At 43.3% G+C, this 286,744-nt stretch overlaps 17 protein-coding genes, 2 long non-coding RNA genes and 1 pseudogene across 32 annotated transcripts in view; 14 read left to right on the forward strand and 6 right to left on the reverse strand.

Moving 5' to 3' along the window:
- Window positions 1-708: 708 nt before the first annotated feature.
- LOC115578437 (homeobox protein Meis1-like) lies at window positions 709-58,799 on the reverse strand. The gene is made up of 13 exons (XM_030411400.1): window positions 58,147-58,799; window positions 54,836-55,092; window positions 53,683-53,824; window positions 52,791-52,841; window positions 52,629-52,679; window positions 52,316-52,462; window positions 50,385-50,496; window positions 44,323-44,468; window positions 30,501-30,577; window positions 6,695-6,753; window positions 3,684-3,773; window positions 2,955-3,068; window positions 709-850 (listed from the first exon to the last, which is right to left on the reverse strand). Exons 1-12 carry the CDS (start codon window positions 58,156-58,158, stop codon window positions 3,010-3,012), a joined length of 1,203 nt encoding a protein of 400 aa, XP_030267260.1. The 5' UTR covers window positions 58,159-58,799; the 3' UTR covers window positions 709-850; window positions 2,955-3,009.
- Window positions 10,290-17,027, forward strand: LOC115580088 (E3 ubiquitin/ISG15 ligase TRIM25-like). Its single transcript, XM_030413970.1, has 2 exons — window positions 10,290-11,395; window positions 13,682-17,027. The coding sequence occupies exons 1-2, from the start codon at window positions 10,484-10,486 to the stop codon at window positions 15,440-15,442; spliced, it is 2,673 nt and encodes an 890-aa protein (XP_030269830.1). The 5' UTR covers window positions 10,290-10,483; the 3' UTR covers window positions 15,443-17,027.
- LOC115578386 (tripartite motif-containing protein 16-like) lies at window positions 21,877-24,213 on the forward strand. The gene has a single exon (XM_030411338.1). The coding sequence runs from the start codon at window positions 21,877-21,879 to the stop codon at window positions 23,284-23,286; it is 1,410 nt and encodes a 469-aa protein (XP_030267198.1). The 3' UTR covers window positions 23,287-24,213.
- Window positions 24,971-27,765, forward strand: LOC115577651 (E3 ubiquitin/ISG15 ligase TRIM25-like). 2 transcript variants are annotated; one of them, XM_030410632.1, is made up of 2 exons: window positions 24,971-26,170; window positions 26,204-27,765. In XM_030410632.1, exons 1-2 carry the CDS (start codon window positions 25,082-25,084, stop codon window positions 26,774-26,776), a joined length of 1,662 nt encoding a protein of 553 aa, XP_030266492.1. In that variant the 5' UTR covers window positions 24,971-25,081; the 3' UTR covers window positions 26,777-27,765. The 2 variants fall into 2 exon arrangements, with proteins under 2 accessions (XP_030266492.1, XP_030266446.1); XM_030410586.1 differs by having other exon boundaries at window positions 24,971-27,765.
- A 2,780-nt stretch (window positions 58,800-61,579) lies between the features above and the next one.
- On the forward strand, window positions 61,580-85,641 carry LOC115596591 (sprouty-related, EVH1 domain-containing protein 2-like). 2 transcript variants are annotated; one of them, XM_030441842.1, is made up of 6 exons: window positions 61,580-62,210; window positions 74,974-75,148; window positions 75,316-75,484; window positions 76,332-76,396; window positions 79,972-80,127; window positions 81,128-85,641. In XM_030441842.1, the coding sequence occupies exons 1-6, from the start codon at window positions 62,158-62,160 to the stop codon at window positions 81,803-81,805; spliced, it is 1,296 nt and encodes a 431-aa protein (XP_030297702.1). In that variant the 5' UTR covers window positions 61,580-62,157; the 3' UTR covers window positions 81,806-85,641. The 2 variants fall into 2 exon arrangements, with proteins under 2 accessions (XP_030297702.1, XP_030297787.1); XM_030441927.1 differs by lacking the exon at window positions 61,580-62,210 and adding an exon at window positions 73,212-74,032.
- On the reverse strand, window positions 69,261-71,444 carry LOC115596516 (E3 ubiquitin/ISG15 ligase TRIM25-like; annotated as a pseudogene).
- On the reverse strand, window positions 72,579-76,728 carry LOC115596745 (uncharacterized). The gene is made up of 3 exons (XR_003986960.1): window positions 76,544-76,728; window positions 76,259-76,424; window positions 72,579-73,153 (listed from the first exon to the last, which is right to left on the reverse strand). It is a non-coding gene; the product is annotated as an uncharacterized LOC115596745 (long non-coding RNA).
- A 2,254-nt stretch (window positions 85,642-87,895) lies between the features above and the next one.
- On the reverse strand, window positions 87,896-98,158 carry LOC115596694 (actin-related protein 2-B). The gene is made up of 9 exons (XM_030442051.1): window positions 98,011-98,158; window positions 96,099-96,209; window positions 95,571-95,786; window positions 95,398-95,470; window positions 95,135-95,271; window positions 93,827-93,976; window positions 93,565-93,710; window positions 93,177-93,309; window positions 87,896-91,948 (listed from the first exon to the last, which is right to left on the reverse strand). Exons 1-9 carry the CDS (start codon window positions 98,056-98,058, stop codon window positions 91,778-91,780), a joined length of 1,185 nt encoding a protein of 394 aa, XP_030297911.1. The 5' UTR covers window positions 98,059-98,158; the 3' UTR covers window positions 87,896-91,777.
- A 4,791-nt stretch (window positions 98,159-102,949) lies between these two features.
- On the forward strand, window positions 102,950-112,762 carry LOC115592983 (NLR family CARD domain-containing protein 3-like). The gene is made up of 6 exons (XM_030436304.1): window positions 102,950-103,203; window positions 104,623-106,477; window positions 107,621-107,797; window positions 108,578-108,751; window positions 110,906-111,079; window positions 112,247-112,762. The coding sequence occupies exons 1-6, from the start codon at window positions 102,990-102,992 to the stop codon at window positions 112,254-112,256; spliced, it is 2,604 nt and encodes an 867-aa protein (XP_030292164.1). The 5' UTR covers window positions 102,950-102,989; the 3' UTR covers window positions 112,257-112,762.
- A 6,069-nt stretch (window positions 112,763-118,831) lies between these two features.
- Window positions 118,832-135,782, forward strand: LOC115592948 (NACHT, LRR and PYD domains-containing protein 12-like). Its single transcript, XM_030436228.1, has 9 exons — window positions 118,832-118,945; window positions 119,667-119,926; window positions 120,733-122,548; window positions 123,576-123,752; window positions 125,317-125,490; window positions 126,802-126,975; window positions 129,949-130,122; window positions 131,214-131,387; window positions 135,009-135,782. The coding sequence occupies exons 2-9, from the start codon at window positions 119,719-119,721 to the stop codon at window positions 135,025-135,027; spliced, it is 2,916 nt and encodes a 971-aa protein (XP_030292088.1). The 5' UTR covers window positions 118,832-118,945; window positions 119,667-119,718; the 3' UTR covers window positions 135,028-135,782.
- A 3,776-nt stretch (window positions 135,783-139,558) lies between these two features.
- On the forward strand, window positions 139,559-156,344 carry LOC115592994 (protein NLRC3-like; the record flags this gene model as incomplete). The annotated part of the gene is made up of 9 exons (XM_030436314.1): window positions 139,559-139,686; window positions 144,379-144,488; window positions 145,144-145,283; window positions 146,703-146,787; window positions 147,393-147,515; window positions 147,644-147,697; window positions 148,834-150,592; window positions 150,703-150,876; window positions 156,251-156,344. Coding segments are annotated over exons 3-9 (2,346 nt in total), but the record flags the coding sequence as incomplete, so codon positions are not given.
- An 8,625-nt stretch (window positions 156,345-164,969) lies between these two features.
- LOC115593127 (ribonuclease inhibitor-like) lies at window positions 164,970-172,445 on the forward strand (the record flags this gene model as incomplete). The annotated part of the gene is made up of 5 exons (XM_030436507.1): window positions 164,970-165,097; window positions 166,675-166,848; window positions 170,326-170,499; window positions 170,959-171,132; window positions 172,299-172,445. Coding segments are annotated over 5 exons (684 nt in total), but the record flags the coding sequence as incomplete, so codon positions are not given.
- Window positions 172,446-178,647: 6,202 nt separating this feature from the next.
- On the forward strand, window positions 178,648-198,746 carry LOC115592953 (protein NLRC3-like). Of its 7 annotated transcripts, none has more exons than XM_030436245.1 (7): window positions 178,648-178,785; window positions 181,162-181,285; window positions 183,367-183,516; window positions 183,855-184,883; window positions 185,055-185,646; window positions 188,036-189,848; window positions 197,567-198,746. In XM_030436245.1, the coding sequence occupies exons 5-7, from the start codon at window positions 185,439-185,441 to the stop codon at window positions 198,138-198,140; spliced, it is 2,595 nt and encodes an 864-aa protein (XP_030292105.1). In that variant the 5' UTR covers window positions 178,648-178,785; window positions 181,162-181,285; window positions 183,367-183,516; window positions 183,855-184,883; window positions 185,055-185,438; the 3' UTR covers window positions 198,141-198,746. The 7 variants fall into 7 exon arrangements, with proteins under 7 accessions (XP_030292105.1, XP_030292114.1, XP_030292135.1 ...); XM_030436254.1 differs by lacking the exon at window positions 178,648-178,785 and adding an exon at window positions 179,145-179,295; XM_030436275.1 differs by lacking the exon at window positions 178,648-178,785 and adding an exon at window positions 179,145-179,295 and having other exon boundaries at window positions 181,166-181,285.
- A 4,999-nt stretch (window positions 198,747-203,745) lies between these two features.
- LOC115593140 (uncharacterized) lies at window positions 203,746-206,331 on the forward strand. Of its 3 annotated transcripts, none has more exons than XR_003986260.1 (3): window positions 203,746-203,773; window positions 205,381-205,554; window positions 205,636-206,331. It is a non-coding gene; the product is annotated as an uncharacterized LOC115593140 (long non-coding RNA). The 3 variants fall into 3 exon arrangements; XR_003986259.1 differs by lacking the exon at window positions 203,746-203,773 and adding an exon at window positions 204,875-204,914; XR_003986261.1 differs by lacking the exon at window positions 203,746-203,773 and adding an exon at window positions 204,875-204,914 and having other exon boundaries at window positions 205,655-206,331.
- Window positions 206,332-227,037: 20,706 nt separating this feature from the next.
- Window positions 227,038-229,212, forward strand: LOC115593005 (E3 ubiquitin-protein ligase TRIM21-like). The gene has a single exon (XM_030436323.1). The coding sequence runs from the start codon at window positions 227,038-227,040 to the stop codon at window positions 228,700-228,702; it is 1,665 nt and encodes a 554-aa protein (XP_030292183.1). The 3' UTR covers window positions 228,703-229,212.
- Window positions 229,213-233,789: 4,577 nt separating this feature from the next.
- Window positions 233,790-236,178, forward strand: LOC115593014 (zinc finger protein RFP-like). The gene has a single exon (XM_030436330.1). The coding sequence runs from the start codon at window positions 233,790-233,792 to the stop codon at window positions 235,428-235,430; it is 1,641 nt and encodes a 546-aa protein (XP_030292190.1). The 3' UTR covers window positions 235,431-236,178.
- Window positions 236,179-237,469: 1,291 nt separating this feature from the next.
- LOC115593097 (ras-related protein ORAB-1) lies at window positions 237,470-246,091 on the forward strand. The gene is made up of 6 exons (XM_030436461.1): window positions 237,470-237,662; window positions 240,433-240,505; window positions 240,645-240,740; window positions 240,833-240,928; window positions 241,666-241,797; window positions 244,224-246,091. Exons 1-6 carry the CDS (start codon window positions 237,649-237,651, stop codon window positions 244,419-244,421), a joined length of 609 nt encoding a protein of 202 aa, XP_030292321.1. The 5' UTR covers window positions 237,470-237,648; the 3' UTR covers window positions 244,422-246,091.
- An 8,546-nt stretch (window positions 246,092-254,637) lies between these two features.
- Window positions 254,638-267,971, forward strand: LOC115593061 (SERTA domain-containing protein 2-like). Its single transcript, XM_030436395.1, is given in 4 exon segments — window positions 254,638-254,946; window positions 263,295-263,733; window positions 263,735-263,960; window positions 263,963-267,971. Coding segments are annotated over 3 exon segments (984 nt in total). The 5' UTR covers window positions 254,638-254,946; window positions 263,295-263,298; the 3' UTR covers window positions 264,286-267,971.
- Window positions 267,972-268,854: 883 nt separating this feature from the next.
- On the reverse strand, window positions 268,855-280,362 carry aftpha (aftiphilin a). Its single transcript, XM_030436521.1, has 12 exons — window positions 280,286-280,362; window positions 279,231-279,477; window positions 276,443-278,035; window positions 276,302-276,388; window positions 274,325-274,488; window positions 273,968-274,097; window positions 273,652-273,708; window positions 272,912-273,034; window positions 272,747-272,810; window positions 272,156-272,239; window positions 270,518-270,641; window positions 268,855-270,421 (listed from the first exon to the last, which is right to left on the reverse strand). The coding sequence occupies exons 3-12, from the start codon at window positions 277,997-277,999 to the stop codon at window positions 270,280-270,282; spliced, it is 2,532 nt and encodes an 843-aa protein (XP_030292381.1). The 5' UTR covers window positions 278,000-278,035; window positions 279,231-279,477; window positions 280,286-280,362; the 3' UTR covers window positions 268,855-270,279.
- A 1,483-nt stretch (window positions 280,363-281,845) lies between these two features.
- LOC115593075 (galectin-related protein-like) overlaps window positions 281,846-286,744 on the reverse strand; it is a 5,701-nt gene continuing 802 nt past the window's right edge. For 3 of the 4 annotated variants that reach the window (XM_030436430.1, XM_030436437.1, XM_030436447.1), the window contains 5 exons: window positions 285,520-285,564; window positions 284,162-284,245; window positions 283,927-284,015; window positions 283,644-283,827; window positions 281,846-283,013 (listed from right to left, as the gene is read on the reverse strand). In XM_030436430.1, the coding sequence (XP_030292290.1) occupies window positions 282,870-283,013; window positions 283,644-283,827; window positions 283,927-284,015; window positions 284,162-284,245; window positions 285,520-285,564 (546 nt within the window). In that variant the 3' untranslated portion in view covers window positions 281,846-282,869. Of the gene's footprint in view, window positions 283,014-283,643; window positions 283,828-283,926; window positions 284,016-284,161; window positions 284,246-285,519; window positions 286,478-286,744 lie in introns of those variants that run through there. The other variant, XM_030436420.1, reaches the window with a different exon arrangement.

Genomic DNA, 286,744 nt, shown 5'->3' on the forward strand with positions numbered 1-286,744 from the left:
GAGTCAGAACCACCAGGTGTCAATAATAAAGTCACAAAGCTGGAAACGAACTTGCTTCACTTTTTCCTTTTTATTTGAGAACTCAGAGGGTTTGTGGGCTCGAGGGGAAAGACACGAGTCTATGAAAAAGACAAACACACACAGTGTGAAAGTGAAACAGAAAGTCTTTTAAAACAGGAAGTCGTGCAGACGGCGGCCTGTGACGACTCGTCTCTCGTCCTCTGAGAGTCCACGCTAACCGCGCTCGGTCACGTGACCTCTGCACGACGTTTCTCAGAGCTTCAGTCTCTCGGAAAAGAAAAAGAAAAGGTTTGCGGACGCGTTCTGTTTCAAAAGAACGCCTCGGGAAGATACAGACATCCGCTGCATGTGTTCGTGGGAGGAGAGCAGGGAGGACGCTCTGCTGGTGTCAAAGTGTCCACTTGAGGCTTCCGTAGTTGTAGTGCAGAGAGGATCAGAAGGAGAAATCTGCTGGACGACATTCTAGTCGGCTGACATCACAGGAAACGATCAAATCCACAGACGCCACGTCGATGTTTGATCCAGAAGAACCCTCAGTGAGGACGCACAGCTGCTCCTGAGTCCTTCCAGAACCTCCATCTGTCCCCGCGCTCGCTCTCTGTTTGTGCTTCAGCTGCTGGAGTTTAAGTCACGAGGCGTCTCCGGCGGCCGTGGAGACGCGGCGGGGGTCAGGTGTTTCCTGATCGGGGGCCAGGTGGATGCCCGGAGGGGAGGGGCCGAGGGGGAGGAGGGGTGAGGAGGAGGAGGAGGAGGAGGAGGAGGAGGAGGAGGAGGCGTGAGGTCCTGCTTCACGCCCGCCAAGAAGGACTGCAGACCTGCTGAGAGAGTCCTGCAGAGGAGACAGAAGGCAGCGAGTCAACAGGAAGTCAAGACGGGACACAAACACATCTCAGCTCCACGTCTTATTTTGGTCTGTAGTCACAAAGACAATAAAACTCTTCTTCTTCCTTCTATCGGCTCTGATAAACTCTGAAGTTTACTGCTCACTGTTATTCTGTTCTCACGCTGAATGTAATTCAGCTCCAGACAGATTCACTGACGACAGAAACAACAGCTCTACACACACACTGTGCAGGACGTACGTAGACTACAAGACAAAACTGTCTGCAAAGTATTTTTCTGTATAAATAAACTACGACAGCTTCCTCAGGTTTGGACTCTCCGGCTCTCCGTCCTCTCAGAGAGCTTCACAGAGGAGCATTGGTTAGCTGCTGAGCTACATTATCTGGAGAGCGAACCACACAGAGGGAGCTCGTGCTAACCAAACCTCTCCAGGCTAGCTGGCTCGCTGCCTGAAACCAGTCTGTGTCTTTTCTCCTCAGTGGCTCTACTCAAGGTTTCTTTCTTTATAATCCAGTTAAAAGGTTTTTCATCAGTCCTCTCTTGAATCGAGGTTGTGTGATTGTGATTTTGGACTATGCTAATAAATCTGATTTGATTCAGACTCTTCGCTTCAGGCACGGCTGCTTGCACGTGTCATCATGTGTAACTAACAGAGGACACATTACACTTCAGCTTCTGATGATGAACCAGGGACGTTAGATTACATCTGGTCTCAGTGTTGTGCTGCTGTGTTGTGCGGTACATACAGCGAGCGCACTAGAGCCGGCTAACTTCCTGTTTAGCGTCCAGCTAACTCAGTTGGGGTTTAAACAATTTCATCGTGCCGCTCTTCCAGACTTTCCTGATGTTATCAGACCGAGAGCTCAAAGTTTGACAGTCAAACGAGTCATTTCTTTGGTGTTGAGACGATCAAAATTGTATCCGCTGTTTTATAGACGCTTCTTGGCCTCTATGAAATCTGGATTCAGAGAATCGCACGCTACGTGGAGGCATGTGACTCCACTGATGAGCTAACACGCTAACGCGCTAACTGGAATGACTGTCTGTCTCTTCAGTCTTTTAACCACGTCTCTGTTTGTCCTCCAACAAAGAAGGACAGGTACAGTGAACAGTGACGCAGCCAATAGGCGACTATAGCGTCCTCCATTTTCCAGGAACACGCTCGCACTAGTCGCAGCTCACCATGGTTGTTCGCTAACCAACTTAAAAAGCCAACTAGCGTCGCTAACAGGACAATGAGTTTTATCACAGTGACACACAGCTAATAAGCTACGATAGCTTCCTCCAGTTTGGACGCTGCAGCTCTCCGTCCTCTAGTCGGTTCTGAAACTCTCCAGAAGAAGGAAAATGGAATAAAAGGAGGCCAAATGGTCGCGGCGTGGTGTGTGTGTGTGTGTGTGTGTGTGTGTGTGTGTGCATGCATGGCTGCCTCAGATCCCGGCTGACAGGTGTATTGTTTCCCTGGAGCCGTGAGTTCAGAGATGGCCGAGGGAAGAAAGACGAGCGTTTCTTCAGAGGACTCTTTAATTGTCTTGGGTCGGGGTGATGTTGCCGTCTGACTGACCAATCCCTCCTCACCCCCGTCTCTACACTTCCTCTCTACACATTAACATCCTCTTAATCTCTCCTCCCCACGCTGCGTTCACTGACCCCGCCGCCTCCTCCTCCTCCTCCTCCTCCTCCAGCCTAATAATGAAAACTGCTTACGAGGTAATTGGACTCCGTGTAATCAAATAAAGAGATGAGAGCGTTCTGCGTCTCTCGCTAATGATCAGTTCGTTAGACCGAATGTGGAGAGGATCTCAGAGGATTAATTGACCTTTAAATCAGATGGAAATGGGTTTAATTAGCGAGGAGGAGCTGAGAGGAGTCGGTGGAGGGATGAGATGAGAGAGGTTTAGACGTCTTATCCTGAGCCTGCTGTTGTAGTTCTTTGGGTCACCTGGTCTTTGTTGAGTCGCGGTACTCTACGAGTTAAATGAGTTTTTATAAGAAACAAAATAAAAATCACGATGAGTTGTTGCTCCAGGATGAAACAGACAGTTTGTGTGAACTGTCCCTTTAAAAACAGGCTGACTCGTGTTACTCACGGTGGTGTCCTGGGTCGTGGGCGAGGCCTCTGGCTGCAGGGAGGTGGAGGTGGTGCTACATGTAGTGCCACTGTCCCTCCACACCCATCCCCATCCCAACACCACCCATCGGACCTGCAGGACAAACACACACACACACACACACTGAAACAGCTGATAAGGTTTCTGACACCACGTCAGCATGCAGAGGAGGGAAGTAACAGAGTACAAGTACTTCATTACTGCAGTGTTTCAGGTATCTGTACTCGAGTATCTGTGTGACTTCTCCTCTCTACATCTGAACTTTCTCCTCCTCGGCAGACGCAGCGAGACGAGACAAAGACGTAAAAGCCGTAAGAAGGCGTAAACAGACAGAGAGGGAGACTGGAATGTGGAGAAAAGGCGTGTTAGTGTCTCGTATCTGCAGAGAGTTTCTGATTTTCTCTCTTTGTTGCTGCTCGGGACGCTTTACCAACCCAACATGTGTCTATTTGACGTCCTGGGAATGAGACTCAACAATCAACTGTCTTTGTGGTGCGTTCAGGAACAGCTGGGACAAATCCTACTGATTCTACCTTTAACTTTAATAGTCTTTGAATTCTGTTAATATGACGTGAGCTTCAGTTAGCTTTGAGCACAAATGTCCTTCAGAGGGAGACTTTTTACTCTGATACTCTGAGTACATGTCAGAGCCTGTAATCTATTACTTTACTGCAGTGTGTGTGTGTGTGTGTGTGTGTGTGTGTTTACCAGGTGGTCTGATTCCCATGTGCGTCTGTCCGTCCATAACAAAGCCTCCCATTGGCTGACCATCTGGGCCGTACGGTCCTGCCTGGCTCACTGCGGACACGGGGGGAGATTTACGCTTTTTAATTATCTGGCCGCCTGCTGTCCCACAGTGATGACATCACTCTCACATTCACACTGCGAGGAGGAGGAGGAGGTTCGACAGCTGCCGTCTATCACACGACCATTTCCTCCATGAAGAGATCAGCCTCTCGTTAGCGACGGTGAAATATCTACACAACTTCTGATCCGATTCACGTTAGCTTCACTGTGAATATTTCTGCTCCTCAGAGGATCAATAACACGAGTTATTGATCCTCTCACTCTTCTTCTAGTTCCTTTTAGTACCTTTAGTACCATTCACAGGCTGCTGGAACTAAACGTAGCTAAATCATCCGTATGTCTGTTTCTTCCTCTCCAGCACTGTCACAGCTCTCATATATAACTTTTGTTCACCGACGTAGCTCTGAGTTCTGAACCGGTTCCGTTTAAGGTTCTTGTAACCCTTGGTGACATTTACAGAACCAGGAAGTAGAAGGAATTTGAGCTTCCAAATATGAGATCAGCCACACGTCATGATCCTGTCGCCAGAACGACCACGCTCTGAAAACAAACGCTGGCAGCAGATTGAAGCTACGAGTGACAGCTATGTGATTTTATTTACTTCCCCAGAGAACGAAGGAGATCTGTGGCTACAGGTGAGTTAATGATGTCACTGAGTAAATGACACGTGAGCCGACTGTGTCTGTAGATCAGAGTGAATAAGAAAAGGACTTTAGTAAAGTTGTAAATACAGTTTTACTGTGAAAAAATAAGGCCCGACCTTAAAACGACTGTTTTTAGAATGGAGTTTGGTTTACCAGTCTGTCCACCTGACGCAGCTCCACGAGCAGAGGCTGTTGTAATGTTAATAATATTAAACTCATATTAAACCCTGCAAACAGCTAAGTAACGTTAGAGTTGGATTATTTTGGATCCTAATGCCTAAAAAAAAACACAGGGTTTTCTAATTCTATGCTGTTATTTCAGCAGTTCTTAGAATTTTTATTTACCACCAATCAAATGATGCAGCCACCAAAATGATTGGATCTACACAGGTTTGTTTAAACACGATTACACCTGCTAAAAACTGCCTACTGACCCCCGTCACACCTCCTGAAGGCGAGGCTGCCCGTCTGTGATTTTCATCTGAAGCGTTACGTCACGACTTCACCGTCATCAGGACACAACAGTGAACACAGACGAGCAGTGGGCAGCATGGAGACCGCTGATGATGTGACGTAGATCACTGGTTTACACATTTTACTTCCTTACTTATCTAAGCGCCACCACAGGGTGTTGATAACGCACCATCACCTCATCATGGTCTCACGCCCACTTGGTTTGCCCTTCTCTTTTTGTACTTTTGAGTACTGAGAGTTGGACTGACACGTTTTTTGATTGTTGGTCATGTGAGACTTAAAACAATAAATCAAGAGATTTAAAAAAGCATATCTACGTTTGTCCTGCAGCTTCACACATATCTTTTATATTTATTTACTATATTTCTGCAAAACGTCCAACAAGCAGCAGTTATGTTGCGTTCAAGTACACTCAGGTTTTTTCTCCACTTGTTTACGATGTCGTTTATTCTCCTTGTTTTCATCTGGAGTCTGATCTTCAGGAGGGAGGAGACGAGGAGACGAGGAGGAGGGAGCTCATGAATCAATGATGAGGCGACTTTAAATGAAACGCGTTCGTCCTCGTGGGGAAATTATCTCCATAAAGTTTCAGAGATGCGTCTCTCGACATTCCCATGATTGAAGACTTTAACAGTTTCTCATCGCTGGTCGCTGGGCGGTGTATCCATGCCTTTGTGTGGAAGTCAGCCCGGAGGTTAATGCTAACAAAGCTCACAGGTCAAAAGGCTAGCGGTACTTTGGCCCCGCTTTAGCCGAGCTCCCATTTGTTTTAATCCCAGGTTAAAATGTTCAATGGAGTGGTCAGTCAATGCGATTAGCGTCTTTGTCTGGAGCTAATCCTGCCGGGGTTTAGAGGCCATTCAATCTGGGAGTTTAAGCCTCTGTGTTCACTTTAACACACCGAGGAGCTGAGAGAGCAGAAGACCCGGTGAGCAGGAGGAAGTTCTGCCTGCGAAGTGTTTACAGCCTGCAGCGATGATCAGGTTCAGAAGGATCCTGGTTCAGTGTATAAATACATCTTATCCTGGATTCAGAACTGTGTCACGGGTGTGACAACAGGACAGAAAGTGGAATACTGTGATGCTGTGGCAGAGAGGTGTGACTAAACACCGGCACAGAAATATTCATAGTACTAACTTCCTCCTGACGGGCTGATCAGCTCCATCTTCCTGTTCCTATAACCAGACATATCGAGTCCTCCCTCAGATATCAGGATGGATAAACACGCTGTTGTGTGTTAAGAGCTCGCCATCTTTTCAAGTCTGTAAAAGAAACCATCATCACGTGATGCGTTTTCTTTTCTTTTTCCATGCAGATATTTTTCCTGTATTTCACTATTTTCATAATCGTCTGTTGATTCTGTTTTTCTGTTTGGCTTCCAATCACCTCTCCTGACACGTCTGTTATTCTCTGAATCATCTGATTGTTTCTCATCTTACATGTGTGCAAATAAAAATGATTTACGTTGAGGACGTTTGTTTGGGCAAACAATCAATGAATTTATGGAGAAAATAATCCAGAACTTAAAGATGAACTAGTGTCTTTAACAAGATGTTTCACACGGAGCTCCACCTCAACTACAACAGTGAAGTCCTGGTTTTACACTGATGAGTCACACAATCACCTCATGACATCACATTCAACAATCACCTTTCTAATATCAGAATCTCAGAGTAGGCTACTCTTCCTGGAACACACCGTGATACAATCATGCATTAAATCTAACTACTTCTAACAATGTGCATCACATCTGCACCGGAGCATCCCCGTAAATATGAAGCCTTTAAATCTCACCTGCTCTGTTGGACTGGTCGATCATGGGCTGAACGATCCGCCGCCTCGCGTTGATGAACCTGAGGACAGGTAGAGGAGAGACACAGTGACAGGTTATAGACCAGCAGTGTTTGTTGTAACGCTGCAGAGAAACCTCGACATCCTCTCTGCTAACAGACGCAGAGCTCTGATTCACTGTGAGTCATTAAACACATCACTGCACACAATCCCACAAGTTTTTCTGATATGATATTTTCTTTCTAATTTTCTGAGCATGACTGGAATAAAAACAACTTGTCAAACACATGAAAACTGCTTCACGTAACTTTTGACTTTTAGAAACCAAACAGCGGCTAAATCTGACGTCCGGCCAATAGAAACCTTAGAAACATAAAGTAGAAACTGTTTTAGCTGCTTAACTGTTCCTACAACTGGTCCAGTTTATCAGCTAATGACGTTTGGTTCAGATTAGCTCATTAATTCTGCTTCACTGAGCTAAATGTTCAGTTATTGGCTGACTGTTTGGGGGTCAGTGAGTCAGTTCAGCAGCGTCAGGTTCAGCAGCTAAAGCTACTAAGTCCAGGTTAACTGATTGAGGAGTTTAGCAGCTAATACAATTTGGTTCAGGCAAGCTAAACATCAGGTTTAGCGGCTAATACATTAACACAAAGTCAGGTTAGCAGTGGAAACAATATGGCTGAGTTAAGCAGCTAAAGAAGGTTAAAAGGTTATTGTTAGCTAAAAATCAGTTTTAGCAACTTTTCATTACTCATTAGTTTTTGAGGTTTGTTTCAGCTTTTGCAGCTTAAATAATTTGTCAGGTCAAATGAAAATAAGCTTCTTGTCACTTCACTGAACTTCTCTCCACCAACTGAAAGCTACTGTAAACGACAGGATAACAATGAATGCTGCCACATTTCAGCACTTCTTTTTTGATGCCTTGAGATTTCTCGTCCACAGGTAACACAGGCTCACTGGTGACTCTCTGGGTTAACACAGTGAGGAAAGTGAAACCAGAGGCTGAAGTCGGGCTTGAGTGTGGCTGCAGCAGCCGTGCGTTCACACATGTCCCCTGCTAAGTACACTCTTGAAAGCCATCATCCTGGTATGCGTGACCTCTGACCTGACACCTTCTGTGACCCCCCTCCTCCCTTAACTCCTCATGTTCCCCCTGCCGCCTCCCCTCCACCGAGGAGCGTTCTGGTCTTCCTCAGCTTAAAGCCTTCTCAACCGCCCGTCGACCCCTCCTGACCCGCCCTGGAGTGAAAGCTCTGTGGTTTCCCACTTGATTTATGTCCCCTACAACCTCCTCCCCACCCTCACCCCACCTCCTCACCCCCGGGTGGGACCGTTGCATTTCAACTTCTTCGGAAAAGAGGGAGGAGAAGGGGTGAAAGAAAAAGAAAAAGTGGGGGGCGAGCCTGTTTCCTTTGCAGGAAAACAAAAGCCATAGCAGTCTATTCATGGAGTAAAAAAAGCAGCAGGAGGAGGAGGAGGTGGAGGAGGAGGTGGAGGAGTAAAGTAGAATCTGTTTCAGCTCCAACAGGACGCTGAAATGTGTCACAGACTGAGCTGGAGAGCTGCAGGAACTACTTCAAGTGAAATATGTGGCGCTGTCTGGTCCGATACCGAAGGAGCGTCCTCACTGAACATCTGAAAACACTTTATCTTCTCTGGACTCAGAGTCACGTCAGCGCTGCACGATTCTCCAAATTACTTTCTTTTTGAAGACATTTCTACTTTAAGAACAAAACTTTAAAAAACAAGGAAAATATAGTGTCCAAGCTAACAAAGGAGCACTTTGTTAGCTCCACCTCTGTGGTTACTGTAATGAGTCACAGCATCATTAAGAAATGATGATGATGGTTTGTCTGACTGATTTTATTTGTTTATTATTGGATACTATTGCAAACAGTGGCAGCAAACACACGCTGCACGCTCCAGCTGTGTCATCGCTTTAGTGAAGTGGATATTGACATGTTGTTTATGTATATTACACAGAGAAACAAACAAACAAACAATAAATAAAGAGTTCATGTATTTCATCAGAGAGGAGAAGAATAAGGAGAATCAAACTCTATCAACAAGAGTTGTCGTCTTTTGAAGACACATTTCATTTGTTTGTTTCAACAAACTTGCCTAGTTTTTGGATCTAGCTCCCTTGGTTTGTTTTTTGTATGCAGCATTTGTTTTAATGAAGTTCACCTTTTGCTCTCCCTGATCCTGCCTCCTGTCTAAATCTGCATTTGGGTCCATCCTTTAGTTTTCCCCTGTTACCCCCTCGTGACAGAATGACCGGACCTAACATGAACCCAGCAGATGCTATTTCACCGAGGATTTTGGACGAAGGGTCTGTTTTTAAGCAGGGCAAGCTGGAGCTGGAAGTATGGCTCCAGTCTCTTCTGGAACCTGAGAAGGACTTGGTTAACTGGCCCGTACTGAGAGAGGATCTGGGCTTAATAAAACTCTTCTCAGAGGCTAACAGACCGAGGGAGCAGGTGGACAAAATGCATGGCGTAGGATACCAGGTTGTTGGAAACGACCTGTCCTTTAGCCTCTCGCCTGACCTGGAGGTTGGTAATAACCAGGCAGATAGCCTCCTCAAAGCTCCTCCTGACCACTTCCAGTGAACCTCCGTCGGCTCTCAGGCCGACAGCCTCCAGCACCTCTCCACTGGCTGTCTGGTTGCCGGCTCCCAGTGATCTTCCATCGGCTACCAGGCCGCTGCCTCCCGGTGAACCTCCGCTGGTGGCCTCGCCAAGGTCAAACTGGGTCACCCAATACATGATACACCCATACATACTTATTGTTCCTCCATATTAATGTCTGCGGGCAATAATGTCACAAAGACTATATTTTATTGGAACAAAGGTATTGTCTTTAAAACTAACTGGACAATAGGAAATGCATTCAGTTAGTTCTTTTACAAATTCTGTAGCCTGGGCAACATTGGGACCTGCCACCTCATATCCAGCAACTCTGGACAAAGATTCAGTGTTTCCTAACGCTGGTACTCAAAAGCAACTAAAGAGGAATCTATCACAAAGATATCATTTATCAGTCCGAAATGTTGAACAATCTTAGAAGTCATTCTGGTTGTGATTTCTGTAAGATGTATATTCTAAAAATAAGGTTATAAGGTTTAGTTTTAAGATGAAGTAAGCCTTGTTTCATGATAAACCTGCTGGGATTAAGACAGAGCTTAGACATTCTTCACTAATACTAGTACTTTTCTCTAAATCTAATATTTTTCTTAACTAATCTTCAGTTTAATTTGCTAAAAGTAGTTTTATGCTTATACTATACACTTAATTTAGGGTTGTAAAAGTGAAATTTTAAGTAATCTCATTTTAAAACCGGCATGTTTGGCTTATTTTAAGCCTTCCAAATACCTCTGTAGACATTCTTATTTCTAGATTTAACAATTTTGATTTAAGAAATCTTGTGAAGTGAAATTATCTTGCTGCATGGACAGATAATTTCACTTGTTTTGAGTACGTTTTCCCTCAGATTTGCTGTTTTTATCTTGTTTTTAGACCCCCCTTTTTTGCAGTGTAGACATTCCTCTTCCTGGAATGCTCGATAAGCCCTCCCTCTTACTCCTCCTCCCCCTCTTCCACTCACACAGCAGCTCCCCTTTGTCAGTGTATTTCCTGGTTCCTCCCCTTCACAACTGCAGTCTGAAGGACAGTGTAACTGAGCTGACCGGTTTCAGTCGCTGCGCAAACACACCCTGTTCAGATCAGAGCTCAGACTAGTTTCAGTTATCTTAAAGTGAAGCTCAGACGGTCACTGACACTGAAAGGTGAAATGGCACAAAAAGCAGTTCAGCTGGACCGAGAGACTTTCTCTTGTTCCGTCTGTTTGGATCTACTGAAGGATCCGGTGACTACTCCCTGTGGACACAGCTACTGCAAGAAGTGTATTAACGGCCACTGGGACACACAAGATGAGAGGCGGATCTACAGCTGCCCTCAGTGCAGGAAGAGCTTCACACCGAGGCCTGAGCTGGTAAAAAACACCATGTTAGCAGCTTTAGTGGAGCAGCTGGAGAAGACTGGACTCCAAGCTGATCTCTGCTATGCTGGACCTGAATATGTGGCCTGTGATGTCTGCACTGGGAGGAAACTGAGAGCAGTTAAGTCCTGTTTAGTCTGTCTGATCTCTTTCTGTGAGAAACACCTCCAGCCTCACTTCGAAATTCCTGCCTATGGAAAACACAAGCTGGTGGAGCCGTCAGAGAAGCTCCAGGAGAACATCTGCTCTCGTCATGATGAGGTGATGAAGATGTTCTGTCGTACTGATCAGCAGTGTTTCTGTTATCTCTGCTCTGTGGACGAACATAAAGGCCACAACACAGTGTCAGCTGCAGCAGAGAGGACTGAGAGGCAGAGAGAGCTGGAGGGGAGTCGACACAACATCCAGCAGAGAATCCAGGACAGAGAGAAAGATGTGAAGCTGCTTCAACAGGAGGTGGAGGCCATCAATGGCTCTGCTGATGAAGCAGTGGAGCACAGTGAGAAGATCTTCACCCAGCTGATCCGTCTCATGGAGGAAAGACGCTCTGATATGAAGCAGCAGGTCAGATCCCAGCAGGAAACTGAAGTGAGTCGAGTCAAAGAGCTTCAGGAGAAGCTGGAGCAGGAGATCACTGAGCTGAAGAGGAAAGACGCTGAGCTGAAGAAGCTCTCACACACAGAGGATCACAACCAGTTTCTACACAACTACCCCTCACTGTCAGCACTCAGTGAGTCTACACACTCATCCAGCATCAAGATCCGTCCTCTCAAGTACTTTGAGGATGTGACAGCAGCTGTGTCAGAGGTCAGAGAAAAACTACAGGACGTCCTGAGAGAGACAGGGACCAACATCTCACTGACAGTGACTCAAGTGGATGTTTTACCGTCAAAACCAGCGAAGAACACCAGAGCTGGCTTCTTAAGATATTCATGTGAAATTACACTGGATCCAAACACAGCATACAGGCATCTGTTATTATCTGAGGGGAACAGAAAAGCAACATACATGAATCAACAACAGTCTTATTCTGATCATCCAGACAGATTCACTTTGTATTATCAGGTCCTGAGTAGAGAGAGTCTGACTGGACGTTGTTACTGGGAGATGGAGTTGAGAGGAAGAGGAAGAGGAGGAGGGAGAGTTCGTGTTGCAGTCGCATACAAGAATATCAGGAGAGCCGGGAAGTCACATAATTGTGGATTTGGATTCAATGACAAATCTTGGGCATTAGGATGTGACAACATCACTTATGAGTTTTCGCACAACAACATCCAAACTCCCGTCTCAGGTCCTCTGTCCTCCAGAGTTGGAGTGTACCTGGATCACAGTGCAGGTATTCTGTCCTTCTACAGGGTCTGTGACACCATGACTCTCCTCCACAGAGTCCGGACCACATTCACTCAGCCTCTCTATGCTGGAGTTTTTCTTTCAGGTAATGAATCCACTGCTGAATTCATTCCAGTCAAATAGACAGAAGTCATATCAGAGGAAACACTACAGCTGAACACTTCATGTTCTCAGGCTCTGGTCCATGTTTAGACTTTGGTTAATTTTGCTTCTGTAACATGTTTCATTTCAGACGACTGGACAGAAAATTAAATGAATCTTAAATGCATGTCGACAACATGAAACAAGAACTTTGAGCCTGATTTCATCCAATGTTCAGAGTTCTGTTCTGGACGGTTCTGATGAGATTACGCCTCATTTGAATATCTAAATGTACATAACGATATGCTTAATGATGTAAATATGTCAGTAATCATCTGGGGAAGTTTGATGTGATATCTGTTGGTTCACGTCACCTGTTGTGTCTCCACGGGACAGTGTGTGTTACATTGTGTGTTTTTGTCTTCATGTTTGTTCCTGATTGTTGTGCTGTTTCTTCACCTGTGAATCAAACATTCTGGGCGGTACTTTGATGTCTTGTCAGCTGTCCTTCTGTAAATGTTGGAGTTTGTCCGGCAGAACACATGTGGTTGTTTTTGTTCACGTGGACGTTGTAATGAGGAACTGTGAGGTTTTATAAAGTGTAATAATCACGATCATAATCAATAAGCAGAGCATTGATTATCGTGTTGTACATGTGTGAGATTCGAACAAACTGATTGTGTGGATGAAGTGAATCTGTTGATGAAATCATTGAGTCATTGAACAGACTTTACTGATGGACGTGTGAACAAAGTGAAGCTTTAAATCATGAATAAACAAGTTCCTTCCTCAGTGTTTCTTGCTTCCCTGTGGTATGTGTTTTTGGATTTTGATTTCTCATCCCTGAGTTTGTTTATTTAATATGCCTTTCTACTAGTTTTTGGATCTAGCTCCCTTGGTTTGTTTTTTGTATGTAGCATTTTGTTTTAATAAAGCTCGCCTTTTGTTCTCCCTAATCCTGCCTCCTGTCTAAATCTGCATTTGGGTCCATCCTTTAGTTTTCCCCTGTTAACCCCCTCGTGACAATTGCTTTATTAAGTGTTCAATGAGGTGGTGCCCTGTGAGCTCAGATGGATTCTGATTGGCTGTCAGTGTTTAATTTGTTCCACAACGACCTCTAAAAGGTGATCCTGAACTTATCATTCACCACTGCCGTTTGTCATTATTGTTGTGGTTTGGACTCCAGCCATCCGGTAGTTAGAATGTTAATTAAAATGATTTATTTTTACTGTTTCACTTGTAATATTTTAGTGCGCTTACACCAAGTCTTAACCTTCAAACAGCTCGATCATGTTGTGACGACCGTCCAACATGTTCTCACATGTCCTCAGTTACACAACGTCTTTCTGTACTCACACTATGAAGCAAGCACTACTTCATGCACACACACAAAAACACACAAACACACACAGAGACATTCCTCTTCCTGGAATGCTCGATAAGCCCTCCCTCTTACTCCCCTCCCCCTCTTCCACTCACTCAGCAGCTCCCCTTTGTCAGTGTATTTCCTGGTTCCTCCCCTTCACAACTGCAGTCTGAAGGACAGTGTAACTGAGCTGACCGGCTTCATTCGCTGCGCAAACACACCCTGTTCAGATCAGAGCTCAGACTAGTTTCAGTTATCTTAAAGTGAAGCTCAGACGGTCGTTGACACTGAGAGGTGAAATGGCGCAAAAAGCAATTCAGCTGGACCGAGAGACTTTCTCTTGTTCCGTCTGTTTGGATCTACTGAAGGATCCGGTGACTATTCCCTGTGGACACAGCTACTGCAAGAAGTGTATTAACAGCCACTGGGACACAGAGGATGAGAAGAGGATCTACAGCTGCCCTCAGTGCAGGAAGAGCTTCACACCGAGGCCTGAGCTGCTGAAAAACACCATGTTAGCAGCTTTAGTGGAGGAGCTGGAGAAGACTGGACTCCAAGCTGATCTCTGCTATGCTGGACCTGAATATGTGGCCTGTGATGTCTGCACTGGGAGGAAACTGAGAGCTGTCAAGTCCTGTTTAGTCTGTCTGATCTCTTTCTGTGAGAAACACCTCCAGCCTCCCTTCGAAATTCCTGCCTATGGAAAACACAAGCTGGTGGAGCCGTCAGAGAAGCTCCAGGAGAACATCTGCTCTCGTCATGATGAGGTGATGAAGATGTTCTGCCGTACTGATCAGCAGTGTTTCTGTTATCTCTGCTCTGTGGACGAACATAAAGGCCACGACACAGTGTCAGCTGCAGCAGAGAGGACTGAGAGGCAGAGAGAGCTGGAGGAGAGTCGACACAACATCCAGCAGAGAATCCAGGACAGAGAGAAAGATGTGAAGCTGCTTCAACAGGAGGTGGAGGCCATCAATGGCTCTGCTGATAAAGCAGTGGAGCACAGTGAGAAGATCTTCACCCAACTGATCCGTCTCATGGAGAATAGACGCTCTGATATGAAGCAGCATGTCAGATCCCAGCAGCAAACTGAAGTGAGTCGAGTCAAAGAGCTTCAGGAGAAGCTGGAGCAGGAGATCACTGAGCTGAAGAGGAAAGACGCTGAGCTGAAGAAGCTCTCACACACAGAGGATCACAACCAGTTTCTACACAACTACCCCTCACTGTCAGCACTCAGTGAGTCTACACACTCATCCAGCATCAAGATCCGTCCTCTCAAGTACTTTGAGGATGTGACAGCAGCTGTGTCAGAGGTCAGAGACAAACTACAGGACGTCCTGAGAGAGACAGGGACAAACATCTCACTGACAGTGACTGAAGTGGATGTTTTACCGTCAAAACCAGCGAAGAAAACCAGCGCTGACTTCTTAAGATATTCACGTGAAATCACACTGGATCCAAACACAGCATACAGACTGCTGTTATTATCTGAGGGGAACAGAAAAGTAACATTAATGAGACAACATCAGTATTCTGATCATCCAGACAGATTCACTTGGCAGCAGGTCCTGAGTAGAGAGAGTCTGACTGGACGTTGTTACTGGGAGGTGGAGTGGACCGGAAGAGTTCATGTTGCAGTCGCATACAAGAATATCAGCAGAGCAGGGAGCTCATCTGTATGCATGTTTGGATACAATGACAAATCTTGGGCATTATATTGTGACAATACCAGTTATAAATTTTGGTACAACAAAGTCCAAACTCCCGTCTCAGGTCCCCGGTCCTCCAGAGTTGGAGTGTACCTGGATCACAGTGCAGGTATTCTGTCCTTCTACAGCGTCTCTGACACCATGACTCTCCTCCACAGAGTCCAGACCAAATTCACTCAGCCTCTCTATGCTGGAGTTTATGTTTTTGGGTATGACACCACTGCTGAGTTCATTCCAGTCAAATAGACAGAAGTCATGTCAGAGGAAACACTACAACTGTTACAACACTACAACTACTTCCTGTTCTCATGCTCTGGTCCATTTTTTGATTTTGGTGCATTTTGCTTCTGTAAGAATTGTATTCAATCCTACTGGAATGAAGAGGGTGAGAAGAAAACCCGCAGCTGCCATCAGTGCAGGCAGAGCTTCACATCGCCGGCTCCTGGGACTCCTCCGTCAGCTCCCAGGCCGACACTTCCTGGTGAACCTCCGTCGACTCTCAGGTCGACAACCTCCAGTGAACCTCCGCCAGCTCCCAGGCCGGCAGCTGCCAGCATCTCTCCACCGGCTTCCTGGCCGCCGGCTCCCGGGAATCCTCTGTTGGCTTCCAGGCTGACTACTGCCAGCAACTTTTCGTAGGCTCCCAGGCCGACACCTTCCGGTGAACCTCCGTCGACTCCCAGGTCGACAACCTCCAGCATCTCTCCACCGGCTTCCTGGCCGCCGGCTCCCGGGAATCTTCTGTTGGCTTCCAGGCTGACCAGTGCCAGCAACTTTTCGTAGGCTCCCAGGCCGACACCTTCCGGTGAACCTCCGTCGACTCCCAGGTTGACAACCTCAAGCATCTCTCCACCGGCTTCCTGGCCGCCGGCTCCCAGGAATCTTCTGTTGGCTTCCAGGCTGACTACTGCCAGCAACTTTTCGTCGGCTCTCAGGCCGACACCTCCTGGTGAACCTCCGTCAACCCCCAGGTCGAAAACCTCCAGCATCTCTCTGCCAGCTCCCAGGCCGCCAGCTCTCAGGAATCCTCCACTGACTCCCGGGATGACTGCTTCCAGGGAACCTCTGTCGGCTCCCGGGCTGACCGCCTCCAGCTTCTCTCTGCCGGATTGTTTTTTTGTATGCAGCATTTGTTTTAATAGCTCGCCTTTTGTTCTCCCTGATCCTGCCTCCTGTCCAAACCTGCATTTGGATCCATCCTTTAGTTTTCCCCTGTTAGCCCCCTCGTGACAATTGTTTTATTAAGTGTTTAATGAGGTGGTGCCCTGTGAGCTCAGATGGATTCTCATTGGCTGTCAGTGTTTCATTTGCTGATTGTTGTGGTCTTTCTTCACCTGTCAATCAAATATTCTGGGCGGTACTTTGACGCCTTGTCAGCTGTCCTTCTGTAAATGTTGGAGTTTGTCCGGCAGAACACATGTGGTTGTTTTTGTTTACGTGGACGTTGTAATGAGGAACTGTGAGGTTTTATAAAGTGTAATAATCCCGATCATAATCAATAAGCAGAGCATTGATTATCGTGTTGTACATGTGTGAGATTCGAACAAACTGATTGTGTGGATGAAGTGAATCTGTTGATGAAATCATTGAGTCATTGAACTAACTTTACTGATGGACGTGTGAACAAAGTGAAGCTTTAAATCATGAATAAACAAGTTCCTTCCTCAGTGTTTCTTGCTTCCCTGTGGTATGTGTTTTTGGATTTTGATTTCTCAACCCTGAGTTTGTTTATTTAATATGCCTTTCTACTAGTTTTTGGAACTAGCTCCCTTGGTTTGTTTTTTGTATGTAGCATTTTGTTTTAATAAAGCTCGCCTTTTGTTCTCCCTAATCCTGCCTCCTGTCTAAATCTGCATTTGGGTCCATCCTTTAGTTTTCCCCTGTTACCCCCCTCATGACAATTGCTTTATTAGGTGTTCAATGAGGTGGTGCCCTGTGAGCTCAGATGGATTCAGATTGGCTGTCAGTGTTTAATTTGTTCCACAATGACCTCTAAAAGGTGATCCTGAACTTATCATTCACCACTGCCTTTTGTCATTATTGTTGTGGTTTGGACTCCAGCCATCTGGTAGCTAGAACGTCAATTAAAATGATTTATTTTTACTGTTTCACTTGTAATATTTTAGTGCGCTTACACCAAGTCTTAACCTTCAAACAGCTCGATCATGTTGTGACGACCGTCCAACATGTTCTCATGTGTCCTCAGCTACACAACGTCTTTCTGTACTCACACTATGAAGAAAGCACTACTTCATGCACACACACAAAAACACACAAACACACACACACAGACACTCCTCTTCCTGGAATGACTCACAGCTCAATAAGCCCTCCCTCTTACTCCCCCTCCCCCTCTTCCACTCACTCAGCAGCTCCCCTTTGTCAGTGTATTTCCTGGTTCCTCCCCTTCACAACTGCAGTCTGAAGGACAGTGTAACTGAGCTGACCGGTTTCATTCGCTGCGCAAACACACCCTGTTCAGATCAGAGCTCAGACTAGTTTCAGTTATCTTAAAGTGAAGCTCAGACGGTCACTGACACTGAAAGGTGAAATGGCGCAAAAAGCAATTCAGCTCGACCGAGAGACTTTCTCTTGTTCCGTCTGTTTGGATCAACTGAAGGATCCGGTGACTATTCCCTGTGGACACAGCTACTGCAAGAACTGTATTAACGGCCACTGGGACACACAAGATGAGATGCGGATCTACAGCTGCCCTCAGTGCAGGAAGAGCTTCACACCGAGGCCTGAGCTGGTAAAAAACACCATGTTAGCAGCTTTAGTGGAGGAGCTGGAGAGGACTGGACTCAAAGCTGATCTCTGCTATGCTGGACCTGAAGATGTGGCCTGTGATGTCTGCAATGGGAGGAAACTGAGAGCAGTTAAGTCCTGTTTGTCCTGTCTGGTTTCTTACTGTGAGAAACACCTGCAGCCTCACTTTGAATCTCCTGCCTTTGAAAAACACAAGCTGGTGGAGCCGTCAGAGAAGCTCCAGGAGAACATCTGCTCTCATCACGATGAGGTGATGAAGATGTTCTGTCGTACTGATCAGCAGTGTTTCTGTTATCTCTGCTCTGTGGAGGAACATAAAGGCCACGACACAGTGTCAGCTGCAGCAGAGAGGACTGAGAGGCAGAGAGAGCTGGAGGGGAGTCGACACAACATCCAGCAGAGAATCCAGGACAGAGAGGAAGATGTGAAGCTGCTTCAACAGGAGGTGGAGGCCATCAATGGCTCTGCTGATAAAGCAGTGGAGCACAGTGAGAAGATCTTCACCCAGCTGATCCGTCTCATGGAGGAAAGACGCTCTGATGTGAAGCAGCAGGTCAGATCCCAGCAGGAAACTGAAGTGAGTCGAGTCAAAGAGCTTCAGGAGAAGCTGGAGCAGGAGATCACTGAGCTGAAGAGGAAAGACGCTGAGCTGAAGAAGCTCTCACACACAGAGGATCACAACCAGTTTCTACACAACTACCCCTCACTGTCAGCACTCAGTGAGTCTACATACTCATCCAGCATCAAGATCCGTCCTCTCAAGTACTTTGAGGATGTGACAGCAGCTGTGTCAGAGGTCAGAGACAAACTACAGGACGTCCTGAGAGAGACAGGGACAAACATCTCACTGACAGAGACTCAAGTGGATATTTTACCATCACAACCAGAGAAGAAAACCAGAGCTGAATTCTTAAGATATTCACGTAAAATCAAACTGGATCCAAACACAGCATACAGGCATCTGTTATTATCTGAGAGGAACAGAAAAGCAACATACATGAATCAACAACAGTCTTATTCTGATCATCCAGACAGATTCACTTTGTATTATCAGGTCCTGAGTAGAGAGAGTCTGACTGGACGTTGTTACTGGGAGATGGAGTTGAGAGGAAGAGGAGGAGGGAGAGTTCGTGTTGCAGTCGCATACAAGAATATCAGGAGAGCCGGGAAGTCACATAATTGTGGATTTGGATTCAATGACAAATCTTGGGCATTAGGATGTGACAACATCACTTATGAGTTTTCGCACAACAACATCCAAACTCCCGTCTCAGGTCCTCTGTCCTCCAGAGTTGGAGTGTACCTGGATCACAGTGCAGGTATTCTGTCCTTCTACAGCGTCTCTGACACCATGACTCTCCTCCACAGAGTCCGGACCACATTCACTCAGCCTCTCTATGCTGGACTTTTTCTTTCAGGTAATGAATCCACTGCTGAATTCATTCCACTCTAATAGACAGAAGTCATATCAGAGGAAACACTACAGCTGAACACTTCATGTTCTCAGGCTCTGGTCCATGTTTAGACTTTGGTTAATTTTGCTTCTGTAACATGTTTCATTTCAGACGACTGGACAGAAAATTAAATGAATCTTAAATGCATGTCGACAACATGAAACAAGAACTTTGAGCCTGATTTCATCCAATGTTCAGAGTTCTGTTCTGGACGGTTCTGATGAGATTACGCCTCATTTGAATATTTAAATGTACATAACGATATGCTTAATGATGTAAATATGTCAGTAATCATCTGGGGAAGTTTGATGTGATATCTGTTGGTTCACGTCACCTGTTGTGTCTCCATGGGACAGTGTGTGTTACATTGTGTGTTTTTGTCTTCGTGTTTGTTCCTGATTGTTGTGCTGTTTCTTCTCCTGTGAATCAAACATTCTGGGCGGTACTTTGATGTCTTGTCAGCTGTCTTTCTGTAAATGTTGGAGTTTGTGCGGCAGAACATATGTGGTTGTTTTTGTTCACGTGGACGTTTGAATGAGTACACAGAAGACAGAAGAACAATAGAAACATCACAAACTGTCATGGTTCATTGCAGCCTGGGACGACTCCACAGCTGATTAAAACCGTCCAGAACATTGCTGGTACCATCTACAGGACATCAGTGACATCAGTGAAGTGAGACGTCTGCAAAGGGCCCAAAGATACTAAAAGATAACACCCACCAGTCTGTTCACCCTGCTGCCCTTTGACAACAGATGCAGGAGTGAAGCTGCTGTACCACCAGACTACACAGCACCTTCACTCCTCAGGCTGAACTCATCTTCAACCATCCACCATGACAAAGTTTCTCTTCTGTAGCTTAAACGTCCTACAGCCCTGATCCAGTGTGTGTGTGTGTGTGTGTGTGTGTGTGTGTGTGTGTGTGTGTGTGTGTACACCACATATTTCAGTGCTGTCAGGCTCATAAAGAGAAGGTCAAACGTTTATAACAGGGCAAGTGTGATGATGTAATTTTAAACTAATATAATGATGTTGAAATATTACTCTCTGTGTAGAGTAATATAGTACTTATTGGGTCACTTTTGAGTTACTTTCAAAATGAATTATCTTAGATATTACTCATTACTTTCATTTTAAAGTAATGTATTATGTTATTATATTACTGTCTAAATATAGTAATACATTACTTATCACACACATTTTTTGTTACTTTGAAAATGGAGTATGTTATATATTACTAGTTTACTAGCTTCTTTTTGAAGAAGTAATAATAAAGTGTAAAAATTACAATCATAATCAATAAAGAGAGCGTTGATTATCGTCTTGTACCTGTGTGAGATCCAACAAAGTGATTGTGTGGATGAAGTGAATCTGTTGATGAAATCCCTGAGTCATTGAACAAAATTTATTGATGGACGTGTGAACAAAGTGAAGCTTTAAATCATGAATAAATAAACGTGTACGAAGTCTTTTCTCCTCGTTTTCATTCAGGGTCTCACACAGAGCTGACGGACAAAACATCAAACTAATATGAGAGTATGACGGAGGCAGTTTTCCTCCTGAAGCACCACAAAGCTTGCAATTCATGTTGAGAGCAGCAGAGTCGCTCAGTCTCTGTCCTTTAAAGGCCCCCACACAACGACCAGACGTCCAACTGCCTTATCTGACCACTCTCTGTCCTCTAGTCTGACTTGTTTGTCAAAAAAGTTGCATTGAACACACCGCTTCGACGTGCTGTAGCATGTACGTTCTGCGCCTGCACAAGATGCAATAAGCCTCCTTAACAGCGGGTGGTGCTAGTCTCGTGCTAGTAATCCATAACAAGAAAACAGGAAATGACGGAACGAAGTGAGGATCGGAGTGCATAGAAAAACAAAGCGCACACAGTATTGATTCAGTATTCATCACAGAGAAATGAGCAGAATTTTCTGTCACTTGTTGCTTCTTACAGCCAACATTTAGTTTGTGCTCTCAGACAAAGATGACACGGACAAAAAGCAACCTGTCTCCTTGACGCTGCCCTGATCCATCACACTGTTTTCTCCTGTAAGCCGGCTGCAGCATGAAGTAGACATATATATGTATACACACACACACACACACACACACACACACACACACACACACACACACACACACAATCATGTGCAGCAGGTTTTATTGGAGGCTTGGTTGTAAATGTGAAAACAAAGTTCAGAGACTCTGAGCTGCTCCTCTTCCTGGAATGACTCACAGCTCGATCAGCCCTCTCTCCTCCTCCTCCTCCTCCTCCTTCTCTTCCTCCTCCTCCTCTCACACAGCAGCTCCACTCTGTCAGTGTATTTCCTGGTTCCTCCCCTTCAGATCAGCTGACGGACCTGATTCGCTGCACAAACACACCCTGTTCAGATCAGAGCTCAGACTAGTTTCAGTTATCAGGAAGTGAAACTCAGACGGTCTTTGACACTGAGAGGTGAAATGGCGCAAAAAGCATTTCAGCTTGACCGAGAGACTTTCTCTTGTTCCGTCTGTTTGGATCTACTGAAGGATCCGGTGACTATTCCCTGTGGACACAGCTACTGCAAGAACTGTATTCAATCCTACTGGGATGAAGAGGATGAGAAGAAAACCCACAGCTGCCCTCAGTGCAGGCAGAGCTTCACACCGAGGCCTGAGCTGGTGAAAAGCACCATGTTAGCAGCTTTAGTGGAGGAGCTGAAGAAGACTGGACTCCAAGCTGCTCCTGCTGATCTCTGCTATGCTGGACCTGAAGATGTGGCCTGTGATGTCTGCACTGGGAGGAAACTGAGAGCAGTTAAGTCCTGTTTAGTCTGTTTTGCTTCTTACTGTGAGAAACACCTCCAGCCTCATTATGAATCAGCTACATTTAAAAAACACAAGCTGGTGGAGCCGTCAGAGAAGCTCCAGGAGAACATCTGCTCACGTCACGATGAGGTGATGAAGATGTTCTGCCGTACTGATCAGCAGTGTATCTGTTATCTCTGCTCTGTGGACGAACATAAAGGCCACGACACAGTGTCAGCTGCAGCAGAGAGGACTGAGAGGCAGAGAGAGCTGGAGGGGAGTCGACACAACATCCAGCAGAGAATCCAGGACAGAGAGGAAGATGTGAAGCTGCTTCAACAGGAGGTGGAGGCCATCAATGGCTCTGCTGATAAAGCAGTGGAGCACAGTGAGAAGATCTTCACCCAGCTGATCCGTCTCATGGAGGAAAGACGCTCTGATGTGAAGCAGCAGGTCAGATCCCAGCAGGAAACTGAAGTGAGTCGAGTCAAAGAGCTTCAGGAGAAGCTGGAGCAGGAGATCACTGAGCTGAAGAGGAAAGACGCTGAGCTGAAGAAGCTCTCACACACAGAGGATCACAACCAGTTTCTACACAACTACCCCTCACTGTCAGCACTCAGTGAGTCTACACACTCATCCAGCATCAAGATCCGTCCTCTCAAGTACTTTGAGGATGTGACAGCAGCTGTGTCAGAGGTCAGAGACAAACTACAGGACGTCCTGAGAGAGACATGGACCAACATCTCACTGACAGTGACTCAAGTGGATGTTTTACTGCCACAACCAGAGCCCGAGACCAGAGCTGACTTCTTGAGATATTCACGTGAAATCACACTGGATCCAAACACAGCAAACACACTGCTGGTATTATCTGAGGGGAAGAGAAAAGTAACATACATGAGACAACCACAGTCTTATTCTGATCATCCAGACAGATTCACTTACTGGCGTCAGGTCCTGAGTAGAGAGAGTCTGACTGGACGTTGTTACTGGGAGTTGGAGTGGAGAGGAGAAGGAGGAGGACGAGTTTATGTCGCAGTCGCATACAAGAATATCAGCAGAGCAGACAGCACAATTGAATGAGTATTTGGAAGAAATAACCAATCTTGGGCATTAAGATGTGACAATACCAGTTATCAGTATTGGTACAACAACATACAAACTCCCGTCTCAGGTCCTCTGTCCTCCAGAGTTGGAGTGTACCTGGATCACAGTGCAGGTATTCTGTCCTTCTACAGCGTCTCTGACACCATGACTCTCCTCCACAGAGTCCAGACCACATTCACTCAGCCTCTCTATGCTGGAGTTTGGCTTTTAGATTTTGACTCCACTGCTGAATTCATTCCAGTCAAATAGACAGAAGTCATGTCAGAGGAAACACTACAGCTGAACACTTCATGTTCTCAGGCTCTGGTCCATGTTTAGACTTTGGTTCATTTTGCTTCTGTAACATGTTTCATTTCAGACGACTGGACAGAAAATTTAATGAATCATAAATGCATGTCGACAACACGAAACAAGAACTTTGAGCCTGATTTCATCCAATGTTCAGAGTTCTGTTCTGGACGGTTCTGATGAGATTACGCCTCATTTGAATATCTAAATGTACATAACGATATGTTTGATGATGTAAATATGTCAGTAATCATCTGGAGAAGTTTGATGTGATATCTGTTGGTTCACGTCACCTGTTGTGTCTCCGTGGGACAGTGTGTGTTACATTGTGTGTTTTTGTCTTTGTGTGTTTATTGCTGATTGTTGGGGCATTTCTTCACCTGTCAATCAAACATTCTGGGCGGTACTTTGACGCCTTGTCAGCTGTCCTTCTGTAAATGTTGGAGTTTGTCCGGCAGAACACATGTGGTTGTTTTTGTTCACGTGGATGTTGTAATGAGGAACTGTGAGGTTTTATAAAGTGTAATAATCATGATCATAATCAATAAGCAGAGTGTTGATTATTGTCTTGTACATATGTGTGAGATCCAACAAACTGATTGTGTGGTAAGTGAATCTGTTGATGAAATCATTGAACAGACTTTACTGATGGATGTGTGAACAAAGTGAAGCTTTAAATCATGAATAAACAAACGTGTAAAGTCTTTTCTTGTCGTCTTCATTCAGGGTCTCACACAGAGCTGACGGACAAAACATGAAACTAATATGAGAGTATGACGGAGGCAGTTTCCCTCCTGAAGCACCACAAAGCTCACAGTTCATGTTGAGAGCAGCAGAGTCGCTCAGTCTCTGTCCTTTAGACTTGATGGTTAAAACAGCTTCATCACAGAGAAATGAGCAGAGTTTTCTGTCACTTGTTGCTTTTTACAGCCAACATTTAGTTTGTGCTCTCAATCAAAGATGACACGGATAAAAAGCAACCTGTCTCCTCGATGCTGCCCTGATGCATCACACTGTTTTCTCCTGTAATCTGGCTGCAGCTTGAATTAGACATATATATGTAAACACACACACACACACACACACACACACACACACACACACACACACGATCATGTGCAGCAGGTTTTATTGGAGGCTTGGTTGTAAATGTGGAAACAAAGTTCAGAGTCTCAGAGCTGCTCCTCTTCCTGGAATGACTCACAGCTCGATCAGCCCTCCCTCCTCCTCCTCCTCTTCCTCCTCCTCCTCCTCCTCCTCCTCTTCCTCCTCCTCTCTCCTCCTCCTCCTCCTTCTCCTCCTCCTCCTCCTCCTCCTCTCACACAGCAGCTCCACTCTGTCAGTGTATTTCCTGGTTCCTCCCCTTCAGATCAGCTGACAGACCTGATTCGCTGCACAAACACACCCTGTTCAGATCAGAGCTCAGACTAGTTTCAGTTATCAGGAAGTGAAACTCAGACGGTCGTTGACACTGAGAGGTGAAATGGCACAAAAAGCAGTTCAGCTTGACCGAGAGACTTTCTCTTGTTCCGTCTGTTTGGATCTACTGAAGGACCCGGTAACTATTCCCTGTGGACACAGCTACTGCAAGAACTGTATTCAATCCTACTGGGATGAAGAGGATGAGAAGAAAACCCACAGCTGCCCTCAGTGCAGGCAGAGCTTCACACCGAGGCCTGTCCTGGTGAAAAGCACCATGTTAGCAGCTTTAGTGGAGGAGCTGAAGAAGACTGGACTCCAAGCTGCTCCTGCTGATCTCTGCTATGCTGGACCTGAAGATGTGGCCTGTGATGTCTGCACTGGGAGGAAACTGAGAGCAGCTAAGTCCTGTTTAGTCTGTTTGGTTTCATACTGTGAGAAACATCTTCAGCGTCATTATACTGTGGCTCAATTCAAGAAACACAAGCTGGTGGAGCCGTCAGAGAAGCTCCAGGAGAACATCTGCTCTCGTCATGATGAGGTGATGAAGATGTTCTGCCGTACTGATCAGCAGTGTATCTGTTATCTCTGCTCTGTGGACGAACATAAAGGCCACGACACAGTGTCAGCTGCAGCAGAGAGGACTGAGAGGCAGAGAGAGCTGGAGGGGAGTCAACACAACATCCAGCAGAGAATCCAGGACAGAGAGGAAGATGTGAAGCTGCTTCAACAGGAGGTGGAGGCCATCAATGGCTCTGCTGATAAAGCAGTGGAGCACAGTGAGAAGATCTTCACCCAGCTGATCCGTCTCATGGAGAATAGACGCTCTGATGTGAAGCAGCATGTCAGATCCCAGCAGCAAACTGAAGTGAGTCGAGTCAAAGAGCTTCAGGAGAAGCTGGAGCAGGAGATCACTGAGCTGAAGAGGAAAGACGCTGAGCTGAAGAAGCTCTCACACACAGAGGATCACAACCAGTTTCTACACAACTACCCCTCACTGTCAGCACTCAGTGAGTCTACACACTCATCCAGCATCAAGATCCGTCCTCTCAACTACTTTGAGGATGTGACAGCAGCTGTGTCAGAGCTCAGAGACAAACTACAGGATGTCCTGAGAGAGACATGGACCAACATCTCACTGACAGTGACTCAAGTGGATGTTTTACTGTCAAACCCACAACCAGAGCCCAAGACCAGAGCTGACTTCTTAAGATATTCACGTGAAATCACACTGGATCCAAACACAGCACACCCATGTCTGTTATTATCTGAGGGGAACAGAAAAGTAACATTAATGAGTCAATATCAGTCTTATTCTGATCATCCAGACAGATTCACTTGGTGGTCTCAGGTCCTGAGTAGAGAGAGTCTGACTGGACGTTGTTACTGGGAGGTGGAGTTGAGAGGAAGAGGAAGAGGAGGAGGGAGAGTTCGTGTTGCAGTCGCATACAAGAATATCAGCAGAGCAGGGATTTCATCTGAATGTGGATTTGGATACAATGACAAATCTTGGATGTTAAGATGTGACAATAACAGTTACCAGTTTTATTACAACAACATCCAAACTCCCGTCTCAGGTCCTCGGTCCTCCAGAGTTGGAGTGTACCTGGATCACAGTGCAGGTATTCTGTCCTTCTACAGCGTCTCTGACACCATGACTCTCCTCCACAGAGTCCAGACCACATTCACTCAGCCTCTCTATGCTGGAGTTCATGTTTTAGATTCTGGCACCACTGCTGAGTTCATTCCAGTCAAATAGACAGAAGTCATGTCAGAGGAAACACTACAGCTGAACACTTCATGTTCTCAGGCTCTTGTCCAGTTTTAGATTTTGGTCCATTTTGCTTCTATAACATGTTTTATTTCAGACGACTGGACAGAAAATGTCTTAAATACAGATGTAGGTGTTTAACTTAGTTCAGATTTATCTTCAGACATTCATTTACATTTATTCATTTCATTCAATTCATTTAATTAGATCCCTTGTTTGCATATTTAAACATGAAATATCAGAACCATTGTAAAACAAACAATGATTGTGTTGATGTTAGTAATGAACTGGAGGACTTTCATAGTGATATCTGTTACCTCCTGCTTTATAATGTATATATGTTAAAGTCAGGCAGTTTTCTCTTTCATTCACTGATTCCATGATTCTATTTTCCAGGTCGGTACTCAGTAAAACTTACAAAGACTGCTTCCTCCCAAAGTGTGCAGTGGTGTATTGTAGCTGTAATGAGTCGGTTGTCAAATTTTAGTTTTTGGAAACAATCTGTATTTGAAGATGCATCATAAGTTGAACAGTTCTCTCTGTGTGTGTATTGTGATTCATGTTTTGACTCTAAAGTCATTTAAATATTGATTTAAAACCAAAGAGGGTTTATGATTTACATTATTACACTGATATAATGGTGGATTACTTGAGTTAAAACAAATATATATATCTCTGTAAGTTAAAAGCATGGTCTATAGTTTGGACATGATTGCATTTAAAAGAAAGAGTGATGATTAGTTTCATAAAGACATGATTATTTCTGTGAATGTGTGTGTGAGATGTTGCCCACTGACGTGTGGAAAGTAGAAACAACTGTATTGATGTGTTTACATTTAAACTACCAAATGGACATTGAAACTGAAACATGATTGCACTGGGGAATGTTTATTGTTTTATACCATGATTTTGGAAATGTATAATAAAGAGAGCGAGACTCGGGGAAGAAGATGGCGGTTCACTCTTTCATTCACTGATTATAAGATTCTGTTTCCCAGGGTTTCATCCAGGAGAGTCGAGAGCAGAGAACCTCAACACAAATAATTTGTTACTCCAGTTACACACTTTGAAACTCGTAACACTGACATGCAAACTGATTTCCTGGGAACACAGACGACACCGCTCTACAGCCTCAGACTCACAGCTCTAATCATGTTTATAACTTTGACTTTTTACCACTCAAAAGTTAAGAAATGAAATCGTTGTCGTGAAAATAATAAACATCAGCTTCAGTCATCTGTACAGTCAGACGCTTCAGAGAGGGTCTAAACAAAGCAGCTACACAACCACACACACACACACACACACACACACACACACACACACACACACACACACAGCTTGTAAAACAGTCGGTAGCCCCGCCCACCCCGGGTGTCATTCTCAGGTCACCCTCCTCCTCCATGACGGGTGTGTTTAAATAAACCAGTCCAGCTGTTTGCCATGAAAATGCCATTTACACCAACTGCTGCACCACACACACACACACACACACACACACACACACACGCCAACAAACACAAGTGTGACAACTGTTGAAGTAAAACAACGATGAAATTAACGACCCAGTGTGATCAGAGTAAATGTGAGGAGGAGGACGGGAGGCAAGAAGAGGAAGGAGGAAGTGAAGGATAACACAGGAAAGAAGGAGAGATGAAGGTGGAGAGGAGGAGAAAATGAGAGGAGGAAGAGGAGATAACCAATGAGGGAAGAGATGAGGTGAAAGAAAGAGGAAGAAGGGAACAACTAGGAGTAGAGAGGAGGGAACAAGGATAAAATACTAGGAAAGATGAGAAAGGAAGCAAGGTAAGGAGATGACGAAACAAAAAAAAGAGACCAAAGGAAAGAAAGGAAGGAAACAAGGAGAAAATAGAAAGAAACAAGAGGAAGGAATAAAAAGGAAGCAAGGGAAGGTAACAAGCAGAGGAAGGGATGAAACAAGGAGAAGAGAAAAGGAAACAAGGAAGAAAATCAAAAAGGAAGTAAGGGAAGGAAACAAGAAGATGGGAGGCAGGAAGAGGAGATAACCAATGAGGGGAGACAAGAAAGGAAGCAATGAGTGGGAACGAGGAGAGGAGATGAAGAAACAAAAAGAAGAGAAAAAGGGAAGGAAAGGAAGGAAACAAGGAGAAAATAGAAGGAAACAAGGAGAAAAATGGAAGGAAGCAAGAGGAAAAAATAAAAAAGTGAGCAAGGGAAGGTAACAAGAAGACGGGAGGCCGGAGAAGAGAGCGGTTAAAAGGAAAGGAGGAGGAGAGGGGAGACAAGGAGAGGAGAGAAGGAAATAAGGAGAGGACAGTCGAGGAGAAGAAATAAAGTAAGCGAGGGAAGGGAACAAAAAGAGGAAATGAGGATGCAAGGAGAAGAAATAAAAGGAAGCAAATCGAGGGGAAGAAGGAGAGGAGGAAACAAGGAGATTACATGAAAATAAAGGAAACAAGGAGATGAAACAGAAAGAAGCAAAGGAGAGGAGGCAAGGAAAGGAAATAAAATTGGACAAAAGGAAGGAAGCAAGGAAAGGACATATGAAGAAACAAGGGGAGGGAATAAAAGGAAGCAAAGAAAGGGAACAAGGAGGCGATAGGAAGAGCATCAGAAGAAATCACTAACACACACACACACACACACACACACTCGTCTCTGCTCGCTCGTTTACTCAGATTCTGCAGAATCGGCAAAAACAACGCCTGCTGCTCCAGAGGTGTTACCACGGCAACGGCCAAATATTCTGAGGGAGCAGCACCGACCGGCGGCGTCTCCTCTGAGATATTCACATTAAAGACAGGAAGTGGAATTCTTGTGGAGGAGTGGAGACCCGGAGACGTGGTGGTGTTGAATCGCGTCACGGCGGGCTGAGCCGGTCCGACGAGCTCACGGAGGGTTTTTAGGAAGCAGCTGTTTAAAAAATGATGAAATGTGACTCTTTGTTTAGTCTCTGATTTCAGTTCTGACTCGCTGCTGATGCAAATGATATAAAATCGGCTCCACGACATTAAAAACGCACTGCCGGTTTATTCTGCTTATTCAAAGTTAATGTAAATCTGCGTCAGGCGTCAGCTGAGCGATCGGCGCCGCTCACGTCCCCGTCCATGTAAATCACCGGTTCTGTGTGACAGAACTTCATGGGAGTTTTATCGAGTCATGCAAATGTTTCCTGACACGTTCAGTGACCTCAGATATCACCGCAAACACATCAAAACTCCATTAATCAGGTTGTTGTTGTTGTACAATCTGAACGTGTGTGTGACCGCCGCCACATGACCGCCGGAGCAGATCTATAAAATGCTCGTGTAGAAGAAAAAAGCTGATAAAGTAGAAATACGTGCAGTACAAGTATCCAGTGATGGAATGTAACTAAGTATAAATCTGACGTACAACAAACTGAAGTATTTAAGTATTTTCACTTCCTGCTCCTCAGATTGGCACACAGGTCACCTTCCATCACTGGTGCTAACGACGTGTTAGCGGTTCAATTCCCAGCAGTGAAACTCGCTGACGGTTCCTTTTCTGTATCGGTAAACAGGAAGTACCCGACAGGTCTCTACCTCCGCCCTCCCAGCTCCAATTAAGCCTCCAATTAACGACCTCCTCCCCTCTCTGCTGTAGCCGGGGGATGTTTGGAGTGGAGTCAACCCCACAGGACTCATTCATTAGCTTCAGGTCGCCTCGGGTTCACAAACGCAGCGAGCGCGTGGCGTCGCCGCCGACTCACCAGTTGTTGACCTGCAGGATGGTGAGGCCGGTGTCCTGAGCCAGCTGCTTCTTCTGCTCCTCCGACGGGTACGGGTGCTGCACGGGGACAAAACACAAAACACAGAGAGGTTAACACGCTGGAGAACACGGAGAGGCTGTTTCCTGTTGTTGATGTTGTTGTTGTTGTTGTTGTTGAGGTCGACAGTGTGAGTCTCAAAGCTGCTAATTAGCGTTAAAGGAGGGAGGCGGGGCCAGACTCATTAAGGGAGCATGAAATGGAGCATAATTAATGAGAAGAAATGGTGAGCCAATTAGAGAGGGAAGTCAAGTGAAGAGAGAGGCTCTGTTAATGAGACTGTGTGTGTGTGTGTGTGTGTGTGTGTGTGTGTGTGTGTTGGGGTCGTTAGAGGATGTCAACAGGCCCGAGGCTGCACAGCTCCATCCCTCAAGTGTGTGTGTGTTCATCTTTTAATGTTTTATGATCGTACATGTTTGTATGTATTGATCTGTATGAGTGTGTGTGTGTGTGTGTGTGTGTGTGTGTGTGTGTGTGTGTGTGTGCTTGTATTTCAGTCTTTCTGAACACTGAGATCAGAGTCATAATGTTGTCAGGTTTCATTTGAACTACAGCTGTACGATGAGTTGATGAAGCTCTCAGCAGATGACACTCAGCACCGTGAGGATGAAAACATCCGGCTGCAGGAGCAGACAGCGTGCTGACTGCAGGACGACCTGAACAACAAACACCAGACACAGACGGAGAATCTCTGCCTGAGCTCACTGAGCGGCTCTGGTAACAGCTCTAAATAAACCGTACAGGAGTGGACAGGAGAGAGAAGTTCACGCGGAGCTCTGCCAAGATACGCAGCGCTGCGAACAATAAATAAGGTTTGACTGCAGCAGCTGACAGTCAGCCAGAGTTTCCTCATCTGCTGACTGAAACCAGCTGCTGCAGATCCTCCGCGGCCGGCACGTCGCTGCCCGTCCCTGACCCAGATACAGCCGCACTGTCGAGGAGTTTACTTTCACGCTGCTGACGCTCAGACTCATTACAGTCTGCAGAGCGTCCAGAGAAACGCTGGACTCACGCGTTAGAAATCCTTAAAAATAACTTCAGAACAGGAAGTGTAAGTGAAGCACGGCCTGGTTCTGCATTTCCACCCACATTTCAGATGGAAATATTTGGCTTCATGCAGGAACAGCTCAGCACGACCCAGTGATTAAACACAACCAGTTACATTCTCCACAGAAGAGAAACACAAAGAGATGACACCAGCTGACAGAACACATTTACACAAGTCAAACAGCAACATGTCTCTTCACAGAAGTCATGACCTGCTCACTCAGGATGATCCACCTGTTTCTGTGTGAGCATTTTAATGTAGAGACAATTTTCTTTCTCCATCACTGCAGAAAATCAAGCAAGCGTCTTCCTCAGAACAGTAGATGTAAACATTAAAAGGAGCAGTTCACCCAAAACAATCTCAATATAACGTTTCAACTGAAGCAGCTGGAGACGTGATTCAAAACAGAGAAACAACCAAAAACAATAAATAAATACTATAAAACTCCATTAAATCTTTGCCGAATTATCTGTTAGCACTTCCTGTTAGCAGTGAACCTGTGGGTGTTCAGACGACTGTCACTGGGTCACTGTGAGACTGAAGAGAACTTAAAAACAAGATTTTTCTAAGGCAGGTTCTGAACATGAGGAGCGTCTTTTTAGAGAATTTCTAAGCTGATGTGCGGAGTCATCATCTCCTCCACGCTGATAAAAATTAAAGTTAATGTTACAGAATTACAACCCACAAATAAACTGTGACGTATTATTTCTGATTAAAGAAACAGTTCACCCCAAAATCACTGATCTTCTGACCTAGCTTAGCTTAGCCTCCTTACATGACTTGATGCACGCTTCTGTCCTGCGCAGTGAAACTGAAAGAAAATAGTCATCGAGTATCTGAGACGCGTGGTTTTGATTTTTGGGTGAACCGATAAACTAATAATAACAGCAGTGTACTGAGTGTGATATTTGGTGGAGAATCATTAGCAAGTAGCAGAAAACTGGACATATTCATGTAAAGTACAGTTGGGTTCATGTGAGTTACTCTCTAACACTTCACTTCAGTTTATCTTCAGTCGGAGTGTGAAAGAGGAAGAAGTGAGCACAAAGACGTGAAGACGAGCACGAACACCACGTCTGTTGAGGAGGGAACGTCTTTCTTGTCGTCTTTCCTCCGGCCGGCTCATCGCTCTGCCAAAGCTGCTGTTCCCCTCTGATCTGATAGCAGGTAATTGGCCTAAACTGCATCTAATTTGCCACAAAGAGCGATAATCACGAGGTGGTTTCATCACAGTGTCGGCCTCAGAGTCGCAGCGTTCCTCCAGGGAGGAGCTTTAACGTCCGGCCGACGACTTCATGGAGAACGTGACGAGACAAACTGTCCAGACTGTTTATCTGAAGAGGTGGAACAGGTTTTATAAGCATCACATAAAGATTGTTTTTAACAGAGACACGTCACTTCAGGAATATTCTCCTGTTCCTCCTGATTGTCGCGTTGCAGAAAATCTCCCACACTAACAGCAAAGAGTCTGAAGAGTCAGAAGAGTCAGAAGAGTCAGAAGAGTCTGAAGAGTCTGAAGAGTCAGAAGAGTCTGAGGAGTCAGAAGAGTCAGAAGAGTCTGAAGAGTCTGAAGAGTCAGAAGAGTCAGAAGAGTCAGAAGAGTCTGAAGAGTCTGAAGAGTCAGAAGAGTCAGAAGAGTCAGAAGAGTCAGAAGAGTCTGAAGAGTCTGAAGAGTCAGAAGAGTCAGAAGAGTCTGAAGAGTCAGAAGAGTCAGAAGAGTCTGTCGTCGGCCAAATGAAGCGAGAGTAAAAACACATGCTGAGCGGTTCAGGGCCGCTCCAAAAGTCTAATTTCAGAGTTTCCACTCTGGGCTGTAATCTGGAGCCACCTGCTCATTATAAAATTATAATCCTGTTAGCAGGGAGCGGCAGCTCAGACCGCCTCGCAGCTCGCAGCCTGGACCAGCACCAAACTGGTCTGGGATCAGTTTTACCCCCGCTGAGCAGAAACACATCGAGACGACGAAGGCAACGACGTTCAGCGGAGAGAGAGAGAGAGAGAGGACTAAAGCTTCTGTGACGTCTTCACAGAGTTTTTATATGTAGCATGAGACGACTTCAGACCCTCAGTCTCTGCTGCTGCAGCCTGAAGGAGGCGGGCTCTTTACCTGGAGGAGATTTATCAGCTCCACACTCATGATCCGACTCAGAGACACACGAGCAACAACACACAGCAACCAGAGAACAGCACTGATGTCATCTCTCTGTTAGGTTACTCATTAACAAACGTAACCCAGAGGTCCCGACAGCGTTCTGTTGTGTTGTGTTGTGTTGTGTTGTGTTGTGTTGTGTTGTGTTGTGTTGTGGGTCGTCTTGTCCGTCAGCTCCTCACTGACTGTTAATAACATCTGCAGCTCTGCTTTCATCTCAGCGGCAACATTAATGGATGTATTAAAGGAGGCTGAGTGGCACACACACACACACACACACGCACACACACACACACACACACACTTCCATGCTGTGATGTGGGGGAGGTGTTGTTGTTTAGCGCCCCAGTAAAACTGTAAAGAGGCTGTAATTACTACTCATTTAGTGTGTGTGTGTGTGTGTGTGTGTGTGTGTGTGTGTGATAGCGCTATACCACACGAAAGTTCAGTCTGATTGATCAGATTTAAAAAGAACAGAGAAAATCAGACAACATTTAATTGTTATTATTTTTTTAAAGTAAAATTATAACATAAAAATCTAAAGTAAAGACTTGATATTAAATCTAAAGTAAAGACTTGATATTAATGTGGATGTGAACAGCTGACTGGTGACTGTCTCAGAGTCTTTACACAGTCTGAACGTTTCTCTCCATCTGCCGTCTGATCGCCTCCTCGCTTCATTATCTGACGGACGCTCATTTACGCTGTCAGGGAAGAAAGACCTCGCCATGATGTATGTGACCACATGCTGGACAGTGTGTGTGTGTGTGTGTGTGTGTGTGTGTGTGTGTGTGTTGGGGGGGTAGGGAGGTCAATAAAGGCGACCCCCACAGAGCGCCGGGCCCTGGGGTCCCCGGGGGGCCTGTCACAGAGGTAATGGATGATGTTTTCTCTGCAGGCTGAGGGAGCCGCAGAACAGCCGTCCTTTATTTTTAACCAAACCCAGAGAGGGTCGGGTTCTGCGGAGAGTTACCGTCTGATTAGACAAACTGCAGCCCGGGTAGCTTTTTGTTCCTGGAGAACTTCAGAGTTATTGAAACAGCGGCTGTGTTCTCAGAAGCTTTAAGTCGTTACGAGTTTGTTTCCGGGTTCAGATTCTTTTCCACCTCGACATGAAAAACTCACAGGGACAAAATGTATTCAAAGCACTTTGGTACCGTTTGTATTTTACTTTAGCCTGAGAGTCAAAGACACAACATCATTCTGTCTTCGAATTTTGAGATCTATGTTCAGATGTTGGTCTGAAATCCCCAAATTATTTGAAAAGACGTCATTCACACCTTTTATAAAGCTGAAATCTTCACTGTAGCTGCTACGCTAAAAGTGTTAGCGTCTAGCCCGACGCGATCGATGTTCCTGCAGATATCATCTGGTCTCAGATCAGTTAGTGATGTGTTCACTCCTGCAGACTGTGATCACAGACGAGCTGATGGACACATCTGATTTCTGTTTTTAGCAGAACAATGCAGCTCTGTTTTACTGTGACGCTCCAGAACTTTTCTGTCTCTCCCCACATGTTCAGAACCTGCCTTAAAACATCACGTTTTTAAGTTTCCTTCAGTCTCACAGTGATCCAGTGACAGTTGTCTGAACATCCACAGGTTCACTGCTAACAGGAAGTGCTAACAGATAATTCGGCAAAGATTTAACAGAGTTTAAGACTATTTATTTATTGTTTTTGGTTGTTTCTCTGTTTTAAAATGAGTATCCAGCTGCTTTAGTTGTTTAGCAGAATGCTGCAGCTCTGTTTTACTGTGACGCTCCAGAACTGTTCTGTGGAAATCCTCAACAAAGTCTCTCCTCACATGTTCAGAACCTGCCTTAGAAACATCACGTTTTTAAGTTTCCTTCAGTCTCACAGTGATCCAGTGACAGTTGTCTGAACATCCACAGGTTCACTGCTGACAGGAAGTGCTAACAGATAATTTGGCAAAGATTCAATGGAGTTTTAGAGTTTTTATCTATTTTTGGATGTAAAACAAGTCTCCAGCCATCTCAGTTGTTTAGGAGATAAGTGAACTTTTCTTTAAAGTATTTAAAATGTGTCGTTCTGTTTCATTCATCTTGCCGTCGCTGATTAACTTTCATTATTTCCAAGTCTGTCGAGCTACCAGGAGAAATAAAAACCTAAAACAGAGAAATTAAAATTCACATTTTGAGTTTTTTCTTTAAGTTTGTGTGTAAAAACCCACTCAGCAGCGTGTTTAATGATCTCTGTTCGTTAATTCTGTGGCGCCATGACTCAGCTGACGGACAGAGACTCAGACTGCAGTGATGGAGGATTTCACGTTTGATGTCTGATGGCGTTATTAGAGCGAGACTTCCTGTACGGCGGCGGCTCTGGTGAGGCGGTGGACGTGCATCTCTGGGTGGCTGAACACATGTTGGTGCCTGTGGGCCGCCGTGGCCTCGCCATCACCCACATCTGCAGCTCTGTGGCTGTAAACAGCCGCTGATGGATGGATGGAGGTGTCCCGGTGCCCTCTGACCTCTGATGGATGGAGGGCAGGGGGTGGCGAGGTCAGCGCCGGGGCTTCCTGCTAACTCATCTGTCCCGCCCGGCTCAGGAGGCCCATCGCTCAGCCGGCCGACAGGCGAGCGGGGCGAAGTCCTCCTCTGTAATTGTGGAGCTCGCTTTGAAGTTTAGGAGCCGTTCCTCTCGTCTCTTCAAACCGACGGTGGAGGTTTTCCCTTTTTTGTTTTTTCACATTCTGCTCCGCCGCCGTCGTGCTGAGAAGCACTCGGACGTGCAAAGTCTTTCCAGCTGTTTCGACGGAGTCACACGTGTAATTTGTAAGCCAAAGCAGCTCTTTAACGAGTTGGGCGACTGTAAACAAATGGTAGCGAACACAAAGCCGCCTCCACCTGTTTGTGCTCCGGTTTGTAAAAAACAAGTTGGTTAAGGAGGCAAATAAGATCCGAGGGCGGAGAGAGGGAGGGCGACTCCACACCGCCAGCTCACAGGGACCGTGGTGCTGACGACGCCCTGCGGCCCGCTGCTGCACTTCTTATACGAAATTAAAAAATTAAACACATGAAAAAGCAGTGTGTGTGTGTGTGTGTGTGTGTGTGTGTGTGTGTGTGTGTGTGTGTGTGTGTGTGTGTGTGTGTGCGTGTGCGTGTGTGGTGTAAACAGCACGTCGGCTTGTGGCTCGGCTTTTATGAGCTGTGGCTCAAAGGAGGCTGCTGGATATTGTGTACGACGTCAGGGGAGGCAGCCACACACACACACACACACACACGCACACACGCACACACGCACACACATGCACACACACACACACACACACACACACACACACACACACACACACACACACACACACACACACGCACACACACAGAGATTATAAACGCAGCAGGATTATGGGTAAAAGTTTGGTGAATCAGACATTTTTCCACATGTTGCTTCGACAGCTTTTCCGTGACCACTCTGCGTCGCCACGGCAACGAGGGTCCGACAGGATTAACAGCTGCAGCTGAAGTTCAGAACGCAGCGACGATAACGAGTCCAACACGTTATTACACTTTTACACATTTTCATAAAGGATGAAACTCATATTTTCACATAATTTTTTTGTCCTTTTCTCATGTTTTGTAGTTTGTTTTTTTTATGTAGAAGAACTTTCTGATTTCCTGGTTGGCAGTGTGTTTTTTCCATGGGTCGTTCAAGGCATTGTTTACCCAGAATGCATCTGTGTAAGTGAAGCACTGACTAAGATGAGCAGCTGCAGGTTTGCTGCTGGTTCATTATTCTCTCTGCTTCGTGTTTATTCTCCTGCATTTAACGTTCTGCCGCCCTTCACACAACCTTCACCTCCAGCAGCTAGCGCCTTGTTCTCTCCCTCCCTCCCTCCCTCGCTCCCTCCCTCTCTCAGGTATAAGTGTTTCCTCCCCCTCCCATCGTTCTTCTCACCTCCCATCTGCTGCAGGACTCGCTGTCCTCCAGGTTCAGCTCGGAGTCCTGGCAGCGGCCCGACCCCCGTCGAGCTGGGACCGATTTAGCCTCTCCATGTTTGGAGGCAGGCAGGGGGAGATGGGAGGGACGGAAGGTGGTGGAGAGGTGTGTGTGTGTGTGTGTGTGTGTGTGTGTGTGTGTGTGTGTGTGTGTGTGCGTGTGTGTGTGTGTGGTGGTTCTGTTGGACTCGGCCAAACTCGTGAGTCAGTCACGACTGGGACTTTCAGCGCTGAGCCGCTCTCCTCCCACTTTTACTGGACGCTTCATTTCAGCTTCACACTCATAAAAATAAATAAATAAATAAATCATATTTCCCTGAGCAGAACAATATTAATATAAAGCGTGGAGGGAATAACCTTTGTTCTGATCCTTCTGGACACGCCCTGTCTGAACCCGAGCAGACAAACTCTCACAGCGACAGCGTCATCGTGATGAACAACGCCTGGTTTGAACCCGAGTGGAAAATAACCTGCACGTGTCTCGTTCTTCACCAAACAGCTGCTGCTGTCTTCTGAGCTAACAATGCTAACATCAGCTCTTAGAAATCAGTGCAACGAGCTGATGTTACACTTTATAAACTTTAATTCTGCGTCATTTATTTCAATGTTGCTTATTGAAGTTAAATAAACATCACAGATGATTTAGCTCTCAGGCTGGACCCCTTCAGAATAAAATACATTTAATCTGGGCACATCTGAATGTTATATATCCAACTATGAAGCGATGAATCTCAGCCGTCTCCAGGATCATCTGGCCGACCGTCCTCTCACTCTGCAGCTTTGTTTCTGAGCACCAGAGGAAGTGAGGAGTCAGTGTGGGCCAATCTGGACTCATGATAGAGAGCCGGAGTCACACCCGGCCCGACGGACCCTGATATCAGAAGATCTTTGTCTGGCAGGTCAACACAGGTTAGAGATTATTCAGACAGAACCTGTCCACAGTGGTATGCTAGCTAACGTTAGCCTCGAGGGCCAGAATGTTTACTGTTATTTACTCTCGTCAGATTATCTTTCTCTATTTCAATCGTTGTCAATATTGATGATGTGATATTTTCCATTCTAGATGGAGCGACTGTAACAAACATGATTTCCCACGAGTGGATCAATAAAGTATTTGTGATTGTGATTAAACACGTTTGATGTTTGAGCGGCTGCACCGTGTTTTATTTCTCTTTACTAGGTAACGAACAACAAGGCGTTTTATAACTTTGTCAAAGTCAAAACTATTATAAAAGGATTAAGTCGGTAAAAGAAGAAAAATCTCCCTCTAATCTCACAAGTTCACAGTGAAACTTGTGGATTTCACATCAGGAGAGACGTCACTAACACAACACAAAGACTCTGAACTGTTGAGTAATGACAACTGCCACAAACCAGATGGATGTTTGTCGTCGTGCTTTTGGACGTCTCAGCATTGACGTTATGAATACGACTGAGCAAACTTCTCCCTCCGTCTATTCAATCATTTCTTTCTTTCAATAAGTTCTTTGTACCGCTGTCGTCTTTGTGGAGCTTAGCAACACTTGTCGGTGCTTGCTCCTTCCAGTTATGTCTCATGACAAACCCTGCAGGTGTTAATGCACGTTTAACCGACGACGATGTTGTTGAAAACACAGGTGGTTCAACTGTCAGGAGTTCACGAGCAGAACTTAGAAGAATCTTTCTTCTATTAGGAACACGTTGCAACTCTAAACTGGTTCTTGGGTCAAAGTTCACATTTTCCTCTTGTCAGGACGCCTCTGAGAGCCCCGAAGAGCCCACAGGTGAAATACCTGGACCACAGCAGAGGTCAAAGGTCGTCAGACTGAGAACGTCCTCAGGTCGAGGTGAGAAGGTCAACACGACTTCAGAGTAGATGAGGGGCAGCGAGGTGGACAAGTGGACAGAATGCCAGAACAATGCAGCAGCAGCAAGTCCCAAAGTCAGAGATCTGAAAACAGCCACAAGTGGTTCAGTGACGGAGACGAAGGTGCAGCAGCTGAAAGCTCCAACTAACCCGTCTCCATCAGATCTTTACACAGACCTCCATCAGGTCTTTACGCAGACCTCCATCACGTCTTTACACAGACCTCCATCACGTCTTTACACAGACCTCCATCATGTCTTTACACAGACCTCCATCACGTCTTTACACAGACCTCCATCAGGTCTTCACACAGACCTCCGTCACATCTTTACACAGACCTCCATCAGGTCTTTACACAGACCTCCATCACGTCTTTACACAGACCTCCATCACGTCTTTACACAGACCTCCATCACGTCTTTACACAGACCTCCATCACGTCTTTACACAGACCTCCATCACGTCTTTACACAGACCTCCATCACATCTTTACACAGACCTCCATCACGTCTTTACACAGACCTCCATCACATCTTTACACAGACCTCCATCACGTCTTTACGCAGACCTCCATCACGTCTTTACGCAGACCTCCATCACGTCTTTACACAGACCTCCATCAGGTCTTTACACAGACCTCCATCACGTCTTTACACAGACCTCCATCACGTCTTTACACAGACCTCCATCAGGTCTTTACACAGACCTCCATCACATCTTTACACAGACCTCCATCACGTCTTTACACAGACCTCCATCAGGTCTTTACACAGACCTCCATCACGTCTTTACACAGACCTCCATCACGTCTTTACACAGACCTCCATCACGTCTTTACGCAGACCTCCATCAGGTCTTTACACAGACCTCCATCACATCTTTACACAGACCTCCATCACGTCTTTACGCAGACCTCCATCAGGTCTTTACACAGACCTCCATCACATCTTTACACAGACCTCCATCACATCTTTACACAGACCTCCATCACATCTTTACGCAGACCTCCATCACATCTTTACACAGACCTCCATCACGTCTTTACACAGACCTCCATCACGTCTTTACACAGACCTCCATCACATCTTTACACAGACCTCCATCACGTCTTTACACAGACCTCCATCACGTCTTTACACAGACCTCCATCACGTCTTTACACAGACCCTCCATCACGTCTTTACACAGACCTCCATCACGTCTTTACACAGACCTCCATCACGTCTTTACTACTTAACAGACCTCCATCACGTCTTTACACAGACCTCCATCACGTCTTTACACAGACCTCCATCACATCTTTACACAGACCTCCATCACGTCTTTACACAGACCTCCATCACGTCTTTACACAGACCTCCATCACATCTTTACACAGACCTCCATCAGGTCTTTACACAGACCTCCATCACATCTTTACACAGACCTCCATCACATCTTTACACAGACCTCCATCACGTCTTTACACAGACCTCCATCACGTCTTTATACAGACCTCCATCAGGTCTTTACACAGACCTCCATCACGTCTTTACGCAGACCTCCATCACGTCTTTACACAGACCTCCATCAGGTCTTTACACAGACCTCCATCAGGTCTTTACACAGACCTCCATCACGTCTTTACACAGACCTCCATCACGTCTTTACACAGACCTCCATCACATCTTTACACAGACCTCCATCACGTCTTTACACAGACCTCCATCAGGTCTTTACACAGACCTCCATCAGGTCTTTACGCAGACCTCCATCACGTCTTTACACAGACCTCCATCAGGTCTTTACACAGACCTCCATCACGTCTTTACACAGACCTCCATCAGGTCTTTACGCAGACCTCCATCAGGTCTTTACACAGACCTCCATCACGTCTTTACGCAGACCTCCATCAGATCTTTACACAGACCTCCATCACGTCTTTACACAGACCTCCATCACATCTTTACACAGACCTCCATCAGATCTTTACACAGACCTCCATCAGATCTTTACACAGACCTCCATCACGTCTTTACACAGACCTCCATCACATCTTTACACAGACCTCCATCACATCTTTACACAGACCTCCATCAGATCTTTACACAGACCTCCATCACGTCTTTACACAGACCTCCATCACATCTTTACACAGACCTCCATCAGGTCTTTACACAGACCTCCATCAGATCTTTACACAGACCTCCATCAGGTCTTTACACAGACCTCCATCACATCTTTACACAGACCTCCATCACGTCTTTACACAGACCTCCATCACGTCTTTACACAGACCTCCATCACGTCTTTACACAGACCTCCATCACGTCTTTACACAGACCTCCATCACGTCTTTACACAGACCTCCATCACATCTTTACACAGACCTCCATCACGTCTTTACACAGACCTCCATCACATCTTTACACAGACCTCCATCACGTCTTTACGCAGACCTCCATCACGTCTTTACGCAGACCTCCATCACGTCTTTACACAGACCTCCATCAGGTCTTTACACAGACCTCCATCACGTCTTTACACAGACCTCCATCACGTCTTTACACAGACCTCCATCAGGTCTTTACACAGACCTCCATCACGTCTTTACACAGACCTCCATCACGTCTTTACACAGACCTCCATCAGGTCTTTACACAGACCTCCATCACATCTTTACACAGACCTCCATCACGTCTTTACACAGACCTCCATCACGTCTTTACACAGACCTCCATCAGGTCTTTACACAGACCTCCATCAGGTCTTTACACAGACCTCCATCAGGTCTTTACACAGACCTCCATCACGTCTTTACACAGACCTCCATCAGGTCTTTACACAGACCTCCATCAGGTCTTTACACAGACCTCCATCACGTCTTTACACAGACCTCCATCACGTCTTTACACAGACCTCATCACGTCTTACACAGACCTCCATCACATCTTTACACAGACCTCCATCACGTCTTTACACAGACCCTCCATCACGTCTTTACACAGACCTCCATCACGTCTTTACACAGACCTCCATCACGGTCTTTACACAGACCTCCATCAGGTCTTTACACAGACCTCCATCAGGTCTTTACACAGACCTCCATCAGGTCTTTACACAGACCTCCATCACGTCTTTACACAGACCTCCATCAACGTCTTTACACAGACCTCCATCACGTCTTTACACAGACCTCCATCACGTCTTTACACAGACCTCCATCAGTCTTTACACAGACCTCCATCACGTCTTTACACAGACCTCCATCACCGTCTTTACACAGACCTCCATCACGTCTTTACACAGACCTCCATCACGTCTTTACACAGACCTCCATCACAGTCTTTACACAGACCTCCATCAGGTCTTTACACAGACCTCCATCACATCTTTACACAGACCTCCATCACATCTTTACACAGACCTCCATCACGTCTTTACACAGACCTCCATCACGTCTTTATACAGACCTCCATCAGGTCTTTACACAGACCTCCATCACGTCTTTACGCAGACCTCCATCACGTCTTTACACAGACCTCCATCAGGTCTTTACACAGACCTCCATCAGGTCTTTACACAGACCTCCATCACGTCTTTACACAGACCTCCATCACGTCTTTACACAGACCTCCATCACGTCTTTACACAGACCTCCATCACATCTTTACACAGACCTCCATCACGTCTTTACACAGACCTCCATCAGGTCTTTACACAGACCTCCATCACGTCTTTACGCAGACCTCCATCACGTCTTTACACAGACCTCCATCAGGTCTTTACACAGACCTCCATCACGTCTTTACACAGACCTCCATCAGGTCTTTACGCAGACCTCCATCAGGTCTTTACACAGACCTCCATCACGTCTTTACGCAGACCTCCATCAGATCTTTACACAGACCTCCATCACGTCTTTACACAGACCTCCATCACATCTTTACACAGACCTCCATCAGATCTTTACACAGACCTCCATCAGATCTTTACACAGACCTCCATCACGTCTTTACACAGACCTCCATCACATCTTTACACAGACCTCCATCACATCTTTACACAGACCTCCATCAGATCTTTACACAGACCTCCATCACGTCTTTACACAGACCTCCATCACATCTTTACACAGACCTCCATCAGGTCTTTACACAGACCTCCATCAGGTCTTTACACAGACCCGTCTCTGAATGACCTTGTACTGGTACGTAAAGTAACATGAAAAATCCCCAAAAAACATTTTTGTCAACATGCTTCAAGTTACGTTCTTCAGAAATCAAAGGAGGTCATGTGCATTGCACAAGTTGTGAGAACGCGGTGACAGCCAACAAAATGGAAGTTGCCTCATTCTTGTTTCACAAAATGTTAAATACATCTTCTGACTCACAAACACACACACTCACACTCACACACACACACACACACACGCACACACACACACGCACGCACGCGCGCGCGCGCACGCACACACACACACACACACACACACACACACACACACACACACACGCACACACACACTCACACACACACACACACACACACACACACACACACACCCCTTTCTTTGTCATTTTTATGGTGCAGGGAATCAAATCCCCCCAAAATCTAAATTCCAGTGAAAGTGTCTTTAATAAATCCATGTCGAGGTGATAAAAGTGTGCTGGACTGGACTCCTTCCCTCGTCCATGAACTCCAGCAGGTCTGACTGCCAGAAGAACTCATTTCTCTTTCAACATTTAGTTGCAACACAGCAGAAACAGCAGACTGATGCTCGTACCGTCAGGTGCTGAAAGAGCCAGGCTCTCAGGATGTTGGTGGCCACTTTGGGGAAGATTCCTCGCTTCTTGTTGTGCAGTCTGTCTTTGTCGGGGTCGTCGTCGTCCCCCGTGCTGGGAGACGCCATGCCGTTATCCAGGCAGTCACCTGATCGACACACACAGGAGGAAAAAGGGGATTACTGAGCTTTATTTCACGGTCTCAACAAGAAACCAACGTCTCCCAATGAACCGAACATGTCAGGCTGGTTGTCTCGTGTCTGACCGACTATTTCTGAAGGTGGTTTTGTGTGGAGTTAAATATGATGGTGATAAACTAGCATTTAAAGGGTCATTTAACAGCCTGTTTTAGGTCCAACACGCCCCCTTCAACACAGCTTCCTCTGGGAAACAAGCAAAGACAAAATGTCACTGTGAGTGTAAAAGAGCTGAAGACACATTTTAGGAAAAACTCAAAACAAAGCGCACACTGGTAACAGGACTAACATTTAACACGAGGCCTCTCTCCCGTTAAAGAACACAAAAAACCTTTTCTGAGAACTTTCCCTGCTCAGATTTTCCCAGTTGATGAGCGGATTGAAGCCGGTGACCCTGCAGTCACGCCGGCCTGCCCCGCTTCGTGCCCCACCATCCCCCCGCAGGTTCTGGATCGCGGCACATAATGCAGCATTTCAGCTGAAAACCACTAAAAGCTGCTGGGCCCGGTGTTTTTACTGCACTTTCTCTGCCTCTTTAATGAGGCTCATTTTCTCCTCAGTGTTTTTAACAGCGCCGGGCCAAGGTTAGGGCGACGGTCCCCGGCCGCCTGCAGCAGGAGCTCCGGGTCCTGCCCAGAGCCAGCGGTGGACCGGGGCCTCGCTAAGACTGAACAGAGGCGGATTCTGCAGCGCAGCAGAGCCTGAAAAGGTGGAAATAATCATAAAAATGATGCGTAACTCCATAAACAAGCTCTCAGCCTCATTAGGCTGAACCGCAAGCTCCCCGAGGCTGATTTACACCCCTCCACCCGCACTCCACCCGCACCCCACGTCTCCTCGCTCTCCTTAGAGAGCCGAGCAGAGAGCGGTCCGACCCAACCTGCTAATGGTTTGTGACAACTTCACAACAACCTGTGAACTAGAGGACACGAGGAGGAAGGATGTGGCTGATGAGAAGCAGGAAGGAGACGCAGACATGGAGGAGCTTCATCTGGTGATCAAACGCTGCTGCGCCTTCACACGCGGCGAGACGAGACACGACGAGCGGCGGAACAACAGCTGATCAGAGGAAGAAGTGTGATTATCATCGAACACACAACCGACCACAACCAGCTCATGTCGGTCATCTGCACATGAGCCGTTCCTGGAAAAGGTTACAGTCAGAATGTTCTGCTAAACTACATTTCAATTCATGCATTTTCAAAATCTATAGATATATATTCAAGACAACGTTAACAGCTCGTTAATCTCACTCTGTCGCACTGACATCACACGTAAAGAAGAAGCAGGTGCAGCAACGTGACGGTGCGTTCAAAGACCCTGTTGTTGCTAAATCTCATGAAGGTGAAATATTATTTTTGTTGATGTCAGATTTGTTTTTACGCAAAAATGTTAAATGTGCAAAACTCCAAACAGGATTTTATTTTGTCTTTGTGTCAGTTTGTTGGTGATCTGGACAGACTGTTAATTCTCAGGGAATGAAGTTTGGATCTTGATGAAAACCATGAGGTGTTTTGAGGCGGCTGGGAGCTGAGAGCGAGGACCACTTCATGCAGATAAAGAGGGACTGTTCGGCGTTGGCGGAGTTATGCACTCTATTAAGTGCCTCTCATATTAACGGCGGCTTTTCGTCACATCTGAAAGAAAAATAAAAGAATCCTTGCACTGAACATGATGCATTGTTTTCTATCTTCCCCTCTCAGCCTGAACATGAACAATCAGCAGCTGTGGCTTCATGAGCGAGTCCAGAACCGGACCAGCAGTCCACCGCAGGACGCTCGGCTGCTCGGCTGCTCGGCTGCGTGCCGTCCCGCCACCACGTGTTCCACGCATGAAAACGTGCCAACGAAAAGTGAGCCAGAGAAACACGGACCGTGTTCCAGCAGCGCTCCGGTGATGATTCTCTCTGCGCTCCACACACGTGAGATAAAGAACCGGCACTCTGCAGTCTGCTCGTGCCGCCGGCCTCTTTAAGAAGTGTTTGTACAACAGTTTATTATCCGTGCTGCGTCGGAGAGAGAACCAGAGACTTTATTTTCCACCACATTTCCACTACGGACCATTTCTCCTCTCTGCAGGCGATGGTGGGAGGGGTCAGACGGATTAAAAGCCAATCCGACGCTCTAACGACGGTGACCTCACTGCTGAGGTCAGCACTGGAATAGAATAAAACAGTGAGGCAGACGAAGGACGGACGGAGCTGAACGTCCTGCTGGGACATGTTGGAAAAACATGTCGGGGGCTGGAACTGCTCCAAGTACACGAGACGGCCAAAAGACACTTTATTTATTTAATTATTTATGTTTTTTTGTATTTTCTTGTTAAGTCATTCATTAGTTGCTGGGTGTACATCTGAGTTTCTGAGGTTTTGTTTTATGGGGATATGTTGTGCTCTTCATGTTTAACTAAGAACTTCAAAATAAAACATAAAAAGAAAGAAAAAAGGAAACATGCAGATCTGCGTCATATTCATCTGCATCCTCGCTGCCGATATCACGATGTGTTTCACACAAAGAAAGACAGAACTGAATGTAAAACATTTGCTGAATTTACAAGAAAACCCAAATATGTAAGAATTGTTGAGACAGAGCGTTTTACTGACTTTATAAATGTGCTCTGAAGTCAACAACTCGTAAAATTGGGTGATTTTTAAAGGGAGTCTGGGGATTTCTCTCCCTCTTCATCTCCTCGTATGTTGGTGATCTAGTCTGACGTCTACTTGCAAACCTTGAGATCTCAAAAATATGGAGGATTGTGAAAAACCAAAGCGAGGTTTTTGAGGTTTCACTCCGGCTAACTTCCTGTTTAGCGCCTTGCTAACTTGAACAGAATCAATATTGTGGTTCTTCTAGACTTTCTCAACCTTATTGGACCTGCAGCAAAGGTCAGGTATGGACGAGGATTAGGGCCACATGAGAATTTTTTTTAGTTCTGACTTTAAAGTCAGAATTCTGAGATTAAAGTCAGAATTCTGACTTTAATCTCAGAATTCTGACTTTAATCTCAGAATTTTGAGAAAAAAGTCAGAATTCTGACTTTTTTCTCAAAATTCTGAGATTAAAGTCAGAATTCTGAGATTAAAGTCAGAATTCTGAGATTAAAGTCAGAATTCTGAGAAAAAAGTCAGAATGACTTTTTTCTCAGAATTCTGACTTTAATCTCAGAATTAAAATTTAAAGTCAGAACTAAAAAAATTCACATGTGGCCCTAATCCTCTTCCGTAGCCAGGAGATCATCCTGAATGATTTAAAGCAGCAGACATCGTCCCTTCAGTCTTCTCCTGCTGTTACAGACTTCAGTGGGACTCTGAGCCGACTGCTCGAGCTTCGTCTCCGGATGTTTGTGAGGAAACACAAACTGTGTCACTCCTCCACTATGAAACCAATCTGCTTTATCAGGCCGTTGGCTCTGAAGCATCAGCAGCCAGACCACAAGCTGCTTCAGCTCGCTCTCTGTTGGCCGGCGGACATTTAAAACATCACACGCAGGCAGCCAGCTAACCAGTTGACCTCCGCGACGGAGCCAAATGTGGTTAATGAGAGGTTTCTTTGACGTTAACTGAAAAAGCCTCAGTCCAGCAGGACTTCAGATGACATCTGCTAACCGGCGGCTAACTCAGAAACCGCAGCCAAACTCCCGGACCGCCTGGCCGCTCGCTGCGTGTTAATGTGCCATCGTGGAGAACACGAAGAGAGGAACAAGTCCTCAGTGTCAGAGACGTAACGCAGAGAGACGCACACAAACTCATGTGTGTGTGTGAGCAGCGCAGCGCTGGAGTTAGCCTAGCTTAGCATAAACACGAGGGGAAACAGCTGATGAATCCACTTTTTTTACATTTCTGTTTGTGTGCAGAGTGAAACAGTTCCTGCTCCCTTTGAATTGACAAACAACAGCGGATCATCCTCATTTTCTGGCGAGTCTCCTGGTTTTCTTTGCCGTCTCCTCTCGATGTCACAATTCTCCAGATTCATGAAACATTTTCTCACATATTTGTTCTCCTCTTTTATCTAACACAACTTGTTTCTGGCACTTTGCAGATTGAAGTCTGTAAAGTGAGCTGCAGTGTTGAAGGAAAGCATCCTTCATTTAGTAACATCTGTCCTGTCGATCACCACTGAGGGGACGAACACAGACAGAAACTGAATAAATGCACGAAAACACCTGAATATTAGTTCATGCCAGATATTCACACCAGAGGGGCGAATTATTCTGCAGAATTAAAGGTAAAATTATCAGTGTTTAACATAAAAATACAGTTGTGTATGTTCTGTTTGTCTGAGCACATAAAGTCTGCTTCAGTTTTAAACTCTTCCACATTCATGAGGTCTCGGGGTTGACAGGAGCTCATAACTCCTCCTGAGACGTCGTCACGTTGACATCTGTGTTTCTGTAAGATGTGTGAACTGCTGATGTTCTCACATCACCTGCAGAAAGAACGTCAGCTTCCCATTCAGAGAGATGGGAGTAGCTGCTCCACCTTAAGTTAGCCTGTCGCTAACTCTGCAGCTAACCTTCTTTACTCTGTGTTCACCTTCTATGTGACTCTGTTTGTCTCGCTCTTCTTCCTGTCAGCAGTTTACTGCTTCTGTAAACACATTTAACTTTAAAGACACGTCATAAAAACACGTCACACACCTGCTGTGTCTGTACAGAACTGTAGATCCCTGCAGAAACCACAGAAGAAGCAGGAAACCTCTGACAGAACATCGTGTGGTTGAAGCTCGTGACACAGAAACTAGCCTGACATAAACCAACACGCTCAGAGAGACAGAATCCCTGACCCGGTTCTGTCTGTCTGCTGGACCTGTGTGTGTTTGAACAGAGCTGTGAGACTGTGTGTATGCATGTGTGCGTGTGTGCATATGTGTGTGTGTGTGTGTGTGTGTGTGTGTGTGTGGCGGCTGAGTCCTGAAGGTCACACTGGCAGGTGAGCGTGGTGGCGGACCCCCCCACGGCGCCGTCAAACTGTAAATGTGTCCAGCAGATAGAGAAACCACAGGCCTGTTTCAGTTGGCCCGCTAACAGAACCGGCTGGACTCAGACCAGCAGTGTGTGTGTGTGTGTGTGTGTGTGTGTGTCTTTAAATAGAACTACACTCTCTGTGTGTGTTTATCACATGGCACACTAGTTTCTTGTGTCATTATTCATGTGTGTTTCTGTGTGTTCTGAGTCTGACTGTAACTTATTATCGCTCTGTTATCAACACGTCTGCAAAACTAGATTGTAAACTCCAAAGACAGTTTCTCACAGAGGAGAAACAACATGTGAAGACATATAAACCTGGACTAACTTAATTAGAGATAAAATTATTTAACTGTGTGGCTCTTCTAGACTTTCCAAACTTGTAATCAGAATGAAAAGCATCAATTAAACGAGTGATTGTGACACAAAAACAAAATGCATCCATCTTCTTTTTGCAGCAGCTTTTTTAAAAAACAAATTCTGAACTTTTTCTTTGTAACAGTTTTAAATTTGGACTCTTTAAGATTAAAAGGATTTTAGTGCAAAACCAAAAACACACCTGTGAGCTCTACAGGTGAGTATACAGACACATACAGATCATGGAAACAGACTAAAAGTTGTTTTAAGTGTGTAAAAAAACCGTTCTGAAGATGTGACCGCTAACTCATAATCAGCACCGGTGCTGGAAGGTAACTATTTACTCAAGTACTGTACTCGAGTACAATTCTGAGCTGAGTAAAAGTAAAGTTGTGGTGTTTTAAATGTGTATAAGTGAAATAAAGATGACTCATGAATGTGTGCACTGTGTTTGGCTCTAAAGTAACTACAGTGATCATATAAACGTCGTGGAGTAAATGAACCACGTGACGTGTTCCCGTCACTCAGGTGTGGTCGTTGTCTCTCACCTTGCTCGCTGCTGTTGTCTCCGCTGTGAGACGTGTGTCCGCCGCTGGACGGGCCCGGCGTCCCCGCCGACCGGATCGACGCCGCGTCGTCGTGATCTCTGCTCCACGAAATCTGCAGGCGGGAAGAACCGGATCAGAACAGTGACGTCAGACGAAAAGAGATACAACTTCAGGCGGGAGGAAATGTGCCGTCTGATGGACGCTGAGAGACGTCACCGTGTTTCATCATCATCAGAATCTGAATCTGAACCTGCCTGTTTGTGCACTTCTATAGAAAAACAACACTTTGAAGGAGACACAGCTAGCTTAGCATTAGCCTGCAGCTAGCTTAGCGTTAGCCTGCAGCTAGCAAAGTGCTATCCTTGGTTACTTTCTGTTTTCAGAGATCCTTTATTGATTTGTCTGTTAAGAGGGTTCACTCTGGACAAATGTCAGAAACTGAACTTTGGAAAAAAACTGAATTTGTCTCTTTTGTAGTTTGTTGTTGGATCACTGAGCGTCGCTGTTAGCAGGATAACGTCGAGCTGCTGTTGTAAAACACTGCGTGTTTCTTAAAGAAGAGCTTATGAATGTAAAAAAGACAGTTTCAGGACATTAAACCAATCATCTGTTGATCTTTACTGATCCAGTCTGTGTTGAAAAATGTTTAAATCGAAATTCAAACTGATCTTATAAGATCAACAAAAAAAGCCCCAAAGTTGGATGATCTTTCAGCAAGAGAGTCCAAATTTTGAGCTCTCGGAGGTCACACTTAGTTCAAAAGAGTGATTGATACATATTGGCAGTGTGTTGCTTATAAGAAGCCGTGTAGTTTTATAATTTGTTCAGATATTAAACTGTCACAACGACAGAGGAGAACAACAATAACGCAGGATGTTTTAATGTAAATTCGATTTCAGCGTGTTTCTATAAAAGTAGATATTTAATAACACTAATCTGCTCCTTCCTACTTCAATCCACTGTACTCTCCTCGGGCTCAGACTCCACAGCGCCACCTACAGAAAGTCCACCTGGACGGACGTAAAAGAGACGGACCTCAGTAACACAAACACAACAACACAAAGCGGACCGGGAGGATTATCTGCGTATCATCTGAGCGGCAGGAGGTCCGTGAAAATGAACCCAGAGCGCCGCGGCCGCTGGTCACCCGACACTCAGCTGCTGAGTTCACACGTCGAGGTGATTGAAGGGTTAAAGGCTCGATAAGTGGCTGCTGGGAGCGTCGCTGCGAGGAGGATTTAAAACCTGCTCACAGGCCGACTGCTCACCTCCATTATCACCCAACGACCAGAGAAGAAGAGATACCTGGAGTGTGTGTGTGTGTGTGTGTGTGTGTGTGTGTGTGTGTGTGTGTGTGTGTGTTCAGGCTTTGTTGAATAAATCCAGCCGAGCATCTTCAAAAACATCTAAATTTCGTGGTCAGATCACAGATGAGGACGAGCTGACTGTGGTTGACTTCCTCCTTTGCTGCCACAATAATCACTACAGAGCGACATGCTAACAACAAACACAAGAGAAGAGGACGGATTAAAAAGTCCAAACTAAAATTCATCTGAGTCCTCTGAGGCAGAAAAGTTATTTTATACATTTAAGGACCGACGTCTTGATGTTTTTCTGGGTTTCTGCTGTTTTCTTCGATGTTCTGCCTCCTGCTCTTTTGATTTTAGCCGCCTAGCTACGCGACGACCAACCGTCTGGTTCTGATCGTGTGACCGTCTGCTAACCTACACATGCAAGAACCCAAAGGCGGCCATTTTGTTCTGGCCTTGGTGTCTGAAACGTGTTGGCGTGACCTCAGAAACCCACCCCTAAACCCATGAGCACCAGAGCGACACCGTTCTCCAGAACCGAGCGGTTCAATACGGGTCGTCATGAGCCGGTATCACCGCCGACCCGGAGAAGCTCCAGTTACTGCGTGCCAGCGAGCTCACCTGATCCATGTTGTTCCCTGACGACCTGATGAAGTCCTCGCTGTCCGACTTGTTCCCGTCTCGGTCGTCAATCACCAGATCGATCGGCATCTTCCCCTTCAGACAGCTGATGTATCGATGGCAGAAGTTATCGCAGAGCTCGTGGACCTGAAATAAAATATATATGAAACATCTCGACAGGGTCACAGTGTTTCTCCTTCAGGATCCATGTTAACATTAATCTCATGACTTCATATTGATCAGCAGCTGGTTGCCATGACAGCGTCTGATCAATAAGGTCAGAGGTCACAGAGACAGGCGGTCGTGTTCTGACCTTCTCCAGCTCCAGCAGGTGGAAGCGCAGCACCTGGATCGCCTGGATCATCTGCAGAAACAGACACTTTTTACTTCATGATGAATAAAATAAAAGCAGTAAAATCATCACAGAGTTGAATAAAAACAGAACAATAATATAATAATAATGATAATAACTGACCAGGTTGTCCAGCTCTGGGTTGGATGAGAATAAAGGTTTCTCTGATCGGATCTGAACAGAAAAACAAACACAGAATAAATATTATAATGATTAAAACAACACAGCCAGCTGTGTGGTTTCTGCTCATTTTGGCCCAAAGCACAAGTTTTAACTGAACAAACAACATCTTTATAATCTATAAAACAACATGCTGAGACGTCTGATGTCAGACAGAAGCTAACAGATTTAATCAGCTCGAGCTCGCTCAACAAAAAGCTGTGATATGTGCGAACGTCTGTAAATGAAATAATCAGTCAGTCAGTCAGAAACTGTTAGTGTCCTGAAACCTGGAGGTCGGTTAGCATGTTAGCATGTTAGCACGTCCTTCCCCTCGTCTCACAGTCTGTGAGTGTGTTGACATGTTTTCAGTTAAATGTATAAAATAAGTTGTGTGTTTACGGCTGAACATATTAAATCATCATTAATGTCCCACAGTTTAATCCTGAAGCTCTTCATGTGTTAACAACAGTTAGCGGTTGCTAACGAGTGTCTGAATGAGACTACAGAGGTTGTCGGGGACATTAAACGTCCTCACAGCGAACACGGAGACTCATCTACTCACTAGTCCGTCTTTACAGCCACTTTAGTTACACACTGTTCTAACTCTGACTTTACAACTTGTACATTGATTAATCCAGATACAGTTCAATGATCCCACAGAGGAACCAGAGAGACTGAGTTTCAGGTTAGCCTACAAACACACATCATCCTCACATCACTTATTCCTCAGCAGGCTAAGTGAGGGCCCTCGGAGGCCCTGCAGAGGGTCTAACCGGGCCTGGACCTCCTCGGTCCTGCAGCTCTGCTCTCCGTTCACTCTGACCTGTGGAGAAAACGTCTTCCTCTGTTCTACCTGTTTGGAGAAGACGGCGATGTCCTCGTTGAAGGAGTCCGAGGAGCAGACGTCTCCTCCGGCCACGCCGCTCTCCCTCGGCGTGCAGGTCGCCAGTTCACATTTTTCAAAAATCAGTGCGAGCAGCGGGAATAAAGGATGTCTGCAGGAGAGAGAGAGAGAGGAGGAGGAGGAGGAGGAGGAGGAGGAGGAGGAGGAGGAGGGATCAGCTCAGACTGTAACACAAGTCTCCTGCTGCCTCAAACTTTCCTAAACAGTCGTTGAAGTCGCGCTCAGATTCAGATCAATGATCCACAGATTGCTTCTATAAAACAACTCAACTACATGAATGAGATTATTTCACCTGATAACTAAAAGACAACCTCAGATCTTTGGAAGAAGTTCTCTCATATTAAATCAACAACACAGAACACAGAGACAGTCTGTTCAGGAGGAGCTTCACCTCCGAGCGGCGTCGAGGGCGGAAGAAAGAAATCTTAAAGTCAGACGTGGACGGATAAAAACCTGGACGAGCTGCGGCAGAGTCAGAACAGATGTTTGAAAAGAGGAGCGGGAGCAGAACGAGGATCCATCTGCAGATGTTCCTCCGTTATTAATAACAAGATACAACAGCAGATTTACGTAAAAGAAAAGTATATTTCAGCCGACTGCAGTGAGCGTCAGACAGAACGAGACAGTGACGCAGAAAATAACTTTGACTGACTTTCTCTTCCACATTTCACTGAAGAAGCAATAAATGAAATGTTGATTTATTAGTTATTTTGTTACTCTGGTTCTGTTGGTTGCTGGTGTCAGGATGGACCCGGCTGTGGACTCCTGCTCCTCCTCTGCTGCACCTCACAGGGAAATACTGAACTTTGTACTCCATTACATTTATTCCACAGCTGGAGTTAGTTACTTTACAGATAACGTGATTGTTTACAGGCATCATGAGTGTATAAAATATAATGTGTTGCTGCAGGTTCATCTGAGATATCACAATAAAGCTGCAGACACAGTGCTCTACTCAAACTGAGAACCTTGTCCCTGTAGTGGAGTATTTTCTACATGCAGGTTCTGTTGGCCCGGCTCGGCTCGGCCTGCATTATAAAAACATGAAGCTACAGCAGGAACTGTTCAGACAGACGATGAACAGTCAGTGAACTCTTCATACCCATAAATGGCGTCTTTGTCCCTCTTGGCGGCGTCTCCTGCTGTGGCGGCCATGCTGCTGCTGGTGTGGGTGGACTGGGGGTACTGGTGTGGAGGGTACGGACCGGCGGCGGCACCGGCGGCGGCGGCAGCCAGGTGCACGGCCTGCAGAGAGCGGGCGGCCGCGGCGTGGTGGTGGTGGTGGTGGTGGTGGTGGTGGTGGGGGTCTGCGTACACTCCGCCCACCCCCTCCAGCCCGTAGTGAGCCAGGTCCTCATACTGAAACACAGACAGGAGACGTGTGACCTTTGACCTCTGAGGCTCTGAGCTGCTGCAGCAGGCCGCGGACAGAACTGAACCCAGGTCAGAGTTTACAGGCAGAGTGGCCATGTTTAAAGGAACAGTCCAAACTACAGTAAACACAGACATATAAAGCCAGGTGAACAGAACAGTTCTGCAGCTCACAGTGACACAGAGCTGCAGCGTTCTGCTGAACAACTGAAGCAGCTGAGAGTTAAACATCAGAAGTCTCCGTGCAGCTCGTCTGCAGCTCATCTGCAGCAGAGAACATCACAACCTGCAGACCTGAGAGGACGACTGGAGTCTTCATGTAGCTGCTGAGCTAACGGCGTTAGCACGTCTGAGGGGGAACAACATCGTCTCAGATCAGTTTGTGATCTCGGGGCTTCATGGAGCCATTTTACTTTGTAAACAGCTGCTTCAGTTCATCGACTTAAACTGGAGTTTAATTTAAAAGCAGTGATGTCACAATAACTGCAGATGGACTAAATGACACAGAGTGAAACACGAGTCGAAGCCAAACTCTGAAAATAAATCAAACTTTTGTTCCTCGTAACTAAACAACCTCGATTATTTTATGTTTTTGTTAAAAAGACGCACACTGTAAGAAATGTTCATCAGGCTGCAGGGAGAACTGATATTTTTCTGCACAAACAAACTAAATAAACAAACTGTCTCTGATTTCATGACTGATGCTGTTTTACTTTGTTTGTATGTGGCGGACCCCGCCACCTTTTCTAGCTTCAAAACAGTGTTTCCTCCGAGAACAGCTTGTTTACTCACTGATGGAACAAAGTTTGTATTATTACCTCATTTATATTGTAAATATTAAAAATTCAGATGTTGTACTTCTTCTAAAAAAACACGTAATGCTCCTTTAATCTATAAACACACTCCAATAACATCTGGTAGAGAACAATAATACCTCAAGCACAAAATGATAAAACTAAACAACAGAATAAAACTTTAAACTAGTTCAGAGTCGACAAACTGTAACGACCGGCTCATTTTCTCTGACGCGCCCGAAACAAAGAAACAGTCTGTGTTTAAAACTGTTACATTCTAATAAAGCTTCAGATTATCACAGATTATTATGTCAGAAATAAAAAAGAACAATAAAACAAAAGAGCTGAACAGTGAAGCAGAAGAATTATCTGAGAAAATAAAATAACTTCTAACATCCTGACGGGATAAATGTTGTTTTAACGCTTTAAAAACTGGAACAGACTGTGAAAATAAAATGACGTCGTAGAAAAACTATAAATTACATTTTCAGATAAAAAACATCAAAATGACAAAAAACTAAAAACTAATTCTGTCGAAACTTTAAAACAAAGTTTTCACTCAGTGATTCTCTGAGTTTTAAATCATGGACAAAATAATGTGAACACTAAAAACCATCAGATAAAAACAAAACGGATCAATAAACGTTTCATTAATCTCGATCTAATCACGATGATTAATATCTTTATCGTCCTGATGAACTCTGACTTCACTCTGCGATGGAAACAAGTTTCGTACGCGGACGGAAACATTATTTAACCTCCAGGGAGAAAAGAAGAAGAATTGTTCTAAAATGTTTAAAAGTTTATTTGAAGTGTTTTTCTGTGGCTTCATCATGACGTCATGAAGTTCAACTGTCACATCTTTAAAAACAGTTAATTAGTTTATTTTAATTAAACAGATTAAAGTTCATTTTTCTGGCTTTTTGTTGTGCTGTAAATGTTTTTGTCTTTGTGTGCAACAAGTTTTTATTTAATGAATTTAAAACCAGCAGTGAGTTTAAAAACATTTTGACAGATTTAAAATTAAAGAAGTTGATTTTAGTTCAGCTCCTGTAAGAGATTATAATTATGTGTAATTATGGTTTTAAATAAGATTCTTTTTAAATTGATCAGAGCGAGAAATCAATTATAAATCAATTTAAACAACAGGGATATATTTTATTCTTCATTTATATTTGTTTTCTCTCTTTATAATTTAATGTATAAGTTGTTATATTTCCTGACACGTCACAGATTTACATGAGAAAGAGTTTTAAAGTTTGACAGAATTCTCTCATCGATCAGTGATCAGTGATCGATTAAACGACCGGTTCAAACTTTGACCTCGAGCTAAAAAAATAAACGAATTATAAATAATTGTAGAAATGTTTTATTAATTTTACCCACGAGTCCTTTCATAATAAAAGTGTTTTGTTTCCGTGCAGCTGTTGGAGCTCCGCCGCGTCACGATCAGCAGAACTAAAAGGAGCTGAATGTAAAGTTCTGTAAAGTTCTCCGGGCCGAACCGAGCTGGACGCGTTCAGAGTTCACAGCCTCGTCAGGACGTGAGGACAGTTTAAATACAGAAGTCTGTCAAAGTTCATAAAAACTGTTTGTTGCTGGAGGAAAAATAAATAAAGTTTGTGTCATAAATGAACAGAAGAGAAATAAAGTTAAAGTTCAGAACAAACAAGTTTTATTTCTTTATTCAGTTTTAATTATTTAGGCTACATTTTTATTTGCAGCTTTTTCTTTCTTCAGTTCTTTAAAGTGATTAAATGAAAAGTTTCACTGCTCTGAATCTCCACCGTGTTCAGCTGCAGTTTATTCAATATAAATAAATATAAATATTTTAAGATTAATACAACGTGGAATTAAATTAATTTAATTTAAAAGAAAAGAGTAAAATAAGTTCTGATCTGTGCAGTGAAAAGTTTGATGGATCATTTTGTACGCGCGGGACAAAAGTTTGTCTCGTTACAAGCTCGAGGAGTTAAAACTGTAAATATAATAATAATAATAATAATAATAATAATAATAATAATAATAATAAGTTTAAGAAACAACGTTAAAATTAAAAATATAGAAATATAAATTAAATCTGTTTTTTTTTAAAGGTGAATTTATTCCTCGGAGTTTTTTTCTCTCTCAGTTTTGTTCTGATCTGCAGACGAACTGTTCCGCACTTCTTTGGACCGACCCGGACCGACACCGACACCGACACGCTCCTCACGTCTCTGCGCGCTAATAAAAGTTGATTTTTACGCACCCGTTGCGCCATCGGCCCGGTCTCTCCGCCCGGACTCCAGCTGACTCCTGCGGGGCAAAACACACATCCAACTCCCCGGAACCGGAGCGCTGATCAGTTAGTCCCGTGTTGCACCGGGTCCACCGGGTCCACCGGGTCCAGCCGCGGAGAGAACCGCACACACACGCGCGGAGCGGCGGCAGCAGGTCCCTGCAGGTTCTCCACCGGGACCGACCGACGGTGACGCTCCTCCAGCGGCGGCAGCAGCAGCAGCAGCCCGGCAGACTGTCCGGCTCCCGGCCTCCAGCTCCAGGCAACAACCAACCAACCGACCGAACAAGCAGCCGGTCCAGTCTCAGTCAGCAGGCCGAATCCGAGCAGTGAACATCCAAACCGCGGGGCTGAAGTGACGCGGACCCGCCCGCTGCGCTCTGACCGGCCGTGCGGCGCTGTCTTCTGCGCGGAGATGCGTTCAAATCCCCACCGCAGCTCCGGAGGAGCGGCTTCCTCCTCCCAGAGCAGAGCAGGCCGACGGGGGGGAGGAGGGAGGAGGAGAGGAGGAGAGAGGAGGAGAGAGGAGGAGAGGGAGGGATAGTTCCTTCTCTCGCTTAAAGGAGCAGAGACCCACAAGTCCTGAGAGTGGTCCTGCTCATAGAGTTCAAAGTTCTGGTCGGGGAGACCTGGATGGTTGTAACAGCATCACTTTCACCAGTAAGTGATGACGTAAGAGTGATGTCATCAGTCTCATGTATAGCCCCGCCCCCTGGTCTTTTTGCTCAGCCGTGAGAAGAAGTGCTCAGATTTTACAGCCAGAACATGTTCAGGTAACGTCGTGTTTGGACCGGGTCTGTGTTTGGATCAGTACCGGTACTGCTGACGGCTGAATCAGGTCACGTGTTAGTTTAAAGGTTCTCATGTGTTTCATCCATGATAATCACACAACCTGCTGACAGCTGGAGTCACAGTTCACCTCTGTTCTACACTTTATATTTCAGTGAGGAAACACACACACACACACACACACACACACACACACACACACACACACACACACACACACACACAGCTTCATGTTCATCATTAAGACAGACACAGTGCGCATGTCTGGTGATGTCAGGTGGATGATGAACCACTTCTGACCTTCGTGTGAAACATTTAGAGGTGTTATCACATCATGTTCTTTAAGAAGCTCCTCTAACATTATGATCCTCTGACACTTCTTCATCACTGATCAGTTGTTATGTTTCTTAGTGCAGCTCAGGATGCTTCAGTGTCGACACAATACACCTGTACAGGTGCATCTGTGTGTCTGACTGTTACAGCTGAAGTTAACAACACTGTTATCTGTAGACGACAAACATCCTGCAGCAGCTGAGACTAAACCTACCTGAGTAACTACCTCTTAATACTCGAGTACATTTGTTCCCAGAGGATTACAGTTGAGGCTTCAGTTCATCAGAATATCAGATACTTTATCAGATACTAGTATTCTTCATACAGGAGACTTTCACTAAATACTTTAACACCATATTGTTACTTCCTGGTACTTTTTACAACACAGGTAACTAGTAACTAAAGTTACTGATTAATTATAGAAGAGAAATAAGTTTATAAATATAAATATTTGTTGTGTAAAGCAGCAGAAAACTGAAATACTGCAGTAAAGTACCTCAGAACTGTTTGAGTATTAAATTACTTTGTATTGATAGTTGAACAATAATCGAACCTGTGATCAGGAGCCACGTGACGTTATGTGACTGGTTTGAATCCCCCTCTGCTTTAATGTGAAGTTCGTCTCGTGCTTCCGGTTCCTGCTTCACCTGCAACAACAACCTGTGACTGAACCTGCACGTGACACGGTGATGACGCTGCTGGTCTGTTGGCGCCATCTTCAGGCTGCAGGGTTCATTACAACACACACATCTTCCACCTGAGTCCTCCTGACGTCAGTCCTGATGAGGGTCACTCAACCGCTCAGGTGTTCAGCTCCGTGCGCGTCACCGTCAGGAGGAGTGTGTCGTCACAGATGTTAAAGGAGCAGACCGTCTAAAACAACAACATGTCATTAGTGAGAGGCTGAGCTCCATCAGGTGGAGCTGAGCAGGTGAAGCAACACCTTTATACACTCACAAGATGGCCGACTGTTAATTGTCAATTATCCAATGAGAGGTGGACACTCAGATGTCCCGCCTATGACGAGTGCTGCACTAAACTTCAAAATAAAAGCTTCAAACCAAAAAGAAATCAAAGTGGATGTAAAACTACAAACTTCTGACAAAAACACACATGTGATGCAAACGTGTTCATTTTCATCTCTGACATAAGAACTCAATGAAAATGTTACCTGATCAGCTGATACACAGATGTTTTGTTCTACAGGTATTTTTGTATAATTGTATATAATTTTTACTTTGTTGCAATAAATAAAGAAGGTGTCGGCAAGACTGTAGGAAAAGAAACTATCCGACCGAAGAAGTAAATCCTCCTCTCTTGACTGGGCCACCAGATGTTTCTGTTGAAATAATAATAATTTAAAGAAATCATTAAATACACTGCTGGTTGAATAAAAACAGATTTAAAACTTGTGAATGAAGTGAAGTTTTTAAGACTACAGGATGGATTCAAACCTCAGTAATCTGAATTAGGCGTGTTCTTTAGAGCTGTTTATCATCTTTAACAAATACTTCATCTGGTAAGTTAACGTCTTAAAGTTTGATTATCACAGATAAAATAACGATAAGATTGTAATTGTGTTCTCTTAAGTGACTCCGCTGCAGTTTCCTGCTGCTGGAATCATTAAAGTCACGACTTATTTTGTTTTCTGGGTCAATTTCAGAGTCCAATCTGTGTCAGTCGTTGTAACTTGGCTCAAATACGAGGCCATTTGAAGTGACGCTGGATCAATGGATTAAAGGAGAGGCTTGAGCTGTTTCTGGAGTTTTGAGATGTTCGTTCGGTGTAAAAATAAATAAATAGATGAATCTGAGCCTGGAGTTAATGTAAATGTGATCCAAAGTCCCAGAAAAAAGCCCAACCAGGAGAGAAAGATGTTGAATAAAACCTGTGTTGTTCAGTGATATCTTCTGTACGTTATCTTGTTAAACTTGGAGTCTCTACACTGAACCATCCAAACAAAGTGAGACCAGGTGAACACACACAGTCACAGGTCAATAAGAGCTGAGGAGTGAAACATCACCTGAGTGACGTGGACCTCCTCCTCCTGCAGTGACGCTGCCTGACCGCTGGGTGTCACTGAAACACAGAAGAAGAGCAGTGACGTGTTGGACTGACGGTCAGCTGATCGCAGACTGAGGGGCTTTTATTTTGAAAACTAGTCTACAAGTTCCGTTCAGCAGTGGAGAGTGAAGTGAGTACCGAGGTGTCGTCATCACTCGTCATCCTGTCCACTGTCCACGTCACTGCTGTACGTCATATCTACATACTGCTGCTTTAATCACATGTGTAACACTGTGTGTTGCTGCAGTATCATCCGTGTCTGCATCAGATGTTAAACATTCTTATTATTACTAATATTATGATATGGTAACAGCACGTGACTCTGCAGTCCTTCGGGTCTGACGTCACCCTCCTCCTCCTCCTCCTCCTCCTCGCTCCCTCTGCCTGCGCTCACTCAATCCAACATGGAGTAAGGAGGAGATGGGGCTCGTCCGGGGCCATCCTCACCGACACCAGCGCACCATTTTCGGTCACCGCATTCCAGCTCGGGCCGGCGGGGGAGGAGGTAGAGGAGGCGGCGGAGGAGGAGGAGGAGGAAGAGGAGGAAGAAGAGGACGACAAGGCGTAGGAGGAGGAGGAGGAGGAGGAGGAGATCGGATGCGCCGCTTCGGATGCGCTCCAGTAATTGAGGAGTAAAAGGAGCAGAGGAGGAGGAGGAGGAGGAGATCCCAGGATACATAACGCACATTGGGGATCAAGGACCGAGCGGAGAGCGGGGCAGAACCGGTTCCGCCGCCGCCACTGAAGGGCGAGAAACATGAAGACACCGCGCCGTGCAGCCGCGGCGGGAGCTCGATGGTACCGGAGCTGAACGGGAGAAACATGAGCGAGGACACGCGCCCAGACGAGTGAGTCACTGTTATTATTATTATTATTATTATTATTATTAATATTATTATTATTATTATTATTGTCAACACTGTGTGCACATGGACCGCTGCTGATGTGTTGTTATGGGCTCCAGTGATGAGGGGGTGCAGGGGCCCTCATCATCATCATCATCATCATCATCCTCTTCATCATCTTCATCCTCCTCCAGGTTGGTTGAGGTCGTGTGCAGCCTCCTGCAGATTCAGTGGTACAGTCATAACACACACAGAGCAGATGATGATGATGATGATGGTGATGATGATGATGATGATGATGATGGTGATGATGATGATGATGATGGTGATGGTGATGATGATGATGATAGGGGGTGCAGTGTGTGTGCATGATGGAGTCGACGGAGCAGACGGAGGAGGTTCTGCAGCACCGCACCGGTTCTTTCTCCCCCCGTGTTTGCATGTTGTCCTTCACGTAGAGACGAGACAGGAAGCGTCCGTCCACATGTTCACCACAGCTGTCCACCGCCGCCGCCGCCGCCGCCGCCTGACCCCTTTAACAGCTGTGACTCATCATCAGGGTGTCTACAGGTTGTGGCCGGTTCAAACAAGAGGGGGACGACTCCTTCTCAAGCGTCTGTTGAGGCCCAGAAAAAGCCAAAGACTGGCACTGAGTAGAGCGCATACCTCCGCCAGGGCCCCCGACAATGTGCTCACCGAGAGCTGGTTCTGAGTCACATCGTTCAGCCACTGCTAGGAACCACTGTGGTGGTGACATGGATCAGTGAGGAGATGCTTCACAGCTACAGCAATATGCATTTTCTCCATCAGAGAATAAACCAGCTGTTCTCAGAGGAAAATAAGGTCCCAGAACGATGCTTGAAGCTAGAAAGGTGGCAGGGTCCGCCACATGTAAACAAACTACAACCGTATCAAACTGTGTGGTCCTTTAACGAGAAGTCTTGTGATGTGAGATTACATGAGGTGAATCCTGCCTCTATGTATTGTAGCCACCTGAAATTAGTCCCACCTGAGAAATAATAACACCTGTGTGAGTGTACTCGCTCACACATCTGGCGCTACAATCCACCTGTGCGTAGGAATACGGACGTTGTACGGCTGAGGGAATGTAGTGCCAAAGGAAAAAGGCTGTTTAACGGCATCGTAAAGCGATCGTACATGAGAGTTTGATTATTTTGTCTGAAAGGCCGATGAAGATCTTTGTCTGCTGGTTTACATTTCTTCAACAAATCTACAGACTACACCTTTGAAATAATGGCGGTCCTTTAGTCACTCTCTGGTCACGATAGCTCCGCCCCCTCCGCCTATGTAACACCAAACTATATCCACACTGTCTGAACGTTAAGGACACGCAGGTGGTGTCGTTACCTCCTCGTCAAAACAGAGTTAGTTGAAATGGGATTTATGTCTAAAAAGAAATGTGGCAAAGCTTTGACTACACTTCTGTAACGAGTCGTCGAGACGAGAGCGATCAGGGTTAGAGGCCGAGAGGCAGCGTGACACGACTCGTAACGCCAGAATAAATGTTAGCTGAGAACGTTTCTGTCCAACCACAGTTCAGTTAAATCTGAGCATTTCTTTATGTTCCAGCTTCACGTTTGTTTAGATTAAATGTTTCATTCCTCTCGTGGCCGCTCTGTGCTGACGCTCCGGGAGGTTCAGGCAGAAGAACCATGTGGTGTGTTTGGGTCAGGAGAAGATCACCTGTACCTGTTTAGGTCACCACGGTCACAGACGCAGTGGCCGGTAGTGCTCAAATATCCAGCAGTGTGACTGAACGTTGGCCGCCTGGCAGCCTTGTCCTTACTTCTCCTCCACTCGTACCTGTGCTGGTGTTTGGACGACACGTCACACGAGCCAGTACATCTGTCTTCATCCTTCTTATATTCAGACCTTTAGATTCTGGTAGATTGTTGTAACGAAGTGCTTAAAAGCTGCGCAGTTTGAATAAACCGCTCAGAACGTCCAATCAGGTGCTCTGTGGCTACCTTTTCTCTTCACCGCCTCGCGCTGTGCACACCTCCGCAGGTAAACACATGACTCACCCGGCGGCTGCACTCACATAATAGTCTCAACTTGTGAAATGTTTACCCAGAGTGCACCAGGCTGCAGAGAGAAGCTGCCGCCCTCACCCCAGATTTTGGAAACATGACCGGGTGTCGTTCTGAGTGAACAAACACTATTAAATCTTTAAAGTGAATCATTAGTCACTTTAAGTAAAAGTACTAACACCTCAATACTGAGTCAGTGAGGTAACGTAGGTACGTTTCTAGCAGGAGTTACAGAAGGAACATACTGATTTCAGTTTCAGTTTATTGGTGGCATTTTGCACAACAAAGTTTATTGTTAGACCTTAAAATATATTTCCTCTGTCACATCTCTTTGTCACAAGGCCTTGGCAGAGGTATGCACTCTACTGCTCCACAGGATTTGGTTGTTTCTCTGTTATAAATCAAGTCTCCAGCTGCCTCAGTTGTTTAGCAGAATGCTGCAACTCTGTTTTACTGTTCTGTGGACTACGACACTTCACCTGACTTAATATCATCAGGAGGAGGAGAGGAGGACTTTATATCATCAGGAGGAGGAGAGGAGGACTTTATATCATCAGGAGGAGGAGAGGAGGACTTTATATCATCAGGAGTAGGAGAGGACTTTATATCATCAGGAGGAGGAGAGGAGGACTTTATATCATCAGGAGGAGGAGAGGAGGACTTTATATCATCAGGAGGAGGAGAGGAGGACTTTATATCATCAGGAGGAGGAGAGGAGGACTTTATATCATCAGGAGGAGGAGAGGAGGACTTTATATCATCAGGAGGAGGAGAAGAGGACTTTATATCATCGGGAGGAGGAGAGGAGGACTTTATATCATCAGGAGGAGGAGAGGAGGACTTTATATCATCAGGAGGAGGAGAGGAGGACTTTATATCATCAGGAGGAGGAGAGGAGGACTTTATATCATCAGGAGGAGGAGAGGAGGAATTTATATCATCAGGAGGAGGAGGAGGACTTTATATCATCAGGAGGAGAGGAGGACTTTATATACATCAGGAGGAGGAGAGGAGGACTTTATATCATCAGGAGGAGGAGAGGAGGACTTATATCATCAGGAGGAGGAGAGGAGGACTTTATATCATCAGGAGGAGAGGAGGACTTTATATCATCAGGAGGAGAGGAGGACTTTATATCATCAGGAGGAGGAGAGGAGGACTTTATATCATCAGGAGGAGGAGAGGAGGACTTTATATCATCAGGAGGAGGAGAGGAGGACTTTATATCATCAGGAGGAGAGGAGGACTTTATATCATCAGGAGGAGGAGAGGAGGACTTTATATCATCAGGAGGAGGAGAGGAGGACTTTATATCATCAGGAGGAGGAGAGGAGACTTTATATCATCAGGAGGAGGAGAGGAGGACTTTATATCATCAGGAGGAGGAGAGGAGGACTTTATATCATCAGGAGGAGGAGGAGAGGAGGACTTTATATCATCAGGAGGAGGAGAGGAGGACTTTATATCATCAGGAGGAGGAGAGGAGGACTTTATATCCTCAGGAGGAGGAGAGGAGGACTTTATATCATCAGGAGGAGGAGAGGAGGACTTTATATCATCAGGAGGAGGAGAGGAGGAGTTTATATCATCAGGAGGAGGAGAGGAGGACTTTATATCATCAGGAGGAGGAGAGGAGGACTTTATATCATCAGGAGGAGAGGAGGACTTTATATCATCAGGAGGAGGAGAGGACTTTATATCATCAGGAGGAGGAGAGGAGGACTTTATATCATCATCAGGAGGAGAGGAGGACTTTATATCATCAGGAGGAGGAGAGGAGGACTTTATATCATCAGGAGGAGGAGAGGAGGACTTTATATCATCAGGAGGAGGAGAGGAGGACTTTATATCATCAGGAGGAGAGGAGGACTTTATATCATCAGGAGGAGGAGAGGAGGACTTTATATCATCAGGAGGAGGAGAGGAGGACTTTTATATCATCAGGAGGAGAAGAGGAGGACTTTATATCATCAGGAGGAGGAGAGGAATGTACTTAGTTACATTCCACCACTGTGTATGTATATGTGTGGGAACCTTGAGGAAACACTTGCAGCTCTGTGGCTTCAAGTGACCTGACGCCTGCTCAGTGCTTTTATTGTGGAGGGTTGTGTTGGGTACTCTAGGCCGCTCCTCTCCAGAGGATTTTCTGTGGGGTGTTTTCTATTGATCGGGCAAACCGATGCCCCCGAACCAGCCAGCAGAGAGCTGTCGATAATCCCTGAGGGAGGGGAGGAGGTTTAAAGTGACATTGAGGAAAGGTCAGCAGCAGCGGCGTCCCTGGCACGCAGGCCCCTCCCACAGAGGGCGACATCGATTTTATATCAGCGCTGACCTCCATCAGAGCTGCTGGTGCCCGGCGACTCCAGCTGAGGAGGTTCTGGTGCTGACAAAGTTTTAATGTTGGGCTCAACATGTGACAGATGATTATCCAGTGTTGCATTTAATGTAGAAATGTCTCTGTCACATTGAGTTCATGTGAAGTTAAAATTAATTAAACATCTCATTAAATAATATAATGACTTATAAGGTTTATTCAATTATAACATGCTGATTACAGCTGAGGGAATCTTTAAAACACAACGTGCTTTTCAATTGTTTATTTAACGCTTCATGTCATAGACTCGATGTTTGTAGAAGAAATTCAAACTCAGAATTTGAATACTCACAATATTAATGAGGTAACAATACAAACTTTTCAGTTATCAGAATATAGATTATTCATCGTTATCCTGATATGAGACTAGATATCTTCTTAGATTGTGGATACGTTATATTGTTTTCCTGGTTTAATAAGCTGTATTACAGTAAAATGATGTCATTTTCTAATACTTGCCTTTACCCACTTAGCCGTAACATTCACATTAATGATGATTATTGATCAGAAATCTCATTGTGTTCAAATCCTGTGAAAGAACCTTTAGTGACCCATACAACATCGTCATGTATCGATATCGAGGAATTGGGTCAAAAATATTGTTTCCAAGCATGCAAATGAAAATCTCAAGAAATATACACCGCCGTTTGTTGAAGTAGAGTTTCTATTCACCGACAGCGGCGTCCGGCCGGCTGGCAACGTGACACGACTAATGGAAGATGGATTTCCTTTAAGGTCGACTTGGTTGAGATCAACTCCACCAACGCTCACGTTTGACACATCTGGTGACCAAAAATAATCTAAAACACAAAAACATCCTCCAGCTGGAGGTCAGCTGTTGTTGTTGTTGTTGTTGTTGCTGCTGTTGTTGTTGTTGTTGTTGTTGTTTCTGTTGTTATTGTTGTTTCTGCTGCTGTTGTTGTTGTGGTTGTTGTTGTTGTTGTTGTTGTTGTTGTTGTTGTTGTTGCTGCTGCTGTTGTTGTTGTGGTTGTTGTTGCTGTTGCTGTTGTTGGTGGGTGTGGTTGTTGTGGTTGTTGTTGTGTTTGTTGTTGGTGTGGTTGTTGTGGTTGTTGTTGTGTTGTTGTTGTGGTTGTTGTTGTGTGGTTGTTGTGGTTGTTGTGTTGTTGTTGGTTGTTGTTGGTGTGGTTGTTGTGGTTTTGTTGTTGTGGTTGTTGTTGCTGTTGCTGTTGTTGGTGGGTGTGGTTGTTGTGGTTGTTGCTGTTGTTGTTGTTGTTGTTGTTTCTGTTGTTGTTGTGGTTGTTGTTGTTGCTGCTGCTGTTGTTGTTGTGGTTGTTGTTGCTGTTGCTGTTGTTGGTGGGTGTGGTTGTTGTGGTTGTTGTTGTGTTTGTTGTTGTGGTTGTTGTTGGTGTGGTTGTTGTGGTTGTTGTTGTGTTTGTTGTTGTGGTTGTTGTTGGTGTGGTTGTTGTGGTTTTGTTGTGTTTGTTGTTGTGGTTGTTGTTGGTGTGGTTGTTGTGGTTTTGTTGTGTTTGTTGTTGTGGTTGTTGTGGTTGTTGTGGATTTGTTGGTGTGGTTGTTGTTGTGGTTGTTGTTGTTGTTGTTGGTGTGGTTGTGGTTGTGGTTGTTGTTGTTGTTGTTGTTTTTGTTGTTGTGGTTGAATGATGGGTGAGCGAGCGAGGGAAGTCATTGCGAAGTTTGGCAGAAAGCGAGCCCAACACCATCTGCTCATCCAGAGAACGTTGTCTACCCTGATGATGATGATGATGATGATGATGATGTCATGAGCTGGATGGACTGTTGGCGTGTGTGGCGTGTGATTGACAACACGTGTGTTCCTGTGGGATAATTATGTGTAGTTATGTGCTGTGTGTGTGTGTGTGTGTGTGTGTTTGTCTTTCATGATGATGGAGCCAATAGACCACCAGAGGCTATTATCTGCATCTCTGGTCAGCTCCCACAGAGTGTGTGTGTGTGTGTGTGTGTGTGTGTGTGTGTGTCATGCTGTTAGTTTAAGTGCATCCACACACTGTTGTTAAAGTGCTCTAAGCAGTCGTTTCATTACTGGATCCTCTGAGGACGGGGCTGTTTCAGGGCAGGAACGTCCAGCTATGAGTTTCCACTGCAGGAACCCGAATGTGGGTGCTGCTGCAGCCCCTAAAACCAGACTGTAACATATGCCGAATATACAAGAAGGCCCAAATCGTTAACAATGTGTCAAAAACAGCGCTTCACAGCATTTATGAATTTTTCCGGACTTAAAGACTCACTAAACTGACTGATTTTATAAGGGGAATTCATCTTCCTTGCCGCTGTTGACTGTACTGGGCAACAAACTGATTTGCAAGGACAGAAACATCATGATGTTTTGTATTTCATGCCGAATTTACAAAAGGAACCAATAAATTTAGATTTTACTCTAGCCATTTCATTGAAGTCGATTTATTGATAAGTTTCATGCCATAACTCTCATAATCATGTGATTTGTTAAGGGAGTCTGAGGTACTGCTATTCCTAGTGACTTCACATCATAAAGTAGTCAAAGTCCACCACTTTCACACACCCACACAGCAGTCTACTTCTAGCAACATTTGCATTTATAGTGCATATATTTGTATTTACTTCACTTCATCCACACAATCAGTTTGTTTGAATCTCACACATGTACAAGACGATAATCAACACTCTCTTTATTGATTAGGATCATGATACTAAAACTTCACAGGTTCATGTAAAAGTTGGAGGTAACAGATATCACTATGAAAGTCCTCCAGTTCATTACTTTCATCAACAGTCATTGTTTGTTTTACAATGTTTCAGATCTTTCATGTTTAAATGTGCAAATGAGACAATCTAATTAAATATGCACACATTTAAATGAATGTCTGAAGATAAATCTCAACTAAATTAAACACCTACATCTGTATTTAAGATATTTTCTGTCCAGTTGTCTGAAATAAAACATGTTATAGAAGCAAAATGGACCAAAATCTAAAAATGGACCAGAGCCTGAGAACATTAAGTGTTCAGTTGTAGTGTTTCCTCTGACATGACTTCTGTCTATTTGACTTTAATGAACTCAGCAGTGGTGCCAGAATCTAAAACATAAACTCCAGCATAGAGAGGCTGAGTGAATGTGGTCTGGACTCTGTGGAGGAGAGTCATGGTGTCAGAGACGCTGTAGAAGGACAGAATACCTGCACTGTGATCCAGGTACACTCCAACTCTGGAGGACTGAGGACCTGAGACGGGAGTTTGGATGTTGTTGTAATAAAACTGGTAACTGTTATTGTCACATCTTAATGCCCAAGATTTGTCATTGAGTCCAAATACACAATAATTTGAGCTCCCTGCTCTGCTGATATTCTTGTATGCAGCTGCTACATGAACTCCTCCTTCTCCTCTCCACTCCACCTCCCAGTAACAACGTCCAGTCAGACTCTCTCTACTCAGGACCTGAGACCACCAAGTGAATCTGTCTGGATGATCAGAATAAGACTGTTGTTGTCTCATGTATGTTGCTTTCCTTTTCCCCTCAGATAATAACAGCTGTGTGTATGCTGTGTTTGGATCCAGTGTGATTTCACGTGAATATCTTAAGAAGTCAGCTCTGGTCTTGGGCTCTGGTTGTGGGTTTGACAGTAAAACATCCACTTGAGTCACTGTCAGTGAGATGTTGGTCCATGTCTCTCTCAGGACGTCCTGTAGTTTGTCTCTGACCTCTGACACAGCTGCTGTCACATCCTCAAAGTACTTGAGAGGACGGATCTTGATGCTGGATGAGTGTGTAGACTCACTGAGTGCTGACAGTGAGGGGTAGTTGTGTAGAAACTGGTTGTGATCCTCTGTGTGTGAGAGCTTCTTCAGCTCAGCGTCTTTCCTCTTCAGCTCAGTGATCTCCTGCTCCAGCTTCTCCTGAAGCTCTTTGACTCGACTCACTTCAGTTTCCTGCTGGGATCTGACCTGCTGCTTCACATCAGAGCGTCTTTCCTCCATGAGACGGATCAGCTGGGTGAAGATCTTCTCACTTGTGCTCCACTGCTTTATCAGCAGAGCCATTGATGGCCTCCACCTCCTGTTGAAGCAGCTTCACATCTTCCTCTCTGTCCTGGATTCTCTGCTGGATGTTGTGTCGACTCCCCTCCAGCTCTCTCTGCCTCTCAGTCCTCTCTGCTGCAGCTGACACTGTGTCGTGGCCTTTATGTTCGTCCACAGAGCAGAGATAACAGATACACTGCTGATCAGTACGACAGAACATCTTCATCACCTCATCATGACGAGAGCAGATGTTCTCCTGGAGCTTCTCTGACGGCTCCACCAGCTTGTGTTTTTAAATGTAGCTGATTCATAAGTGAGGCTGGAGGTGTTTCTCACAGTAAGAAGCAAAACAGACTAAACAGGACTTAACTGCTCTCAGTTTCCTCCCAGTGCAGACATCGAGGCCACATCTTCAGGTCCAGCATAGCAGAGATCAGCAGGAGCAGCTTGGAGTCCAGTCTTCTTCAGCTGCTCCACTAAAGCTGCTAACATGGTGCTTTTCACCAGGACAGGCCTCGGTGTGAAGCTATGCCTGCACTGAGGGCAGCTGTGGGTTTCCTTCTCACCTTCTTCATCCCAGTAGGATTGAATACAGTTCTTGCAGTAGCTGTGTCCACAGGGAATAGTCACCGGGTCCTTCACTAGATCCAAACAGACGGAACAAGAGAAAGTCTCTCAGTCCAGCTGAACTGCTTTCTGCTCCATTTCACTTCTCAGTGTCAACGACCGTCTGAGTTTCACTTCCTGATAAGAGAAACTAGTCTGAGCTCTGATCTGAGCAGGGAGTGTTTGTGCAGCAAATCAGGTCTGTCAGCTGATCTGAAGGGGAGGAACCAGGAAATACACTGACAGAGTGGAGGTGCTGTGTAAGAGGAGGAGGAGGAGGAGGAGGAGGAAGAGGGAGGGCTGATCGAGCTGTGAGTCATTCCAGGAAGAGGAGCAGCTCTGAGACTCTGAACTTTGTTTCCTCATTTACAAACAAGCCTCCAATAAAACCTGCTGCACATGATCGTGTGTGTGTGTGTGCGTGTGTGTGTGTGTGTGTGTGTGTGTGTGTGTATGTGTACACATATATATGTCTAATTCATGCTGCGGCCGGCTCTCAGGAGAAAACAGTGTGATGGATCAGGGCAGCATCAAGGAGACAGGTTGCTTTTTATCCGTCATCTTTAAATGAGAGCACAAACTAAATGTTGGCTGTAAAAAGCAACAAGTGACAGAAAACTCTGCTCATTTCTCTGTGATGAAGCTGTTTTGTCCATCAAGTCTAAATGACAGAGACTGAGCAACTCTGCTGCTCTCAACATGAACTGTGAGCTTTGTGGTGCTTCAGGAGGGAAACTGCCTCAGTCATACTCTCATATTAGTTTCATGTTTTGGTTGTCAGCTCTGTGTGAGACCCTGAAGGAAGACGACAAGAAAAGACTTGACACGTTTGTTTATTCATGATTTAAATCTTCACTTTGTTCACATGTCCATCAGTAAAGTCTGTTCAATGATTTCATCAACAGATTCACTTCATCCACACAATCAATTTGTTGGATCTCACACATATGTACAAGACGATAATCAACACTCTGCTTATTGATTATGATCATGATTATTACACTTTATTATTACTTCTTTAAAAAGAAGCTAGTAATCTAGTAATACATAACATACTGCATTTTATGTAATATAATAACATAATATATTACTTTAAAATAAAAGTAATGAGTAATATCTAAGATAATTCATTTTGTAAGTAACTCAAAAGTAACCCAATAAGTACTTTATTACTCTACAGAGACAGTAATATTTCAACATCACTATATTACTTTAAAAAGACGTCATCACACCTGCCCTGTTGTATATTATAAACCTTTGACCTTCTCTTTATGAGCCTGACAGCACTGAGATATGTGGTGCGCGCGCACACACACACACACACACACACACACACACATACTGGGTCAGGGCTGTAGGACGTTTAAGCTATAGAAGAGAATCTTTGTTATGGTGGATGGTTGAGGATGAGTTGAGCCTGAGGAGTAAAGCTGCTGTGTAGTCTGGTGGTACAGCAGCTTCGCTCCTGCATCTGTTGTCAGAGGGCAGCAGGGTGAACAGACTGGTGGGTGTTATCTTTTAGTATCTTTGGGCCCTTTGTAGGCATCTCACTTCACTGATGTCACTGATGTTCTGTAGATGGTACCAATGATGTTCTGGGCGGTTTTAATCAGCCCGCTGTAGAGCCGTCCCGGGTCGTGATGAACCATGACAGTTTGTGATTTTTCTATTTTTCCTCTGTTAAAGTCGACCAGGATCTTGTTCTGGAATAATCCTTCCTGGGTTCCTATAAAAGGTAGAGCCTTTCTCAGCAGGTTGGTGATGTCTGATGACCAAGATAGATTGTCAGTGATGGCAATTCCAAGAAACCTACATCCTGCTCCACCTCAGTTCCACCTCAGCTCCACTGATGTAAAGAGGGGTGGGTGTCTCAACCTCCTTTTTTCTGAAATCCATGAGCTCCTTCATTTTGCTGACGTTGACTGTTGATCAATGAAACAACCATGAATATTAGCATGAAAGTAGAGGATGGACACGCAAGCATATTCTTCTTTTTGGTTGAAACCTGTCTGACATGTCTGACAGTGCAGACCGTGAGCTAAAAACTTACCACGAACTTAATTCTTTTGATTATTTTCTTTAAACTTTTGGAAGACTTATTTATCATTGCCTTGTAGTCTCATTCCTCCACTGACTTTCCACCACATAAATCTACCCTTTACATTTTAGTTGATCAGCCAGGATACAGATGATGGACAAATCTACATGAAGTGTATTCATCCTTTGATTTTACAGCCAGTAGTTAAAGAGATGATCTGTGTCTGGATCTGATGTTGTCGAACAAACACGGCTCCCAACCTGCTGAAACTAAAACAGGAAATGTTTAATCATCAGTCATTTTGTAAGGAAAGGTGTCGCTGTTTGCAAATGGAGGTTCTCTCATTTTAGAGCCAAACTCCAGAATGTCCTCCATCCTCTGTGTGTGTGTGTGTGTGTGTGTGTGTGTGTGTGTGTGTGTCACTGCACGCTGCCGGCAAATGCAGTGATGACTCATGCTAGACACACACACACACACACACACACACACACACACACTCACAAGCACCATCTGTTTGACAGGCAGGCTGAATCACACAGCGGAGGGAAGCAGTGTGTGTGTGTGTGTGTGTGTGTGTGTGTGTGTGTGGGGCTGGAGAGGAGGCAGCAGCAGCAGCAGCAGCGTCTCCCGTCTCTATCCGGCCTGTTAGGATGTGGCGTCGATGGTGTGCAGCGGCACAACTCGACAGCCTGTCGTCGACGGAGGCCGCCGTGACACCGTGACCGTGGCGACAGGATGTAGGAGAGATGTCGGAGCACAAAAGGCAAGATGGAGAGAGATTTGTGTTTTAAATCCCAACCTCCAATTTTTCTCTGTCTGTATTCGGCCTGGACGCTGCCGTGCTTAAGGCTCCCTGTTGTTCTGAATGTGAAGATTCAGACTGGCTAATGGATCGGGCTTGTGTCGGTGTTTCTGTGTGTGTGTGTGATCACAGGTGAGTGATGATGATGCTGCTGATGCTGGTGGTGTTGTCAGTGCTCCAGGTTCTCATTGGACAGCATGAACTCGGCCACCATTGGTCAGTCACGTCTGGGGTTTCTCAGTCGTCTGTCGGGTTGGATCGATACGATTCGATCCTATTGTGATCACTCGGGTGTCGATGATTCTTAAAGGAACAGTTCACTCAAAGTCATCTCCTCCCTCCATGCTGATGGAAGGTCAGGTGAAGTTTTGTAGTCTGGGCGGGTTCTCGAGCTTCTGAGACATTTCTGTGGTTGTTTCTCTGTTTTAAATCAAGTCTCCAGCTGCTTCAGTTGTTTAGCAGAACTTAGCTCTAGAACTGTTCTGTGGACTATGAAATCAGAATGTATTGATTGAATAATATCAAGGTGATTAAGAATATATTTTGAGGTGATGATTGTGGTAATATATGTTGCTCGACAAGACATTTGCACATCTGTAAAATGAAGCGTAACTGTTAACCTTACATCCTACATTAACATGATGTTTCTGTGTGTGTGAGAGAGAGACATAAACTACAGATCAAACTGTGAAGGTTTCCAGGAAAAGCTTCATGTAGGTCATGAAGTGAGTGCCCTCATTGTTTGTCCTTGTCCGTTCACTCTCTGGGGATTCTTTTGACTGTTTTTGTGGTTGAACTTGTCCTGATCAACATTTAGCGTCCAGATCAAAGTTTGCTGCTTGACAGAAAATCTTTTATTTGGTCATCAAATACTAAAACACTCTCTTTCCGGTGTGTCGCAGTGACAGCTACATTGTGCGCGTCAAAGCGGTGGTGATGACCAGAGACGACTCGAGCGGCGGCTGGTTGGCGCAGGATGGATGCCTGAGCAGAGTGGGTGTGTGCAGGCTGCTGCCGAGCGAGCTCCTGGGACGCAACACCTTCCTCATCCACGGAGAACGCCTCAAAGACAAGCAGGTTGGCACCGCGAGACACACAGTGACATCAATAGTAAAATCACCTGTCGCTCACCTTCTTCTGTAGCTAATATTGTAGCTATTGTTTGTACAGACTCCCAGTCGAGTTGCGTTCACGTTATGTTTGAGATTCGTCTCATCCTGTTTGTCATCTGTATTTTGTTCCAGGTGATCCTTGAGTGTTTCCTGAAGAAGGATCTGGTCTACACCAAGGCCACGCCGACGTTCCACCACTGGAAGGTGGACAACAGGAAGTGCGGCCTGACCTTCCAGAGTCCGGCCGACGCCAGAGCCTTCGACCGCGGCGTGAGGAAGGCCCTGGAGGACCTGACGGAAGGTACGCAGAGTATTTAGCCTCTGACATGTTCATGTCACACAAATCACCAACTTATCAAGAAGTTTTCACTTTATTGACCTCAATCATTGGTGCTGACCACCATGAGACAGCTCGTTCACCGTACAACATCGCAGATCAGCTGTTAAGGGTCCGACTTTCAGCGGCTGTCTGAGGCAACGTAAAGCACCAAAAATGATTGCAACACAGCATACACTAAAATGGATGTATATTTTTTTAGGTAAGCAAAGACACATGTTGCAGTCGGTGCAGTTTAGCAGCCAAATGCTCACCTGCTGCACTTTGGATTAAACTGAATGTGAAGATCAGAGCTGATGTCCTTTCTGCAAAGCGTGCACTGGATATGTGCTGCAGAGAACCAGCTGAACCGGGCCGGTACTAGTAGAGTCACACTTCAATCAGGATGCTATTTGATAATCAACAGGAACCATCAGATGATAATTCGATTATCCGAAGATCTGCTGCTTGTTGAACTGTAACGTAAAGTTAAATGTACGCTGGCCGACTGTTGAAAATCACTACAGCGAGTCGGAAAACAGGATTGCAATTGGCCACAGTAAATATGTCCAGAACAACACGGGATAAAACAGTGGAAAATGTAAGTTTTCAGACAGAATCATAGTCGCTTGATTGTTAATTGATCGGAATATTTCTACTTAGTATATTCAGATATTCAGAAAATCAGGACCCATCCCGAGCTGTTGCTGCCAAATTTTAAACCACAACTCAACCTGGACCGTCAACAGAACTGCTCACCTGCGTTATTCAAATCGCTTAGCTGATGATATTAAACGCTCCTGTCATACTGATCCTGCTGTGTCTTCTCAAGGGTCGACCACCTCCTCGTCCACGCTGCAGAATGAGGCGGAGCTCGGCGACGACGACGTCTTCACGGTGAGACCCATCATCCTTTATTTTATAGCTGCAACACATCAGAATTCACATTCCTGGTGTTTGTTCTTATCTAACACAGGTGTCCTATCACACCGGCTTCAAGAACAACCGTGATATTTGAAGGTGCAGAGTGTTAGAGCTGACTACCTGTCCAAATCAGGAGGGGTGTCGATAATCGTACTGTACAAATCTAATATCGTGGTGGCCCGAATGTGGAGCTGTCCAGGCTGTTATTTTGGGTTCCGACAGGAGATACTGCTGTGTGTGTGTGTGTGTGTTGTGCCTTGCGTGGTGTGAGACAGGAAGTATGAAGGACAGGAGGGGTTTGGTATCCTGTGGTGTTTGTGACCAGACACATGTCGCCGTCCTGTTTGGGGTTTGTCATCGGGCAACACACACACACACACACACACACACACACACACACACACACACACACACAGGATGGTCAAACTGTTGCTCATGCACAGCCCAGATCAGGAGTTGTTGCAGATTGGAGTTTGGAGTTTATCTCGAGGAACTGACGGAATATTTAACTGATTTTGGAATCTAGATGAGGAAACGACTGCCACGACTCACCTCTGGAGAGATTTGGATGAAAAGCATCTCATTATTTAACAGGACGTCTCTGTGTAGGAATAGTTTCTGTGATGTTGTCAGACATCAGCCTGTCAATGACAAAAACACATTAAGTGGTCGTAGCTTCGATGGGTGCCATCACCCCAGAGAGCAGAACATTGTGAGGCTGAAGCGATCCCGTCACTTTTAGTAAGTACAAATGATTTACGCAGATTTTAAAAAATACCTCAATTTTCCTCTAGAAGTACGAGCTGGATTCAGGTTGAGTTATAGCAACGTTAGCTTAGCTCAGCATGTAGACTGGCTAGCCTGACTCTGGGGTTCACCTGGAATACAGACCGACTCTCTTTTAATTCAAAGAAGAGGTCCATATCGTTTCCACAGGAGGTCCAGTTCTGGAGGAGAGCCTGTTTACATAGCTGGAGAGGGGAACGTGTCCGAACCGCCCGGCTGCAGATCGTTCCCATCCATCCTGTCCACAGCTCTGGAGTCAGGCTCTCTGAGGAAGAGGAGGAAGACAACAAGGACGTAGATCAACATCTGTGAGGAGTAAATAAAACCCTCCCTCTTGTGATCTTCCTGTGGAGGCTCCTGAACAACAGAGGAGGAGATTCAAGTCTCGTTACAAAACATTTCTGGAGCTTCTCAGTAAAACATCACTGCAGCATTCTGCTAAACAACAGAAGCAGCTGAAGACTTGATTTAAAATCAAAAAGAAAGTTAATCAGATGTCTCCATACAGCTCGTCCACCGTCAACTAAATCTGTAGAAGCTCTGAGATCCCGAACTGATATTAAAAGATGTTATTTTCACTCTTGTTCCGGCTGAATTCTTCCCTGTAGCTGCTGAGCTAAAGGAGGCTCGAGCTCGACCGTGGTGAGATGTTTAATGTTTTGTTTTAACAAATTAAAAGAGCCTGAGAGAGAAGTTTAAATACTTTAGTATCTTCAATCCTCACAACAGGTCTTGACTGACATCTGAAGTTAAACGTTCTGGACCTGCACGTCATTCTGCTCATGAATCTGGATTCTATCTCAAAGACGGACCGTCTCCATGAAACACAAGCACAGCTGTGTGACGTCTCCACATAGTTTGAGGGCGTTAATGCACTAATAAAAAGAGAAGAAATAAACCACAGGCTGATGTAAACACTACAAGTTGCAAATGTTTCAAAGTGTGTATGTTACTGTCGGCATGAAAATGCTGACATTGCATTTTGTTAGAGGCAGAATCAATCCATACAGAACTCCTTAAGAAAAACAGTCAAATGTAGAATCCACAGTGAAGGGAAATCTCTATTCAAACAGTTCGGTTCAGCAGGTTCTTCAGTTCCCGCTTTGTGAAAGTCTTCTTGTGCGATCCGAGCGATCCACATGAAAGCTGCCCAAGATGACGCAACCCAACGTGCTGTACAGGGTGCTCGCAGGCCTGCGGGCGGCGAGGCCGGGCTGGGATCCATTTAGCACAGACCCAATAAAAACACAAAGACTTCAGAGACGTTTCTGCTTCCCTGCTTTGGTTCTGGAGCTCTTTAATTTTCTTCCATCGTTCTTGTCTAATTGCACACAGAGGTCCAGTGGAGAGTCAGGACCGCCCGGCCGAGAAGAACCAAGATTTCCTTGCTGTGGTTTTTACAGTTGTACACAGCAGGTTGATTCTCAGGTGAAGACACACGAAGAGAAAAAAGGTTGATGATGTCACACTGCAGCTAACCTAAGACAAAACCCGACTCCTCTTTCAATACCACAGGTCAAAGATAATAAAAAGTCTAGAAAGAAAATCACTGTTTCCTTCTCATAAAATCAGCATTAAATCTAATACATGAAACCAACTATTAATCACAAATGCACCAGACTCCCTTCACAAATCAGCTAATTTTAGGAGTTGTTGAGTAGCATAAAACTTTATAACCATTATAAAACACTATCTCTGACAGATTCTAACTCATTGTCTCCTTCTTGTAAATTCAGCATTAAATCAAAACATGCAGTGAACCAGTAACCACAACATCACCAGACTCCATTAATGAATGTAGTGATTTTAAGAGTTGTTGAGCTAAAATAAACTTCATAATGCTGCGAAACTCTCTGACAGATTCTGAATCATTGTGTCCTTGTTGTAAATTCAGCATTAAATCTTTCAGCTGAAGTTGTTTGTCTCCTTGTAAAAAGTGTCAGTTTGTGGCAGCATGTCTGTACCAGCCTGTCTGCTTCTGTGTCTAAAGTGCTAAAGTCTTACCTGCCGACATTGATCAGCTGTTTGAACACACTGTTTACACTGATTTCACCATTTACACTCCATTTATGAAAGAAGAAACATGTTATTGATCTAAACATGTCACGTGTTACAAAGACACTAAACAGTAACAATATAGGCTACTTCTTTGTCCCCGTGGAGAAAGTCCCCAGACTCCCTTAACAAATGTGTCAGTTTAGTGAGTTGTTGAGTTGGAGACACTTTATAAACTCTGTGAAACTCTGTCTCTGACTCATTCTGCATTATTTGGACCTTCTTGTTCATTCAGCAAATGTTCTACATGAACTTCTTTCTGTCCTTGTGTATAAACATGATGTCTGTTTGTCTGAGCGATGTTTATTTGCATTACTGGAGATCTAATTTACAGCTCAAGTTTACCCAAAATTATCATGTTGCTGTTGTGTCGATCCTGTTTATCAAAATACACAAAACAACAACAGAAGAGATGTTGGACCGCCGTGAACTACAGATCTTTAAATGTTACAGTCTGTAAACTGCCAGCCGTCCACCAGGAAGTGACTGTTACTGTTAGCATGACATCATGATGATTTTCGACTCCACTGAGAATTTAAAAAAGCCTTCAAGTGCTCAGGAAAATCAAAGTTTTACTACTTTGTTGCAGGTGCTTTCAATCAGGTATCAAAGACAAAATACCTGCTGTGACATCACTGATAGGGGTGTGGCCATGTTCTTGTGGCGCTAATCATCACTCGTCCTCTTCTCTGTCCTCTTCCTTCCAGACGGCCACCGACAGCTCGTCCAACTCATCCCAGAAGAGAGAGCCGGCGATGCACACGTTGGCTCCGCCCAACTTCTGCGAGGCCCGTCGGCACCACTGCATCCTGGGACATTTCTACGAGCAGCACCGGCCCTCTGATCACTACTTTCTGGACCAGGTGTGTGGAACTGATCTGACCCTGAATGATTAAAGTCTTTTACAAAAAGAACTCAGCAGAGCAGAGAGCTGCCAAGGAGCCTGGTGACTGCACCGCTAACTGCAACGCTAATTGTACCGCTAACTGCACCGCTAACTGCTGCTAGATGCCGCTGGTGGAGTGTAGTCAGGCCGATAGTTGGTCTGAAGTGGCGGTGCTGTCCTGTCCCGGTCCGGCTGTGTTCACTGCGTCTATTAAGTGGTGCTGGAAGTCTAATCTAAACCAGAACATGAAAGTCTGTAACGATCGTTTACTTTCTCTGCTTGGACACAAACCGGGACGGTCCAAAGAGGGCGCTGTGATGAAACCCAAGAAGTACTGATCTCTGAACAACTCCGCCTCTATGACCCGTGATGCCTCCTGTTCTCATTTTGGGTTCTGACTAAACAGTTTGTATCTCATTTGACTTAAAGGCGCCTCGTGCAGTTTTCTTGTAAACCAGCTGAAGTTGTGTTTACATCCAGTGTGACACACACACACATATGCAAACACACAGACACATAGTTTACGTCCTTGTTTACTTTCCGACGTTCTTCTTCTTTCATGCTGCCGCCTGTTAATCAGTGGAATAGTGTGAAACAATTAGCAGGTCTGTGAATCACGTCACCACAGGCGTGCAGACACGAGATGAACAAAGTGGGAACACACTCGTAGAACAACAAGACCGAGGCCGAGTGTAACTCCACACAGACCCAAGGAGTGAACAGAGGGAATAAAACACAACAACCAGACCTTCATTTTTATATTTCCCCAAATGTTTCCAACAATGTTCAAACCAAGTTTTTCATCTGGTCGCCTGTTGCTAAGTCGATGAATGAGAGTCACGTAGATGAACGGTGTGTTCACCACCAGCAGAAGTCAGTTCGACCACACGATCATTTCTTTTTATTTGCATTAGTTGCGTGAACGTTTGTTCGCCCCAAGACTTTCTGCTGACTCAACATTGTCTCCATCCCTGCAGGCGGTGCACATGTTCCCGCGTCACGTCAGCTTCCAGGTGGAGGAGGAAGAGATTGTTCGCATCAACCCTCGCGAGCGGACCTGGCTCACTGGCTACGAGGATTACCGCCGGGACAAACTCAGCCAGCCCGAAAACCTCGACGCTTACGTCCACTTTACCAAGAGTGAGCCGGCCAAACATGACTACACTTACCCGTACCCTCTCAGCTGTGAGGTGCAGCGAGCCTGCGACGGCAAACCGGGCTGCCTGGAGCTGGGCAGCGGGCACAGGGCGGTGGTGACGGTGCAGCCGCGAGCCCTCCAGCCCAAAGGGAAGAGGCGGAAGGAAGACGGCGAGCGCTCGCGCTGCGTTTACTGTCAGGACATGTTCAACCATGAGGACAACGGGCGGGGACGCTGCCAGGAAGCACCGGACCCCATTCAGACCTGCATCAGGCGGGTCAGCTTCATGTGGTGCGCGGACAGCCTGCTGTATCACTGCATGTCGGACCCGGAGGGGGATTACTCGGACCCTTGCTCCTGCGACACCAGCGACGAGCGCTTCTGCCTGCGCTGGACGGCGCTGGTGGGTCTGTCTCTGCTGGCGCCCTGCATGTGCTGCTACGCCCCACTGAGGGCGTGCTACCGCTGTGGCGTGGCCTGCCACTGCTGCGGCGGGAAACACAAAGCCGTGGGCTGAGGCGCTGCAGGCCCTGCCCTCCTCGCAGTGACAGCAAGAACTCATGGGAGGAAGCGGAGGCCGCTGTGATTTTCATGTTGTTGTTATCGTCATTTTTAGAGGGATAAGAAGAAGAACTTTGTCTGAATAGATGGAGGAAAAAAGTTCCCCAGTTTTTGTTTTATGTCTTCTGTGACATAGCTCACAGAGACCAACAACAAATATATATATATGTGTATATATATATATATATATATATATATATATATATATATATATATATATATATATATATATATATATATATACACATATATATATATATACACATATATATGTATATACACATATATATGTATATACACATATATATATATATTTGTGAGGACAGGTACAGGTATATTTTTACACTCATGTGATCTTGAATATGTCATTTCTTAAGTGTTGTGTCAGGTCAGAATGAATGTTTGTCGATGAAACTGCAGCTGTGAAACTTTTTCACCTTCACAAAACATTTTACTGAACACGTCAGTGAACAGCTGGAGTCAGGACTCGATTAGCCTAGCTTAGCATAAAGACTAGAAGCAGGGGGAACAGTTAGCATGGCTCCATCTGAAATACCAACAATTTACAGCTACAAAAAAAAGTTAGTTTGTTTAATTTTCACGCAGACAGAAATGTAAACGTGACGGTTTCATGTTGAGAAATAAAACTCAGCTGGCGCTGACAAGGCTGGGCTAGCTGTTTACCCCCGCCTCCAGTCTTTATGCTAAGCTAGTCTAACAATGTCTGGACTCCAGCTTTCAGTCCATCGTATCATAAACTCCCCAGAATAAAGCACATCCTTCATTGGCTGTCAGCAGACCTGAACTCTGTCACACAGTTCAGTCGACATAATGATTCACAGCTCTGGTTCCCTGATGGTCAGCGGATCACTGGTCTGACAGCTGCTCTGCTCCCAGATAAACCAGTCTGACCAGTAAAACCTCAGCTAGGTCGTGAGACTGTTGGCAGGTTGGATTGAAATCTGAAAAACCAAATGTTTGAGTCGATCTCACAACTGTACCTCTTGGAATCAGCTCCCTGACATACTGGTGTACTGGTCACACTGGTCTGTCTTCACTGGTTTGTGGTTTGATTGATGGTAAGAAGAAGAAGAACTGGCAGAAAGGGAAGTTCATCATTTGTGTGTGCTTGAGAACGTACCTGAGACCTCTGACAGAGGTTTGTCTATTAAAACAGCCATTTTATTGGTGGAAATATCGACACGAAGGCCAGAAACACCCTCGAAAAATGTCTGAATATTGACGTCTCGTAGTTAAAAGTTGAGTTAAAGAAGATAAATGTTCCTCCTTTGATTGATTTTAAAAATGCTTCACAATCCAAGGAAAGATAACAGGAAGCTGATCTCAGGCCATCTTCTAGAAAATGAGCACAAAATCTGAAATGTGTCACGACAGTAATGATCATGTCGGCAATGGACAGTTGAGCCTTAAACTTTGACCTCGACTCGTTTGAGACTTTTAAATCTCGTTTGAGATGTTTGACGGTCGTAACGCTTCAGAAACCTCCTCACAACTCCGTCGAATTCAAAAGTTTCTAGAACACACCGGACATTTGCACTGCAACACGTCGACATTGTCCAACTTCAAATGCATAAGAATGCATCTCAGGAGAATTTGACATCAAAAAGTCTTTTTATTGGTGCAAATGTCGACGACCAAATAAAAGTGTCGAAATAAGTCTCACAGTTACAAGTTGAGTTAAAGACACTTCCTACAAGTTTCTGCTTCTAATTAAAGGATTTTCTAAGAGCATTTGTTCTTATAAATTTAGAAGAACGCTCTCTCAACATTTTTACAAAATGTGCACAAAGTCTAAAAGTGCAGGAGGCAGAAAAATGCCTAAAAACCAGCCGCGAACCAAATATGAACTAAAATATATATTTATCAGCTGAAGGCTGCAGGATTATCTGAGCTGATCTGGAGTCAGTCTGCTTACCTGCAGCAGGTGATCTGAATCCACTGCAATCAGTCCCAAGGGAGTAAGTCACCATGTGGAGGAGGGTAAAACAACAGATTCATCGATTCAGACCACGTTCAAATGATTTGTCGTACAGTCGAAAAAACAGCTGTCACGTTTTCACACATAAGCAGTGACAACTTCAGACTGTGTAGGAACCCTAAAGGCCCGAAAACACCGGATCAATACCAAAGATTCTTTGTCTCAGTCAGAAAGATGCACTCGAATGCACCACAGACTACAGCTGACAGCCAACCAGCTCGTACGTTCTGCAATAAATAACCCTCCAGACCAGGTGAGGACGCACAAACTGTCGTTACGATAAGGTAGCGGTACTCGACTTCACTCTCTCTAAAATGTTCTGATAAAAAAGATCATGATCATGACCTGTACAACGAAAAAGGCCGACTGGTGCCAACGATGCAGCACTGCAACAGACGCTCGCCGTCGACCCGATGCTGGCCGCTGAAAGCCCCAGATGTCAGAACAGAAACTATCACGTCGTCGTGCAGATGCAAAATCATTCCTTCTGTTTACAGCTGAAGAGTGCGCTGATCTCCTATTGGTCCTTTGTCGCAGGAGGCGTGATAATCTGTTCTGTCTCCTGGTGTCGGCTGTCGCGTCCTGATAAACTGTGAATCTGTAGAAGTAACTGATAACTAAATCAAATGAATAAAGTGGAGAGGACGAATGATTACGTCTCTCCTCCAGTTAAATCCACTATACATCCGTTTTAAGATCTTGTGCTCATTTTACAGAACTGAGTGAGTCTTGACGGACCGACTGAGGTCTGAGAATCAGCTGCAGCACAACGAATCAGAGAACAAACTCTGCTGAATATTAATTATTGTCCTTGTCATTTTCTTTCTTTTACTTTTTCTTTTTATTATTATTTATTTTGTGTTGGTAAGAAGTCTTTTTCTTCCGTCGTCGTTCTCTGTTTGTGTGAAGACATTTTCCTCTGACATTACTTTTAGGATCATGTGAGAGTTTTAATCTTGTTCACTGACATTAGAAACTCACGGAGCTCCTGAAGGGTCGTGGAAAGATTTCTGTAGGACGTTTTTTGTGGTTCTTCTCCGTATCTTTTATTCGCTAGTGGCTCTTTAGGACAATCGACCGACCGACCGAGTTTGTTGTGATCAATTTATGATAACACAACTCCGAGGGAGCGAGAGGACACGAGGTTAAGCAAAGGTGTTCCTTCAAGAATCTCTCTGTGACCCTCAGGGGTCTCTGTAGAAACTGAACATTCAAGCCACCGGGTGTTTTGTTCGATGGTTGGTTGAAATGTTAGACAAATAAAACAGTTGTCTTATAAAACCACTGGAACGCTGCTGGAGTCCAACATGGAGCTCCTTTAATTCAAGAAAAAGGGACTTGAGGCCCAGCATTCAGGAGTGAAGGCCCTGTCATCGACCCGTCTGTCTGTCTGTCCCCCATGTTTACTTTTCTATTGGTGGCGAGGACGGTGAACTGCGAGCAGTGAGTCTGTTGGACGCGGCGTCGGATCTTCGGCGTCTGCGTCCAACTTCAGCTATTAACAAAGGAAAGTGCCTGAAGCCTCCTCTTCATCGACGTCCTGATGTACAGCTCAGATAAAAAAGCAAAGGTTGAACTCATTGATTTGTCTTTTTTATATAATTCACATTTTTACCTATGTAAAAAAACAGAATATATATATATGTATATGTATCAAGTGTATGATGTACATTTTCAGTTCTATTTTTTTATTGTTTCTAATATGATGGATGTAAAAAAAAAATCTCTTCTAACAGGAAGAAGAGACAAGAGACGTATAAATACAAATACATCATCTGGAAACTGAGCAGACAGCGTGGTGTGTGTGTGTGTCACTATATTCTGTTTGGATTGTTAAAGGACACACACATTTTCTGGGGTTGCAATATTAAAATATTTTGGAACATTCTTTACGAAAAACTGGATTTTAGCGGCTCTGCAACAAACTCACATGAAAACAAAACAAAAATATGTTTCAATATGTTTTATAAACCACCTGCAGCACAGACCGGACCTCAGGCTTGTATCTGTTCTGCTGGCTGGATGATGACGGGCCTCCTGGCTGCAGGCCGCAGTCCAGTCAGAACCTGCTGGCTCCGGTACCACCTCAGTGTTCAGTTTACTGAGCGCTGCGACGACAATCAGGATGTTATTGAGCTCGCAGAACAACAGAACGAAAGAGAGAGAGACGACATCCTGCAGCAGCCGGAGGGAGAGGCTGCTTTCCCACAATTGCCTGTGTACAAACACAGGCGTTGTGGTTGGGTGTGGACCGGTTCTGTTATTGTTTCTGATCCAAATATCTTGTAGCCGAGACACAAACACAGCGAGTCAGAGGGACGACAGCAGCAGGTGGCAATAAAAAACGCTTACCGTCTGTTGATCAGCAGATCATCTCGTCTCTTCCTTTGGTTCTTCTTGGAGAACAGGAATAAATACGTTTGTGGTCATAAATAACAGTGAAATTAAAATGTTATAATAAATGTTGAATTAAGTGGGAAAGTAAAAAATTGTTGTAGTGTTAATACCTAATGAATTAACTGTAATGTCGACATTTGTTTCCAGTCCTCCAAACATAAACAACCTCGTCACAACATAAAATTGAAATCAGAACCAAAATATAAAGAAATGTAAAGTTTTTTAATTTTTGGTGTCATCACCACGTTACACCTTCTCGTCCTGCTGCTGGCCGTCGATTTGGCGCCGTATCGTAGCACACTGGGCTGAAGCTTCTGAAGTTTCTGCTTGAGTTTTTATTCTGCTCCTCACATGTGCAGAACCTGCCTTAGAAACATCATGTTTTTAAGTTTCCTTCAGTATCACAGTGATCCTGTGAGAGTCATCTGAGCATCCACAGGTTCACTGCTAACAGGAAGTGCTAACAGATAATTCAGCAAAGTTTAATGGAGTTTTTGAGTATTTTGTTTGTTGTTTGGTTGTTTCTCTGCTTTAAATCAAGTCTCCAGCTGCTTCAGTTGTTTAGCAGAATGCTGCAACTCTGTTTTACTGTGAAGCTAATATTTATGATGCTTTATACCTGCTGCTGCACAACATTTCACTTTTTCTGAGGCACCTGAGGCATCTTTACAGGTAAAATTAAATGGTGTCCACTGATATTTGAGTCAGTTGTTGATTAGAAAACAGCAGCAGAAGAAGAATCAGTGATCGGAGGTGAGAGCCAACTGTAATGACAGATCGGATCAGATCAGAACCGATCAGATGAGATCAGCACTCGTGTTAATTTAGAGCTGCACAACACATACACAGTGGTGTCTATGTTGAGAGCAGGATGGGCGTGTGCGTGTGTGTCGGCGGGGTTGGTGGTCCATCACATTTGTTTCAGATTTCATCCGGGTAAACAAAGCGAGGCAGGCAGACTCACTGGGGCCTCAATAAATCAGCCCAGACAGGCATCACACTCGGTTCTGCTGGGGAGCCCCGGCACGCACGCACACACACACACAGCCTTCAGGTGAGGTCATGGTTTCCCCTCTCTTGGCATCAGGACCTTCACGACCTTGTTGGACTACACACGTGTTTGTTTGGTGATGTTTTCAGAAATTGCAACGATCTTGGAAGTTAGTGACTTTATTGCACTTTTAGTCGCATGGAGATTTTTTATTTTATTTTATAAGGTGTCCAGGATGAATGTTATTATTCCAAACAGTCTCGTCCATCAATGTCTTTGCATTTCCTGTATCATGTTTCCTGCTCGCTCGCTTGCTAAACTGTGAGCCTCTTTCACGAGACGCCATTTCTGCGCAGCGGCGTTCTCACGACTTATCACCTTGAAAGCAACACGTCTCATCAGCACGGCCTCCCGTGTTGAAACTGTTATTCATTTATGAAGGCACCAAGTCATGTAGTTTATATTCACACATGAACTCTGCGCTGTCAGAAAGTTTCCACTTGAGAGTGAATATGACAAAAAACTGACGTGTCGTTGTGGATGTTGACTGCACGATGTCATGGCTACAGACTAATGAATAATTGTCAGCACTGTTGTTTATACAGCACGACCACAATGGACCAGACATTAAGACATGAACCTCAAGAAAATGAAACAGGTCCAAAACACATCTGAGCCTTTACTCGTTAATGTGAACACAGACTGAAAACACTGAATGAGCCAAACGATAGCCAGCTAGCATAGAATAGATGTGTGATTAACAATACGACTTTCAAATGAACAAAAACAGTTCTTATCTCATGAGAATAAGACTTAAATGACTCGTGGTCTCTTGAAAAGAAAAAATATTTAACCCGTTATAACAGGAAAAGAGGTCTGAAAAACCCAATAAAAAAAAAAAAAACTGAGGCTGTAGGGTTATTTTTATGTCTTATACCCATCGTATCACATTTAATTCATTTATATGTGTTAGTCTTTACTCTACAGGTGGACTTGAAGCTTTCCTTTTTTTGGTTCTGCTACAGTGACCCACTAAAGCAGCAGGTTTCATCCTCCAACACCCCGACACATCCTGTCTGTCCTGTTGATTCAGACTCTGTCGGCTCCGGAAATCCTTAAAAACCAAGCCAACATAGATGAAGTGCTTCTTTCTAAATGTTTCCCATTTAATCCGCCGTCTCGCCGAGTCGCTGCTATTTAAGACAACAGACATGAAGACACAACAGCAGCAGCGGGCGTCTATAAATCACTTTTCTTTATTTAAATCAGCGGTTGGCAGTTATGCTATAAACAAAAACAAAAAAAGGACGAGCAAAAATAATATTCAGCAAGAAGAACTGTACTTGGCACTTGATGACCGCGTTGTCCAGAGGAAGTTATACATTTATATTTCTATATGTGAGCCAGGTGCCTCCGATATACACAAGAACCGAGACGGGAAACCACAAATACCAGCTTCTTACGTGGCCTCCGCTCCCTGAAACCAGATTCTTAGTTAATATTACAAATTATATTTCAGTGACCCACAAAAATCATCTTCAAACTTCAAACTCAGGAGAGGAGGACGTGGTCACGAGGACGAAGGAAACAAAGACGATCCAGGAACACTTTGAAGTTCTCTTCACGCGCAAGAACAAACTTTGGCTAATGTGATGCTAAATTAATTTGTGTCCTTGTCGTGTTTTTACTGTCATCGTTGTTTTATTTTCTCATCTGTCTGACGCGTGTCGTGACAGAAACGTGACTTTAAGATCACGTGAGAAACTGAACAGCTGAGCCGTCTGTGCTGAATCACTCCGGAGCCGTTTGATGTTTCTGGTGTTGTTGACTGATGATGACTGAGGTTACATTTTTATTTGAACTGCTCCTTTAATGTGTTGGCAGCACAAACATCACCAGAATGATCTCATTGGTCGATCAGAGCATCCGTTAGATTAGATCCTGACTGCAGAAACAAAGATGTAACTTCTGATCTCATCAAATTATTCCTGTGACATCACTTCCTCTCCACTCTGCCTCAGCCAATGACATCATCTACGGTTCAAGATGTTTGCATCATGTAAGTCGACTGACCACGCCTCCTTCTCTCCTCCTGGACAAACACATGGAATAACCTTCGATTGGAGATTTCATCTTTTACAGGGACAGTTCACCCCCAAAATCAAAAATACGTCATTCTCCTCTTTGCCGTAATGTTATTGATCCATCTGGACTGTTTTGGTGTGAGTTGCTGAGTTTTGGAGATATCGACTCAAACTGTGACGATCAAAGAGTCAAAAAGATCAATTTAAGCATCTCAACAGCAACGTCTCTTTCAAGAAATCACGTCCGAGTTACTCACGATGATCCACAGATTAGTTTGGAGCAGTTTCATGCAGGAACTATGTTCCTCGTTGACGAGAGGCTCGAGCTGTCGACATTAACAGCGTCCTCCTCAACTGAGCTGTAACGTTAGCTTGCCTCGTTAGCTTAATGGGCTAGCCTCTTGTCTATGAGTAGATGCACGTTTGCTTCTCCAACAGATCTGTGGATCATCTTCAGTAACCAGGTCTATGATTTTGAGGTGAACTGTCCCTTTACAACAGCATCGTTCCTTTTCCCTTTAACATCTGACCCAGAACCTGCTGTTAAGTTTGTCCAATCACTTCTTAACTTCTAGCGTGATTGAGACTGAACCCAGATCAGCTGTTAAAGGCAGAAGGCTTCACTGGAATGATTCAGGTCAACAGACAGCTGCACATCAACAGTCCGTCAGAGGAAAAAGGCAAAAAGCACATTATTGTAAAAGAGAAGAAGAACACACATTTAAAATAAAGGAAGCTGAGCGAGTCTGATCCAGGACGGTTCACTCTCAGACGTTTCACTCACTGAGCTTTAAGTAAAAAAAAAAACGTGTTGTGGAAAGAAAGAACACAAGAAGTTGGACTTCCTGGTAAGTCGTGGAAATACGTCTCAGCACAGCACGGCCCTGATGGAGCTGCTCAGTGACGGACATGTCTGAACCTCTGGATGTGCAGATGTGTGATGTAACAGTCCTGGATCAGAACTACAGGAATGATTTGATGCTTTGTTGTTATCTCTAAGGAATGGAAACAGATCTGAGATCACTGACTCAAAATCAAACCTTCCAACAATGTGACTTCATGTTTCCTTCAGATTCTTCTCATGCATTCATCTCACACCTTCATATTGGTCATTCCTCTGCTGGAGGATATGAACTGCTGTAAAAGCAAGCGAGAGTCCCGACAGAGTCAAAACAAGGTGCTGAGTTAAAAATGGCTGCCTGCCTGCTGCACCCACAGCACAGCGCGTCAATCCAGAACACTAACAGGAAACATGGGGGGGTGTTATCTGATGATCAGGACTTTAGAAGCCACCGTATGTAACGATCTATTTGTTCAGATATCTAATCTCAACACTTTTTAAGGTCAGTATCTGTTTTCACAGACGAGGTGACACATCGGACACGGAAAGGAATGTAAATGCATCACTAATAATAATCATAATCGTCGTCTTCAACTTAGAAACGGCTTCGTGTGGAAGGCAGACGAATGGAAATACTCGCAGACGAGCCGCTCTAAAAGAAAACCTGGAGTATCTCCGGTAAAGTTAACCGTTAGACTGAACAGCCGTCCATCAGGAGTTCATCTCCAAAGAGGAATGAGTTTGAAACATCGGAAAATACACTTATGTTTTGCTTTCTTGCTGAGAGTTAGACGATAAGATCGATCTTGTGTCCGTACAGTGAATATATAGCTACAGCCAGTTAGCTTAGCTTAGCTTAGTTTGGCTAAAAAGACTGGAAACGGGACACAGTTAGCCTTCCTCTGTCAAACAGTAACACATCTGCACCTCATCTTCACGTTGTGGTTTTCCAGCAGGATGTGTGTCAGAACAAGAGCTTCTGGAAGCCTCTGATGATGATCGGGTACAACGTTTGGTGCTTAATATAATTACGTGAACAACAAAGTGCAAATTAACTGGTTATTGCACGTTAGAGCTGCAGCAATTAGTCGACTAATCAATTAGTCGATCAAAAACATGAAATAATTCAGCTCATAATCCCCTAAAACACGCAGCTTGTACTTCTGTAGGTGCTTGCAGACAGATGTGTTACATCTGGACAAAAGCAGGCTAGCTGTTCCCCCCTGCTAAGCTAAGCTAAGCTAAGCTTACTTCCTCCTGGCTCCTGCGTCAGAGCGGCGTCATCGTCGTCATCTAACTCTCTCCAAGATAAACATATTTCCTAAACTGCTGTTGTGTTCCTTTAATGTCTCGCAGCACTTCCTCCTGCAGCTCCAAACTTAATTCTCTGTACTTTTTTGTGTCGTAGGCAAATATTCAAGACCTCTGGTGATTCGCTGCCCCCTTGCCATGAGACCTCTTACCCCTCCGCATCGTTCCTCCCTCTTTGCTTTTCAAAATGAGCGTGAATCGAAGACACGGTGCGACCGTCCAGACACATCAAGGTGAGCGATGCATGGATGTCAGCTGACGGGGGAGATGAAGATGGAGGGGGAGTGTTTCTGTTTGTTTGGGTTTTATCTGACGGTGACTCCGAGCTTCTCCAGCACTCGCGTCCCTTTCTCCTCGTACTCCTCCCGCGTCATCCAGAAGCTGTCCTTGTCCTTCATGATGTCGGCCAGCACGGCGCCGCCCAGGAACACCATGTGTTTACGCCGAGGAGGGTCCTCTATCCTGATCTTGAATTTCTGCGATGGAGACGAGGCGGAGAGCGTTAACAGAGAAGAGGAAGGGATAATAACAACATGTTGAAACCCCCGCCGCCCTGCGAGGTCCCTAAAATAGACCGATTGTCTATTAATTACAGGTTGGAGGATTTCCCAGAGCGGCGGCAGAGTGAGCTTCCTGTCAGGGAGATGGAGGAACAATGAGGTTATATTTTCACCCTGTCATCACGGGACCATGACAAGGGGAGATGACTGTGAGGTGGTGAAGTCATTAACAAGACTGAGGCTGCAGCACCTCCTAGTGGCAGAAACACTAACTGCACATGGACTCTGAGGGAAGGAGCTTCTTCACTGGTGTTTCTGTCACTGATCAACTCGAACACGTTTGTGTCTAAAATTAACTGAAGATAAAGGATGTGAACGTACGCTGCACAACTCTAATTTCATTTAATAAATAAAAATAATTGCTAAATGTTAGTCTAAGAGCTTTATATCTTTATGATTTAAACAAGTTATGTGATCAGTGGGACACAGGATAAGATATCTGCTGATACAACAGCCAGTTTTGATTCATCACAGAGGCGTGCGATCAACATGAGAGGATGACTGTCTCTTTTTTTGCTTTTAGTCATAAAGAGGGAAAATGAGACATAAAGAACAGTAAAGAATCGTCAACAGTTAAGTGCAGTAAAGTTTACTTTACAAATTTGTCTCAACATCAACTTCAAGGAGGCAAAGCAACTGTTTTTTATAGTCCCGGTTACTATGTGGATATCACAGCCGAGCAGCAAGCAGACTTTCTACTCTACTCTTAACTTTCTCTGACAGCTTCACAACTTACATGTATAATTTACACCTTTTCTTACTCACTGCTGGTTTACGTCACTACATCTCTGCTTGAATTTCAGCCTGAACACACATTTCTTAAGCCTAATACTGTTAAAAACGGAGCAGCTACTATTAGCGTAGCGAGAGCAACAAGTAAGTGGAGCAGGATGAGTCTCCTCTCCAAAATCGAAAATATTTCCACACATGCTGATTTCCCACGTGCAGACCTTCACCTGCCCGGCGCTTGTACTGTGCGAGTGTTTAAGATGGAGGCGAGCTTGGATGAAGAAGGTGACAGTCGTGGCATGGCTTTTTCAGCTATTTATCATCTTTAATAAACCCCATGTTTTGGTCGTCCAACCATCATCAGGTCAGCTAATGTTTAATGTAACTACTGTTGTTTCTGGACGCCTGTACTCACCGACAGCTTGTCCACGTCTCCCTTCAGAACTCGCTCCAGGTACAGCTGCTTCAGTTCACGCTCCAGGCGGGACGGCAGGCCGGGATACATGGTGGAGCCTCCAGACAGGACGATGTGCTTGTAGAACTCGGATCTGATCGCACAAACACAATCATAGATGGAGATATATGTTGCTGCTGAATGTTGTTGTTACAGAGAGATTTATTGACCTTTATCGATTTACATTCTGTTTAAGAAGCTTTTTAACAGCATCAACACAACTGTTGGAACTTCTTGGAATTTAAAGATGTCAACGGTAAATATTCGAGTTCAGTCATAACTCAAATGTTCAATATTTTTCCAGGACAATTTCGGCTCTGATGTCAGAATTCAAGCCCCGTCAGCTCACCTGGTGTCGATGTCTGCGGCCTGGATGGTGTTGAAGAGCAGCTCGGCCACGCCCACCCCCTCCACGTTGATGAGGTGAGGCTGGAACAGAGCCTCGGGAGCTTCAAAGCGTTCACCTCCCACCTTGATCACCCTGCCGTCCGGGAGCTGAGGACACACACAAACGTTCTCCTCTCAAAAAAAGTCCTCAACACTTCTCTCCATTTGTTTTCTCTTCAGTGTTGAAGAATCAGATAACTTATAGTTCTTTAAAATGAACTGACCGTGTACGACTCGACCAGCACCGTCGTCTCCAGCGCCAGCTTCTGCTCCTGTTCGATGTTATAACCGACGTAGCAAAGCTTCTCCTTCATCATCCTCACCGTCTCGAAGTCGGCTGAATGGTTGAAGGCGTAGCCTCGCAGCAGCAGCAGCTGATGGAGGACAGACAGACAGACAGACGAACAGACAGACAGACAGGATCTGGTGGTTAGCATTATTGTCAAAGCACTAATGTAAAACAACACGTGTTCTGATTTCCAGCAGGTGATACTGAAACATCAACATAAAAAACAAAAACAAGTTGTTAAAGATCATAAAATAAATTTGACATAGAGACAAAAGAAAATCTGGATTATGTTGACATTTAAGGCAAGGCAAGGCAAGGCAAGTTTATTTGTATAGCACAATTCAGACACAAGGCAACTCAAAGTGCTTTACAGGCACACACAAATTACATTAAAAGACAAACATTTCATTTAAAAGACATTAAAAATTGCATTATAAAAAAAAAAAAAAACTCAGAGTAATAATGCAGTTCAAAGACTTGAATTGCTTCAGTTAAAAGCAGTGGCAAAAAGAAATGTTTTAAGTCTTGATTTAAAAGAGGTGAGTGTTGGAGCAGACCTGCAGTTTTCAGGGGGTTTGTTCCAAATATGTGGCGCATAGTAACTGAAAGCTGCTTCTCCATGTTTACTTCTGATTCTGGGGACTGAAAGCAGACCGGTACCTGACGATCTCAGAGGTCTGGATGGTTCATAACGCTGCAGCAGATCACAAATGTATTTTGGCCCGAAACCATTCAATGCTTTATAAACCAACAACAGGACTTTGAAATCTATTCTTTGATAGACAGGAAGCCAGTGTAAAGATCTAAGAACTGGAGTGATGTGATCTACTTCTTTGGTTCTTGTTAGGACTCGACTTTATTTTGGAGGTACACAGTTTTTCATGAATACTGAATCCTGATTGGACAACAGGAAACATATTTTCCAATCACAGATGGTGCCGATCAAATCACCTCACAAACAAACAGCTCCGCTACATTTAGTTGATTCATTTTAGTTGATTGTTTAAATCAGAGGGCAACAGGTTCCATCAGTTACATTTTAAGCTGATGAAACTCTTCAGACTCTTTTGATTCTAACTGGAATTCTTAAAATTAGATTGTTGAATCAGTTTCTGAGGACAGTCAGATAATAAACTGTAGCTTCAGATAGTTTTGATGAAAACGTGTAAGTTGCTTTACTTCAGGTCACATTTGTCTGACGGAAACATTCAGACGTTTGTTCTTGGTGAGGTTCTGCTGGTACCTTGATGAGGTAGCGTGTAATGTCCCTCCCTGCGATGTCGAGGCGTCGGGTCAGGTGGGGCAGCGAGAAGCCCTCGTACACGGGACAGATGTGAGTGACGCCGTCACCGGAGTCCACAACGACTCCAGTCAACAGGCCTGAAAAACAAGTGCAAAAATGTGAAGCATGCTGTGCTCAAGCATGTGTGTGTTCTGCTCAGCAACATCGTCTGTGCAGGCAGCAGTGGTCACAAAAAGTCAGTAATGCTGCGAACACAAACCCACCTTGAGCGTAGAGCGTGAGGACGGCCTGGATGGCGATATAAACTCCTGTGAACTGGTACGTTTCAAACATCACCTGGAGCAGAAACACAGAGAAGAAGAAACGTAAACTCATGAAGATCACCGTGCAGACGATCAGGGACACGTCTGTCACATTGGACTCTTGCGTGACCCACCTCGATGATCTTTTCTCTGTTCTTGGTTGGGTTCATTGGCGGCTCCGTCAGTAGGATTTTACAGTCGCGTGAGCTGATGTTGAGTTTCTCTGGGCCGAAGGTGTAGTCCCACAGGTGCTTCATGTCGTCCCAGTTCCTGACGATGCCGTTCTCCATGGGGTAGTTCACCTCCAACATGGAGCGCAGCTCGCTGGCCTCGTCGCCCACCATCAGGTCCTGTGAGGGGTCAAAGGTCAACAGACTGAGAGAAACACTCTGATCTTAACTCTTAATCTGGGACTTTGTTTCATTATGTTTGGCCGCTGTTTCTCTCTTCCAGCTATTTGTCATCATTGTTTTTTAATTCAGCAGCTGATTTATCAAATGAAGAGCAGTAAATCACTGAAGCTGCTGCAGCATTTGGTTAAGATGCAAACTTGCACAATCTTCTGACTCGGAGGCCTAAATTCTTTCCACTAGCCATCTTGATACGTAGAAAAACAGAAAAACACCACAGATAAAAAAAGAGCGTCGGGAAGGCGACATTACCTTGATTTCAATGTTGCCCACTTTGGCTGTGGAGCGGATGATTGGCCGGCCGACCAGCGCCGGGAAAATGTGTTCGGGGAAGTTGGAGCCGGCATAGCCACATTTAACAAACTAGGACAAGATTGACAGATGAAAAAGGGAAACACACATGTTAGAATACTCTAAATAACATGTTTAAATACACGGTCACAGAGTTCTGTGTGTTCAGTCAAGCTTCAGTTTCATATTCACCACGTAATAGATTCAAAACCTGTGATGGAGCATTAACACACTGACACACCATCAAAATATTCACTGACCTACAGGCTAATGATAAGAAGGTGAACTGGATATGAAGCCAACAAGTGTTTACTTCAAAAAATCATTAAATTGGCGTGGAACATATAACATTCAAACACAGTTATCACAAAAGCTGTGACTTACGTTACATAAACTAATAATAATACAAATAGCAAGAAAGAAAAGGGAAGTAATACGACATTTCTGTAATAATAATAAAGTTTGTTTTTCTGATTTTGGTCTCCTCCTACGTCACTCCTGTCGTACCTCAGGTGTGCAAAAGCTGCACTCTGTAACCTCAGCAATGAAGGTTAGCTGACAGACAGTATCTCTGCCCATTTAATGCAGAATTTGCAAAATGCTTTATAACTTTTAACAATCTTTTATCTTTTTTGGCACATTCTTGTACAGCTCTTGCATCTGTATGTGTCAACCATCCTACACTTTATATCTCTGTTTGTTCATTGTTTACTGTTTTCAATGCATGCACCGTATTCACAAAGACAAATTCCTCATAGGTGTAAAATCCTTCTTGGTAATAAATATGATTCTGATATCCTGAACATGAATCTGATGCGTCTTTATTTGCATTAAAACTTCAACATGTTTCAGTCGGTGCATCCGTCTGCAACACTTCCTCTTGTCAATGATTTATAAGACGTGTTCATGTCTCTTCAGTCTCTTGAAGGCTGCAGCACATCTGAAAAGTTTCCTTACATGGAAGCACTGCCACCACTTCCGCAACCAAAAGGCTCACGCATGCGCACTGCCTCACTTAAGGTTTACTGGGCCATTTGCTTGAATTCGTGTTTAATTTTTAAAAGCTCATATGAGCATATGCGACAATTTAAAAGCATGTTTGCACCTGTGTGAAGAAACTCCTCACGGCTGAGGACATTAAAGTGACTGCTGCTCGTTTTAACGAGGGCGGGGCTGTTTGAATTAGCTGCTGAGCTAACCGAGCTAACTGAACAAATACAAGGAAACACGGAACATGTCGACTCTGGTTTGATGGGAAAAGCTTAAAATCGTCTTTCCAGCCCGTGTGTGGTTATTGTGCTTCAAAATATTAATATTTAGTAAACAAAGCTAAGGATTGGGAGCTAACTAACGTGGCTAACGACACCAGGGGATGTAACTCTAAACTCACAGGGACGGAAACCATGCTAGTTTGCAGTTTTACTATAAAACAACTAATCCGAAAACTAACGTATCCAAAATGCTGTGAGTAGCTGTTATGGTTGTGTTCACTTGGGTTCAGGTTAGCTAACGCTAGCTAACTGTCAGTGCATACCGTTACACTGCCAAAGTTACAAGTTAGCTAATTAGCTTAACCACAGATTCACTCGGACACGTTTTTTGTGTAAACGAGTGTAATGAAGATAAACAACAGCTGGACTAAATAATCCCCGCTGTGACCGTCAGCTGTAGCCCTGCAGCGGATGAATGAGATGAATCCAGCTGACAGACACATTCCTAAAACAACCCACCCAGACGAGCTAACGCGTTAGCCTGTTAGCTCTCAATCACTTCCTGTTTCCACTTCACTCCGTTTTCCCGTCAAACTGCACCGCCGGAGCTCCGACAGCGACACGAAGTGAGATTTAACAAAGCCGCCTGTTCTCAAACTCACCCCGGTTCCATTGTCACAGACCACGACTTTTCTCCCTTGACTGTCCATGTTTGTTCCCTGAATCCAGCAGAAGCTTCCTGCTGCCTGCACACCAGCTAACGGCGAGCTAACGGCTAACCGAGCCGCCGGAAGCAGCACACTGACTTCAACTGGGATCCCTTCACAATAAAAGCACGGGCAGTGGAGGAAGCGTTTATGATTTACTTAAAGGTAAAGGAGCAGTCTGTAGTTTTGGTGAAGAAATGTTAATGTAAAGAGAAATATCTGCATTGACTGACTGTTGTATGTCTAAATTAAACTTAACAAACAAATAAACAAACTCATGACTGAATAAACTGAATCAACAATCTGACCAAGAACAACACAATCTATACCATGCCTGTCAACCCTCCCATTTTCCCAGGGAAATTCCGTTATTATAATCACCTGTCCCGCCGTCTTCCCGTTTACATATTTCCCCTTAAATCTCCTGTGTTTCCCCTCCGGCCCAGCAGGTGGCAGTACAGTAGTTGTAGCGCCCCAAACGCATGAAGATTCAGGAGATTCGGGATTCAAGCGAGATTCGAGTCGTTAATTCCTTAAGTTTCGTTTCATTTAAACCGAAAGTAAACACGGTCGCTACGTGTCTGGGGGTCTATTTTTAGAATGGAAATTGAATGAATCGGAGCTAAGTACATAATCAATTATTTTTTGAGTTTAGTCAACACGTGAGAACTCGTCTGAGACGGAGAGTCTCCTGTTGTGTGCTACATGTGTGAAGTAACAACTATAGTCTGGACTTTGTCTGCAGTGTATCTGTGTAAACGGCTTCATTTAGCGTCCCTCCCTCCCCTCTGGCACCGTGAGTTACCTACCGGGCGCTCACACCAAAAGCGACTTGTGCGACCGAGGCGACCAACAACTGCCATTCATTTTCAATGTACACTGGCGACGAGGAGCAACAGGTGTTATGCCGAGAAGTGCCTGCATGCCGGGATCTGCATGAGGGGGGTGCAGTATTCGGCAGAGCTGGTTTTGAACTTGCCAAGATATGCATCCCTGGCTGCTTTAGACAGACACACTGCTACATGTATGGAGTCCATGTTCATATGAATAAACACTCTTATGAGGTTAGAGAAATTGTAATTAAGAGTGTTTATTCATATGAACATGGACTCCATACATAAAGCAGTGTGTCTGTCTTAAACAGCCAGGGGTGCATATCTTGGCAAGTTCAAAACCAGCTCTGCTGAATACTGCACCCCCCTCATGCTGCTATCGGCATGCAGATCCCGGCATGCAGGCACTTCTCGGCATAACACCGGCAGCGTGAGCGACGCGATTTCAGCGACGTGACGCGAGCGATGTGAGCGACGAAAGTTGACAGACAGACTTCAGTCGCTGCCACACAGGCGACTGCAGCGACGCGATGTGAGCGACCAGGGTGACCACAGGTGATTTTATTGCCTTTGGTTTGAGCGCCCAGTTAGTGTTGTGTTGGTCGTGAACGTGTCGTTCAAACTAACGAATCTTTTGAGTGAACGAAGTGAACAAAATCCCTTCAAGAACTGATTCGTTCCTTTCTCAGTTCAGTTGAGCTCAGCAGCGAGCATGCCGGCGGGGAGTGGAACTGCCGCGACTCACACAGAGAACTGTGAGGACGTGATTCTCGTTCGCGCTGTGATTCGTTCATGATTCGCGAACCTACTGCATACAGGGAACTGTCGCTGAGGACGTGATTCTCGTTCACGTACTGTGCTGAAAATGGCGCTGTGTCACTCACTCAGGGCAGAGGAGTTGATTCACGTTCAGTAACCGTACTGCTAAAATTAGCGCTGTGATGCTAACATCAATGTAGCATCATGTTAAGTGATTTTACTGCCCAGTGAAAGTCACTCTTTTCTCAGCAGGAAACGTAATTCAAGTCCTCAGCAGGTCGTTCGCGTGAGGTGAGGTGTCCTTGAGCAAGATACTGAACCCCTAAATTCTCCTGATGAGCAGTCGGCATGTTGCATGTTAGCCTCGACCATCAGTGGGTGTGAATCTGACAGCTGTTGTAAAGCAGCTTTGAGCGGACAGCAGGCTGTAAAAGCACTATAGAAATATGAGTCCAGAACAATCAGATCTATTGAAACGATCAGTGCGTTTACATGCACAGCTTAGTCAGATTACAGTCATAGTTCGACTATGCTGCTCAATCGGACAACTGCAATTATCCGAGTATACATGCCAGTGAGAAAATCGAATTACTGGCCGAAAGCATGTCATACCCCGGTACGCTAGGTGGCGCTGTACCCATTTCAACTAGTGGTAACGGCGCACCTCCGGCTGACCTCTTTTCGTCACCAGCTGCCTCGGCATTCAAGAAAGATGGCGTACGAAGAGCGAGACGAAGCTACATCTTTGTACACTTCGTATATGGTGTACATGATAATTACACAAACTAGGGGCACTCTGGCGCTCTTTCTTGCGGTGATTTCGGAGGAAAGCCGCCGCCGCCGCCGCCCGTCTACTTCCGGCTCACGGCCCCGGGGGAAAATCTCGCGCCTGCGCAGAACGCAAAATCCGATCCGATCCGCTGGAAACGTATACATGCAGTAGTAATGCGACTTTCAATCGAATAATCTACGTGGTGTAATTCGACTATGAGAAATCCGATCCGGTCCGATTTTAGTCAGACAAAGGTGTATACATGCATCTTAAAAATCCGTTCATAGTCAGACTAACGCAGTAATTCGGTTTTCTTGAGTGTCATGTAAACGCACTGACTGTTGAGGGTGATCGCTGTCAGTGGTGTTAATTTCTTGGCTGATTTGGGTCCAGTGGGTTTAGCCAGGTGGAGCCTACCTGGGCTGGACTTCTTCCAGATTGAGATCACTTCGTTTCAATTTATAAACTTGGTTTCAAACCTCAAATCTGCATATTAACAAACAGTTGAATCTTTGGCCACTTGGAGGCAGCGCAGCGATCCGGACACACTGTTCTCCTCACATGTTTTCCTCCCTCACAGAGAGGGAAAACATACATTAGATATCAAATGGCAAACATATACAGCTTTAATCCATGTGTGAGTCCTTTTTTGTTGTAATGATTATTATTATCTGACCTCGGACAGTGAAGAAGCTCTCTGTTTGCTCCCTAAAACACAATTAACAAATATAAAAGATGTTTTGTGTCAACAGACAAAGGTTCTAATACAGCAAACATATAATCATAATGAGGATAATCCTAAACTTAGCTCTTTATTTAATTCAAACGTTTAACTAGACTTTACAGTGTTACAGTCTGAAATAAAGCAGCGATCACAGCCTGATCTGAATCTATTCATCTCGGTCCATTTATGTACATGAAGTAAAAATAGTCTCTAACATGTCAACAGTCACAGTAAGATATAAGATACAAGTCAACCTGTGAACGTCTAACATTTGAAAGTGAAGCTTTTAATGCTTTACTTCCAAAGGCATCAAGCTGAGCATCACCAACGTATTTTAACTAACATTTGGAGGTTTTAAAGGGATAGTTCAGGTTTTTTGAAGTGGGGTCATATAAAGTATCTATAGTGGATTTGTTTCCTACCATAATCACCGATTAGCGCAGCCTCAGTTTGGAGGAGTAGAAAGCCGCTACTATATAAAACAAGGTCCACCTAAAAAAATCTATAACAGTTCAAGTGTACGTTGTAAAGGGAAAATTCACACCGCTTTACATCGCCGTCAGACCGGCCTTTCTATTGGCACTACATTTTCTCAGCTGTAGAACCTCCGTATCTCTACGCAGTTACTTCTCCAAACCGAGGCTGTGCTGATGGGTGATTGCGTTAGGGAACAGATCGACGATAGATATGTACTTTATATGACCCCACTTCTAAAAATCCGAACTATCCTTTTAAGGTCCCTTGAAGTTTCACATATCTGGTGTTGGATGTTCAAATGAGTAAAAACCGTGTTTCAACACAAAACTTACATTTAAATGTGAGATCTGAACCACTTGAGGTCGCGAAGGATCGTAGCGGTGCGTGACGTGCGTCCTCCAGGAAGCGGGAAAAAGAGGAGCATCTGAAGGAGCATGCGCGTGTTGTGGTGTAATTGAGACCCTGAACTGGGACACAGCCAAAGGGAGGAACCCTGAAAGTGAAAGTGTTCAGTCCGACTCCATTTTGAGAGGACGGAGCAGAAGGAGAACAGCTGCAGTCTGAGGCAGGGTGAGTGTTAAAAACACATTGTGATTATTTACTGTGACTTTACTTACTGTGAGTCAGTTTTCTCCCTGTGGACTGTGGAGGAAAGAAATGTTGGAGTGAAGTCAACAGTTTGATTCATCTGTGGACACAAAGTCCTGATTGGCTGAATAATACTCTTTAAACCTCCAGTAACCCAAGAAAACAAGCACTGGTGTGAAGAAACCTGAGCAGGTGGACTTCTGGCTGCTTTTATTATACTGTATAATGTGTGTGTGAAGGGGAGAGAGAGTGTGTGTTACTTCCTGCTCTCTCCGTCTTGTGTGACTCTTGAACAAACTTGTTTCCTGATTCTTGTTAATGTTTAACTTCTCAGACTGACTTCAGAGCAGAAGATGAGTGTTTGTGTGAAGGAGGAGGAGGACAGAGCAGAGACTCACCTGTTGCCCTTTTATGCTAAAGCATTGTAAAACTGTGTGAGAGGTGTTTGCCATGTGATGAGTCAGTGTGCATAGTAGGGCAATTAACTTTAGAATTTTGAATTTAAATTGTCACAAATGCAGAAAAAGTGTGTTTTGGAACTGCAATTTAAGTGTAAAGCAGGAATTGTGCTTGTAGTTTAGCAGAATTGGTTCAGGGAGGTTGGTGCATGAGTTACATGTTGTGGTCATTGTGTCTCAAGTACCAGTATTTGTGTGTAAACAACTGAGAAAACTAAGCTCCTTTTTTATCAACAGTAGCAGTAGTTTGTGTTTTCTGAGCTCTTAAATTAAATTAAGTTCAGTCCAACAGACAGAGAGCAGAGTCTCCAGTATCCAGGTGTATGTCTATGAGGAGTGACTGGTCCAAAGGTGATGTTCCAAACTTCAGTACTGAACCTGGACCATCAGACTGTGGACACTGGTTCTGCAGACAGTGCATCACATCATACTGGGACCAGTCTGCTTCACCAGGACACTCCTCCTGTCCCCAGTGTGGAGAAAGATCCAGAACAAGAGCTGGACTGCAGACAGCCAGTCTGAGCAGCACTGTACAAAGTAAGACTATATATCTGTCTGCTGATGTCTTCATGTCTGAACACACTACTTGTTGTTTTAATACATTTGTTTTGTCACACATTAACCAATCAGAAAGCAGTTTGTTCTCTGTATGCATAGATGGAGATGGAGAAGTGTCAGACAGCAGCTTGAGACAAAACAGCACTTTAAACAACAGTCCACATTAGCTTTCCTGCTAACATCTCCTCCTCCTCTAACTTAGAAAACACACACCTCGTCCTGCAGATCCACTTGTTGAGCAAGAGACCAAACAAACATCCAGTGAGGAAAAGTGCACTGCTAACATCTATTTTCAGGCTACATCAGAAGCTAATTAGCTGCTCAGTTTCAGCACATTAAACAGATTAGAAATGGAGCCTGCTTCATTATAATATAATAACTGATGGAACCATGTGGATACAACATGAGCAGATCAAATGTATCAATTATGCTAAAAGGGTTCAAGTGCTACAATTAGAAGCAATAAGAGATCCAGAGAGAGATTGTTTTTATGGACCAAGATGCTGAACAGGAGAGTTTTCATTCTGAACGGGAGAGTTTTCAGTCTGAAGTTGTGTCGAGTTTCTTCTGTTTTGATGTCACTGGGGGTTTGTGTCACTATTGTCGATCCAGGACATCAACCAGTCTGGATGTAGTTGAGCAGTAGCTGGTCCTCCCTTGTAACGAGGGAATAACAAGCAGTTAGCAGCAGCAGAGTGTAGTGGACGGACTGAGGTGCAGGTGCTGGTCATTTACAGGGGCCAACCTGAGATGTCGTCCCTCAAGCAAAGCAGTTGAGTTCAAGAAACAGAGCTGTGCATAGAGGTGAGCCCAACTAAATCTAGTTGGTACTGCCCCACCTCCAGCACCAGCACCTGTTCCTTCCCCCATGAGAGGAGACATTCCCTGTCCTGAGGACCAGTCTGATGCCAGGAATCAGTTCACCTTCCTTCTTTTGCATGAAACTGGCACACACCCGACCCCAACGCCTGTCGCTGCTGGTAGTCAGCCCACAGGGTGGCGTCTCCATGTAGTCAAAGACCAGCCACCAAATATTCACCAGAAACCTCCACTCCCAGGTTTAGCTCCAGAAAGGTGCCCTGATTTCTCTTTCCTGGTTCAGGTGCTGCAGCACCTTTGTGGCTGATTCATAGAGGTTCTTTGAATCCCTCTCAGTCTGGCCCCTCCTCTGGGGCTAATTAGCTTTGTGAGACCCTGCCAGGGGCTAATGCCCCCGACAACAGAGCTCCGAGGATCACAGGGACACACAAACCTCTCCACCACGTTCAGGTGGAGAGAAAGGAAAAGGAAACAACAAACATATTCTTATACTGATGGTTTTTAATTTGTAATGAAAAGAACACTGACTGCTGATTGTCACATTGTATTTTTTGTCTCCCACTTTTTCTCTTCTTTCAGTGAATGTTGGTCTGCAGAAGGTTTTCCATGAACATAAGATCAGTCTGAGGAGGAGATGTGAACATGTGACTGAAGGAAGTGATGTAACAGGAAGTGATGAAACAGGAAGTGGAACCCTCCTTAACAAGATCTACACTGAGCTCTACATCACAGAGGGACAGAGTGAAGAGGTTAATACCCAACATGAGGTGAGGCAGCTTGAGACAGCTTCCAAGAAGAAGACCTTCAGTGAAACTCCAATCAGGTGCTGTGACATCTTTAAAGCCTCACCTGACCAACAGAGACACATCAGAGTCGTTATGACCAACGGCGTCGCTGGAGTTGGAAAAACCTTCTCGGTGCAGAAGTTCACTCTGGACTGGGCAGAGGGCTCAGAAAACCAAGATGTCAGTCTGCTGGTTCTGCTGTCGTTCAGGGAGCTGAACATGATCAGAGATGAGCAGTACAGTCTTCTCAGGCTGCTCCATGTTTTCCATCCAACATTACAGAAGGTGACAGCAGAGAAGCTCGCTGTCTGTAAACTTCTCTTCATCTTTGACGGCCTGGATGAAAGCAGACTTTCACTGGATTTCAAGAACCATGAGGTCGTGTCTGATGTCACACAGGAGTCATCAGTCAGTGTGCTGCTAACAAACCTCATCCAGGGGAAGCTGCTTCCCTCGGCTCTCGTCTGGATAACTTCCCGACATGCAGCGGCCAATCAGATCCCTCCTTCATGTGTGGACAGGGTAACAGAAGTACGAGGCTTCACTGACGTCCAGAAGGAGGAGTACTTCAGGAGGAGGTTCAGTGATGAAGATCTGTCCAGCAGAATCATCTCACACATCGAGACCTCCAGGAGCCTCCACATCATGTGTCTAATCCCAGTCTTCTGCTGGATCGCTGCTACAGTTCTGGACCACATGTTGACTACAGACCAGAGAGGAGAGCTGCCCAAGACCCTGACTGACATGTACTCACACTTCCTGCTGGCTCAGACAAAGAGGAAGGAGCAGAAGTACGATGAGGGACGTGAGACAAGTCCACAGGAGCTGACGGAGGCTGACAGGGAAGTTCTTCTGAAGCTGGGGAAGCTGGCGTTTGAACATCTGGAGACAGGAAACATCATGTTCTACCAAGAAGACCTGGAGCGCTGTGGTCTTAATGTCACAGAGGCCTCGGTGTACTCAGGAGTTTGTACAGAGATCTTCAGAAGAGAGAGTGTGATCTTCCAGAAAACAGTCTACTGCTTTGTTCATCTGAGCGTTCAGGAGTTTCTGGCTGCAGTCTACATGTTCCACTGTTACACCAACAGGAACACAGAGGTACTGGAGGACTTCTTGAGAGGACATGAGGATGATGAAGAGGAGGATGAAGATGAGGACTTCTTTTGGGACAAATGTGTAGATTCAACCCTAGATGAGTTCCTGAGGAGAGCCTTGCAGAAATCCCTCAAAACTAAAAATGGCCACCTGGAACTGTTTGTTCGCTTCCTTCATGGCCTCTCTCTGAAGTCCAACCAGAGACTCTTAGCTGGCCTGCTGGGTCAGACAGACAACAGTCCAGAAATCATTCAGAGAGCCATCAACAACCTGAAGAAGTTGAACAGTGATGAGATCTCTCCTGACGGAAGCATCAACATCTTCCACTGTCTGACGGAGATGAACGACCACTCAGTCCATCAGGAGATCCAAGAGTTCCTGAAGTCAGAGAACAAATCAGAGCAGAGACTCTCTGAGATCCACTGCTCAGCTCTAGCCTACATGCTGCAGATGTCAGAGGAGGTTCTGGATGAGTTGGACACAAAGAAATACAAGACATCACGGGCGGGAAAACAGAGACTGATTACAGCTGCGAGGAACTGTAGAAAGGCTCGGTGAGTCCAGATGTGATTAACATTCAAAATCCTGGTAAAGCTGAAGCCTTCAGTATTAAGGACAAACACTTTACACACATGCATTATATGAAACATCAACATGATACATGTTTTTCTGAACAAGTATGAAACCTGCTTATTGGATCAATTCTCATCACCAAGCTCAGAGATTAAATGACATGTAGTCGTCTACTTTCCGAAACATTTACTTCAGCCAGGTGAACTCCACCTCAGACAAATTGTTACCCATCAAATGATAAAAACTCGATCTTTAATACTAATTACACTATTGATGCAGTAGAAGACGTTGAATCAATTTAATGGGAGGTGAAAAGCAGACGGAGTGACAGAATAAATGCATCAAAGAACAATATGCACTCAAACACATAACTGAGGTAAACACATACGAGTGTAGTTACAACCTACAGTGATTTTACATAAAGCTTCATGAATATATATCAACTCAAATCTGACACGCTTACATGACAGTCATCTGGACACTTTTGTCCTGAACATCAATGTGCAGTTCATGTTGCTCAAGGGAACTCGGGGAGGTTCATTTATTGATTGGTTTTCTTGATATAAGACTTTTAAAAGCAGTTACAAAGTGCTGTACACACATTAAACAGCAAAACAATGAAAGAGTCTCAAGAAAAAGCATTTTTTTCCCTGACAGTTACAAATCTAAATATAAAGACGACAGAATGAATAAAACAAACCAAAATCAAACATGAAGATAAAAACATCCACATCCGGGTTAAAAGCAGCTTTATTCAAGTGTGTTTTGGGGGTTGATATAAAATGGGGCCCCCGATTCAGCCCGTCTGATCTCCTCAGGCAGGGAAAGTCTGGGGCCTCGTGGACAGAAGGAGCTCAAGTTTCAAACTACAAACCTTGTGATCAATCAATGCGTCTGTACATCTTAGTAGCACTAATACAATCGAATTATTGGGCTGAAGCATGTCATACCCCGGTACGATAGGTTGCGTTGTACCTTGAGTGTCATGTAAACACACTGAATGGCTGACCAGCTCAGGCTGACCAACTGACCACCTGAGCTTTGTGATGCAAAATGTATGAATCTGTTGTCAGAATAAAGTGTCACATTTTATTGTTTTGATGTTCTATTATCTGTCATCACAGATTTATTCTCTGTGATCTCTCAGAGAGTCACTATGAAGTTGTGGCCTCAGCTCTGAAGTCCGACCCCTCCCATCTGACAGAGCTGGACCTGAGTTGGAACTACGACCTGCAGGATTCAGGAGTGAAGCTGCTGTGTTCTGGACTGGAGAGTCTTAACTGTCGACTGGAGACTCTGAGGTCTGTTCATGTGTTTCTGTGTATCTATAAAATTTAAATCCAAAACAGAAGTTTTAAGTTTCCTTCAGTTCACTTGTTTTTTGGGTTTGTCTAAGCTCAAATCCCTACATCTCAGTTTAAAGTTTGACAGTCTAAACAATTTGATTCCTTTTTTTTTAAAAGATTTTTTCTGGCATAGACACCTTTATTAAGCAGTAGACAGATATGAAACATGGGAGAGAGAGGGGGATGTGACATGCAGCAAAGGACCTCCGGCCGGAATCGAACCGGGGTCGGCTGCGTATGTGGCATGCGCTCTAAGCACTCAACCACCTGCGCGCCTAAACAATTTGATTCCTAATTATATATTTATATCACACACACACACGCACACACACAGGTGATATTACATTATTGTATATTACTGCCTGACGTACAACACACACAGATACACAGAGACTCTCACAAACAATCACAGAGTCCAAACAGCAGTCTCAGTTTTACCCCTCGGAGCTGAAACGGTAGCGGGGTGGGTTAATTGCCGACTGCAGAGAATTGTGGAAGAGAAGAAATCGTCTTTATTGAAGCAGCACATTGTCATTAATATTAATGAGAACTCTGTTTCACTTTGTGTATCCGACAGTCTTGAACCTGCATCCTGTTGGGTTCAGGTGTTTGGAGTTTCATTCTCTAAACGTCTATGTTCTAAACCTTCTTCAGCTCTGAACACATTATTAAACACTGAATGCTTTTAAGCAGGAACATTGTCTTTTAAACTTGCATCATTTATTCTTTATTCAGATTGGAGAGATGCAGCTTGTCAGAGGTCAGCTGTGCTTCTCTGGCCTCAGCTCTGAAGTCCAACCCCTCCCATCTTACAGAGCTGGACCTGAGTTCCAACGAGCTGCAGGATTCAGGAGTGAAGCTTCTCTGTGCTGAACTGGAGAGTCCAAACTGCCGACTGGAGACTCTGAGGTCAGTTCATGTGTTTCTGTGTATCTATAAAGATTTAATTAACTTAAAGTTTTCAATCTCTCTCTCTATTTTGCTCAACCACACATTCTCTACACACAGCACACACGTGTGGTTGTTCATCACAACAAGGAAACTAGCTTTACTTGAGGATGGCTGCAGGCAGCGAGACAGAAGACTGCTGAAAAGGTAGATAGTGAAATGTTACCTCTGAGCGTGGAGGACGAGACAACTCTGGCTGTTCCCACTGACCAATCAGTGGTCTGCAGTGTGTTAACTCCACCTGTTAGCATGGGATCAGTGAGCATCAGTGAAGCTAAAAGTGTTCATAGCTGTTTCAGACAGCCAAAGGTGGAGCCAAGAGCTGCTGCAGGCTCAACAATGGTTTAAATATGGAAGTAACTTCTCTCATGTTTTCTCCTGGAAGACATTGATAGTGTTTCACTCAGTTCATATTTCAAAGTAACAGAAATAGTTGAGTAACAAATGAAAAAAGAGCTGAGAGAGAAGTTTAAACCTGGGCTCTATCTCACCTCCACTCTGCTCACCAATCACAGAGTGAGGAAGGTGTTAATGTTTGTGTGTCAGGTTTGTAACGTGACACAAATTGTTGGACACAGACCCCCTAATGTGACATCAGAAAGGTGTGGCACCCCGCAGAGATTTAAATCTCTAAGAAGAAAGTGTTTTTGAAAAAAGGAGATTGGATGATGTTTAATTCACGTTGGACAAAAGACACATGAGTGTAATGTAATCTCTGATTCGACACACTGCACTTGAATGTGTGCAACTCTGAAGACAAACTTTAATAACAATGAAAATATTACACTGCTGATGAATTATAAGTGTGACACAATTATTTCACACATACTGTTGTTGTTCTCACATATTTAAATTCATTTGAATATTTATTTCAAACCGTGGTTTATACTTTGACAACATGATTCCAAACTGTTTAAATCTGTTCATGTCATCAGTTCTGAAGGGGATTTGACCAGATAGATTCTGTCCTGATTCACACTGAGCATCTTGTTCTGCTTCATATTTAAAACACATCTAAGATAACATCAAAACTTCAACACTGTTTTACTCTCTATCAACCTCTTCATCATTGATTTGCACTTTTTCTTCTTTGTCTCGTATCCCAACCCGTCAAATTCTGATGCTTTGGGACGGCTGCCGACCCGACCTACAATCCCAAAGCGTCGTTAAGAGTATGACAAGTTGGGAACGAGTCTCAAAATTCAACTGTGTTAATAACAGGAGCTTTAAATGGTAGAATCAATCAGTCAGTTTTTTTATTTGGCTGCACAACATGAGTTTGTATAGATGGAGCCTCTGCTGGAGCTGCAGAGTTTAAGAAGTGACATCACTACGTCTTTATTGAAGCAGCAGCACCTTGTCATTGATATTAATGAGAGCTCTGTTTCAATTTGTATATACAACCTGCATCCTATTGGGTTCAGGTGTTTGGAGTTTCATTCTCTAAACGTCTACATTCTAAACCTTTATCAGCTCTGAACAGATTATTAAACATTGAATGATTTCAAGCAGGAACACTGTCTTTTAAACTTACATAATTTATTCTTTATTCAGATTGATTCTCTGCAGTTTGTCAGAGATCAGCTGTGCTTCTCTGGCCTCAGCTCTGAATTCCAATTCCTCCCATCTGAGAGAGCTGGACCTGAGTCACAACGAGCTGCAGGATTCAGGAGTGAAGCTGCTGTGTTCTGGACTAGAGAGTCCAAATTGTCGACTGGAGACTCTGGGGTCAGACACCATTTTTTCCTTCTGTGCTCAGATTAATATGATGTGAAAGTTGTATTGACACTAAACTGCAGACATCAGGCTGATATTATACTGATCCACACTGAGTATCTTCATGCTAAAGTCTGTTTTCTTCTTCTGTGGTTTAGTACACTGACTGTGGCAGAGCAATGTTGAGCTGCGCATTTAAAACCTTCATCTAACAATATGAATAATTCACTCTGAACTTCCTCAAATATTGATTTTCTTCTTAGAATCTAAAACATGCTTTTTAAAATGGTCTCTATTTTAATCAGACAATAACAAACATTTTCAGAATTGTCTCTTTAAAACATTTTAATTAAACTTTGTGACGTTTATACTTAGTTACATCATTTATTCTTTATTCAGATTGTGGAGATGCAGTTTGTCAAAGATCAGCTGTGCTTCTCTTGCCTCAGCTCTGAAGTCCAACCCCTCCCATCTCAGAGAGCTGCAGCTGAAGTACAACAAGCTGCAGGATTCAGATGTGAAGCTGCTGTCTGAACTTGTGGAGAGTCCAAACTGTCGACTGGAGACTCTGAGGTCAGTAGAGAGTTGGAGTCAGTCCGTGCTGGTTTCAGCAGTATTGTAATAAACACAGTCAGTATCAAAGTAAAGATCCAGCATTTCCTGCTTTCCTCAGTGAATCTGTGAGAGGAGAACGGTGACAGGATTCAGGATTGGACAGAAAGAGATAGAGGGGGAACAGTCAGCCAATCAGACGAGCCAGAAGCTTGTTGTGATCATGTGTTTGAGTTGAAGTGAAGATGACTGTTGTTGTTGTGTTCATGTCTACAGTAAGTAAAACTGGATCACAGCTGACAGCATCACAGGATGTGTAGAGACAGTGGTCCTCATCCATCAAACTGTTGTAGCATCAAATCTTTGTTCTCTCATTTCAACACTAAACAACTGATCAGTCCATCTGTGTGACAGCTCTCATGTCTACGGTGGCCCTGAAGGTCAAAACACAACATTCCACCAAACACCAAACTGTCACCAGAGACTTGGGTTCTGTCTAATAACAAACAAGAACGCCATCCCACCTTTTCCATAACCTGAAGTGTGGTTGTGTTTGGACCTTCAGGGCCACCGTACAGATCAGTCTGACCGAAGCCTGCAAATCACTGACTCTTATTTCAGAGAACCACGGTTACGTTTAGTAACCATGTGGTCTTCTCACAGACCAGAACCTCTGCTGAAGTCCAGTAACCACAGCTGATGTTGACTGTTCAGTCTTTGTATGAACATGTAGGAGCTTTAACATCAAATATTTATCTGTCCATCTAACTTTTGTTTTATCCAGATATTTTTAGAACGGACTACATATTTACATATTAGCAATATTTCAAAGTAGATGAAATATTCAGGTGTGGAGTCAGGAGACTCTGGTTTTTAACAGCAGTGAATCCTCATTAAAGTGTTTCTGGCATCATGATGCGTTCAGGGACTCTGAGCAGTTTATTTCACTGTGTACTTGAGTGAAACCTGCAGAGTAAACACACTTGATGTGTCTGCAGGTCTGTGAGCTTCACTCCAACACGTTAACATGAAGCTGAAAGGAAGCTGGCTATGCTACACAGCCGCTCCACTTGTGGTCTGAACAGGACTGAAGTCCTGCTGGTCTTTATATCACTGACTGACAGCTGATGGAGGGAGTCTCTGTAAACAGTCATGTATCACTTCTGCTCTCTCCCATTCTCTCATCAGGTGGAAGTGATCTCTGTCAGAGTGGTGAGAAAGGTGGAGGTGTTGAGAGGATCAGCTGTGTCCTGATGATCCAGAGAGGTTGAAGCAGCACCATCAGCTGGTGGGTGGAGAGGCTCTGACTGGGCGGAGAGGAGAGCTTCATCCAGCAGTGACTGACAGACCAATCACAACACGTGGAGATGACTGTCAGTGCTGCAGTGTGAACTGCTCTGAGATCAGCTCCACTGTCCAGTCCAGCATCATCCCTGTGTTCCTCTGGATGTGACAGAGTGTCATCAGCGTATCTGGACTGCTCTGCTGCATCTGCCAAGGAGCCGTCATGTTAGGAGCAGACAAAATAATGACTTCATTACTCGTTAACAGAGACTTGATGTTCCGTGCAGTTAGCTGGGAAACATATGTGCAGATATCAGTGTCGCCTAAAAGGCAAAAATCCAATATTGTTCTAGGTTGTGTAAATCTACAGTCATTTAAAGTGTCCACAGGTTAAACTAGTAGATTTTTTTTGCAAACTGTTATGACACAAAACTTTTTGAATTCTGCTCTCATGCGAACAACTTGAGTCAATGTAAGAGTGGCATTTTTAAACATCAGATTTTCTCTTATGAAGCAAAAAACAAATCGCCAACATTTCCATGCTGTCAAGATGCAATTTATGTATTATCAGATTCTTGTTCAGGTAACAGAATTTCTGCCATTTTGACCATTTTTGAAATCTGCCTTGACAACAGCTGCCTGGACAGTGACTCCCTGAGTCGACAAATGAAGCTACACAGCATGTCTCAATTCCAGCCAATTAGCTCAGTGAGTTAGAAGCTGGTTCTTAGTGTCAGGGGCTGTGGGTTCAAGACCCAGCGATGATGATGCTGATGATGAAAGATAAGTCAGATGTCCCCAACATGAAGCACAAGACAATTGTCCTGATGGTGGCATCACAGCAAGCCACTAAATTAAATAAAAACAAATATCTTGGACCGGACCATGGGTGAAAGCTAACAAAATTTTGCACAAAGGTCCAGTCTCATGCCAGATTACCTCAGCTGTAAACCCAAGCCAAAAGTCCTGATGGTGGCGCTACCGCAAGCATCTAAAGTTCAAAACATTGAAAATTCATAACAAATCAACCTGCTAGAACTTCACACTTTTCATCAAACTGTAGCCCCAATACGAATAAGAAACTTTTGTACATTTAAACCTATTAAAAATTATGAAGTCCATCACTCTGTTTTTTTTCTCCTCCCACAATTTTTGCCTACAGTGCATGAATTGCCTAAATTTGCCAAAACTAGCCCGGACCCGACCCATCGCTGCGCAGCAGCTATAATTTGAAAGTTAGTTTCAGATCTGTGGAGCATAAAAGCTGCATGCTGTTTCTCCAGGTGTGCTCTGGACTCTGGGGACAGTAGAAACCCTCCAGGGCTGTAAACCAGCTGCACTGCTTTAAAATCAGTAGTTTACACATAGGAAGCCAGTATGAAGATGTGAGAACTGGACCGGTACCATCTCTCCTCACTCTAGCTGCAGCCGTCTGATCCACTTTTTACAGAGCTGTGAGGAAGAAGAGCCGACTGAGAAACACATGCAAGTTTCTCTGAATCCTGCTGATACACGAGTCCTTTAATTTTTCACATGTTCTGACAGAAAGCGAAGACAGATGATGGTACAAAGTTGAGGCCAGATGAGCTCCTGTCCTTCTTCAACTGTCCTGTCCTTAAAGGAGCAGTCTGTAGTTTAGCTGAAGAAATGTTAATGAGCAGAGAAAGATCCTCATTGGCTCATTGTTGTTTTCTTTCTGCCTAAACAAACTGAGCTTAAAGGACAACACACTTTATACTGTCTCACTGTGTTTACATGTGGCGGACCCTGCCACCTGGGACTACACAGTGCCCACAATGCACCTCGGCCCCTGAGTGACATCACTGGAGGCAGTTTATCAGGTGACATGCAGCTTCCTCTGGAGACACAAAAAGGGTTTCTACTAGTTTGTCCACATGTGCAGTAGACTTGTAGTCAAGACCGCCTAAACCAAGACCAAGACACTACCAAGACCAGAGAGTATCAAGACCAAGACAAGACCAAGACCAAGACCAAGACTGACCAAGTCAAGACCAAGACTAGTTCAGCTCAAGACCGAGACGGAGACAAAAAAAACAATTAGTTTTTTGCCATTTTGCATGAGTTGTAGAACATAAGCGTCACCACGCATGGTGGTGGTGGTGGTGGTTTTCAGTGGGAAACACTGAAATCCAAACAGAGACGACCAATGCTACAGCCTTTTGTTTGCTGAAGTCAGAGCCATTCAACTGGCAAACAGGGGACAAGCGCCAACGCCGTCTGTGTCACAAAATGCATGTGATTGGTACCAACTGTGTCTGCCTAAATATTAAAGGTTACACATCCCTTTGAGACCCCTCAGCCAGTCCGAGACATTGCGAGACCGAGAGACCCGAGACCCAAGACCGAGACAAGACTGAGACCAAAGACAGTCGAGGCCGTGACACGACCAAGACCACAAAAAAGTGGTCTTGAGACCGGTCTCGAGAACTACAAGTGTAATGTGCAGCAGTTCTCCATGAGACCTGCAGGATCCTGCCGCATGTCCCTTTTTCCTCCTCAGTGTTATTAAGATATTCATCACTGCTGACTCTGTTAGTCACAACTGTTCAGCAATTTTAGAGCTGATACTGAAGAATAAAGGGGGATATAAATGTAAAAATGTGCATTAAAGAAATAGAAATATCTTTAATGAGAAGTAACTGTCAGTAACAGAATGTAACTGAGTACTCAGTATTTCAAGTTTCACACTTTCTGTTGAAAAAGAAATCTGAATTTTAAGGAAAAAACTGAATAAAACTAAAAATGTTTCAGTATTTTCTCCTCCACCAAACCTCAGAGGAAAATCTCTATTTTACTTTACTCGGCTACATTTATCTTATAAACATGAGTTCCTATTATTTCTTTAATTAAGATTCTGAGCTCAACATGTCTGAGAGCTTTTGTCAGATATTAAATTAAAGTTAAACTAAGATAATAATTCATTTCTCAAAGTGTTTCATTAGTTTGAATGTATTTGGAGTCTTTGAAGGTTTTTCAAAGATTTTTCACTATTTTCTGAGTTTCAACAAACAAACAAACAAACAATAATTTGGTTCATGTAGAAAATAATCTGCAGATGAATCCAGAATAATCCGATTAAAGCCAGAAGTTGCTTTTGTACAAACTAGTTGAAAGCTGCTTTTCCATGCTGCCATGTTGCATTCTGACAGTGTTTCTACAGAGTGGTGTCAGTACTTTGACTTCCATCAGTGCTTTAATGTGACATCTTCACTCTGAAGAGTTGAACATCCTGATAACTCTGGTTTCTCCTCCTGCAGTGTCTGAGGCAGGATTCAGCAGCGGCACAGAGGAGGAGACCTCTGGCTCCGAGAGTGAAGGAGGTCGCTCCCTCTCCATCGACTGCACCTCCACCTCCTTGCTGGCGTCGCCTCCGCCAGGGAGGAGGCCTCGCACAGCCTTCACAGCAGAGCAGATGAGCAGCATGGAGACACAAGACGAGGCCGAGCTGTGCAAGAAGCTGCGCCTGTCCGACAAACAGGAAACATTCCTCCATCTGTTATCGATCATCCATCGGTGACAGACGTCTGTTATCGATCGTCGATCATTGATCTGCTTCTCGATCTGCTTCTGTTTTAGCTTTTATTTCACTTTCAACTAAATAACGGATGGAACAAAAATAACTGTTAAAGATCCAAATAAGTGTGTGTGTAAAATGTGTGAATCAGCTGTTGGTTCTCTTCATTTGGGCCCTGATGCTCACTAACAGAGGCCATTTTAAATGTTGAGACTGGACAGAACTTTTCCTCATGACACTTTTTATTCTTCTTAAGACCTTCTTAGACCAAATGAGACTGAATGGATTTGTGATGGATCATCTGGTCTTCTCCTAACAGGATGGATGCTACTAGAGACGGATGTGGGCCGAGTTCCTGCTGTGAATCTGGACTCAGAACAAACAGCTGCTGTGCAACACTGATGTCATCTGTGTGTGTGTCTGATGGAAATTCTGCATTTATTTCAATGGGACTAATAGATTGTTGTTGTGTTGCTGTAAATCACATTATTCAAATAAAATCATTTTCAAAACTCAACAAGTTCTCTGACGTGTTTTAATCCACTTATTCTGAAAGTCAAATATCAATATGGCCACATTTTGTATTTATGATGCTTTTTACTTCCATATTTTACTGCATTTAATTATCACAATTTTATGGTTAATAAAGGTTGCTGGTTACTTTACAAGTCGAGCTTTAAAGGAGAACTTTGGTCGATTTAAACATGCAGCTTCATTGCTCAAGCTACCCTTGACTTGCCAGTACCGAAGACGCGAACACATTTGGTCCAACCATTACAGAGCTCCGTGAACGGAGATTTAGCATTGACAGCTAACAGCATGGGGTCAGAACTTTGCACTGTGTTTTAAGCGTCTTAACATGCTCCACATCTCACACCAAAAGTTATGCAACATCAGCAGACACCTTAGCACACAGCACTGTAGCGTTTATGACTCAAAATGAATAAAAAAGTTGTTAAAACAGTGTGTTTGTGCAAGCAGCCATGTACCTGTTTGTTGACATCCGTGTGTTCCCGGTAGCTAGACCAAACTAGTCAATCCGTCGAGCATGCGCTTACTCCCTCACTGGTGGAGACGGAAACGTATTCCAGCATTTTCGTGTTTCTGTTCATAATGTACATGTCCATGTTACAGCCTGTCATGAGCCATGAGCCTTACAATAGCCTGTTAAGCCTGTTAAGTGCACGCTCAATGGATGATAATTGTTTTTGTTAATAGTTAATAATAATCTGTAAATAGTTATTCATGCTGTAATTTTGTAAATAGTTGTAAATGTTAAAGCTTAATAATAAAAGAAAACATTCAATCCCTTGCTGTCCCTGAAAAGTAGCACTTGATGCCGCTTGCTGCTATAAATTGTACTTAAGCTGTAAATACTGAATGGAATAGACAATGTGTTACAATAGAACAATATTTTATTTCATGAATTATACACAATGAACAACTAATTAAAAAAAAAGACTCATAAATTAAGTAACTAACAACAGCTATAATGTAAGGATTGTCCTCTGGAGCAGAGAAGAGCCTCTCCATCCTCTCTGCAGCCTCATGTCCTCCTTGGCCCTGGCTGGCTCTCCTCCTCCTCATCGTCTTCATCCTCCTCCTCCTGGTCACTTGGCCCTGGTGTGTCCTCAGGGATAGAGGCAGTTAGGACAGGGGGGGCAGTGGAAGGCCTCTGTCCTAACACCTCATCCATGAGGACAAACCAGAACCCAGTAGCAGAGCTGGGCCTTCTGCCGACCCTCTGCTGTCCCTGGATATTAGCAATCCTAAGGCAGTGGAAATCAATCACGTCAGCAAAGTATTTATTAACTTGCATGGGTAAAACAAATATAATTTAGTTTCCACATCATCATTCAGACCTGCAGCTACTTTGTACTGGTTCTTTAAATGGTCCCACTTGTTTCTGGCCTGCTGGACTCGACCTTCCCCTGCAGGCCCGTTGTTTCAGAACTGTTCTGAACACAGAGAGAAGCAAGAGAAAAGGTCAACACAAGATCACATTAACACAGGGAGGCAAAGATTTACAGAGAGTGACACCAGGACAGACATGTGGGCTATTTATTATTGATTATTATTTGTATGTATTTATAATTATATATTCATTATTTATTTTGTGGAATTTTTTATGATTTTTGTTATGAATTATTAATTTGTATTATATATGTATTATTTATTATTATATCCTTTTTATCATGTAATTTTTATTTATTATGAGTTATTATTTGTTATCTATTATTATCTATTTTTTATCATACATTTCTATTATATATTTGTTATTTATTTTTTATTACGATTTATTATGCATTATGTATTATTATTTATTGTTTGTTATAATAATAATAATAATAATAATAATAATAATATTATTATCATTATTATTATTATCTCTGTTTGCTCCCTAAAACACAATGAAATGTAAAAGATGTTTAGTGTCAACAGACTAAAAGGTTCTAATACAGCAAACATATAATCATCATGAGGATAATCCTAAACTTTGCTCTTTATTCAGTTCAAACATTTAACTAGACTTTACAGTGTTACAGTGTGAAATAAAAGCAGGGATCAAAGCCTGATCTGAATCTATTCATCTCGGTCCATTTATGTACATGAAGTAAAAATAGTCTCTAAAATGTCAACAGTCACAATAAGATATAAGAGACAAGTCAACCTGTGAACGTCTAACGTTTGAAAGTGAAGCCCTTTCACATATCTGGCGTTGGATGTTCAAATGAGTCAAAACTGAGTTTAAACACAATATTTACATTTAAATGTGAGATCTGAACCACTTGAGGTCGCCATTTTCTCCTTTCTGTCTTTCTTCTTCTAGTCGGGCGTGCAAAGGATCTTGGGATATGTGAGGGCGCCTAGGATCGTAGCGGTGCGTGACGTGCGTCCTCCAGGAAGCGGGAAAAGCATCTGAAGGAGCATGCGCGCGACGTTGTGACGTAATTGAGACCCTGAACTGGGACACAGCCAAAGGGAGGAATCCTGAAAGTGAAAGTGTTCAGTCCGACTCCATTTTCAGAGGACGGAGCAGAAGGAGAACAGCTGCAGTCTGAGGCAGGGTGAGTGTTAAAAACACATTGTGATTATTTACTGTTACTTTACTTACTGTGAGTCAGTTTTCTCCCTGTGGACTGTGGAGGAAAGAAATGTTGGAGTGAAGTCAACAGTTTGATTCATCTGTGGACACAAAGTCCTGATTGGCTGAATAATACTCTTTAAACCTCCAGTAACCCAAGAAAACAAGCACAGGTGTGAAGAAACCTGAGCAGGTGGACTTCTGGCTGCTTTTATTATACTGTATAATGTGTGTGTGAAGGGGAGAGAGAGTGTGTGTTACTTCCTGCTCTCTCCGTCTTGTGTGACTCTTGAACAAACTTGTTTCCTGATTCTTGTTAATGTTTAACTTCTCAGACTGACTTCAGAGCAGAAGATGAGTGTTTGTGTGAAGGAGGAGGAGGACAGAGCAGAGACTCACCTGTTGCCCTTTTATGCTAAAGCATTGTAAAACTGTGTGAGAGGTGTTTGCCATGTGATGAGTCAGTGTGCATAGTAGGGCAATTAACTTTAGAATTTTGAATTTAAATTGTCACAAATGCAGAAAAAGTGTGTTTTAGAACTGCAATTTAAGTGTAAAGCAGGAATTGTGCTTGTAGTTTAGCAGAATTGGTTCAGGGAGGTTGGTGCATGAGTTACATGTTGTGGTCATTGTGTCTCAAGTACCAGTATTTGTGTGTAAACAACTGAGAAAAACTATAAATACAAACATGTTGGTGTTTGCAGAGTTCAGTCCAACAGACAGAGAGCTGAGTCTCCAGTATCCAGCTGTCTGTCTATGAACAGTGACTGGTCCAAAGATCTTCCTCCAGACCTCAGTACTGAACCTGGACCATCAGACTGTGCACACTGGTTCTGCAGACTGTGCATCACATCATACTGGGACCAGTCTGCTTCACCAGGACACTCCTCCTGTCCCCAGTGTGGAGAAAGATCCAGAACGAGAGCTGGACTGCAGACAGCCAGTCTGAGCAGCACTGTAAAAAGTAAGACTATATATCTGTCTGCTGATGTCTTCATGTCTGAACACACTACTTGTTGTTTTAATACATTTGTTCTGTCACACATTAACCAGTCAGAAAGCAGTTTGTTCTCTGTATGCATAGATGGAGATAGAGAAGTGTCAGACAGCAGCTTGAGACTAAACAGCACTTTAAACAACAGTCCACATTAGCTTTCCTGCTAACATCTCCTCCTCCTCTAACTTACAAACACACACCTCGTCCTGCAGATCCACTTGTTGAATAAGAGATCTATTTTCAGGCTACAGCAGAAGCTAATTAGCTGCTCAGTTTACAGCACATTAAACAGCTTAAAAATGTTGCTGCTTCATTACAACACGTTCATTTAGCTGACGTTTGTATCCAAAGTGACTGAAAATAACTGACTGAACCATGTGGATACAACTTGAGTAGATCAAATGTATCAATTATGTTGAAAAGGTTCAAGTGCTACAGTTAGAAGCAATAAGAGATCCAGAGAGAGATTGTTTTTATGGACCAAGATGCTGAACAGGAGAGTTTTCATTCTGAAGTTGTGTCCAGTTTCTTCTGTTCTGATGTCATGAGGGGTTTGTGTCACTATTGTGGATCCAGGACATCAACTAGTCTGGATTTAGTTGAGCAGTAGCTGGTCCTCCCTTGTAGTCAAGGTGGAAAGAAGGGAAAAGGAAACAACAAACAACAACAAACATATTCTTACACTGATGGTTTTTAATGTGTAATGAAAAGACGACTGACTGCTCATTGTCACATTGTATTTTTTGTCTCCCACTTTTTTTCTCTTCTTTCAGTGAATGTTGGTCTGCAGGAGGTTTTCCATGAACATAAGATCAGTCTGAGGAGGAGATGTGAACGTGTGACTGAAGGAAGTGATGGAACAGGAAGTGATGAAACAGGAAGTGGAACCCTCCTCAACAGGATCTACACTGAGCTCTACATCACAGAGGGACAGAGTGAAGAGGTTAATACCCAACATGAGGTGAGGCAGCTTGAGACAGCTTCCAAGAAGAAGACCTTCAGTGAAACTCCAATCAGGTGCTGCGACATCTTTAAAGCCTCACCTGACCAACAGAGACGCATCAGAGTCGTTCTGACCAACGGCGTCGCTGGAGTTGGAAAAACCTTCTCGGTGCAGAAGTTCACTCTGGACTGGGCAGAGGGCTCCGAAAACCAAGATGTCAGTCTGCTGGTTCTGCTGTCGTTCAGGGAGCTGAACATGATCAGAGATGAGCAGTACAGTCTTCTCAGGCTGCTCCATGTTTTCCATCCAACATTACAGAAGGTGACAGCAGAGAAGCTCGCTGTCTGTAAACTTCTCTTCATCTTTGACGGCCTGGATGAAAGCAGACTTTCACTGGATTTCAACAACCATGAGGTCGTGTCTGATGTCACACAGAAGTCATCGGTCAGCGTGCTGCTGACAAACCTCATCCAGGGGAAGCTGCTTCCCTCGGCTCTCGTCTGGATCACTTCCCGACCTGCGGCAGCCAATCGGATCCCTCCTTCATGTGTGGACAGGGTAACAGAAGTACGAGGCTTCACTGACGTCCAGAAGGAGGAGTACTTCAGGAGGAGGTTCAGTGATGAAGATCTGTCCAGCAGAATCATCTCACAAATCAAGACCTCCAGGAGCCTCCACATCATGTGTCTGATCCCAGTCTTCTGCTGGATCACTGCTACAGTTCTGGACCACATGTTGACTACAGACCAGAGAGGAGAGCTGCCCAAGACCCTGACTGACATGTACTCACACTTCCTGCTGATTCAGACAAAGATGAAGAAGCAGAAGTACAATGAGGGAGGTGAGACGAGTCCACAGGAGCTGACGGAGGCTGACAGGGAAGTTCTTCTGAAGCTGGGGAGGCTGGCGTTTGAACATCTGGAGACAGGAAACATCATGTTCTACCAAGAAGACCTGGAGCGCTGTGGTCTTAATGTCACAGAGGCCTCAGTGTACTCAGGAGTTTGCACAGAGATCTTCAGAAGAGAGAGTGTGATCTTCCAGAAAACAGTCTACTGCTTTGTTCATCTGAGCGTTCAGGAGTTTCTGGCTGCAGTCTACATGTTCCACTGTTACACCAACAGGAACACAAAGGTCCTGGAGGACTTCCTGGGAGGTCAAAGTTATAACAACTACTCTTCCCTGGATGAGTTCCTGAGGAGAGCCATGCAGAAATCCCTTGAAAGTAAAAATGGCCACCTGGAACTGTTTGTTCGCTTCCTTCATGGCCTCTCTCTGAAGTCCAACCAGAGACTCTTAGGAGGCCTGCTGGGTCAGACAGACAACAGTCCACAAATCATGCAGAGAGCCATCAACAACCTGAAGAAGATGAACGGTCATGAGATCTCTCCTGACAGAAGCATCAACATCTTCCACTGTCTGGTGGAGATGAATGACCACTCAGTCCATCAGGAGATCCAAGAGTTCCTGAAGTCAGAGAACAGATCAGAGAAGAAACTCTCTGTGTTCGACTGCTCAGCTCTGGCCTACATGCTGCAGATGTCAGAGGAGGTTCTGGATGAGCTGGACACAAAGAAATACAACATCACATCATGGCAGGGAAAACAGAGACTGATTCCAGCTGTGAGGAATTGTAGAAAGGCTCGGTAAGTCCAAATGTGATTAACATTAAAAATCCTGGTAAAGCTGAAGCCTTCAGTATTAAAGACAAACACTTTACACACATGCATTATATAAAACCTCAACACGATACATGTTTTTCTGAACAACTATAAAACCTGCTTATTGGATCAATTCTCATCACCAAGCTCAGAGATGAAATGACATGTAGTCGTCTACTTTCCAAAACATTTACTTCAGCCAGGTGAACTCCACCTGAGACAAATTATTACCCATCAAATGATAATAACTCAATCTTTAGTACTAATTATACTATTGATGCAGTAGAAGACGTGGAATTATTTTAATGGGAGGTGAAAAGCAGACGGAGTGACAGAATAAAATGCATCAAAGAACAAAATGCACACAAACACATAACTGAGGCAAACACATACAAGTGCAGTTTCAACCTACAGTGAATTTACATAAAGCTTCATGAATATAAATCAACTCAAATCTGACACGTTTACATTACAGTCATCTGGACCCTTTTGTCCTGAACATCAATGTGCGGTTCATGTTGCTCAAGGGCACTCGGGGAGGTTTGTTTATTTATGAATTTTCTTGATATATGACTTTTAAAAGCAGTTACAAAGTGCTGTACACACATTAAACAGCAACACAATGACAGAATCTCAAGAAAAAGCAAGTTTTACCCCGACAGTTACAAATATAAATTTAAAGAGGACAGAATGAATAAAACAAACCAAAATCAAACATGAAGATAAAAACATCCACATCAGGGGTTAAAAGCAGTTTTATTCAAGTGTGTTTTGGGGCGTTATACAGAATGGGGCCCCGATTCAGCCCCTCTGATCTCCTCAGGCAGGGAAAGTCTGGGGCCTCGTGGACAGAAGGAGCTCAAGTTTCAAACTACAAACCTTGTGATCAATGACTGACCAGCTCAGGCTGACCAGCGGACCACCTGAGCTTTTGATGCAAAATGTCTGATTCTATTTTCACAATAAAGTGTCACATTTTATTGTTTTAATTTTCTATTATCTGTCATCACAGATTTATTGGTTGTAGACTCTCAGAGAGTCACTATGAAGTCGTGGCCTCAGTTCTGAAGTCCAACCCCTCCCATCTGACAGAGCTGGACCTGAGTTGGAACTACGACCTGCAGAATTCAGGAGTGAAGCTGCTGTGTTCTGGACTGGAGAGTCCAAACTGTCGACTGGAGACTCTGAGGTCAGTTCATGTGTTTCTGTGTATCTATAAAATACCCAAATCACAACAACTCAGTTTAAAATTTGACAGTCTGAACAGTTTGACTCCTAATTATATATTTATATCACACACACACACACACACACACACAGGTGACACTACATTATTGTATATTAGTGCCTGACGTACAACACACACAGATACACAGAGATTTAAGTCTCTGAACAGAAAGTGATGAATCTTTAAAAAGGAGTTTGGATAATGTTTAAGTCACGTTGGACAAAAGACACACCTCCTCTTATGTGTTTATGTGCTCTTAATTGGACAAATCTCTTTTTATTTCAATATTAATGGATTATTACGTACCTTGTTAATGTGTTTTTACTGTAGTTAAGTGCACTTAAAATGAGTCGCATGACAACTATGTCCCAATAAATTAACTTCAAATTATTAACAGAAGAATAAGAATTATAAATAAATGTAACCATCTGCGGTAAATCGCAGTAAACCCAAAATGTGGTTTTCTACTGACGTTGTTCTGAATGAAACTTTAACAAGTCAAACCAATGAATTCAGTGCAATGTTCCTTTAACCTTGTTTTGTTAGTATTCACTGTCAATTTACTTTTGTTAAAATACAAAAATGTTGTTTTAACCTCGCTCTGCAATTGATCACTGCTAATGAACTTTACCACAAAAGACCTTCATTAATATTAAACACAGCAAAAGAACTCTTATAGAAGCTTTAAGTGATACTTAATTAATTTGTGGGCCCACACACACCCAAACAAGCAAAGAGAGAAAAGAGAAATAAGAAAAACGTCAAGCTGCAGGCCTGGTGGGAGCTGACGAGCGTGGCGGCCAAATCCAGTTGATGCCGGTTCACTTTGACCGCGCAGAAACAACAGGTGAGTACTCACCATAGCAGAGCTCAAGTCACAAGAGTCCCAGTAGGTCATCTCCAAGCTGAAGGGGATACGTGGCGGGCTAATGGCAGGCTGACTGTGGAGGACCCTCGGCGGCGGACATCTTGTTTCTCACTCGGTGGTCTCAGAGCTCAGCTAGCTGCTGCTCTCACTCTCACTAACAGTCACCGAGTCCAAACAGCAGTCTCAGCTTCACTCCTCGGAGCTGAAGGGGTAGCGGGTGGGTTAATGGCCGACTGCAGAGAATTGAGAAAGTGGAAAAATCGTCTGAAAAGAGACTCAAAATTCAACTGTCTTAATAACAGGAGCTTTAAATAGTAGAATCAAATGTTCAATCCGTTTCTGTGGGTTTTTATTTGGCTGCACAACATGAGTTTGTATAGATGGAGCCTCTGGTGGAGCTGCAGAGTTTAAGAGGTGACATCAATACGTCTTTATTGAAGCAGCAGCACGTTGTCATTAATATTAATGAGAGCTCTGTTTCACTTTGTGTATTTGATAGTGTTGAACTTGCATCCTGTTGGGTTCAGGTGTTTGGAGTTTCATTCTCTAAACGTCTACATTCTAAACCCTCTTCAGCTCTGAACAGCTTATTAAACACTGAATGATTTCAAGCAGGAACATTGTCTTTTAAACTTACATCATTTTTTCTTTATTCAGATTGAGTTACTGCAGGTTGTCAGAGATCAGCTGTGCTTCTCTGGCCTCAGCTCTTAAGTCCAACCCCTCCCATCTGAAAGAGCTGGACCTGAGAGAAAACTACCTGCAGGATTCAGGAGTGAAGCTGCTGTGTTCTGAACTAGAGAGTCCAAACTGTCGACTGGAGACTCTGAGGTCAGTTCATGTGTTTCTGTGTATCTATAAAGATTTTATTAACTTAAAGTTTTCACTCTCTCTCATTCTCTACACACAGCACACGTGTGGTTATTCATCACAACAAGGAAACTAGCTTTACTTGAGAAAGGCTGCAGGCAGTGAGACAGAAGATGCTGAAAAGGTAGAAAGTGAAATGTCATTTCAGAGCATGGAGAATGAGACGACTCTGGCTGTTCCCACGGACCAATCAGTGGTCTGCAGTGTTTTAACTCCACCTTTTAGCATGGGATCAGTGAGCATCAGTGAAGCTAAAAGTGTTCATCAGGCATGAAAATCACTCACCTTTTGGCAAAATGTGCTGTTTTGAAACCAAAATAGGTGCCCCGCCTTCCCGCAGGTTGCAGCCATTACCTTCTCAAATGATATGCAAACCACGCTCTACTTGCCCCTCCCCTCAGACCCCTCCCTCTCGGCGCCAAAACAGTGACAGAAAGTTGAAACTGAAAATCAGTGACAGTGAAAAAATAGTGACATGAAGAAAAAATCAAAGAAAAATCAAATAATAAGATTTTCAGATTTTAATTGTTTTAATTAGTTTCTTTTTTCAGTGCCAATACTTGTTTCAATGCCAATACAACTGTTTCTCACTGTTCTTGCTCCATATATTGGCACCTAGCTCGTTCTTGCTAGCTAAAATGCACGTGGTTGTTCATTGATTAGCTGGTGATAGTTGTCCATGTGTATTTGTATTTAAGTTAATGAGTGCACTGTTTATATTAATTGGTTACACTGCACATATTATGCAGAGATGTATGTATAACACATATATTTAAGCATGTGAGAGTGTGTATGTGTGCATGTATATATATGTATGCCTATGCAATGTGGCCTACATAATGTTTTTTATTTCTCTTGACAGAACCACACACACAAAGTTATGCCCATGTTCTGTACAGTTGCTTAACAACATTAATGCAGTCAAACTAAAGGAGTGTTGTCAGGATCCGTGTTTTCATAGACATACCTGGGCGAAGCTGGAAATCAGGATCAGCATACAAAGTTTACACAGTCCTTTATTAGAGCCCTCACAAACAACTACATCTTTATTGAAGCAGCAGCATGTTGTCATTAATATTAATGAGAGCTCTGTTTCACTTTGTGTATCTGACAGTGTTGACCCTGCATCCTGTTGGGTTCAGGTGTTTGGAGCTTCATTCTCTAAACGTCTACATTCTAAACCTTCTTCAGCTCTGAACAGCTTATTAAACACTGAATGATTTCAAGCAGGAACATTGTCTTTTAAACTTACATCATTTATTCTTAATTCAGATTGTGGAACTGCAGTTTGTCAGAGATCAGCTGTGCTTCTCTGGCCTCAGCTCTGAAGTCCAACCCCTCCCATCTGAGAGAACTGGACCTGAGTCACAACTACCTGCAGGATTCAGGAATGAAGCTTCTCTGTGCTGAACTGGAAAGTCCAAACTGTCGTCTGGAGACTCTGAGGTCAGTTCATGTGTTTCTGTGTATCCTTTAAGATTTAATTAACTTAAAGTTTTCACTCTCTCTCTTTTGCTCGACCACACATTCTCTGCACACAGCACACACATGTGGTTGTTCATCACAACAAGGAAACTAGCTTTACTTGAGAAAGGCTGCAGACAGCGAGACAGAAGATGCTGAAAAGGTAGAAAGTGAAATGTTACTTCAGAGCGTGGAGGACGAGACGACTCTGGCTGTTCCCACTGACCAATCAGTGGTCTGCAGTGTGTTAACTCCACCTGTTAGCATGGGATCAGTGAGCATCAGTGAAGCTAAAAGTTTTCATAATGTTCAGTCAGTTTCTGTGGGCTTTTATTTGGCTGCACAACATGAGTTTGTATAGATGGAGCCTCTGGTGGAGCTGCAGAGTTTAAGAGGTGACATCACTTCGTCTTTATTGAAGCAGCAGCATGTTGTCATTAATATTAATGACAGCTCTGTTTCACTTTGTGTATCTGACAGTGTTGAACCTGCATCCTGTTGGGTTCAGGTGTTTGGAGCTTCATTCTCTAAACGTCTACATTCTAAACCTTCTTCAGCTCTGAACACATTATTAAACACTGAATGATTTCAATCAGGAACGTTGTCTTTTAAACTTGCATCATTTATTCTGTATTCAGATTGGAGTACTGCAGTTTGTCAAAGATCAGCTGTGCTTCTCTGGCCTCAGTTCTGAAGTCCAACCCCTCCCATCTGAGAGAGCTGGAGCTGAGTAAGAACAACGAGCTGCAGGATTCAGGAGTGAAGCTTCTCTGTGCTGGACTGGAGAGTCCAAACTGTCGACTGGAGACTCTGAGGTCAGACACCATTTTTCCTTCTGTGCTCAGATTAATATGATGTGAAAGTTGTGTTGACACTAAACTGCAGACATCAGGCTGATATTATACTGATCCACACTGAGTATCTTCATGCTAAACTCTGTTTTCTTCTTCTGTGGTTTAGTCCATTGACTGTGGCAGAGCAATGTTGAGCTGCACATTTAAAACCTTCATCTAACAATATGAATTATTCACTCTGAACATCCTGAACTGTTGATTTTTATGTTAGATTCAAAATCATGTTTTTTAAAATGATTTTTTAAAAGTGGAAAGTTAGACAATCTCTAGTTTAACTATCAGACAATAACAAACTTTCAGAATTGTCTTTTTAAAACTATTTAATGAAGCTTTGTGATGTCTATACTGATTGAATATTTAAATTGTGAAGTCACATCATTTATTCTTTATTCAGACTGAGGTTCTGCAGTTTGTCAGAGATCAGCTGTGCTTCTCTGGCCTCAGCTCTGAAGGCCAACCCCTCCCATCTGAGAGAGCTGGAGCTGAGTGGGAACAAGCTGCAGGATTTAGGAGTGAAGCTTCTCTGTGCTGAACTGGAGAGTCCAAACTGTCGACTAGAGACTCTGAAGTCAGTTCATGTGTTTCTGTGTATCTATAACGATTTTATTAACTTAAAGTTTTCACTCTCTCTCTTTTGCTCGACCACACATTCTCTACACACAGCACACACGTGTGGTTGTTCATCACAACAAGGAAACTAGCTTTACTTGAGAAAGGCTGCAGGCAGCGTGACCGAAGACTGCCTAAAAGGTAGAAAATGAAATGTTACTTCAGAGCGTGGAGGACGAGACGACTCTGGCTGTTCCCACTGACCAATCAGTGGTCTGCAGTGTGTTAACGCCACCTGTTAGCATGGGATCAGTGAGCATCAGTGAAGCTAAAAGTGTTCATAGCTGTTTCAGACAGCCAAAGGTGGAGCCAAGAGCTGCTGGAGGCTCAACAATGGTTTAAATATGGAGGTAACTTCTCACATGTTCTCTCCTGGAAGACATTCATAGTGTTTCACTCAGTTCATATTTCACAGTGACAGAAATAGTTGTATAACAAATGAAAAAAGAGCTGAGAGAGAAGTTGAAACCTGGGCTCTATCTCACCTCCACTCAGCTCACCAATCACAGAGTGAGGAAGGTGTTAATGTTTGTGTGTCAGGTTTTTAAAGTGACACAAATTGTTGGACACAGGCCCCCTAATGTGACATCAGAAAGGTGTGGCCCCCAACATACTGTTGTATGAGTGAAAATGATAAATCCATTTCAATATTTATTTTAAACCGTGGTTAAGACGATGTTGATGTCATCAGTTCTGAAGGGGATTTGACCTCATAGATTCTGTCCTGATTCACACTGAGCATCTTGTTCTGCTTCATATTTTAAACATATAACATCAAAACTTCACCACTGTTTTATTCTCCATCAACCTCTTCATCATTAATTCGCACTTTTCCTTCTTGCTTCTGAAAATAAAAACACAAACACTGTGTTTTCTTCTCTGTCAGACAACAACAAACGTGTGTTTGTTCCAAACCTTTATGAGGATATGTGACGTCTGTACTGACGTCACAAACTTCAACTCAGGATGACTTTTATCTTAAAGCTCCTGTTGGAGAGAGAGTTGGTTTTTCAGTCTTGTTCCCAAGCCGTCAAATTCTGACGCTTTGGGACAGCAGCCGACCCGACCTACAATCCCAAAGCATCAGAATGTGACGAGTCGGGAACGAGACTCAAAATTCAACTGTGTTAATAACAGGAGCTTTAAATAGTAAAATCAAATGTTCAGTCAGTTTCTGAGGGTTTTTATTTGGCTGCACAACACGAGTTTGTATAGATGGAGCCTCTGGTGGAGCTGCAGAGTTTAAGAGGTGACATCACTACGTCTTTATTGAAGCAGCAGCACGTTGTCATTAATATTAATGAGAGCTCTGTTTCACTTTGTGTATCTGACAGTGTTGAACCTGCATCCTGTTGGGTTCAGGTGTTTGGAGCTTCATTCTCTAAACGTCTACATTCTAAACCTTCTTCAGCTCTGAACACATTATTAAACACTGAATGATTTCAAGCAGGAACGTTGTCTTTTAAACTTACATCATTTATTCTGTATTCAGAATGAGATGGTGCAGTTTGTCAGAGATCAGCTGTGCTTCTCTGGCCTCAGCTCTGAAGACCAACCCCTCCCATCTGAGAGAGCTGGAGCTGAGTGGAAACAACCTGAAGGATTCAGGATTGAAGCTTCTCTGTGCTGAACTGGAGAGTCCAAACTGTCGACTGGAGACTCTGAGGTCAGACACCATTTTTTCCTTCTGAGCTCAGATTAATATGATGTGAAAGTTGTGTTCACCCTAAACTGCAGACATCAGGCTGATATTATACTGATCCACACTGAGTATCTTAATGTTTAAGTCTGTTTTCTTCTTCTGTGGTTTAGTCCACTGACTGTGGCAGAGCAATGTTGAGCTGCACATTTAAAACCTTCATCTAACAATATGAATGTCACTCTGAACATCCTCAACTATTGATTTTCATCTTAGATTCCAAATCATGTTTTTAAAAGGATTTTTTTTTATCGTGATAAGAAAAATACAGTCTACAATGAAAAGTTAAATAATCTCTATTTTATCTATCAGACAATAATAAATATATTCAGAATTGTCTTTTAAAACATTTTAATTAAGCCTAAGTGACATTTATACTGACTGAATATTTAAATTGTGAAGTCACATCATTTATTCTGTATTCAGATTGGAGGGCTGCAGGTTGTCAGAGATCAGCTGTGCTTCTCTGGCCTCAGTTCTGAAGTCCAACCCCTCCCATCTGAGACATCTGGAACTGGGTCTCAACGACCTGCAGGATTCAGGAGTGAAGCTTCTCTGTGCTGAACTGGAGAGTCCAAACTGTAGACTGGAGTCTCTGAGGTCAGACACCATTTTTTCCTTCTGTGCTCAGATTAATATGATGTGAAAGTTGTGTTGACACTAAACTGCAGACATCAGGCTGATATTATACTGATCCACACTGAGTATCTTATTGTTTAAGTCTGTTTTATTCTTCTGTGATTGAGTACCTTGACTGTGGTAGACCAATATTGAGCTGCACATGTAAAACCTTCCTATAACATTATGAATAAGTCACTCTAAACATCCTCAACTATTGATTTTCATCTTAGATTCAAAATCATGTATTTTAAAATGTTTTTTAAGTGATGAGAAAAATACATTCTACAATGAAAAGTGAAATAATCTCTAGTTGAACTATCAGACAATAACAAACATATTTAGAATTGTCTTTTTAAAACATTTTAATATAGCTTAGTGACGTTTATTACTGACTGAATATTTAAATTGTGAAGTCACATCATTCATTCTTTATTCAGATTAGGGTTCTGCAGTTTGTCAGAGATCAGCTGTGCTTCTCTGGCCTCAGCTCTGAAGTCCAACCCCTCCCATCTGAAAGAGCTGGACCTGAGTGACAACGAGCTGCAGGATTCAGGAGTGAAGCTGCTGACTGAACTTGTGGAGAGTCCAAACTGTCGACTGAAGACTCTGTGGTCAGTAGAGAGTTGGCAGTCAGTCCGTCCTGGTTTCAGCAGTATTGTGATAAACACAGTATCAGTCAGTCAGTATCAAAGTAAAGATCTAGCATTTGCTGCTTTCCTCAGTGAAGCTGTGAGAGGAGAACGGTGACAGGCTTTAGGATTGGACAGAAAGAGATAGAGGGGGAACAGTCAGCCAATCAGACGAGCCAGAAGCTTGTTGTGATCGCGTGTTTGAGTTGAAGTGATGTTAAGACCCAAGCTCGTTGGGGAAGGGGAAATAACATAAAGAACCAGATGGAATTGGTTAAGCGAAAATTAAATAGTTTTATTAATAGGGAAGGTAAATTTAACATGAATCAAACACAATAAACTAAGGGAGGAGGGGGCTATTCCCAAATGAAAATACAAAAACAAACAAAAATACAGAACGGGAATAGCACCCTTAAGTCCTGTGTAGGACGAACAATGTTTTACAGAAATGGATTCAAATACTGGCTCAGAGCCGTCACGTGTCACACGTATCAAAACAAAGGGGATAACTCAAACGTCCGGCGCGCAGGCCAAGCCAAAATCAAACAGTGGCTAGCAATCACGCTCACAAGACCGTCAACAACCTCCAAACAAATGCTCAACTCAGCAACCAACAGGGAGACAAAGGGGCCAACTGTTCACATCAAATCACAGTGGCCTCGAGTGACTCTCTGCTGCTGATTTTTAACAGGTGTTACTGGCAACAAGCTGAGGCAGGATTGGGCAGTTGAACTGGAGCAACGCAACCCAATCACAGCGCAGGAGGGCAAGCAGACTGAGGCAGGCAGATGAGTAGGTAGAGGGAGGAGGACCAGACAGGAACCAGAGAGACCAATCAGGAGCCAGGGCTGGCACACACCATCTGCATAATAGAACTTGAGGACAGACACCAGGGCAGGGCATAACAGCCAAGGGCCGTGACACCCCCCCCCCCCCCCTTAAAACACAAACTAGCAAGTTTGTTGACACAAATCAAAATATGCATACAAAACACTTACACTCTGGACAGGGCATCTGCAAACATGCAGATATGCTGTATATCTAGGGGGAAATCTTGCACCAGGAGAGCCCACCGCATTAGGCGCTGATTATGATTATGCATGCGCGACAAAAACACAAGTGGGTTATGATCAGTGTAGACGAGAACTGGCTAGGGACTGGACCCAACATATACCTCGAAATGTTGCAGCGCGAGTAGCAGAGCGAGAGTTTCTTTTTCGATGGTGGAATAGTTAGCTTGATATTTATTGAACTTGCGCGAATAATAGCGGACAGGGTGATCTATTCCTTGTGCATCTTCTTGGAGTAGCACAGCACCGGCCCCGACAGCGCTGGCGTCTATTTCTAGTTTAAAAGGTTGTGAGAGATCAGGAGCGGCGAGGACAGGAGCATGGCAGAGCAGTGACATTACACTGTCAAACGCATTTTACACTCGGGAGTCCATTCAAAATCGACCTTTGGGCTGAGCAGAGTTGTTAGAGGGTAAATGACTGTGGAGAAATTGCGACAGAAATTTCTGTAATAACCCACCATTCCTAAAAATCTGCGCAGCTCACGCCTGGTGGTGGGAACCGGGTATTGAGTCATGGCTTCTACCTTGGCATCCACAGGTCGTACCTGGCCCTGACCCACGTGATGTCCCAAATAGATCACTGTAGCTTTCCCAAACTCGCACTTTGCTAGATTGAGGGTGAGAGAAGCTTGGGCCAGACGTGTGTATACTTGTCTTAACACTTTCATATGTTCATCCCAAGTGGAAGTGTACACAACAAGATCATCCAAATACGCACTGCAGTTAGGGATGTCACCCAGGACCTGGTTTACAAGGCGCTGGAAGGTGGCTGGAGCATTACATAGGCCGAATGCCATGACATTGTACTGCAAGAACTGATTGGGTGTCACAAAAGCAGATATTTCAGAAGTGCGTTCGGTGAGAGGGACTTGCCAATACCCCTTCAATAAATCCAACTTACTGACATAATTTGCGTTCCCCACATTGTCCACACAGTCCTTCGCATCCTTCACATCTATGTCATGCCGTATGAGAGTTGTCTGCATGGAAACATTACTAAGCAGACATCTAAACTCTGTCACGAAATTAACCACATCATCCTGCTGGTTGAGAGACAGGTGATGGAGTTTTGTCGGCAAGACTTCTAACATTTCTGTGTTGGGCAGGCGAGCACTTTGCGCAGCGGGGTGAGGTGGACGTAGCCCGTCCGCATTAACGGGGGCATCATCAGACTCTGGTGGGCCTCTCACTACCGCTGATGCACAGGAAACAACTGGAGGTGACTGTTTAACAGACTCAAGCGGTGCGGTCTCTCGGGAATGGTACTGTTTTAGCATATTAATGTAACAGACCCGGGATTTATGCCGTCTGTCCGGTGTGCTGATGACATAGTCGTACTCGTTAAGACGCTTGAGGACATCATAGGGACCTGAAAACTTCGCAGAGAGAGCTGAGCCTAATATAGGGAGTAAAACGAGGACTTTATCCCCGATTTGAAACTCTCGCTTTGTGGCGGTCTGATCATAGCGTTTTTTCATGCCCACTTGAGAACGAGTCAGACATTGTTTGGCAACAGCATTAGCTCAAAACAAACGTTCACGGAAATGACTGACATACTGCATAACAGCCAAGGGCCGTGACAAGTGAAGACAACTGTTGTTGTTGTGTTCATGTCTACAGGAAGTAAAGCTGGATCACAGCTGACAGCATCACAGGATGTGTAGAGACAGCGGTCCTCATCCATCAAACTGTTGCAGCATCAAATCTTTGTTCTCTCATTTCAACTCTAAACAACTGATCAGTCCATCTGTGTCACAGCTCTAGGGTCTACGGTGGCCCTGAAGGTCAAAACACAACAACATTCCACCAAACATCAAACTGTCACCAGAGACTTGGGTTCTGTCCAATAACAAACAAGAACGCCGTCCCACCTTTTCCATAACCTGAAGTGTGGTTGTGTTTGGACCTTCAGGGCCACCGTACAGATCAGTCTGACCGAAGCCTGCAAATCACTGACTCTTATTTCAGAGAACCACGGTTACATTTAGTAACCATGTGGTCTTCTCACAGACCAGAATCTCTGCTGAAGTCCAGTAACCACAGCTGATGTTGACTGTTCAGTCTTTGTATGAACATGTAGGAGCTTTAACATCAAGTATTTATCTGTCCATCTGTCTTTTGTTTTATCCACATATTTTTGGAACAGACTCCATATTTACATATTAGTAATATTTCAAAGTAGATGAAATATTCAGGTGTGACTGAGACTCTGGTTTTTAACAGCAGTGAATCATCATTAAAGTGTTTCTGCAGTCATGATGCGTTCAGGGACTGTGAGCAGTTTATTTCACTGTGTACTTGAGTGAAACCTGCAGAGTAAACACACTTGATGTGTCTGCAGGTCTGTGAGCTTCACTCCAACACGTTAACATGAAGCTGAAAGGAAGCTGGCTACGCTACACAGCCGCTCCACTTGTGGTCTGAACAGGACTGAAGTCCTGCTGGTCTTTATATCACTGACTGACAGCTGATGGAGGGAGTCTCTGGAAACACTCATGTATCACTTCTGCTCTCTCTCATTCTCTCATCAGCTGGTTGTCCTTCAACTGATCTCTGTCAGAGTGATGAAAGGTGGGGTGTTGAGAGGATCAGCTGTGTCCTGATGATCCAGAGAGGTTGAAGCAGCACCATCAGCTGGTGGGTGGAGAGGCTCTGACTGGGCGGAGAGGAGAGCTTCATCCAGCAGTGACTGACAGACCAATCACAACACGTGGAGATGACTGTCAGTGCTGCAGTGTGAACTGCTCTGAGATCAGCTCCACTGTCCAGTCCAGCATCATCCCTGTGTTCCTCTGGATGTGACAGAGTGTCATCAGTGTATCTGGACTGCTCTGCTGCATCTGCCAAGGAGCCGTCACGTTAGGAGCAGACAAAATAATGACTTCATTACTCGTTAACAGAGACTTGATGTTCTCTGCAGTTAGCTGGGAAACATATGTGCAGATATCAGCGTCGCCTCAAAGGCAAAAATCCAATATTGTTCATCCGTTGTGTAAATCTACAGTCATTTAAAGTGTCCACAGGTTAAACTAGTGTGAACTAGTGTAAAGTCAGTGCTCGTCTCTGTTTTCTCTGGGACCTTATTTTCCTCTGAGGACCAAAAGTTTGTATTATGACCTCATTAATATTGTAAATATTCAAATTCTTCTATAAAACTACTCAGTGCTCCTTTAAATAGTGTTGTTGTACTGTACAGACAAACAGTATTACATCGTATTAATTCTATGTCATAATAACAGAGAATAAATGTTATAATGACATTAAAATGTCTTTATTTTTACATTAAACCCAGACATAATGATGTATCATCACTTTACATTTTAAAGTCAAATTAACAAAAAGGTTTTCAGTATCCAGATTCGTTCATTCTGCTCAAAGATTTTTTTGCAAACACAAAACTTTCCAGAGCAGCAACATGAGAGTTATAGTTCGCCTGACGCAAAGACCAGCGTGTCACATGATCCTCGTCTGACTGCAGATTAGTGTCTTTGTTACTGCAGAGTGACAGCAAATGTTTGGTTCACATTAAGGGTGATAACCTTGAATTCTTTGTTCTGCGTTGGTAAACTAGAGTTCTCTTAGACACTCACTCGTGATCCCCAACAGCAATGAACAAGAACTATGAACAGTCAGCATTGAACAGCCAGAACAAGAACTACCAGTCAGTAAAAACTGGGCTTCCATCAAAGAGGTCGCCCCTTGACCTCTTGTGTAGGGGGACGTCCCGACCACAAGGTGGCGCGGCCCCTCAGGATAGTTATGTGGACTGGTTGTCATTCAAACTCAAAACACTGACGGCATTCATCTCAAATTAAAAGTAACGCCCTCGGCCAGAGAAAGTCAGACAACGTCCTCTAAAGGACAGCGGAGAGCTCAGTCTTGATTTACGGTTTGGGTCGGGGAAGAACAGAAAATAGCATCAAATGACCTTCAGCCCTCAGAGAGGTGCAGCCTGCCATCACTGTCCTATGCCGTCACTGTCCTGTCCTTTGCTGGTTTTGCCTTCTGTCTCGGTGTGTTTTTGGCCTTTTCCCAGCGGGAGCTCAGCCGCGGTGTTTCTCTCGCTCGGCCTTCGGGTCCCGGCGGTATCGGGAAGCCCTTTGCTCGTAGATCCTCAGCAGCTCGGTCTGCGCTCTCATATGTGACCGTCCCCGAGTCCAGGAGAACACGCATGTTTGTCATCGGTGTGGAATCTGATTCTCTTTCAGCTCCTCTTACCTGGCAGATATTCTCTCCTTTTATCCGTCACACGTGTTGCGTAGTCGAGGTCCAAAAACACCCTTTTTCCGTCCACGGTGATGTTTCTGTTCTAGGCTGCGCTGATAATCTTCTCTTTGGTTGTGTATTTCAGGAACCTCACAACCGTTGATCTCGGGGTGGCAGTCTCAGCGGGTTCTCGTCCGAGTGCTGTATGTGATTGTTCAATGCCCAGTTGGGTCGGACTGGTACTCTCTCCCAGTTCAGTTTGTATAAGATTCTCCACAAAGCGAACCATCGAGGTCCCTTCCGTCTCTTCCTTGATATCAGAGATCCGGATGTTATTGCAATGCGAGTGTCCTTCAAGTTCGGTGAGCTTTGATTTTAGTCCAAGCTGGATTTCCTGCACCCGGGCCAGAACCACATCCACCTCCCCGCCAAATGTTTCCACGTCTCCAACGCGCCGCTCGGCTTCTTCCAGTCTCCGCGACGTAGCTTCTGTTTTACTCTCCGTCTCCTCCGTCTTCTGGTTAATGTCTGTTCTCAGTTCACCAAGTTGTTTTATTTTTTTTTCAATGTTTTCTTCATTATTGCTATCCTCACAGAATACATTACACAGCTGGTATTGATTTCTTGGTTCACAGTTATTATCAAGAAAAAGAAGAGGAAAACATCAGCATATCAAAACATAGCTGTTACAGTATTATAATTGTGTAATGTTAAAAGAAATTGCTGAGAACAAAACCTGCATATATTTGTATATTCATAAGTAAAAACAAAACTAACTAAAGATAGACTGAAGGTGGGATAACAGAAAAACAATTATGGATCTAAACGGTATGTATGGGCTCGTTACAACGGCTGCATTCACTTGTAGGGAGACCAAACAACCATATTGTCTGAGTTTTGATATGTGTGTATAAGACGTATAAGACCAGGCAATCCTTCAAACCAACAGAGAGATGGACAAAGAAAGTAAGTGTGCAGAGACAAGTGATTTAGTTTCTAGGATTGGTGCTGAAGGCAGCAGTGTTGCTTCCTGTTCTGCGGCTCCAAAATACTTCAGAATTGCTCCTGCAAAGACGAAACTCCTCAGGTTACCAAGCAAAACAGATCCTAAGCAAATATTCATACTATATAATTGAGTTATGTTACACTAATGGAGAAATTCATAATCTGTTTTTATTTTAAACCTTGCAATATACAGCACAGTGTCCCTTTTAGCAAGAAACGGCTCTGACAATTATTCCCCTTTGTGTGGCCAGTTCTCTCTCCACACAAAGGAATAAGTGATTAATCAGTAAAAGAGCGCCAACAATCCTCCTTCTTCCAGAACACGCCCCTAGACTATAAACCTTGACAACACGTGCTGTCCTGCCCTCTTGTCTCTGACGGTTTCCATCCTGACTCTGTGCTGAAGCCCCTCTGATTGGCAGTGCAGACAACAGGCATGATCAGGTGTTGGCTTGTGTTTTAAACCTTTTACTGAGAGCTGAAGAAAGCTCCACAATGAACTCCACAGTGACATCATGAATGTTGTGATCCTCCTTTGTAGTTAGTTGACTTTCTGACTTTTGAAGTCTTTTTGGCTTCATGCATCACAACTGTGCAGCCTGTCAGTGAACACAAGCAGACAGAAGAACACATGCTGTGTCTCCTCCGTGGCCTCAGATAGACCTGGTCTTAGCCTGATCCTGTCAGGCTCAGCGCTTTCCCAGAAGTTCACCTCATCATCAGCTCATCCACCACCAAAGTAGGAAATAACCATCTTCAAGTGTTCTGTTGGAGAGTTGATGAAGAGCTCATTCTTAAATGATTTCTGCTTTTATTGATCGTGGTGAAGTTTTCCTCTTTTTCAGTTTTTAAACATTTATGATAAAATTATTTAATTCACTCTGTCTACAATAGTTTAATAACTAAATTTATAATTCATTCTTCTCATTTATCCACTCTAACTGTATATATGTACATATGAATATATGTTTATTGGTGCTCATTCATCATCCATGTCCCTGAAGAGTTCAATAAATATCTTGAATTAAGTCGTTTGTATTTGTGTTTTCCTTTATGACAGAGATGGAGGTCGATGTAATCAGAATTCACAGCTTTTAAAAGTGAAACTGATTAATTTGATGTGATTAATTTTCCTCCTAATGAATTAATAAATCACTGGAGGTGGTTCTCCTTCTGACGAGTGCTTAGTAATATGTCATATATGTGTTGAGGACGCTCCAATCTGATGTTTGTGGATTAATATGCTGCATTAATGTGTATGTGTCAGTTTACTGCTGTAGATGTTTCAGGTGGAGCTCATTGTAACTCCTTTATATCCTGTTGGCTGGTTGAATCTCCAGCAGAACATCAGATTCTATAAGATCATCATATGTTTGTAGCCGGGCTGTCCTGTGAGAACCACGTATGTTTTCAGCTTCGTGACGATGCATTTTAATCCAAGAGGGTTTTTAAAGAGTTTATTTAGCTGAAGAAGGAGAATCTTCTTCATCATCCTTCAGTTTATCACAAACATTCATATTCAAACATCATCATGTGGAGATACAAGGTTTCCACTGGACAGGAAGGATATGAACAAACAGAATGTGTGCAGTAACTAAAGCTGTCAGATCAATGTGGTGGAGGAGAAATGTAAAGCTGCATCAGATGGAAATGAATGTGTGTTTGGAGAAGTTGTGTGAAGGTAAATGAACGTATTGATCACATATACAGTGATACAAGTTCACCTGATACAGTGACATGAGTTCTCTGTATTTAACCATCCTCAGTGTTCTATCAGAGAACCTGCTGGAACATTAAGTGATGACAACCTGTGACAGTGAAGTCTGATCAGACACAGATCATATTGTTTCTGAACACAACATGTTCCAGTGGTTGTCTTTGTTACAATGCAGATGTTCTGTTGGGTTTGTTTCAGAGGTCCAGTTCCAGATGTGCGGACATGACGGCTGTGTCAGTGACGGTGAAGAGAAGATCCAGCTTGAAGAGACGACGTCACAGGTGGGTGTTCATCAGGATTTAAAAAGGTGGAACAGGAAGTGGAGATACGTCTGTTTGCATTTGGACCCAAGATGACTCAATCTGCTCCTGCTGCCAAACAGTGGGACACAATTTCTACAGTGCATCAATATCAATATAACATGAGAATGATTTATACTTTTTCTGCCACATACCTGATGTCTGCGTCGCCTCCTCAGATTCTATTAATAACCCTCCACCTTCCTCCACCTTATTGTGTCTGAGTCTGTCTTTGGGTCCATGAAGCTGCAGACAGCCTCAAAGTAACTGTAACATTAATAACTGTATATATGTTGTGTCATTAGTGAAGCATGAAGGAGTTTACAGACTGTCATTTCATTCTCCAACCCTGTGTTGGAACCATATGTGGTTGTGTGTCTCCATCATGTGTCCAGTGGAGCACATTACAATAAACAGGAGGAGACGTGTGTCAGGTGACAGTGAAACATCTACTGTACATAGATATATGTAGCGCCCCCCTCAGTAGTCATATATATGAGGGGAGGGCTTTTGGGTTCTTTTACAATATTTATCAAATATCTTTAACCCTGATCAACTCAGTTTTTTATGTTATCTTGGATTTCTTTTTAAAATACACACACGAAATGTTTTGTAACCTAAATATGAATTCACCTTTTTTTAAGTTACAGTTTTAATAAAGATTTTTAACCAAGGGTGCCTGTATATATCTCTCTCAGAATGAAATGATACCTTATTTCCAGGTAAGTAATAAAGTAACAACACAAGGTTTTAGAAATCTCAATTATTTACTTATTAGGAAAATAGATATTTCAAATGAAACAAGAGAATTAACCAGAATAAGACTCTTCTCTTTTCAAACCTTCAAAATAAAATGTCCCTTCTCTTCAAGAAACACTGTAAATGAAATCTCCCTCTTTGTTTAGGGGAACACTGTTAACACTGTACTCAAATGCACAGACACACTTTATACACTTTTAACCCTCAAATGGATTATTTCATGAAACCTCAATTTACCAACTTCACAGGTACTTAAACACAAATCGTGGGCCCACACCTTAATGCACTATATAAGCCGGCAACAAAAATAACCATAAAACCAAAAACTGTAGCAGGCCTGATGCGTTGCACGTGTTCGTTGCGGTCCCAAACTATGGCAGCTTCACTCCGCAGCGAGCAAAATAAAAGGATGATACCTGAGTCAAGGTTACTGTCCAGTCTTTCCTCCAACCGTCACAGGTGCAGGCTCAGTCACAGATCAGCATTTCACCATGGACCCCGTTGGTTTCTCTTTCCTCCTCGCACGTTGCCAGCAGACTCACTTGGGCCGTCCTGGTTGCTCCACACTCGGTCTGGGCTCTTCTCTGTCGTCAGGTCGAAGACAGCCGATAAACCCCTCAAGCAGTTTAACTGAGGGAGTCAAACTTTAACTAAAATGTCCGTTCACTTTAAATGAACTGACCCAGAGCTATACTCCCAGGTGGCTAACTTTAGCATTTGCAGTAGCACAAACATAAACAGTCTCTGAAGTTCGGTTAGAAATTCATCCCGTTTCTCAATAAGCAGCCGGTCCTCTTCTCCTGGTTGTCGTACGGACAGCCGGTTGCACACTCGTTTGTGTACTTATAACTCACAACTTATTTCCCAAAAATCTCTGAGTCACGCTCACCCTTTAGCTACATTCTCACCGCCATTTCCTAGCCTGTTCTCTCACTCTCCCCGTCCATGCAGAAACACCTTTCCACTCCACCCTTCTGCTAACACCTCACTGGATCAGCAAAAAAAAACGTAAAGCAAAAACATACATCAAACTTCCTTTTCTCACTTTTAAAATAAAATATTCTTAACACATTTACAACATCATGAACTTAACTATGAAATCCTATTAACCCTACACCATAGGCAACATGCAACCTCTTAACAGTTTTTAATCTTTTAAATCATATTTATTCCATTTATCAATTCCAACTGTAGGTTACTTATTAATTTAAATTTATGAACTTTTATATTATGAGTCTAATTTTTCATAGGGCTACATATAGAACAGTGAACAGGCAGTTACACTGGAGCTGCAGGAGGAGTTTCACAGCTGTCTGTTCATCAGAAGGTCATTAACACCCTCCAGCCAATCACAATCTAGTATTCACCCAGACCACGGTATAATAGCTCTTAACAGCTGATCATACATCAGATTTAGGGGTTTCCTCCTCAAACCTGCAGGGGCTCCACAGGTAGTTTCTCTACAGCTAAGGAGGTACGGAAGCCCTGAGGGGTCAGTGAAGACATTTTTTATTTCTAATGATCCATTTTCTGTCTGATCTAAATTATGATCTGACAGCTGGTGGTAAAAAATAACACATGACAGGATAATCTGTCAAAGTTCCTTCATTTATTTTTCATCTGTAAAAACTTCACAAAAAATCTTCAGGAAAAAAAAATCCTTGTAAATATTTTTTTAGGAGAAAACATTTTGTTTCTGCTGAATGTTTTTACAGATGATAAAAAAAGTTTTGGGAACTTGAAAAAATGATGACGACAGAACTTGTGCTTCCTGTAAACAGTCCTGACAGTAAACCAGCTTCTCTCTCTCGTCTCTAACTTCACTTCTTCTCTCTCTGTGAGACGCACATGATTTCTGCCTGCAGACAAAAAGGTAAATGTGTGTTTTTAATGTCACTTCTTCATGTGTGATTTGTGTCTTTCCTGCTGTAAAGACTCGTGTTATCAGACTGTTTGTGTCTTCATTAGTTTGACTCAGTCGTGGCTGAAGACGAGGCTGCAGCTCGACGTTCAGCTCAGTCACAGGAAACAAACAGCCGAGACATTTGAAATGTGCAGCTTCCTCTCAGTCTGACCTGCTGGAGCTTTTGAGTTACACTGAAGTTCAATCAGAAGAGATTTTAGATCCTCCAGCTGTGTGTCAGCAGCTGCTTTCTGTCTCTTTTCTGTTTCTGTGTCTTTTGAATGGTAATATCTGCTCAAAGCAGCCGGTTGATCCAACAATCTGTGTATATAATCATTTCTTGTCAGTATTAACAGTTGATTTGAACCCTCTTTGTTTAGAGAAGACAGGGTTTCTGTTGGTTTTGACTAAGAATTAGTATATAGGCCTTGTGTTGTTTTATTGGTTTCATTGCTTTGGCACTCCACCTCCTTCCTTTCCTCCTCCATGTTTTGTTTACCAAGCTGTGAGTTAAGTTCATCCTCATTAGAACATTTTTCTTTAACCGTTAACTTTGTCTTGTCTGAATCCTTGGTTTGTCATCTGGTCGAGCTCAGAGAGCATTCTGGGTTTTAGGTCCACATGACTCAGTTCAGTTCAGAAGAGCTTTATCGTCATGGTTACAATGAGGTCAGTGAGGGACGTGGTCATGTTATATATGTATATAACTGTGGGCAGGAAACAGGAAGTGAGCAGCTGCCTCTGGTGTTAACCTGTGGAGGTTCCACCTGTCCTCCTCTGTCACATGACTTCCTCTGCTCATGAGCAGGTGCAGAGGACGTTTAAAGAGGCCAGAGTTTATAAAAGAGGATTTTTATAAATACTTCAATAAGTATGTGTTAAAGCAGGGGTCTTCAACGTTTTTCAGGCCAAACTGATGGAGAGATGAAGCCGGGACCCCCTGCTATATATACAGTATAAAATTATGTTTTATATTAAACTGTATAAACGTACCTTGTTATTGTGCATTCAGTAATAAGCTGTTCAAATAATACACAGGTTCATATATTCATGTTTGCAAGCTGCTGCCATCCATAACATAACCAATGCCAGTATCAGCATTGTGTGTCATTTGCATGATAAGCATGCATACATGCTACTCATATTGACATTATTATTTTAAACATAAATGTGGAAATGAAATTGAGCCACTGCCAAACATAAACATACCTGTTATCTTACAGACAGTACTGAGCTGTTAAAGTAATGGATTCATGTTTTATTTTTATTAATTCAATGCAAATCCAAACCTCTGATAATTATCAGATCTTATCAGCTGCAGGTGCAGCTTCCATATTTTGCCTGTTGGAACATTAGCCGTGGCCGGTCGCAGATTTACTTGAGTTTTCGGTGTTGTTGTGCCTGCCATGATTCATTTTTGTCTACAATTAAAGTCCACTTGTTTTTCTGTAACTTTACCATTTGTTGAATGTGGGTTTGTAGGACACGAGGTTGAGAGCTCGGTTATTGAACAGCCATCCGGAAGGGGGCGGAAACGGAAGTCTCTCTTTTCACATTTTCATGTGAACTGTAAAATGTTCAGTCAGACTCAACGTCCCGTTTCTCTCCTCAGGAAACATTTAGTTGTGTAGAAACAGTGAATTCATTTAGACACAACTTGTGTCTTTATTAATAAGTCAGATGTGTGTTGTTGCTTTCAGTCGACCTCTCTGTCTCTTTGTTGATGCACTTTGTGTTTGTCACATGTTGTCATGAGTTTACAGACTGTTCTCTCTCCCTCATTCAATCATCAACCTGTTGTTGTTTCTCTTCTTGTTGTCGGGGCTTCATTGTTCCTGCAGTTTGGACTCTGGATCTCTGTCAGTGTGTCTAACTGCTGTGAAATCTCTCCCATCAGAGCGCTGACTGACAGAGCTTCTGTAACACTGACACCTGCTGCTGACTGGCAGCACTACAGCTCACACTGGCTTTCTGCTCTCACCTCATTGATGTGTCTGGATTTGGATTTGAAGGTATGAGGATGTGACGGCTGTCGGTCAGATGAACACAGACACCAGCAGCGTCTGTCAGAGTCTGTAGACGAAGGAAGAACCACTCTTTGACCTCATCTGGACTTTAACAGGTGAGAACTGTGACAGGTAACATGACACACCTCTGATCAACAAACTCTGCTGTCATTGTTATATTTTGTGGACACATGATGAACTTGCAGTGTAGTTGTGTTGACAGGATCACTTCAGGCAGTGTGGACAGGAGGAGTCATTACAGACTCGTCACCTGTCGGCAAATAACTTGTATTTCTCTCATTGTAGGCATGTTGTTGTGTGATGTACCATGTTCAGCAAATGTGTTATTTATTTCAGATCTGTTGTAACAGGTGGTTTTATACAGGACTGTCCTCATGACAGCCGCTTTCACTGAGTATGAATTGATGACAAAAACATATTAAGATGAATTATTTCATATTTCATGGTGTTAAAACTTGAAGTCACTTCTGTTGATAACAATATAACTGAATTAGAGGCTGAGAGTAATAACATGTGTGGCCTCAGTCTCAAGTTGATAGTCAGTCTGCAGTGAACTTGACTGTGAGAGGCATGTTGTTACTTGTTGTTACTCACTCTATTTTATTTTATTTATGTTATCTCTACTTTCTCTATTGTCTTCTTCCCACTTTGTATTGTAACTGTTGCACAGCAGTTTCCCTCGGGATAAATAAAGCTTCTTGAATCTTGAATCTTGAATCTTGTTAAGATTTGCTCTCTTGACTCAAACAGGAATAAATCAGTTCAACAAGATGCTTCAGTGTCCAGTGTTTGTGCAGCAGAACAGAACCTGAACCATTCTGCCTACAGTCAGGATGGAAGCCAAAGAAAGAACCGCTGACTGTCAGGACGACCGAACAACAAGTCAAAGTGTAAGTCTCTGAATGTTAATGTGTAGAATCAGCGATAACAGTAATAATAATACTCAACAAAGCTCTACATGTTTCCCTTATTGTTCATTAGAGATGCACCGATACCGATAGGGTCGATACTGCGCTCATATACTCATACTCGAAATTCACAGATGCCTTTTTTTGCATCAGGTCGTACATTGCATGAAACTGAAGACCGCCATCAGAGAGCGGCTTGTGATTTCTTGTTGTCATTTTGGATTTTAGTGTGAGGTGGACCGAGTGTGGACCCAGACGCCGTCCTGTACGGGCCTGGACCTATAGACAATCAATTATCTAAGTGTTTAAATGTTGACGGGGCACTTCTATTTTGACTGGCACTTTTTAGACTTTAGAGGATCAGGAAACCCACTGACCAATTTCACGCGAGTTAGGACATCCCACGTGATGCTGCTCAGCCAATCAGATCTGTGCATTCCAGGCGATAAACATTGTGACTCTGAACACAGACAGATGAAAGAGGTGAGAAGTGAGAGACAGAGAGACAGAACTCCACATGTCGTCTCTCAGAGCTGATGAATGTTCCTCAGAGTCCATTTAGTTTTGGTCAACACAAAAATTCATTTACTGACGGAGGTTGTTTAGTAGTGCATGAGTGCAGTAACTGAAACTTACTTGAGGGGAAAAAAGAAACAGAAAGACCATTTTTAAAAAACTATTTTATTTATTTTCACTATTTTACTTTAAAATACAGTTTTATACATCTGAATAATTAAATGTTAAGGGGCAATGAATATTTTCTAAATGTTCTTTCTTTATTTGATTTGACCGTCAGTTCTTGATTCCTTGCAGACGTTGATACAACTACGAGGCTACTTCAATATATATAACACACTGATTCAAATCTGGAGAATGTGCAGGAGTTAAACTGAGATATTAAGTTGACTGTGTTAACTGTGTAATAAGTTTCATTGTTTAACCTGTCAAATTTCGTTGATATTTTGTAGTTTAATTTTTGTTTTGTTGTGTCGACACAGGAAATGATGATTATTTCTATTTATTTTTATTTAATTTATTATCATTTGTTGGAACAAGCAGAGAAGAAAATAAATCCCGTCTTCCAATTCAGTGCATCTGTAACATAATAGTTACTTTTCTGGTAGAAATTTTGGTATCAGCAAGTACACAAATGAAAATACTCGTACTCGGTTTGAAAAAAATGATATCCGTGTAACCCTGATGTTCATATTGTTGAAGTTCTGAGTAAAAAAAAACCTTTACGAGTGTTTTTTCCACCATTTTTATTAAATAAGGCTCTAAATGATGCTTTTATGTCACCACTAATATCCAAACCTTTGCCCTTCAGAAGTGTTTTGTGACATGAAATCTAAATTCATTTTAGTTCCTTGTATTTATCTTTATTCTTCTATACTTCTAAAGTCAGAGGAGGAGTTAGTGAAGGAATTCAGAGATGGAAACGGGTCAACAACCAGCCGGGCGGTGGATCCAGAAACATCACGAGGTGGTAAGATTGTTTATAACCTTCCTCATTAAGTTTCACTGATCTGTGTACTTGTACAGTGACAATCAATTATTTTATTTCTGCTGCCTCCTCACCATTGTTCTGTCTTAGTATTGGATTGCATCATATTGGAAGGTATTTTTGTAGTTTTTCATCATCATCTAAAGATGAATTACAGTCAGTGTTGGAGAGCAGCCAAGCTACTAGCATAGCTATTTATTTATGATTTTCAAAATCATGTAGCGTTTCCATTAGCCTGCTTTCTTTCTTCTAAATAACATGAAGCAGGACCAAATCTACAGGACTGTTTTATCCTCTCGTGAAGGACAAAAGCTGAACAATGTCTGTTGCTTCAACACGAGCTCAGATTCATGTACCATATAATGTCCACTGTGACATGACCAGAGTGGAATCTGCATTGTTCCACCTGAATCTGAGGTTCAACAACTGGCCTCACCAAGAGGCTTCACTAGACTTTATTTGTTCTTAATCTTTCAGGTCAGTCTGCTCTAACAAGATAGAATCTGTGAACCCCCTTAACATAGTTTACACATTAACAAAAGGAAAGTGAGTTATGGTTCCTGATTATTTTGTCTATTTTCTCACAGCTGAAACTCAAGTGGGAAGCTCAACAGTCACAGCACAGACTGGAGGTGTCATCAGCACTCCTCATATGACTGGTGTCAACATTGGAGGAGACATTATCACCAATATCACCATTAACAACACAGGTAAATGTTCCCCTGAAGTAATACATTAAATTAACAACTTTTATACTTTCTACTTGCTTAAATGTAGCCACCAAAATGCCTTTAAATATTTAGCATTTTTCAAAAGATGTTGTATGTTTCTGTTTCAGACCGACCTCCAAACAGAACAGATGAGACCACTGATGCTTCTACTAAAACCAAAGGTATTCATCTGTTTAAACACATAAACACATACAACATACCTGTATATTAAACAAGGTTTTTCACAGCCAAATGATAAAAAGGTTCACCATACTTCTACTATTAAAACATGACGAGATTCAGATATTATGAACACGCAGTATATTATGGAGATGACACACTTAAAGCTACATATGTGAGTTTAACATCCTGTAAAGTTATTGGCCATCAGCTTTTCTTCCCTGTCATCTTTGTACTTCATGTGATTCTTTTGGTTTTTGAATAGATGCTAAGTTTAGCATCTATTCAGAAACCAAAAGAATCACATGTACAATATAGGCTGGTAACTCTAACCTGCTGTGATACGATGCGTCACCGCGGTGAAGCTGCAGCGGTAAAACAGGAAGCTGCACTAGATAACTGCAGCCGCTAGATGGCAGCAGAGTGTGAATCCTGATGACAGGAATTGACTTTATACCCAGTTTGACCACAATGTGATCAGCAGTAGCAGCATGGTGCTATGTTATCCTGATTACGTCAGCTGATATTTAACTTTAACAGCCTTCTTCATTCAGATTATAGTAGCCTACTTACCTCCAGGCCGAGGACTGAGATCTGTGCACCACCTACACAGAGACGCACTGCAGTGTTCCTCCTCCAGTTAAAGTTTGATCAGTTTGCTCATATACAGTCAAACAGAGTTGTCATCATCTTTATTGATGATCAGCCTCCAGATGATCAATGAGAAAATCTTTCTCTTGGAAATTGAGATGGGAAAATCTGTGCACACAGATTGTGAATCTAACAGCACCGTGTACAAATTAATTCACACAGATTTTCACATCCAGATTTTTCCTACCATGTGGCCCTCGAGGGTCTCTGTGGGTATGGACTGAGACAATGAGGTGATAAAGCAACCTGTTCACTATAGTCTGATATAGATTGCTCATATGTGCCACGTGGTGGTTGTTGGTGCCCACTGCAGCTGATGCAAAATCAGCTAGAAAAAGAGAAGTTCCCTCCTTTTCTGCTGTGTCGCGGCACCTTGAAAGCGGTAAAAATTGCGTCTTCTGAAAGGAGAAACATCTGTAGTATTTGCTGACTTTGAAAGTACAAGAAACATGTTATTCATGTAACTATGATCTCATTTATCTTTCAGGAAACATCCAAAAGTGCCAAGCTGATCTAAAATCTTATCTTAAATCTCAAACTCCGGATCTGTTTCAAGGAACACAGGAAGATGGATCATCAACTCTGTTACACAAGATGTATACAGAGCTTTACATCACAGAGGTAGACAGTCAGGAGGTTAATAGTGAACACGAAGTTGTTGAATTAGAATGTAAAAGGAGTTCAAGTGAGCAGAAGAAAATCAACCTTGATGACATTTTTAAACCGTTATCAAATGAAGAAAATGCTCCGCAGAGAGTTCTGACCAAGGGAAACGCTGGGATTGGAAAAACTGTCGCCGTGCAGAAGTTCACTCATGACTGGGCGACTGGAACAGCCAACCAGACTACTGACTTCATATTTCCATTTACATTCAGAGAGCTGAATTTAATAAAAGACAAGATGAGTCTTAAAGAGTTAATAGGTCACTATTTTAAAGAAGTGAGGGATTTAGAGAGCTCAGACTACGACAGTTCAAGTATTCTGTTCATCTTTGATGGTCTGGATGAAAGCAGACTGCCTCTGGACTTTGAGAAAAATGAGACGCGCCGCAGTATTACAGACACTACAACATTAGACTGCCTACTCACCAACTTAATCAAAGGGAAACTGCTCCACAAAGCCTCAGTCTGGATCACAAGTAGACCAGCAGCAGCCACTAAGATTCCCTCCAAGTTCATCCACAGGGTGACCGAGGTTCAAGGCTTTGATGATGAGCAAGAGGAGGAATACTTTCAGAAGAAAGTCCATGACAAGGATAAGGCTCAGAAGATCCTCAATCATCTTCAGTCCAAACCGTTAAGAAGTCTTTACGTCATGTGCCACATCCCACTCTTCTGTTGGATTTCAGCCACTGTGCTCCAGAGTCTCCTCACAGAAACTCCTGAAGGTGACCTACCGAAGACTGTGACTGAACTGTACACACACTTCCTGATCATCCAGACAAAATGGAAACATGAGAAGGATTATCAGAACGATGAAACAGACAAAGATGTGATCATGAAATTAGGAAAGCTGGCATTTGAACAGCTGCAGAAGGGCAACTTAGTATTCTATGAAGATGACTTGAAAAGTCAGATTGATCTGACAGAAGCTGCTGTTTATTCAGGAGTTTGTACACAGGTCATAAGAAAAGAAGCTGGTCTTCACAAACAAGTGATGTACTCTTTCATACATTTAACTGTTCAGGAGTTTCTTGCAGCTCTGTATGTGTTAGAAACCTTCATAGATAGCAGAAAGAATCTGCTTCCCAGCAAGAACATCTGGTGGCGTTTGTCATCAGAGAGAAGTGAACTCTCCTTCCTCCATAAGAAGGCAGTGGCTATGGCTTTAGCTAACGATCATGGACGATGGGACTTGTTCCTGCGCTTCCTGCTTGGTCTTTCACAGGAAAAGAATCAGGAGCTTCTTCAGAGAGAGTTTAAATTCAAAAGAAGATGTCCAGGGAATGACCAGAACACAATTAGCTACATTCACAAGAAGATCAAGAATCTGTCCAGCGATAACAAAGTTATCAATCTGTTCCACTGTTTAAATGAGTTGGGGGACCAGTCTCTGCTAGAACAAGTCCAACAGTACCAGAACTCAGGAGATGTTGGTGAAATCTCACCTGCACATTGGTCAGCTGTGGCATTTCTGCTGCTCAGTTCCAATGAAGACCTGGATGTGTTCGACCTGAAAAAATACTCCGGATCAGATGAAGTTCTGGAGAGGCTGCTGCCGGTGCTCAAAGTATCAAAGACTGCTTTGTAAGTGTTCAACCTCAAGATACCAAACTGCTGTAAAACTTCCTGGTTGTGTTTAAATGTAGGAGGGAATGTTTGTAAAATGTTGACTGTCATTGTGTTTTTCTCTTTAGGTTGAGTGACTGTAACCTCACAGACAGATGTTGTGAGCATATTTCATCAGTTCTCAGCTGGAAGTCTTCTGGTCTGGAGGAGTTGGACCTGAGCATGAATACACTGCAGGACTCTGGACTGAAGCTGATCTCTGATGGTCTTAGAAGTGCTAACTGCAAACTTCAGACACTTCGGTAAGAACATCCAGATGAATGGTGTGTTTGTGGTGATTTTTGATGCAAGTTATAAACATAGTTGGACACTTAAAGTGGGAGTAGTTCACTTTTCTTTCATGTGGTAAATGTTACAGTGAACATACAACAGACGTTTCCTTTTAAATGTCTCACATCCAGAAGCGATCATGTGCATTTCCTAACACATTTACATATCCAGCATTTGCATGAAACATGCACATTTGTTTTTATAAAAGATATCACATGCTATGTGCTAAAGAACAACCTTGGCTTGAACACAGCCCCTTCACAAATTCATGATAGGGATTCTAATCACTAAACACAACACCACCCCTGTCTGATCATTGTGTGTAAACTGATGTATTTCAGACATTTTAATGAAGATAAATCTAATGGCCACAGAGAATTCATGGAACCATAGCTACCTATTTCAGGCAACTGTTGTTTTACATCTACACCAGTCGGTAACAGCTCACATTTGAGCAGTGCAACCTGAAGCATCTTTTATAACATCTGTAACTGTAAGTAATAAAAGTGACTTCAGTGAGCGTGAAGCAGAGTTTTAGTTTTCAGCGCAGTGTGTCCTGTGGTAGGATTATGTCATCATTTTTAGACTTTTTTGGGTCAAATGTAAACCACTGCTGTATTTACTCAGAGACAATGAAAGCAGCAATATGACCGCTTATGGCCCGAGGGAACCTACCTCTTCCGGTTTGATTAATGTTGTAGTTTTTTGTGATTTGTGTTTTCTGATTTGACAACCTTACCTCCTCCTCACTCACATTAATTTGCATATAGTCAATTATACAGAATTGGGTTCTTTAAACAGCAGGTTTCTGCTGACCTTTTGTATGGGCGCCCTTGTGAGTGTCGAGGAGTCCGGTGTCCGGCTCCGGTCCCGGCAGGAAAGTCACTCGGTCCGGTCCCAATGTGGTCTGCATCTCCTTTTCTCAAATCACGTCAGGTTCACCAAAATTGTCAGCATATTCATTTATTTGAGAGAAGACAAACCACGACGTACCGTCTCACCATTTATTTAGATTTGTATCATTAAGCAAAGCTCTGCTAGCTTCCACCCCACAGCCAATCACCAAACAGGAAAAGTGGCCTGACTCATACACAACGAATCACATTCAATAAAATGAAACAACACAGGTTGTTCTCTGTTTATTCCACATATTAGCCAGGTACACTGCAAACAACCTACTTTAAGTGTTGATATAAAGTTCATATTAAATTAAGCATGTTAACAACTAGGGGTGGAGCCGAACCCGAATACGGTATTCGGAAAGGCACAAATAACGTGTTTTTTACTAATACTTATTTAGAACAAATACTTTAAAAAAAATATTTGTATCCTCATGAGACCGCAGTGCATGCCCGGATGAGTGAGTGACGTTCAGTAGGAGACGGGGGAGTAAAAGAGGTGACTGACACAGGCTGCTCCACACAGCAACAGAGAAGGCTCGGCTGAGCGAAAAAAGACTTCATCACTATTTTTGTACCTTAACTGGGTTCTGGGGACAGTTTATAACTTTCAGGAAGCGGAGTTTGATCGGGAGATTATTCCATTACGCTGCATTAGAACTGACGTCTGCAGTCGGCTGCTCTCATGTTCGCTCTGTTTACGTAACGTTAGCTCTGTTAGCTCGGTAATTTAGACAATAGGCTGTTGACAGAGTAATGTTAACGTTCGGTTAAATAGGTTACAACAAGGCTTGTGTAGCTGTGTCGAATTGTGTGTTATTTTCTTTTAAATGACGTTCCTTGTTACACAGGGCTGTAAACTAGCGGTCGCCACTCGCCAAATGCGACTAAAATATTCCTCTGGCGACTTAATTTTGGAGGGATACATGCCACGGGGCGGGTAAATGTTTTTCCTGATGGTCGTGCTCTTGCAATAAATTATGCATGATATAGCAAAACATTGTTGTAGCTGTAAAGTGATAAATTATGACGGAAGCAAACGTTAGTGCTAAACCGGCTATTTGTTGTGTGTCGCACTGAAGTAGCTCCCCCGACGTCACCGCTGCAGAAAATAGTTCCCCTCAGAAGCAACGTCGCGTGCGCGTCACCGCTCTTTAAAAGTTTGGCGCAGTCAGGGGCGTCTCTCGCACCCGTGGGGGATGTGTGTGTTTTAACACCCACACTTTTCCCGGTGAGAGGGTTCAACATCCACACTTTTTCTGCAGTTTTGCAAAAACGCCTCACTGCGGCTGGAGTCACTTTTTCTGGCCACTCTGTGTCTGCGCTCGCTGCAGCTGCCTCCTCTCTCCTCTCTCTCCTGTTGCTGCTTTCAAACAGACACCGGCTGATGATTGGCTGTTCTGCCTTAAGTCCCGCCTCTCTTGCTGTGTTAGATTTATTGTTCAGCTCGTGCTGATGAGGCGGGAACTACCGTTAAATACCAAATAACAGCCGGGCGTTTATTTGTCTCAACCACTCAACAGACCAGGCGTTTATTTGGGACAGGCGTTTAATTCCCTCTTCACAATAATCCGGGTGAAAATGTCACAAACTTCTCCAGCTTCTCTGTGAATTCTCTGGAAACGGAGAGGAACCAAAAACAATGTCTGTAACGTTCTCTGATGATTATAAACGTTGATTACTCCTGATACGTTCAGTATACAGGTCGACACCAAACCACATGATGTGTTTTATAATGTGTTTATGTGTTTACAGCTGCTAATGTATGTAACGCTGTTACTGTGATGACATATGACAGTTAAATATTTAATCCGTCTATAATAACCACATCCTGACATGTAACTGAGATTTTTAAAAATCTAAGTACTAATAATAACAATCATGACAAAAAATTAACAAAGACTGCAGATCAAGATAAGAAGCTGCAACTGGCAGTGAGCTGCTCTCTTTTCTGCTAGCAGTGAAGTGACATAGTCCATGACAGAACATTATAGAATATGATAATGTATAAAATAACATTTAATGGTAAAAAAGAAAAAGTACAGTTTCAGTAGGCTTCTATTATAAATATTATAATTAAACGAATCAAGACAGATGTCACATTTACATGTCAGGGTGTGGTTATTATAGACACAGATTTAATATTTAAGTGTCATTTATCATCACCCCCCGACCCAAAATTGTTTTAAAACACCACCACCACATCCATCCCCCGCACTTTTGAAAAGCTTGCTACACCTCTGGGCGCAGTGACTGTGATTCCAGCGCAGCAATGACGACACCTCTAACTCATGAGCTGAGGGAAGTTGTACTTAAGTTGCGCATAATTTCTTAACGACTTTCTTCAATTAGGTTTCAGTTGTCACGTCACAAAACGTGTAAAACCATGTTATTATGGTACAGTCGCCACTGACAAGTCTATTACAGAGCCTGATAGTTAATTAATGCGTGTTTCCTTTGTCAAAGTTTTGCACTGTTCAAGTTTTCAATTTGCAATGTTATGAAATTTTATTAATAATATTAAAATGTATTTCTAAATAATACTTTGGCCTCTTTTCTAAGCATGTATTGGTATATAATACTGTTATCTCCATGAAAAGTACTGAAACAGATGTATATGCAACAAAAAGAGGCAATTTATTATTTGGCCGGTAAAAAATGTACTTGGCCGGTAGATTCTTCACCTAGCAGTCCCCTTGGCAGGTGAGCCAAAAAGTTAGTTTACAGCCCTGTTGTTACATGTTCATTGCTGGATTTATGGAAAAACATCAACCAATATTTTCTATATCCATAATTATTATAATGGACAATTAAAGAATACTTTCTATACTATAACGTAAATTAGAAGTGTAATGCAAAAAAACTGGATTTTTACGCCTAATTTGAATTTTACTCGAATACAAATACAAATACAGATACAAATACCGGCTGCTTTGCACACCCCTATTAACTACATCCAAACACATTTATGCAGAACAAAACTTACATGAACCTCTAAATATCCTAGAAAACTTGGAATGTATCTCTGGTGGAGCTGCAGGGCTCTATCTTAACGATCTGAAACGCAAGTAGCTTTGTGTGCGGATCTCAGGCACTGTTGCTATCATGCCGGCGGGATAAATGACTCTTGCGCCCGACGCAAATCTAAAATGGGTTGGTCTGAAGTAGCTACATTAGTCATAGGTGTGGTTTGGTTCGTAACGTGCAATAAACCAATCAGAGCGTCATCTCACATTCCCTTTAAAAGCAGGCGTGCTTGTTCCATGGCGGATGGCTATTATAATGGCGAATTAGCCAGGCGCACCCCAGGAGCGGTTCACAGCCGAGGAGACCGACGTTCTCATCAGGGCTGTAAAAGACTGAGAAGTTGTATGGGAATGGGAGAAATCCATCCAAATTATCTTTGGTTAAACGGGCGTGGGAGGAAATTGCCACAATTGTTTCTAAGGCTGGCATCCCAAGGACATCGCACGGGAGCAGTGCGCAGCGGCCAGCTGATGAGGGAGCCGCGCAAACACCAAGGTGCAGAGGATCCAGACCCACTACACGCCGTGGCAGCATTGTCAGACCGGGCCGCACTGTCCGGGATGCAGCAAGGTATTAAAGCCCGTCTTGACCGGGTGGCGATGTTGCTGCGACCTCTCAGGCGCATCGCCTCAAGTCTCCAAACGCACCACCTGCTCCTGTTGTGCCCTTTCCTCCTCCTCCCCCAACTCCATCTCCGTCCACCCGCTCCACTAGGAGCACATCGCGCATTGCCACTCCCGGACCCTCACGGCTACGACGGGCGCGTCGCATATCAGAGGGAAAAATAATTAGTTCTTCTGTTTAAATCTTTTCAACTTTTTTTGTCATGGTTTGCAAAAACGGGAACTGCTTCCTTGTAGATGAGAGAAGCAAAGTGTATGCACGTTGAGCACACGCTACATTATGGCCAAGCATGCGCCCTTAAAATAGCATCTGAATAAGCGCCACTGACTTTAGACTAGGTTTTTCCTGGTCTGTTGCGGAAGTGTTTTCTGTTTCTGTTTTTCCTCTTTTCGCTGAACCGCCCCGGGAGCTCAAAGTCATTCCCTAATTTAAGGACGTGCGTCTGTGGAGGGAAAATTCCAATGTGCGCCGAATGCAAAATAGGAATTATACAAGCGCCAGTGTACAAAGTCAATTGCGCTTAGTGCAAGATAGAGCCCGCAGAGTTTAAGAGGTGACATCACTACGTCTTTATTGAAGCAGCAGCACGTTGTCATTAATATTAATGAGAGCTCTGTTTCACTTTGTGTATCTGACAGTGTTGAACCTGCATCCTGTTGGGTTCAGGTGTTTGGAGTTTCATTCTCTAAACGTCTACATTCTAAACCTTCTTCAGCTCTGAACACATTATTAAACACTGAATGATTTCAAGCAGGAACATTGTCTTTTAAACTTACATCATTTATTCTTTATTCAGATTGATGGACTGCAGTTTGTCAGAGATCAGCTGTGCTTCTCTGGCCTCAGCTCTGAAGTCCAACCCCTCCCATCTGAGAGAGCTGGAGCTGAGTAACAACGAGCTGCAGGATTCAGGAGTGAAGCTGCTGTGTGCTGAACTGGAGAGTCCAAACTGTCGACTGGAGACTCTGAGGTCAGTTCATGTGTTTCTGTGTATCTATAAAGATTTAATTAACTTAAAGTTTTTGCTCTCTCTCTTTTGCTCGACCACACATTCTCTACACACAGCACACACGTGTGGTTGTTCATCACAACAAGGAAACTAGCTTTACTTGAGAAAGGCTGCAGGCAGCGAGACAGAAGATGCTGAAAAGGTAGAAAGTGAAATGTTACTTCAGAGCGTTGAGGACGAGACGACTCTGGCTGTTCCCACTGACCAATCAGTGGTCTGCAGTGTGTTAACTCCACCTGTTAGCATGGGATCAGTGAGCATCAGTGAAGCTAAAAGTGTTCATAGCTGTTTCAGACAGCCAAAGGTGGAGCCAAGAGCTGCTGGAGGCTCAACAATGGTTTAAATATGGAGGGAACTTCTCACATGTTCTCTCCTGGAAGACATTCATAGTGTTTCACTCAGTTCATATTTCACAGTGACAGAAATAGTTGTGTCACAAATGAAAAAAGAGCTGAGAGAGAAGTTCAAACCTGGGCTCTATCTCACCTCCACTCAGCTCACCAATCACAGAGTGAGGAAGGTGTTAATGTTTGTGTGTCAGGTTTGTAACGTGACACAAATTGTTGGACACAGACCCCCTAATGTGACATCAGAAAGGTGTGGCCCCCCGCAGAGATTTAAATCTCTGAGAAGAAAGTGTTGAATCTTTGAAAAAAGGAGGTTGGATGATGTTTAAGTCACGTTGGACAAAAGACACATGAGTGTAATGTAATCTCTGATTCAACACACTGCACGTGTTGAATGTGTGAAACTCTGAAGACAAACTTTAATAACAATGAAAATATTACACTGCTGATGAATTATAAGTGTGACACAATTATTTCACACATACTGTTGTTGTTCTCACATGTTTAAATCCATTTGAATATTTATTTTAAACTGTGGTTAATACTTTGAAAACATGATTCAAACTGTTTAAATCTTAGTGTTGATGTCATCAGTTCTGAAGGGGATTTGACCTCATAGATTCTGTCCTGACTCACACTGAGCATCTTGTTCTGCTTCATATTTAAAACATATCTAATATAACATCAAAACTTCAACACTGTTTTATTCTCCATCAACCTCTTCATCATTGATTTGCACTTTTCCTTCTTGCTTCTGAAAATAAAAACACAAACATTGTGTTTTCTTCTCTGTCAGACAACAAACGTGTGTTTTCTTCTGTGTCAGACAACAACAAACGTGTTTGTTCCAAACCTTTATGATGATATGTGATGTCTGTACTGACTGAAAAACTTCAACTCAGGATGACTTTTATCTTAAAGCTCCTGTTGGTGAGAGAGTTGATTTTTCAGTCTCGTTCCCAACCCGTCAAATTCTGACGAGTCGGGAACGAGACTGAAAATTCAACTGTGTTAATAACAGGAGCTTTAAATAGTAGAATCAAATGTTCAATCAGTTTCTGTGGGTTTTTATTTGGCTGCACAACATGAGTTTGTATAGATGGAGCCTCTGGTGGAGCTGCAGAGTTTAAGAGGTGACATCACTACGTCTTTATTGAAGCAGCAGCACGTTGTCATTAATATTAATGAGAGCTATGTTTCACTTTGTGTATCTGACAGTGGTGAACCTGCATCCTGTTGGGTTCAGGTGTTTGGAGTTTCATTCTCTAAACGTCTACATTCTAAACCAGCGGTCCTCAATAGGCGGCCCCCGGGCCGCATCCGGCCCGCCGGCCTCCTGTTTGTGGCCCCCAAACTTTTATTCCTTCACCATGTGTTTTGTTTGGGTCAGCACGTGTACACCGGGACTTGTCTCCATGCCAACGTTAGAAAGACAGCTAGGTCACTCACCGCTGCGATCGCAACTTTTAACTTTCACTTTCGTTTTCGGAGCAGTTCACGTATTCACATTTTGCCGGTGGCAAGAGATTGAAATAGCGTGTTCCAAGTAAATTGCTATAATAAAGTGGACAGTGAGAATCGGCAACTCATAGGAGTAGGAACTTAAAATTTCTATTCATTCTCCCTCCGACCAGGACAGAACCGGATCTGACAATGCAGCAGTGACACACACTTACGTTGTTTAACATGTTTTACCAAGTCTCATCATACATTATCCCCTGTAGCGTAACGGACGGGGAGTTCATCCCGGCAAACACCCTTTCACTCACGGTGCCAAAATTTGTATCATCCTTGTTAAAACTCAACATCATTTAATCAAAGAACAAATGACGTGAATTAACCCACAATCATCTTACATATCATCTTATTCACAAACACATTCACGAACCATAATTACACCAACATCAACAGAATACCCAAGAGTCTTTGCGCCACAGTCCACAAGGGGCGTTACAATATGCCAGGAGAAGCTGTGATGAAGATTTCCAGTTTGAAACGGCATTATGAGACGAAGCATAGGAATTTTGAAGAGACATTTCCTCAAAATTCAGAGATAAGCACAACACAAATAAATGCACTGAAATCGTCATATCAAGCTGCAAGCAGGATTCTTGTCACATCTATGTCACAATGAAATAAAATAATGCATGATGAAGTGATGGACACAATGTTTGAAGGCAAACAAAAAGAGGAAATATTCAACTATGTATTTTAATTTATGTTAAAATGGAAATTACATTTTATTTTAGTTCGTATTTTGTTGTTTAGAATGAAAAGGACATTTTGTTTTGAATGTTACAGTTTTATTGCATGTGGCCTGACCGACCTCAATACATTGACCTTTGAGTCATTGAAAAAATCTTTGTGGCCCTTTAAGATTTGTATTTGAGTACCCCTGTTCTAAACCTTCTTCAGCTCTGAACACATTATTAAACATTGAATGATTTCAAGCAGGAACATTGTCTTTTAAACTTACATCATTTATTCTTTATTCAGATTGATGAGCTGCAGGTTGTCAGAGATCAGCTGTGCTTCTCTGGCCTCAGCTCTGAAGTCCAACCCCTCCCATCTGAGAGAGCTGGAGCTGAGTAACAACGAGCTGCAGGATTCAGGAGTGAAGCTTCTCTGTGCTGAACCTGAGAGTCCAAACTGTCGACTGGAGACTCTGAGGTCAGTTCATGTGTTTCTGTGTATCTATAAAGATTTAATTAACTTAAAGTTTTCACTCTCTCTCTTTTGCTCGACCACACATTCTCTACACACAGCACACACGTGTGGTTGTTCATCACAACAAGGAAACTAGCTTTTCACTAGCAAGGACCACACCTTCAACAAGATACGTTTAAACGATTTATTATGAAAGAAAGAGAAAACGAAACGTTCGAGCTCTTCGAGTGCGTTGTGGGGAAGCTCTGAAGAGAATCCGCCGCCGCACTCGGGCAGCGACGGACCCCCTCATGGTCCTATGAAGGAGAGGAAAGAAAAGAAGAAACAGGGAGACGAGAACTTGGGTGGGGGGAAGGGGCGCAGAATACGAGAGCGAAGACGAGGAGAGGGTCAGGTTCAGCGAGACAGAAGATGCTGAAAAGGTAGAAAGTGAAATGTTACTTCAGAGCGTTGAGGACGAGACGACTCTGGCTGTTCCCACTGACCAATCAGTGGTCTGCAGTGTGTTAACTCCACCTGTTAGCATGGGATCAGTGAGCATCAGTGAAGCTAAAAGTGTTCATAGCTGTTTCAGACAGCCAAAGGTGGAGCCAAGAGCTGCTGGAGGCTCAACAATGGTTTAAATATGGAGGGAACTTCTCACATGTTCTCTCCTGGAAGACATTCATAGTGTTTCACTCAGTTCATATTTCACAGTGACAGAAATAGTTGTGTAACAAATGAAAAAAGAGCTGAGAGAGAAGTTGAAACCTGGGCTCTATCTCACCTCCACTCAGCTCACCAATCACAGAGTGAGGAAGGTGTTAATGTTTGTGTGTCAGGTTTGTAACGTGACACAAATTGTTGGACACAGACCCCCTAATGTGACATCAGAAAGGTGTGGCCCCCCGCAGAGATTTAAATCTCTGAGAAGAAAGTGTTGAATCTTTGAAAAAAGGAGATTGGATGATGTTTAAGTCTTGTTGGACAAAAGACACATGAGTGTAATGTAATCTCTGATTCAACACACTGCACGTGTTGAATGTGTGAAACTCTGAAGACAAACTTTAATAACAATGAAAATATTACACTGCTGATGAATTATAAGTGTGACACAATTATTTCACACATACTGTTGTTGTTCTCACATGTTTAAATTCATCTGAATATTTATTTTAAACCGTGGTTAATACTTTGAAAACATGATTCAAACTGTTTAAATCTTAGTGTTCATGTCATCAGTTCTGAAGGGGATTTGACCTCATAGATTCTGTCCTGATTTACACTGAGCATCTTGTTCTGCTTCATATTTAAAACATATAACATCAAAACTTCAACAACAAACGTGTTTGTTCCAAACCTTTATGATGATATGTGACGTCTGTACTGACTGAAAAACTTCAACTCAGGATGACTTTTATCTTAAAGCTCCTGTTGGTGAGAGAGTTGATTTTTCAGTCTCGTTCCCGACTCGTCAAATTCTGACGAGTCGGGAACGAGACTGAAATTCAACTGTGTTAATAACAGGAGCTTTAAATAGTAGAATCAAATGTTCAATCAGTTTCTGTGGGTTTTTATTTGGCTGCACAACATGAGTTTGTATAGATGGAGCCTCTGGTGGAGCTGCAGAGTTTAAGAGGTGACATCACTACGTCTTTATTGAAGCAGCAGCACGTTGTTATTAGTATTAATGAGAGCTCTGTTTCACTTTGTGTATCTGACAGTGTTGAACCTGCATCCTGTTGGGTTCAGGTGTTTGGAGTTTCATTCTCTAAACGTCTACATTCTAAACCTTCTTCGGCTCTGAACACATTACTAAACACTGAATGATTTCAAGCAGGAACATTGTCTTTTAAACTTACATCATTTATTCTTTATTCAGATTGAGGAGCTGCAGTTTGTCAAAGATCAGCTGTTCTTCTCTGGCCTCAGCTCTGAAGTCCAACCCCTCCCATCTGAGAGAGCTGGACCTGAGTCACAACAAGCTGCAGGATTCAGGAGTGAAGCTTCTCTGTGCTGAACTGGAGAGTCCAAACTGTCGACTGGAGACTCTGAGGTCAGACACCATTTTTTCCTTCTGTGCTCAGATTAATATGATGTGAAAGTATTGTTGACACTAAACTGCAGACATCAGGCTGATATTATACTGATCCACACTGAGTATCTTCATCTAAAGTCTGTTTTCTTCTTCTGTGGTTTAGTCCATTGACTGTAGCAGAGCAATGTTGAGCTGCACACTCAGCGGCGGTCCTCCACCATTTGGTGCCCGAGGCGAGCTTTACTTATAGCGCCACATCCCCTAAAAAGACCATGTCCAAAGAATTACTCATTCATTTAAACAGTGATAATCCAAACAATATAACAACATGTGCAAATGAATAAACCTGTTCACTAATAAATACACAAAAATGAAAAATGAAATGAGGTGGTCCATGATACGGCCCTCTCCGAACCCACTCTGTTCTCATCAGGTCTGTTACATGAAGAGGCCAGTCAGCAGGATCAGCTGGAGGTGAACTGCCAGTGTTTGCTGCATCTAGAAGGCACATGTCAAACATAAATATGTGTGTGTGTGTGTGTGTGTGTGTGTGTGTGTTGTCTCTTCTATTTGTATTTTTAATTTTTTCCAGGGACTACGGATGCAAATTAGCAGCTCTGCTATAATCCGTCATATTTACAGAGACATTTTCGATGTTCATTAATGTGCACTGACCCTATCCAAAAATAATGTATTTATTATTATTATTATTATTATTATTATTACTATTATTGTTGTCATGTTCACGTAAGTCAATACGTTTTTATCATGACAAACATTCAGTGACACATTAAACTCACCTGAGGAAACTGGAGCAGCTGAGGTGCATCATGGCTGTTCCTGCTCTGATGATTCAGCTGCAGCTGCTCCTAAATATTTTAATAGTTCATCTTAAATGATGTAACAAACAAGTGTATTATCAACATGGAGAAAATCATTTCCAGTTTTCAAATGATATTATTATGAAGTTGCTAAGCATTTTAATCTTGACATTTATTTGATATAAATTCACTGAGTCCCATCTGCTCACAGCTCTCTGTGCATCCCTCTCTGTATAAACATAACTCTACCTGTATATATCATTTATTATTATTATGCTCAATGTTTTTAAAGTCCACATGTTGAGATCCTCATCTGCATATGAGGCACTGACTCACTCAGCACTTTACTGGTTTGCACTCTGGTTAGATGTTAAACTGTATTTCACGCTACTTGAACTTGACAGTAAAGTTCAAACTAATCCAAAACTGAATCTAATCTAATGTTGCTATATGGACAGTAATAATACACTTTTCACGTCCAGCCAATGTTTTATTTCATAGCACACAATGAGATGCAGAGTGCTACATACTGCAGCTAGCATCAACTTGTATAGTGTTTTTCTGGGACAACAGCAGCCAGTGAAGTCCAACCCAGGCCAGCAGTCTGAACCGGTCTTATGACTCTTATTAGGACAATTTTACATCCGACTGCATGTTAATAACGACCAAACCAAGAAGAACCAAGCGGAACGTCACACACCCTCATTGCTACTTAACGTTAGCTTACTAGCAAGATAACTTGATGCTAATGCTAGCTAGCATGATTATGTCATGAATGTTCGGTGAATTTAAAACAATATAATCTAAATGTCATACCTTTCTCCTTTGCACGTTTCTCCTGGTTCAAGGTTCAAGAGTATTTATTATCCCCTAGGGGCAATTTGTTTCACAGCAAGTAGCAAACATACAACAAACACCTCCAAAAGAAAAACATTCAACATATGTCATTTAAAAGCCTGATCACTGCAGGGACAAATGAATCTCTCCATCTATTGATATTACATCTCGGAAGCAGGTATCTGCGTCTGGAAGGAAGCAACCTGAACTCTCTGTGCAAGTGGTGATCAGGGTATGCCAGGATCAGTCCGGCTTTGGTCACTGACCTCTCTTTGTGCAGCTCAGAGAGGTCATTTAGGGCTGTGCCCGCAACTTTTATGCACACCCTGACAATTCTCCAAATTTCATTTTTGTTTTTACATGTTAAAAGACCAAACCAACAGATGAAGTTAAAGGTTAGTCAAGACTCAATAAAACAAACATAAAACATTCTCATAAAAGTAGTATCCACATTAAAACCACAGAGCTTTCGATAGAAGTACATCCGCTGATGAGCCTTCTTACAGAGTGTGTCAACATGGGCTTCAAAGTTCAGCCTATCATCAAGTACAGTTCCCAAATATTTGTACTGGCTCACAACCTCCACCTTTTCCCCAAAGATCACTGCAGGTGTGGTAACCGTACTAGTTTTTCTAAAATCACTGAACATTTCCTTCGTCTTTGAGACATTTATACTTAAAAAGGAGGACTCACACCAATCAGTGAGGTCCCTGACCACTGGCCCGTGATCAGGGTCATCACTGCTGAGAAGAGACAGGATGACTGAGTCGTCAGCAAACTTTAAAATATGACGCTGTGGATACTGCCTGCGACAGTTATTGGTGTATAAAATAAATAAAAGGGGTGAAAGAACACAGCCCTGAGGAGCACCGGTAGAGGAGAAGAGGACATCAGAAAAAACCCCATTGACCCGTAACCGCTGAGACCTTTCAGTTAAAAAGTCCATCAGTCATCCTATGAAGCCAGAGTCAATGCCATGAAAACTATGTAATCTCTCAGCTAAAATATGGGGTTAAATACAGTTAAAAGCCGATGAGAAGTCAATAAAAAGTAATTTAGTAAATGTTTTCTTTCCCTCAAGGTGCTTTAAGATCATGTTTAAAAGAGTTCCTGTTGCATCCTCCACCCCCCGACATCTGCTGCTCTTCTTTTCTGCACTTTTGAAAGTGTGCCCGGATGCTTCTGCCGTTCCATTTTCCGCTCTGTAACCCATCGACACACGCCAACCGACCGACTGCACATCAGCGCTCACGCTAGCATGTTGTGACCGTGACGTAACAGCTGAAGGGGCTTTACATCAGAATTGTCATTTCTTTTATTTCCGTTTAATTTATTTTTTATGTCAAAGTATTGTTGTAGATAGAAGGATGGCAAAAACTATAGAAAAATTAATAGTAATAATTTTTATTATTTTTTCTTGCCGCATATTTGGCGCCCTCACTAGGTGGCGCCCGAGGTAAGCGCCTATGTCGCCTGTAGGAAGAACCGCCACTGTGTTAAAACCTTCATCTAACAATATGAATAATTCACTCTGAACAGCCTCAATTATTGATTTTCATCTTAGATTCAAAATCATGTTTTTTTAAATTATTTTTTAAAGTGATGATAAAAATACACTCTCCACTGAAAAGTTAAATAATCTCTATTTTAACTATCAGACAACAACAAACATATTCAGAATTGTCTTTTTTAAACATTTGAATGAAGCTTGTGACATTTATACTGACTGAATATTTAAACTGTGAAGTCACATCATTTATTCTTTATTCAGATTGTGGAGCTGCAGTTTGTCAGGGATCAGCTGTGCTTCTCTGGCCTCAGCTCTGAAGTCCAACCCCTCCCATCTGAGAGAGCTGCAGCTGAGTCACAACAACCTGCAGGATTCACGAGTGAAGCTTCTCTGTGCTGAACTGGAGAGTCCAAACTGTCGACTGGAGACTCTGACGTCAGACACCATTTTTTCCGTCTGTGCTCAGATTAATATGATGTGAAAGTTGTGTTGACACTAAACTGCAGACATCAGGCTGATATAATAATAATAATAATGATAATAATACATTTTATTTAAGAAGCGCCTTTCAAGACACTCAAGGACACTTTACAGGGGGACATCAAAAAAAAACAATGGATTAAAAAAACATCAATTTAAAACATTCAATAGAACAACATTCAGACATCCAAATACAAAAAAACATACAATAATCAACATTCAAAACATCAATGAACATACAGTGTACAACATTTAATAAAACAGCAATAGAGGAAGGGTGGTGTTACAGTTAGGGGTGGAGTGAATAAGCAATTTTAAACAGGTAGGTTTTGAGTCTGGTTTTGAAAACAGGGAGAGAGTTGGTATTACAGATGTCGGGTGGTAAGGAGTTCCAGAGCTGGGGAGCAGAGTGACTGAAAGCTCGGCTCCCCATGGTGCGGAGGTGTACAGGGGGGAGAGTGAGGTGGAGGGAAGAGGAGGATCTGAGGGAGTGTGCTGGAGTGGAGATGATCAGACAAGTAAGGAGGGGCGAGGCTGTGAATAGCTTTGAAAGTGTGCAGAAGGATTTTGAATTGAATTCTTTGTTTGATCGGGAGCCAGTGAAGCTGCTGTAGGATGGGGGTAATGTGGTGGGAAGAAGGGGTTTTGGTGATGATTCGTGCAGCAGAGTTTTGAACCAGTTGAAGCATATGGAGGGACTTGTTAGGGAGACCAAGAAAAAGAGAGTTGCAGTGATCTAAACAGGAAGTGACAAGACTGTGGACAAGGATGGAGGCAGTGCTGGGGGTGAGGGAGGGACGGAGTCGGTTGATGTTTCGTAGGTGGTAGTAGGCAGAACGAGTGGTGTTATTGATGTGAGATTTGAATGATAGAGTGCTGTCGAGGATGACACCCAGACTCTTAACCCTGAGGGGAGGGGAAAACTGAGGAGCTGTTGATGAGAAGGGGGAAGTGGTCAACTTTGGATAATGCAGATTGGGTACCAATTAGAAGAATTTCAGTTTTATCACTTTTTAATTTCAGGAAGTTTGAAGTGAACCAGGATTTGATTTCTGATAAGCAGGTGGTAAGGGAAGAGGGCGGGAGTGTGGAGTTTGGTTAACTAGAGAGGTAGAGCTGGGTGTCATCAGCGTAGCAGTGGTAGTGAATGTTAAATTTATGTTAAATTTATACTGATCCACACAGAGTATAAAGTCTGTTTTCTTCTTCTGTGGTTTAGTCCATTGACTGTAGCAGAGCAATGTTGAGCTGCACATTTAAAACCTTCATCTAACAATATGAATAATTCAGTCTGAACATCCTCAACTATTGATTTTCATCTAAGATTCCAAACCATGCTTTTTAAAATGATTTTTTTAAAGTGATGATAAAAATACATTCTACACTGAAAAGTTAAATAATCTCTATTTTAACTATCAGACAATAACAAACATATTCAGAATTGTATTTTAAAACATTTTAATGAAGCTTTGTGACGTTTATACTGTCTGAATATTTAAACTGTGAAGTCACATCATTTATTCTTTATTCAGATTGATGAGCTGCAGTTTGTCAGAGATCAGCTGTGCTTCTCTGGCCTCAGCTCTGAAGTCCAACCCCTCCCATCTGAGAGAGCTGGAGCTGAGTTACAACAAGCTGAAGGATTCAGGAGTGAAGCTGCTGTGTGCTGAACTGGAGAGTCCAAACTGTCGACTGGAGACTCTGAGGTCAGACACCATTTTTTCCTTCTGTGCTCAGATTAATATGATGTGAAAGTTGTGTTGACACTAAACTGCAGACATCAGGCTGATATTATACTGATCCACACTGAGTATCTTCATGCTAAAGTATGTTTTCTTCTTCTGTGGTTTAGTCCATTGACTGTGGCAGAGCAATGTTGAGCTGCACATTGTTGGGAATCGTTATTGATTATTGATGATTAATTAATATGTTATTATTAATTGATTACATTTATTATAGTTGATTATTGAAACCTAGGTAACTATGAGTCATTAATGAACAAAGGGGCACCACCCTGAAATCAGGGATCAATAATCAAATGATTTACCTTTGAGTCTCATAGCCTGAAAAAAAGTCAACTGACCATCTCAACCAGCAGTTATCACAATATTGGATTGTGCAAAATAATCACAGAAGCTGCTCAGTTAAAGTCAACAGTGTTTATTAAAGCTTTTCTCCACAGAACAAACCACCTACTTTAACAAACAACAATTTCCTTCACAAAGCTAGCAACATCAAAACATAAGCAAGCCAAACAGGCACCTGGGTGGAGGCGTGTGTGTGTGTGTGTGTGTGTGTGTGTGTGTGTGTGGCAGGAAGTCCCCAATAAAGACTACAAAGATGGCCGAACGTGGCTTGGAAAATCACGTTCGCTGGACTACAAATTGGTGGGCGTGACTTGGGAAGTCTCGTCGGAGAGACTACAGGGAAACACAGGACGTGACTTAGTGTCACACGAGAGCGCGAATTCCGAGATGATGAATTTAGTTTCACTGATTCATATACCTGGAATTCAATAATGGCGGCTGTGATCGTGTCGACCAAAGGTGATCACTAAACGTGCGCACAAAGTTTGAACAAAGGCAGCGGTTGCACCGTCTCTGATCTCGTGTGCGGTTTGATCACACGAGGGGTGAATTTACAGGGATAATAGCCACTGTCCCAGAAAGGTAGCCGTGCTACCGGGGAAGTCCGTCTTTACAGTCAATAAAGGGGATATGCTGGACACACGTCTTATGTTATAGCGGGGTTGTTAACTATAAGTTTACAACAGATCGCCCTAAAGAGTACGTGTATCTCGGTGTGTGTGTGTGTGTGTGTGTATGTGTGTTATAGGGCTGCACGAAAAATCGGAAAAAAATCGCGATCTCGATTCACACATACACGTGATCTCATTTCTACACACGGTGATTCTGAAGCACTTTATATCTCGAGCTGAATCACAAACAAATGCTCCTATTTTCCTCCCGGATTTTTTGAAGCGCCCCCAAACGCAGCACTGCCGCTGCCTCCTCCCTCCACCTGTGGTAAAGCGTCTTTATAACACGTGATTCAGTGGAGGAAGCCCGCCTGCAGTTGAGTGTTTGGAAGGAGTGAGTGAGAAGCCGTTTTTAGACAGGGCAGCAAGCCGCCAATCTGCCCGTCCTTTGGGCAGCTAGGTCCACGGTTTTAGACAGAGGGCGGCAAATTGAGGGTCTGTTTAGGTCCGTCGATTTCCCGCCTCGGAGGATACACTTATTTCCATCTCACCTGCTAGATTAGCAACTGGACAGCCGCTGAGATCCGGGAGATGCTAGCGTCTCTCTAGCTGTTTCGTTGTGTTAGCTTGTTGATGTAGAGCTAGCTAGAAACGGTCGCTACTTTCAAATTAAAAGCCCTCCGCTAAGAACCCAGTTCTAAACTCCAATGGGGTGCAATGTAAAGCTCTTATTTTGAAGACAAATTAGTTGTCAACTGTTTACCGCCCAACTTCGAGCTTCATGTCACGTCACATGTTTACGTGAGGAATATTATGCCTCTGTTTTAGAAAGCTGATCAAAGCAGCTATCACATATCACACTGTACAAAATGAGGGATGAAAGGATGCCCTCGCCCTGTCATCTTGGAGACTTTTTTTTTTGTTTTACTTTTGTAAAAATAATTTCTCATCCAATGACAAAACTTGAACAAAACAAAAAAAACATTGCTTTGGCAGAGGCATAGTCGTATGCCTCTGCCATACTACAATGTTTTTTTACTCATCAGTGCAATAAACATTTTGTGAAAAAATCGTGCCAGAGAATCGTGATCTCAATTCTAAGCCATAAAATCGTGATTCAAATTTTTTCCAGAATCGTGCAGCCCTAGTGTGTTAGTAAAAGGGGGAAGAAGCTACGCAGGGCTTAGCAGACGACAAAGAAACAAACACAACAGCCATGTGGTGCACAACGGTCGTCTCTCCCTCGAACAGTGACCTGCACGCGAATCGAGGTTCGTTTATCGTCCGCTGATCGAGCCGGAATACGACGTATTGTGGTCACACAGGGCGGCAAGACTGTACAGGCTGGATTAGCCTGAGTGAGCTCCTAGCGAGCGTAGCAAACACAGTTAACACACAGTACGGGTAACCATAAATCGGACTCGGCGGTCCTTTCACCACAAAATAAAAGCACAACAAAGAAAAACACGCTATATACTATCTGTTTCTGCCCAAACAAAAGCCTCTTACTTGGATGCCGCTTGTTGCGGTAGCGCGGGGTCCGTCTGACCCGAAGCTCCAACTCGTTCGGGAGCGCGGGCGCGGAATCAGCTTTAGCGTCCTCCAGCTGATGGCAGGCTGTCCACAGCGATATGTCGACTCGATGGAAGGGACGGTTTCCTTCCTTCTGAAGATTCTTTTCTTCCTTCTGCAGGCAGTGAGGAAACGGCTGGGTTGTACAGCGTTCCTCTCGGGATCCAAAACAGTTATGATGAACGTCCGAACAAAAATGAAAGTGAAACAAAAACAGTCTCTGTGTCGTCCAGCGAGGAGGGAACTGAAATTAGCTCAAGCAAAAGTGGGGGGAAAATGAAAAACGTTTCTCGGAGTTGTACCCTTATGGCAGCAGTTGCGTGAAACCGAAGTCTCTTCACAACGGACGCTGCCTGGGTAGAAAGAGCAGGAGGGGTGCGTGACCTTTTAACATGGGAGTGACGTCATTGAGATCTTGGCGGAGCTTCTGGGCTCACAGCCAATAGGGACCCGGGTGACGTCTTGGGGGCAGGTCAACCTGGTCACGTTTTTCACACCTGGTTGGCATTTTTCCCTGTTCTTTGTTTGGTAGCTCCTCGTGTGAGGCCCTAGTAGTTAGGCTTCTGGTTTCAACTACAGGCCTCTCTTGGTCTCTTTGTTTGAGACATGTACATGAGGGCACGAGGCCCAACAACATTTAAAACCTTCATCTAACAATATGAATAATTCACTCTGAACATCCTCAACTATTGATTTTCATCTTAGATTCCAAATCATTTTTTTTTTAAAAGATTTTTTAAAGTGATGATAAAAATACATTCTACACTGAAAAGTTAAATAATCTCTATTTTAACTATCAGACAATAACAAACATATTCAGAATTGTATTTTAAAACATTTTAATGAAGCTTTGTGATGTTTATACTGACTGAATATTTAAACTGTGAAGTCACATCATTTATTCTTTATTCAGATTGATGAGCTGCAGTTTGTCAGAGATCAGCTGTGCTTCTCTGGCCTCAGCTCTGAAGTCCAACCCCTCCCATCTGAGAGAGCTGCAGCTGAGTAACAACAAGCTGCAGGATTCAGGAGTGAAGCTTCTCTGTGCTGAACTGGAGAGTCCAAACTGTCGACTGGAGACTCTGAGGTCAGACACCATTTTTTCCTTCTGTGCTCAGATTAATATGATGTGAAAGTTGTGTTGACACTAAACTGCAGACATCAGGCTGATATTATACTGATCCACACTGAGTATCTTCATGCTGAACTCTGTTTTCTTCTTCTGTGGTTTAGTCCATTGACTGTGGCAGAGCAATGTTGAGCTGCACATTTAAAACCTTCATCTAACAATATGAATAATTCACTCTGAACATCCTCAACTGTTGATTTTCATCTTAGATTCAAAATCATGTTTTTTTTAAAAGATTTTTCAAAGTAACGATAAAAATACATTTTACAATGAAAAGTTAAATAATCTCTATTTTAACTATCAGACAATAACAAACATATTCAGAATTGTATTTTAAAACATTTTAATGAAGCTTTGTGACGTTTATACTTACTGAATATTTAAACTGTGAAGTCACATCATTTATTCTTTATTCAGATTGAGGGGCTGCAGTTTGTCAGAGATCAGCTGTGCTTCTCTGGCCTCAGCTCTGAAGTCCAACCCCTCCCATCTGAGAAAGCTGGACCTGAGTAACAACAATCTGCAGGATTCAGATGTGAAGCTGCTGTCTGAACTTGTGGAGGGTCCAAACTGTCGACTGGAGACTCTGAGGTCAGTAGAGAGTTGGAGTCAGTCTGTGCTGGTTTCAGCAGTATTGTAATAAACACAGTCAGTATCAAAGTAAAGATCCAGCATTTCCTGCTTTCCTCAGTGAAGCTGTGAGAGGAGAACGGTGACAGGCTTCATGATTGGACAGAAAGAGATAGAGGGGGAACAGTCAGCCAATCAGACGAGCCAGAAGCTTGTTGTGATGGTGTGTTTGAGTTGAAGTGAAGACGAGTGTTGTTGTTGTGTTCATGTCTACAGGAAGTAAAGCTTGATCACAGCTGACAGCATCACAGGATGTGTAGAGACAGCGGTCCTCATCCATCAAACTGTTGTAGCATCAAATCTTTGTTCTCTCATTTCAACACTAAACAACTGATCAGTCCATCTGTGTCACAGCTCTCAGGTCTACGGTGGCCCTGAAGGTCAAAACACAACAACATTCCACCAAACATCAAACTGTCACCAGAGACTTGGGTTCTGTCCAATAACAAACAAGAACGCCATCCCACCTTTTCCATAACCTGAAGTGTGGTTGTGTTTGGACCTTCAGGGCCACCGTACAGATCAGTCTGACCGAAGCCTGCAAATCACTGACTCTTATTTCAGAGAACCACGGTTACATTTAGTAACCATGTGGTCTTCTCACAGACCAGAACCTCTGCTGAAGTCCAGTAACCACAGCTGATGTTGACTGTTCAGTCTTTGTATGAACATGTAGGAGCTTTAACATCAAATATTTATCTGTCCATCTGTCTTTTGTTTTATCCACATATTTTCAGAACAGACTCCATATTTACATATTAGTAATATTTCAAAGTAGATGAAATATTCAGGTGTGACTGAGACTCTGGTTTTTAACAGCAGTGAATCATCATTAAAGTGTTTCTGCAGTCATGATGCGTTCAGGGACTCTGAGCAGTTTATTTCACTGTGTACTTGAGTGAAACCTGCAGAGTAAACACACTTGATGTGTCTGCAGGTCTGTGAGCTTCACTCCAACATGTTAACATGAAGCTGAAAGGAAGCTGGCTACGCTACACAGCCACTCCACTTGTGGTCTGAACAGGACTGAAGTCCTGCTGGTCTTTATATCACTGACTGACAGCTGATGGAGGGAGTCTCTGGAAACACTCATGTATCACTTCTGCTCTCTCTCATTCTCTCATCAGCTGGTGGTCGTGGCCTTCTCTGTCAGAGCGATGAGAAAGGTGGAGGTGTTGAGAGGATCAGCTGTGTCCTGATGATCCAGAGAGGTTGAAGCAGCACCATCAGCTGGTGGGTGGAGAGGCTCTGACTGGGCGGAGAGGAGAGCTTCATCCAGCAGTGACTGACAGACCAATCACAACACGTGGAGATGACTGTCAGTGCTGCAGTGTGAACTGCTCTGAGATCAGCTCCACTGTCCAGTCCAGCATCATCCCTGTGTTCCTCTGGATGTGACAGAGTGTCATCAGTTTATCTGGACTGCTCTGCTGCATCTGCCAAGGAGCCGTCACGTTAGGAGCAGACAAAATAATGACTTCATTACTCGTTAACAGAGACTTGATGTTCTCTGCAGTTAGCTGGGAAACATATGTGCAGATATCAGCGTCGCCTAAAAGGCAAAAATCCAATATTGTTCATCCGTTGTGTAAATCTACAGTCATTTAAAGTGTCCACAGGTTAAACTAGTGTGAACTAGTGTAAAGTCTGTGCTCGTCTCTGTTTTCTCTGGGACCTTATTTTCCTCTGAGGACCAAAAGTTTGTATTATGACCTCATTAATGTTGTAAATATTCAAATTCTTATATAAAACTACTCAGTGCTCCTTTAAATAGTGTTGTTGTTCTGTACAGACAAACAGTATTACAACAGAGAATAAATGTTGTAATGACATTAAAATGTCTTTATTTTTACAGGCACAATCAGAAGGTGCTGGTTCAATATTTCATTGGTATAAATCTGATTTAATGAGAGAAAGTGTGAGGTGTTAAAAGTAGCTGATTGAGGTTTCAGGAAGGAGGAAATCAGCAGGATAGATGAGGCAACAGCGCCCTCTTGTGTTCATACAATAAGATGAGAGGTGACTCGTGTCTAACAGCTGCCTCTTTAAATGGAGAGGCACAATAACAACTAATACACATCCACATATTTCTACACAGGATAACAATAAGACTTCATTTCAGAAAGCAGAGCAGGACGTGTCACGTTTCTTTAATTATCGCTCGGCTCCTGATTTGTTCCTGACAGCAGCTGAGCAGCATTTTGTCCACCTTGTGTTGTTCTTCATTTGTGACAGCAGTACAGTAATATTAGGGCTGTGACGTCATCCAATCAGAACCTTTGGAAACACTGATGATGTCACTTTGTTGGCTGTGTACCAAAGTAACATGTTTTAGTTTTGTACATGTGGAGAACAAGATGTGTAGGTCAGGACGTCTCTGCAGCACTACAGCACTTCATTACAATGATGTCTGTCACACATTTGACCTTTATGGAAACACTGCAGCCTCTGTGATTTGGATACTTGGTCACATTGTGACTTTAATAGTATTGTGATGAAGTGTGCAGCCCTTAGTAACAGTTTGTTCTCCCCCTGAAGGCAAACACAGGACAAGATATCAAAGAATACACCTGAACTGGATCTTAAAACAAGTCCAGCTCAAATCTATCAGGAAGAAATGAAACAGGAGAATAAAAGTGTTCATTTCTCTCAAAGTCTCCAAAGTGACTTTACCAGCAGAACATGAGACAGAAGAACACCTGGTCTACCTGCCCTGCTGATATTAACAACAACTGAGCCGCTCTGTGCTCTTAAATCACCATTAAAACTGGCTCATTGTAATTTGTGGACGAGCTGCCTTAAACACAGCTCACAGTGGAGCTCAGTGCAGACTGACGTCAGAGCGGAATTACACAGTACGTCCACTAACGAGCAGCAGAGGCGCCATTACACAACTAATCAATACAGCACTCCCAATGCAACAATGATGAACCTGCAACCAGCAGAACAAATGAGGGCTTTTGGTCAAATGTGCACATATTCCATTAAAACACATGTCAGAAACAAAAAGTACAAACTGAATGTTGTCTGTGGTTTCTTCTGTCTGTTCCACCTGCGCAAGGTGTCGGCGCTGTAACTCTAGAAAGACTCTGCTGATTGGAACAAAAGGACTGTTTTGAACAGTGTTGTATGAATGAACACAAACTCCAGCTTGAATAATGATCAGACTGGACCTGCTGAGGAGACTCAGGTGGTCCTCAGGACTGCAGGGGCCACTCCCGAGGGCCTCGCCTCACTCTGCCGTGGCGTCGGCGGCCATTTTCTACGGACGGAGCGGTCGGCAGCATCGGGACCGCTGACGGGAAGAGACCTGACAAAGTGACCAAGAAGGCCTCGGGATGCCCGGCGGTCTCAGTGCAGGTGGTGGGAGAAAGAAAGGGGGACGACAGCTCAGCTCTTCTCCCGGTAGAGAGCGACCCCCACCCTGTGTGAAATGCTGCCAATACTCTCCTCAATGTGTTTGTGTTCCTCATTCACACTGTTTCTATTGTTTCTGCTGCTGTTTAACTCATATTTATACGGAGAATCTTCTCTGCAGTTATTGATGCGACTGTGTTTCATTGATGCTCTCTGTCTCTGAGATCCTTTCTGCTGCTGGAAGATTTTGCTCATCTCCCTGTTTTGTTTCCACAGTTCTCACTTGTGATGTCATGAGGCTGATTATAGATTATAAGATACAGTTGTTGGTGTTCAGCTGACTAATTAAAATGCTGATGTGCAGCAGTTTGTCCCCCTCAGACGTGACGACACATTCTAATATGTGGTTCCTGGTAGTTGTGAAGTATAAAGAGTTCAGAGTCAAACAGACGTCGGCTGAACGATGTTCACACTGTTTAGTGAAAAGAGTCCAGTTCTTGTTTTTCTGTGTTGTATTTGAACTGTGATTGATGGTGTTGTGATGATGAATGATTGACTGACTGATGCATTGATTGATTGATGGATGTATTGATGAGCATGTGTGTGATCAGGTGCAGTCAGAGCATCTACAGTGTCTTCTTGCTGCAGCCACCAGGGGCACCAAAGTCTAACAGGTGGAACTCTGCAGGCCTTTGCTCGCTGCCTTCACTTTGTTTGGATGTGCCACATAAAACAGACAGACGCCTCGTGCTCTGGCTGGAATGACTGAATGTGCTTTAGACTGCAGCCCGCTCCACCAATCAGAGCACAGCTGACTAATAATCATATGGATATTAAACACAGTGATAATAATCAGGATAATATCAATAATAAATCCTCAGCATCGTGACGTTTGATGTTGTTGTGATAAAAAGATAGAAATAAGATCCACAACTGAAACCAAATTCAAGTTTAAAACATGAAAATACAACTTTTTTAAATGGTGACGTGTGAAAAGACGCCATCAGTGGAAGTATCAGATGGTGGCAGGGCGGCGTCCTCAGGCTGTTTTAGAGGCGGCGCACCGCTGTGCAGACGGTCCTGATGCATTTTTACTGAAGATTACAGAGATTTTAAAAGTAGAACTAGTTCACCTCTGCAACACAAACACACAGGGAACTATTAACTTCACCTGGTTAACGATTTAGAGGCATGCACAGACCAAATCATGTTCTAGCATGTAGGTCAGCCAAGAGGGCAACACATCATCCTGTTTTCATTATAAAGGTCCTCACAACACATCTGCATACAGCTGCTGATCACACACATGGAAGTCCAAGCACTGAAAGGTGAAGGAGAACAAGAGACTCTGCATCAATCTGAGGCATCAGAACAGTAGTGTGGTGAGCTCAAAGCCAATAATCTGAAATAATATCCAGTTTCTTTCATAGGATTATTCAGCTTTAGGTCTGTGTTGGTCACAGAAACTAAAGCTTTGTCAGTGTAGATGTTGCCTCATTCTGTTTGTTGCCGGCCTCAGGCCGAGGGGAACCTGGGCCAGCAGCAAACCAGCTGTGGAGCAATGAAGAAAGGCAGCACTAGATACTGCTGTCAGCTCTACAGAGACTTAATCTGAAGTACACCTGAGCTTTATACTTCCTCATTGTCCAAGCCTATAGTGCCACCTGCTGTCCAGGTGCTGTAATGTGGGACCTTTTTAAAGAACAGAACAAAAAGCAATTTACAATTAATCAAACAACCTTTGGACTTTTAAATTCAGCATAATATGCTCAAAGACATTTAGGGGGTGTCTGTTTTTCACAAAACTACAAACAGGTTAATTTTTCAAACTCTACACTCTCATCAAGACTGCCATAAAGGTTTGCACCTGATGCCAGGTGAACCAAACTGTGAACACTGTAGACAAGGAACTCCTCCCCATACAAATGCCTTCCCTGGGCAGTGAAGTACACCAACAACTCCTCTGCACTGTGATTGAACTGTGTTGCCAGTCTTGGACAAACGAGGATAGATAACACCACACTAAAAAACAGGAAGTGCTCATAGAGCTCCTTTGAAATAATGCCCTTAAGCACAATTCTTCCAGTATAAAGGACAAACTGTCTCAGTTCTGTGGCCTTCCATCTGTCAGTGTTTTCCAAGCCTCTTGGTTTCCTTGCAGACACATTAGGAATGCACGTTCTGAGCTTCAGAAGCTTCAGACTGGCCTGCTTAACATGCCCAGATGACAATCTGACTGTTTGCGGTCCCTCAGACACTAAAGGATCAGTTTGTTCATGACCCCAAGACAACACTGGTGCATATAATCTGCAGGAAAGTGCTCAGTCATGTTTATCTGCAGCTGCAACATGGCGACACCACTGAATGATGGTGATGCTCCTCCTGAGACTGATCTCAGAATGATTGATCAGTCCTCAGTGTTAGATTGGTGATTTCAGGATATATCACTCGATGGCCGTCCCGCAATCCTCTCTGGGTACATTTGTCACATCCATAATAACCTGAATACAGTTTCATGGACTTTACCAGAGCCTTGGCTGGGGCATCACATGTAACACAACGCAGCTTCACCCTCATCAAACCACCGTCTGTCTCTAGTCCACTTTCCATTATCCTGCCAAGGTCACCAACAACATCATCAACAAAGTCAAGGTTAGTTGGCTTTGACCAACCAGAACAGAGAGCCAGAGGGAAAACTGTGAAGAGATAAATTCAGTGGGCACAACACTGGCCACAGGGTCTCCTTCTGCTTTAGAAAAGCTGCAAGCTGTCGATATTGAGGGAGATGTCAGTGAAATCTAATTCAGAGCATCTTGTTGTGGACACATTTCCAAATGTTTCAGCAGCTGGTCTTTGCAGCCAAGGTAGATATACTGCAGTCCTGATTTCAGCTGGAACTCAACACTTTCACAGGTGTCCAGCAGTGTGTCTGCGGAGTGTCCATGTCCTATCAAAATCTTTAACAAAGCATCACCTGCATCGTGTTTCTCTTGATATTCGGTTGCCCACTATGCAATGGAACGTCTGAGTGTGCTGTTAGTTTCCATATTGCTGCTGTTACTGCTCTGGGACAGTAAATTCTCCAAATCTCTCTCGTCTGCAGGATTGTGTTCAACAGAAGCCGCTCTCCTGTGTGTTCCTGATGAAGCAGTGAATGACACTGAAGAGGAATGTTTGTTGGTAAAAACTCTGATGCAGCTATTTGTTCACTCGCACATTTTCCCTCCAATCTTTTTGTCCTTTTCCAGCCGGCTGAGTGTGTTTTATCTGACATTGCAACTTTCTAAATTCTGGACAAACCCCAGAAAAAACTAAAGAAAAAACAAATATCTGAAAAATGTTTAAGAAACTAAAAGTCCTGCCAACAGCACATCCATGATGCCACACCGTAAAGAGAGAACACAACAAATGCCAGTATGAGTGTAACATTCATGTTCAGTGAAATATCATTACAGTTACACAAACACAATAATGGGCAAAACTATCTGACAACACATGGCTGGAAATGTTAATTTTATAGCTGCCACAAGAAGATGCAGAGTCAGATCTATGTGAGCCCCTTTTACACTGAAACCCACCAACATGCAGCTTGTTTCTTCAGTAGGAAAGGGTTTCATCGGCTCTCAGTCCGGGTCAGATCACTCTGCAGTACCGTAAACACAACACCGGGGTCAACACGCTGTTTTCCAGCTCACATCAGAAACAAACACAGAGGCAAACGGGTCTGCTGGCAGCAGGAACACGGTCCATCACCTGTTTTAATTGTTTAGGAGCTCATTTGGGTGTAAAAACGGTTTCTGCACTCACAATAAATCACAAATAAATACCAACAGCTGTCTGACTGCTGCTCAGTAGGCAGAATTATTACTGTGTTTTTATAGTCTGTGTCCTGTTAATGTGCACACATTGAGCTGCACACATACACACACATTATTATTATTAGCTAACACGCATTAACACTATTGTTCTTCTGGAATTTATTATTATTATTATTATTATTATTATTATTATTATTATTATTATTCCTGATTCCTCCACATGTTGAGCTGTAGATGAATAACTGTCAGTAATAACCGCAGACTAAAGTCCCCTTGCAGTCCTGCACAGCCGCTACAGCAGGAGGCGCAATGCAGCTTTCAAGCCGCTTCGCAGCTGTTAAACCAGAGAAGTGGTGAAGGTGGATCCAGTGAACTACTGAAGGATGGCCAAGTGCACCAACAGGAGCCGCTCAACTAAGATACACACATGAGGATGCAGGTAAGACATTTAAGTGACTGTAGACTGCCTGCAGTTAATGACTGATTAGCACAAACTTAATGCAGAGTGAGATGCGGGATGTTTACAGAGCTCTGGTCGCCGACGGAAGAGTCATCTCCAACCGCTGGGAAGCTAACTGACGGCTAGCGTTAACATTTAGGCTAGCTGCCAGTTACCGTTAACCGCTGGGCAGTTTACGTTAACTGACAGCTAACGTTAGCATTAAGGCTAGCTGCCAGTTGCCGTTAACCGCTGGGTAGTTTACGTTAACTGACAGCTATTGTTAGCATTAAGGCTATCTGTCAGTTGACGCCAACCGCTGGGCAGCTGACGTTAACTGACGGCTAGCGTTAGCATTAAGGCTAGCTGTCAGTGGACGTTTATACCGACGTAAGATAACGCACTCTTCTGCGCACGAGCTTAGTTTCTGCTTATTAACGGTTAACTGATAGCATTAAGCTAGTGTCAACTGCTGGTAAGGCTAGCTAATCCTGGTGAAGTTAAACTGAGGTGAGCTAACGCACTCGATACTTCATGTTACTGAATATTTGTTAAAGCTACGTGACCTCTCCTCACTAGTACTTAGTAACACGTGATGCCACTCATTTGGTTTTAATAGCTGAGTACATATTAACTGAGAGTTTAGCAGGAAATCCTGTTCTCCATACCTACCTTGACCTTTGCTGGATCCGTGAGTACTAATATTGATCTTACAGGTGCCTTTTTATTTCCTTGCTTGTCTGAACAAGTGAACTGGCCACTACAGTTTCAGGCCTCCACGCTCCCAAGCATCGACTCAGGCCTGCAGCCAGTGTTTTACAGCATTCTGCTGTGAGAGAATGTGTGTGAGAGAGTGTGGGCCCACAGATGGTGAATGTTTCCATGTTAAAGATGCTATGCACTGTTATTACAGCCTAAGAAGAGGTAACAGGTGCTCATGATTTTACGAAACCTGAGTTTAATGATATTGGATGTTTTTTGTCTACATGTAAATTCTTAATGACCTGAAACATTATTATTTTTTCGGGTAAATAAATACCACATTTTGGTTTATTACACTTAAAGGGGACTTATTATGCAAAACTCACATTTTCGTTGCTTTAGTAGGTATATTTGCGTATCCAGAGTGTCTCCCCACTCCTTAAGTGTGATTTTTGACAAATATGTCAATGTTGTATAAACTACCAGAGTCTGGAAATGAGTCTATAAACGAGTCATTTGGATTTCCCCCGGACTGTCAGTCCAGGTGATTCGAATACTCCCGAGAAAATAATCCACCATTTTCTCATTCTCAATTCACCTGTACGCGACAGCCTGACTGCTACCACGTACAACCTGAAAGCCAAGCACTCCTGCTCTGTCGTTGGATGAACGGATCCTCATGTTTCGTTACATCACCTCCCTACCAAAGAGGATATCAGAGCGAAGTGGCTAAATTCTATTTATCAGGGAAACGTCCCAACTTCAGTGTGTTTTTGGCTGTGCCAATCACTTCACACCAGACTGTTTCAGCAACCAGGGTGAGTATAACACTGGACTGGCAACAAGATTGTTCCTAAAAGATGGATCCACACCTACTGTCCATGGCAGCGCCACAAATGATGCAACAGTATTTAAAAAAACAGTATAGTTTGTGTTACTTTGGCTGTTTAGCACATGAGCTAATGCCGACTGTCGATGTAAATATGAGGCTGAACTAACGTTACATGTGAAGTTATCAACGTTGGTCTTACTGGCTGTAGGATTCACGATAATGTTATCAAACGTTAATTTGTCATATCAGCACTCTTTTAAATCGTGAATTGAGAAAATGAATTAGGATATTGAGATTTTATGGCTTCTAACCAGCCGGTGAACCACTGATCGGCCGTGAACATGTGGAGGAGACGGTGTCCTCTGTGTGTTCACGGCAGGACAGTAGCTCACCGCCCACGAACAACTTCTCAGTTGTTACTGCTACTGTTCCGTAGCTGTTACTACTGTTACTTCCTGTGTGTTGGTATACATGTAACTGTGTGTAGCGTTAGCTGCTGGCATGAGAGACCAGACCTGAGAGTACCAGAACGTTATCTGCAGTAAAGCAATCACTACTTTGTTTTGGAGCTGGAGACAGGGGTTACCTGCTACATGTGTGCTGTGCTTCCATCAGTTATATGCAGGCATGGACACAGAAAAGTTGCTTCACAAATATGTATTGGTCACTTGCTAAATCTGATGTGAAGTGAGGGATTTGCATAGGTTTGCTCAGATTATGATTTGCCAGATTTTTCTTTTTCGTTTTTTTTTTTTTTATCATCATTTCTGTCTACATAGCTTTGTTGTTTCATGTAACATGAGAAAACAGACACATAACTTATTACTTCCTTTTGTGTTTAGACAGGCACATCTGTACAGCAGCCTGTGATGCATCATGTTGCCTGCCAGACAGACCAACCAGTGACATGCACAGTTGGCACACATCTTTCCATGAGAACTCTCCAGACTCACTTCAGAAGCACAGGTTTGTTGACCAAAAACACATCATGTGATATTAGTCACTATGTTTGTCTATGATGTTATTTTTGTTTTACTCTGTTATGAATATGGATTGGTTAATAAAAATTCTGTTTTCATCTGTCAAAGGCACACAGAAATCAGTGTCATGTGCTAGTTAAGTTAATAGCCTTAGAATTTATTTATTTATTGTCAAACGTACAGATGATGCCATCTAAAAGAAGGTACACAAAGGGATGGCAGTGGATTGTCTCGGCTTCATGAATCCAATGTGGCCAAACTTGAACTGATAAACGACTGAATATCACTTCCTGTCTGACTTCTTCTTCTGAGGATCTGACAGGAAGTAGAAGATCTACAGCCTGCACTGCTCAAATGTACCACCAGAGGGAGAATCACTTTACCTGCAGTTGCAACACATGTAATATAAGTTAACTGGTCCACTTCCATCATGGCCGTGGTTCACGTCTCTGCCAGTGTGCGTCATGCAAGTTAGTAGGGATGCTGCAGGTTAGTGTGAGTAACTAGCTATCAAGCTAGTTTATCGCTCTTTACTTTCTTACCTTCAGACTTTCTGAATTAGACTGTATCAAGTGTCTACAGATCAATGCTAATATTAGCTAGTCTTCAACGTGGAATTACACTTTAGCTAACTAACACTAGCTAGCTAAACTTAACGTTGCTGACCTGACACAAGCTCATTAAAGGGATAGTTCGTTTTTTTTTTAGTGGGGTCATATAAAGTACATATCTATAGTCGATCTGTTTCCTACCATAGTCACTGATCAGCGCAGCCTCAGTTTGGAGAAGTAAAGAGCCGCTCCAGCCCAGACACTCAGCTTTGTACTGCAGTGAACGGGGTCCAGCAAAAAAGCGAAATTAACCACCTAAAACAAGGCCCACCTAAAAATGTTTACATCAGTTCAAGTCTACGTTGTATAGGTAAAATTCACACCGCTTTACATCGTTGTCAGACTGCGCTTTCTTTTGGCACTACATTTTCTCAACCACAGAACCTCCGTATCCCTGCGCTGATCAGTGATTACGGTAGGAAACAGACCGACTATAGATATGTACTTTATATGACCCCACTTCAAAAAAACCAAACTATCCCTTTAATGTTGGCTAGCTGATAGCGTGCCTGTATATTTCTAAAGCTGGCTAAATAACTAGCTGGTTAGCCGATGACTTGGCGTTTTGTTAGCACTGTTATATTGTCTGATGTTAGCCAACACTGGTGTTCAGTCATTAGCAGTTGTTGTAGCGATGTGTTGCAATATCAATATAGAGTTTATTATTGGATTTTAATAGTGTGTGTGTGTCTGTGGTGGTTTAGTTAGTCTGTTGCCTTTTAGATTTCAGCTCTTATAAAAGAAACCGTCTTTGTTTCCACTCAGGAACGCAGGAGTTTTACCTGTTTGGGTCGTTGATTTATATTAAAATGTTAGTCAGCCACAGGCCCAAATGTTGTATGGTAGTAACACAGATAACGAGGGTGAGGCTGCTATCAGACTGTCAAACAGTGAACACACACACACACACACACACACACACACACACACACACACACACACACACTGAGGGGAGGAGCAAACGCAGACAAAGCAAACGGAAACTACGTGAGAACAGGGAGAAAAAAAAAAAGGATGCAGACCCTGAATTGACACACAGCCAAAGGGAGGAACCCTGGAGGTGAAAGTGTTCAGTCAGACTCCATTTCCGAGGCAGGGTGAGTGTTAAAAACACAATTACTGTGACTTTACTTACTGTGAGTCAGTTTTCTCCCTGTGGACTGTGGAGGAAAGAAATGCTGGAGTGAAGTCAACAGTTTGATTCATCTGTGGACACAAAGTCCTGATTGGCTGAATAATACTATTTAAACCTCCAGTAACCCAAGAAAACAAGCACAGGTGTGAAGTAACCTGAGCAGGTGGACTTCTGGCTGCTTTTATTATACTGTATAATGTGTGTGTGAAGGGGAGAGAGAGTGTGTGTTACTTCCTGCTCTCTCCGTCTTGTGTGACTCTTGAACAAACTTGTTTCCTGATTCTTGTGTCCTGAGCTCACAGCTGCTGTTTCACCTCTCAGACTGACTTCAGAGCAGAAGATGAGTGTTTGTGTGAAGGAGGAGGAGGACAGAGCAGAGTCTCCAGCATCCAGCTGTCTGTCTATGAACACTGACCCGTCCAAAGGTCCTGATCCAGACTTCAGTACTGAACCTGGACCATCACACTCAAAGTAAGATAACTGATACTAACTCATTTATGTGACTTTTTTCAGTTCCCTCTCACAACGAAATGTTTAGTTCATGTTGTGTTTGTATATTTCAACAACAATGTATTTGCTAACTAACTTTAACAAACCTTTTGGGACTCATGACAGAGAGATCATTCGTCCCATCTTCCTCTTAGTGCTGTCAGTCACGTACAAAGCTGTAATCTGATCAAAGAGGACAAATAGAAATAATTGAACTTCTTATTTATGGACAGGAGGAGTTTGCTCCCTCAGTGGATGTGTAAATGGACTTTCTCTCTAAGATTCATGTGATATAAATACAAACATGTTTGTGTTTGCAGAGTTCAGTCCAACAGACAGAGAGCAGAGTCTCCAGTATCCAGCTGTCTGTCTATGAAGAGTGACTGGTCCATAGATCGTCCTATAAACTTCAGTACTGAACCTGGACCATCAGACTCAAAGTAAGACAACTCATACTAACTCATTTATGTGACTTTTTTCAGTTCCCTCTCACAACAACATGTTTAGTTCATGTTGTGTTTGTGTATTTCAACAACAATGTATTTGCTAACTAACTTTAACAAACCTTTTGGACTCATGACAGAGAGATCATTCGTCCCATCTTCCTCTTAGTGCTGTCAGTCACGTACAAAGCTGTAATCTGATCAAAGAGGACAAACAGAAATAGTTAAACTTGTTATTTATGGACAGGAGGAGTTTGCTCCCTCAGTGGATGTGTAAATGGACTTTTTCTCTAAGATTCATGTGATATAAATACAAACATGTTGGTGTTTGCAGTTACACGCTACATTTGTGCAGCAAAGTGATGAAAAGAAGCAACAGCCAGCACCGGAATAAAACCACACAGTTGTCACTGAAAGAGTCAACTGGAGTCCTTGTCCAGACGTATGCATCACTTTTAAGTGTCCTCTGGAAACACTTCAGTTGTGTTGCGGTCTAATTGCATCTCTTTTTTCTAAATGCTGCGCATGTGTTGTCAAATTGATGGAGATGTTTTCTTAAGATGCTTGTGTTTTGTCTTCTTGCATGTGTTTTCTTAAGTTGCAGTGCTGTGAGCTCTCAGGGCCACCGTAGTAATCCGATCTAAGAGGACAAAGAGAAACTTTGAAAGCTCCTTTTTATCAACAGTAGCAGTAATTTGTGTGTTTAGAGCTTCTTGAGTTACTTTGTCATCAGAGAATTCCTCAAAGATTCATGTGATATAAATACAAACATGTTGGTGTTTACAGAGTTCAGTCCAACAGACAGAGAGCAGAATCTCCAGTATCCAGCTGTCTGTCTATGAAGAGTGACTGGTCCATAGATCGTCCTATAAACTTCAGTACTGAACCTGGACCATCAGACTCAAAGTAAGACAACTGATACTAACTCATTTATGTTTTCTGTCCCCTCTCTCATTGCCATGCTTTGTTTTGTTGATCTGGTATTTTTTAGGGATGTCGAAATGCCGATATTGACTTAAAAATTTCATATTGGAAATTATTGTATCAGGTTTTCTATAACCGATGTTTGTTCTGTAGATTTGAGCTAGCATCTCAGCTAGCTGTGGCTCAAGAAAGGCCCGATGCTTCTCCAGCACGGATTCGGCAACGGTCTCAACTTCCTGTTGGTTGCCTCTCGTAGTCATCGCCATAAGCAATCTTTAACCACCAAAAAAAAGCCCAAATAGAAACCTATCAGAACAGAAAATCAACTATATGACAAGGCTGGACCAGGAGCAATCCTCTCAGGCTACCATCTTGCCCAGCTGATCACGTGACTCCCTGTGTTTAAAGCTTCTTGAATTACTTTGTCATCAGAGAATTTCTCAAAGATTCATGTGATATAAATACAAACATGTTTGTGTTTGCAGAGTTCAGTCCAACAGACAGAGAGCAGAGTCTCCAGTATCCAGCTGTCTGTCTATGAAGAGTGACTGGTCCATAGATCGTCCTGTAAACTTCAGTACTGAACCTGGATCATTAGACTGTGGACCCTGGTTCTGCAGACGGTGCATCACATCATACTGGGACCAGTCTGCTTCACCAGGACACTCCTCCTGTCCCCAGTGTGGAGAAAGATCCAGAACAAGAGCTGGACTGCAGACATCCAGTCTGAGCAGCAATGTACAAAGTAAGACTATATATCTGTCTGCTGATGTCTTCATGTCTGAACACACTACTTGTCTGAACAGGAGAGTTTTCAGTCTGAAGTTGTGTCCAGTTTCTTCTGATCTGATGTCACTGGGGGTTTGTGTCATTGTTGTGGATCCGTGTCATCAACCAGTCTGGATTTAGTTGAGCAGTAGTTATGGCTGTTCGATTATGGCAAAAATCATAATCACGATTCTTTTGATTGATATTGTAATCACAATCATTAAAGACGATTATTCATTGATTTGAGAACAAGCACTTATTGAACTTTGAACTGGTATTTCTTTTGACACGATAAGTTTGAACTGAAAAACAAGAAAAATGCAAATAAGAGAAAAAATATATATGAATGAAATAATGTGTAAAAATAAACACTATCCCGGTGCGACTCCACCATAGGTCCCTTGTGGTGGCAAAATATAATGCTGTTGACACTTCTCTTGCAACTTTTCCGCAACATTCGTCATAAAGGGCAGGCAGCGCAATTCTGCTGAAATGGTGATGTGATGGTAACACACACCGCTTGTTCAATGAGTTAATCAGTTTATTGAACCCCGGGTCGCTAACGGTGTTGATAAGGCACATATCTTTGGCAAGCACGTATGTGACGGCATCCGTTATTTCTTTTGCCTGTGGGAGCTGGGTTAATGTACGGTGGCACTGTGAAGTGCCTTAATTGAGGACTGTGTGGCGGTGGCGGTGACAAGAGTCGAGGAGCTTTTCATTTTTGAGTTTTTTGTTCCTTCACTGCTTGGTCATGTATTACTAAATTGATCGTGTTCCCTTGAGGTGCAGACATGGACATGTGACATATCTTGCACAATAACTTTGTTTGTGTTTCCACAGCGCAGAATCAAATCAAATCAAATTAATTTTATTTATATAGCCCCAAATCACAATCACATTGCCTCGATGGGCTTTACAATCTGTACAGTGAACAACATCCTCTGTCCTTAGACCCTCGATTCGAGTGAGGAAAAACTTCACATGTTGATGGAAAAAAAAAAACTTTTAACAGGGTAAAAAAAAAAACAATGGAAGAAACCTCAGGAAGAGCCACAGAGGAGGGATCCCTCTTCCAGGACAGACAGACATGCAATAGATGTTGCGTGTACAGAAAAGAGCAACAATTCGCAGTTTACAAGTTACATCAACAGAAAATCTGATACAAGTTATGTAAAATGAGTGGATCCAGGAGACGACCGAGCAGGACGAGACATAACCAAGCGGTGCCCGAGCCAGACGACCTCCTGTCCACCATGCTGACCTGGAAGAGGGCTGGCCACACAAGATCATTAGTCATAGACAGAGACAGACAGAATTCGCTTTACCTTTCTTCAAGACCAAAGGCTGCCTTTCTGCCATCTTCTACCATCATATTCTACGCATTTTTTCCAAACACGCACTGGCAATACGCACTGGCGTGGCTGAAAGCGAACATTTTCAGGCGGGGGCGGAGCGGAGTACACATGGAAGGTTTCGCTGCATTTACCACACAAGACACAGCGTGCGGCAGAATGATCGTTTTATTACGATTATCTTGTTTTCATGATCGAGGGAAGCCGAAATCGAAATTGAAATTCAATTAATCGCCCAGCCCTACCACTATCTGGTCCTCCTTTGCAGTGAGGGAATAACAAGCAGTTAGCAGCAGCAGAGTGTAGTGGACGGGCTGAGGTGCAGGTGCAGGTGCTGGTCATTTACAGGGGCCAACCTGAGATGTCGTCCCTCAAGCAAAGCAGTTGAGTTCAAGAAACAGAGCTGTGCATAGAGGTGAGCCCAACTAAATCTAGTTGGTGCTGCCCCACCTCCAGCACCAGCACCTGTTCCTTCCCCCATGAGAGGAGACATTCCCTGTCCTGAGGACCAGTCTGATGCCAGGAATCAGTTCACCTTCCTTCCTTTGCATGAAACTGGCACACACCCGACCCCAACGCCTGTCCCTGCTGGTAGTCAGCCCACAGGGTGGCGTCTCCATGTAGTCAAAGACCAGCCACCAGATATTCACCAGCGACCTCCACTCCCAGGTTTAGCTCCAGAAAGGTGCCCTGATTTCTCTTTCCTGGTTCAGGTGCTGCTGCACCTTTGTGGCTGATTCATAGAGGTTCTTTGAATCCCTCTCAGTCTGGCCCCTCCTCTGGGGCTCATTAGCTTTGTGAGACCCTGCCAGGGGCTTATGGCCCCGACAACAGAGCTTCGAGGATCAAAGGGACACACAAACCTCTCCACCACGTTAAGGTGGAAAGAAAGGAAAAGGAAACAACAAACATATTCTTATACTGATGGTTTTTAATCTGTAATGAAAAGACCACTGACTGCTGATTGTCACATGGTAATTTTTTGTCTCCCACTTTTTTCTCTTCTTTCAGTGAATGTTGGTCTGCAGGAAGTTTTCCAAGAACATAAGATCAGTCTGAGGAGGAGATGTGAACGTGTGACTGAAGGAAGTGATGGAACAGGAAGTGATGAAACAGGAAGTGGAACCCTCCTTAACAAGATCTACACTGAGCTCTACATCACAGAGGGACAGAGTGAAGAGGTTAATACCCAACATGAGGTGAGGCAGCTTGAGACAGTTTCCAAGAAGAAGACCTTCAGTGAAACTCCAATCAGGTGCTGCGACATCTTTAAAGCCTCACCTGACCAACAGAGAAGCATCAGAGTCGTTCTGACCAACGGCGTCGCTGGAGTTGGAAAAACCTTCTCGGTGCAGAAGTTCACTCTGGACTGGGCAGAGGGCTCCGAAAACCAAGATGTCAGTCTGCTGGTTCTGCTGTCGTTCAGGGAGCTGAACCTGATCAGAGATGAGCAGTACAGTCTTCTCAGGCTGCTCCATGTTTTCCATCCAACATTACAGAAGGTGACAGCAGAGAAGCTCGCTGTCTGTAAACTTCTCTTCATCTTTGACGGCCTGGATGAAAGCAGACTTTCACTGGATTTCAACAACCATGAGGTCGTGTCTGATGTCACACAGAAGTCATCAGTCAGCGTGCTGCTGACAAACCTCATCCAGGGGAAGCTGCTTCCCTCAGCTCTCGTCTGGATCACTTCCAGACCTGCAGCAGCCAATCAGATCCCTCCTTCATGTGTGGACAGGGTAACAGAAGTACGAGGCTTCACTGACGTCCAGAAGGAGGAGTACTTCAGGAGGAGGTTCAGTGATGAAGATCTGTCCAGCAGTATCATCTCACACATCAAGACCTCCAGGAGCCTCCACATCATGTGTCTGATCCCAGTCTTCTGCTGGATCACTGCTACAGTTCTGGAGCACATGTTGACTACAGACCATAGAGGAGAGCTGCCCAAGACCCTGACTGACATGTACTCACACTTCCTGCTGGTTCAGACAAAGAGGAAGAAGCAGAAGTACGATGAGGGACGTGAGACAAGTCCACAGGAGCTGACGGAGGCTGACAGGGAAGTTCTTCTGAAGCTGGGGAGGCTGGCGTTTGAACATCTGGAGACAGGAAACATCATGTTCTACCAAGAAGACCTGGAGCGCTGTGGTCTTAATGTCACAGAGGCCTCGGTGTACTCAGGAGTTTGTACAGAGATCTTCAGAAGAGAGAGTGTGATCTTCCAGAAAACAGTCTACTGCTTTGTTCATCTGAGCATTCAGGAGTTTCTGGCTGCAGTCTACATGTTCCACTGTTACACCAACAGGAACACAGAGGTCCTGAAGGACTTCCTGAGAGGTCAAAGTGTTAACAGCTACTCTTCCCTGGATGAGTTCCTGAGGAGAGCCATGCAAAAATCCCTCAAAAGTAAAAATGGTCACCTGGACCTTTTTGTTCGCTTACTTCATGGCCTCTCTCTGAAGTCCAACCAGAGACTCTTAGCAGGCCTGCTGGGTCAGACAGACAACAGTCCAGAAATCATCCAGAGAGCCATCAACAACCTGAAGAAGATGAACAGTGATAAGATCTCTCCTGACAGAAGCATCAACATCTTCCACTGTCTGACGGAGATGAACGACCACTCAGTCCATCAGGAGATCCAAGAGTTCCTGAAGTCAGAGAACAGATCAGAGAAGTATCTCTCTGTGTTCGACTGCTCAGCTCTGGCCTACATGCTGCAGATGTCAGAGGAGGTTCTGGATGAGTTGGACACAGATAAATACAACACATCAGAACAGGGAAAACAGAGACTGATTCCAGCTGTGAGGAACTGTAGAAAGGCTCGGTAAGTACAGTGTGATTAACATTAAAAATCCTGGTAAAGCTGAAGCCTTCAGTATTAAAGACAAACACTTTACACACATGCATTATATAAAACCTCAACGCGATACATGTTTTCCTGAACAAGTATGAAACCTGCTTATTGGATCAATTCTCATCACCAAGCTCAGAGATGAAATGACATGTAGTCATCTACTTTACAAAACATTTACTTCAGCCAGGTGAACTCCATCTGAGACTAATTGTTACCCATCAAATCATAAAAACTCAATCTTTAGTGCTAATTGTACTATCGATGCAGTAGAAGACTGGGAGGTGAAAAGCAGACGGATTGACAGAATAAAATGCATCAAAGAACAAAATGCACACAAACACATAACTGAGGTAAATACATACGAGTGCAGTTACAATCTACAGTGAATTTACATAAAGCTTCAACTCAAATCTGACACGTTTACATTACAGTCACCTGGACACTTTTGTCCTGAACATCAATGTGCGGTTCATGTTAATTACTTATTTTATTATGTACTTTGTTATTTACTGTGTATGGAAGATCAATATTCCGAAATTGCCACCAAAATTTATAAAAATTAGACAAAATAAGAAAATGAATGTAGATATATTTATTAATGATTTAATCTCAATTAACTGGGATAAGCTTCCAAATAATATCCAATGTTCAAGATGCCTGGGATTTTTTATACTCTCAGTTCGTTCAATTGGTCGACAGACATGCTCCATGGAAAATTTCCAAAGTCAAGGGTAGACACTTAACCTGGATAGGTGAGGAACATATAAGTCTCTTTGGGGAGAGGGATGTGGCTTGGGCAAAATTTCGTCAGACAAGGGAAAATGCTAATTGGGAAACATACAGGCAACTAAGAAATATCTCCAAGACCTTGACCCACAATGCTAAATCTAATTATTATAAGTGTCTCTCTAATAATTTCAAAAATCCTAAACAATTCTGGAATAGCATAAAATCCATAATAGACACTTCAGAAAAATATCATATTAATCAAATAAGAGATGGCAATATAATAAATCATAACCCTGTATCTATCGCCCAGGTGTTCGATCAGCATTTTTCCTCTGTCTGCTCTGACTTAATACCCGACTTTTCCTATACTGATACTTTCGCAAAGGAAAAGGTACTGTGACAAGATGAAAGGTTATTGAAATTAACACCTACTGAAGTTCTGAATGCTATCAAACAACTGAGTTCAAGTAGTGGTGCTGGACTTGATGGTATTGAATCCGGATATATTAAATTAGCCTCTCAAATTCTCATGTACCCACTTGCTGACTTGTTTAACATGTCCTTATCCGCCTGCGAGTTACCAGCTATCTGGATATATTCACGTATTACTCCACTTTATAAATGTGGTGACATTCTTAATCCAGATATCAATAATCTGTTCAATCAGTTATCACAGTATCTTTAGAATTATAATATCCTTCCACCAGTTCAATCTGGATTTAGACCTAATCATTCAACAACTACTGCTCCCTTAAAGCTTAGTAATGATGTGTTTTCACCATCTGATACTGGTAATCTTACAGGGACTATCTTTATTGATCTCAGGAAGGCTTTTGATTTGGTTGATCACCAGTGTTGGGAGTAACGCGCTACAAAGTAAGCGTTACTGTAATTCCACTACTTTTAGCGGTAATGAGCATGTAACAAAATATTTTGTTTGATCAAGTAACGCAATTACAATTACTGAAATTTAAATGAGTTTGTTACTCGCGTTACTATCTTTTGTAAAAGGATGAAGGCTTGCAGACAAGAAGACAGTGTTACACCATTCCTGTTCATCTCCCGGACCGTGGTCGGGAAGCAAAGGGGAGATTAATTCCTCCAGGGCCGAAGTTTGCGTTTACCTTCGGGGTGAACCCCTTCATGTGTTAAACAGGTCGGGAAATAATACCAGGGAGCTTTTGTATCTTGTGAAGCTGTCTCCTTTATTCCACAGCGAAACTGCAACCTATACTGTACATTATCTGCTCGATCTACTACTGTTACCTACTTCGCTTTCCTTCCTCTCCCATTCATTTACCTGCTGCACGCATGCACGCTCCCTCTCTCTCGCTCGCCCACTCACACCTCATGCACTGCCCTATGACGCCATTCTTACAATCAGACAGGCCTACTTTAGCTGCTTCTGATCTAACTTCACAGGACCTTATGGTGAAGCAATGATATACCAATCGAATCAATTAATCAATCAGTTAATTAATCATTCAGCATTAAGCCACAGTATTGCCGACAGTGCCGATAGAATGAGCTTTTTCTCCTGGAAGTATGGACATTACTTTTTGCACGTCAAAAAAAAGACAAACATTTTGTGCTGAGTTGTCATTTATGTGCAGGTGTAAAGAACCTATCCACATCAAAGAGTAGCCGTGTTAAATGACTGAGACAGTTGTCTGTCACAAAAGTACTGCTTGATTTGAAGGCCTTTTGCCCTGTTGGTTACAATAATACGGTCTAAAAATGATGTCTATTGTGTTTGACTGTTCAGCACTGTTCATATTTACTTTTAAAAAGCAGACATAAAAGTAACTTAAAAGTTACTTTCCCTAGTAACTTATTACTTTTGATATACAGTAATTGGTAACATAATTCAATCACTTTTAAAAGAAGTAACTAGTAACTGTAACTAATTACTAATCTTCAGTAACTTGCCCAACACTGTTGATCAGTACTTACTCCTAGTAAATAATAATACTTTATGCAGTTGGTCTATCACAAAATGCATTATTATGGTTTAACTCTTGTGTACATAACAGAAAACAATGTGTGGTCCTTCAAGGGAGTAAGTCTGACCTTTTTGCCCAACAAAGAGGTGTACCCCAGTGTTAGACGCTGGGTCCACCACTCTTTAACTCCCTTTAATCTGCTCTAATGCTTCTGTTCAACTATATGCATATGATACTGTCATTTATACTTCTAAACCTCATTTATTGCAAATCCAAACTGCTCTTCAATCAGATTTACCTAACAAAATTGGCTCTTATCTAATAAACTAGTACTCAATAAAGCACAATCTAACGTTATGATCTTTGGCACAAGACATAACCTTAAATCAAAATCTGTAGTGATGGTACTTGTCTGCATCAAGTTGATCAAACTGAATACTTGGGTTTATGTCTTGACTCGAACTTACATTCAAACCTCACATTTATTATGTTGTCAGCAAAATTAAGTTTGGAACCAGTGTTTATTTATTGATCTAGAAGCTGTTTTACACTTTATATCTGAAAGAAACTTGCCACACACCTCATATTACCATTTTTTGACTATGCAGACATTGTTTATCAAAATGCATCCAAAACTAACCTTCTGCCCCTCAATACAGCAACAACAACAACAATAATCTCTGTAAATGTGTTCTTGGATATTCCTTTAATACTCATCACTGTACTATGTATAACTCACTTAAATGGCCTTCGCTCCATAGAAGACGACACATTCATTGGCTGCAACTCATCTTAAAATGTGTACATTTAAACCACCCTCATTACCTACAACAATTTTTAGTACCATGTTCCTCAACATATCAATTGAGGCACTTTACACAATACTTCCTCTCCATTCCTATTGTCAGAAAAGCAATTAGAAAGAGCATTTATGTTTAAGGCTCCTTCAGACTGAAATAACTTACCTTTTAACATATGATCCTTGACATCATTTCACATGTTTAAAAATGGTGTAGGCTGGTTGCTACATACATCTTTTGATGCAGTTTCTTGGACACATCCTCAGTGATAGTACCTAGGGTCACTGGGGGTTTCGGGTCTTTCAACTTCAGACCCCCTCACCCAGGCGACCCGACCGGGAGTGATCAGTTCCTGGCCTGTGTCCAAGAAGCTGTCGCCCACTGCTTGTCCCCCCTGACCCACAGCCATCGTGAGGCTTTCTCTGCAGCCTCACGATGCTGCATTGATGGCTTTTCTCTTGCATGCTCCAGTGATGCCCAGGAGGCTGTAGGCCTTACAGAGTGACTTTCCTGCAAATCCCCTTCCTCCAACTTCAACGGGAAAGCACCTCGCACGCCACCCCCGTCTGCGGCACTCCTCCACCAGCTCCGCGTATTTCTCTCTCTTCCTCTCACTGGCTTCCTCCATCCTCTCCTCCCAGGGCACCGTAAGCTCCAACAAAATGACTTGCTTGGATGACTCTAAGAACAGGACAATGTCTGGTCTAAGGCTGGTTTCCATGATGATTTCAGGGAATCGAAGCTGTTTTCCCAGGTCCACCCTTAGCTGCCAGTCCTTCGCTGCTCCCAGGAGGCCTGTTTGGGCTTTCGGTCGGGAGGGTAGTTGTTCTCCAGCTCGCACGAATGAAATGTCATGCCTTGGTGGTTGCAAGCGCTTATTCTGGTCGATGGCAGTGTTGATGGACTCGGCAACCGCCTTCAGTACCTGGTCATGGCGCCAGCGATAGCGACCATCTCAAAGTGCTTTGGGACAGCTGCTGAGGATGTGCTCCAGAGTTCCTCTTCCTTGGCACAAGGGACAAGCTGGAGTTTCAACAAGGTTTGACGGACTGGGCAGGACATCATAGGCAGACTGAATGAGGAATTTGATGCGGTAGGGTTCTGCCGTCCACAACTCAGGCCACAAGTTCTTCCTATCCATGGCTTCTTCCCGTCTGGTCCATGCGCCCTGTTGTCTCAGTCCCACCGTCTGGCTTGCACGCTGTTCCTCGACCCCAGCCCTCACTTCGCGTTGAACCAGGTCCCGCCTTTCCTTGCCCTCAAGTTTGTTGTAGTGGATTGTTGGAATTGTTCCCAGACCTGCACGGCCAGTTGCCACAGATTCTTATTTTGAGATAAACTGTACATGTTTCAGATGATACTATAACTATATACAATATACAAATGTTCTCTATTTTCTTTTATATTTTTGCTGGGCAGGCATTTGTTCACGGCTTCTTTGTGGCCATCTAGTGGTTGTGTTCACTAACCTGGTAGTATTGACTGTACAGTGTAGACCCTTTTACATGCCCAGAGAGCTCACAACAGTTGATCATATTTGCTATGCTAATGTTAGCATAGCGCTCTCTCAGCTGTACACCACCATAAACCAACAAATGCAGGCCCATCCAGAGGGAGCTTATATTGTTGCTGGGAACAGACCATGTATATTCCAATATCAAGCAAGCCTACAGAGCTTTACCCCTCCCACATCTGGGCATGTCAGACCATCTCTCACTGCTTCTGGTCCCTGCATACACCCCCCTCAGAAAGAAATCCAAATCTGCCACAAAGAACATTAAAACCTGGCCTGAAGGAGCACTCTCCCTGCTTCAAGACTGCTTTGCAAACACTGAGTTGAGTATATTTGAACATCCAGATCTACAGGAATACACAGAGACTGTTCTGTTCTACATAAAGACCTGCACTGAATACGAGAGCGAAGAGGATGAGAGGGGTCAGGTGGTTATTTATAGGAATATCAGAAGTTGGCGCTGTTGAGGTGTGGTCCCACTCCTGAAACTTTGCCAGATAAGCTTCAATTGTGCCTGTGCCGACCAGCTAGTGTGAGTCCTGACCAGGTTGTTCAACCTCTCACTTTCCCAGGCTACCATCCCTCCATGCCTAAAGTCTGCTACCATCATCCCTGTCCCAAAGACTCCTGTCCCAAGTGTCTCAATGACTACAGACCTATTGCCTTAACATCTGTAGTCATGAAATGCTTTGAGAGGCTCATCCTGAACCACATCATGGCCCGTTCCCCTCAAACCTGGACCCACATCAGTTCGCCTACAGAGCAAACAGATCGATGGAGGACGCCATCACTACAGCTCTTCACACAGCACTCAGCCACCTTGAGCAGCCAGGAAGCTATGTCAGGATGCTGTTCATAGACTACAGCTCGGCATTCAACACATCATCCCTGACATCCTGGTGAATAAGCTGACTGACATAGCTCTCCCCCCCTCCCCCTGTGCCTGGATCAAGGACTTCCTGACTGACCGCCCACAAACGGTTAAGGTAGGCACCACCTGCTCCTCCACCCTGACACTCAACAGAGGGTCTCCTCAGGGCTGTGTGCTGAACCCTATCCTGTGCTCCCTGTACACTCATGACTGCACACCCACTCACCCCTTCAACACCATCATTCAGTTTGCGGATGACACCACGGTCATCGGCCTCATAAGTGGAGGGGATGAGACTGCATACAGGGATGAGGTCAACAAGCTGTTAGGATGGTGTTCTATACACAACCTACTGCTCAATACCAGCAAAACAAAGGACATGGTAATAGACTTCAGGAAATACAAGGGGGAACTAGCCCCACTGAACATTAACGGGGACTGTGTTCAGCGGGTGTCCTCCTTTAAATTCCCGGGGACTGAGGACCTCTCCTGGACCGCAAACACATCCGCAGTGGTAAAAAAAAGCCAGACAGCACTTGCACTTTCTAAGAATACTTAGAAGAAAGCATCTAGAGGAGAATCTGTTAGTGGCCATTTACTGCAGCTCCATAGAGAGCGTCCTGACATACTACATTACAGCCTAGTATGCAAACCGGTCTGTGGCAGACAGGAACAACCTGCAGAGGGTCATTAAAACTGCACAACACATCACTGGCAGCCCCCTACCCCCGCTAGAAGACATCGCCAGCAAGCGGTGTCTTAAGAGAGTGAGGGCAATCACTGCTGACCCCTCACACCCAGGACAGCACCTGTTCAGCCTCATGCCCTCTGGCAGGAGGTACAGGTGCCTCAAAAAGCAGGACAGACTCAAAACAGCTTCTTTCCCTGGGCCATCAGGACCCTGAACTCATAAAGAGTATGCTTGTAAATTGAGTGTAAATGATGTATATTTTGTATATTCCCTTTTAATCCTTTTATTCTTTTATGCTATTTTTATGTATTCCTGTTTTGACATTTAAATACTGCACTGACTGGAGAAGCGCTCAAATTTCATTGAATACTTGATGTGCAATGACAATACATTTTCTATTCTATTCTGTTCTATTCTAATGACTCTTTTTGATTGTGTGCGGTGTGTCTTCGTTGCAATTTATCAGTTGAATTGTGCTTGTTGTCTTGTGTTTTTTTGTGTTCCTGTTACTTTATTATCTGTAATGTTTCTGTTTGTTTTCTTTTAATGTTTTCTTATTTTAATGTTTGCTCGTATTGTATGTTAGGACCCCCTTGAAAAGAAGATGGTTCATCTCAAAGGGTTTATCCTAATGAAAAAAGTTGTCATCATGTTGCTCAAGGGCACTCAGTCAGGTTCATTTATTTATTGATTTTCTTGATATAAGACTTTTAAAAGCAGTTACAAAGTGCTGTACACACATTAAACAGCAAAACAATGAAAGAGTCTCAAGAAAAAGCAAGTTTTACCCCGACAGTTACAAATCTAAATATAAAGATGACAGAATGAATAAAACAAACCAAAATCCAACATGAAGATAAAAACATCAGGTGTTAAAAGCAGCTTTATTCAAGTGTGTTTTGGGGGGTAATATAAAATGGGGCCCTGATTCAGCCCCTCTGATCTCCTCAGGCAGGGAAAGTCTGGGGCCTGGTGGACAGAAGGACCTCAAGTTTCAAACTACAGACCTTGTGATCAATGACTGACCAGCTCAGGCTGACAAGCTGACCACCTGAGCTTTGTGATGCAACATGTCTCAATCTGTTTTCACAATAAAGTGTCACATTTTATTGTTTTAATGTTTTATTATCTGTCATCACAGATTTATGAGGTGTGGACTCTCAAAGAGTCACTGTGAAGTCGTGGCCTCAGCTCTGAAGTCCAACCCCTCCCATCTGAGAGAGCTGAACCTGAGTGACAACTACAACCTGCAGGATTCAGGATTGAAGCTTCTTTGTGCTGGACTGGAGAGTCCAAACTGTCGACTGGAGACTCTGAGGTCAGTTCATGTGTTTCTGTGTCAATCTATAACATTTAAATCCATAACAGAAGTTTTAAGTTTCCTTCAGTTCATTTGTTTTCTGGGTTTGTCTGAGCTCAAATCACAACAACTCAGTTTACAGTTTGACAGTCTGACACACACACAGGTGACGTGCAACACACACAGATACAGAGATTTTAATTTCTGGACAGAAAGTGTTGAATCTTTAGAAAAAGGAGATTGGGTGATGTTTAAGTCACGTTGGACAAAAGACACACCTCCTTTCATGTGTTTATGTGCTCTTAATTGGATAACAGTGTCTTTTTATTTATATATTAAAGGATTATTACGTACCTTGTTAATGTGTTCTTACTGTTGTTTAGTTCACTTAAACATGACAACTATGTCCCAATAAGGTGACTTCAAATTATTAACAGAAGAATAAGAATTATAATAGCCAGAAATGATGAATGTAACCATCCACAGTAAATCACAGTAAACCCAAAATATGGTTTTCTACTGACCTTGTTCTAAATGAAACTTTAACAAGTCAAATCGATGAATTCAGTGCAATGTTCCTTTAACCTTGTTTTGTTACTATTCACTGTCAGTTTACTTTTGTTCAAACACAAAAATGTTGTTTTAACCCCGCTCTGCTATTGATCACTGCTAATGCACTTCACCACAAAAGACCTTCATTAATATTAAACACAGCAAAAGAACTCCTATAGAAGCTTTAAGTGACACTCAATTACTTTGTGGGCCCACACACACACAAACCAGCGGGCAACCAGGGAACACAACAAAGAGAAATAAGACAAACGTCACACTGCATGCCTGGCGGAAGCTGGGGGGCATGGCGGCCAAATACAGTTGAAGCCGGTTCACTTTGAGTGTGTAGAAATAAATCGGTCGGGCACTATTAAATAGTAGAATCAAATGTTCAATCAGTTTCTGTGGGTTTTTATTTGGCTGCACAACGAGTTTGTATAGATGGAGCCTCTGGTGGAGCTGCAGAGTTTAAGAGGTGACATCACAACATCTTTTTTGAAGCAGCAGCACGTTGTCATTAATATTAATGAGAGTTCTGTTTCACTTTGTGTATTTGACAGTGTTGAACCTGCATCCTGTTGGGTTCAGGTGTTTGGAGTTTCATTCTCTAAACTTCTACATTCTAAACTTCTTCAGCTCTGAACACATTATTAAACACTGAATGATTTCAAGCAGGAACATTGGCCCTCATTTGTCAATCTTGCGTGAAAACTGGTGCAGATCTGAGCGCAGAACTGGTCTTACGACAGGACACACGTGTGATTTATGAAACGTTCGTATCTGACCAATTCCAGCGTACGAGTGATCGGGTCTTGATAAAAGCGGTGCCTGAATTCAATCGTCATTAACATGTTACGCCCTTAAATATTCCTGGTCCGGAGGCCTCGCCCACTGACATCAAACATGGAGAGAAGTAACACTGGCAAGAAGAGAAATCTTTCCGAGATGGAGATCGGCAGCACCAGCACATCAAAGGCAGTCCGTTCACTAATGCAATGTTGTGCAAAACTTAACAGGCCAAAATAATATTGCACACTTTCTCTGGGGTATACAGCAGCACTCCTCCTGCTGGTCCGAGACGGAGCCACCTGCCCTTCAGCAACCCGAAGCAGCTCTACTGTGACCCGTGTGTGCGCACTATTGAATCTGTGTTCTTGGTCTGTAGCAGGTTTGCCAGCGCGGTTATTGGGTATTCCAGTAATGAGTTGTCATGTTAGGCTATTTATGCAGCCTATCATATTTTATTTTGCAAACAAGTGGTATCAGTAAAAACGTGGGCTTTTAAAAAAAATTAATGTTAAATTTTTTAATTTGTTTTAAGAATCCGTTTTGATCTGTTCTAAATATGTGACTGCTTATGCTTAATAACAGCTGAGGTTTGTTTAATTATTTTTAGACTCAGCCAGATTTTGCTGTGCTTCACCGCAAATCCACAGACTCAGATTTGCGTACACAAGCTCAGACCTGACGTGGGATCTGATCATAGCTTCCGCTCATGTCCAAATTGATAAATGCCGAAGCTCGCATGGAAATGGTCGTACGCATGGTTTTCCGTTGTACATTCGTTTGATAAATTAGGGCCATTGCCTTTTAAACTTACATCATTAATTCTTTATTCAGATTGTGGAGCTGCCGGGTGTCAGAGATCAGCTGTGCTTCTCTGGCCTCAGCTCTGAAGTCCAACCCCTCCCATCTGACAGAGCTGGACCTGAGTGTCAATAAGCTGCAGGATTCAGCAGTGAAGCTTCTCTGTGCTGAACTGGAGAGTCCAAACTGTCGACTGGAGACTCTAAGGTCAGTTCATGTGTTTCTGTGTATCTATAAAGATTTAATTGATTTATGGTTTTTGCTCTCTCTCTTTTGCTTGACCACAACTTCTCACATGTTCTCTCCTGGAAGACATTAATAGTGTTTCACTCAGTTCATATTTCAGAGTGACAGAAATAGTTGTGTAACAAATGACAAAAGAGCTGAGAGAGAAGTTGAAACCTGGGCTCTATCTCACTTCCACTCAGCTCACCAATCACAGAGTGAGGAAGGTGTTAATGTTTGTGTGTCAGGTTTGTTACGTGACACAAATTGTTGGACACAGACTCCCTAATGTGACATCAGAAAGGTGTGGCCCCCTGCAGAGATTTAAATCTCTGAGAAGAAAGTGTTGAATCTTTGAAAAAAGGAAGTTGGATGATGTTTAAGTCACGTTGGACAAAAGACACATGAGTGTAATGTAATCTCTGATTCAACACACTGCACGTGTTGTATGTGTGAAACTCTGAAGACAAACTTTAATAACAATGAAAATATTACACTGCTGATGAATTATAAGTGTGACACAATTATTTCACACATACTTGTTCTCACATGTTTAAATCCATTTGAATATTTATTTTAAACCGTGGTTAATACTTTGAAAACATGATTCAAACTGTTTAAATCTTAGTGTTGATGTCATCAGTTCTGAAGGGGATTTGACCTCATAAATTCTGTCCTGACTCACACTGAGCATCTTGTTCTGCTTCATATTTAAAACATATCTAATATAACATCAAAACTTCAACACTGTTTTATTCTCTATCAACCTCTTCATCATCGATTTGCACTTTTCCTTCTTGCTTCTGAAAATAAAAACATAAAGGTTGTGTTTTCTTCTCTGTCAGACAACAACAAACGTGTTTGTTCCAAACCTTTGTGATGATATCTGAAATCTGTACTGACTTCTACTCAGGATGACTTTTATCTGAAAGCTCCTGTTGGTGAGAGTTGATTTTTCAGTCTTGTTCCCAAGCCATCAAATTCTGGCGCTTTGGGACGGCGGCCGACCCGACCTACAATCCCAAAGCATCAAAATGTGACGAGTCGGAAACGAGACTCAAAATTCAACTGTGTTAATAACAGGAGCTTTAAATAGTAGAATCAAATGTTCAATCAGTTTATGTGGGTTTTTATTTGGCTGCACAACATGAGTTTGTATAGATGGAGCCTCTGGTGGAGCTGCAGAGTTTAAGAGGTGACATTACTACGTCTTTATTGAAGCAGCAGCACGTTGTCATTAATATTAATGAGAGCTCTGTTTCACTTTGTGTATTTGACAGTGTTGAACCTGCATCCTGTTGGGTTCAGGTGTTTGGAGTTTCATTCTCTAAACGTCTACATTCTAAGCCTTCTTCAGCTCTGAACACATTATTAAACACTCAATGATTTCAAGCAGGAACATTGGCCCTTCAACTTACATCATTTATTCTTTATTCAGATTGAAGAACTGCAGTTTGTCAGAGATCAGCTGTGCTTCTCTGGCCTCAGCTCTGAAGTCCAGTTCCTCCCATCTGACAGAGCTGGAGCTGAGTAACAACAAGCTGCAGGATTCAGGAGTGAAGCTGCTGTGTGCTGAACTGGAGAGTCCAACCTGTCGACTGGAGACTCTGAGGTCAGTTCATGTGTTTCTGTGTCGATCTGTAAAATTTAAATCCATAACAGAAGTTTCAAATTTCCTTCAGTTCACTTGTTTTCTGGGTTTGTCTGAGCTCAAATCACAACAACTCAATTTAAAGTTTGACAGTCTGAGACACACACAGGTGACACTACATTATTGTATATTACTGCCTGATGTACAACACACACAGATACAGAGATTTAAATCTCTGAACAGAAAGTGTTGAATCTTTAAAAAAGGAGTTTGGATGATGTTTAAGTCATGTTGGACAAAAGACACACCTCCTTTCATGTTTTTATGTGCTCTTCATTGGATAACAGCCTCTTTTATTTCAATATTAAAGGATTATTACTTACCATGTTAATGTGTTCTTACTGTTGTTAAGTGCACTGAAAATGAGTCACATGACAACTATGTCCCAATAAATTAACTTCAAATTGTTATAGCCAAAAAAAATAGATGTAATCATCCACAGTAAATCATAGTAAACCCAAAATGTGGTTTTCTACTGACCTTGTTCTAAATGAAACTTGAACAAGTCAAACCAATGAATTCAGTGCAATGTTCCTTTAACCTTGTTTGTTATTATTCACTGTTAATTTACTTTTGTTCAAACACAAACATGTTGTTTTAACCTTGCTCTGCTATTGATCACTGCTAATGAAGTTCACCGCGAAAGACCTTCATTAATATTAAACACAGTAAAAGAACTCTTATAGAAGCTTTAAGTGATACTTAATTACTTACACACACACCCAAACAAGCTGGCAACCAGGGAACACAACAAAGAGAAATAAGACAAACGTCACGCTGCAGTCCTGGTGGAAGCTGGGGAGCGTGGCGGCCGAATACAGTTGAAGCGGGTTCACTTTGACCGTGTAGAAACAACAGGTCAGTACCCACCGTAGTAGAGCTCAAGTCACAAGAGTCCCAGTAGGTCACCTCCAAGCTGAAGGGGATACGCGGTGGGCTGATGGCAGGCTGACTGTGGAGGACCCTTGGCAGTGGACATCTTGTTTCTCACTCGGTGGTCTCAGAGCTCAGCTAGCTGCTGCTCTCACTCTCACAATCAGTCACCGAGTCCAAACAGCAGTCTCAGTTTCACTCCTCAGAGCTGAAGGGGCAGCGGGTGGGTTAATGGCCGACTGCAGAGAATTGCGGAAGAGAAGAAATCGTCTGGAACGAGACTCAAACTTCAACTGTGTTAATAACAGGAGCTTTAAAAAGTAGAATCAAATGTTCAATCAGTTTCTGTGGGTTTTTATTTGGCTGCACAACATGAGTTTGTATAGATGGAGCCTCTGGTGGAGCTGCAGAGTTTAAGAGGTGACATCACTACGTCTTTATTGAATCAGCAGCACGTTGTCATTAATATTAATGAGAGCTCTGTTTCACTTTGTATTTGACAGTGTTGAACCTGCATCCTGTTGGGTTCAGGTGTTTGGAGTTTCATTCTCTAAACGTCTACATTCTAAACCTTCTTCAGCTTTGAACACATTATTAGTATTATTATTAGGAAGGATTAAAAAGATTTAATTTTAATTATAATTTTTTCTCACCGCACCTTTGGTGCCCTCACTAGGTGGCGCCCGAGGCAAGCGCCTATGTCGCCTGTAGGAAGTACTGCCACTGTGTTAAAACCTTCATCTAACAATATGAATAATTCATTCTGAACATCCTCATCTTAGATTACAAATCATGCTTTTTTTTTTAAATGAAAAGTGATGATAAAAATACATTCTACAATGAAAAGTTAAATAATCTCTATTTTAACTATCAGACAATAAAAAACATTCAGATTTGTCTTTTTACAACATTTTAATGAAGCTTTGTGATGTTTATAATGACTGAATATTTAAACTGTGAAGTCACATCATTTATTCTTTATTCAGGTTGTTGAGCTGCAGTTTGTCAGAGATCAGCTGTGCTTCTCTGGCCTCAGCTCTGAAGTCCAACCCATCCCATCTGAGAGAGCTGGAGCTGAGTCGGAACAAGCTGCAGGATTCAGGAGTGAAGCTTCTCTGTGCTGAACTTGAGAGTCCAAACTGTCGACTGGAGACTCTGAGGTCAGTTCATGTGTTTCTATGTATCTATAAAGATTTAATTAACTTTAAGACACATCACACGTCCAACCTCTTGAGCATTAGAGATCTTTTTTACCCTTATTTTCTTTATTATTATAGATTTTTTATGGAAACAGAATCTGATTCAGAAGTAAGTGGGCCACATGACATGGAAGCTATTGACAAAAAAAATACTAATTTCTACATATTAATATTCATATAAAATAGAGGAAGCACTAAAATACAATATAAAGAGCTGTTTCTCATTTCTCCAGTTTACTAATACAATCTGCAGCTGGTTTGGAGTCACTGGGCCACTTGACATGGAAGATATCGAAAACTGCAATTATTTAGTATTAATATATTTATGCTAAGTAATTTAACGGCGCCATATGTAAGAATGTGGCCAAAAACGGTTACTACACTCAAATTCAAAATAATGCGGCGAGTCGAGATGAGATGAGCGATGAGATGAGCGTTTTATCATAAATGAGTGGCTCTAAAACACACAATTCTGTTCTCTCAGTAAAGATCAAGATGTAGTATTATTTATGGTAACATTAGCTGTTAACTAGAGATGGACATATCAGATGGAATAATGTTATGCATGATGTTTGACCGAACTGTCCTTCATTTTTGCCTCCCCTTTTATAACGTTATATAGTTTAAGGCGGTATACATGCAAAGACCTAAAGAGGACTCGAATTTGGTATAAATCAAATGTAAGAAACACGGAGCAGCGCTAAAGTTTAGCTGCTTAGCTAGCAAGGACTCGTCCCGCTGTTACGTTACCAATTAGTTTTTTAATTTAGTCAACATGTGAGAACTCGTCCGACACAGAGTGTCTCCTGCAGTGTTCTACATGTGTGAAATAACAACAGTAGTCTGGACTTTGTCTGCAGTGTATCTGTAAACGGCCTCATTCAGCGTCTCTCCCTCCCCTCCCCTCATTTATTTATTCTTTATTCAGATTGGTGAACTGCAGTTTGTCAGAGATCAGCTGTGCTTCTCTGGCCTCAGCTCTGAAGTCCAACCCCTCCCATCTGAGAGAGCTGGAGCTGAGTCAGAACGAACTGCAGGATTCAGGAGTGAAGCTGCTGTGTGCTGAACTGGAGAGTCCAAACTGTCAACTGGAGACTCTGAGGTCAGACACCATTTTTTCCTTCTATGCTCAGATTAATATGATGTGAAAGTTGTGTTAACACTAAACTGCAGACATCAGGCTGATATAATACTGATCCACACTGAGTATCTTCATGCTAAAGTCTGTTTTTTTCTTCTGTGGTTTAGTCCACTGACTGTGGCAGAGCAATGTTGAGCTGCACATTTAAAACTTTCATCTGACAATATGAATAATTCACTCTGAACATCCTCAACTATTGATTTTCATCTTAGATTCAAAATCAAGTTTACTAAATTATTTTTTAAAGTGATGATAAAAATACATTCTATAATGAAAAGTTAAATAATCTCTATTTTAACTATCAGACAATAACAAACATATTCAGAATTGTCTTTTTAAAACATTTTAATGAATCTTTGTGACGTTTATACTGTCTGAATATTTAAACTTACATCATTTAAAGTTACATAATTTATTCTTTATTCAGATTGATGAGCTGCAGTTTGTCAGAGATCAGCTGTGCTTCTCTGGCCTCAGCTCTGAAGTCCAACCCCTCCCATCTGAGAGAGCTGGACCTGAGAGGAAACGAGCTGCAGGCTTCAGACGTGAAGCTGCTGTCTGAACTTGTGGAGAGTCCAAACTGTCGACTGGAGACTCTGAGGTCAGTAGAGAGTTGGAGTCAGTCCGTGCTGGTTTCAGCAGTATTGTAATAAACACAGTCAGTATCAAAGTAAAGATCCAGCATTTCCTGCTTTCCTCAGTGAAGCTGTGAGAGGAGAACAGTGACAGGCTTCAGGATTGGACAGAAAGAGATAGAGGGGGAACAGTCAGCCAATCAGACGAGCCAGAAGCTTGTTGTGATGGTGTGTTTGAGTTGATGTGAAGACGACTGTCGTTGTTGTGTTCATGTCTACAGGAAGTAAAGCTGGATCACAGCTGACAGCATCACAGGATGTGTAGAGACAGCGGTCCTCATCCATCAAACTGTTGTAGCACCAAATCTTTGTTCTCTCATTTCAACACTAAACAACTGATCAGTCCATCTGTGTCACAGCTCTCAGGTCTACGGTGGCCCTGAAGGTCAAAACACAACAACATTCCACCAAACATCAAACTGTCACCAGAGACTTGGGTTCTGTCCAATAACAAACAAGAACGCCGTCCCACCTTTTCCATAATCTGAAGTGTGGTTGTGTTTGGACCTTCAGGGCCACCGTACAGATCAGTCTGACCGAAGCCTGCAAATCACTGACTCTTATTTCAGAGAACCATGGTTACATTTAGTAACCATGTGGTCTTCTCACAGACCAGAACCTCTGCTGAAGTCCAGTAACCACAGCTGATGTTGACTGTTCAGTCTTTGTATGAACATGTAGGAGCTTTAACATCAAATATTTATCCGTCCATCTGTCTTTTGTTTTATACAGATATTTTTAGAACAGACTCCATATTTACATATTAGTAATATTTCAAAGTAGATGAAATATTCAGGTGTGACTGAGACTCTGGTTTTTAACAGCAGTGAATCATCATTAAAGTGTTTCTGCAGTCATGATGCGTTCAGGGACTCTGAGCAGTTTATTTCACTGTGTACTTGAGTGAAACCTGCAGAGTAAACACACTTAATGTGTCTGCAGGTCTGTGAGCTTCACTCCAACACGTTAACATGAAGCTGAAAGGAAGCTGGCTACGCTACACAGCCGCTCCACTTGTGGTCTGAACAGGACTGAAGTCCTGCTGGTCTTTATATCACTGACTGACAGCTGATGGAGGGAGTCTCTGGAAACACTCATGTATCACTTCTGCTCTCTGTTATTCTCTTATCAGGCTGGTAGGTCTGACTGATCTAGTACTGAGTGATGAAAGGTGGAGGTGTTGAGAGGATCAGCTGGGTCCTGATGATTCCAGAGAGGTTGAAGCAGCACCATCAGCTGGTGGGTGGAGAGGCTCTGACTGGGCGGAGAGGAGAGCTTCATCCAGCAGTGACTGACAGACCAATCACAACACGTGGAGATGACTGTCAGTGCTGCAGTGTGAACTGCTCTGAGATCAGCTCCACTGTCCAGTCCAGCATCATCCCTGTGTTCCTCTGGATGTGACAGAGTGTATCTGGACTGCTCTGCTGCATCTGCCAAGGAGCCGTCACATTAGGAGCAGACAAAATAATGACTTCATTACTCGTTAACAAAGACTTGATGTTCTCTGCAGTTAGCTGGGAAAAATATGTGCAGATATCAGCGTCGCCTAAAAAGCAAAAATTCAATATTGTTCATCCGTTGTGTAAATCTACAGTCATTTAAAGTGTCCACAGGTTAAACTAGTCTGAACTAGTGTAAAGTCTGTGCTCGTCTCTGTTTTCTCTGGGACCTTATTTTCCTCTGAGGACCAAAAGTTTGTATTATGACCTCGTTTATATTGTGAATATAAAAATTCTTCTATAAAACTACTCAGTGCTCCTTTAAATAGTGTTGTTGTACTGTACAGACAAACAGTATTACATCGTATTAATTCTGTATCATAATAGAGTAAATGTTGTAATGACATTAAAATGTCTGTATTTTTACATTAAACCCAATCATAATGATGTATCATCACTTTGTCATTTTAACGTCAAATGAACAAAACGTTTTTCAGTATCCAGATTCGTTCATTCTGCTCAAAGATTTTTTTTGCAAACAGTTATGACACAAAACTTTCCAGAGCAGCAACATGAGAGTTATAGTTCACCTGACGCAAAGACCAGCGTGTCACATGATCCTCGTCTGACTGCAAATTAGTGTCTTTGTTATGCAGAGTGACGCAAACGTTTTGTTCACATTAAGGGTGATAACCTTGAATTCTTTGTTCTGCGTTGGTAAACCAGAGTTCTCTTAGACACTCACTCGTGATCCCCAACAGCAATGAACAAGAACTATGAACAGTCAGCATTGAACAGCCAGAACAAGAACTACCAGTCAGTAAAAACTGGGCTTCCATCAAAGAGGTCACCCCTTGACCTCTTGTGTAGGGGGACGTCCCGACCACAAGGTGGCGCGGCCCATCGGGATAGTTGTGTGGGTGGCTGTCATTCAAACTCAAAACACTGACGGCCTTCATCTCAAATTAAAAGTAATGTCCTCGGCCAGAGAAAGTCAGACAACGTCCTCTAAAGGACAGCGGAGAGCTCAGTCTTAATTTACGGTTTGGGTCGGGGAAGAACAGAAAATAGCATCAAATAACCTTCAGCCCTCAGAGAGGTGCAGCCTGCCGTCACTGTCCTGTTCTCAATAATAAAGATGGAGACAAAGTCAGTGGTCGGGGAATTTTGATGTGATGCTGAAGGTGGATGAATTAACAGTTCTCGTGTCCGTTTCAGGCGCTGGTTGGAATCCACGGAGCTCGTCGCGGATCCTTTGCTGGTTTTGCTTTCTGTCTCGGTGTGTTTTTGGCCTTTTCCCAGCGGGAGCTCAGCCGCGGTGTTTCTCTCGCTCGGCCTTCGGGTCCCGGCAGTATCGGGAAGCCCTTTGCTCGTAGATCCTCGGCAGCTCGGTCTGCGCTCTCATATGTGACCGTCCCCGAGTCCAGGAGAACACACGTTTGTCACCTGTGTGGAATCGGATTCTCTATCAGCTCCTCTTACCTGGCAGATATTCTCTCCTTTTATCCATCACACCTGTTGCGTAGTCGAGGTCCAAAAACAGCCTTTTCCCGTCCACAGTGATGTTTCTGTTCCACGCTGCTCGGATAATCTTCTCTTTGGTTGTGTATTTCAGGAACCTCACAACCGTTGATCTCAGGGTGGCAGTCTCAGCGGGTTCTGGTCCGAGTGCTCTATGTGCGCGTTCAATGCCCAGTTGGGTCAGACCAGTACTCTCTCCCAGTTCAGTTTGTATAAGATTCACCACAAAGCGAATCATCAAATCCCTTCCGTCTCTTCCTTGATACCACAGATCCGGATGTTTTTGCAATACTATTGTGCTTCAAGTTCGGTGAGCTTTGATTTTAGTTGGAGCTGGATTTCCTGCACCCGGGCCAGAACCGCATCCACCTCCCTGCCAAATATTTCCACGTCTCCAACGCGCCACTGGGTTTCTTCCGGTCTCCACGACGTAGCTTCTGTTTTACTCTCCGTCTCCTCCGTCTTTCCACCGTTTCTCCTAGCATAGGTTCGTCGCAGCAGCTTCCATATCTGTGTCCTTCTTTTTGCTTCTTAATGCCAAACCAAGGCCCTTTTCTTCTCCCGCTGGCATCATCATGTGTTAACAAACACTTTCAAAGTAAATCTCCTTGGTTGAAAGCGGGTTTCTGCTCGTTCTGTCGGGAGCTGAAGTTTTATGTGGCCATCTTCACTCTTCAGCACCAGAAGTCTGGTTTCCCTCCTTCGGGTGTGTTTCCGTTCCTTTCCCTCACCTGTCCTTTCCCCGCCTCCCTCCAGCTGCAGCTCCTCCCCTCGTTAGTGTGTGTGTATATAGTCTTTGTGCTGCTCTTGTCTTTGTCAGATGGTTCTGGTTCCTCCCGTGTTTCACCTGAGCCTGTTTCCTCCAGTGTCTCCACGTTTCTCCCCGTGGTGTTTTCTGCTTTTTGTTCCCGCTCTTATTTTTCTGCTTTATTCCTCGTGTTTTTCCTGAGTTGTACTTTTGCTTTTTCTCAGTTTCTACTTTGTATTTTTGGAATTTCCTCTTGTTGGTTTTTTGTGTTTCTGTGGTTTTTGGATTGTTCAGCTTTGGTTTAATGACGCTTGCTTTTGTTCCTTATCCTCCCGGCCTCGCTTGTGTTTCTGTGTTTGGGTCCTCATCTTTTCTCAAACTGTGACACTGAGTCTCACTGACATAAATGTGCTGGATCAGATATTCACGTGTAACGGGTCTTTCAGACAGAACGGGTCAACGGCACCGCTGTGCTCCCAAACACATCATTTCACGTGATGAAAGAAGAACACGTGTGTTGTCAGGCTGGAGACTACTACATTCTTTTAAAGGAGTTTCTGATCTGAAGAAATAGAAGAAATAATTCTACATTTTTAGAAGCCAATAATCAGTCAAATCACACAGAAACATAAAAATCCTCCAAGTCAGAAATAAGTGGTGTTCACTGGACAGTGACCATGTTCAAATGATCTCATTACAGGCACAATCAGAAGGTGCTGGTTCAATATTTCATTGGTATAAATCCGATTTAATGAGAGAAAGTGTGAGGTGTTAAAAGCAGCTGATTGAGGTTTCAGGAAGGAGGGAAATCAGCAGGTTAGATGAGGCAACAGCGCCCTCTTGTGTTCATACAATAAGATGAGAGGTGACTCATGTGTCTAACAGCTGCCTCTTTAAATGGAGAGGCACAATAACAACTAATACACATCCACATATTTCTACACAGGATAACAATAAGACTTCATTTCAGAAAGCAGAGCAGGACGTGTCACCTTTCTTTAATTATCGCTCGGCTCCTGATTTGTTCCTGACAGCAGCTGAGCAGCATTTTGTCCACCTTGTGTTGTTCTTCATTTGTGACAGCAGTACAGTAATATTAGGGCTGTGACGTCATCCAATCAGAACCTTTGGAAAATTGATGTAGAGAACAAGATGTGTAGGTCAGGACGTCTCTGCAGCACTACAGCACTTCATTAGAATGATGTCTGTCACACATTTGACCTTTATGGAAACACTGCAGCCTCTGTGATTTGGATACTTGGTCACATTGTGACTTTAATAGTATTGTGATGAAGTGTGCAGCCCTTAGTAACAGTTTGTTCTCACCCTGAAGGCAAACACAGGACAAGACGGATAATAAAACAGACAGGCTCTTTCTCGCACTCATCTTTAACTCTCCTCTCATCTTATTTTTAAATCACTCTCTCCTTTAAATTTTTCACTCTCTTCTTTTTAAAGTATAATGCTTTACTTTATTTTTACTTTTGTGACATGCTCAAAGATGAGCAATCTATGTGGAGATTTTTTAAAATGTTATAATTTGCAGTATTGAATCACTGCTTCAAGTGCTTCGCTTTTGTTAAAGATCTTACAGAACGAAGTTCTGTTTTCTTAATTTTGTTTTTAATATATCGTTAAGTATCACAGCCTTATTCAGTGTAAGTGAATTTAGTTTGATTCATCTTGTATTAAGTAACAATGACAAGAACAAGATTGACCCAGAATCGGACCCAGAAGGAGAGGCTTCTGAAGTAGTACTGACTCTGCAGCTGCAACAGGATGTTTCAGAATGGTAAGTGTTTCTGAATAATGTTAGTTTGTTTGTTCGTATGTGTTGCTACAGTTACTACCATCTAGCTAATGGCTAACAGCTATTGAAAACTGTATTTGGCTCCAACACAGTCTCCAAAATCTTGGACATTGTTCACATCGTCTCTGTCTCCGCCTGCACATGTTTCCAGAATTTTTACTGTGACAGCCAAGCTCCATCGTAATATTATTCAAATTAAACTTGCTTCAAACGCCATTCAATCTTTAAATCAAATCAATCTTTATTTATATGGCGCTTTTCATACAAAAAAGTATCTCAAAGTGCCTTACAGAAATACAAACAACAGCAGAAAAAGTGAAACAGCAAAATAAAATCAAGAGAAGAAAATTAAAAGAACCCAACCCACCCACCCCCACAGACATGCACAGAGACATACACACTCATACACACACTCAAACATATGCACGCAGACACACAGACACACACACTCAAATCCACACATACAGTAGCCGTCACAAGAGAGACATGGCTGGGCAGCGAGACCTGTTGCGTGGAGGAAGCTACCTTTGGGGGGGGGCCAACCACACTAGGAGAGATCCCGGTCCAAGGCCGCAGGGAGCGCCGCCACAGAGACCACCCCAACCCGGGCAGACAGGAGGCCCCACATCAAGGTGCAGAGCCCTCTAGTCACCCGGGCCGGAACAGTCCACAGGACAGCACCCCCCGCGGCCAGACCAGAGACCACTCCCAGTCTGGAAGACCCCCATGAGGAAAAACTGGAGATTAAAAACTGATAGACTAAAACAGTAAAATAAGGCAAAAAGCGTAGAAGCTAAAAACATGAGGGACTAAAACATAAAAGCATAAAGGCTAAAAACACAAGAAACTAAAACATAAAAGCATAAAGGCTAAAACGTGAGAGATTAAAACAGTAAGAAAGGATAAAAAATAAAATGAAAAATAAATAAATAAATAAATACAAGTGCTCTGATTAGCACAGCATAAAAGGGATTAAAAAGAATTTAAAAATCAAATAAAAGCCTGGTTAAAAAGGTGGGTCTTGAGCCTCTTTTTAAACCTCAACAGTCTCCGTGACCCTGAGGTTCTCCGGCAGGCTGTTCCACAGTCAGAGCCCATAACAACTGAACTGTGGTATGGTTAACAGGCCGGTGCCGGAGGACCTCAGGGTCCTCGGGGGTTGATAGAGTAAAAGCAGGTCAGATAAATAAGAAGGCCCAAGACCATTAGGACAATTAAAAACTAGTAAAAGAATCTTAAAATCAATCCTGAAACGGGGAACCAATGCAGCGACTTTAAAACCGGTTTAATGTGCTCCCGCCCTCTGGTCCTCGTCAGCACTCATGCAGCTGAGTTTTGTAATAATTGTAGATTCGAAATGCTATTTTTGGCAAGGCCAGAGAGCAGAGCATTACAGTAGCCTAAGCGACAAGAGATAAAAGCGTGGATCAGCACCTCCGTGCTGGCCTGAGAGAGAAACGGGCGGACTCTGGCTATATTCTTAAGATCTTCTTTGTTATATTTTTGATGTGGGGAATAAAACTGAGCTCAGAGTCAAAAATCACACCCAGATTTTTTACAGATTGTGATGGTTTAAAATCCTTTAACTTTGGTAAAAGTTTCTCTTTCTGGCCTTCAGGACTGTAGGATACTATGGTATGCGGTCCTGACATGGGCAGCACCATAAATATATGATGTAGGAGACACTGCTCACACACTACTTTGATATATATATGATTATTAATCACTAGCAATTAATATTACACTCGTTAAAGGGGCACCACCTCCGTGTTTAGTTATTGGAATAATCCGGAGGACATTATTCCAAACACCTAACTGTACAAGTTGGCTTGGACAGTTAGAGTCCATTCAAAATCAATTTATTCAATATCAATCAATAATCAGTCTCAATATTCTGAAGTAGTGAATTCTTTGCACGTATCCATCGGTTCTCCACATTAAAATTAAGTTCCAGACAAAGACAAACGATTATATGTTTATTGACTAAATAATTTGGGTAAAATAAAATACATGACAATTTTAGATGAACAACAGATAACAGAAAATGTAAAGACTGTAATTAGGAAAGTAATAAAGTCGTGTGACAGTCGGTAGATGGTAAAGTTAAAGGGTCGGGTTATATATATTAAATATTACGGGAGTAATTCTTAATACTATGAGACCCTAATCTTAATTCTCTTAAGTTCATAAGGTAGAAGTTAGAACTTAGACAGAAGTCAGAACTTTGACAGAAGTCAGAACTTTAGACACCACTCATTCTCACGTGTGTGGATCCAGCTGCATGAAGACGTTCAGCCGGTTTTGTCTGGGAGTCAGGAGGCACTGAAGTTTGGTGTTCTTGAGAGTTCTGGGTTGGACTACTGCACAGCGCGTCGGTCCAGTAGCCAGAGGGAAGGCCGGTGCTCTGTTGAGGAACTCTTGGTCCGAAGGCCCAGCGGGGGTTTCCCGCCTTGGGAGCGCTGGGGCAGAGTCGGTCTCGGCTGGGAGCACACAAAGTCTCTTTCGTTGGACTCTTTGCAAGGCTTGCAACATTCTTCATCAGATGATCACAGTCTTGAAAAAGACTTTTCTTGGTGGTTTCAAATAGTGGTACTCAAGTTCTGATTCTGAAACTAATTCAACTTCTTCTGAATCAGGCGGTGATACTTGAATAAAAGTGAATACTTAAAGTAGGGATTCAATTCGCTTGTCTTAGCTTGTTGCAAAAATAAAAGTAAAGATTACTTTAAAAATAAAAATAAAATAAAAATGAAAAACAAAGAAGAGAAGAGAGAAGAAGAAGGAGAAGAAGCAGGGGGAGAAGAGGACAGGGAGAGAAGCGTGTCCTGAGAAGAAGAGAGCCCGGAAGAGAAGAAGAACATGAGAAGGGGAGAGTATCTGTTTTTAATGACCTGCAGCAGGGGCCGGCTGACAGTGTCACACCTCCTGTGATCTGAGTTGAGGCTCCCAAAAAGTTAATCTAACTATACTATTGTATTTAACATTTTGAAATCGTGTTTTAACCTTCCCAAAACTTAACCTTCCCAAAACTTAACCATCTTAAAAGTCAAATTTTTGTCTTCGTGAAAAGATGCAACATGATAATGATCATTTGTCATTCAAAAGAATTATAACCTGATTAAGACATGAAGCACTTAAGTATACAACATATGACAATAAAGTATACAATACACAGTAGAACCAAGGACTTATACATATTCCTTGTAGTTCTATCTTTAACAAAACATATCAGACATGTAACTGGTAACTAATACAAATATTACACAAGGAATGATGATCTTCAAATCTCTCCTCCATCGACAAAGGGGAGGGGGTTTCTGTTGACCTCAAACTTATTGAGTAATAAACTTCATTTGGGCTTCACAATAACATAAGAAAGATCGGTTGAATGACTTACTCTATTTCGGGATCCGTTAAATTTAAGAAATTGAGATGTAGTTTATTTGTTATTTAGGACTTTTGGGTGAGAACAGAAGACTGAAAGGGGGATTGGTATTAGTCCGGTGGCATAGTGAAATTACCGTTACGGAGGTGATAAAAGCACCAAATTTTGCATGGTGTTTCCTTAGGGTCTATAGTGTAATTTTGGCCTAGGAGCCCTGAGAAAAAAAACTTCATATTAGTAGTATATCATTATCAATGAAATATGCTTAAAACACAGTGATTTTCAAGTTCCTGCACAAGATTAAGTGTTCAAATGAATCCCAAAGTTAACATTTTATAGTTTTATTTATGTGTATAAACTTTTACATGACTAAAGCTTCAATACATGACAAGAATTGAAAAAGTATAATCTTTATTGGCCCTGTAATTGATAATTATGAGTCGTTATAGGTGCATTTGCAAAGAGGTGAGCAGTCTTGCCAGCCCATAGAGCCCCATTGTGAACCCGGAAATGTTGAGTACACCAAAGTTTTATAATAGAAATGTACAGTGTGGGTCCCCAGTATTATGAAACTGCTGGTTGCTAACTTGTATATGTTGGGCAATTTGCATAATTAGCATTATTAGCATTAATTAGCATTGATCGCCCATATGGGCAATATTTCAGCAACTGCTTGGCCGATTTGGACAATATTGGAGTGGTTTTGGGGGTTATTAAGGATGCTGAATCAATTTCTGACATTTTCAAAATTCAAAATGACAGTTTAAACCAAAAGTGGCCATATTTCAACTCCCAGTGGACCGATTCTTATTAATTTTGAGTCGATTTTGAGGTTATTTATATGCTTAATACATTGGACCTGCATTTCAGAATCAATAGAGCACAATGTCACTGGTGTGAATGTTAAGACCTTATATTTCTTCAAATTGCTTCAGTTCTGCTTGCGTTTTTTGGCTGCTCAATTTTGTGTGATTGTCACTGTGGTAACTGAATACTGGCTGGATGGAAAGATGGACAAAACAGAGCTTTTTATATTTGGATCATATCATCTCAATGCAAGTAAGTTGATCAAATAGAAGCAGATAACAGTGATTACAGTGTGTATGTAGTGCATTTATATATATATGTGTATATATATATATATATATATATATATATATATATATATATATCCTCATATCTAATAAGTCCATAAATCCAAAGACTTAATCCAGAGTAATTAATACATCAACAGTTAAAGTCAGTGTAAAGCAAATTCAGCCATTTTCTTCTGAACACATTAAAAAGGTCATAAATGTATTTGCTTAAAACATGTAAAAAGCCATTCAACCATTTAGAATTTAATTTTGGAGCTAGGCTCACAAACTGTGTTTCACAATGTCTGTGTTCAGGATTTAATAGGCGGGTCAGAAATCAACATCAATTTGCATAAACCCGGCCATGCTGCGGAAGCCATATAAATACATTCAGCGCATTAGCTTCGGAGGTTTTTCCGCTCGCTCTCAAGTCATAGCATCTCTTACAATAGGTTGCAGCTAGCTAACCAGTCAACCAGTCAGCTAAACAGTCATGTCTCCTCCACATTGCTCGTGCATCTTTCCTGGATGCCACAGTGTGCATGGTAACAGCGCCGTTAGCTTATTTAAGTTTCCTACGGATGACGACGTAAGGAAACGGTGGATCGATTTTGTCAAGAGGAGCTACTGTGGAGAGTTAAAAATCACCACCATCACCCGTCTCTGCAGTGTCCACTTTACCCCCGATAGTTACAGCAACTGTCACCAGGTAAAGTCTGGATATCTGAAGAGTCTGTTGACGCTGGTCAGTTGGGCCGAACCGACACTCTCCGGCTTGCATCTTCCCATCCCGCCGACAGCACATGCGCTCATCTCCGCTGCTGGCATTATGTGCCCACAGGCCTGCGACCTTCCCGCCGACAACAGGTGCTCTCATCCCTGCCACCGGCCAGACTTTAGATGCTCTGCCTGGGCCGACCCTTGATCAAGCATTTGTGTGTGTGTGTGTGTGTTTTGTAATAACTCAAAATTATGACTGTATTTCCAGCTACAAAAGGCACATCTCTCTCCTCCCTCCATGTTGTTTGTGCCGCTGTGTGGTTTTACACATGAGTGAGTGTCCTCGTGCAGAAAACGTGACTTCTCGCACACGTGACGTCACTCCCCGAGGTGCTCAGGCTCTATAATTACAGTTAATGTTTTGGGCCGGGCCAGCTCGGACACATGGGTGCACGGGGTCGGCTCGGGTCGGGCTTGATTTTTTTGGGCCAGATCTAAGCTCTAAGTGTAAGTGTGTGCTTATGTATGTTATAAATATTGTACATTTGGGCAACTAAAAGCATTTTGCTGAAGGTGCAAATCCTGAAAGTGATGTTACATCGTGCATCCTGTCATGCCCATGTAATGTTAGCAAATGTTATCGCATGTAATCATGACATGATTTGGCCTCATGTGTCCATCTGACAGCACAATGATAATCTTCAGGTAATATTTTATGTGCACCAATATAGCTATGACAAGGAATTATATGTAGACTGGGGATTTACGTTTGTGTGTAATGTAAAACATGGACTGTGAGGAACGAGGCTGAGCACTATCAGTGTCTGACTCAGAGTCAGTTTCTGGCTCTGATCGTTCAAACAGGTTCGGCTGGGTCTGTCCGATGATGCTGCTAGCTTCCATTGTTACTGTAGGTTACGTCCTTGTACAGTACACGGAGGCGGCTCCCCTCCCGCGCGTGGGTATGGTTCCAGCGCCTCTAACTGACACGCCCCCAGCGTTTCACAGCAGAGAGAAGTGCTTGTTTTTCTATGATTTTGAGACCTAATTCTATATACTTGGCAATTTTTTTAATCTTTCAAATTTGGCTCAGTGGTCAATGATACGTGTTTCTGTGGAATGGCAAACTCACAAATTTATTTCTGCTTTACACAGACTTTAATGTTACCACAGCTACCAAACAAGTTAGACTACTTTGCTTCATCACCCCAAACCTAATAGCTCACAAGTTCTGGCGAGCAGAAAGAGAGGGTGACTGGCCACTGCAACAACAACATGCCTTGAAGAGATGCTGCCCTATTTCTTTGCCGCTGGTCATCACAACTACTCAAGATGGATCACATGGCATCTGCGCGACATGCAGCACCTTCCTGCTACTGCCAAGGATGACCTCCTCGCCGGAAGCCATGTGTGCTGCCACTCAGATGGTGCAGCTGCAGTGAGTGGAGATATGTTTGGGGAGCAGACATGCATCAAGCAAGGGAAGGGAGTGAAAGGCATGTGGTGGTGGGGAACAAGAGAAGAATGGAGCTCTCTATCCTCTTTATCTACGAGCTCGGCCCGGTCCCTGCATCCATCATCGGTAAGTATGGATGCCTCAGAAACAGTAACAAGTCTGTGATTGTTCAGCGTCTTGAAATCCTTGTTCCCAATCTCCACCCACCAGACGTTGTACTCGTTGATGCATCGCAGCTAATCTATCGCGTGGTGTGGCCATTGTAAGGCACTGTGGCTGATTTTGCAGCGAGAATGGGGCGCCGGCTTGATCACTACATCACCCAAACATTTGTTATCTTAGACCGGTATGAGCAAGTCTCTGCCAAAGACCACGAGAGGCAAAGAGCTGGGGGGGAGCTCAATAGAGTACAACTGTCACTGAAAACCCCCCTACCTAGCTGCGATAAAGTGATGAAGGACAAGACAAACGAGTGGAGGCTAGGCGAGCTCCTTTGCACACACAACATAGGAGATCACATCGAGATTGTCAGCAGAGCAGACAGTATTGTCACTCATGACGAAGCAGCCAGGCGTGGTGCTAAAACTGTCCACATTCTCAGCGACGACACTGATGTGTTTGTGCTCATGGTCTGTTGGTGCTGGAGGGTGGGTATCACATGTCACCTGCAGATGTATGCATGCTCCTTCGGATGTGACACCACCTACTATCCCGTTGGCAAAGGGCAGGTGTCCGCGCTCAAGGCCATGAGAGTAGTACCTGGTGACCTGCTTCACTTCACTGGAGAGGAGGGAGCGACTGATTTGCAAATCACAGAGACAGTGAGGTTTTTTTTTCCTGGCTCTGTACAGCTGCAGGAAGTCTGCATCTCTGAATGTCGCCAGATATGACTTGTACCGAAAGTGCAAACCCCCCCAGCACTGAAGACACTGCCTCCTACTGAGCGCAACGTGCACCTCCATGGGCGGCGTGCCCATCTACAGATGTGGACATCACCAAGTTTGGATGGAACAAGAAGGAAGGTGAGAAGGAAGGAGAGGAAATCATCATGCCTGTCCTGGATGCAAGCCCTGTTGGACATTATCAGCTGTAGCTGGGTTAAAGCCATGTACAACAACAAAGTGTAGCTGCGCAGCTGCAGGCCTTGCCTGTACCAGCTACTGCTTCTGCAATGGCTATGACAGTACATGTTGCACCCCGCTCACACACTCACAGCAAGAAGACCAAGACGACAAAAATGTAGTCGAAGAAGATGAAGACAGAGCTGATGATGATGTTGATGATGAATATGGTTATATAGTGCAGAGTAGCAGAAGTACAAGGCGCTATTGCTTGATGAAAGTTTTCTAGTTTTCTGCTGTGATAATTTTGGGTATACTTCTGTTTTAAAATCTGTTCCAGGACTCTTGTGTTCTACCTGTAACTTGTATTATACTCCTGTCTCTATATTATTTAGCCATAGTCATAGTTTGATATGGTACTTGCCTTTGTTACCTCCAATGTCACCTCAGAGTGTAATGTTATGTAAATTGAAATGTACATATTCTGCATCATTTGGATAATTGTGTTCATAAATATCCTGCAATTTATTTTTATAGATTCAGTGTCCTCTAAAACATCTAAATTAACTCAAAATTAATCAAAACTGGGAGTTGAAATATGGTTTAAACTGCCATTTTGAATTTTGAAAATGTTGGATATTCCTGTCGGCATCAAATGTTGATACTTCATGGAGAGCACTTTGATCTATGCCACCCTCACAGAAGAAGCACTTGTGAATATCCAGTCATTGCATTTCATCATTACATCGGCTTTCCCCCTCCAGATTCAACAGCAGTGCGTCTAGCTATGTACTGTCACACACAAATAGGATTTAATGTGATGTGATGCAGAACTAATGGCCAAACTATGAACTCAGTAGATGGCTATATGAATAACCTAAAGTTGAATTAAAAAATAAAAGGGAAAACCCAGATCTCTTAACATTTAAGCAATTTTGCTGCCTTTTTTTTATAATTCCGCCTATATTATACAGGGCTTTTGAGGTTTTTTGGGGTCTTAGATGTCTTGGTACTCTATTTTACACTTATAATTTGGAAGTTCTACTGGCCAGAGCACAAATTAACAAAAGGATGCTTATTCAGTGGTCTTAAATGGCCATTACCATGAAAGTTTTACTCGAGAGGAAAAAAACAAAAAAACATTTTTCTTGGATATTGTTTTGTGAGTGATTTGACACTAAATTTCAATATTTCAGCTGGGCTCCTAGGCTGAAATCATTCAAGAGGTCCTAAAGAAGCTTCATGTAAAATTTGGTGCTTTTATCACCTCGGTAACGGTATTGTGTAATTTGTGCGCTACCCAACTGGACTATATGTCAGACCCAGGAACAACAACGGTCGTAAATAACAGTTGGACATGTGAGGAGAAGAACACACAGATTAGGTTTCCCATTAAGCCTTCCCCCACTGGAGAATGTTCCAGAGGAAGAGACACGTAGATTAGTAAAACATCTTAAATCACCACATCTATGTTAGAAACCAGTCCTTCTTCCTTTTGGTGTGACCAAAGAAAACTCTATCGGGCTTGACCTTGTTTGACCTGAGGAACAGGGGTTCATCTTCTTTGGAGGAAGAGGAACAGGCCAGATGTGCTTAGTTGTTGTAAATTACTAAAGAAGCTCTCTGGTGATCTGTTTATTGCAAGAAAAACAACATCTTCCCACTCTTTGGAGAGGAGAGGAATTTGCCAGGCCAGGATATAAAGTCGTGTGACAATTTGCCAGGCCAGGATATGCGGGCTTTCAGTCCCAAATGCTGGAAAAAGGAGTCGATTTGGGTTAAAGGTAATCATGGCCGAAATGAGACCACTTTAAGATGTAGAGACAACGGCTTGTGTTCCTACAGGACCAATGAGTAAAACCTCTGTTTTGTCCTGGTTGAGCTGTAGGACGTTTGCTGCCATCTATGTCTTGATATCTAAAATGCAGTTAAAAAGGACATCAATAGGCCCTGTGTCATCAGGAGACACGGCGATGTACAGTTGTGTATCGTCAGCATAACTATGAAAGCTGATGCTGAGCTGATGACGTCCCCAAGGGGAAGCATGTAAAGATTCAAAAGAGTTGGACCTAAAATTGACCCTTGGGGAACCCCACACTTTATTTTGTGGGTTTTTTGAGGAACATGTAGCCATTGCATAGTGGACCGAAGCAGAGCTAACTCGTTAGCCAATTTCCAGCTGACTTCACCATACTCGTAGCAACTGTAAATACTATCAAAATGTGGCAAGACTTATCGGTGGCTCGGTTGCAGTTGCTGGGTCCGGTATGGTTGGGACTGATCCTTTTATGAGGGTCAGTGTCGAGGCAAAGCCAGCTTTGTACTGACATTCATTACTGAAGCAGTCCGATGTGAAGTGGTTAGCACACACATACAAGCTAACAAGAATTGCAGCCGGCACGTTGTTGTTAAAAAATGCAACCATTGTCTCTTCTGTTGTTCTGTAGCTGGAACAGAATATAGTCACTGATGTTGATTTATACAACCAACAACAGAGCAATTGCGTGTCTAGCTCTGAGCGACGACATTGTGAAACACCGCTATCCTACTGCTAGACACACCAAACGTCACCTTGGGGATGAACGCCCCCCTCTCTGATATCTCCTATCACTGGGCAGAGGAGGTCGGCCTCAGATAATGACTCCTTTCGTTAATTAATGAAAGGAGCTAAATCTGAACAGGCTGTAGGAGCGCTGTGTTACCAGTGGGTGAGCTGCAGAGACCATGCAGGAATCGCTTGTTTTCATCATTCAGGGAGTTGGCAGGCTCAGGGAGGACCAGCTTATATATGTAGAGACAAGAGAAAACGTGTTTTTCATAATATGGGACCTTTAAGAGAAATTCGGTTAGGGTCTCGTTAGTATTGAAATTACTCCCGTAAAATTTGCAGGCTAAAACTCCGATCCGTAATTTCACCGTCCACCCATGATCACATTACCTTACTCATTACAGTCTCTACATTTCTGGCCGGATTTGAACCAGTGTCCACTGCATACGTGGCATGGGCTCTAACCACTCGACTACCTGCGCGCCAACTTTATTTATTGAATTTATTTACTCTGAATTATCTAGTTAATAAACATATATAACCGTCTGTCGTTGTCTGTGCAGTCTATACAATTTTTATGTGGAGAACCAATAGGAACTGCCAAGATTATGAGATTGAATATATCAATTTAAAATTGATTAGAACTGTTCCAAGCTAAACTTGTCCAGTCGGATTTGATTAATTCCCTCCGGATTATTCAAATGAATAAAACAATGGAGGTGATGCCCCATTTATGACTGTGTTATTAATCGCCAGTGATTAATCACAATTATTATAGTACTATCACATACATATGTATGGTGCCCCGTATGAGGCCACATAACCCCCCATAATGTGTACAGTCAAACATCGTTTGTAATAATCAAAACCCAAGCTGTTTTAATGTTGTTTGGCTGTCCACCGAGTGATTAATACGATATTTAACTTTATATTCTTGACTGCACATACAGTATATCAATACAAGAGAATCAATTTAGGAAAATTAAAAAGCTGACTGACAAGATGTTGATGAAGCATATGAGTCATTCTTGTCCACAATAACTGTTGTCTATGAAAAAAATTGTCCTCTAATAAAGAAAGTAGTAAAGCAAACATTTGCTGAGAAACCATGGTTAACTAAGGGAATACAAAAGGCATGTAAGAAGAAAAATCAGTTATATAGAGACTTTTTAAAGAAAAGAACAACTGAAGCAGAGAATATCTATAAGACTTATAAAAACAAACTGACAAGAATTATGAGCAGCAAAAGGGATCACTACAGTAAATTATTGGAGGATAACAACAGTGATATTAAACAAACATGGAAGGTACTGAATGAGATAATCAAACAAAAAACTGCAAAACCAGAATATCCAAATTATTTCTTGGTAAAGAACAATAGATTCACTGACATGAATTTAATTGCAAATGGATTTAATGATTTTTTTGTTGGTGTTGGTCCTGGTCTGGCTAATGAAATTGTAAGGAATGATGGTAGGGATGATCTTGGAAGTGGAGACTTAACTGTAAATGAATCGATGTTTATAAGGGGAACAAATGAAAATGAAATTATTGAAATTGTAAAGTCATTTAAGAGTAAGAGGTCCACAGATTTGAATGATATCGATATGTTTATTATTAAAAATATTATTGAGTGTGTGGTGAAACCTCTGACGCATATTTGCAATCAATCTTTAAAAAAGGGAATATTTCCTAAAATGAAAATAGCAAAGGTCATACCAATATATAAGACTGGAAATAGACATGAACTGTCAAATTACAGACCTGTCTCTTTAATGCCACAATTTTCAAAAATACTAGAAAAAATCATGTATAGCAGATTAAATTATTTCATCACAAAACATAACATACTGAGTGATCAGCAATATGGATTTAGGGCTAACAGGACAACTTCACTTGCATTAATGGAATTTGTCGAAGAAATAACATCTGCAATTGAGAACAAAGAATATGCAATAGGAATATTCCTAGATCTAAAAAAGGCATTTGATACTGTCGACCATGATCTCTTGTTAAAGAAAATGCATAGATATGGAGTCAGAGGGGTGGCACTATCTTGGTTTGGCAGTTATCTGGAGAATAGGCATCAGTACGTACAAATGAATAACAACTTCAAATCTCAACTTCAGAAGGTCAGTTGTGGGGTTCCCCAGGGTTCAGTACTGGGACCAATGTTGTTTATTTTATATATAAACAGCATATGTAAGGTCTCTAAGTTATTAAAAACGATTGCGTTTGCAGACGATACAAATCTTCTCTGTTGTGGCAATAACTTGGAACAACTCATGGCTACAGTTGAGATGGAGTTAAAAAAAACTAAAGAGATGGTTTGATAACAACAAGCTAACATTGAACCTAAATAAAACAAAATGTATAATTTTTGGAAATCGACCAATAAATTCAAATAAGAAACTCATGATAAACAATGTTGTCATTGAAAGAGTGTCTGAAATCAAATTTCTTGGAATAATAATTGATAATAAATTGTGCTGGAAGCCACATATAAACTATATCAAAACTAAAATATCAAAGTCAATTGCAGTACTATACAAAGTTAAAGATTTTCTAAACCAAGTATCACTATACACCTTGTACTGCTCCTTCATACTTCCATATATAAGCTACTGCGTGGAGGTGTGGGGTAATACGTACAAAACAAATACTAAACCAATCTTTATCCTACAAAAAAGAGCCATAAGAATTGTAAACAAAACCACTTACAGAGAAACAACGAATCCATTGTTTATCAAGTTAAAAGCTCTAAAATGTAATGATTTGGTCGATTTCAAAACAGTTCAAATTATGTATAAAGCCAAAAACAAATTATTACCCAGTAGTATTTAAGAGTTGTTTCAATATAAAGAAAATCATTACAGCCTGAGGGGAAACGATATATTCAAGAAACAATTAGTAAGAACAAACACAAAATATCATTGTATTACAGTCAAAAGAGTTACATTATGGAATAATTGTAACAAGGAACTGAAAACATGTACATCATTAAATAAGTTCAAACGAATGTTCAAAGACAATATACTGAATGGATACCAGATGGAATAGGATGCATAGGTTGTTTTGTTACTTAAGTACATTTTTATTTATTATTTATGTGATTTGAATTTTTGATTTCACAAGAATGATTATAAAGTTAAAAAATGAAATATAGATTTTTTTTTTCAAAAAAGGAGTAGGACTCGATAAGTTCACACTTCCTTTCTGCTCCTTGCCTGATGTTTTCAAAGCTTGTTTGTTTTGGTATTATTATTATTATTAGTAGTAGTATTAGTAGTAGTAGTAGTAGTATTTATTTATTTGTTATTTTTTTGATAGTATTTTATTGTCTTATTTTGTCTTTAACATGTCCGAATAAACAAATTAAAAAAATAAAAAAAAACTTCACCTGGTTAACAATTTAGAGTCATGCACAGACCAACTCATGTTCTGGCATGTAGGACAGCCAAGAGGGCAACACTTCATCCTTTTTTCATTATAAAGGTGCTCACAACATATCTGCATACAGCTGCTGATCACACACATGAAGTCCGAATACTTAAAGATGAAGGAGAACAAGAGACTCTGCATCAATCTGAGGCATCAGTAGAGTACTGTGGTGAGCTCAAAGCCAATAATCTGAAATAATATCCAATGTCCTTCATAAGATTATTTAGCTTTAGGTCTGTTTGGGACACAGAAACTAAAAGTTTGTCAGTGTAGATGTTGCCTCATTTTGTGAACACAGAACTGGTTACTCACATCCTGTCTGTAGAAAATAACTTTTCAAAAATGACCGTATGATGGCCAGTGTTGGGGAAACTACTTTGCAAGTGTAACTTGTAAAACTACATGTAGTTCAGCCTGGCAGTAGTTTGAACAAACTAGATTTCTACCCCTGGAGAAATGTAGTTTGTAAAACTACTGCTAAAAAAAGTAGCTTTAGCAACTACATATACTCATTATACTCATTTGCCTCAGTGTTAAATAAATCAACATATGGTGTATGTGAAACAAAATATAATAGCCTACAAAAAAATTCAAAAAAGTCGAAAAAAGTCAAAATTATTGTTGTTTTTGACTTGCACAGCTCACATGTGAACACGTAGGTCGTGTCTGTATGTACAGGCTAAATTATGGCCGTGGTTAGGCTGGAGCATTCAGGGGCGCATCGGGGGTAGCAGGACAGTTGTCCATTACGTGCTTGTGCCATATGAGCTCTGCCTTACTTGGCACAAAGACCCACCCACTCTGTGAAGCATTTGAGTGCTGCCAGGGCGAGCCAATCAGAGGCAGCGTTGGCTTGGCATGTCACGACATGTTTCGTGCCTTTTTTTCAAAGAAAAATAAATAAAATGTATGATATATAGTTCTTTTTTTAATAAAAAATATTTCATGTTATTGGTCAAAATTGTAGTTTGTAAATTGAGTAGTAAAATTACAAAAAGTGACCCAAACAGTAGTTGAATTACTTGACGCAGCACAAAATATGAATGTAGTTTAACTACCAGCAAGTTACAGTAAATTGTAGTTAAGCTATGTAGTTCAACTACATGTAGTTTGTCTCCCCAACACTGATGACATCTCATATGAGGATGCACACGGTCTATTAGAGATCAGTGGATGGAGGCAGTATGTTGACAGAGCTACACAATGACACATTTTCCTCTTGGATCAAAACTGAGTCATATCCATCTCAGGGAGGCACCAAAGCATTGGAAACAAAGCTGCAATGAGACAAGGAAAACAATGAAAAGGGAGGAAGGCTCTTGTTGTCCCTGGTATTGGTCTCTCAGACAGCTGTATGCACAACCCACAAAACTAAACCAATCATATTCTGTCTGCTGCAGATGAGGGTTTGGTGCCAGCATCAGTATGCAGCTGTACAGGAAAATCTGCCCATGACAGATTAAATGTGTAACATCACAACAAAGAGAGGAGAGGCTGAACTTCCTCAAATGAAAGTAAAAGAAAAGTGAAGAGTTCTGCAGGCCTCTTTCTACAATAAAGAAGTGTCTCTGAGAAACACCGGTGAGTACAGCTGATAATATTTACTGTTACATCTAAAAGTGAAATGAAAAAACGTCTGACACACTTGTGGACTTCCTATATAGTTTTATGTATCTTTTACTTTGGTTAAGTAGGCTATGACAAGCAATGATAATAATTTGCCATAATTGGTTTAAAAAGTAAGGGAATCCCTCAAATGTCTCAAGGATTCAGCGTTTCTAGTGAATTTTAAAACACAAGAACAGGAAATCTGTCTCATCTTTTGCTCTTAAATATTCCATTTGACTAAACTTGTTTAAGCAGGTGGCCGGTTGCTTTCTCCTGGTGGCTCTTCAGATTCAGCTAATGCTCACATGTTGTTCCAAATGTTCAAGAAAAAAAGACCTATAATGTTCTTCAAAACAAAATACAAATAAATTTTTTTTTACACTTTTATTGTTCACGCTCAACTTCGTGCTTCACATCACATGTTTACAAAAAGCCGCCTAAAAGGAAAGGAATATTACACCTCCTTTTTAGACAGACAGCGCGGCACATTGCAGCCTTTACCTTGCTAAAAATTTGCCACCTTTTCTATCTATAAGTGGCTAGTTACTGCTCAAAGCTGAGCTGCTGTAGGTTCCTGGCCTTATGTTTGATGTTTTTTTTAATGCTGTCACGTTTGTTTCTTACTGTTTAGACATGGCTTCTTCCAGCTGTCTGCTGACTGAAGAACAGTTTCTGTGCTCCATCTGTTTGGATGTGTTCACTGATCCTGTCACCACATCATGTGGACACAACTTCTGCAAAACCTGCATCACTGAACACTGGGATACTAACCAATGTCAGTGTCCCGTATGTGCAAAAGTTTTCAACACAAGACCTCAGCTGCACATCAACACTTTCATCTCTGAGATGGTTTCTCAGTTCAGACAGTCAGCTCAACAGAAAGCCAGCAGCAGCAGCTCAGAGCAACAAGTGTCCAAACCAGGAGAAGTTCCCTGTGACGTCTGCACTGGAACCAAACTGAAGGCCCTGAAGTCCTGCCTGGTGTGTCTGGTCTCCTACTGTGAGACTCACCTGGAGCCTCATCTGACAGCTTCAGGTCTGAAAAGACATCAGCTGATCGACCCTGTGGAGAACCTGGAGGACAGGATGTGTCTGAAGCACGATAAACCTCTGGAGCTGTTCTGTAGGACCGATCAGACATGTGTCTGTATGCTTTGTACCTATTCGGAACACAAGACCCATAATTTTGTTCCTCTGAGAGAACAATATGAAGAAAAGAAGGCAGAACTGGAGAAGACGGAGGCTGAAACTCAGCAGATGATCCAGAGGAGACGACTGAAGATTCAGGAGATCAAACAGTCAGTCGACCTCAGTAAAAACGATGCAGACAGAGAGATCGCAGAAGGTGTTCAGGTCCTTACTTATCTGAAGGAGTCTGTTGAGAGAAGCCAGGCCGAGCTCATCGAGAGGATAAAGGAAAAGCAAAGAACAACAGAGTTGTTGGCTGAAGACTTAATCAAAGAGCTGGAACATGAAATCTCTGAGCTGATAAGGAGAAGGACTGAGGTGGAGCAACTCTCACACATTGAAGACCACCTCCATCTTCTCCAAAACGTTCCGTCTCTGAGCCCTGCTCCACCCACCAAGGACTGGACAGGAGTCAGAGTCCGTCCATCACATGAAGGGACTGTGGTGAGAGCTGTGGCTCAGCTGGAGGAAACACTCAGTAAAGAGATGAAAACGCTGCTTGAAGCTGAGCTGAAGAGAGTCCAGCAGTATGCAGTGGATGTGACTTTTGATCCTGATACAGCACATCCTGCTCTCATCCTGTCAGATGATGGGAAACAAGTGAGTCATGGTGATGAAAAGAAGAGACTACCAAACAACCCAGAGAGGTTTTCACTCAGTCTCTGTGTCTTAGGAAAGCAGAGTTTCTCTTCAGGCAGGTTTTACTTTGAGGTTCAGGTTAAAGGAAAGTCTGAGTGGGATTTCGGAGTGGTCAGAGAGTCGATCCACAAGAAGGGACTGATCACACTGAGTCCTGACGAGGGTTACTGGAGTCTGTGGTTGAGAAATGGACATGAGTACAAAGCTCTTGATGATCCTGATGTCCGTCTCTCTCTGGTCTCTCAGCCTCAGAAGGTGGGGGTGTTTGTGGATTATGAGGAGGGTCTGGTCTCCTTTCATGACGTAGATACTGCAGCTCTGATCTTCTCCTTCACTGGCTGCTGCTTCACTGAGAAACTCCTCCCATACTTCTGTCCTGGTCTTAATAATGATGGTGAAAACTCTGCACCTCTGATCATCTCTCCTGTCAATCACAGCAGGCTAATCATTTGTAGACCTCAGTCTGACTGAAGTCAGAAATTGAAGTCCCCCCAGAAAACAAAACAAATAAAGTTTGCTTCAACAAGCATATTGGACCATCAAATAGCTCGTAAACCCACGATAGGACAAGCTTAATGAGTGAAGAGCTGAGGTTGAGCAGCTCTCACGTTTTAAGGACCTCCTCCACCAAAGTTTTATTATCTTGCAAACCACTGCATGACCCATTAATTGCACCACTATTACAAATATCGAAGGAAAATACTATGTTGATTTCCAAAACTATGTTTACGTTTAGGAACTCAACAATTCGGTTGTACAGTTCTAAAAATAAATTGTATGTAACTTATACTGGCCATTAAGCCGCTCGTTAGTCCATTATCCCTCTGAATGTTTTAGCTCCGGTCTCTTTAAGGTTACTTCTACATGTCTAAAGGCTCACTTTGTCTGATTGTTTTGTTCCAAATCCATAATCTGTCTCTTAAACTCATCAGTGTTTTTGTGACTAAACCTAACTTTTTTCCCTGTTTGAATTGTGTTGTGAATCAGTTTGATATATAATTTTCAAAATTTAAAGTCAAAATCTGCATTCAAATTGTAATAATTCTAATAAAACACATTACAATATTGTAATAAACATCACAAATAAGGCTGCTGTGTTTTTGTTCAGACACTTCTGCTATTAGTCACATTTATCAAAATCTCTGTCCTATCGTCATCTTTTTTTTCTTATTAATCAATCAACTCAATTTCAACACACTTAGATAAATATATATATATACGGATTATAAACGTTGGATTAACTGTTTTTTTTAGAGAGGAGCCTAAGACTGTACAGATAAATAGGATGAATATTAGGAAGGGCTTTGATGTTTGAATTTCCTGTTGGTCATATTATTGTTATTTCCTTTCATACTGATTTATCTGACACCTGTGGGTTTGTTTTGTCATTATAACACATTCTGGCAGGGATAGGAAAACTTGAGCCTGTGTTCATCTTGATACATTTTATATATATATATATATATATATATATATATATATATATATATATATACACATACACACACACACACAACTCATTGGTGGGGATTATATTAACCCCCATCAATGAGTTGTCATGAGTTTGTTTTGAATCGATTGTCACACGCTCAAATAAAAGGATTAAATGCACAATATTTAAACTCTCTGCCTGTATTTTACCTCTATTTAACAAACACAACAGAAGACATAAGCAGGGAGTGAGGTGTCTGCACAGTTACACATTCAGAGCTAAGACTTAACAGCCAAAATGTATTTTTTGTTACTTTGAGTTGAGGTCTGAGGCTTGTGTGATATTTACATTGTCCAGGGGCCCCGGAGCCGTTAATCAGCTCTGTATTTGCGTTAAAGGTTAGCTGGAGAAGAGGCCCTTACAAAGCACTACAACTGAACTTGCCTCGCATGCCTGATGTTCAACGCTGACTTAATGTATACATTTCCATATATGCATGAAGAGACAATCCTGTCCACTTTAGGCTGTACGCTCCAGTGACCTCAGCAGAGTTAGACAATGTACAGAAGAAGGAGGCATATCAACTTCTCTTTTTCCCATTGGATAGATGGACACTCAGTCCACCAAAGTGGCCAATTAGAAGAAGGAAGGTGCGAGCGAATAGATTATTTAAAAAAAAAAGGCCTGCGCGAGCAGAGAGGGTGTTGGTCATTTGTACATTTCCGAGATCGAAGGCTCAATAGGATTTCTGATAGAGCAGAGGGCAAAGCATTGAGCAGAACTTGGCCAGGATTTGAGAGCACCATGGAGCGACTGCACTTGGTTCAGATGCAGGCATGAGATCTGTTTCAATAAAGATTGCTCTGTCATTCCACCCAGCCTTGCCTCTGCAGATTCTTTTATCAACATACTACACACCAGCACCTTTGATGAAGACAGCCCAGAAACTACAGGAATCATCATGGGAGTGTTTGTCTTCATTGTCAAACAACAACCACTGCTGATTCAATTCTGCATGATTCAGACAGAAAATTTCAAGAATATCAATCTTTTGATCGGTTCCTGAAAATGAAACTAACCTTGGATTAAAAATAGCTCCCTAAAATCCTGTCCAGACCTCAGGGAGGCAACAAACTATCAGCAACAGATCTGCAGTGAGATGAGGGAGTAACAATGAAATGGGAACTTCTTTTTTTCCTGAAATGACATCTGAGTCAGCCCTTACCCTCCAGATCCAACCCATAACAAGCTAGACCAATCAGATCACTTGTTTTTAAGGTGTTTCTGACACTCTATGGGAGGCAGGATTGGTAACCAGCCTGACAGGAAAATCTGCATTAAACATGTTACAAACTCCACAGCAGAGAGAGGAACAGCAAATATAAAATCCCTCCAGTGAAAGTGAAAGTTGAGTCTCTCTAGAAGAAGATTCACCAGTTGTCTCTGCACAGTCTAGCATCGTCTCGTACAAACACCGGTGAGTACCCATGACAATATTTACTGTTCCATCTAAAAGTTAAAAAAAAAAAAAGTCTGTTACGCTCCCTAAACATCTTTCCTGTGCTGTTTAATTTGGTTGAGTCTGGGACACACAACACTATTAGACATAACTAGTTTAAAAAAACATAACGTGTCAGCCCTGCAGTGTTGCATGTGACCTCCTTTGTACAGCTGACTGAAGCTTTAGACGTGCGCACACTTCCCATTTTTCAACAACCAGCGTTCACAACAAAGTCTGCTGAACTCAGACAAGAACCTCATTGGACTTAAATGATTTATTGATTGTGGTTATCCTTCAGGTTTTCTCACTCAAAACGTTTAATACTATAAGTCATTCGGATGCATTAGTATTTACCTTCATGAACACTGGACTTCCTTTTTTTCTCTGATAACAGCACCGTCACTGTGTCTCTTGTCTTTGTAACAACCATTGGAATAGCAAAGTTTAGTCAAAATGGAGACTTTTTTTTTCTTACCAGTGCCACCTGCTGTTGTCAGCGCATGTTAAGATTTGAAAAGGTTGTTTGCAGCCACGTGATGCTGATGATGCCTGATATGCAGCTGGAGGGCAGAAGAATGGAATTCTGCATGGAATGGAATGGAAAGGAAGAATGGATGAGATGGGGGACAGTTACTGTTGTTCACTTACAAGGAAAAGATAACTTTATTATTGCAAATTAAGGAAATAGATAGCCATAAAGTGACTGAACCTTGTATCACTAAAGCTGCATTCTTTGAAGGACACAATGCACAAAGGCCAATTTGGTTTAAATGTATTGTAGTTTCTGGGCTCTCCTCATCAAAGCTGTCCGCGAGTAGTATGTTGATAAAAGAATTCTGCGGAGGCAAGGCTAATTGCAATGATAGAGCAATCTTTATTGAAACGGATCTCAAGCCTGCGTCCGATCCAGAAATGGCCGCGTTTCTGGTATTCTCAAATCTATTGCAAAAGGAATGCCAAAATGCTTCGCCCTCTGCTCTATCAAAACTCTTGTCGCCTTCGATCTTAGGAGATCTACCAAATGCCATCCCTCCTTCTCTTCCTATGCAAGGGTTTTTAGAGTCCCTTTTCCAGTACACACCCACTTCATCTAATTGGTCACTTTGGAAAATTATCCAATAGTCTAAAAGAGGAGTTGACCTGTCTCCCTGCTCATCTCCTATAACTTATCTAACTTGGCTGCGGTCAACTTTAGGTCTTGTCCCAAAAATGACCCTTCTGTCCTTCCACAGGAACATAAACGTCTAGGCATCTCCCACCATTTGGCGTGGGGGCCAAGCTCAGTTTGGTAAGTTTTATTGCTTTACTGTCTGCTACCCTTCAACACACTCACAGTTGGAAACCAACTCCTGGACCTTCACCCATACAAGGAAAACCAATTAGTCATCATTGAATCTAAGCTGAGTAGATAAGAATGTGTTGCCGTCCAGATACCTCAGTATCATAAATCTTTTCCTACCCTCCATCAAGGAACCTATAAGAGAGTTATAGTCTTTAGGTTCCCTGCCCACCATCTGCACGTTGTGTTGAAGCGACAGTCCTCAAATTCAAGAGGACTCTCCTTTTTCCCCAATGTCTTCAGCAGGTTGCTGTTTGTTTTCTAGCAGTTTCTCTTCATCTTCGCCTTCACAGTCAGCAGCCAATTTTATACGGCGCCAAGTCGTAAATTTGGCCATCATTTTGCTATCGCTACTTTCAAATTAAAAGCCCCATGCTAAGAACCCAATTCTAAACTCCAAAGGGGTGCAATGTAAAGCGCTTATTTTGAAGACAAATTGGACCTGCTTCACTGTTCACACTCAACTTCGTGCTTCACGTCACGTCACATGTTTACAAAAAGCCGCCTACCCCAGTAGCGGCTTTTTGGAAAAGAAGGAATATTACACCTCCTTTTTCAACAGACAGCGCGGCACATTGCAGCCTTTACCTTGCTGAAAATGTGCCACCTTTTCTATCTAAAAGTGGCTAGTTACTAGGGGTGTGCCAAAATATCGATACGACGATATATTGCGATATTTCGTCTTGAGGTACGTTATCGATACACTGGTGCCAGATATCGACATTTAAAAATGTAAAATAATAAAATAATTTTTTTTTTTTTTTTTTTTGACCCACCACCACCACCACCCCTCTTCGGAGGACAGCTTTATCTTTATTCAAACATAGGTATACAACCAAATACAATTTTAAAAATGATTTAAGTAGCTCTGTAACCCACACATATAGATATTTAATGATAGTTGTAGTCAGTGTGTGTGTTAAGAGACACTGTGCAATATGCTCTTTGTTTACTTGGCTGTCATTTATGTGAAATTGATTGACAATGTTTTGTAATTCCTGTGAAATGGATTCAGTGCAGTTAATAAATTCTGAATTTCTTCAGTGACACAGATATCGTGATGTATCGTGGATGAAATTTCTTGCAATATATCGATTGTCGCAGAATCGCTGTATCGTGATATTATCGTTATTGTGGGCAAAATATCGTGATAGTATCGTATCGCGAGGTACCTGGTGATACCCAGCCCTACTAGTTACTGCTCAAAGCTGAGCTGCTGTAGGTTCCTGGCCTTATTTTTGATGTTTTTTTTTAATGCTGTCACGTTTGTTTCTTACTGTTTAGACATGGCTTCTTCCAGCTGTCTGCTGACTGAAGATCAGTTTCTGTGCTCCATCTGTCTGGATGTGTTCACTGATCCTGTCACCACATCATGTGGACACAACTTCTGCAAAACCTGCATCACTGAACACTGGGATACTAACCAATGTCAGTGTCCCGTGTGTGCAACCGTTTTCAACACAAGACCTGAACTGCACAACAACACGTTCATCTCTGAGATGGTTTCTCAGTTCAGACAGTCAGCTCAACAGAAAGCCAGCAGCAGCAGCTCAGAGCAACAAGTGTCCAAACCAGGAGAAGTTCCCTGTGACGTCTGCACTGGAACCAGACTGAAGGCCCTGAAGTCCTGCCTGGTGTGTCTGGTCTCCTACTGTGAGACTCACCTGGAGCCGCATCTGACAGCTTCAGGTCTGAAAAGACATCAGCTGATCGACCCTGTGGAGAACCTTGAGGACAGGATGTGTCCGAGGCACGATAAACTGCTGGAGCTGTTCTGTAAGACCGATCAGACATGCATCTGCGTCCTCTGTCCTGTTTTAGACCACAAGACACATGAAGTTGTTCCTCTGAGAGAGGAATATGAAGAAAAGAAGGCCGAGCTGGGGAAAACGGAGGCTGAAGTTCAGCAGATGATCCAAGAGAGACAGCTAAGGATTCAGAAGATCAAACGGTCAGTCAAATTCAGCAATGAAAAAGCAGAGGGTGAGATTGCAGAAGGTGTTCGACTCTTCACAGCTCTGATGGACTCTGTTCAGATCGGCATGAACGAGCTCATAGAGACGATTGAAGAGCAGCAGAGACTGATAGAGAGACAAGCTGAAGGCTTCATCAAAGAGCTGGAACAAGAAATCTCTGAGCTGAAGAAGAGAAACACTGAGCTCGAGCAGCTCTCACACTCTGAAGACCACCTCCTCCTTCTCCAGTGTTTCTCATCGCTGAATGCTGCTCCACCCACCAAGAACTGGACAGGAGTCAGGTTCCATCCTTCCTCACATGAGGGGACTGTGATGAGAGCTGTGGCTCAGCTGGAGGAGAAGCTTAATGCAGAGATGAAGAAGGTGTTTGACACAGAGCTAAAGAGGGTCCAACGATACGCCATGAATGTGACTCTTGATCCTGATACAGCACATCCTGAACTCATTCTGTCTGATGATGGGAAGCAAGTGAGTCATGGTGATGTAAAGAAGAGACTTCCAGACAACCCAGAGAGGTTTTCAGCCAGTCTCTGTGTTTTAGGAAAGCAGACTTTCTCTTCAGGAAGATTTTACTTTGAGGTTGAAGTTAAAAGAAAGACTAAATGGACTTTAGGAGTGGTCAGAGAGTCGATCAACAGGAAGGAGAAGATCCCACTCATGCCTGACGATGGTTACTGGACGATATGTTTGCGAAACGGAAATGAGTACAGAGCTCTTTCTGACCCTCCAGTCCGTCTCTATCTGAGGTCTAGGCCTCAGAAGGTGGGGGTGTTTGTGGATTATGAGGAGGGTCTGGTCTCCTTTTATGACGTAGGTGCTGCAGCTCTTATGTATCGCTTCACCGGCTGCTGCTTCACTGAGAAACTCTATCTTTTCTTTGGTCCTTGTCCCAATGAGGGTGGTAAAAACTCCACCCCTCTGATCATCACTGCTATCGGTCGCAATGCTTAGATCAGTTATTTCAATTAGCACAAGCGCTCAGTGCCAAGCAGCAGAACAGATTAATGATCAGTGGATTTTGTTTGTTGTCTTCTGATTCTGATTGATTTGGTTTTTGCCTTTTTGTTATTATACCACATGTGATTCTTTCATTTCTGCACCTCTGTGAGACACATCGGTGGCTCTGAATGTGAGTTGAAATGTGTATAAAACGATGAACATTTTGAATACTCAAGTTGTATCCTGACGTGTGGCTTCTACAGGTGTAGCTCAATATACAGTTAGTTTCTTACGGTTTTAATAGGAGTACAAAACATCATGAAACACATTTTCACAGAAACAAGAATCAGTTATTCACGTTGAGGTTTATAAACTATGCATACAGCACTTCCTTATCTAATCAATGTGAAATATGTTTGATTTTAACACAAATGCATGTGAGGAATGTCATTTTGGATTCTGAGTTTCTCACATTAATCATTGCCTACTTGTTTTAATGGCTTTTATACAAAAATAAGTAAATAAATCTGTGTATTGGATGTACTTGAGTTTTTTGTATCTAATATCCAACCCAAAAAATTTTTTTTATATCATTGTACAATAGATCTTTTTTCTATTATCAGGGGATTAAAATAGTTTCACTCATAATGATGAAACAACAGAGAATGACCAACTGCTCCACAGTGATGAGTTTACTGCAGTTTGATTATGTTGTCCTGATTATGATTGTGTGTCAATAAACAATATTATATGTACAGGACTTATCTTTGCACATTTATCCAACAATACTGTAAACTATAAAATATTTTATCATTAGTTTGGAAAAGCTTATCACAGACGATAGATCGAGTACAGTGAGAGCTGCTCTTTTTGTATATTTAATTCTTCTTTGGGAGACAAAACTATTTCAAATGTAAACGGTACATTTATTATTAAGAAAAGAATGGACTAGTCTTTAGTTGCAGTCCTATAATACAGAATAGTTCAGAATGGGTTCCAGCTCCTCCGCCTACAGTGGTCACATCCTGCTTTTACACGCATGAGTCATAATAATCTGGTGAGATGACAGAGATTAACAGTCGCAGGGGACTTTTCTTCTTCAGAGAGGACTTTTACTTTCAATTCTTCAAGTAGCCTTGGCTGCATTTCATAAAACACAAGATCTACATAATATAAGATAAGATAAAGATCAGATAAAGATCAGATATTTACCATCAGATAGAGGGGGAATTCAGCTGTTACAACAGTTTAAGAGTCACAGGCCGAGGTGACTGAGTTATAGATAAAAACGTAAAACAGAACAAGCAAGACAAACATAGAATAGTGCAAAGATAAAGTGAAAATTAATAAACATAACAATAAAACTATCTACACTATTTGCCTTTTACTCACAAATATAACTCAGGAGGACAATCACACATGATAACTGCACCTAAAATTATAATACACATGGTGTGTAGCAATGTACTTTAGACAAGTATATGAAAATAAATACAAGTAAAATAAAATAATACTACATACATTTACTATGATTATTAATATCTAAAAACAAACAAAATTCAAATACGTCTGTGCTGTGTCTATTTATTTATTTATTTATATATTTAAAACATACACAATCTCGTGGAGTATATACAATAAATAAGGGGGTTTATATAAAAAATAAATAGAAGTATGATAAAATAATACTATTTATATTTATGATCAGTATCATTTTCAATGCAGGACTTTTATTTTTACAACAAAATTCAAATACGTCTGTGCTGTGTTTATTTATTTATTTATTTATCTATCTATTTATTTATTTATTTATTTATTTAAGACATACACAATCTCGTGGAGTATATACAATAAATAAGGGGGTTTATGTGAAAATTAACATAAACAAATATATAAGTATGAAGTTAATATCTTGTTCAGTCGGCACAAAAACATTTAAATAAAGTGGAGTAAAGTCAGCAGAGATCCATCACAAGGAGCCTCTGTGCTGTGAACGCCCATTGCCGAAAGACTCCATTACCCATGATTCCCAGCCTCTGGTATTTCCGGGTAGGTAATGCTGACAGCCATATTTGATTCGATTATGCTGCCCTGGCTGCGACAAACAGTTTAGCCAGCTCTCCTCAGAAAAACGGTGTTCTACCTTCACTACGAGGTCGCCCCCGAGGTTCATCTGCGACGGAATCCAGCTGCATTCTCAGTAACAACAGTTTATAACCTGTAGTCAACCATGAATCCCGAATAGTAAGTGTTGATTTTGATGACGTTTATGACAGGTCCGGTTGAGCTGTCAGCTTAGCCGGGCGAAGCTAAGCTAACGTTAGCTAGCCGGGCGGACCGGTAACGTTAGGCTGTGTACAAAATGAACGTCAGCTGCTTTGTCTTCTGTGCTAAGTTAGCGAGCGGAGGGCTGGGGCAGGCTGTACGCACTATCAAATGACAGCGTTGATGTTTATCACAAAACACATGTCTGTTATCGTTTTCCGCTCAATATAACACCGATTGTACCGACTAATCCTTCGTGTTTCGTCTACAAAGCGTGTTAGCTCACTTACAGGAACTTAGATGAAAGTAGCTTCAGGAGCTAGTATGCTAACAGAAAAGCTACGTAGCGTTACTTGACACTGTTGAGGATTTTGTTGTTGAGTTGCTCAGTCAGACAAACAGTGACGGGGAAATAGTTCAGGACTGTTTCCTGTCGGTAAACACGAAGCTTAATGAACATATCGTCACTGATCTGGAGTCGGTCCGACGGAGAATTTAGGATCATTTATCCAACGCAAACAGGAAGTTGCTACATTTGCTGCTGATGTGGAGTCAGTTAGGTAATGTCAGGCTCTGTGTTGCCCCACCACAGGGCTTCAACTAATAAGTATGTATGTATCAATCTGTGGATCGATCTGATTAACGGATTAGTTGTGTGCTCAATAAAATGTCCGGAGAGTTGTGAGAAATGACAAATGTGCGGGGAGACGTCGTCAAACTGCGTGTTTTTGTGCGATCAGCAGTTTATAATCCTTCTAAATACTCATTTAAAACCAAGACAAGCGAGAAATGTTCTGGTGTGAGGAGCTGATCACGATCATAGTTGGTGTTTGTGCCTTTATAAATATCCCAAATGTTGAATAATGTTCAGGGTTTCAGCAGTTTACTGGTTTACTTTAATTATACAGCAACGTTCAAACAAACCAACAAGCTGTACAAGTGACTGAGGAGGAAACAACAACAACAACAGGTTCAGAGACGAATAGACACCAACTGCAATAACATGAATAGTTAGATAAAATAATAACACAATTAAAACAAGCACTAAAAATGATGAAAGTGATCAAATAAAATATCAACATAAAATTTGAGTTCAAAATGTATAAATTGTAATAAAAGAACAACAGTAAAACGGAAATACAAATCTGTATAAAGTATAGTCAAAAGAATAAAGGGCTGTGATTAAAAACTAGATATTATAATATATTAAGATAAGTATAAACACTAAAACCATAAAAATGATAAGACACTACATAAAAGTGGGACTGAACAGATTATATTTAAAAGTATGAATATTTCCGGCTCCTCAAGGTACCATGGGTACAAAATTGACAGTTTGTCATTCATTAGCTTATTTACTGCACTGAACTCTACCATATTACTGTTATTAACAAGTTATACATACAAGTTTGTATTAAGTTTCAGGTCTGTGATAATAGTAAAGTGTTAAACCAGAGAGACAATCTTTAAATGTCTTTAAAGGGTCATTGTAGATGATGATGATGGCAATAATTGTGTCATACACGGTAAAACCATGAAACTGTGATATTACCAATGAAAACCTCTCACTGTTGCAGCTCTAATCATGCTTCTGAAACTGTTGGTAATTATAATAATAATAATGATAATAATCTTCTGACTGTTTTAATCAACTGACTCAATGTTTTCTTTGTTATGAATCTTCTGTTTAGCTGTGTGTTGTTGAGTTGTTCAGCTGTTGCTAGCAGTGTTGTACCTGACAAGTTTTATACTGACAATTCTGTTTTGATGAGCGTATTAGTCATCAAATTATTCTATTCAGTGTTGAGATGAAGGGAAATTAATTATCAGACGTTTGAACAGTTGGAGATATTAGTGATATAAAACAAGTTCTCATGTTCGTTGTGAGCTGTCTTCTTCTGTTTTATATTATTAAAATATGAATATTTTTGTATTTTATACTCTTGCTGGACAAAAAAAGGAAAAGTGACATTTCCTCCATTTTCTTTTTTTAAAGTAGAACTTTATTCTTTGTTTTTGTGATGTAACATGACGATCACACGTACGACACAAAACTGTCACAACCAAACAAAGCACAGCAGTCGTAGTAACTAAGTAATTAATCGAAACAGTAATGACAAGATGATAATGTCGCAGGAAAAATGTATGTTGATGCCAATAAAACAGAGTCTGTAATAAAACAAAAATGAAAAGACGGTAGAATTAGATCGATTGAAAGACAAAAAATAATCTGTGAATGAAAAGAAAAAACACTCGTGGACAGAAGAAGACATTTGAAGACGTCACTTTGAGCTCTGGGAAGATGTGAAGAGCCTTTTTCACTTTGTATCATGAAGAACATTTTCCCAAAGCCCAAAATGACGTCTTTAAATGTTTAGTTTTGTCCAACCAACAGTCCAAAACCCAGCAAGTCTTCATTTACTGTCACAGATGACGAAGAAAAGCAGCAAATCCTCACATTCAGGACGCTGCAGCCGGGATGTGTTTGACAGGTTTGCTGGTAAAAAAATGACTGAAATGATTAATCGATTATGAAAATAGTTGCTGATTAATTGTTTTGTTCAGTTGACTCATCAGTTAACTGGTGATGGTGTCAGCTCAGAGTCAGTCTTTGTGTTCTGGGAATATTTTTAGGATCATTTTTAATAATTGTTTCGATATTCAATCAACTAAATGATTGATCTATAAAGCTGACATGTTATTTGATGCCCTGCAGGTGTTTAAAGAATAATTCTGTGTTTCTTCACAGTGACTATTTATTCAAACTGCTCCTGATCGGTGATTCTGGTGTCGGAAAGTCTTGTCTCCTCCTCCGGTTTGCAGTAAGTGTCTGTTTTTCTCCGCTGTGATTACGTAACAGGTCCTCCATGTTTTTCTCCCTGTCAGCACGGTGACGGTTGAAAACGCTGCAGGTTTCATATTTACCACCCAGACTCACCTGTGTGTGTGTGTTGGTTTTAGGATGACACGTACACAGAGAGCTACATTAGCACCATCGGTGTGGACTTCAAGATCAGGACCATCGAGCTGGACGGAAAGACCATAAAGCTTCAGATTGTAAGGAGCACGAGGCTGTAAACAGATAAGTGCTGATAAACTTTGGATTGTTTTGCGTCAGACGGGACTGACGCTCTGCTTTGCCTCCTCAGTGGGACACGGCCGGTCAGGAGAGGTTCCGCACCATCACATCCAGTTACTACAGAGGAGCGCACGGCATCATAGTCGTTTATGACGTGACAGACCAGGTGAGTGCAGCTCAGTTGGTGTTAGTGTTGGGATCTCAGGAATGATGATTTAATATGTTTAATCAGATACGATTTCAGTGTTGGTGAACAAAGAAGATAAAAACAGGAAAAGTTCTCCTCTAATAAGAATAAAACGCTGTGAACAGTCACGAATAAGAACAGGAAGCAGAAGACACACTTAAAGAAGTGAAATCAGAAAGCAAACACTAAACAATACCTGACACAGTGAACATACTTTTGTTTATGTGCATTAATCAACCTCAAGCTGACTAGAAGAATGATCAATAACCAGATTCTCCCTGATGCCCAAGTGAGCACATAAACATCAAAAAGTATCTTGTTAAACGTTCCACAGTCCTGCTCATCGCATGAGTCAAACTGACACTCAAAGCACTGATATGAGAAAATGTATTTAATAAAAAATACCAGTAACTTAATTACAAACTGACCTTACATTTGGGGAAACCCACTAAATTAGAAACATCGTCTCTCAAATAGTTCTTAAAGTGTTTTTAAGTAACGTCTTAATCTTTTTATCAAAGTCTGCCATGTTTCAGAACATCAAGGCCGCTGGTTCGGTTCAGTCCAGTACAGATCAGTGTGTGTTTATATGTTCAAAGATAAAAGTGTCATTTCTTTCTCCATTAGATGTCGCAGGTTCTGGATGTCAGTGAGATAAGTGTCCGACTGAATTGTTTCTTTCTTAATGTCCTCGTCTCTCTGCTTCCCGTCCTCAGGAGTCCTTCAATAACGTCAAACAGTGGCTACAGGAGATCGACCGCTACGCCAGCGAGAACGTCAACAAGCTGCTAGTAGGCAACAAGTGCGACCTCACAACGAAGAAGGTTGTGGATTACACCACAGCGAAGGTAAGAGGACATCCCGGTCCGGAGACACTGTGTCACAGGAATATTGGATCTTTGTGTGCCGTCCTGCAGCAGTTTGACAGATTGTCTGTAGCTAACAGGATAATGAAGTGAAGCATTAGCTGACTGAGCAGCAGAGTATCTCTGGTGTCTTCCTGTCAGAGCCTTGAACCTCTGATGAGCTCAGTTGTTACTGTGAGATACCAGCGTGGAAAATATACCAGCAGCAGGCTGTGGAGGTCCAGACGCTGCTGACTGTGAGCTGCGTCACATCGGGGAATTTGAAGCGCTTTATATTTATATCAAGTATTGAATTGTTAGTCTCAGGCAGTCACATGCAAACTATTTCAGCCCATTTCCACCTACACACTCACAGCATGAGAGAAATGTGGCACCTCGACCGCGACCTGATGAACCAGATAGGTTTATAAATGGTGCCACCAGATGTAAAACAGATGTGTGAGGCTCCACCTGCAAACTCTGCAGCAACCCAAATGTGTTAGAACCAGTTCACTCACCAAATGTGGCTGAAAATCTGCGTCAGTGAATAAAATAAACAAGGTCAGCTGCTATCAGCCGCTGGTGGAAATAGGCCGATGTCACTGTGACACGTGAGGCCCGGTCCACATGTAGAGGGTCCACACATGTAGACCTGTAGACCTGTAGACCATGTAGACCACATGTAGAGGGTCCACACATGTAGACCTGTAGACCATGTAGACCACATGTAGAGGGTCCACACATGTAGACCTGTAGACCATGTAGACCCTGTAGACCCTGTAGTCCACATGTAGAGGGTCCACACATGTAGACCTGTAGACCATGTAGACCACATGTAGAGGGTCCACACATGTAGACCTGTAGACCATGTAGACCCTGTAGTCCACATGTAGAGGGTCCACACATGTAGACCTGTAGACCATGTAGACCACATGTAGAGGGTCCACACATGTAGACCTGTAGACCATGTAGACCACATGTAGAGGGTCCACACATGTAGACCTGTAGACCACATGTAGACCTGTAGACCACATGTAGAGGGTCCACACATGTAGACCTGTAGACCATGTAGACCCTGTAGTCCACATGTAGAGGGGCCACACATGTAGACCTGTAGACCATGTAGACCCTGTAGTCCACATGTAGAGGGGCCACACATGTAGACCTGTAGACCATGTAGACCACATGTAGAGGGGCCACACATGTAGACCTGTAGACCATGTAGTCCACATGTAGAGGGTCCACACATGTAGACCTGTAGACCATGTAGTCCACATGTAGAGGGTCCACACATGTAGACCTGTAGACCATGTAGACCACATGTAGAGGGTCCACACATGTAGACCTGTAGACCATGTAGACCACATGTAGAGGGTCCACACATGTAGACCTGTAGACCACATGTAGACCTGTAGACCATGTAGTCCACATGTAGAAGGTCCACACATGTAGACCTGTAGACCATGTAGTCCACATGTAGAGGGTCCACACATGTAGACCTGTAGTCCACATGTAGAAGGTCAGCGTGTAGAAGAGTATTTCTTTCTTCAGCTTTTTGAAAACTCCTTCCAGGATGAAGATAACTAAGACTTTTTGGAAACGATGATGCATAATCAGTTAACCATTTTAGTCATTTTTCAAGTCATAGAGTGAAACATTTTCTGGCTTCAGCTTCTCACTGTGAAGATTTACTGCTTTTCTTGTTCATCTCTCATATTTGCACCTTGTTCTAAAATATGTTCCAGCATTTAAACGATCATAAACACACCTTCACCACGTTCACTTCAGCTGGAAGCGTTAATTGAAGTGGTTATAATACAACACTGGCAAACATCTTGAAAATATGATAAATAACGCAAAATAAATGAAGCATAAAGAAGAAGAAATGGCAAAGTGATACAGGAGTGTGTGCTTTTTTTTTTTTTCTACATGTTGAAGGCTCCCAGTAGAGCGCATACCTCCTCCAAGGCCCAACAAGCTCCTTTAATTTAATCAAGTCTCATCCAATATGGAACCTGATGGACCTGAATCCCTCTGAATATGAAACCACCAATAACCACAGGGCTCCAGACTAATACAGTTTTCATTAAGTGCATCCAATTATACATTTTAACTTAACAAATATCATCCTGAGTCACAAACAACAAGAAACTGTTAGAACCCAATCGTTAAAGAATCCACACCAGAAGTCGATGGGGTCGGTTCTGGAGGGTGGGCCTCTTTTGTTAAGTTGGCTCCAGAATATTTAACCCTGGAGTTCCACTGAAAGTAAATCCTGGACCTTGGTGCCAGTGAGGTCCGTTTAGCAGCAGCTTTAATCTTCATCACACTGTCTTCCTCCGCAGATGAAGACCGCTCAGTTGTCGTGGTTTTTCACTTAACTCCTCTTCTTCTTCTTCTTCTTCTTCTTCTTCTTCTTCTTCTTCTAGGAATTTGCCGACAACCTGGGGATCCCCTTCCTGGAGACCAGCGCCAAGAGCGCCACCAACGTGGAGCAAGCTTTCATGACCATGGCGGCCGAGATCAAGAAGAGGATGGGCCCCGGGGCCACGGCCGGCGCCTCGGAGAAGTCCAACATCAAGATCCAGAGCAAGCCAGTGAACACCTCGTCCGGAGGCTGCTGCTGAGACCCGACAACTGCCACGACCTGAATCCACCCCGAGCCCACGACCAGTCTCAATGTTACCATGATCCACAGGGAAAGAACCAGAGAGAGAAAGAGAGAAAGAACCAGAGAGAGAAAGAGAAAGAGGGAGAAAGAGAGAGAGAGAGGGAGGGAAAGACATGAAGACTTTGAGTGGACCGGTTTGTAATTGTGTGTGCAGCTACAACACCAGATTTCCACCACACCATTTCAAAGTCAGCAGTAGGACGGTAAGCCCATCCAAACCCACAGAACACACCGGGCGGTTCTTTTTCTTTACTTTACCAAAACACAGTCATACTGGAAACAAAACGACATGTAAACAATTTTTAACAGTGTGTGAATTTAACCAATGAGAGAGAACACATGTATACAGCTTTTCTTTCTTTTCTTGTTTCTTTGTTTGCCCTCCTTTTGTTAAATGAGTCACTTTTCTAAAACTGAAAAAAAAAAAAGAAGAAAAAACAGAAAAAAAACACAAGGTTGTCTTTATTCAGCTGTGGAGAACAGCATGACTTTGGCCCCCCAATCTCCTCCCACATATGATTAGTAATCACTTCGAATGAAGCACATGCTTAAACCAGCATCATGCATGTTAGACCTGATCGCACGCCTCCCTCGGCTGCGTGCGATCAGAAGCGAGTGGCTCAAACTTCAGCTAGGAAACGCTCCGATAACGTCACCTCGCAGAGTCGCCCCTGACAAACCACGTGCCTTTGTGGCAGGAGATTTACATGACATGTATGCCTTCGGTGCTCCTGTGTTGTCGGCATATTCCCCCTCATATGCCCGCAGTCGTGACTTCTCAAAGAATCCACTTTGTATGATAGCAGTAAACATTCCTGTATATATCTATATTCGGCTCTGTGTGCTCTGCTGGTGTCCACGATACAATAAGCATGTGCTGCATTGGGAGACGTGACGTCAGCCGTGTGTCTTTCTCTGCTAATGTTTCTCAACCAACAGCACAACCGCAACAGGAGAAATGAAAACCACCATTCCCAGCTCGAGAATAATCTATAAACTGTATATATTTATACATAAATGTAAGAAGTGATTTGCAAAATTGTGTAGAGAAGCAAGTGAAGCGAATGACATGATAAGTAGCAGGAATTAGTAATCTCGGCACGTGATTTGTGGCTGCAGACATTTTTGTGGCACAATGTCTACTATTAAAACAATGAAGGAGATCTTTGATAACCGCTCGTCCTGACGGTGTGTTTTATTTCCCATCTGCACGCTTTTCTTCACACTTGTTGTCGGGCCTCAGTGGCAGCTTTGTTTGAGCCGGTTCCTTCAGCGGCCATAAGCTGAGAGGAATGATGATCTCTGGCCCACATTTCTCCGGCTGCACTGAAGGCTTCTGTTCAATACAGCAGCTTGTTACACCGAGTGAGAAAGTACTGACAGCAAGGAAACACCATGAAGTCAGAGCGCAGGAGAACATAGAGAGTATTCTGCTGTTCAGGTTCTGTCAGCGGGTTTCAGACAAGAGCAGTGACGGGAAATACAAATACGAGGGCTGAGTATTGGTCTTAAAATATCACAATATTTATCGATTATTAGGGCCGATAGTCGGCATTGTTCTGACTTATCAGTGTCAATGATATTTCTGTCAGATTGTTGATTAAAATAAACATATTTAAAACACAATGCCCCGCCCACAACACTGTCTGATTGGTCACAATTAACAGCCTATAAACACTGTACTATCTAATCAAATGTAGAAAATGTAATAAATATAAAGTTGCAGATAAAGATATGCACAAGTAAGGTTCCTGAAAATTGTACTGATGAGTTGAACAGTACTTGAGTAAAGTTTGATTTTATTTCACTGGTTGTTTATAATTGACTTTTCATTTTTACTGCTAATCAACATCACCAGTCTCAGTCGACGCCTCATTTCTAGTCTTTATCAGGAAACACAAACTTTATAAGTGTTCGACTGGGCAACAAAATCAAATACAAATCACAACATTTTTCAGCCAAAGACTTTTGATATGAGTCAATGAAAAGTTTTCTGATCAATAGTCATCAGGTTGGTAAAGAAGGTATTATAACGAGGAGAACATATATAGCAACAGAAAACACTTATTTTTCTATTATATCCAAAATCCAACAACATATATGATCTAAAACTAAAACTATGATAACATCTGAGCTCCACGTCCTCTCAGAGTCACGTCACTCTTTCAGTTGTCTTGTTTATTTCTGAGGAAACTGCTGGAAAATATCCAAGTTAAGATAATCATAGAGATGAACTTTATTATAGTAACGTCAGCGTACCTGCCAACATTCAGAACATTCAGAACCTCACAGCACCACCATGTGATGTAAAGGATCCTTCAGCTGGTCAGAATGTCAAAGGAACAGAACTTATTTCTTCTTCTGGGGACGTTGGGTCGGGTTGCCAGGTCCGACAACACACATCCCAGAAAACTGACCTGTATCACTTTGAATCAGGAGAGTAGCAGGAAATAATCTGGAGCAGGGACGAGTGTTGGCAGAGTGAAATATCACAAACCTTTTATCTGTAGACGTTCAGTAATTAGACAAAGACAATGTTTGGAACTGATCTGAGTGTCGTTGATTGTGTCTCATTTGTACAAGTTAATAATTAAAACGGCAGCTGAAAGAAACAGAAAATGTTAAAAGGAGTCAATGAGTCGGAGCAGAGAAGCTTTATTTCCCCGACTGCCTTTAAGGTGTGATCACACCTCGTCAATACTCTCACACAGTGACACAAAGTGTTCCAGTCAAGTTCTTAAAGAAACACAAAACACAAGTATTTAATTACAACAACTGGAAACAGAATGTTCTTAAAGTATCAAAAGTAAAAATCCTCAGAGCGTCTGTCAGTGTTGTTCTGCTGATATTGATTATTACCAGATGAGTATTATTGTTATTGATTTGTAATCAGTGCTGCTGTCGATCAAAGAGGAGCTTTAATTTAAAAAGTAACTTTTCTCAAATGTAGTACTTAGTTACTTTCCAGTTAAAGTCCGGTCGGATCCACTTGGGACAGAACTGACAGAGCTCACCTGATGGTGTGACGTGAAGTTACATGTTTCCATCAGCAGAGGGCGGCGCAGTGAGAACAGAACCAGCTGCTGGTCGCTGTGGACCTGAGTCCAGTACGGAGCTGAAGACAGGACCGAGTACTGACGTCAGTCCTGGTCCAACTCCTGCTGAGGAGGAAGAGTCAGAATCAAAATATACTCCAACTACACAAAGTAAAAGTACTACTGTACAGAAAAGATAACATGTTTTATGGGTCCAACAGGATGTGACTGAAGAGGGAGACCAATCAGTATGTATGTGGAACACAGTACAGAATGATGTCAGTCAGGACAGGAGAGTGAGAGGATCTGCAGGTGTGCTTCAGAACCTCCTGGGTCCAGCCTGCTCAGGTGTGTTGGACCCGGCTGCACCCATCAACCTCCTGAAACCAAGGAAAGACTCAGAGGATGGACCAGGACCGACCGGGTCGCTGAGTCTGACATTCAAGTATTGCACGATCATCTATCAGCTGGTTATATGTTGTGTTATTAAAGGAGCAGTTCACCCAAAAAGTGTGAAGCGACAGGTTGCGTGACGTGTGGTAGTCCACAGAACAGTTCTGGAGCTTCACAGTAAAACAGAGTTGCAGCATTCTGCTGAACAGCTGATGTAGCTGGAGACCGGTTCATCAACAGAACCTCCTCCCTCACTGAGCAGCATCGTTAAAAACTCAGACAGAAGAGGGGAGAGGAGGAGGTCAGCCCCCCTCCCCTCCCCTCCCCTCCCCCTCTGAGCCTGAACCCCCCAATCTGCAGAACAAAACACAGCAAACTGAAGGAATGAGAGGGAGCAGTGGTGGAATGGGGGAGGTGGAGGAGGTGGAGGAGGAGGTGGTGTGTCTGAGTAGCTGGGTCTGTTTGCTGGTTTGTAGCCGGTTGCTGGGTGATGGTCTGGGGGTGGAGGAGGTGGAGGAGGGGCTTCTGTGACAGCTGCAGAGGCTGAAGCCTTTCACCCTGCTGCTGCTGCAGGAGGGTGGAGCAGGAGGAGGAGGAGGAGGGTGGAGCAGCAGGAGGAGGAGGAGGAGGGTGGAGCAGCAGGAGGAGGAGGGTGGAGCAGCAGGAGGAGGAGGGTGGAGCAGCAGGAGGAGGAGGAGGGTGGAGCAGCAGGAGGAGGAGGGTGGAGCAGCAGGAGGAGGAGGGTGGAGCAGCAGGAGCAGCAGGAGGAGGAGGGTGGAGCAGCAGGGAGGAGGAGGAGGGTGGAGCAGCAGGAGGAGGAGGAGGGTGGAGCAGGAGGAGGAGGAGGAGGAGGAGGGTGGAGCAGCAGGAGGGAGGAGGAGGGTGGAGCAGCAGGAGGAGGAGGAGGAGGGTGGAGCAGCAGGAGGAGGAGGGAGGGTGGAGCAGCAGGAGGAGGGTGGAGCAGCAGGAGGAGGAGGGAGGGTGGAGCAGGAGGAGGAGGAGGAGGGTGGAGCAGCAGGAGGAGGAGGAGGGTGGAGCAGGAGGAGGAGGAGGAGGGTGGAGCAGGAGGAGGAGGAGGGTGGAGCAGGAGGAGGAGGAGGAGGGTGGGAGCAGCAGGAGGAGGAGGAGGGTGGAGCAGGAGGAGGAGGAGGAGGAGGGTGGTGCAGCAGGAGGAGGAGGAGGGTGGAGCAGGAGGAGGAGGAGGGTGGAGCAGGAGGAGGAGGAGGAGGGTGGAGCAGGAGGAGGAGGGGGTGGAGCAGGAGGAGGAGGAGGAGGGTGGAGCAGGCAGGAGGAGGAGGAGGGTGGAGCAGGAGCAGGAGGAGGAGGAGGGTGGAGCAGCAGGAGGAGGAGGAGGGTGGAGCAGGAGGAGGAGGAGGAGGGTGGAGCAGCAGGAGGAGGAGGAGGGTGGAGCAGGAGGAGGAGGAGGAGGGTGGAGCAGCAGGAGGAGGAGGAAGGTGGAGGTTCTGATGAGTCCATGAGTGAAGTTCACATACACACACAGCTAATTAACAGCAGCAGCACACAGCGCGGCCCGACTCATCTGCTAACAACACGACACTGTAAAAAGAAAAACATCCCACAAGTTACAGAGTCATCTCTCCGGATCAGAGCAGAACCTGGTGTGGCTCTGGGTGTTGATTCCTCCAGAGGGTCTGGATCAGCACCAGAGACGGCCGACCCAAACTCGCAAAACATTTGGAAAACGTTCTTTATTAAGGTCACGGCAGAAATGACATATTTTAAGAAACATTTTGCATTTTGTTCAACTCTTCAGTTTATCACAAACATCTGAAAACGTAAAAAAATAAATTCAGGATTAAAACAAAACAAATGTGTGTTGTTTGAGAAACAGAAGATTTTCTTTTTCAGGAGACTTTTGTTTTTCATGTGTGGAAGAAAATAAAACACAACATTTTTATGTCACATGTTTTCAGTGATGGACAGAAAATAAGGAACTCATCGTGGAAAAACTTTGTTTTCCAGCCAGTTCTGAAGTCATGAACACAGACAACGATTTAAATGGGACTTACAGTAGAAACGGGGTCGCGTGGATTCAATTGGCCCCTCTGGGCTTCCGTACCGTTGAGAGCAGTTAGACTTTAGTATGTCTTCTCCTCTCGGAGCACCTCTGCTCTCAGCCGTGGACACCAGGCCGACCTCCTCTCTGCCAGGCAGCAGCTCCGAGTCAGTCGGCTGATGGACGCTCACTCCCTGAAACCTCAGACTGCTACTTCCTGTTTGGACCTCAGTCCCTGCAGAGAGGAGACGACTGTTGGGACTGAGGTATCCTCGAGTTAATGACCTCTTCTTGGCAGGTTAGTTCCTGGAGAGACGAGGTTTTCATATCCATGGCAACAGAGTAAACATTAAGTGGTGCAGGATGCCCGGCGGGTTCTGTGGAGACTCTGATGATGAACAGGAACAGGTCCGTCCGTCTTTTACCTCTGATCATGAAACACTGCTTGGCCAAAAGAATGTGGACATGCACCTTTAACTTTTCTCAGCAGAGGATGTCCGACTCAGTGTCTGAAGGTTGAGGAGTGACTTCATGAAGCAATCTGAAAAATACTTTGGTAATCTGTCTTATATCTGTTAGGTAAACTGATCCGCTCCAGTTACTTTTATTCTGGAGCTTCACAGCAAAACAGCATTACAGCATTCTACGAAATACCTGAAGTACCTGAGGACTTAAAACAAAACTCCCAAACTCCATCAAAACTTTGCAGAATTAGTTATTAGCACTTCCTGTTTGCTGTGAACCTGTGGGTGTGCAGCCAACTATCACTGAGTTACTTTGATACTGAAGAAAACTTAAAAATATGATTTTTCGAAGGCAAGTTCTGCACATGTTTTTTTAAGGATTCAAGAGGATTTATGGAGTCATCCTCTCCTGTCACAATAACACTCCAACACCACTCTAAATTAATGCTTTAATGATTTAAAAAGAGTTGACTCTGACTTTGTTACTCTGATCTGTCTCTTCTTGCCCTGCTGAAAACAACAGCACAGACCAGAACACAACAACAGCTGGTCTTGCTGGTGACCAGCATACGCTGTGTTTTGGTGCTGGTCTGGTCTGTTGTTTTCAGCAGGGTGTTGGCTGGTGCAGATAGTTCATCAGAGAACAGGCGATCTGAGTCACATGTGTGAGTCTGTAGCTGCTGTCATGTTCCTCTGATGGTTTGGAGCTCAGAGGATTTCCATATCTTTACTCATATGTTCATTTAAAGGGGATCAGCTGCTGGTGCTGGGTTTTTTTTCTTTCTTTTCATTCTGGCCATCTGGCTGCAATTATTTCACGCTCTGCCTCACTCGGGCCTGACCGACACCTCACTGAACAGCTGCAGCAGCTCCACAAACACTCCTGCAGGAGGACGAAGCCCAGGGCGGGTTTGGAGAATCGGCCTGTTCGGTCGAACTCGTCCGACCAGTTTACCTGTGCAGAGAGTCGGCCGTGACGTCAGGACGAGCTGCTGGCAGACACACAGGAAGTCAGCTCACTCTCCAGACAGCTGCAGATGCAGAGTCGTATCCGACTGTGCAGCTGCTCCCAGTATCTGTGCAGCCAGAAGACAGACTTGAACCTGAATTTACAGAAAGAAAGAGAACTAAACACCGGCTCCTTCACTTTATCCCCAATAACCTGTGTTGAAATGACTCGATATTCTCACCAATGCCAGTAACAATGATTATTTATGTTCATTTCTTTGCTCGACTCATTTTACAAAGTGAACTTTCATGACTAAATGTGTCTTTTGGTACTAGCGCTAAACTGTCACTAAAACAAAGCAACATGAACTCGGATTAAACTAAATTAGCAACTTGTACAGAGCGCTTTAGCTACCGAGCTAGCTAACAGCAAATCCCATCCCCCACATCGCTAAACCACAGTGACAAAAACTCACAAGAAACAAACTTGTTAGCTTGGTTACTTTCAACAAATCTGAACATTGTTCACTGATATAACTGTTAAATTAAGAGGAATACACTATTAGCAAGACAACCGCCAAGCTAATGGGTAAAGATATCTAAGTGTACTTTAACATGATCCAGCCTCACAGCTTGTGGTGTTAAGTTAATTTTAGGACTCTAGGTTAAAAAGAAGCCTTCTTGTACATACACAGAGAGCTTTTCAGAATAAAGGTAATTTTGGCTTTAATGTTGAGAGTGAATGGAAGTGTTTCCCTCTCGGTTTAACGTGCACAGCTGACAGCAGACCAGCAGCAGATGGCTGGAATGCTTCACATAGTTGTGGCTGTTCGCTCAGCAGGAGGAGAGACGACAGTCGGACAGCAAACGTTCACACAGGAGACGCTGCAGCAGAACTCACTGAGCTGGACTCAGAACTCTGAGCAGAACCCGTCTCCTGAGATCATCAGCAGCAGAACCAGCAGCAGAACCTGCAGTGAAGGTTTGTCTGAGGGACGTTTACTGTGAGAAAGGCTGACCTGGAGTCAGTGAGCAGCAGCCAACACTGGGACGTTTACTGTGACAGAGGCTGACCTGGAGTCAGTGAGCAGTGGCCAACACTGGGACGTTTACTGTGAGAAAGGCTGACCTGGAGTCAGTGAGCAGTGGCCAACACTGGGACGTTTACTGTGACAGTGAGGCTGACTTGGAGTCAGTGAGCAGCGGCCAACACTGGGACGTTTACTGTGACAGAGGCTGACCTGGAGTCAGTGAGCAGTGGCCAACACTGTGAGAAACACTGACACACCGCTGAACCTCTGAAGGTCGACAAGCTAACATTTATCTAACAACTTTTAAATCTGTTCTACTTCACATTATTGACAGAGACTTACTACTTTACTTTAGTTTCCATTTCCTGCTTCTTCTGCTCGTCTACAATTCTTTTTACTCAACGACATTTATCTGATAACTTTAGTTACTTTCATTCAGATTAATAATAGAAAATGTCATCATCTAAGAGATCAATAAGCAGTCAATATTAAAGGTTAAGAGAAGACTTTAGATTTACTGCCTGTTTGTAGATTCATAAGCTTCATAACAGCTTATAAAGTTAAATGAGCTCAACATTCACCAGCTGTAACATTAAAGTTACACATTCAGGTATTAATTAGAATTCCAATTATATCGTCGGATCATACTAAAATGCATAATGAGTAGTTTTACTATCCCCTTTAACTGGATTTTAATTCTAATACTTTAATGTTTTGACTTAAATAAAGTTTAGAAAGCAGGACTTTGACTTGTGACCAAAATAACTCTTTCCATCCATCTTCAGTTTGTTGGTCTCGACCCAGCTGCAGAGGGAAAACCATCCATTCACATTTTAATTGTGTAACATTCGAAATGTTTCCGTGAAGTCGTCAGGACAGTTTTCCAGAGATAGTGAAGTGTTTCGGAGCAGCCACGACTCTGTCTGCTCTGAATCCACCACAGCTGACCGGACCGACACGCTGATTCTGAGAACTTCTTCTGCTTTTGGTCCTTTAAAGTCAAAACTCTGTCAGTTAACCGTTCACAGATCATTAACCCTGAAGAATGATCAGTGAGGGGAATCATATAAAAACTACATTAATGGTGGAGAGTTCTCTGTGACATGCTGCTACACGCTGCAGTTGTGTCTGTCTGGCATCAGGTAACTCTGAAGGCCACAATACATGAATCAGATCAATATTATCCTCATTAAAGCTGCTGGGTGACACCTGGTCTCCTGTGTGATGTGTTCAGTGTCCTCATCAAGGTTCCACAGGGAACCATCAGTCTGTCAGTGCTGCATCAACTCCACAGTCACAGGAGGATGGCGGACGTTTCCACTTAACCTACAAAATAAAGGCTTATTTTCTTATATCTCCCCTCCTGAAAGTAGATGTAGCCTAAACGTGTGTGAAGTTATGACAAACATGACAAATATTACAGCAGGCTATCGTGGTTAAGATGTTGTGTCTCACAATAACAACTTTACATAATAGAATAATGAGAAACCAGATTAAAATGATAAATAATCATAAATCCGTATCTCAAAATAATGAATTATTATCTCAGAATAATGAATGAATATCTCAGAATAATAAATGAATATCTCAGAATAATGAATGAATATCTCAGAATAATAAATGAATATCTCAGAATAATAAATTAATATCTCAGAATAATGAATTAATGTCTCAGAATAATAAATGAATATCTCAGAATAATTAATGAATATCTCAGAATAATAAATTAATATCTCAGAATAATAAATTAATATCTCAGAATAATAAATTAATATCTCAGAATAATGAATTAATGTCTCAGAATAATAAATTAATATCTCAGAATAATGAATTAATGTCTCAGAATAATAAATTAATATCTCAGAATAATGAATTAATGTCTCAGAATAATAAATTAATATCTCAGAATAATAAATTAATATCTCAGAATAATGAATTAGTATCTCAGAATAATTAATTAATATCTCAGAATAATAAATTAATATCTCAGAATAATGAATTAGTATCTCAGAATAATAAATTAGTATATCAGACTAATGAATTAGTATCTCAGAATAATGAATTAGTATATCAGAATAATTAATTAATATCTCAGAATAATAAATTAATATCTCAGAATAATGAATTAGTATCTCAGAATATGAATTATCATCCTGTCGTTTCTGTCTGTGTATTTTCTTGATGAACACATAAACCATTTGATGGACCACATGTTTTATTCTGAAAGGCTCGCTCAGCCAACTGCGACGGAAACGGCTTTTATTTTGAAGTCCATTACCGGACGTAGTGTTAACGGCGGTTGGTGCCGTCTTGACTCCTCGGTGACACATCTCCTCCTCCTCCTCCCTCCGCCGCTCCACTTCGCCATTGTGTGCGGAGCTCGGTGAGTGTTGAGGTCGAGGCAGCCGCGGGACGATGGCGGAGTAGAAACAGACAGACAAACGGACTAACGGCTCGCCTGTCCTCCATGTTCTCCTCCTCCTCCTCCTCCTCCTCCTGACGGCCCGCCGCTCCGCTCCTCTGCGCTCCTGGCCTCACCGACGACACCCATGCAGCCAGCGGAGGAGCCCCTGGATGGGACTCGCTACATGTGGTGAGTGACAGAGCCGCCCGGACCGAACCGACACCGTTAATGTAGACAAAGTTGTGCTGCTGCCGCGGCCCGGGCAGCCTCGGGTCCGCGCGGGGTCGGGAGGTCTGCCCGGCGGGGCAGTTGAAACTAACGAAGAAGAAAGCTGCCGTTGTTTAACGGCATTAATAACGGTACCGGAGTGGAGTCCGTGTGTAACGTTACACCTCCGACCCGGAACACGTTTATTATTAGAAACTCTGACGTTTTAGATTAAAAACCACCGCGTCCTCTCCCGGCGCTGCGTGCAGGCTGCGGCCGGGGGGCGGTGCGCCGCGGCTGGGACAGGTGGCGGAGAGCAGCCGGTGGCCCTGGACGTCCCGGAGGGTCTGTGGAGACCAGCTGCTGCTCTGACAGCGCTGCTCTGGGATCAGTGCGCCGGTCATTAAACACTGATTTATACACCGACACATGAGGACAGCAGATCTGAGGACACAATAACGTTGTTGTAGGTATTTAAAGGAGCAGTCTGTAGTTCATTCATCATTTATTATGTCTTAAAACAAACTTATTACACAAACTGATACTGTTTCACTTTGTTTATATGTGGCGGACCCTGCCACATGTCTAGCTTCTAACAGTGTTCTGGGACCAAACAGCCCTGTTAATTCACTCATGGAGAGAAAAGTTTGTATTATTATTTTGTGAATATTAAGTTGATCAGAATTTTGATATTTACAATATTAACGAGGTAATGATGCAAACTTTATTCCATAAGCGAGTAAACAAGCTGTTGTCAGAGGAAAGTAAGGTGGCAGGGTCCGCCACATGTAAACAAAGTAAAACAATATCAGTGATGAAAACAAAGACAGTTTGTTTAAAAAAGATCAGTCAAAGAGGAAACGGTTTCTTCTACTTAACTTATATTTCACAATAAGAACAAAGTGCTCCTTTGATTTATTTATTTATAATAATCTGTTTTAGAGAATCAATAGAATAAACGTGTCATATACTCAGTTCTTTTCTAATTAATGATCCTATATATTTAAAGACCAACGGAAAGTTATTGTGATTTAAAAAATATTAGTATTTGTTCTTTGGCAAAAAACATCTGGAGGTCCAAATGTAGTTTAATGTCCAGCCAGCCGCAAAAAACATTTATATTAACATACAGATGTTTGCTTTTTTATTTCATATGTCAAATCTACTGGTGAAGTTCAGTTTGAAAGGCATCAGTGTGTTTGAATCAAAAACAGTCGAGCTGCGTCGGTTAATTGACTAGTTTGATAATCGATGAATCAGTTTGACTCATTTTTCAAGAAAAGGAAAGTTAAAACTGTCTGATTCGGCTTCTTAATGTGAATATTTACTGTTTTCTTTCCTCGGTGACAGTAAACTGAATATCTTTGTGTTTTGGACCAGACACTGATCAACCTATTGCACCATTTTCTGACCAGACAACTAATCTATCAGTCGATGCAATAATCAATGTTTTGCACCTCGTAAAGCGTTTATGTCTCTGACAAACTCAGCAGCGTGGTGAAGGCAGCGTGCGAAGAAGTAACCCGGGGTTGTGTTTACACACACCAGCAGCCGCGGGGTCAAAGGTCGGCGTGCTGTCCGCTTCCTGCTGCAGAGCCGAGCTGTAAGAATGTGGTCGAGCAGCAGTTTAAAAAGTAAAGCAGGCGGAGTCGCCGAGAGCTGCTGCAGACTGACAGACGTTCGCTCTGCTCGCAGCACAATCAGCACTTTGTGTGTATTATACAACTTTGACGTTGGACTCACACACTCTGCACGACGGCGGCTACACGGCGCTCTGACACCGGAGCCGGCCGAGGCGCCGGGTGGAGAACGAGATGTGGAAGACGCCGGAGGAGGAGGAGCAGCTGTGTGTTCTCTCTGTGTGCTGCAGCAAAAACACATCAGTAAACTATAATGAATCAATCTGTTGATGATCGTCTCTTTCAGTTAACACGACTTAGAGTCTGCAGCCGTGTTAGCAGCTCTGTGAGGCTTTAAAGAGACAACAGATGTGTAAAAGCAGCCTGACCTGTCTCATACACTGTTCAATTGTTCACCTACATTAATTAAGTTGACTCAAGGTGACGTTTCATTTAATCGCCCGTCGTTAAAACTTCCAGGAGAGCGTCAGAGAGCGAGAGGAAACAGAAAGTGAAGAAAACTTTAAAACCACTTGTCTGAGTCACGGAGAGAGATTTGAATCAGCAGAGAGCAGTTTGACTCATTTGTGTTTATCCACCACACACATCCAGATTATTGCAGTTGTAAACGTCACGCAGCAGGTGTGAGTCTGGTCGGTACCGACGCTCTGTTGCTGAAAACTATTAAACCATAAATATCCATTAATGTGCTGGTTATCTTCACAGTTATTCCTTCATGTCTAAAGAAAACGCCTCAGAAAAACCCAAAGTGACGTCTTCTAACTGCTTCTTCTGTCCAAAACACAACGATTCTTCAGCTACTGTCAGGAAAGACAAATCGTCACATTTAACAAGCCAATATTTGACATTTTGGCTTTAAATAAATGACTAAATGATTAATCAGTTATCAGTAGAGTTGGCTGAGGCAACTTCTCAATCATAAAGACATTATTTAATGAGGAGATGTTAGCCCGATGAGAGGAGTATTTTCTGCTTGTTTCAGAAATGATGTGATGATCAGGTGTTATTGCCGCAGGAGGTCAACACATCCATAAAGACACTAGTTGCTGTGGCTCTTGTGTCGTTCTCACAGTTCCTGTAAGTTCTCTGGGGTTAGATATCTGACGTTGTTTTGGTTTCACTCTCTTGACAAACCTCCCACACATTCTCAGGCGCAGGACGACTTCTCGAAGGTTTTGTTTCTCGTATTCTTCGGTCACACCGGACTGAAACAGAACAGCTGACTGACTCATCGTGGACTGACAGACGAGGACGTTTCTGTTTGAAATGAGAGACCGTGTTGTATTTACGTTTCATCTTTCAGCTGAAGTGACACACTGTACATGATGACTCACACACACACTCAAACACACACACACAGCGGGGAACGTCCTGCAGCAAACACACAGGATTTCTTCTGTGTGAGTAAAGTCCAGCTTCACTTCCTGGACTCTGTTTCCCTGCAGACACACATCAGTTACCAGCAGCAACAAGGAAGTTCGTCCTGCGTTATTACACAGTTACAACTAATAACACACAGCGACAGTGTCAAAAGATCAGCTGTGTGTGACAGAGAACGTTTACAGAAGTATAGATTATAGATTATTGGTTGTAAAACAATAAAGCGTCTGTGTGTGTGTGTGTGTGTGTGTGTGTGTGTGTGTGTGTGTGTGTGTGTGTGTGTGACTGAGCGCTGTAACTGTGATCAGTTCAGTCAGCAGCAACATTCCTGCTCGTCAGGCCGACACGCCGACTGTCAGCCAGCTCAACACACACACACAGTGTGAAAGTGTCGGACTGAACCGGAGAGGACCAACACCTGGACGGAGTCGGACGTCTGCTCCGTGTGATCGGACCGACTCGCTGTTCAGGTGGTCGATCAGTTGATCACAACTCAGAGATATTCAGTTTACTGTCACGGAGGAGGAGAGACACCAGAACATCTCCACGTCTGAGAATCTGAGAAGTTACTGCTTAATCGATTAACAAAATAGTTTGCTGTTGATTTAATATTTGACAAACAGACAGAAAACTCTGTCATCATCCAACAGTTTCTCCTCCGGTGAGACGTCAGCAAGATCAGTAGTAATCAGGGAGAAATCTTGGTGTCAGCGTTGAGAATAACCAGCGAAGGAATGTAACTAAGTACAGTTTTACTCTATTACTGAACTTAAGGACAATTTTCAGGTACATTACTTGAGTATTTCCAAACTCAGGTGCTTTAAACTTCCACTTAAGTTACTAGTTAACGAAAAGTTTTGACTCACAGTCCGTGATTTTCCTCACTGACACAAACCTGAGGCCTGTAGAGCCGCAACAGACCATCGATTGTCATTATTCATTCTCCTCTCGATTAATCAATGAGTCTTTAAGAGGTCAGAACGTGATAGATAGATAGATCATCAGGTCAAGAGCCTCCATCTGTGGTCTGAAGATCCGATCAGGCCCGTCTGAGTCCACAGGATGCAGCTCCTGCAGATCTGCCTGCAGGAGGCAGACAACATAAAGAAAGATGGCGGTGTTTGTTGGAGGATGACTGAACACTGAAGCCTGCTGAGAAACAACATTCCTGTGACGGAGGCAGCTGCTGCTCGCTGAACCGGATCAGCACCGTGAGACAGTCAGTGCGTTTACATGACACTCAAGAAAACCGAATTACTGCGTTAGTCTGACTATGATCGGATTTTTAAGATGCATGTATACACCTTAGTCTGACTAAAATCGGACCGGATCGGATTTCTCATAGTCGAATTACACCACGTAGATTATTCGATTGAAAGTCGCATTACTCCTGCATGTATACGTTTCCAGCGGATCGGATCGGATTTTGCATTCTGCGCAGGCGCGAGATTTTTCCCCGGGGCCGTGAGCCGGAAGTAGACGGACGGCGGTGGCGGTGGCGGCGGCGGCGGCGGCGGCGGCGGCTTTCCTCCGAAATCACCGCAAGAAAGAGCGCCAGAGTGCACCTAGTTGGTGTAATTATCATGTACACATATACAAAGTGTACAAAGATGTAGCTTCTTCTCGCTCTTCGTACGCCATCTTTCTTGCCGAGGCAGCTGGTGACGTAAAGAGGTCAGCCGGAGGTGCGCCGTTAACACTAGTTGAAATGGGTACAGCGCCACCTAGCGTACCGGGGAATGACATGCTTTCGGCCAGTAATTCGATTTTCTCACCGGCATGTATACTCGGATAATTGCAGTTGTCTGATTGAGCAGCATAGTCGAACTATGGCTGTAATCTGACTAAGCTGTGCATGTAAACGTACTGAGTGACACACTTTCTCTGCGTCGACACTCAGAGACACACGTTTGAAACCAAACGACCGAAATGTGTCTTAAAATCACAACCGCTGAGTTTTATTGATATTACAGCAGAGAGTCGATCGATCACTGAGTCGAAGAGTCAGAGAATTTCATCAGCGTCTACTCTGATAATTGATTAACGATCAGAAGGTTTCTGCTTCTCACGAGTGAAAATGTGGGTTTTGTCCCAACAGTGAAGAGCTGATGATGTCACAGCGGCCTGCAGGAAGCTGTGATGTCATCAAACAAAGTGTGTTTGTCTCAGTCAAACTACAGAGCGTGTAGAGACGGTGAAGCTAGCTGCAGTTAGCATCTCTCTGGTTCCTCTGTGGGATCACTGAACTGGGTTCTGATCCGTCCAGGTTCTGTTGATCCAGATAATCTCCACAGATGAACTCCACTCTGTGATGTGTGAAGCTAAATTAACTGTGTAGCAGTAAGAAGCTAATGCTAGGCTACAAACAGACGACATCACGGTCACATGACTGAAACGTCACCACCACTAAGAGTCTTACTGCACAATTACTATCCAGGTTTTCTATAAACTGATCAATGTACAAGTTGTAAAGTCAGAGTTAGAACAGTGTGTAACTAAAGTGGCTGTAAAGACGGACTAGTGAGTAGATGAGTCTCCGTGTTCGCTGTGAGGACGTTTAATGTCCCCGACAACCTCTGTAGTCTCATTCAGACACTCGTTAGCAACCGCTGACTGTTTTTAACACATGAAGAGCTTCAGGATTAAACTGTGAGACATTAATGATGATTTTATATGTTCACCTTATTACACACATTTAACTGAAAACACATTCAGCAGATTCAGACTGTGAGGCGAGGGGACAGGACGTGCTAACATGCTAACTGACCTCCAGGTTTCAGACTATTAGAGGAAATAATCTGCAGATTAACGGATAATAAAAATAATCAGTTGTTGCAGTGATACCAACTGAAAACTCATCCTGAGGTTAGAAAATAATTTACGACTCAAAAACAAAACAAAAAGAGACCTCAGGTGTGTGAGGTCACCTGGTCAGGTGGCTGTAACACAACACCAGCTCTGATAGTTCAGTCAGAGGAAAGGTATGCACACGCACACACACACACACACACACACACACACACACACACACACACACACACCCCTGACGTGTCAGATCTCGGAGACAAACACTTTGTTTTTTCTCCACAAACGCAGCGTTTCTCAAACTATCTTTGGACTTTGACTTTAGCAGACAGACAGCTGGCAGAGGGAGGAGGAGGAGGAGGAGGAGGGAGGAGGAGGAGGGGGAGGAGGAGGGGGAGGGAGGAGGAGGAGGGGGGAGGGAGGAGGAGGAGGAGGAGGGAGGAGGAGGAGGGGGGAGGGGGAGGGGGAGGGAGGAGGAGGAGGGGGGGGGAGGAGGAGGAGGAGGAGGGGGGAGGAGGAGGAGGAGGGGGGGGGAGAGAGTAGTTGGGAGGAGGAGGGGGGGGGGGGGGAGGGGAGAGGAGGAGGGGAGAAGGAGGAGGAGCAGGAGGGGGGGAGGGAGGAGGAGGGGGCGGGAGGAGGAGGAGGGGGGGAGGGGAGGAGGAGGGGGGAGGAGGAGGGGAGAAGGAGGAGGAGGAGAAGGGGAGGAGGAGGGGGGAGGAGGAGGGGGAGGAGGAGGAGGGGGGGGGAGGAGGGGAGAAGAGGAGGAGGAGAAGGGAGAAGGAGGAGGAGGAGGAGGGGGGAGGAGGAGTAGTTGGGAGGAGGAGGGAGGAGGAGGAAGGGAGGGAGGAGGAGAAGGAGGAGGAGGAGGAGGAGAAGGGGAGGAGGAGGGAGGAGGGGGGGGGAGGAGTAGTTGGGAGGAGGAGGGGGGGGGAGGAGGAGGAGGGGGGGGAGGAGGAGTAGTTGGGAGGAGGAGGGGGAGGAGGAGAAGGGGGAGGAGGAGGGGGAGGGGAGGAAGGAGGAGGGGGAGGAGGAGGAGGAGGAGGGGGAGGAGGAGGAGGAGGGGGGGAGGAGTAGTTGGGAGGAGGAGGGGGAGGAGGAGGAGGGAGGAGGAGGAGGAGGAGGAGGGAGGAGGAGGAGGGGGGAGGAGGAGGAGGGGGGGAGGAGGAGGGGAGAAGGAGGAGGAGGAGAAGGGGAGGAGGAGGGGGGGAGGGAGGAGGGGGAGGAGGAGGAGGGGGGGAGGAGGGGAGGAGGAGGGGGAAGGGGAGGAGGAGAAGGGGGAGGAGGAGGAGGAGGGGAGAGGAGGGGGAGGAGAGGAGGGGGGGGAGGAGGAGGGGAGAGGAGGAGTGAGGAGGAGGGAGAAGGGAGGAGGGGAGGAGAAGGGGAGGAGGAGTAGTTTGTTGAGGAGGAGGGGGAGGAGGAGGAGGAGGAGGAGGGGAGGAGGAGGGGAGGAGGAGGAGGAGGAGGAGGAGGAGGAGGAGGGGAGGAGGAGGGGGGAGGAGGAGGGGGAGGAGGAGGAGGAGGAGGGGGGGGAGGACATGTTAAACCTCACTCTGCTGATTCAAATGCAGTTTTTACCACAACACAGTTTGATTTTCAGTTTTATAGTCAGTCAGACATGGTGTGCCTCCTCCCCCCACGTCTCTCTCTCTCTCTGTCTGTTCTTATGTCTCTCGCCCGTCACCTCTTCACCTCGTCCTCTCCGGGTGTCGCAGCAGATGGTCCCTCAGAGGGGCCCCACACGGGCTGACAGAGGTGAGGAGGAGGGAGACGATCACATGTAAGAAAGAGGGAGAGTGTGTGTGTGTGTGTGTGTGTGTGTGTGTGTGTGTGTGTGTGTGTGTGTGTGTGTGCGAGGTCACAGGTTCAAATCCAGCTCCTGCTCCGGCCCAACAGCTGCACCGTCACAGACACACGTCTGACACTGTGGGAGAAAGTAACTGAGTACATTTACTCCAGCTCTGTAGATTTTTGATGTACTTTTGTATTTTAACTTTATTTTAATGTTCGGAACAACTGAGATCAGAGTTTAGTGTGTGGACACGTGTTTCTACATTTGACCTGAGAAATAAAACAGACTGAAACTAAAAGTTAGAAACGTGACATGTGACTGATGACAGCTGTGTGTGTGTGTGTGTGTGTGTGTGTGTGTGTGTGTGTGTGTGTGTGTGTGTGTGTGTGTGTCAGCTGACCTGCTCCCATGTGAGCTGTGATCAGCTGATTGGGTGGGAGTCTGACACCTTCTGACTCCCTGAACAACAAAGACACAGGAAACAGGCGACTTCCATCCTGACCATCACACACACACACATGCACACACACACACACACAAACATGCACACACACACACACACATGCACACACACACACACACAAACATGCACACACACACACACACATGCACACACGCACACACACAGTGTTGTGAAAAGTACCCAGAAGTTAGAGTAACTGGTGTGAGCAGCAGGAGCAGGAAGTGTGTCTGAGCTGTGTGTCTCTGCTCCACAGATCTATGTTGGGTAACGGCGTGAAGCGGAAACTGGATGATGGCGAGGACGGTTTGGAGGAAGTCGTGCGTCCTCTGGCGGTCGGCGGCATGTCGCAGGCGTCCTTCACGCTGCAGCGGCAGACGGTCCTCAACATGTCCCTCATGAAGCTGTACGGTCCTCGTATGGGCGCCGACCTCGGCCTGCAGCGCCGCGTCCTCATCAACAACATCATCCGCCGCATCCACGACGACTTCAGGCAGGAAGGAGGCGTCGGCGCTTTCTTCTTCTCCGCCGCTCCGCCCGTCGCTGCCGCCGCCACCTGTGAGGACGAGAGCTACCGACAGCCTCCGCCTCCTCCCTCCTCCTTCAGCATCCTCCCATCGTCTCTGTCGGGCCTGACGGCGTTGGACTCCTGCCTGACTCCCGCCTCGCTCCTGGAGGAGGACATGCCCATGTTCTTTCACCCTGCCGCCCTCGTCCTCCACCCAGCACCACCACCTGCACCACTCCCTGAGGCCGCCCTCCCCCTCGCCTAAAGACAGCTTCTCCTCCGCCCTGGAGGAGATCGAGGAGCTCTGTCCCTCCTCTTCGTCTTCCTCCTCCTCCAGCCCGCCGTCCCCCCCCTCCTCCTCCTGCTCGGGTTCTGTTCGATGTTGTCATGAAGGAGGAGGGGCGGGGCTTTCAGGAGGCTGGAGAGCAGGTTAGAGAAACCCCCTCCACCTGCTCCACCTCCTCTTCCTCCCTCCCCGTCCTCCGCGGGCTCCTTCCTCACAGACTTCGCCCTGGACGACGTCCTCTTCACAGACATTGACACGTCCATGTACGACCTCGGGCCCTGCCCGGCCCCCTCAGGGGCGCCGCCATCTAAGATGGCCCCCGTCATGATGGCTGACGACCTCGTCAGGACGATGTCGGGGTACGGTTCCGCAGGACCCGGCGCTCAGAACCAGCCTTTTAAAATGGACCTAGCTGAACTGGATCACATCATGGAGGTTCTGGTGGGCAGCTGAGAGGACGAGCAGAGTCGCCTCAGAGACAGGACGACACGTTTGAATTGTTTTTGTTAATTTTGTACAGTTTTTAAAGTCCCGACATTCTTCACACCGGCTTTATTCTGGAGGAGTCGAGCTGCCGGTGTCGAGCTCCAACACTGATAAACTGATGAACACGAGTTCTGACTGAGTTCTGGTGCCATCAGAGAGAACCAGGCCGGCAGAGGTCTCAGAGTGGCTCTGTTACAGCAGCATTTACTAACCTGCCAACATGCTAACACGTTTCTGCTACAAGAACTTTCTGAGCAACTTTATCATCCATTGGTTCCAAAAATACAAACATTACAATGTTTGTATTTTAAAGTGATTCGTCTGTTGAAGGGTTAACTCAGAATTTGAGTTTAAAACACCCAGAAAACTGAAGTTAGCATGCTAACCAGCTAGCTCCTCACACCACTGTGTAGCTCAGAGGCGATCGTCTCTGTGCTGTATCACGTCTTCACACTGACCTCCTGAGCTAACTGACGGCAGCTAGTCGCTACAGCTAAAGAGTGAGCAGCAGTTAGCGGTTGTGCTAACCTGCTGTGTTGGAGCTACCTTCAGATTCTGTCCATTTCTTACAGATTACACCTTTAACGCGTGAGGTCACATTTCATGAAGCTCAGTGTTCGTCTTCCAGTGAGCCGCAGCTCCGATAACACCGGTGTGAAGAACGCTCATGTTTTCTACCGCTGTCCGACAATTGTAAGAAACTAAACTAAACACAGAGACGTTTCTGCTGTCGGTGCATTTTTTTTACAAGAAGAAATCTCAACAGCATTTATATAAAAAAAAAAAAAAATGATTCAGTGCCTTTGAAATGTCACGCGCTCACGTCTCGCTGTTGCTCGTAGCAACATGAACGCTGAAGGAAGTTTTATTCCAAGATGCAGTTTAATAACCTAAAAGTCATCATGACATTAATTTTGTTTTGTCAACAAAGAATGTGAAAGTCTTTTTAAAACGTCAGACGTGTAAATGTGGAGCTGTTCGTTTGTTTTAGACTTTGAGATGAAAGTCTGCTGAGGTTTATATTCTTCTTCTTGTCATCAAACCACCCGTGTGCTCGTCCGTCAGACTTCAGACACACAATCACAACATGAGAAGAGAAATATAAATAACAGCAGACTTTACATTTAGCAGTTTTTCTCTGTTGAGAAGTCAGAAATCACAGCCGACGTCTTTCAGCTCGTTTATTGCTAACGCTAGCAGTCACACGACCAGCCGACCACACTGATTGGTCGGCTGGTTCGTCCAATTATGATAATCCATGTGTAGCTTTAATAGCAGGAGAAGATCTCATTGGTTGAGTCAAACCTCGATAAGGATTGAACTAAAAAACTACCTGGAGAACAAATGTGAAAGAAGGAACTCAAGTAGAGGAATATAATGTGTAGCTTTTGGTTAATGTTGTTGGGGTTAGCATTTAGATAACTAGCCTAGTTTGGCTTCTGTGAAGATACGTCGCTACAGAGAATTTATAGAAAACAGACATAACTTCAGATTTACTCCTGATGCAACAACAAAATAATAATAATAATAATAATAATAATAATAATAATAAATAATAATCTTTCACTACACAAGACGTTTTATTTTTTACATTTCTGTCTTCAGACTTCATAACGAAGCAGAAACCAACTTTGTGACGGTGTGTCAGGTTCAGATAACAAAGACAGTGTTAGCCTTTCTAGCTGGTTAGCGCCAGGAAAGCTAACTAGCAGCTACATACCTAGCTTGTCACATCGAAGCAGATTTACCATCTTGGAATGAATTAGCCTCTGTGCTAGCTTGACTTTTAACACACTTTGCTTTGTTGAAAGGTTGTTATTGTCGCTAATTAACTACAAAGATATCGTGGAAAACGACAACATGTAGCTCTACAACTTTTCCTTCTCGAGCAATAATGACAAAATATCTTAATTTTTAGGATTTCTGGAAAGAACACACGTGACATCTTCCTCGAATATCACTGATTGAACTGAAGCCATGTAGCTTTTTTTACGAAGTACGGAGCTGCTGTAGGATGCAGTTAGCCTAGCTTAGCATAAAGACTGGAAGCAGAGGGACACAGCTAGCCTCAGATCGATGTGTCGTATCTCGTTTTAATCCGACTTGTGTCTGTTCTCTTCGTCGTATCGTTGTCTTCATCTGGAGCTTCCGTCTAATTGAACTCCTCTACAAAATGTTTTTATCTCTGTTTTAACTCAACCAATGAAATACTCAGCTACTAAAATAAACGTTTTAGTTTAATTTTTACCTGAAATCTGGAGAAAAGAACGTGTCTGTGGTTTTAATTATCAGCTCAGTTTAAGGAAACAAAGGTTCATATTTGCAATAACGAGGTACGCGCGTGTTTTTATTCTGTTATTTTATTGACGACACAAACTGTACGACGCTTCAACACAACTCTGGATTATTATTTATTATCTGTCAGCTCTGGTGTTTATTTATTGACACTAATATTCTGTTTGTACAAAACATCATTTCCAGCAGAAGTGACTCTGAAGTTTGACATGAATGAAAAACGTCACTTCTGCTGGAAATTTGATTGTTTTGTTTTGTTTGTTTTTGTTTTTTAAATAATTTGTAATATATTTCAGGATTTCAGCAATGCAAACGCCATCAGTTCAACCTATACAGCTCTAGTGTGTGTGTGTGTGTGTGTGTGTGTGTACTTTGATGAACAGCGAGCCACTTTTAAAACCTTGTCGTCTGATCTGAACTCCAAAGTCTTTAGTTTTTTAAATATATTTCTGTTTCTGTCTCGGCCGGTACCATCATGTGATCTGGGTCTGGATCTGTAGTTCACACCAGATCATCAGAGTCGTTGTTGGATCAGATGTATTGATCATGTGTGACTGACTCCAGATCTGTTTAGAATATAAACCCCTGTGTCTCCTCCTGCTGGACGGAGGATGTACAGCAGTCAGAACTGTGTCCCACTGTGGCAGCTGCAAACTGATTATGTACAACATGTCTTTATATATTCTATTTTTATAGATCTTTACGCTGTTTGTCTTTATATAAACACAGTCAGACGTCTCAAGTGTCTCCTGTTTCCTCGGATCTTCTCGGTGCTGACAGTTTATCTTCTCCAGCAGAGGAACAAACTGACGTGGATGAAACCGTCTGTAAGTCGCCTCCTTCTGTCCCTCACATGAGTTAATATGAAGCAGCAGTGGGACGCGGTGACATCACAGCTCAGTGGGACACGGTGACATCACAGCTCATTAGGACGCGGTGACATCACAGCTCATTGGGACGCGGTGACATCACAGCTCATTGGGACGCGGTGACATCACAGTTTAGTCTTCAAACTGGCTCTTCGTCCAGACCGACCAGAGTCTTCCTCACTGTTTATTTTTCTTCATCAGAGAATGAACGATTGTGTCAACAGCATCAGAAACTCATCAAACCAAATCTTCTTCTTCATTCTCCTTTTTTCTAATTCTTTCTTCTTCTCCTCCTCTGTATCGTCACTGAGGTTGTTGGTGTTATTTATCTGCTCGTCTTGTTTCCGTCTGTTCCCTCCTCGACCTCGACTCTGTGCCTTGTCTGATGCAACGTGACATTTGACCTCTGAGGTTTCTGTCTGAATGTGTGACATCATCATCGATGACTCAGCTGTTTTTATTTTTTACATTAAATGAAAATGAGCTCAAGTTCTTCTTCGTCTGTCGTCTGTCTCATCTTCGTCTTCGTGCAGAAGATGAAAGCTGTCGAGGTTAAAACGTTTTTTAAACTGAGATCTCAGGTTAATGATCTCTGCTGTTAAAGGAACAGTTCACCACAAAATGATCCTCTTTAATAAAAGTTCACCGTGCGATCAGAAGGAGCTGCAGCTGCTGATCATTCTCATCATCTATTAATCTATTGATTCATTCCTCGATTAATATTTTTGTTTGGTCCTTTAAATGTCAGAACATTTTGTCAGTGTCTCCAAAAGCCCACGAGGACGTCCTCAAATGTCTCGTTTTGTCCAGAACTCAAAGACATTGAACTGATCGACCTGATCGATCAGTTATCAGAACAGTTTGTTCGCTGCAGTTCTACTGAACGTGAATCTAAAACCTGAATCTTAAATCATCAAAAGAAAAACATCACGTTTTTACATGTTAAATGAATAAATACAGATGTGACGGATACGTAGTTACATTTAAAAGACTTTTACCAAATTAATTCTTAGATTTCTTCGTTTAAAAGTTAAAGGAACAGTTCACCCAAACAAAGAAATATCAACAGGAGGAGAGGATGATGAGTTTTACATTATCAGGTGAGTTAATCCCTTTAAATTTATAGTTCAAAGTCTGAAAAAGGAATCAAAATGACGGATCATTATTTGTTGTATTCTGAGTTAAACTAAGTAACTAATTTGTCTAAATCTGGTCAATTCTATTAAATATTTGTCTTTATAAATATTTGAGATCCTGTTTCACGTTTCAGCCAGAAGAAATGTCGATTTATCATCTGAAGTTCAAGAACATGAAAAATAACACGACTTGAGAACAGAAACGTTTGTGTGTGTGAAAGAAACCGACACGAGCAGAGAAGATAACTATTTTAATTTCTTGTGTACACTAAAAGAAAAATTTACACACTTATAGTCTCAAAAGAACCTGGGCATGCACGATAACCTTTTGACAGGCTCTTCAAGTGATTCAGTTTTTTTCCATAGGAATTTTCCCGTACATTTTACAGTCCATAGTTTAACTGTACACAGTCTAAAGCCACAGTGAACTATGATTACATCCATTTCATCTTTACAATGTGCAAAATCCTCCTGGGAGACGGGCTGACAGTAGTATGAGCAAAATAAACAAAAAAAGACAAAACAAAAAAGAAATTACTTCGCAAAAACAAGAGCAGATAAGAGCCGCGACGACCGAACGAAAAGCACTTCTTCATATCAGGATCAGTGGACGCAGCCCAACACATGGAAGCAGAAATTGGTCCCTTAATTCCCTTCTGATGTGAGTCGACCTTCACTGTAGAGAAACTTTACAGTTTCAGTGGTTTTAACCAAAAGAAAATCCCGTTTTTACCCCAAAACGACAAAAACACAGCGAGCGAGCAGCTGGAACATCTGTCCGCTGTCTGCACGTGGAATAAAAATGGCAACAGACTCGCCGGCGTGTGGCTGGTGGAGGTTTCCCCCCAAACAGAAAGAATAAAAACACAATCATCATCCTGCGTCGTGGAGACGGAGGATGGAGCGCAGCGACAGTGGGCGGGGTCCGACATAAATTATGTTAAAAAGCTGCGAAAGAAAAAACAAAAAGACAGAACGAACACGACGGGTTAAAATCTGCTGCAGGTAAAAACTAAACGACGAGGGGACGAAACATTCAGCTGGATTTTGCAGGCAGTGTGGTTTCAAGTCGATAAATATATATATATATATATATTTATATATATTTTATATATGTATATAAATGTATTAATTTAAACTTACATATATTCCACTTCAGTTTGATTCAAAGAGCTTCAGCCAGTGTTTCCTTCACAGACAGACACAACACACTCCCACCACAGAGACGTGAAATCATCCGCTAAACCATTCAGAATTTAAAAAACAAAAGAAAAAAAAAAGAGGAAAATAAACATTTAATCCCTGATTATATACACGGTGATTCTTCTAGATATGAACAGCACACACGTCTAAACCTTCCTCTATAAATTAACGTCTCTATAAATTAATTATCTGATCGCCTAGTCCTGTTACACGTGCGGGTCGTCGTCGTCCTCCGCGTCCTCCAGCTGGTTCCCCGTCAGATGCTTCGCTTTGTTATTTTTTTAAAAAATTAGAAGCTGAGAAATAAAATCTAAAATAAACCGAGGGAGGAAGTGAGCCGCAGCCAGAGAGAGAGAGAACGGAACAGAACAGAAGAAGAAGAAGACAACGACTTTATAAAAATGGACCGAGTCAGTGGGCGGGGTCAGGGGGTGATGTCAGTGTTAAGGGGCGGGGCTTCAGTCTGGCGTGGCCTGCGAGCCGAGCGGCGTCAGCGTGGCGGGGAACATCAGCACTTTGGCCTGCATGAAGGAGAGATCGGGCAGACCGGCGATCACTTTGGCCGCCTCCTCGCTCAGATTCTCCTCCTTCCTCGGCTTCCTGTCAGACGGAGCAGACGGCAGGAGTTACAGGTGGGAACAACCACATCATCACATGACATCACCTGACATCACCTGACATCACATGACTACCGACCTGGTGGAGGTGCTCGTCTTCTCCATGGTGGACATCAGGCGTGCGAAGGCGTCCGCCACCCGGCTGCCGGAGCTGCCCGGGTCCAGCTTGGCCGTCGTCAGCTCGTAGAGCTCGGGGTCGACGCCTGAACAGGAAGAGAAGAAGAGCAGTGAGCGAGGAAGCAGCGGAGCGAAGACAAGCAAACACCTGGACAGGTTCACGGTGCTGAGAGCAGCAGATCACCGACACGCCGACCAGATTCACACGAGACCAAGTCTTTAGATAAACGACCTCCATCAGCAGCTCGTCGATGTCGGTGCATAAATTCATTCATTATCAGCGGAAACGATAAGAAAATGTTGCAAAGAGAACTTAAATACACATCTCTGATATGAAAGGTTCGGTTTTGTGCCGGCTGTTTAGACGATCAACGCAGACGTAGTTTATTCAGAAGCACGTTTGCCTCTAATTATTGCAAAACACAAACAAATTAGAGACTTCTTCGTATCAGGATCAGTGAACGTGACCCGACATCGCTCCCTTCAGTCCCGTCTGAAGTGAGTCGACCTTCACTGCAGAGACACTTTTTCCACTTTTAACCAAAAATAGTCCAGATTTTCCCCCAAAATGACAGTAACAACAGCCCCCTTTTTGTCCTTCTTAAAGAGAGGTGTAATATTCCTTCTTTTCCAAAAGCCGCCTCTGAGGTAGAAGTAAACATGTGACGTGACCTGAAGCTCGAAGTTGGGCTGTGAACAGTGAAGCAGGTCGAATTTGTCTTCAAAATAAGAGCTTTACATTGCACCCCATTGGAGTTTAGAACTGGGTTCTTAGCGGGGGGCTTTTAATTTGAAAGTAGCGACCATTAGTAGCTTGCTGATACAACAACAAGCTAACACAACCAAACAGCTACAGAGACCCAGGAGACGCTGCATCTCCTGGATCTCAGCAGCTGTCCAGTTGTTCATCTTGACGTCCTGCGGATGAAGTGATGGACTGACTGCTGTGATCAGCTGTTTCCTGGTTTTAAAACTCACAACAGTGCAGGTCATCGACACCTCTGCCCAGCTCACTCAATTGCTGGCACATCGACAGCTCGGATTTACAGCAATGGAGGTGGAAATAAGTGTACCCTCCAAGGCCGCAAATTAGTGGATCAAAACAGACCCCTGATATATACGCCTTCTGTCTAAATCTGTGGACCTAGCCGCAAAAACGACGGGCACATTGGCGGCTTGCTGCCCAGTATAAAAATGGAAATGAGAGAGTGAACTTAAACGAAGTTAAACAAATGTAAAGACGACATCGTGTTGAGACGATGAGACGGACGGACGAGCAGAAATCACGACGCCTCCGGTGTGAACAGCTCACACTTCCCTCCACACGGAACAAAATGAAAACGATATCCGAGTCTTTTCTGTTTCACACGGAGCCTCTGGACTCACAGTCAGTATGTGACAAAGTCAAACCACACTCTGCTCGAGGGCGCTGGTTCTGACCCAGACTGCAGCTGGAACACATCCTGCCGTCTCCCACAGACGAGTGTTACAGGTGAGGAGCAGAGAAGGCAGGTTAACTAAAGACGAGGAGCAAAAGAGGAGGAGGAGGAGGAGGAGGAGGAGGAGGAGGAGGAGGAGGAGGAGGTGAGCAGCTGCTGACCTGGGATGGAGGGCGAGCTGGTGGAGCCTGAATCCTCCACAGGACCAAAGAAGTCCAGGTTTAAGAGAGACGAGCCTCCGCTCGCTGCACAGCCACGGGGCGGTCGAGGTTAACAGACACAGACACAGAGAGAGAGAGAGAGAGAGAGAGAGGAAGGCAGACATGCAGCAGCGTCAGTGATCAGAGAGCAGAGACATGAACACTGTTAGACTGTTTCTACACTTTGATGACACAAGTCTTCATGCAGAGCGGCCATGTTGTTTAGATTCATTACAGACAGTTTAAAGGAAAAATCACTCAAACATTAAAGGAGCCGAACTGAACAGATTCAGGTCATCACACCGACTGTTGTCATGTTTAGGGTGGATTTTTCCTTTAATGAAGCAGTTTTTCAAGGTAACGACAGAGTTGTTGATGATGTGACGAGTGGAAACGTCACACCATCAGCCAGCTCTGGACTGAAGCGACTGTCAGGAAACACTACGAGAGTTAGAGAAGGGAGGAAACGAGACGAGGGCGGGCAGAGAGGTGGAGGAGGAGGAGGAGGAGGAGGAGGAGGAGGAGGAGGAGGAGGAGGAGGAGGTCACCTACCGTCCAGAGGGTTGGTAAGGCCACTGCTGCTCCAGTCGAACTGGACGGGTGGGAGCGCCTCCTGCTGGAGGAGTCAGAGCGGGTTAGAGACGGACTGACACGGTGGTTTCAGCTGACAGAAGACAAAGAGACAGTCGGAGACGAGGAGTGTGACTGATGTCTCACCTGGACCGAGTCTGAGGGGCAGGAGCTTTTCTCCGGAGCCGCTGGAGGCGCCTGGGCTATGGAAGCGATCATCTCTGCTGCAGAGACGGGCTTCACGGGCTCTTTGGTTGGTTCCAGCATCCCCTGAAAGAAAACAGAGACAGAGTTTAATATTTCCTGAATTTACGAGGCGGCACCGATGATTTAGAATTTGTCGGCGCTCTTTGGTTTGTTGTTGAGTTTCTCCTCATGAAATGACTCTTAAAATCACTACATTTGTTAAGGGAGCCTGGTGATGTTCACACCTGTACCGAGCGGCCCACCTGTGATCGGATCGCTCAGGACGGTCTGTAAGTGTTTGTGTACGTCTGCACAGACTGAAACAGTAAAGCTGCAGCTGTTCTCCTGCTGAGCAGACAGATATGGATGATTCTCTTCGCTGGTTCACAGCTTGAGTTGTTTCTGATTTCCATCCTGCTGTCAGAGAGCTGCAGGTCAGTTAAACCTCACCGCTGCTCCACTCCTCTGAACTGAAGGTGAACTGAAGCGATCCAGATCACTGTTGTGAACGACTGAAGTTAAAACTAAACATTTCTCTCTGGGTGACGTCTGATCGCGACAAAAACAAGCAAAATAAACTCAGAAGTGTGAGACTCTCATCTCGTTTCCTCCTCGTCCACTCGTCGATTCGCTCACAGATCTTTTGAGCCTCACACATAAACTCTCGGTGTTGCTGTTTGTGGTTTCTCGTGTCGACTCACCAGGCTGGCGGCGTACATGGGCACGATGACCGGCTGCTTCTTCTGTCCTGTGAACAGCTGCAGACATCAGAGCAGCGGGTTAGAAAACTCACACTCATCCTGATGGAAAACAACATAAATCCTCTGCCTGCAAGCTCGAGTGGGAAGAGGAGAGTTAAGTCGGCGTCGCGGTCTCTAATGGCTGCCGGCAGAGGTTAATAAAGGTCACAGATTATTTGATGCGTCATTAAATCACTTCTAAAAATACTCCTGTGAAGATCAGGAGGTTATCCTCATGTTCCTGCCGTGTTTCTACGCCTCCTCCTCTCAGACTTACGATGTTCCTGGTGTCGATGCCGAGGCAGCAGAGCAGAGCTTTGTTGCAGTGGGAGCCCCCCCACTGGTATCTGAGGCCCAGCGCCTCGTGGATGTCCTGAAGCTGCGTCCACACGGCGCCACGCAGCGACCTGCACCGACCAACGAGACACAGCAGAGTCACAGACTGACGGGCTTCAACGAGACACTCACACGGAACAAACAAAACACCACAAGCCTCACAGAAACATTTAAAGCACAGTTTAACTCCTCAGGCGGTCTGCAGGTATCAGACACCCACATTTAATGCTCAGGATGCTCAACACTTGTTGCTTCAGACGACGTTTTGTTAGTTTCCATGTGTAAAGTGTAATCTCACCTGCTGCATGGCGCCCTGCTGTCGTCCTCGGCTCCTGGCTGCGGTTTGTCCTCGGGAGGTCCCAGCAGGACCTTCAGGGACGTCACCTCGTCCTCCACCGAGGGGGCGGCAGTCTGCGGGAAGCTGCTCTGAAACACCTTCTCCAGACGGCTCGACAGAGACGCCTGCAGAGAGACCAGCAGCTGGTTAATCTTCCACATCAGATCTCGTTAAAGTTATCTCTTTAGTAGCTGCTGAACAGGCTCATGAGTAAACTGAGGCCGCAGCTGAACACTTATCCCAGGAATCTTTTCTCTCTTCAGGCCTCAAACTCGCAGGAATCTTTATAAACTCAGCAGAAGTTGAACAGGGGCGAGTGTGCGAGAAGGTCTGACGTTAAATGTGACATCTAGCCACGACTCGACAGTCTGGGCCGTCAGAACCGGCTCTGATGAAGCTCTGTGAGGCGACATGAAACTGTTTGATAAGAAGAAAAATAAATATGTGGCTGCTGTAACTTCACTGTATCACCGCTGTAACGCTGCTGAGACGGCGCGGTGGACAACTGTCTGGTGTCACATCATTTACTGATGTAAGTGAGTTACATGCACAGCGAGCGTCTCTGAGCACAGCGACTCGGATGCTGCTGCAGAGACATTCACACTGTGAACCAGCTTCACTTCTGGCTGTGTAACTGGTTTGAACGAGGGACTCTGAGGATCACTGCAGCTCTGCGTGTTCACCTGGCAGGAATGTACTTTACTTCAAATACCTGAGCAGGTGACATCATGAGGGCCGAGCCTGCAGGAGTGTCCCTACATCTGAATGAACGTCAGTCTCAGTGTGTACCTGTCACACCAGACCTTTTCATCACACACACACACACACACACCCTGTCTGATCAGACGTGGCTTTAACAGGCCTCTACGCTCCATCTGCTGACAGACACGATGTTTTTACACAAAGAAAGACAAAAACTTGAAGTGTAACTATGCTGAATTAACAAGAAGGTCCAAATAATGCAGAATGAGTCAGAGACAGAGTTTCACAGAGTTTATAAAGTGTCTCCAACTCAACAACTCACTAAACTGACACATTTGTTAAGGGAGTCTGGGGACTTTCTCCACGGGGACAAAGAAGCAGCCTATATTGTTCCTGTTTAGTGTCTTTGTAACATGTGACATGTTTAGATCAATAACATGTTTCTTCTTTCATAAATGGAGTGTAAATGGTGAAATCAGTGTAAACACTGTGTTCAAACAGCTGATCAATGTTGGCAGGTAAGACTTTAGCACTTTAGACACAGAAGCAGACAGGCTGGTACAGACATGCTGCCACAAACTGACACTTTTTACAAGGAGACAAACAACTTCAGCTGAAAGATTTAATGCTGAATTTACAACAAGGACACAATGAGTTAGAATTCATCGTAGCTGTGTCACAAAGTTTGTTAAGTTTCTCCTCGTGAAACAACTCTTAAATCACTACATTTGTTAAGGGAGTCTGGTGATGTCTTGTGTCGTCAATGTGTCTAATGGAGCTGGATGTTAAACCATCGCGTTCCTTCAGGAAACATCTGACTTGTTTTCCTGTAGTTAAAGTTGTTTGTGTGTTCCTCCTCAGCAGATCAGACGCCTGCTCTCGTTAATGGGTCAGTTAATGTTTAGTACCAACAGTGGACATTGGTGTCGCGCCGTGACTCAGCTGAATATGAACAAACACAACAACTAACTGAGATCTCAGGAAGATAACTTCCTCTTTATGTTGCTGTGAGCTTTAACAGCTGATAGAAATCACGGTTTTTATTTAAATCAGAATGATGTCACCTTGAATAAACTGACCTCGTTATCACAGACCAGAGATATTTCTACCTGTCAGTGTTTATGACACCTGTAAGTGTTTTTAACCCCATGTTTTATGAATGACCCTCTTCTCAGCTTGAGTTAAATGATCTCATGCTTCATGAGGTCTGTCTGTCCCAGTCTGACCAGTTCTTACCGACTGTCTGTCCGTCCTGCTGGCCTCCTCGCTGGCAGCAGCTGGTTCACTTTCATGCCACTCCTCCTCCTCCTCCTCCTCCTCCTCCTCCTCCTCCACCTCCACCTCCTGCTGCTGCTGCTGCTCCTCCCTGCTCTCTGCAGGATGAGCGACACTTGGCTCTGTGCTGAACGCCGCCCAGGACTCCCCCTCCACCTGCTGCTCCTGCTCCCCGAAGGCGCTCCACCCTGCGTCCGCCTCACCGTCTGCACCTTCAGCGGCCGAGCTGAAATTCCCAAAACTGTCACTGACGGGGAATTCTGCAAACTTGCCTCCACCCTCCCGCTCGTTTCCACCTGTGTGAAATTTGGGGGAGTTAAAGTCTCCGAAGTCGTCGTCGTCCTTGGAGTCTGTAGCTTCCTGTGCCGGGGCCGAGCTGTGCGACCTGCTCTGCTCCTGCTGGACATCCAGCTGATCAAAGTCGGCAAAGCCCTGACCGCTGAACGAGCCGGCGTCTCCGAAATCCCCGAAGTCCTCGTCCTCGTCGTCCTCTGCCAGCTGGCTGTGGTCGGCGGGCGTAGCCGTCTCGCCTTGGAGGGGCGGAGACGGCACGGAGCCCGTGGTGCTCATGTCGCCGTACTCCTCCAGAGCGTCTGTTGACAGCGGCCGGCCGAGCGACGTCTCCGTCTCTGTTTCGGTCTCGGTGTCGTTCCCGGAGCCCTTCCCGTCCATCTGTCCCATCTCAGCGTCTCCAGCTGCGTCAGGTGAGAGGTCGTTTTCACTGCAGCCCGCCGCGTCTTTGGAATCGTCCCTGTCGGCTACATCCACCCCGTTCAGAGTGACGGGTTCCTTAGTGCAAACTGCCTCCGAGGCCAAGTGCTGCTGTGAAAAGGCTACGTCCCTTTGTGGAGAGTCAGCGTCTGTGCGAGCGCCCCGGTCCGTGTTGCACGAGCCGTCCGGGGCCTCAGCAGGAACAGATATGGAATCAGAGCCGGACGTGTCAGGTTCAGTTCTGTTTGTGTCCCTGACATTGTCCTCTGAAGTCGCTTCCTGCGCTATATTACAGTGCTCCGGCAGCCAGCTGCCCCCTGTGGGGTTTTCCAAGTCCTCATTTGCCGTCTGGCTGAGGTGTCCTTCAGCATCGGAAAAAGCAGCAAAGTCTGCAAAATCGTCCTCCGGGCTCCCGACAGGGACGCTGCCCGTGTCCTCAGTGGACGTTCCTTTTAAATGAGAGTGGACAGAATTCTGCGATGAAGGGCTTCCCTGAACGTCAAAGGTTGCAAACCCGTTCGTTAGCACCTCGGTGCCACCGCCGTTGCAGTCAGCGGGCTCGCTGCCGGCTGTGTCGCTCACCGAGAGCTCCAGGGAGCCGGCGAGGACCTTTTTCATCTCAGTTCTTTCTGAGGGAGCGCTGCCCAGGTGGCCCGCTGGCACCACGCCATTAGCCTTGGACAGCTCGTTGTTGGGGTTGTGGGTGCCGTTGGACGAGCTGTGGCTGAACCCCACCACCCCTCTGTTGTTGAGGATCTCAGGCGGGGAGGTGGCGGTCAGAGCTTGGGTCTGGTTGAAAGTGGTCGGGGTGTCGAACTCTGTGAAGCTGATGCTGTTCGGGACGCCAGAGAAGGTGCCAAAGTCTCCAAACTCGTTGTCCTCGTCCTCTGCGCCTTCCTCCATCGGCGGCGGAGAGGAGGAGTACATGCGGATGACATCTGGCTCCATGGTTCTCTGGCAATCAACAAATCCTCCTGGCTACACCTGAAACAGTGAGGAAATACGTCAACAGACAGAAATAATCGCTCACAGGAGATATATTAATAGAAACGCGCGTGTTTAAACCACATTCAGGCTTCATAAACACAGGCAGTAACTAAGGACGGCTCTCTGCGGTGCTCCGGGGCTGATTAGCTTAATGTGTGGTTTGAGTTGAAGCTGAAATTGAATCACTGAAGCTCTAAAAGACGACAGATTGGCGTCAAAGTGACAGTAATAGAGTGCTACTGATAGACCAGCGCTGTGATGTATAGAACCGAGACGCAGCTGTAACAAACAGTGTTAGTGAGAACATCAAGTCTGACGGCTCACATCAGTCTGCATCGTCTCACTCTGATGGACCTGCAGGGCGACAGGCAGCAGACAGACAGCCTGTTGATGAAGTCTGTGAGGACTAACTGACCTGTCAACACTTTAATTAATCTTACATCTGTGTTTACACTCTCGGTTTTCCCTTTAAATCTAGACGTGGCTTTTACATGACTGACACACAGATGTTATCAGCATGCTCCAGCTTCTGCCTCAGATTATCTCAGAGTTACTTTACTTTAATGCTTGCATTGATTATTTCATGAGGATCATAGAAAAACAATCCATAATCCTCCAGGACTGTTCACACCTGCACAGAGCACACCTGTTCACTCTGGTGCAGAAGTTTCACCTGCAGTATTTGTTTTACCAGCAGGTTGAACGGGTCTTTGAGGATGAAGGATGTCTGTTAAAAACATGCCACACTTTGTTATAAATACTTTAAAAAGTGTTTCAGACAGAAAAGTTTCTTGACAAGATCCGAACAGTTAAAAGGGAACAAATACAGGTGAGTGAGTTCAGCTGTGTGGTGTGAAAGCAGCTGTTCTCCAGAGAAACCAACACACACAACACAGTTCATTCTGTTTTACGTATATGTGGCGGACCCTGCCACCTTTCTGTGTTTGTTTTATTACCTGATAAATATTGTGAATAGTTTGAATTCCTTCTCCAAAACAACACACTGTCCCTTTAACTCAGGCACTTGTTGCAGCCCGGTTTGGTTCTTTCACATCAGAAGTGTACAAACTTATTCTCATGTTTGAAGCACACGTCCGTTCAGAAACACCTGCCCGGGAAGTTAAAATCACTTAAAATCCTGTGAAAGAAAACTTCCTGTTGTTAAAATCAAGACTGTGTGTGTTGTCCTCACCTGGACTTCTGACAGAAACAGGAAACTCTGTTTGCTTTCTCGACAACCAACCAGGACCAGGAACGTGTATCTGCTATCAGGGCCTGATCTGAGATAACACCTGAGAGCAGGTAGTGCTGACATGGACGTCCAGAAAGACGAGTTAACAGCTCTGGGATCAGCCCCTCCGTCCTCATTGGAGTATTTAATGTGTCCGTCTGAACTCAGTGAACCTCTCTCAGACTGAGTGGAGTCACCAGAACAGCTTCTGTCCGAATAACACAGAATTAAATCAGCTGTTTTGGACCGAACATGAAGTCCAGCTGAGTTTATTTACTAGCAAACATGATATGTTGTTATCTATCAGACGAGCTGTCGCCTTCACGACAAGGTTAGCTTCTTACCACAGCTGTTAACATCTTTACCTGTCCGCTTGTTTGGTTTCATTTCTCGGTCTGACCAAGTTTCTCACATTTTCTGACGTTAGTTTCAGGGAGGCTAACGTAGCAGTGAGCAGCTAGCTTAGCAGGCTAACAGACTAGCTGCTGTTATCGTTAGCTCAGCAGAAACCTGACAGCTGAGTAGAGTTGTGATATAGAACAGTAGAAGACTACACTAGGATTAATCTGACGTGATGCTAACAGCTAGCTTAGCACTAACTAGAAGGCATTTAATTAAACTACACAGGCCGAGGCACTTCGCTGAGATCGGGTGTAACGGAGGCTAACCTAGCCTAGCCGGGTTGACTGTGTCTAAAACCCAAAGCTACATTAAACGTGTTGCTGAGAGCGATGTTACCAGTTTGTTCACACTTTGCTGAGTCAGTTAATTAGTTAAAGAACAACAACACACGGTCATCTCATGTTTGTGACGCCTGGTAAACACACAGCATCAGATACAAGTAAGTGAGAAGTCAACTACCTGAGCTAACTACGCAGCTAGCTACCAGCAACGACAACAACAAGCATCTCCCCTCAACGTCCAGCTAGCTTTAGCTTTAGCTTTAGCCGCTCCTCATCACCCAGCCCGGTTTGACAGCAGGTGTCTTAGTTAGCAAAAGAAACAGGTGAGCTGACCGTGAGATGTTGTCCGCTGAGGTCCATGACTCAGGTAAAGACGGTGCTGTCCATGTGTGGTCAGGTGGAGCCGGCAGAGAACAGCGCAGGGACGGCTGAAACTGGGGCAGAAACTGAAGGTTGAGTCAGCCGGCTGCTGCTGCTGCTTACCCTGCCTCAATATCACCCAGCATGCACCGCTGTGGCAGGTCGGCTCTGTGCTGCGAGGCTCCACAAAGTTTTCAGTGAACAGGTGAGAGAGTTCAGACAGGTGATCACTGACAAAACACTGACAACACTGAGACTACAGCTGACAGATGCACCGAACAGGGAGAGAGATGAGATCAGACATCATATAATGTAATGCAGATGTGTAATAATCACAACATGACAGAAACTATTCTACACACCTGTAAGATGTCAAACACAGCACAGTGAAACATCACAACATATATCAGTATAATGTAAGTTCAATGTCTGGAAAATGTAAGTAGCATAAACGACAACGATAGGAAAATATATTGAATATATCAGTATGATATCAAGAAATGTTTTCAATGGGCCTAGACAAAATTCTGAAAATTATTAGTAAAATATATTTTTTTAAAAGTTATCCAGGCTTTAATACCCTGGGAATAAAAAAATATATATTATCCAACTTAAAATTCCCCAAAATATGAACAAAATATCCACAAAAATATTAAAGTAGAAGCAAGTTTTCAATAAATTATCAGTAAGATATCTGAAAAATATAGGTAACATATATTAAAACGATAGTATAATGTACAAAAAAAAGATAGAGTTCACCAGAAGTTTTGTCAATTATTAGTAAAATATGTCAAAAATAATCTGGTAAAATATCAGAAAAGACCGCCAGGCCAAAATGTCCCATAAAGATACTTTCCTACAAAATATAGGAAAATATAAAAAATATATATATATCAGTATTATATACAGACGTTTTTAGAAAAATATCTCAAAATATAAAGAGCTAAGAATCTGAAAGAATCTGCCAAAAATTATGACAATTACTAATAAAATATCGGAAAAAAAATAACAGTGATATTTTCTTAAAATGTCTGAAAAAATATAAACCTGAATAACCCAAAAGTTCTGACAATATTCGTAGAATGTCCCAAAACTCCAGAAATCTCTGATAAAATATATATATAAGAAACATTAATCGACAATTTGACAGTTATTATCAAACTATGTGAAACATATTTGTAAAAAATACCAAAAAAGAATCTTCTTAAAATATCAAAGAACAAGAAGTGAGATATCAATAAATTATCAGTGAAATATGAGAAAAATATCAATAACATAAAAGAAAAACAAATACATTAAGATATCCAAAAGTTTTGGTCAAATATTTATAAAATATCAGCAAAATATTGTAAATTATTAGCAGCATATTAAAAAATATGAGCAACATAAAGATAGTCAAATATCTCTAACGTTTTAGTAAAAATATATGAACTAAATATATCATAATATTTATTTGATTAGATTGGAGTTTTATCTGAGGGTCATATAGTTGATTATTCTCTCACCTGTGACTCAGAAACTTCTGACACATGAGACGAAACCAAACACACCAAACTGTGTCTGCTTTATTTTAATATTCATTTACAGATATTATATGTTAATCCTGAATAGTGATGAATGGACCTGCAACATCACTGTGGGAGCCGATATTTACATTCACTCACCCGACAGAAAATACAGCCATGAAAAAAATGCCAATAAAAATAAATGTCAGTAGTTTTGATTAGATGGTCACATCTCAGCCCACCGTAGAGCGTCACTGAGTCCTTCTGCGTGTTTCATTCACTTATTATCAAAAAACATGATGACATAAAAACACATTTCACATTAAAACAACTAACACATTATTCAGTTTTACTGGAAACGTTCACAGCCTGAAACAGGAGACCATGACTGCCTCCTGCAGCCCACAGAACATGTTTGTGTGTCAGATTGGATTCATTTAACTTCATTTATTTATATTTAGCATAATTCTGGATACTAAATCTTTATTCCTCGACATGTTGACTCCCCCAGGTCACTGAAACCCACACAAATCCCAGAGGAAACCAAAGTTGGAGCGTTTGGGAGGCTGTTAAAAGAAAAATGTACAGAAATGTGACTTCATTAACCTCAAAAAACCTTCAGTCGACCCGTCTGGGAACAGAATGGAGGAGCCACATTTGCACGATGTAAAATGTCACTAAATCACCCCAATGTACAAATGTAAAAAGTTAAAAAGTCAAGACATCTGCCAGCTTATTAAAATCACAAACATTATATGAAGTTAACATTTTAAATCAAACACATTTAATTACAGTGACATCAGGTTTGATTTAATCAGATATGTTTCCTGAGTGATTCAACATTTATCTGAAATATAAAAAGAAAGAAACAGACAAACCTGTTCTAAGATCAATATTAAACTTTAAAAATTGTTTCATGATCTAAAAATAATTATAACACAAGATCATGAAACACTCGTTTGTCACCAGTACCGGTACCAAACATCTGGTACCAAGATGTGTTCAGACGAGTCCTGTTCAACACTTCAACATGTCAACATGTCAACAGTCCTTCACGCCAGTTTGGTGATGGTGACGCTGCCTTTGATCCACAACGTGTCGATGTCTCTGAGCGACGTCACTCGATGGTTAAAGTCAAACAGCTGCTGTCCGTCCACCAACACACGAAAACGACTGTGTTCACAGTGAATCTCGATCTGCGAGGAGAAACAAGACGAGGCGAGACGGGATGAGATGTTTAGTCGATCTCATTTCACATGTTTAACAATCTGACACAGATTTCCAACAGCGACAGTTTGAGTCAGATATTCACACGTCAGCTTGATCAATCTGAACGATGAGCATCACAAAGTCACAAGTGAAGACATTCTGATGAAAGTATCTCTTTATAATGACGGGAAAGATACAAAACAACTACAAACAGGAAGAAAATAACTACAAAGACACACAAAACAGCTACAGAGAGACACAACAATAACAAAGAGGCACAAAACAGCTACAAAGAGACAAAGCAACCACAGAGACACAAAACAACTATTAAGACACACAAAACAACTATAAAGACACACAAAACAACTACAGAGAGGTAAAACAACCACAAAGAGACACAAAACACAACAAAGAGACAAAACAACTACAAAGAGACACAAAACACAACAAAGAGACACAAAACAACTACAAAGAGACAAAACAATAACAAAGAGACACAAAACACAACAAAGAGACACAAAACACACCAAACAGACAAAGAATGATCTCACAGATGTGGAGACTGTCTCTACGTCAGTGTGAGGACACAGATTCAGAGTGTGGACAGACGTCGGTACCTTGAACGGCAGGTCTCTGATGAAGGGGAAGAAGGGGACGGCTCTGTCGACGTCCCCCCAGGATCCGGACACACAGGCTCTGCGCAGCACCTGCCGGTCCCTGAACCTAACGCAGAGCTCCAGAGCCACGTCAAGCGGAGGCTCCCCAGATGTTCCACGACCACAAGTCAAGGCGACGTAGAACCTGACGGAGGAACACGCACCATTCATACATCTGAGTTTGGCATCAAGACCACCGAGTACAAATACTGTGATACAAGTGAAGGTAGGGAGGAGGTGTTACCTGTCAGGACGAGGGTCCACAACACCGACAACCACAACCTTCTTCCCCGGCTGCATCCCACCTGTGATGGGACCTCTGAACGGAACCGCCTGCACACACACACACACACACACACACACACACATTTACATGAAGACGCACACATTGTGATGAATTATTCTGGATCTAACTGGAGGAGAACTGACAAAATAAAAGCTTGTTTGTTGATAACGAGAACATGGAGGCTCGATGTTACCAGAGTTCTGTCAGCGTCTCTGTCAGCAGAGAGAACGCTCGCTTTGTTTCCGTCAGTCAAAGATTTCTGTGGAAAAACCCATTTCTGAAAGGAGGAAATAAAAAAGGAAATCATCAATCAGTCTTCATTCGTACGAGCTGGAAATGTTTACACAGCTTGAAATCATTCGTCTGCTTGATTGTGGTTCAGTTTCCTTCAGTTGTTTTTTAAGTGAAGTCACTTTGTCAGGTTTGTAGTGAAAACACCAAAATGTTCATGTCAGTTTCCAAATTACACTTTATTTGTTTAAAGAAACACCCAGATGACATTTATTAGCACTTATTTAAACTAATCTCTTTCTATAAAACATTAAAAGTATCCAATAAGCTGATAATAATCACAGAACAACATGCAGACAGCTCTGTGTTTCTCAGCCTGGAGCTCAACAACCACACTGTGTGACGTCACGCGCCGTGTGACCAGCACGTGAGAAACCAGAAGTGGACTGAGTTCAGGTGTACCTTCAAAATAAAAGCAGCTGATAGGATAGAGGGAAAAAGAAAAGAATTCCTGTCCAGTGTAGTGAGATATAAACTAACAATGACCCGCCAGGCTGCGTCACCTCAGCAGACACACAAAGTAAGGTCTTAAAATTATAACATAAAGCGGAAATGTTTTATGCAATTCCTTAATTTTTAAAAGGTCGTCCACGAGGCCATAGGCACGATTTTAAAAAGACTAACGTCCTCCGATGCAACCCTGTCTTCATGAAATTATCATTAGTGTAATTCATATATATTTAAATATGTATTGCTCATATTAATAACTACATTTTTTATGGAATAAAACGATGCAGGAGACACCAAATACCTTTATTTAAGTGTATTTGTTCAGCCAAAAACAGTTGAATTATCAATTATGGAGTGACTTCTTACAATTCTTACATATTGCTTCTTTACATAAAAGTATTCATACCATAGAAATACTCTGATACTTTGCAACTAAAAATCGAGCATTTAAAATCTGATTTGAATGCTTTAATCCTGTTTCATCTTGGATCGACTCGGCAGGTAAATGTTCAGCAGGTAAACGTGGTCATCATTTTGATCTTTTAATTCAGAAAAAATAACAGAGCTTTTATTTTGTTAATTCTGACAGGAAGTTGTTGACAGCGGCTTCCTTGAAAACTCTGAAAACTTTCAGTCCAAAGTTTCACCTGAGAGGTAAAAAAGATGATCAGTGAAGTGGGTCAGACTGGTTCCTCTCTGCTGGGTCGCTCTGTAATCACTAACCTGCTGCTCAGGTGTGTGTGTGTGAGTGTGTGAGTGTGTGTGTGTGTGTGTGTGTGTGAGTGTGTGTGTGTGTGTGTGTGGACTCACCTTCCTGCCCTGCGCTGAGGCTCTGTGTGTGTCGGCCATGTTGATCTGAAGGAAACAAACAGCAGAGGAATGAGCTGCCCGTCCAGTTTGTCTGCCTCGGACGTCGACTGAGTCAACGCTGACGTAGAAACTCCAACCTGGCTCAGCACACACACACACACACACACACACACACACACACACACACACACACACACTGCCCTGCATGCCTTTCTCTCTCTCAGGTCAATAACAAGTGAGCTTATTGTGAAGCTGTGACTGCCCACAAACCCCCACAGATTAAACTCTCCTCAGGGTTTCATCCAGCCGAGCAAAAATGTTTGAACACAAACACTTTTTATTTTAGTTTCTCTCACTAAATGCCTAAAAGTCTTAATGTGTGTTGTGACTACACTCCAGTGAACACACTAAACTACAATCTGATCAGTCAATGAGCTGTGGAGTCAGAACAGAGGAGGTAAAAGTCCACATCGTTCAGATTCTGGTTTGACTCTGGTAAAGTACTGATTCAGCTTCTTTACTCCAGTAAAGTAATAGATTACAGGCTCTGACATGTACTCAGAGTATCAGAGTAAAAAGTCTCCCTCTGAAGGACATTTGTGGTCAAAGCTAACTGAAGCTCACGTCATATTAATAGAATTCAAAGACTATTAAAGTTAAAGGTAGAATCAGTAGGATTTGTTATTTAAATATACACACACTTTAATACTTTTACTCAATAACAATTCTGATGGATTTATTTAACCAAAGTAATGTTTTCACATAATATCTTTACTTTTACTCAACTATGACTTAACTGTTCTCTTTAAAACACTGAATTAATGTTAAATTAATAACTGTAACGTGTCACCACCATCAGATCAGCAGTTCAAGATACAAAGACATACAAAACAACCGCAAAGACACACAAAACATTCACAAAGAGACACAACACAACTACAAAGACACACAAAACATTCACAAAGAGACACAACACAACTACAAAGACACAAAACATTCACAAAGAGACACAAAACAACTACAAAGACACAAAACATTCACAAAGAGACACAATACACAATAAAGAGACACAAAACAACTACAAAGACACAAAACATTCACAAAGAGACACAAAACAACTACAAAGACACAAAACATTCACAAAGAGACACAATACACAATAAAGAGACACAAAACAACTACAAAGACACACAAAACATTCACAAAGAGACACAACACAACTACA

Source organism: Sparus aurata, chromosome 1, assembly GCF_900880675.1.
Source record: "Sparus aurata chromosome 1, fSpaAur1.1, whole genome shotgun sequence".
Classification (NCBI taxonomy): domain Eukaryota; kingdom Metazoa; phylum Chordata; class Actinopteri; order Spariformes; family Sparidae; genus Sparus; species Sparus aurata.

Bases quoted from the DNA above. Each gene is read 5' to 3' on its own strand.
- LOC115592948 (XM_030436228.1), top strand. From the start codon at position 119,719: ATGAACAGTGACTGGTCCAAAGATCTTCCTCCAGACCTCAGTACTGAA. The intron at 119,927-120,732 runs GTAAGACTATAT...CTCTTCTTTCAG, and splicing joins TCTGAGCAGCACTGTAAAAA to TGAATGTTGGTCTGCAGGAG. The intron at 125,491-126,801 runs GTCAGTTCATGT...TTCTTAATTCAG, and splicing joins TGTCGACTGGAGACTCTGAG to ATTGTGGAACTGCAGTTTGT.
- LOC115596591 (XM_030441842.1), top strand. From the start codon at position 62,158: ATGGTACCGGAGCTGAACGGGAGAAACATGAGCGAGGACACGCGCCCA. The intron at 62,211-74,973 runs GTGAGTCACTGT...GGTGTGTCGCAG, and splicing joins GAGGACACGCGCCCAGACGA to TGACAGCTACATTGTGCGCG. The intron at 75,149-75,315 runs GTTGGCACCGCG...ATTTTGTTCCAG, and splicing joins AACGCCTCAAAGACAAGCAG to GTGATCCTTGAGTGTTTCCT.
- LOC115593005 (XM_030436323.1), top strand. From the start codon at position 227,038: ATGGCTTCTTCCAGCTGTCTGCTGACTGAAGAACAGTTTCTGTGCTCC.
- LOC115596694 (XM_030442051.1), bottom strand. From the start codon at position 98,058: ATGGACAGTCAAGGGAGAAAAGTCGTGGTCTGTGACAATGGAACCGGG. The intron at 95,272-95,397 runs GTGGGTTTGTGT...CTTGTTTTTCAG, and splicing joins CCTCACGCTCTACGCTCAAG to GCCTGTTGACTGGAGTCGTT. The intron at 93,711-93,826 runs GTCAGTTCATTT...GTGTGTCCTCAG, and splicing joins TGCTGGTCGAGTCGTACACG to CTCCCGGACGGCAGGGTGAT.
- LOC115593014 (XM_030436330.1), top strand. From the start codon at position 233,790: ATGGCTTCTTCCAGCTGTCTGCTGACTGAAGATCAGTTTCTGTGCTCC.
- LOC115578437 (XM_030411400.1), bottom strand. The intron at 44,469-50,384 runs GTGAGAGACAAC...TGTGTCGATCAG, and splicing joins AGACAACAGCAGCGAGCAAG to GTGACTGCCTGGATAACGGC. The intron at 30,578-44,322 runs GTACGAGCATCA...GTCCCCGTGCAG, and splicing joins GGCTCTTTCAGCACCTGACG to CACCCGTACCCGTCGGAGGA.
- LOC115592983 (XM_030436304.1), top strand. From the start codon at position 102,990: ATGTCTATGAGGAGTGACTGGTCCAAAGGTGATGTTCCAAACTTCAGT. The intron at 107,798-108,577 runs GTCTGTTCATGT...TTCTTTATTCAG, and splicing joins TGTCGACTGGAGACTCTGAG to ATTGGAGAGATGCAGCTTGT. The intron at 108,752-110,905 runs GTCAGTTCATGT...TTCTTTATTCAG, and splicing joins TGCCGACTGGAGACTCTGAG to ATTGTGGAGATGCAGTTTGT.
- LOC115578386 (XM_030411338.1), top strand. From the start codon at position 21,877: ATGGCGCAAAAAGCATTTCAGCTTGACCGAGAGACTTTCTCTTGTTCC.
- LOC115593097 (XM_030436461.1), top strand. The intron at 240,506-240,644 runs GTAAGTGTCTGT...TGTTGGTTTTAG, and splicing joins GTCTCCTCCTCCGGTTTGCA to GATGACACGTACACAGAGAG. The intron at 240,741-240,832 runs GTAAGGAGCACG...TTGCCTCCTCAG, and splicing joins AGACCATAAAGCTTCAGATT to TGGGACACGGCCGGTCAGGA.
- LOC115592953 (XM_030436245.1), top strand. From the start codon at position 185,439: ATGAAGAGTGACTGGTCCATAGATCGTCCTGTAAACTTCAGTACTGAA. The intron at 185,647-188,035 runs GTAAGACTATAT...CTCTTCTTTCAG, and splicing joins TCTGAGCAGCAATGTACAAA to TGAATGTTGGTCTGCAGGAA. The intron at 189,849-197,566 runs GTAAGTACAGTG...CTGTCATCACAG, and splicing joins AGGAACTGTAGAAAGGCTCG to ATTTATGAGGTGTGGACTCT.
- LOC115577651 (XM_030410586.1), top strand. From the start codon at position 25,082: ATGGCACAAAAAGCAGTTCAGCTTGACCGAGAGACTTTCTCTTGTTCC.
- aftpha (XM_030436521.1), bottom strand. From the start codon at position 277,999: ATGGAGCCAGATGTCATCCGCATGTACTCCTCCTCTCCGCCGCCGATG. The intron at 272,240-272,746 runs GTAGGTGACCTC...GTGGCTGTGCAG, and splicing joins CCTTACCAACCCTCTGGACG to CGAGCGGAGGCTCGTCTCTC. The intron at 270,642-272,155 runs GTCAGCAGCTGC...CTTCCTGTTCAG, and splicing joins CAGCTCGCCCTCCATCCCAG to GCGTCGACCCCGAGCTCTAC.
- LOC115580088 (XM_030413970.1), top strand. From the start codon at position 10,484: ATGGCACAAAAAGCAGTTCAGCTGGACCGAGAGACTTTCTCTTGTTCC. The intron at 11,396-13,681 runs AACTACCCCTCA...TAACTGAGCTGA, and splicing joins ATCACAACCAGTTTCTACAC to CCGGCTTCATTCGCTGCGCA.